At 46.3% G+C, this 286,946-nt stretch overlaps 6 protein-coding genes, 1 non-coding gene and 1 pseudogene across 18 annotated transcripts; 4 read left to right on the forward strand and 4 right to left on the reverse strand.

Moving 5' to 3' along the window:
• Positions 1 to 13,103: 13,103 nt before the first annotated feature.
• On the reverse strand, positions 13,104 to 50,239 carry PGLYRP2 (peptidoglycan recognition protein 2). Its single transcript, XM_055003864.1, has 9 exons — positions 49,962 to 50,239; positions 36,540 to 36,667; positions 34,006 to 34,896; positions 31,912 to 32,122; positions 29,535 to 29,870; positions 20,812 to 20,939; positions 19,532 to 20,422; positions 14,813 to 15,023; positions 13,104 to 13,658 (listed from the first exon to the last, which is right to left on the reverse strand). Exons 1-9 carry the CDS (start codon positions 50,078 to 50,080, stop codon positions 13,322 to 13,324), a joined length of 3,252 nt encoding a protein of 1,083 aa, XP_054859839.1. The 5' UTR covers positions 50,081 to 50,239; the 3' UTR covers positions 13,104 to 13,321.
• Positions 50,240 to 56,039: 5,800 nt separating this feature from the next.
• On the forward strand, positions 56,040 to 56,981 carry LOC129345952 (MICOS complex subunit MIC27-like; annotated as a pseudogene).
• Positions 56,982 to 63,974: 6,993 nt separating this feature from the next.
• Positions 63,975 to 111,750, forward strand: LOC129345951 (ultra-long-chain fatty acid omega-hydroxylase-like). 4 transcript variants are annotated; one of them, XM_055003187.1, is made up of 14 exons: positions 63,975 to 64,077; positions 87,018 to 87,185; positions 89,783 to 90,005; positions 90,988 to 91,132; positions 93,797 to 93,850; positions 98,155 to 98,282; positions 99,630 to 99,751; positions 101,005 to 101,272; positions 102,345 to 102,411; positions 103,828 to 103,957; positions 106,994 to 107,127; positions 110,049 to 110,113; positions 110,919 to 111,001; positions 111,445 to 111,750. In XM_055003187.1, exons 3-14 carry the CDS (start codon positions 89,784 to 89,786, stop codon positions 111,620 to 111,622), a joined length of 1,596 nt encoding a protein of 531 aa, XP_054859162.1. In that variant the 5' UTR covers positions 63,975 to 64,077; positions 87,018 to 87,185; position 89,783; the 3' UTR covers positions 111,623 to 111,750. The 4 variants fall into 4 exon arrangements, with proteins under 4 accessions (XP_054859162.1, XP_054859164.1, XP_054859165.1 ...); XM_055003189.1 differs by having other exon boundaries at positions 87,018 to 87,127; XM_055003188.1 differs by having other exon boundaries at positions 63,998 to 64,077; positions 87,021 to 87,185.
• Positions 111,751 to 115,548: 3,798 nt separating this feature from the next.
• Positions 115,549 to 149,743, forward strand: MCOLN1 (mucolipin TRP cation channel 1). 6 transcript variants are annotated; one of them, XM_055003388.1, is made up of 16 exons: positions 115,549 to 115,637; positions 117,546 to 117,784; positions 127,568 to 127,681; positions 127,963 to 128,180; positions 131,110 to 131,277; positions 131,385 to 131,544; positions 132,381 to 132,495; positions 133,875 to 133,971; positions 134,643 to 134,742; positions 136,105 to 136,211; positions 139,065 to 139,214; positions 140,598 to 140,699; positions 142,723 to 142,845; positions 143,711 to 143,917; positions 144,198 to 144,328; positions 144,679 to 149,743. In XM_055003388.1, the coding sequence occupies exons 3-16, from the start codon at positions 127,678 to 127,680 to the stop codon at positions 144,713 to 144,715; spliced, it is 1,719 nt and encodes a 572-aa protein (XP_054859363.1). In that variant the 5' UTR covers positions 115,549 to 115,637; positions 117,546 to 117,784; positions 127,568 to 127,677; the 3' UTR covers positions 144,716 to 149,743. The 6 variants fall into 6 exon arrangements, with proteins under 6 accessions (XP_054859363.1, XP_054859365.1, XP_054859364.1 ...); XM_055003390.1 differs by having other exon boundaries at positions 117,546 to 117,624; XM_055003389.1 differs by having other exon boundaries at positions 117,669 to 117,784.
• A 1,628-nt stretch (positions 149,744 to 151,371) lies between these two features.
• On the reverse strand, positions 151,372 to 193,032 carry HDAC6 (histone deacetylase 6). Of its 3 annotated transcripts, none has more exons than XM_055003486.1 (29): positions 193,002 to 193,032; positions 189,242 to 189,348; positions 188,945 to 189,049; positions 187,287 to 187,375; positions 182,270 to 182,354; positions 182,090 to 182,130; positions 181,889 to 181,985; positions 181,063 to 181,160; positions 180,251 to 180,355; positions 178,881 to 178,949; positions 178,655 to 178,781; positions 177,969 to 178,034; positions 176,471 to 176,530; positions 172,585 to 172,674; positions 172,374 to 172,480; positions 172,207 to 172,274; positions 170,924 to 171,104; positions 167,439 to 167,567; positions 167,118 to 167,286; positions 166,008 to 166,141; positions 164,769 to 164,837; positions 164,042 to 164,234; positions 161,689 to 161,838; positions 160,479 to 160,653; positions 156,268 to 156,785; positions 154,751 to 154,831; positions 154,490 to 154,636; positions 153,310 to 153,438; positions 151,372 to 152,371 (listed from the first exon to the last, which is right to left on the reverse strand). In XM_055003486.1, the coding sequence occupies exons 2-29, from the start codon at positions 189,314 to 189,316 to the stop codon at positions 152,303 to 152,305; spliced, it is 3,426 nt and encodes a 1,141-aa protein (XP_054859461.1). In that variant the 5' UTR covers positions 189,317 to 189,348; positions 193,002 to 193,032; the 3' UTR covers positions 151,372 to 152,302. The 3 variants fall into 3 exon arrangements, with proteins under 3 accessions (XP_054859461.1, XP_054859458.1, XP_054859460.1); XM_055003483.1 differs by having other exon boundaries at positions 189,221 to 189,348; XM_055003485.1 differs by lacking the exon at positions 193,002 to 193,032 and adding an exon at positions 192,840 to 192,897 and having other exon boundaries at positions 189,221 to 189,348.
• Positions 193,033 to 207,679: 14,647 nt separating this feature from the next.
• GATA1 (GATA binding protein 1) lies at positions 207,680 to 249,121 on the reverse strand. Its single transcript, XM_055003645.1, has 6 exons — positions 248,952 to 249,121; positions 229,845 to 230,052; positions 226,244 to 226,636; positions 222,475 to 222,620; positions 217,245 to 217,370; positions 207,680 to 213,937 (listed from the first exon to the last, which is right to left on the reverse strand). The coding sequence occupies exons 2-6, from the start codon at positions 230,014 to 230,016 to the stop codon at positions 213,623 to 213,625; spliced, it is 1,152 nt and encodes a 383-aa protein (XP_054859620.1). The 5' UTR covers positions 230,017 to 230,052; positions 248,952 to 249,121; the 3' UTR covers positions 207,680 to 213,622.
• Positions 214,952 to 215,023, forward strand: TRNAA-UGC (transfer RNA alanine (anticodon UGC)). Its single transcript has one exon. It is a non-coding gene; the product is annotated as a tRNA-Ala (tRNA).
• Positions 249,122 to 267,168: 18,047 nt separating the features above from the next.
• CDK20 (cyclin dependent kinase 20) lies at positions 267,169 to 285,485 on the reverse strand. Of its 2 annotated transcripts, none has more exons than XM_055003649.1 (9): positions 285,476 to 285,485; positions 284,574 to 284,656; positions 283,894 to 284,007; positions 275,000 to 275,188; positions 274,767 to 274,891; positions 274,156 to 274,218; positions 271,712 to 271,835; positions 271,434 to 271,589; positions 267,169 to 267,934 (listed from the first exon to the last, which is right to left on the reverse strand). In XM_055003649.1, the coding sequence occupies exons 2-9, from the start codon at positions 284,646 to 284,648 to the stop codon at positions 267,752 to 267,754; spliced, it is 1,029 nt and encodes a 342-aa protein (XP_054859624.1). In that variant the 5' UTR covers positions 284,649 to 284,656; positions 285,476 to 285,485; the 3' UTR covers positions 267,169 to 267,751. The 2 variants fall into 2 exon arrangements, with proteins under 2 accessions (XP_054859624.1, XP_054859623.1); XM_055003648.1 differs by lacking the exon at positions 285,476 to 285,485 and adding an exon at positions 285,353 to 285,417.
• Between the last annotated feature and the right edge of the window lie 1,461 nt (positions 285,486 to 286,946).

The following is a 286,946-nucleotide window of genomic DNA, read 5'->3' on the forward strand; positions in this document are numbered from 1 at the left end:
TTGTCTATAGCTGGAGCTGAAGTGAGGGGTTGGAAGGAAGATATTCTAACCTGTTTTGAGGTAATCCAAAACTAATTCTTGAGACGGATTTTGGCTTTACTCAAAAGCGCTCCTGCCGCCCTGATGAGGGCTGAAACAGGACTCCCCTCCCTTAGGGCGCGAGTACACCTTGCAGTTTTAAAATACTGGAAAAGGATCCAATTTTCCAGTTCTGACTCCTTAAGCTGCCAATCAGTAAATTTCTTGCTATCCGAAGACCCCACACGCCCTGGCTTTCTATCCACCATTTGCCAAAGGTATACCATCCCGGATGACCTGTTAGGGGTGGTATAAACTGCCTTGGTATAAACTAATCAAATTTGACCATTTAAGATCTCCCTACCTAGCCAGTATTTCTCATTATAACCTCAGAGTCTCTTTCACTGCTCTGCGCTGCCAGATGATACAGACAGCTCTTTTGGCAGGGCGTTATTCTCACACCCCTATGGAACATCGCACCCACATTTGTGGATTACCTTCCCCACTACCTACTTTATTGTCCATTATATAGCATACCCAGAGCTAAATTCTTGGCCAGAATCCTATCAGTCACAAACACATACTCTGAAATCGAGAAGGTAAGAACAGACATGATTACCGCCACTAGCACATTCACAAGTATTTCGTCTCATTTGGTTTGGCTCTGTGTTTTTGTTATCTGACACTGATCATCATGTGTCCTATAGAGTCTCTGAGGGCCAAGCTACACATGACGAATGACACTTGAACGGCAAGTGGATTGAGTGGAGGGCAAGTGAACAGGGAGAAATACACTTGCCGTTCAAGTGTCATTCGTCATGTGTAGCTTGGCCCTCAGTCCGTCCACAGCTCTAGGTGAGGGTGACTTTAACTTTTTTTTTTTAATCCTGTACCATTTTCTAGGACCTTGATGCCATCCAAAGTGGCATCTGAACAGGCTCAAAAACGTGATTCGGAAGTTCTGTTCTCTGTCCCAGAAGAGCTAACCTGCTGCAAATGTCAAGCTTCAAATTAACTAGTCCATCCAGTGACAGTTACATCCAGGGTCCAAGTAACATGGTCCTCTGAAAATCATGTTGCCCCAAGTCAAGCCAAGCAAGACTTTATTGGCATGTATATAATATAAATTTTTTAAATACAGAAATGAGTCCATATGGAATAAGATTAAAATTACAGATAGGAACAGGGCAACAGTGTAGCAAAACCAGTATAGGATATTATTTGTCAGGGCGTATAGCCATGGCACTGTAGAGAAACTCTGCTACTATTTCAGTTATTTCCTCATCTGGGTTGTCAAGCAGAAACTGAACCTTAAAATCATCAGAAAACTCTGGAAGTTGGGCTAATAGAGGATGTAGAAGATCCCGGCGTGGCGCCAGATAAAAAGGGCACTGGAGAAGAGCATGGGAAACAGTTTCAACACAGTCCATCAAACAAGGACAACACCTGCTAAAATAAGGAATCCCATGAAATCTGCCAGATAAAAAGGCTGAAGGAAGAACATTAAATCTGGCCAGAGGAAATGTTTTACGTAAATTGGGAGCCAGGAGTTGGTAAAGGTATACTGCTGGGTCAACATATATTGGGGTAGTGGAGGTGCTGTGCAAAGTCTATCCATATCCAAGGCAAATATTTCATATAGAAAATAAGAGATACTGGAGCTCAAACATGTCTCTGTCTGTTCATAGGTACTTTTTTATTTTTTAAGGGAAAGTTCTTGCCAAAAGCTCAAGCATTGGGCATGCACTGATAGGCAGGAGCCAAAATGCTTTCGCCCTGGGGCTCTTAGACTGGGACACCAAGACGGCAGACACTTCTTTTAGGAGTTCTCCAGGGAGCCAACTAGTGCTCCTCGCAGACAAATAGACTTAGAAAGCTGCCGCGGGAGGGAGGGAAAACTCCTGCCTTTCTCCCAAACTTTTTTCCCCATGCAAAAACAGTGCAGAGGGGAGACAGTTCCCCATTTCTGCTGCTCCACGTGGAGGTATTTTGTGCATGTGCAGTGGCAGAAAGGGGGAAACACTGCTTTCCCGCACTGTTTTTTTTTTAATAGAAGCCAATCCCCAAGCTGACTCATGTCTGCATGGAGCACAGGTTGGCTCTGTGGCTAACTCATAAAAGAAGTAATTTGTAGAGTGACTGTGGATGATCCAACAGTGGGGCGGGGAGAGATTGATTGTATCTGGTTGATAGTATGCATGACATTGACCTCAGCTGGTTGATATTTTTGCCTTTAGAATGCTTTTATGGCTACTTGGGGCGGCAGCATATCAAGTAGCGTTGCCAGTCCCTTGCTGGGGGTGGGAGATCCCCCCACTCCCACCCTCCGCTCCTGTTTACTTGGGCAGCAGGGGGGCGGAATGCACCTCCCAGGTCGCGCTCCCATCCCCGTGCACCGCAGCGGCCCAATTCAGCCCCAAATCGGGCTGGATTCATGCCAAATCGGGCCCAATTCAGGCTGCTGTGGAGCACAGGAGCCCTCCCACGGCAGCATGAGGCCTGCGCAATGATGTCACTTCCAGGAAGTGACATCGTCATGCAGGCTGGGTGCCAGTCTCCAGCCTCCCACCAGGAGGGTAAGGGGACCTGGCAACTCTATTATCAAGTCCAATGTGTTTCTTAACATTTATTTATTTGTTGATGTACTTGTATTGGCTTATGCCTGGGGCAGGATATTTGGTGTGGCTTCTATTTCAGTGCAGCTGGAAGATGGATGATACGGTGGTGGGAGTCAAGAGACCTTTTAAAGATGGCCAGTGGGATATGTTGGTACATCTCGTTCATCTATCTTCCGCCCCATCTCAGGAGATTTGATCGCAAGGGCCGCTATTTCCTCTGCTTTGATATGGAAGTTGTGCAGTTCTTTGATGAATAAAACCGCACTCCTGACTCAGTTCTTGCAGATATACGAGACTGGTTGGATTTGCGTGACCAGAACCTGCCTGGAAGTAAAAGAAAGGATGTGTTTGCTCCAGTTAAAGCTAGTTCAGAACTGGAGGGTAGGGAGGGGAGTTGGCTATCCTCTGTGAGTCTTCCACCTTCTGCAGGTTCCCACTGCCAATTGTTGCCAGCAATGCTTGTTCTTTGTGTTGCGATCCAAGGACAGATTGAGCATTGCACTTGTTTACCTGCTGCCTAGTTCTCCAGTGGGTACCTGGAAGGAGGTGGTCTTGGTCTTCTTGACCCCAAGATTTGCCGTTCTGGAGGACTTCAAGCCAAGGGCGCCTTACCTGGGCCATCTCAGGATTTCAAGACCTCCTTCGCCACCATGGTCTCATCTAGAACCTGATGGCCGCAACTCCTGTCCAAATCCCCTGATGATGCAGTGGAGACCCTGAGCCTTGACCACTGACCCTGACCACTGCTGTGGTCAAATGGCAGGAAGTGAACAGATTGAAACCGAACCCAGACAAGACGGAAGTGATGCTGATTGGAAAGGCGGAGATCCTGAAGGACAGATAGATGGACTCACATTCTAGCGGTATCTGAAGAAGTGAGCTGTGACTCACGAAAGCTACCACAAATTTTGTTATTCTTATAGGGGCTACTGGACTCTTGCTCTTTTCCCCTGTAATCCTTCCTTATTAGCTGTCCCGATGCAGACTCACACTGGCAGCAGGCAAGGGAAAACTCCCAAGTTGTCCAAGCAGGGCAGCACCCAGTTCCAAGGTTCAGGCACAAACTGGGCACACTCACGGCTTCAAGTCCAAAGGGGGCTTCCAGAAACACATCCACAGGAACAGGCCAAGGTCAGGGACAAGAGAATCAGTTCCAAACAGCAGCAAGGTCAGCAGTGAGCGGACTCATTGCTTCCACGCAGCCACTCCCTCTTCGGCTGCTTTTAAGCCTCACAGTGCTCAGCTGCCTGTGCTACAGCAAGCACCTGCCGGCTGTCTCAGTCCTGCTCCTGCGAGCACTCATCATCACTAATGATGCTGGGCCGGTGCTGTGCTGCTAGCCTGGCACTGCGCCTTCTGGCTTGGAGGGCTCTTCTAGCCCTCCTCTGGCAGCGCTCCCGAGGCTCTGGTGAGGAAGGGGGAGAGCTGGCCTGCCCCTGGCTTTCTGTTGCCAGCCCAGGGCTGGGAAGCTGAGGAACCGATGTGCCGGGCCCAGGCTGTGGATCAGTATCTGAGCCTTCAGGGCCTGCCTCCTCCTGCGGTGCCTCTTCCACTGGCTGTGGATCTGGGTCAGGTTCGCCAGCTGCCTCTTCCTCGGAAGAGTCCTCTGAGTCTCTCTGCTCCGCTGGGCCAGGTGGGTCCATGACATCGGCTTTTGAAATATCCTTAGGAGTAATATACCTTCTGAAGAACATTTTATACCAATTCTCCCTTAATATTTGACATTCTGTGAATTTGATGATGTGCAGGTTTTCAGACTCGGTTATCCTGCAGCCACCTAGCAGCTATGGGGAACGAAGACCTCCTGCCTTCCCCTTCCAAGCTGTTTCCACATGTCAAACTAGTACAGGGGGAGGTTTTTCTCTCAGAGCCAAGCTACAAGTGACACCTTACACAGGTTGGACACTTGTCAGCTTCCCTCAAGTTTTGATGGGAAATGTAGGCGTCCTGGTTTTACAGCTTGGCTCTCCATTACAGCTGCAAGACCAGGATGCCTACATTTCCCATCAAAACTTGAGGGAAGCTGACAAGTGTCCAACCTGTGTCAGGCGTTACTTGTAGCTTGGCTCTCAGTTTTTACTGCTCCGTGCACATCGAATACTCCACGTGGAGCAGCAAAAACAGAGACCCTCCCGGCTTGCTATTTTGCAAAACGGCTAGAGGGAGGAGCTCTTCCTCCCTCCTCGGTGGCATTCTCAGACTCTCCTTGCAGCTGTGTGGCTGCAAGGAGCCCAGACACAACTCTTTAAAAACCTGGATGTCTAGCTTAACTCTAAAGAAGCAGCAACAAAGACTTTCACTGTGTTTGGGAGCATAACCCCAGCCACAAACATCTCACCAGCCTGAAAAGGCATGAGTGGAAATAGATCCAGAGGCGTTAGCTGTGTTAGTCTGTAGTTGCAAAATAGGAAAGAGTCCAGTAGCACCTTTAAGACTAACCAACTTTATCGCAGCATAAGCTTTCGAGAACCACAGCTCTCTTCGTTAGTTGCATCTCGAAAGTTTATGCTACAATAAAATTGGTTAGTCTTAAAGGTGCTACAGGACTCTTTACTATTTGATGGGGAAGGTCTGTAATGGAAGCAGAGACCATCTAACCCAGTGCTCCACACAATGCACTCAGCATTGGCCTTAGAACTCTAAGAAAAATGAGTCCAGCTCAATGTCTTAGAGCTGTAAGGGGTTTTCCCCCATACTGCACTGCCTGATTTACCTAAATTGTCGTGGTTTCTCAAAATAGCAGTGTCTTTGTTTCCTTTACTGCTAGTTTGAAAAACAGCAACTCATCATTTCCAGCACTGCAGCAGGAGCAGAGCAACTGTCCCTTCCTGCCTCTATTGCTAGAATCAAGCGCTGACTGTAAACGTTGAAAAAATTCCAAGAGAGATGCTTCCTTTGTCTACAAATCAGAGTACTTTTGACCAAGACATTAGGGTTCGTATCATGGCACTGAATTCTTCGTTATGGTATGTTTCTGTGGGCCAAGCTACAAGTGAGAAATGACACTGGAACGGCAAGTGTATTTCTCCCTGTTCATTTGCCCTCCACTCAATCCACTTGCCGTTCAAGTGTCATTCATCATGTGTAGCTTGGCCCTTCTTTGTTATGGTATCTTTCTGTGTTTTGGACAGAGAACAGGCCATGTTTCAGCTGAAACACCAACTCCATTACAGTGTGACGAGCAAAGTTTGTATGTATCCTGAGGGCCAAGCTACACATGACGAATGACACTTGAATTGCAAGTGGATTGAGTGGAGGGCAAGTGAACAGGGAGAAATACACTTGCCGTTCAAGTGTCATTCGTCATGTGTAGCTTGGTCCTGAATTAGGGGTAAGGGGAATTCTCATTTGCGTCCATTTGCTGTCTGTGGGCCAAGCTACACATGACGAATGACACTTGAACGGCAAGTGTATTTCTCCCTGTCCACTTGCCCTCCACTCAATCCACTTGCCATTCAAGTGTCATTCGTCATGTGTAGCTTGGCCCTGTGTCAGGGGTCATTTTGTAGACAAAGAGCTGGAGGAACTTATTAGCATAACTCATTAGCGTATGCAACACCCCTTGACATTGCCAGAAGTGTGTCATTAGCATAACTGATTTGCATATGCCACACCCCTGACATGACCTATCCTGGCTGTTTTGAACCCAATCTTGGCTATTCAGGGCCGAAATTGGGCCCAAAATGGCAAAAAGGGGCTGAAAATGGATGAAAAGGGGCCCAAAATGGTCAGGATTGGGCTGCTGCTGAATGGGAGAGTGATCCACCACCCATCAGAGGCCCAATCCAGGCCGAAACGGACCCAAATGGCTGAGAGTCAGGTGGGCATGGCCACCTGACATGTGACCTCTTGGGGGAACTGCTGGAACTGCGTTCCTGCATGTTCCCCCTCGAAATGAGCCCTGGTCTGTGTCATATGTATCACATGCAAACAAACCTATGGTCTGGGGAAAAAACATATTAGCCAGATCCTCCTTTGGCAGGAAAGTTGAATATTAATACCCCATTTTCTAAACCAGGGGCCAAGCTACACATGACGAATGACACTTGAATGGCAAGTGGATTGAGTGGATTGAGTGGAGGGAAATACACTTGCCGTTCAAGTGTCATTCGTCATGTGTAGCTTGGCCCCAGGTGTGATTCCCCACTCCTCCACTTGAAGCCAGCTGGGTGACCTTGGGTCAGTCACAGCTCTCTTAGAGCTCTCTCAGACACACCCACCTCACAAGTTGTTTGTTGTGGGGATAATAATAACACACTTTGTAACCTGCTCTGAGTGGGTGTTAAGTCATCCTGAAGGGCGGTATATAAATTGAATGTTGTTGTTGTTGTTAAATAGGCGAATAAAAGCTCTCTGCTTCTGAAGGAGCCCTTGAAATATGGGCTAACAAGGAGCAAGTCTTTGTCACGTACGTTCAGATGCCTGCTGTGGAATTGTTTATCTGTGTCTGAATCGATACTAGAGTTCTGCAAGCTTGTCTCCTCTGGAGCCTCCAAGATTTGACAAGATTGAGCTAGCTTAGGCCATCCAGATCAGGGAGTTTTATTTAGCAAAAATAAAACATGTAATTTAACTGAATCACTGGGCGCCATTTTGTTTTTTAGGTAGCTGCATTCTGCCAAGACTAAAGAATAAATTGTCACCCCTCTTATAGCTTTATCACTAAGAGTTCCAAAGGATTTTTTTCTGCATCTGCTGGCATCTGCTATTGTCTCACTAGACTGGAGAGAGCAATGTTACAGCTGATAGTTTGAAAACTTCCACCAAGCTGGGTGGAAAACCATGACGATCAGCATAAAAGAAGAAGCGCAGAAAGAGAGAGGAAACAATGTTGTCTTTGGAGAATGTTCCCATGGAACGTCTGCCCCAGTGGATCTCTAGGACAGGGGTTCCCACACTTTTAGATCCTGTGGGCAACTTTGGAATTCTGAAACAAGATGGTGGGCACAGCCATAAAATGGCTGCCCCAAGAGGCAGAGCCAACCACAAAATGGCTGCCCCAAGAGGCAGAGCCAACCACAACATGTTAGGGAGTGTATTAACGCATAACTCAAATAGGGATTCTTCAACATTTCAGCAGCTCTGTTTAACAGGAAGCCTTTTAAAATGACCCTATCGTTTAAAAATATTTTCTTCATGAGATGGTTTCTGTGTTCTAAGGCTACCTTCAGGAATCAATTTTTTTCGGTTAGATGAAGGGACCTGTCAGTTAAACAGTTAACCTCTCAAATGTGGTCCAGATGCAATTTAACTGGTAATAAATGCATTGAACTGCTTTGGCTGTTTGCTCTGCCAACATGTTCTCCTTTGTCCTTTGGACTTTCGGAGGACGGCATGGAATAGGAGGTGAGACAGAGTTAAAACAATCCTTGAAGTTGTTTCAAGTTGTACCTGAAGATGGTGCTGCAACATCATAGCTGAGAGGATCGAAACCGTTGCTACTGGGGATAGCTGAAATTATCAGATCAGCTTCACCACACTTAGGAGCAAAAACCCCTGACCCCGCCTTGCTGTGATGTGGGCATGTCCTGTTGGGATCTGATAAGAGGACAACAGAAACCTAGGCCCTAAAACACTGTGATCAAGTCCTGAAACCTTGTTGATCAATCAGATTCTACGGACCTTAGTCAAACTCTTATAGTAGACGTAACTGATATCTCTGCTTCTGCAAAATTTACTAGTTCTAACTTATACTGTGTGAATCTTCTAACTTGAATTATTTGTTTTCTTGAATACACACAGCGTGCCTTTAGTCACGCAACGAAAGCACTTGTGCTGTAATGGCTGAAGCAACTTGTTTTTTTAAAAAAACTGCAGAGTCCATCAGATGTCCAGTAGCAAAAGTCCTGCTGGACAAAACCCCTCTTTATAAAAGCACTTGGCAGGCACAAGGAAAGGTGTTAGCAGGTGTCATGGCGCCCACGGGCACTATGTTGGGGACCCCTGCTCTGGGAGGTGCTTTCCACAATTGCAGTCCCTGCAGTATTTTATAAAAAACTTCTGCATACCGCCACCTGGTTTCAGGTGCCTTTATATATGGCATAGATCAGGGGTGGCCAAACTTGCTTAATGTAAGAGCCACATAGAATAAATGTCAGATGTTTGAGAGCCGCAAGGCATGATGCATTGAAGTGAATTCAGATAGAGAGGTGGGTTTGGAGGAGTGTCCTGAAAATGACATCACAGGAAGGGGTGGGGTTTGGGTGCAAGATGCTGGAAATGACATCATCAGAATGGGTGGAGCTTGGGAAGAGCCATCACCTGACCTTCGACTTGGAAGTGAAATCACAAAAGTGATGTCACATTCTTGTTAGGCTTCACCCCCAAAGTCCCCAGGTAATTTCTGAGTCAGACCTGGCAACCCCAACATTTTTATTGAATATATGAAAGTCATGGAAGGAAGGAAGGAAGGAAGGAAGGAAGGAAGGAAGGAAGGAAGGAAGGAAGGAAAAGGGAGGGAAAGACATTTTTAATACAGCATGTGAGATTCTGGTTACTCCATCTCAAAAAAGGATGTCATAGAGGTGGAAGATGCAGAAAAGAGCAGTCAGAATCAACGAAAGGTCAGAACCCTTTCGCCACAAGGAAATGACAAAGCGTTAGGTACAGAAAAACAAGGGGGTCACAACAGACATTTACAAAATAATTCCTAGCGTAGAGAAAAGTGACAGATTTTCTTTCTCCCTGTCTCATAACGTTAGACATCCAAGCTGACGGGCAGGAGACTTAAATCAGATAAAAGAAAGTATTCTTTCACACAACTTGGAATTTGTGGCTCTAACGTCCACATGATGCTGCGATATTTACTAGCTTAAGTGATCATTTAAAACAGCAGCAAATATATTTTAAAACCGCCAGGGGAACACAACACACAGGTAAAATCAACAAAAACTTTGAAAAAAATACATCTGCCTCACCTTCCCGTGCTAAAATATTATAAGGTCAACATGAGGAGGATACGGAACAGAACCTCCAATAAAGAGGTGATGACGTCACTTCCAGAGGTGCTGGCTGCACAGTGACGTCATTTCCGTAAGAGACGATATGCCAGCCACACGAGCACTCTCGCGCTTTGCACAGAGTCAGTTCGGATGGTTTGGGGCCCAAATCGCCCCCAAACAAAGCGCAGAATCACTCCTGTGGGAGGTACGACGACATCACTAACAGAAGTGATGTCGCCACATTGGTAGGGAGCACGTGCGTAGTGCGCTCTCCTGAGGTTTGAGATTAACAATAGATCTTGGGGCACAGCATGTTCTACAGAGAATGGCCCATAGCTAGCATTAAATACAGGTGTCTTCTTGGCTTTATAGGTAAAGAAGGTCTCCAAAAGAGAGTTGGCAGCAGGGCAAAAGCTTTGTTATACACTGAAACTGTGTGAAGGGGCTGTGAAATGCCAGAAGGGAAACTTCAGCCCATTAGACCTGTCCAAGCCTGGCTTTGGAAGGCAGCTCCAGCCCATTTCCATTCCTTGATCCCTTACATTTTTAGACTGGAGAGGTGAAATCAACACCTCTTCAGGGAGGTGAAGACAAAATTAACAAACCCTCTGCAGAGCCGGCTCTGTCTTTTTAAACTACGCTTCTCAGCTAAGATTGTGTCTCCCTACACTTGACGGACATGCGTCGTCTCGTGTAGTGAGACTCTCAGTTTATTGATTGTCATCCAGCCCCATGGGATACCCATCCCACTGGAACACCCGTTCAGAAACTTTAGCGCTCACCTAATGTAACTGAAAAGGAAAAACCTAAGTGGGTGCCATCAACGTGATGGTTACTCCAGATGCATGGATGATTTCACCCACTGGTTTCATGTTAAAAAGCATAGGGGATAAAAATCAATCCTAGCAAATAAATCTTCCACGTTCAGGTTTTGCTCTGATCTGGCATTCAAGCTGGAGCGGGGAGCATTTCACACAGTGTCATAAGCCAATTATCGACTTTCTGGGGCTTCTCCTGGTTTTCTCCCATCTTTCCCAAAGGAGAAAGGAACGTCTGAGAATGGTGATCGCTCCTGGTGGGTGGCTGTGTGAGTCTGTAGCAATAGGAAAAAAAATTAAAGTCCAGAAGCACCTTAAAAAACAACCAACTTTTCCAGGGTATAAGAGCTTTGGCTCACAGAAGCTTATCCTCTGGAAAACATTGCTGGCTTTAAGGAGCTACTAGGCCATAACTTTTATATCATGCTTGGAGTTTTATCAATTAACCAAGACGGGGATTGTAGACTAGGCTCCCGTGATCTAGGTTTGTAACTCTGCTCCTACTATGAAATTTCTGCATCATTTAACGTGTCATGTTTAAATGTTTATGCTTTAGTATTAGGTTTGTGTGTGTGTGTGTGTGTGTGTATATGTATGTGTATGTATATGTATATGTGTGTATGTATGTGTATGTATGTGTGTATATATATAATTATTGTTAGTATACTTTTTAGTTAATCTATGCTATACAAAAGACCCGTTTAAATAAAGATTCTCTAACAGTATTTAGTTGTGTACTTATAGTAAGAACCCCGCGGCGCAGAGTGGTAAGCTGAGGTACTGCAGCCCAAGCTCTGCTCACGACCTGAGTTCGATCCTGGCAGAAGCTGGGTTCAGGTAGCCAGCTCAAGGTTGACTCAGAGCGGGACCACAAGTGACGCCTGACACAGGTTGGACACTTGTCAGCTTCCCTCAAGTTTTGATGGGAAATGTAGGCATCCTGGTCTTGCAGCTTGACTCTCTGACTGCTGTCCAATGGACTTTTCAACTGTCACTTGTCCAACATTCCGCCAAGCTGCCTACATTTCCCATCAAAACTTGAGGGAAGCTGGCAAGTGTCCAATCTGTGTCAGGCGTCACTTGTGGTCCCGCTCTCAGCCTTCCATCCTTCTGAGGTCGGTAAAATGAAAACCCAGTTTCCTGGGCGTAAAAGTGTAGATGACTGGGGAAGGCAATGGCAAATCACCCCGTAACAAAAGTCTGCCAAGAAAACGTCATGATGCGACGTCTCCCATGGGTCAGTAATGACTCGGTGCTTGCACAGGGGACTACCTTTACCTTACTTATATTCACTATGAACTAGACATGACAGATGGATTTTTTGAAAGCTAACTAGAACTAAGGAACATGCCTATACCTGAATCAGTCCACTATGGGTACCCGGTAACTGTCCCGTTTCAAAAAGAAATCTTCATCAGGTCCAATACAATACCTTGCTTCCAAATAGTTGTGACATAGTTGTACACAATATGAGGTGCATACAGTCAGATTCTTCAAGAGGGAATGAGCCACAAGATGAATACACTTTTCTTGGCATCTTCACATGCCAACCATGTGAGGATTGCAGGCCATTGCTGGCATTTTTGTGAATGGCTATGATAAGAATTTGTGGTGCTTAGCTCTTGAGAAATAGTGAAAAGAGGTGTTTTACTGTATGGGCATGCTTTTGCCTGCTATGTTTGCTCAATATGGTAAGAACCTGAGTTATTTTTTGGAGTTCTTCCAAGAAAGGTGTACTCAGCTTGTGGCTCATTCCCTGTTGAAGAATCTGGCTGTATGCAATGCATATTATGTACGACTTCATCACAGCTATACTCGAGGCTCATTTCGAGGGGGAACACGCAGGAACGCAGTTTCGGCAGTTCCTCAAAGAGGTCACATGTCAGGTGGCCCCGCCCACCTGACTCTTGGCCGTTTTGGGCCCGTTTCAGCCTGGATTGGGGCCGAAACGTCCCGGACTGGGCCTCCGATGGGTGGTGGGTCACTCTCCCTCTCAGCAGTGGCCTGATCCTGACCATTTTGGGCTCCTTTTTGGCCATTTTCAGCCCCTTTTTGCCATTTTGGGCCCAATTTTGGCCCTGAATGGCCAGGACTGGGTCCAAAACAGCCAGGATAGGTGATGTCAGGGGAGTGGCATATGCAAATCAGTTATGCTAATGAGTTATGCTAATGAGTTCCTCCAGCTCTTTTTCTATGAAATGACCCCTGGCTATACCTGAAGCAGGCCTGATAAAAGTCATTCAGAAACAAATGTAGAGGCATTCTCAGTGACAACCGAGCACCCACACTGCAGTTTTCCACACACTTTTCTTGCCTCAGCCCCCCGCCTCACACACAAACACATGAGGCATTTAAGAACAAACAAACAGGACTTGCTATATCTCTATAGCATTATAATGTGCCCAGCTTTCATTTTTAAAAAGCAAGTCTGTAACTATGGTTTTTGTGGGTTTTCCGGGCTGTATTGCCGTGGTCTTGCCATTGTAGTTCCTGACGTTTCGCCAGCAGCTGTGGCTGGCATCTTCAGAGGTGTAGCACCAAAAGACCTCTGAAGATGGCAGCCACAGCTGCTGGTGAAACGTCAGGAACTACAATGCCAAGACCATGGCAATACATCCCGGAAAACCCACAAAAACCATCGTTCTCCGGCCGTGAAAGCCTTCGCCAATACAAGTCTGTAACTCTTTCGTTGTGGTGTTATAAGCTCCCTCCAGTGTTCCATAAGTACTTCTGTATGCCCTTCTCCCATGTTTGCAAATCAAAGCATAGTTGCATGAATTCCCTAATGTATTTCAGTTGACGAGTCTGAATCGGGGCACTTGTTCTCTACATAGGGCTGCCCCCCTATGGATTTAGGGCAAGTCACCAATTTTGCAGAAAATGGGTTTGTGAAGTCTTGTAGCATCAGAGAACTCCATGCTGTAAATTAAACGCAGTGGCGAATGCCCTCCTTCACAAAGCACCTCGCCTTGAAATGTTGCCATGTTTTGATCTCTTGGAAGAGTCTGTCTCCGGGGCACTGGGTGGGCACCAATTGCCGATGCCCGTAGACTGTGTAGTTGGCTTTCAGCCGGGAGCCCCTCACAGCACACTGCATGAAATTGTCCTTCACGAGCTCAAGGGCAAAGGGGTCTGGTAGGGCCTCCATGTAATCCCCAATGTAACCGACGCCATAACCTTTGCTGTTGTGTCCCAGGGTATGAGCACCTACCCAGTGCCAGCCCCGGCCCTGGTAGATGTATCCGTCCCCTCCGATGACAAAGCTGTGCAAGAACAAAAGGTAAGTATCAGTGGAATTGGGGCAAAAATAACTAATGATCCCTCTCCCAGTAACTTCAAGCCTGTTTATATTTAACAACTGGAAAAGGAATGGGGATTCTCCCCCCCACACACACACACACTTCTTCTGGAAATAGATCCAGAGGAGATAGCCATATAGTCTATAGTTAGTCTATAGTTGCAAAATAGTAAAGAATCCAGTAGCAGCTTTAAGACTAACCAACTTTATTGTATCATAAGCTTTCGAGAACCACAGCTCTCTTCATCAGATGCTTCGTCACACACATCTGACGAAGAGAGCTGTGGTTCTCGAAAGCTTATGATACAATAAAGTTGGTTAGTTTTAAAGGTGCTACTGGATTCTTTACTATTCTTCTGGAAAAGCACTGTTTTGTCAGCCTTACCAGGTTGAGGCCAGACGGATGTCCTTTGGGCCGGGGACCACCAGGAGTTGCTTGTCTGCAGAGCGCAACACCCTACAGGGGACGTGATGGAGGAGGCGGTCCCGCAGGTATGCAGGTCCCAGTCCGTGAAGGGCTTTAAACACTACAGACTAACACAGCTAGCTCCTCTGGATCTGTGGTATATGCAGGGCTTTTTTTCTGGGAAAAGGTGGTGGAACTCAGTGGGTTGCCCTCAGAGAAAATGGTCACATGGCTGGTGGCCCCGCCCCCTGATCTCCATGGCGCATGGCGCAAAGGGCAATCTAAACTCCCCTCTGTCTGGAGATCAGGGGGCGGGGCCACCAGCCATGTGACCATTTTCAAGAGGTTCCGGAACTCCGTTCCACCGCGTTCCCGCTGAAAAAAAACCCCTGGGTATATGTGGTCAGCCCATGTCAGGGATATATATAAAAACAATCTATGCACACAATGTATGAGGATCAAGTTTCCTAATATGCACATTTTTTTTATCTTAAGCGATTTTCTAATGACTTGAGAAGTATTCAGTTACCCAGTCTGAAGTGGTGACCCAAACATGGTTTTACTCCTGCATGGAGAACTTTAAACAACGGCAATATGACAAGAAGGTTATCCGGCTGTAACTTCATCCCCACCATCTCCCACCTATTTCCCTCGACCACAAGATCCCGCTTTGCGAAATGCTTCCCCAGTTTATTGCATGCTGCATTACTCACCTGTAGCCGATGTCATCCCAGCCACGGTCAACCTGATGGAAGCGCTGCATGGAGCGCATGTCGGCAGCGCACTCTGGGAAGGTTCGACACGGCTTTCCAGGAGTGTGGGTATGGTGGATGTATACAAACTGCAAGGGCAGAGGAAGCCGAGCTGGTGTTCCTTTGTAAGGCTTGGCCTCCCACATGCACCGTGGAATGATAGCTGGGCACTCTTGAAAGGGAAAACACACAAGTGCTGAGGTCAATAGAACGGTGGGTATGGTGGCCTAGTGGAGAGCGGCCGAGGGGCCGCTGGTACACGGTTCTCAGGGTCAGCTTACATGTGTTCTGTGCTGGACTTTGCAAACAACTAATTCATGCACTCACTAGGCAGGAGTCCTCCACAGCAGGGCTGGATCTATGGTGGCCGGCACTCAGGGCAACCGAAATCCTGGCGCTGCGTGCTGCTCTGTGGCAAGCCGGCTGTCCCGGTGCGCTGTGGAGCTGGCTGCAGCAGCACGGGTGGCTGGGAGGCCGCCCGCGCCATTCGCCTGCCCCACATGACAAGGGTCGGCCGGCTCCGCAGGACAGGGGGCGTGTGGCAAGCGTGCCCCCTGTCTAGCTGCCCGTGCGCTCCCAGGGCTGCCCCTGACCCCTCCATCGATCCAGCCCTGCTTCACACCCCTGGAACGGGGGAGTAGATGCCTTTCCACCCCCCAGGCTGGCAACTCAGGCCCAGGGGTGCTCCTCTGTAGTTCTGTTTGTTGCCAGTTTGGTGTAGTGGTTAAGAGTGGATGAACTCTAATCTGGAGAACCAGGTTTGATTCCCCACTCCAGTAGGACTTTTTGCAGTGGACAGAGTTCAGAGTTCACAGTTCCATATATAATTTTATGAAGGCCCCAAGAGGGTCACCAATGGCATCCTTCTTCTAGTAAGATGATATAGCCATCTCATAACCCCTAATAAGACTCCGGAGAGAGGCTATAGGCGTGCAGCCCAAAGATCTTCTTAATTTCAAACTCATTTGATTGAAACATCATTTAGAAAGGACTGGAAAATCCAATAACTTCTTCAACCCAAATAAGTCAGATACCATCCCCAATTATATTTTCTGAAACTAGACAACTCTTTTTTCAAGATCCTATGGAAGGCCAGTTTGGTGTAGCGGGTAAGAGCGGCAGGACTCTAATCTGGAGAGCCAGGTTGGATTCCCCACTCCTCCGCTCGAAGCCAGGTGGGTGACATTGGGTCAGTCACAGCTCTCTCAGAGCTCCCTCAGCCCCACCTACCTCACAGGGTGTTTTGTTGTGGGGATAATAATAAGATACTTTGTAAACTGCTCAGAGTGGGTACTAAGTTGTCCTGAAGGGCAGCATATAAATCAAATGTTGCTGTTGTCAGAGTAAAGTGATTCTACCCTCATTTGCTCCCCTACACAGGAACGAGGGTTCTCTGAGGCTAGCAAGCGAAACAGGCTAGTATCATCTTTTCCTAGTCACTTCACTTCTCTCTTTACTCCAGGGGTCTGTCATGGAAATATGGATTAGAGCAAATATGCTTAGTGATACACCTGTATTCTAGTGAACTCTGTATGAATTTTACTGTAGTTTTTTTTTTCTAGTATGTTGTATAACTACACAGGCGTTCCTTGGCGGTCAAAGACAAAGGAGTGCCTGTGTAGCTATACAACATGCTAGAAAAAAACTACAGTAAAGTCCATACAGAGTTCACTAGAATACATGTGTATCACTAAGTATAGTGTGCTCAAACCCATATTTCAGTGACAGGTCCCCAACCTATTTAATCCTTCAGAATGCTGTCATTTGGTGCTGGGTGAAAGCCGGTTTGGTGTAGTGGTTAAGAGCAGCAGGACTGTAATCTGGAGAGCCGGGTTTGATTCCCCACTCCTCCTCTTGAAGCCAGCTGGGTGACCTTGGGTCAGTCACAGCTCTCTCAGAGCTCTCTCAGCCCCACCCACCTCACAGGGGGATTATTGTTGTGGGGACAATAACATACTTTGTAAACGGCTCCAAGTGGGTGTTAAGATGTCCTGAAGGGTGGTATATCAACCGGATGTGATGATGATGGTGGTGGTGGTGATGATGGTGGTGGTTGCCAGAGGAGGCAAAAACAACCACAAAATGTCGTGAAGTGAAGGTCATGCATAATTCTAATATTAACTCTTCATTTCAAGCAAGCTCGGGCCATTTCCACACGGCCAAAGCCTCCGGAAGGTTGTGCGAAATTCACGGAACGAAGCATCTTCCATTTCCCAGCACGATCCCATTTAATGGGCCGTTTCCAGACGGCTTACCTGCAGCCGCTCCATGCCACAACGTCGCGGATTGTGCTGGGGAAAACGCGAAATATCGCGTTTTCTCGCGCGAGTTTTGCACAACATCACGCAAAACTCGCGCGAGAAAACACGATATTTCGCGTTTTCCCCGGCACAATCCGCGACATTGCGGCATGGAGCAGCTGCAGGTAAGCCGTCTGGAAACGGCCATGGTGCAATTTCTGACATCATCGTGCCATTAAAGGGGATTGCGTTAGGAAGATGCTTCGTTCCATGCGTTTTGCACGATCTTATGGGTGTGTGTGAAAACAGCTTCTGTTTTACAGGATGCTTTTAAAATGAACATACTGCTTAAAAACATTTACTTGCAAAAACTCAGCCTGAGGGTCTTCTTGTGTGAAAATGGATCCTGCTCCTCCTGCAATTTCTGTAGTTAGAGAAGGATGGCACATAAAACCAGATTACCAATTTGACCTATCTTCAGATGCTAAACCAACATCATGGTACAATGTAGATTTAAAAATTAGGAAGGGCCAGATATGATTTGCCACCTTTTGCTGAATGTTTCAGAATCTCCCTCGCTCCTGGAAATATATATTGAAACAATGCAGAAAATGAAACCTACAGTATTGATAAATAGTTGATGTTGGTTACTAAATATGATATGCAGAGTCTGACAGATTAATGAAATAGTGAGCTAGATCCAGAGCCAGATCTAGGGGCGCGTGCATCATCATGACGTCATCATGCAGGGTGGGACGGCAAGCCGGCCACCCCAGCGCCCAGTGAGCTGTGGAGCTGGCAGCTGTGGGCGGGCGCGCGCTGGGGCAGCCAGCTGGCTTGCCGCACATGCAGGACCTCCCAGCCCTGTGCTCAGCCACCCGCATGGCAAGCCAGCTGCCCCAGCGCACAGCCTCGCCACCGCCAGCTCCATGGCGCACCGTGCACTGGGGAGGTCGTCTTGCTGAGCAGCCAGCTGAGCACAGGGCTAGGAGGTCCTCCGTCTTCACGTGGTTCACATGCCCCGCTACCCTGTGCCACCCGCGTGACAAGCCAGCTGCCCTAGCGCATGGCGCACTGCAGAGCTGGTGGCAGTGGTGGCTTGCTGGCTTGCCGCACGGGTGGCTGAGTGCAGGGCTGGGAGGTCCTGCGTGCACAGCAAGCCAGCCGCCCCATCGGTGGGGCTGGCGAGGGCCACCCAACCCTGCGCTTAGCCTCCCACGTGGCAAGCCTGCAGCACACTCCCGGGTGGCTGGCAGCCGTGCCTGGCGCCCCCTCTTTGGGGGCGCCAGGGGCAGGTACCCCCCCCCCTTGACCCGGTTCTGGTTAGATCATCCATTCAGCAAAACTTACGTTTTTAGTAAAAGGTTAAGTGCAAGTGTCCAATAGTTGGTGGTGTAACTTAACAAGGTGGTGGGCAGAACCTCAAAATGGCTGCTACAGGAAGTCGAGCCAACCAGAAAATATCCGGGAGTGAAAGTTATATCTAACTTTAATAGTAACTCTTCAACATGTCAGGCAACAGCTCTGTTTAACAGGATGCCTTTTAAAATGAATAGATCATAGTTTAAAAATATTTTCTTGCATACACGCAGCTTACTTTCAGTCACACAAAGAAGAGCCTCGTCCTGTGCTGGCCGCTGCAGTCAAACAACTTTTTAAAAAATCTGCACAGACAATCAGGTCTCCAATGGTCAAATCAGAAGCCCTGCTGGACAAAAACGCCATCTGGCCCCACCCACTTTCTAAAATAACAACAGCAACAACATTCAATTTATATACCGCCCTTCAGGACAATTTACCACCCACTCAGAGTAGTTTACAAAGTATGTTATTATTATCCCCACAATAATCATCCTGTGAGGTGAGTGGAGATGAGAAAGCTCCGAGAAGCTGTGACTGACCCAAGGATACTCAGCTGGCTTCAAGTGGAGAAGTGGGGTATAAGGCCATGAATTCTTCTACAGCCTGGCTTACAAGAGAACTCAGCTCTTTGTCCTTGATGCCTTTGAGGAGGAAATGGCTGCCAGGCAGGCTCTGGAAGAGGCAGAGAGCGCTCTCGAGCTGTTCTCTGAGATTCTCCTCACTCACCAGCTGGATACTCAGCTGGCTTCAAGCGGAGGAGTGGGGAATCAAACCTGGCTCTCCAGATTAGAGTCCTGCCGCTCTTAACCACTACACCAAACTGGCTTGATGAGCACCAGAAAAGGTGTCAGCAGCCACCACAAGCACCACACAAGGAACATCTCCTTCACACTTTGATTCACTTGGTCCACATCTGCTTTGATTTGGAGCCAGAACCTACAGAGGACAGTTGCCTGGCTTGAGCCCTTCACTACATTTGTAAACACAACATGGCTTGACAGCAATGCAGCAGTACAGCAATCACAGTACAGAAGTGGAAGGCCCGTGCAGCCCAGCCCTCTGAGATAAATGCACATACCTACGTATAAGGCCATGAATTCTTCTACAGCCTGGCTTACAAGAGAACTCAGCTCCTTGTCCTGGATGCCTTTGGGGAGGAGATGGCTGCCGGGCAGGCTCTGGAGGAGGCAGAGAGCGCTCTCGAGCTGTTCTCTGAGCTTCTCCTCACTCACCAGAGCCGCAAAGTTTTTTCTCCGGAAGTTGCTTCGGGTCTGATTTCCCCCTGCCAGGCCCTCTCCAGCATAGTACTCGCTAAGCAGGGTGCTGATGTTGGGTGGCAGGCCGGAGCTCTCAGCCAAGTACGTACCTAGGATCAGTCCATCCATTGCGCCATTGATAAAAGCATCAGGCAGAGGGGAGGGCTGGCTTGACAAGGTGAATTCATGAGGGGCTGAGAGACTATCCCAGCAGCCGTCTGGACCCAGGAAAGCTGGACTCTGTTCCGTGTGAAAGAGGGAAAGGGCCACGGCGAGGCTCTCGGCCAGTGTGGCAAGGAGTGGGTCCAGAGCGGGGCATGGCTGTAGATCAGTGCCGTTCAAGGGATCCGTGAGCCAAGGTGTGGCATTCACAGTCGCCTCCTGCCTCCTCTTGAGTCCACCTACTATTCCACCAAACAGAGGACGAAGTGACACCGTGGTCCCATCGGCAGTCAAGACTACCCCAGATTCAGTCCAGGAGCCCTCTGGCTTGTGACTGGCCAGGCGTTCGAGGAACGATCTCTGTTTCTCACTTAGGTAAGACAAAGATAAAGGCGCCGGAATCACTGGCATGGGAGAGAGCTGGCAAAACTGGTTCTGGCACCCCAGTTCTTGGAAGAACTCTATTGCAGGCAAATCCAGGCTCCCACTATGATGAGATTCCATGTCTTCCAGAATTCCAATCACAGAGTCCATCCGGAACGGGAGGTCATCTGAAAAAAGAAGTATGGAAAGACCAAAGTAAGAGCTGGCAAGCATCCAATTCAAACAGATTTTTCAAAGGTCACCAGGAGGGCAGAAGTTACAAACGGTTTAGCCCAATACGTAGTTGAGCTGGATGTCCACCCACAAGGCTGGGCTTTGTGGCATGTGATGCCAAGTCCTTGTATGGAATGAATTCAGTTTTGAATGTTTCAGAGAGTGCTAAAACTGGATCCTGTAGCCGTACCAGAACAAGAGCCCTGGCAGCATATGATCAAACATGCTTCACCCTCCTCTGCCCCTCCCAAACTCAACCGCCCAAGTGGCTTGTCCCAAAGGTTTGCTGATATCGTCTCTCTGCAGATACAACGGTCTCAGGTGAGTGTCGGTCGCAGTTTACCTGCATTGGCTCCTGTCTCCAGAGAGGCACAGAGAAGCACGGGCACGAGTGGCAGCCACGTCAGGAACATCCTTGTCCTCGGGGAGAAAAGCAGCCTGTGAGAGTCCCACAATGGAGCCAGTGGGCAGCTGTGAGAGAGAAATCATGGACAGGGGGTTGGACTTCTTTCCTTCCATGCACACGGGGCTTGGGAACCAATGGGGGAAGCAGCAACCTCAGGCTGTGCCCCACATCCTACTGACTAGAGAAGCCACTCTCGGGAGCCAAACAAGCATGTGATTTTTATCCTTGCCCTTGGGCAACTATGCAGGCGCAATGGCTTTCCAGGAACTCACAGGTGTTGAGTCATTGCTGCTCGTGATGTACATGCTCTTTTTTGTTATTCCTGATACGTTTGAGGGTCAATATATCTTCCAAGGTTTCATAGCACGTCAAACTGTATCCTGGGAAAGCTGACACTAGCCTGCTTCCCCCCTCCCCATATAGGAACTTTTCTGCTGTGATATGATGCCTGTCAGAGGGAGATGTTAAAGGGCATTTAGCCTAGCTAAACACACAAACCCGGGCTTCCTTCCTGTCCCGTGTAATTCAAACCCTGCGCTTGGATTGGTCTTGAAACTCATGAAAAAGTTTTCTGTGACATCTCCACCTTTTAAAAGAAAAAAACCAGTCGCAATCGAAAAAATCACAGATGGCCTTATTCAAATTGAATTTACAGAAAAATGGCTTCTGTTCTTCAAATATATTACAGCAAATGATGTACAAACAGAAATCCAACTATACCAAACACTCATTTTATAAAACTGGCCGATTATTAAACAAACACTGTTTACGAAGATGCAATGGCCCACCAACCACAACTTTCTTAAACTAATAAACGGTCTTTCTAAACAATACCTGTGCTCTATGGGTTACAGAAAAGCTAAAGATATAGTAAAACAGAGGATATTAGATATTGCAAGGCAACATGATATAATTAGAACAGAGAAATGGCGAGATCTTTTGGAGCCCCCCAATAGGGTAACACCTATGCCTTATCTCTTCAACCTATCAAATCAGGAGTACAGACGAATTTTCACACTAATGCGAATTGATGTTTTTCCCTCGGCTGTCCTCGAAGGGAAGTTTTAAAAAATCCCTTATGAGGAAAAGATTTGTCCCTGCTGTGAGGAAGGGATAGAATCATTAGAACACATTATATTTGATTGCAAGGTGTATAACAATCTTCGCAAATCTCTTCCTCTTTTTTCAACTTTGCCCCTTACCCATAGCCAAAGGATATGCACTCTGAAGGGTTTCTTTTCAGATAGATGTCCTAAGATCACATTTCAGGTGGCCAGATTTGGTTGGATTGCTTCAAGGATCAGGAAATCCTTGGTGTCTAAGTGAATGATTTTATTGTACCACTGAGAATTTTAAAGTTTATACTATTGTATCATGAATGATTTTACCCAGGTATTGTGAATGGTTTTATTGATGTTTTATTTTCTTCTGTGGTACCTTTTATTGGTGTTTTTGTAAATTGCTGGTCACTGACCTTGGAAAATAAACTACTACTACTACTACAGATTAAGTTGTGACAATACATCACAACACCTTGTCCTTTGAAGCCCCCACCCCAAATATTGAAACCATAAACACCAAACGACCTATCAATAATCTGGCCACTCTTCAGAACGTTACAAAGACTAAACAAAAGTGGACACTGACAATGTACCTCTTAAAAAAAGGTAAGTTATTATATATGTGTTATATTTAATGTTAAGAAAATGTTATATTTGTTGTTAAGAAAATGAAACAAACAAACAAAAAAACCCCCAGTAACTCTGTAGCCACTTTAATTGCTGTAGCTGCTTATAAATTCCCGGGCTTTTCAAAAAGCCCTTCAGCAGTGCTGTGAGCTGCTGTGTAGAGATGGGCATGAACCAAAATATAAACCAACGTTCATGACAAACCAGGCTGATTCGTGGTTCGTGAACCGGTGGTTCGTCAGAGCCCATTTCTGACGAACCGCCATGAACTTTAAGCTTGTTCATTTTTTGGTTCGTCGCTGCAGACAACCTTGCGCCGATCAATCAGTTTCCTAGGCAACAGGGGATGGACTTCCTGCAGACCTTCTGCTGACCTGGAAGTGGCCTTCTCCTGGCCCGGAAGTGACGATTTGCTGATCTGGATGTGAAGTTTTCACGAACCAAAAGAACCGATTCGTGAACCGGGGCAGGTTTGTGAAAGCTCATGGTTCGTAGTTCGTGAAATGCTATGAACCACGAACTGCACGGTTCGGTTTTTTCCCTGTTTGTGCCCATCTCTACTGCTGTGAGATGGAAACTGGCTTCGATGTTGGTGGACTACTGAATAAGGCACACCTTCTCTTCCAGAATACCTAATAACACACTTGGATGGCCCTCTTCTCAAAAGATTATTCAGTGCTCCGCCCACATCAATGCCAGCAATTTTTATGCCAGCAATTTCTACAGCAACAAAAAGGGCTATGGAGTTACTGTTCGTGTTACTGCCCAAGTCATAGTAAAATTAGAGCGGAAACCATCAGTCCATTAGTAGAAAGATTCCCTGGAAGTTCAAATAAAATCAAACTTGATTATCTTTTGTCTGATCGGAATCACCAGACAACACGTCAAGTAGCAAGATTCTGTGCCCAGGTCTACAAGCAACGTAAATCTCATAAGGCAGACTGAATGTATTTTAACCTTTTAAACAACTAATTTATGATGCTCTTATTTTTTTACTCTTATATTTATTCATTGTTCTTCCCCTGTATCCAGTCTCAACTGTTTTTAAACTGCTTTGCAAATGGTTTTATATGTACTGGTCACAGACTGTAATAACAAAACTTGACTTGACTACTGTTCTTGTTTAAAAGACAGGTGGGAATGTCAGAGGAACTAGTAGACTGTTGCAACAGATCGTTTTAACACAACAAGCGGAGGAATCTGCAAGGACTTGAGGCAATACCTTACTTTTCCCTGTATTCCCTTCACACACTACTTCCTGTTCTCCTGCTAGCAATCAGCCTCCCCTTTGACTCTGTGACCCAGATCTACACTTAACCCACTCATCAAGATAAGCTTTCTCCTACCATTGGGTTTTCCCCGCTGCATTGAGAAATGGTTTGCTTAAACCTGCCTGAGCATTACAATGTATCCTTTAGCACCAAATACAGATTTGGGAGCAGGTGACTTCAGGAGTCTGAGACTGGTTATTCCCTGGTGAGTAAAAGGCAATCTTTTCCTATGCAGAGGCATTCCTTCCCACAGCTAAGATGCAACTGGCTGAGTTAAACTGGACTTCCATTTAATAATGATCCTTCTCCTTGCCAACCCTCCTATTAATAAGACGAATTCCTCACTACAACACTGGAATAGTATAAATATCACCAGTTTCCTGCCTGCTTTTCAGTCTATCTGCACAAGACATCTGTCACATGATGAACACGTGTCCGGAGATGCAATGTTAGCAGTTTAAAAAGACAGAGCAGGCAGCAGAGCAAAAGCTTTGCTATACACTGGAGCTGTGCAAAGGGGCTGTGAGATGTCAGAAGGGAAACTTCAGCCCATTAGAACCCCTCCAGGTCCAAGCCTGGCTCTGGAAGGCAGTCCAGCTCATTTCCATTCCTAGCTTCCCTTCTGGTTGCGATCCCACACAGTTTCAGAATGGAAGTGAAATTGACAGAGCCTTGGGGAAGGTGAAGATGAAATTAACAAACCCTCTGAAGAAGATCTCTGCCGGCTCTGTCTTTTAAAACTATACTTCCCCGCTAATATTGCATCTCCCTGCACTTGACGAACACACGCTGAGGTGTCTCGTGTATAGAGAATCTCAGTGCAGATGTTAAAGAGGAGAGAAACTATCAAGGAAGAAGCAAAGAGCCAATGGAGAAAAGGTTATGTAACAGACCAGTTGAGAATTGGATCCAACCCTCTTCCAGTTACCCTTCCCCCCGGCAATCTGGGCAAAATTCTTTAGCCCCATATCTAAATCATAAGGTTAGAACTTTGAGCATAGGACTTCCACTATTTATGCAGACGGTGATGAATTTATAAAAATTGCCTTCATTGTTAACTTTTGGGTTTTCTCTTCATAGAAAAAAAGTAGGAATGCAGAATTAGAAAATCATTCAAAATCGGAAACATGGCGCAAGTAAAAACAAAACCAAACAAATCCCATGATGCCGTGCTGCTGTGTAATGATTCTTTTTTCTGCAACCTGCTTTACTCAAAAGGAGACCAATATGATACATAGCCACAATTGCGGCCTCCCTCCACCACCAATTTAGCATGTCTACGATGAGCTACACGAGATTAGAAACTCAAATGGGAAGATCTAAAAACACTTTGAAATGAAGGGATCACAGCCCAGATGAGTGCCCTAGGTGATGTGAAATAGAGGAAGGAGGTTAGGGGGGTTTAGGAGGGGAGAGAAGTAGAGAACCATCCTGTGCTTGGCTCTTTCTCATCATCAAAGACCATGAGAAACACTCCTGTAAGAAAGCTATCACTTACCTCCTTCCCACGGAGAATAGATGTGCTGCAACTGACACAGGCTGGCCTCGGCTTTTTAGGGATCTTGTATTCTTCTTCTCTGGAACTGCCCAGCCTTACACAAGTATTTCCCCAGCCATGTGACAGATGTGCTTCCCATTGTTTCCACATCTCTAGCAAACCTGCATGGCTCTCTTTGCGTGTAAGTAAGAGCCAAGCTACAAGCGACGCCTGACACAGGTTGGACACTTGTCAGCGTCCCTCAAGTTTTGATGGGAAATGTAGGCGTCCTGGTTTTACAGCTTGGCTCTCCATTACAGCTGCACCACTGCACTGAGGATTCCCTGGTCCTCTACTCTGACTTAATTCTTCAAGGGAGATCCCTGAGTGTTCCAAGGTGCTGTAAAGCTGGACCCCTTGACCCAATTTACTTGAAACTTGGGGTGAGGTCTTTAGTGAAATCTGAAAAATACTGTTTTTTTTTTTTTACTGTTACACCCCTATGCTGAACTTCATTTCCCTTGTTGTTGCCCACTCGCTGGATTTAATGAGATCTTCCCAAAGCTCTTCACAATCCACTTGAGTTTTCACCATTCTGAAAAAATTGGCATCACCTATATATTTGGCGTCTACACCACTCACACACACCCCAATTCACAAACATTCATTCTGTTGATTATGTTTTTTTAACTATTTATAAAAGTGTTTATATTATTTAAATTGTCTGTAAGCCACCGTCGGAAACTTTATTGGACAGACTGAGACAGAAAGAATAGATAGATAGATAGATAGATAGATAGATAGATAGATAGATAGATAGATAGATAGATAGATAGATAGATAGATAGATAGATAGATAGATAGATAGATAGATAGATAGATAGATAGATAGATAGATAGATAGATAGATAGATAGATAGATAGATAGATAGATAGATAGATAGATAGATAGATAGATAGATAGATAGATAGATAGATAGATAGATGATGGATGGATGGATGGATGGATGGATGGATGGATGGATGGATGGATGGATGGATGGATGGATGGATGGATGGATGGATGGATGGATGGGCTGCTTCCACGTGGAGACAATTCTCTGTGTAGCTCTCACTGTTGCTGCAAATCAGAAATGCATCAAAGAAGATGATTCTGCAGGCAAGACTGGCAAGTTCAGAATAACAGAAACAACCCAAATAATATCAATTGATATGAGATGTATTTATGTCCAGGTACAAAGCGTGTCTGAGGACGGTGATAGTTCCAGGCAGATTCTTCTGCATTCGTCTGTAGCAGTAGAAGGAAATTAAAGTCCAGCAGCACCTTAAAGACCAACCAACTTTTCCAGGGTATAAGAGTTTCGGCTCAGAGAAGCGTATCCCCTGGAAAACATTGTTGGCTTTAAGGCGCTACTGGACCATAACTTTATAAAGTTCTTGAAGCTGATAAAACAGGGACTGTTACCTGGTTTCTGTAAGTATGCTCCTACTATGTAATTTCTGCATTATGCATTAAACATTGTCATGTTTAAATGTTTATGCTTTGCTATTAGATTTGTTTCAGCTGAGTTTCAGATTTTGCTTTGGCTCCAAATTTCTGCCATCCAAATCCTATTAAACTGTTTACTGTATGCCCCATCCTGTTGATGGCATTTGATTCATGCTATTTGATTCATGCTTGAGGCTCAGTGAGAAAAGTGAACTATAGATAACAAACATTTCTTGGAGCAGGCGCCTTGCCTTGGGTCTTGCTTACTTTTGCATAAGGGACATTTAATGAGCTCATGTAATTGCCCTACTTTGAATTAATGGCTGACAGTATCATACTTTTTCCAGTTAACCTGTGCTAAACATAGTCCCATAGAGCCAGTTTGGTGTGAAGAGCAGTGGGACTCTAATCTGGAGAGCCAGGTTTGATTCCCCACTCCTCCACTTGAAACCAGCTGGGTGACCTTGGGTCAGTCACAGCTCTTCCAGAGCTCCCTCAGCCCACCTCACATGGTGATTGTTGGGAGGATAATAATAACACACTTTGTAAACTGCTTGTCCTGAAGGGTGGTATATAAATTGAATGTTATTATGATTATTATTTTCATAAAGCATACAATGGAGGCAAAGATCTTCTAATTGTATTTAGTGTGTACTTATATGCACAATGAACCAGACATAACAACCTGTCCTGATACGGGAAAACTAACTAGGCATCTAAGGAGCATGCCTATACCTGAATCAGGCCTTACAAGAGTTATCCAGAGCCAAATGCAGAAGAATAAACAGTGGCAACTGAGCACTGACAATGCAGTTTTCCACCCACTTTTCTTGCCTCAGCCCCCATCGTCAGAACCCCGCTCCCATACACACGAGAAGTCATTAAAAAAAAACACAGGCATTGCTATATTAGAACTATAGCATTAGTGGTTAAGAGCGTGGGACTCTAATCTAGAGAACAGGGGCCATTTTCACACAGCCAAAGCCTCTGGAAGATTGCACAAAAATCACAGAACGAAGCATCTTCCTAACGCGATTTCCCAGCACGATCCCGTTTAACAGCACGATTTCTGATGTCATCACGCCATTAAAGGGGATCGTGCCAGGAAATCGTACTAGAAAGACGCTTTGTTCCATGAGTTTTGCATGATCTTGTGGGTGCGTGTGAAAACGGCCCGGGTTTGATTCCCCACTCCTCCACTTGAAGCCAGCTGGGTGACCTTGGGTCAGTCATGGCTTCTAGGAGCTCTCTCAGCCCCACAGGGTGATTATTGTTGTGGGGATAATAATGACATACTTTGTAAACCGCTCTGAGTGGGCATTAAGTTGTCCTGAGGGGCGGTATATAAATCAAATATTATTATTATGTTATTATTATAACCATCTATTGTCACCATCTAAATGCTCAGTACTAGGGACACTAAGCCAACACCCATAGCCACTTGTAGATTTCCCCATTCTTACTACAAGTCTGAGAAAAATCTCAAGGCATTTAAACTTGGTGAGCATAGAAATAAAAAGTTTATATAGAGATAAACCAGATGCAGTCAATTAGGTAACAATGTATACCGGAGAGTGTCAGCAGAATGCATTTATACCATTCAGTCAATATGTAACAGATTGTTTACAGTACAAACGCTCTCATACAGTTGTATAAACAAGTCAGATCAGAAGTACATGATCTACTGAGAATGATGGATTGACAGATGACAGTTTACATTTAGGAATCAGAGCAGATTAAGGCTGTTTCCACACGGCTTACCTTGTTCCGGAAAACAGCGAAATCTCGCGCAAAATTGTACGAGAAGATGCTGTTATCGCATCTTCTCACAGTTGTATAAACAAGTCAGATCAGAAATACATGATCTACTGAGAATGATGGATTGACAGATGACAGTTTACATTTAGGAATGAGAGCAGATTAAGGCTGTTTCCACACGGCTTACCTTGTTCCAGAAAACAGCGAAATCTCGCACGAAATCTCGCGAGAAGACGCTGTTATCGCGTCTTCTCACGCAATAACAGTGTCTTCTCCCGAGATTTCGCACGAGATTTCGCTGTTTTCTGGAACAAGGTAAGCTGTGTGGAAATGACCAAATAGGTCAGACATCATCTCAAGAAGACACAAACAGTAACCGTGGCTCTGGTAGTTAGCACGACATTCTTGGAATTCGCCCTCTCAAGGCTGAGAGTGGAAGAAACACATGTGGCTTTGTGTGTGTGTAGAAAAACTAGCTGACCGCAACCTCTAATAACCTTTTGGCAGCAATAGCTCAATGTGGCAGCATAAATGGTGCAGAGGTTTAAAGGTAGAAACTGAACAATCTGGTTCAACGTAATTGTGTAGATAAGCAAAAAGGCTATTCGTAATTATTTCTTGTGGGTTTCTTCCCTGTTTGATTACTTCAGTGTAATAGTGTGCCGATAGGATATTTCCAGAATTCCTCTAACATCCAGCTTTCATTTTTAAAAAGTCTGTAGCCCTTTTGTTATGGAGTTATAAGCCCCCTCCAGTGTCCGACGAGTACTTTCGGATGCCCTTCTCCAATGTTTGCTACATAAAGCATACGATTGCATGATTTCATTGATGATTTCAGTTGACGAGTCTGAATTGGGGCACTTGTTCTCTGCAGTTTTTGAGGGGCTGCCCCCCCTATAGATTTAGGGCAAGTCACCAATTTTGCAGAAAATGGGTCTGTGAAGACTTGTAGCGTTGGGGAACTCCATACTGTAAATTAAATGCAGTGGCGAACGCCCTCCTTCATAAAGCACCTCACCTTGAAATGTTGCCATGTTTTGATCTCTTGGAAGAGTCTGTCTCCAGGGCACTGGGTGGGCACCAACTGCCGATGCCCATAGACTGTGTAGTTGGCTTTCAGCCGGGAGCCCCTCACAGCACACTGCATGAAATTGTCCTTCACAAGCTCAAGAGCAAAGGGGTCTGGTAGGGCCTCCATGTAATCCCCAATGTAACTGACACCGTAACCTTTGCTGTTGTGTCCCAGGGTATGAGCACCTACCCAGTGCCAGCCCCGGCCCTGGTAGATGTATCCGTCCCCTCCTACGACAAAGCTGTGCAAGAACAAAAGGTAAATGTCAGTGGAGTTGGGGCAAAAATGACTAATGATCCCTCAAGCCCATTAATAGTCAACAACTGGGAAAGGAATGCAGATTTCCCCCCACTTCTTCTCGTAAAAGCATAGGTTTTTTCGGCATTGTTATGGAAGGATATATAATTTGCTTTGTTGATGCAACTGAAAAACATGCTTCAAAATAAGAAGGATGCTGGCAAGAGGGCGTATGCTAACAAGCCCAGATATCCTTCATCTGTGTGGTTCAACTTTCTCTCTACAGACATGTGTCTGTAAAGTTCTGTCAAGTTGCAGCCGACTCATGGCTACCCCATAGGGTTTTCAAGGCAGGAGACGAACCAAGGTAGTTTGCCATTGCGTGCCTCTGTGTAGAGACCCTGGACTTCCTTAATGGCCTCCCATATGAGTACTAACCAGCCCCCCCCCTAGTTTCAGAGAGCTGATGAAATTGGGTTACCTGAGCCCTCCAGGTTATGGCATATATAGATTTATAATCATAATTAGTAGAAAAATGACTTCTCTGTGCCAGTCAGGAAAGCAGTATGTTGCAACTGCCCGTAGATGAGTTAGGGGTCCCTATTTGTGGTGTGTGTGTGTTTGTGTGTATGGTGTTCCCTCAGTGATTCGTCCTTCTTGCCCCATTTTTAATCGGCAATAATAATGTCATGCATTGCTTTTTTACTGTATTGTAAAGGTTGCAGTACAGGGGCAAGAAGGTTACAGACTAGGTAACCGCGTTAGCCTTCTGGTCTTACGTTTTATGTCACTAGTACAGAAATACCTGAAAGCTTGAACAGAATATTTGTCTCCTTTTTTTCCTTTATTACGTTTTCTTATATTTTGAAATCTGGTATCTGGACTCTCACTACGCCTATTTGATCTTGCAATCTGAAGTGTAGCACAGGCAAAGAGGCAGCTTACCATCCTTGGAGCCTGATAGCTGTAAAATGCGGTGATGATAAATTGCCCCGCACTTGCTTGTACAGCATGGCCACTTGGCCTCTAAACAGCAGTGCAGACATTTCAGACGTATGACTCTGTATTGCAGGAGATACTCCTAAGAGACATTTGTTGGCAGTTGGTGGTTACCTAGTATTTAATTGGCACCTTGGGAAATGAGGGGAAGGGGCACCTCACCAAGAGGATACTTGGGGCAACCATGGAGTTCTTCTGACCTCTCAGGGGCTAAGCAGAAGGAACAAGGAAGGACTATTCCTTCACACATTACCATTCTCTGACTCTGGCCTACGTCTTTGAGCCAAGCTACAAGTGACGTCTGACACAGGTTGGACACTTGTCAGCTTCCCTGAAGTTTTGATGGGAAATGTAGGCATCCTGGTCTTGCAGCTTGGCTCTCCAACTGCTGTCCAATGGACTTTTCAACTGTCACTTGTCCAACATTCTGCCAAGCTGCCTACATTTCCCGCCAAAACTTGAGGGAAGCTGACAAGTGTCCAACCTGTGTCAGGTGTCATTTGTAGCTTGGTTCTCAGTTGTCAACCTGAGTCAGGGATGAAAATGAAATCTGGCTCTCAAGTCATAGTTGACTTACGATGACCCCTGGTGGGATTTTCTTGTTTTGCCTTTGCCTGCCTTTGCAACCCTGGTCTTCCGTGGACGTCTCCCATCCAATTACTAACCAAGGCCGACCCTGCTTAGCTTCTGGGATATTGAACTAAATATTCTTCCAAAAATTTTTTTTTAAAAAAAAGTCTGCACACACTAGGTTTCAGGATAAAGAGTTCTAGTTTAATTTTCCCCTAAGATGCACATTTTCTATTGGAAGGGATTTTCTAATGGGTACTACAAATCTAATAAAGAAAATACTCAGTTATCCAATCTGAAGTGGTAATAACCCAATCAGATTTAATGGAGAACTAGGCTTTATGGAGAAATTTGAACCACAGTAATAGGACCAAAAAGATATCCAACTGCAATTTCATGTCCCACCTACTTCCCTTGTCCATAGGAGCCAACTCTGGGAAATGCTTTCCCAATTTATTGCATGCTGCATTACTCACCTGTAGCCAATGTCACTCCAGCCACGGACAACCTGATGGAAGCGCTGCATGGAACGCATGTCAGCAGCACACTCTGGGAACGTTCGGCACGGCTTTCCAGGTCTATAGGTATGGTGGATGTATACAAATCCTAAGGGCAGTTGAAGCTGAGCTGGTGTTCCTTTGTAAGGCTTGGCCTCCCACATACACCGTGGAATGATAGCTGGGCACTCTTGAAAGGGAAAACACACAAGTGCTGATGTAAATAGAACGGTAGGCATGGTGGCCTAGTGGAGAGCAGCCGAGGGGACGCTGGTACACAGTTCTCAGCTCATATAGCTACTCTGCACATACGTTCTACGTGCTTGCTGGACGTCATGTCAGAGTCAGGCGCCATCCTGAGTTGCTCTCCTACACAAGGGTGAGGCTGGTGAGCAGAACAGCCTTGGAGACTGCTAGCGTCATCTTTTCCTATTCACCTCACTTCTCTTTTTACACCAAGAGCCCCCAACCTTTTTCATCCTGAAGCAACCTCAGAATTCTGACATAGGGTGGTGTGGGTGCAACCACAAAATGGCTGCCGCAGGAGGCAGAACCAACCACAAAATGAGTGCCACAGGAGGCAGAGCCAACCACCAAATGTCAGGGAGTGAAGGTTATGCATAACTCTAATAGTAACTCTTGGACATGTCAGGCAGAAAATTATTATTGTTGTTGTTGTTGCTGCTGCTGCTACTGCTACTGTTGCTATCGCTATCGCTATCGATCATGATCATGATCATGATAATAGATACAGAGGAGTTAGCCGTGTTAGTCTGTAGTAGCAAAATCAAAAAGAGTCCAGTAGCACCTTTAAGACTAACCAACTTTATTGTAGCATAAGCCTTTGAGAATCACAGTTCTCTTCGTCAGATGCATGATGAAGAGGACTGTGATTCTCGAAAGCTTATGCTACAATAAAGTTGGTTAGTCTTAAAGGTGCTACTGGACTCTTTTTGATAATGATAATGATAATGATAATGATAATGATAATGATAATGATAATGATAATGATAATGATAATGATAATGATAATGATAATGATAATGATAATGATAATGATAATACCACTCTTCTAGACAGATTAGTGCCCCACCCAGAGCAGTGAACAAGTTAGTGTTATTATTATCCCCACAATACAGCTGGGGCTGAGAGGAGTTGCTCACTCAAGGCCACCTGCTGAGCTCATGGCAGGAGTGGGATTCGAACCAGCAGAGTGCTGATTCACAGCAGAACCACTTAACCACTGTGCTACAGCAGCTCACGATGCCTTAACAGGATGCCTTTTAAAATTAACACATTTAAAAATATTTTCTTGCATACTTTCAATCACACAATGAAAAAATCTGCACAGCCAATCAGGTCTCCAATGGCCAATCAGAAGCCCCATCCTGTCCCACCCACTTTTCAAAAACACTTGACGGGTACCAGGAAAGATGTCAACAGGAACCACATTGGGAACTCCCGCTTCACACTATGTCTTTCTTCTTCATTCATTTTGTTCGCATCTTAATTTGACTGGGAGCCAAAGCCCATGCGGGTCAGGTGCTCAGCGCTCTGCTGATGGTGCAATTGCAGTCGTCTGTTGTGACGGAACCGTGAGATTCAGTATGGCTAGAGCATCTGGGTTCTTGGATCCCGGGGGCTTACATTACAATAATGTTGGAAGTAGCAAGCAATGTCTGATATACAAAGATGAATACCCTACAGGTGGGTTTTATTAGGGGATAATATCCTCCTTCTTCTCTGCACTGAGAAGTCTCTCTCCTCTTCACTATCTATATGTAGTTTCTAAATAAACTTTTCCCTCACTCTTTAAACAGTACTATGTAGCTACCGCTGTGGCCACCGATTATCAGGGTGTTTTCCAGGGAAAACGTGGCCTAAGGGAGTTCCGAGCAAGGAAAGTCACTTTCCCCCCTTACAAAACTGTAACACCTGTCCTGAGCCCTTCACTGATAGCTGGCTACATTTGTGTTATTTACAGACACAATGTCTGTAATGCAGCAGTACAGCAATCACAGTACAGAAGTGGAAGGCCCGTGCAGCCCAGCCCTCTGAGATAAATGCACATACCTACGTATAAGGCCATGAATTCTTCTACAGCCTGGCTTACAAGAGAACTCAGCTCCTTGTCCTTGATGCCTTTGGGGAGGAGATGGCTGCCGGGCAGGCTCTGGAGGAAGCAAAAAGCGTTCTCGAGCTGTTCTCTGAGCTTCTCCTCACTCACCAGAGCCGCAAAGTTTTTTCTCCGGAAGTTGCTTCGGGTCTGATTTCCCCCTGCCAGACCCTCTCTGGCATAGTACTCACTAAGCAGGGTGCTGATGTTGGGTGGCAGGCCGGAGCTCTCGGCCACGTACGTACCTAGGATCAGTCCATCCATTGCGCCATTGATAAAAGCATCAGGCAGAGGGGAGGGCTGGCTTGACAAGGTGAATTCATGAGGGGCTGAGAGACTGTCCCAGCAGCCGTCTGGACCCAGGAAAGCTGGACTCTGTTCCGTGTGAAAGAGGGAAAGGGCCACGGCGAGGCTCTCGGCCAGTGTGGCAAGGAGCGGGTCCAGAGCGGGGCATGGCTGTAGATCAGTGCCGTTCAAGGGATCCGTGAGCCAAGGTGTGGCATTCACAGCCACCTCCTGCCTCCTCTTGAGTCCACCTACTATTCCACCAAACAGAGGACGAAGTGACACCGTGGTCCCATCGGCAGTCAAGACTACCCCAGATTCAGTCCAGGAGCCCTCTGGCTTGTGATCGGCCAGGCGTTCGAGGAACGATCTCTGTTTCTCACTCAGGTAAGACAAAGTTAAAGGCGCCGGAATCACTGGCACGGGAGAGAGCTGGCAAAACTGGTTCTGGCACCCCACTTCTTGGAAGAACTCTATTGCAGGCAAATCCAGGCTCTCACTATGATGAGATTCCATGTCTTCCAGAATTCCAATCACAGAGTCCATCCGGAACGGGAGGTCATCTGGAAAAAAAAAAAGGATCAAAAGAGCAAAATAAAAGCTGGCAAACATGCAAAGCAGATGGATTTTTCAAAGAACAAAGTTCATCTAAGTTCAAAACTCTTTAAACCAAGATATAGTTGAGATAGATATCCACCCACAGTGATATGTGGATTCCTAATTTGGAATGCTTTTCATTTTAATCTTACATGGTCAGGATGCTGACGCTGATAAGAATTATGGTATGGAAAGAAATTCAGTTAGCTCTTGTGAAACTTTAATTTGTTTCAGAGAGTGAGGACATCATATATTCCTCATGAACTGCACTTCTTCCAAGGATGTCTGTCCACTCCAGTGTTATGTCACTCCTTTTTAAAAAGAAGAAGAAGAAGAAAAGAAATAGCAAGTTCATGAAAGTGACATTTCTGTGCAAAAGAGGCCTTCTCAAAATTAGTACTTTAAAACCAGATTTTCCTATTTTGCTTTTTGCTGATCATAAACCAGTCTGTAAAATTTCAGCTCACAAAACCTGAAAATGTCAAGGAAACACAAGGGAGCTTTATTTCAAAAGCATTGTTATATTTTCAGTTTTTTAAGAAATTGGAAATAGTGCACATTTCGAAAGACAAATGACTTGTGATGTACAACCAAATTAAGCCACTTAGAGCCAAGCTACAAGTGACAAATTGCACTTGCACGGCAAGGGAACAGACTCACGTGTATTCCTCCCTGTTCACTTGCCATTCAGAGCCAAGCTACAAGTGACACCTTATACAGGTTGGACACGTGTCAGCTTACCGCAGGTTTTGATGGGAAATGTAGGCGTCCTGGTTTTACAGCTTGGCTCCCCATTACAGCTGCAAGACCAGGATGCCTACATTTCCCATCAAAACTTGAGGGAAGCTGACAAGTGCCCAACCTGTGTCAGGCGTCACTTGTAGCTTAGCTCTCACTTACGCTCCACTTGATCAAGTGGAGTGCAAGTGGAGCACAAGTGGAACGCAAGTGAACAGGGAGGAATACACGTGAGTCTGTTCACTTGCCAGGCAAGCGTCATTCGTCACTTGTAGCTTGGCTCTCAGGGCCAAGCTACACATGACGAATGACACGTGAACGGCAAGTGGATTGAGTGGAGGGCAAGTGAACAGGGAGAAATGCACTTGCCGTTCAAGTGTCATTCGTCACGTGTAGCTTGGCTCTCAGATTCAAATTGCGTGTTCCGTGGAAGTTAATGGAAGGAAACCAGGCCACAAATTGGATTGTAAACTGGGAGGAAAAAGGGAGGCTGGGAGGAAGAAAAAAAGTCGATTATAAAGCTCCATGCATATGAACAAGGCATCCTTTCCCTTTCCATCCCCCCCCCACCCTTGCCTGACACCGTCTGCACAACTAAGTGAGAGCAATGGAAGCACTGAAGAAGCGCACCAGAAACGCACAAAACTCGAAAGACCAACCCCCTGCGGTGATTGTGAAATATTTTAGATAGTGCTAAAACTGGATCCTGTAGCCGTACCAGAACAAGAGCCCTGGCAGCATATGATCAAACATGCCTCACCCTCCTCTGCCCCTCTCAAACTCCACCGCCCAAGTGGCTTGTCCCAAAGGTTTGCTGATATCGTCTCTCTGCAGATACAACGGTCTCGGGTGAGTGTCAGTCGCAGTTTACCTGCATTGGCTCCTGTCTCCAGAGAGGCACAGAGAAGCACGGGCACGAGTGGCAGCCACGTCAGGAACATCCTTGTCCTCGGGGAGAAAAGCAGCCTGTGAGAGTCCCGCAATGGAGTCAGCGGGCAGCTGTGAGAGAGAAATCATGGACAGGGGGTTGGACTTCTTTCCTTCCATGCACATGGGACTTGGGAACCAATGGGGGAAGCAGCCTGATTCCAGCAACCTCAGGCTGTGCCCCACATCCTACTGACTAGAGAAGCCACTCTCAGGAGCCAAACAAGCATGTGATTTTTATCCTTGCCCTTGGGCAACTATGCAGGCGCAATGGCTTTCCAGGAACTCACAGGTGTTGAGTCATTGCTGCTCGTGATGTACACGCTCTTTTTTGTTATTCCTGATACGTTTTGGGGTCAATATCTCTTCCAAGGTTTCATAGCACGTCAAACTGTATCCTGGGAAAGCTGAGACTAGCCTGCCTCCCCCCTCCCCATACAGGAACTTTTCTGCTGTGATATGATGCCTGTCAGAGGGAGATGTTAAAGGGCATTTAGCCTAGCTAAACACACAAACCCGGGCTTGCTTCCCGTTCCGTGTGTAATTCAGACCCTGCGCTTGGATTGGTCTTGAAAACTCTTTTCAAAAATATCTCTCTCCTTTGTAAAAGGATGAACACTTATCCATATAACATTAGGTAACCTGGAACAGGGGGAGTACAAGGTCACAACTTTCTGTCACTACAATGTGTGGTTATTTCTTTTCTTTTCTTTTCTTGCATATTTTATACCTAAAACTTATTGTTACATCAAAGAGAAAAATAGACAGGCTTCTTAACATAATTACTCATTTCAACATCTACTGTCTAAATGGTTAAGAAAGTTTCCACTTCATATTTCCACGTCATTGCAAAATTGTAAATTTTATTTTCAAAAATGTGTCTTTACATTTTTCTGTCCAATTTGCAATATGTACTAGAGCCTTACTCTTCCAGTGCTTAACACAGGTTATTGTAGGAGCAGTAACTGCACGGAGTATTATACTTTGATATTGATAAGGAATATTTAATACATTATTCGATAAAGAGAGCTCTGAAGTACCAATGGCAAAACCTTTCCCTAATAATTCCTGTACATTCCATCAAAACTTAAGATGATAAAAATCGGCATCCTTAAATCCACAAAACCACAAAACTAAACATTCTCAAAAGCTTTTTGTCAATTATGAAACATTTTGAGAAAATTTGTTTTAAAGCCAGCAGAAAAGATTAGTTCTTGCGTAGTTATAAATTCCTATACTTCACCAGGTTAATTATAACCTAACATGCATTCAGCTTAGAGTGACAGTTATTATTTGGAGAAAAACTGTTTAATAGAACATCATAAGCTCATTGATTATTCTCTTTTTTTAGTTATCTGTTCAAATTCAGTATATGCCCTTATCCCTAGTATTCCTCTAAAGAAGCTTTTAACTTGTACATATTCTAAAAAGTCAATTTACTTGTTACTTTTCCTATATATTTCTTCTGATGGGACAATACTATTACCAATTACAAATTTATTATATGCTTCAAGATCTGCTTTATCCACAGTTAAAGATTGCAGTTTACATCCCTGAAATTTGTCTCAGAAACTAAAGGAGAGATGTCTGGTGAAATTCTATTTCTATATATTTTTGAAACAAAAAAATAGTTATTGAAATGACCAGGCATTCCAATAGAATAGAATAGAATAGAATAGAATAGAATAGAATAGAATAGAATAGAATAGAATAGAATGCTTGGGCATTTCACTTTTTTGTTTTTTAGTTTCAAAAACTAGTTTCTTTTCCTGATGCAGACTCGTGCTCCCAACACCACAGGGGAGCCAGTTTGGTGTAGTGGTTAAGAGTGCGGGACTCTAATCTGGAGAGCCATGTTTGATTCCTCACTCCTCCACTTGAAGCCAGCTGGGTGACCTTGGGCCAGTCACAGCCTGTTTCCACGTCTTACCTTCTGCCGGAACATCGCAGAAGACAGTGTCTTTGTGCACAAAATCACGCCAGGAAGACGCTGTCATCGTGGAAGACAGCGTCTTCTCGTGCGAAATTGTACCAGGAAAACACGATTTTGTGCAAAAATCCCAGATGACAGCATCTTCCTGGCATGATTTCACGCATGAAGACGCTATCTTCTGCAATGTTCCAGCAGAAGGTAAGATGTGTGGAAACGGCCACAGTTCTCTGGAGCTCTCTCAGGGCCAAGCTACAAGTGACGAATGACACTTGAACGGCAAGTGAACAGACTCAGGGCCAAGCTACACATGACGAATGACACTTGAACAGCAAGTGTATTTCTCCCTGTTCACTTGCCCTCCACTCAATCCACTTGCCGTTCAAGTGTCATTCGTCATGTGTAGCTTGGCCCTCACATGTATTCCTCCCTGTTCACTTGCCCTCCACTTGCCCTCCACTCAATCACTTGGAGGGCAAGTGGAGAGCAAGTGAACAGGGAGGAATACATGTGAGTCTGTTCACTTGCCATTCAAGTGTCATTTGTCACTTGTAGCTTGGCCCTCAGCCGAATACACCTCACAGGGTGTTTTGCTGTGGGGATAATAGTAACATACTTTGCAAACCACTCTGAGTGGGCATTAAGTTGTCCTGAAGGGTGGTATATAAATCAAATGTTGTTGTTGTCATTTATTATTATTATCATCATCAGTATTATTATTATTATTATTATAGGGGGCATCCAGGGCTTTTTTTCAGGGGGAACGCGGGGGAATGGAGTTCCGGAACCTCTTGAAAATGGTCACATGGCTGGTGGCCCCGCCCCCTGATCTCAAGACAGAGGGGAGTTTAGATTGCTCTCCGTGGAGGGCAATCTCAACTCCCCTCTGTCTGGAAATCAGGGGGCGGGGCCACCAGCCATGTGACCATTTTCTCTGAGGGCAACCCACTGAGTTCCGCCACCTCTTTTCCCAGAAAAAAAGCCCTGGGGACATCTGTGTTTTAAAAAACATATATTTTAAGGGTTCGAAATGCCTGCTGAAATACAGTTCTCCCTCTTCTTTTCTATGTGTCTGTCATTTAAGTGAGCTTCAGCTGGAACTGGTACCACCACCTCTTGTTCTCCACAGGAATAAGCATCCCCTATGAGAGAAGCTCAGCATGTGACAACCGGGGCTTGGTCAGCCAATGTAGAGGCATCTTCAGTGGCAACAGAGCACAGAAGTTTTCCTCACACTCTTTGCCTCAGCCTTGCATGATCTCCCCCACCCATACACCACTGGAGGGCTTCTTTGGGGCCTTTAACAACAACAACAACATTCGGTTTATATACCGCCCTTCAGGACAACTTAATACCCACTCTGAGCAGTTTACAAAGTACATTATTATTATCCCCACAACAATCACCCTGTAAGGTGGGTGGGGCTGAGAGAGCTCTGGAAGAGCTGTGACTGACCCAAGGTCTCCCAGCTGGCTTCAAGCGGAGGAGTGGGGAATCAAACCCGGTTCTCCAGAGTCCCACCGCTCATAACCATTACACCAAACTGGGGCTCACAAACTGGCAATAGCTAGATCGAAATCAATGTATCTAATTCTCAACATGCCCCCCCCCACCAGTGGATACTTAAATCCAGAGATTAGAGCCATGAACAGAAAAGACATATTTCTACATACCAGAGAACACTCCAGGTTTGCTATACCAGCATAGGGTGTAGCATAAGGGGCCAACCCTCACAGGAATTTGAATTGCCAGAAAACAGGATGAAGGAAGATAATAAGACTTGTCCAGAGAGCTACTGGGAAGCCAGGAATCCTTCAGCAATCAGTTTCCCTTTGACTCCATGACCCTGCCAAGGATCTAAATTTAGGTCACCTCCAGGCCAACCCCCTAATCTAGATCATCTTTTCTCCAGCCAACGAGTTTTCCCCGTTGTTGCTGCTTCTGTTGAGAGATTGTTTGTAGTGATTTGTGGCATTGGTAAAAACAGCTGCAGCGCAACTCCTTTCTGATTTAACCTGACTAATGGGATTGAGTGACACTTTTTTTCTGAGGAGCAACCTGGAATATTTTTGGTGATAAGATGTGACCTCCCCCTCCCGCGGTCCCACCACCTTCCTTCATTAACGGCCTTTTATTTCCCTGTATCCCTGTACTCAGCTAAAATAAAACGTTGATCCAGTTCCGTTTTCTTCTAAATATAAAGTATTATTGTATGAAAAAGTGTTCTCACACACGCATGCCTTTAGGAACGATGTGTTTAGAACAAAGCAGTCCTCTCCACTCATTAGCTAGGAGCTTGCTACACCTCTAGGGCCTTCTCTGTGGTTGCCCCTGCCCTGTGGAACAGCCTGCCTGAGATGGTCAGGAGAGCCCCCACTCTCTTGGCTTTCCACAAACAATGCAAAACCAAATTATTTTTAAAGGTTTTTACTCAGATAAGAGGGCTGTGTTGTAGGGAGGGGGTCTCAGATGATCTGCTAATGAGTTAGGAACCATAAACTGCACCACTATGTTGTATTGGATTCCTGCTAATGCTATGTCTTTGTGAACTTGTATCTGTTTACCCTATGGCATGTGACCCCTAGGAAGACTCTATGTGTTCCTCTTTACCTGTGGCCTCAGCAACAGTGGTAGGCTGGGGAAATGAGAGGAGAACATAATCCTCCCCATCTCACACTCAGCAGTGGGTCCTTGCCAGCTACAGACCACGAGTCATAATCTCACTGCCCGCGCTGGGATTATATTGTTCTGCTATCTGTGTACCTTCTGCCCCTCCTCCCTTGCTTTCTTGATTTCTGCCTGAAGGCTGAAAGTCAAGCCCCAGTGCTTCAGAGTCGCCCTGGGGAGAGGACAGACAGTCAGGAAGCAAAGAAGGAAGCAAAGACTCTGCTGCTAATCTGTGAGGTGGATGAAAGTAAATTCTCTGAGCTATTTGTTTTTAGGACCCCTCAGTGAGAAGTCCCTTTGGCCCCAAACGCATTTGCTTTGGCGTTTGTTTCTTTCCCACTTTGCCCTTCAGCTGAAACACAAAGTGACTTAGAACACAGTTCTTCCTGTCTCCATTTTCTCAAAACAACAAACCTGTGAAGTAGGTTAGGCTGAGAGTTTGTGACAGGCCCAAGGTCACCCAGCGAGCTTCCTTGACAGAAGCGGGGATTTGAACACAGCTCTCCCGGGATCCTCGTCTAACACCGAATCCACTATGCTGTGCCTGCCTCAGGACTTTATTTTGGCGGTTGCTGTTCTCTATCTTCCAAACATCAAACAAAAAAAACCTTGTGTTGTTAACATGTGGGCTAACATACAATTGCTATAAACTAGAGCCAGCACTGAAAATTAACAAAAAGATTATTGTCATTAACTTTATTATCGATTATTCTTGACATAGTTTAGAAGCATCCGGAACTAAAAAGTGGAAAACCCTCGATGTAAACAGGAAAATGGAAAGGGTCACACAAGCCCTGGGAAACCTTGGCCAGTATTTGTTGGTTTGTGCTGGACTGCCTGATGTGACCATTGTTGTGTCAAGTTTTTTTAAAAAGTGCCGCAAGATTTGGAAAAATCTTGAAGGCAATGGGACGTTATCCAGATTCTCCATAAAAAAGAAGTGAATAAATGATGCCCATTCGAGACTGAATGGCTAGCAAGAAGCAGCTAGTGAGATTCTGTAACATTCTGGGATTGGAGACATAGGCCGTTGTCACACGGGCTTTTATTTAGCGCTAAAATGGCGCTATTTCCGGGCAAACACCCACCTTATTCCAACACTGTAGCGATTTTCTCTCTTCTGCTTTGTGCTTGATAGTCACGCTATTTTGTGCCTCAGTGTGAATGCCTCACATCGATGTATTTCGCCTCGCAACGTCCTATGCCCTCCCTTCAATCCCAGAATCCATTTCTTCCTGCGACTCCCCTTTTTTTTATTTTATTATGTCCTTATAACGCCATAACGACATAACACAATGCAAACTTTCTGCTGAAGTAAAAATGACTCCATCGCCATGGCAGAGTCGTCAGTGATGGGGATCATGTCAGACAGGGAGTTTTCTGCGGGCAAAGGGCTATTTATATAATTTCAAAGTTGGAAAAACAAAAGGGTCGTAATGTTTTGCTCTAACGGAATGTTTATATGCTGTTATTCCGTTATAGCGGAATTAAACGCCAGAATAATAAAAAGGGGGAGGAGCTGCTTCTGCGCGGTTAGAGAGAACAGAACAGAGTGCTTCGGTGTGGACAGCTGGTGGCGCGAAGAGCCATTAGGTGACCCAAAGAAACGTTACTGTGCCGATAACAGGTAGGACGCTATATGATGTAAATTTAACAGAAGAGATGCCCGTGTGACGACGGCCATAAATGGCTCAAGCTGCCGTTCTGGTGAAAAAGATGTCTTCCCCTTCCCTTAATTAAGGCCGTTTCCACATGGCTTACCTTTGCTCGTAACGACCCATAAGTTTGTGCAAAAAACACAGAAGATCGCATTTTCTCACGCGAGATTTGTGCGACGTCATGTGACGTCGCGCAAATCTCGCGTGAGAAAACACGATCTTCCACGTTTTTTGCGCAATCTTACGGGTCTTTACAAGCAAAGGTAAGCTGTGTGGAAACGGCCCCTATCTGCTTTTGCAGCAAATTTGAACCTGTTGTCCTCCCACCCACAACCTGTTAGCTGTAGGGGAAAAAACAAGTTTCCCATTCTGTTCAGGCCCAATCTGAATTCTAAAATACCACTGGATATTTCCTCAAATATCTCAGAAGGTTTAGAAATGTGCCTTTTGAAAAACTGCAAATGGAGTTCCTAAACTCTGTTGTCACAGATTGACGGAGTACACACCATCCTGAATATTGCCTTTGTATTGCAGATGTCATTTTGCTATCAGCATGTGGACTTTCCCCTTGCTAAGCTCAGGGTATGTTTGTTTGTTTACCTGCTAGAACTTCAATATTGGAGCAAAAAACCAAGGAAGTCATGGGATGCCTTCTTTAATCAGTCATGACTCATGAGGCATATGGTAGCCCATGGCATAGTAAAACTTAATCTGGAGGAAACAGACATGGCTACATGTGACTAACAGGCAGTATGCACTAAGGAGACACAACCCAACCAGGATTTTCAAGTGGTTTTCCAGTATGCGGGCCCATAGCCAGAACTTTTTATGGTGAGGGGCATGAGTATATTGAAAGCATAGGGACAGTACCTACCATCCTACCTTCACTGAGCTTAATGATGTCCTGTAGGTAGGAGTCCCATTCCTTTGGGGTGAGCAGATGATTTCCACCCCACTCCCACTGCAGTGGTGGCTGGAGAAAAAAATTTAAAATCTTGCAGCATTGCTTGGGGCGTCGCATCATTTCTGTCCCCTCCCCCCCAAAGGGAAGTGACATACAGTAGCTCTAGGAAATGCTAGCACTAGAGATGGGTACGAATCGGGGGGAAAAACTGAACCATGCAGTTCGTCGTGTTTCATGAACCATGAAATTTTGCAAACTTGCCCCAGTTCGTGAACTGGTTCGTTTGGTTCATGAAAATGTCACTTCCGGGGCAGCAGAAAGCCCATTCCCCCCGTTGCCTAGGAAACTGATCGATTGGTGTCAGGCTGTCTGCACTGATGAACCAAAAAAATGAACCAAACAAACCAGCCTAAAAGTTCGTGGCAGTTAGTCAGAAATGGGCTTTGACGAACTACTGGTTCGTGATGAATTTTGGTTCATATTTTGGTTTGTCCCCACCTCTAACTAGAAGCTCTATGGTAAAATGGCAATTCAAGGAGCTACCTATGTCACTTCCATTTTTTTATGATGACATGTCAGCATCATGGTTCCCCCATATCCCCACCCACAGGCCTCACACCTGTTAGTGGTATGGTCCAGTGATGTCATGAGGTCCGTTCTGGTGATGTCACATTGAACAGCAACATTAATAGCAATAAGTAGGTGTGTGCTAGGTACTGGATACCACACTAGTTTACTGTACCACATGGTACTTGCAAAACTGTGTAGTCATAATTATGTGGCTTGGAAGTGATGGAATATTTACTGGGGGATAAAGGAGATTAACGATGTGCTAAATTCTGAAATGTAGTTGAGCTGGTATGGCCAGATAATATTATTGCCTCTCATCTGCAACGTGCGCATGCAGCCGTTTTCACAAGCAGGCAGGCATGCGTACAAGTCTTGGGAGAATTATTTATTTATAATACGTCATACTATGCAAGGAGGAGTGACTTGGTTATAATCATACAAATGGTCTATTTAAGTGTCAATTTAATTAGTCTTCCAATATTCTGATCTGAGAGATGTAGGGCATAAGTCTTTGGTTCGAAACCGTGCTGAGAAAGCTCAGGGGTGGGGGAAGACAATAATGAATCAGTGCTTTAAGGGAGATTCTTACATTGCTTGCCAATCACTTCCTCCAACCTAGAAATTATTCCCAAATACCAAGTGAGTGGATATTGTGTAGTAGGGGAAATTTTACTCTGTACATACGAAGGTGTTTGCAGTCTTGACATTCAGAAAACAGACTACTCTTAACACTGATTTATTTAGACCCTTCCAAACACCTGTACCAAAAGATGGTGAGGATATTATGCCTAGGTAATATGCATGGAGAGACTGCCTGGATATTATGCCCCCTCAACCTTTTCTATAGTAAAGTCCTTTTTCTGCAATGAGAAGTTCTGGAGCTTAAACCTTCCTGCACAGATTTGGGGGCAGGTGACTACAGGAGTTTGACAGTGTTTATTTCCTGGTGAGTAAAAGACATTCTTCACCTACTCGGATGCCTTCTTTTCCACACGATATCAACAACAGGGAAAAACTTCCTAAGGAATACAAAGCTAAGAGAGCACACAGGCTCAAGGAAGTCACAAACACTCAAAATTCATACAGTGTAATTCATCAGTGTATTTATATATATGTCATAAAGTCCCAAACTTACATAACCATAAGGTCCAAATGATTGGCTGATGAAAAATTCCAAAGTAGAAACCAACGTCTGATATTATTTCCCGCTAATGCGGGGTAAGTTCACAATTGCTGGCGTCCACAATTTGTTGGTGGTAGCAGCAGCGACACAGTTCGCCAAAATTGCAGCAACCGTGTTCACTGGGGTCAATAGTAACGGCAACAAGCTACACCGGTCTCTTTATCCTTTCAATCGTTTCAAATGTGGTTTCTTCTTCAGGCCGTTAATTCTATAACAAACCATAACGGAATAAGCTGCCATCCAAAAATATCATGGAAAACATTCAGCCAGAATCCATACTTACATCAACATCTTATTTCCACAGGTTAGACCTCCAACTCGCAAAAGGCAGTGATACAATGGGACGAGTAATGAATGATCTCCTATACTAGCTTATATGGTATCCAAATGAACCACCCAATCACTGCTTAAAGAGACATCCTGCAACTTCCAATGATCAAGAACCAACTATTATTCTGCTCAGAATTAGTCCCCTCTATACAACAATGATACTTGCAATAAATACAGTAATTACAATAAATTCTATTGTTATAGAATTAACGGCCTGAAGAAGAAATCATATTTGAAACGAGTGAAAGGATAAAGAGACCGGTGTAGCTTGTTGCCGTTGCTACAGCAATTAATAACTGACAACAGATAATAGGCAGAGTTGGACCGGGCTTCCATTTAATAATAATCCTTCCCTCCCCAGACCCACCAATTAATGATGCACGTTCCCCCCTGCAATCTCAGAATAGTATAAATCTCAGTTTTCTTCCTACTTGTCAGTGCAGACAAGTGAACAGAAACTAACAAGAAAAAAGCAAAGAGCCAACCAAGAAAAGGTTATGGAACAGATCAGATGAGAATGAATTTGGATGGATCGAATTGAATCCAGCCCTCTTCCAGCTTCCTTCACCCATCTGTTCCCAGATAATCTGGGCAAAAACTACTTGTTCACTTTTCCTTGTCTCTCCACAATAAAAAAGAATTGAGATGTACTTTTAAAAGAAAAACTAGGCATGCAAAGAGAGGGGCAATACTTGTTTCTGGGGTAGATATGCCCCGATAACTACCCAGCAGCGTTGTCCATTTACTGATTCCTTGCATAATAATGTATGCCCCCAGTTCCATCTGTTTGATGCATTGCTGCTAAGAAAAACGGGAGAATTCATACGGGACTGCTGATCTGGGTGCTCGTTCCAATCTGTAGGGTTGCCAGCCTCCGGGGGTGTGGGGGTGTGTGTGCCTGGAGAGCTCCTGGAATTACAACTGATCTCCACACCACAGAGATCATTTCCTTTGGAGGAAATGGCAAATCTGGAGGGTTGACTCTATGAGTAAGAGTAATTCCGCAGTGGAATCAGCTGCCTAGGGATGTGGTGGGTTCCCTCTCATTAGCAGTCTTCAGTTAACGACTGGATGAATACTTGTCGGGGATACTTTAGGCTGTTCTTGCATTGGGCAGGACTAGATGGTCTGTAAGTAGGGTTCCCAGGTGCCCACCGGTAGCAGGCAAACTCTGGGAGCTTGTCTCCTCCCGCCGATCGCCCAGTGTGTGCTCCCACCCAGCGTGGCGACATCACTTCCATAAGCGACATTGTCACACCACAGGAACATCCCTGCACTTCGTTTGGGGCCGAACTGGGCCCCAAATGGGCTGAGTGCAGGAGCACTCCCGCAGCTGGCCCGATGACGTCACTTACGGAAGAGGCATCACCGCACGGCTGGCATAGGACATCACTTACGGAAGTGATGTCATCACATCGGCACCAGAGCACAAGAAATTAAATATTTTTAAAAAGGTAAGGGCCAGGTCCCAACTCTCCCAGCGGGAGGATAGAGGGACATGGCAACCCTATATGTAAGGCCCCTTCCAGTTCTAGGATTCTATGATTCTATGAATTACATCTCTGCTGAGCACCCTCACTTCCCCAAAATCTGCTCTCCCCAGACTCCCCCCCTAAAAACTCCGGGAATGTGCCAACCCAGAGTTGACAGCTCTAGGGTCCTGGATGTCACAATCCTTGGTAACTTGACCTGTCCAGACATACACACCCAGCCAAAAGATTCAAAGGCATTGGGCCAATTGGCTGGCAGGTTAGATCTTAGCAATTAGTGGTCGACTTACCTTGAGGATCTAAAGGAAACGGGCATTTAATGCATAACCGAGCCTCATCCGCATTGCTTATATACCCCATCCACTTCCTCCCATATCCATTTCCTCATTCTTGTACATTAAAAGTAGAATGTGAAACCTACTCACTGTGTTGATTCAGTGTTGATGATGTGATCACTAGAGCACCTTACACACTTGCAAAGCGGAGGGACATAAGGTCTGAATAGAGTGTCGGGAAGTGAAGAAGCCGGACTCCCTCTTTCAGCATAGCTCCCATTCCCCTACAGTGGCCCCCAGTCATTTGTCCTCCTACCCCACAGACTAACTCTTCCTCCCTTTCCCATAGTCTGAATGCCGTTCCCTTGTAAAAACTGCTAAAGGCAGCATTCCAAATTCTGTAGCCACACTGAAATCCTAAGATGAGAACTTTGAGCACAGGACTTGAACAATTTATGCAGACCGTGGCGAATATGTAAAATTTGCCTTACTGTTAACATTTGCGTTTTCTCATAGAGTCTCTCCATACAGGAAAACTTGCATGGGGAAACTCAAGTGTATGGAGATGCAATGTTAGCCAGGAAGCTTAGTTTAAAAAGACAGAGCTGGCAGAGATTGCTCCTTAGAGGGTTTGTTAATTTTATCTTCACCTCCCAGAAGGCTCTGTCAATTTCACCCCTCTACACCAGGGTAGCTTTAAAAACAGAGAGGTTTTGCTATACACTGGAGCTGTGTGATGGGGCTGTGAAATGCCAGAAGGGAAACTTCAGCCCATTAGAACCACTCGAGGTCCAAAGCAGCTCTGGAAGGCAGCTCCATATCATTTCCATTCCTTGCTGCCCTCTGGTTGCCACCCCAGGCAGTTTTAGACTGCAGAGGTGAAATTGACAAAAGCCTTCAGGGAGGCGGAAATGAAATTAACAAATCGTCTAAGGAGCGATCTTCACCGGTTCTGTTTTTTAAAACTAAGAGCAGAACCACAAGTGACAAAAGGCACAGGTTGGACACTTGTCAGCTTCCCTCAAGTTTTGATGGGAAATGTAGGCAGCTTGGCGGAATGTTGGACAAGTGACAGTTGAAAAGACCATTGGACAGCAGTCGGAGAGCCAAGCTGCGAGACCAGGACGCCTACATTTCCCATCAAAACTTGAGGGAAGCTGACAAGTGTCCAAGCTGTGTCAGGTGTCACTTGTGGTTCTGCTCTAAGCTTCCCAGCTACCTTTGCATCTCCATGCACTTGAGCATCCCCATAGAAGATGTCTTGTACAGAAAGACTCATAGAAATAAAGTAGGATGGTGGAATTTGAAAAGCTTTCAAAATGGGAACCACCGGGCAACTAAAAAAAACAAACAAGTGTGCTGCTGTGCAATTGAAGTTATTTTCTCTGCAGCCCTACTCAAGAGGAGGCAAATTCTTGAGATATGGTACAGAGCCATGATTGTGGCCTTCCTCAGCCTTCAATTTCAGCATGACTGTGATGAGATAAAGAGAGGGGCTTAGAAACACAAATGGGAAGTTCTTTTAAAATAATAATAACACAAGAAGAATTGATAGCGAAGTTAATGGAAAATGCAGAAATGGACAAATTAACTTCACTAATGAAAGGACAATTAGAAGAAGATTTTGCGGCCCCATGGACACCATTTTATGATTGGATAAAAAACAAATATAGCGACTTGAATGTAGTAAGTATATGAAGACACTATTGTAATGTATTATCAATCACCACAGTTAAACGTTTGTTGAAATGTTTTGATGAAAAGATATAGATAAGTAGAATTCTAACTCAAGCAGAATATATGATATATATTGGATATTCCCTTCCTATTTCCCCCCCCCGTCCCCCTACTCCTATATGAGAAAATCAATAAAAATCTATTTAAAAATATAATAATAATAATAATAACAACAACAACGCAAATGGGAAGCTCTTTTAAAATAACAACAACATTTGATTTATATACCATCCTTCAGGATGACTTAATGCCCACTCAGAGCGGTTTACAAAGTATGTCATTATTATCCCCACAACAAAACACCCTGTGAGGTGGGTGGGGCTGAGAGAGCTCTGAGAGAGCCGTGACTGACCCAAGGTCACCCAGCTGGCTTCAAGCAGAGGAGTGGGGAATCAAACCCGGTTCTCCAGATTAGAGTCCTGCGCTCCTAACCACTACACCAAACTTTGAAAGGACCACAACGCTAACGAGAGTCCGGAGAGACAGGTGATGTGAAATAGAGGAAGGAAATGAGGGGTTGTTAGGAGAAAAGGAGACAAGGAGAGAGTCATCTTTGCTCTCTTTCATCATCAAAGCCCACGAGAAACACCCCTTACACTCCTGTAAGAAAGCTATCACTTACCTCCTTCCCGCGGAGAATAGATGTGCTGCAACTGACACAGGCTGGCCACGGCTTTTTAGGGATCTTGTATTATTCTTCTCTGGAACTGCCCAGCCTTGCACAAGTATTTCCCCAGCCATGTGACAGATATGCTTCCCATTGTTTCCACATCTCTAGCAAACCTGGATGGCTCTCTTTTGAGTGTAGGTGAGTTGCCCTGTGCTGCTGCACTGCGGAATCCCCAGTCCTCTATTCTGACTTCCTTGACTCTTTGAGGGAGATCCCCGGGCGTTCAAAGCAAGGATTTGGCTCTTTTGTGCTGCATGATGGACAGCTTCAAGAAGAAACAAATAAAGGCAAGGCATGAAACCTTTTCTAACCTGGAAAGAGGTGAATCAAACCTGCAGAAGGTGAATGGGGTAATGTTTTTCTATCCTTCCTTTGCACACACCCAAAACGGCTCCACACCCAAGTCAGTGGAGAGGAGCACTCAGTTATTTTTGCTGAAGGTTTTTCCCAGTTGTGTTCGTGCATTTGGGGTCAATGGGGACAGATAATAATAATAACATTTGATTTATATACCACCCTTCAGGACAACTGAGCACCCACTCAGAGCGGTTTACAAAGTGTGTTATTATTATCCCAACAACAATCATCTGTGAGGTGGGTGGGGCTGAGAGAGCTCTGAGAGAGCTGTGACTGATGCAAGGTCACCTAAGTGGCTTCAAGCGGAGGAGTGGGGAATCAAACCTGCCTCTCCAGATTAGAGTCCTGCTGCTCTTAACCCCTACACCAAACTGGCTCCCATGTTTCTTCCTATGGTATTCTTCACAGGAAATATATCCTGCTCCACCCATTGTAGTAATGCCTTGCCTTGGAAATCCATACCAGGCCTTTTTCTTTGCAAATACTTAAATGTTCCAGGTGGAAGAAGAGCCTGTGTTTGGAACTGTCCAAACATTTAGAAGAGTGCATGTGCAGAACGCTTACAGGAAGGAATCCCTGTCGGTTCACGACTGTGGCAAAGCCCCTTCTTCCTTCGTGCCTGAGATGGTGTTCAAGGGTACTTTTACAAAAGATTGCTAAATAAAAGCCAGTGTGTTTTGAACAGTGTTTGATATAGACGTGGGCACGAACAGAAAAAAAAATGAACATGGTGTTTGTTGTTGTTGCCATCCACAAACAATGAACATTGACGAACATGACCTGTTCACGAACATGTTTGTTTGTTGTTCGTGGGGGCCAGCAGGCTCCCCTCCAGACATCAAGATCCCTACCGCATCACTCCCAGAAACCCTACCTGAGCAGGCAGCAGGAAATGGACCAATAATAAATCATAGCTTGGCCCCAGAGCCTAGCAGCAGCCCTGGAACCTGGGCACGCCTCTTTGCTTCCTTGTAACAAATTTGAAAGGAAGATCTGCCTATCAAGCTAAATTAAGCTTAGGTTGGGGTTTCCAGGGCAACAGCAGGAGTTCAGACAGAGTTCAGGCAGTCCCTGCCTCTGGTTGCCAAGGGAATTGATTGCAGGTGCCAGATTGTCTCGCTTGAGGAACAGCAACGAACAGCAAGGAACGAGGCTTGCAACGACCACCTGTTCGTTTAGAATGGGGCCTCACGAACAGCTTGTTCGTGAACAGCTGATTGGGCTGTTAGTGGCTTTTTTGAGTTCGTATTGTTGTTTGTGCCTATTTCTAGGATAACCAGTCTTTCAACCAATTAAGTCTGGGAGCCTCATAATATAATTTAAGATTAGGTATCTCCAAACCCCCATTTAATTTTTTATCATACATGTTATCATAACGTATCCTAGGTTTCTTTTTATCTCAGTTAAAAGCATTTAATAATAGTTGCCACTCTTTTAACATCTCTTCTGGAATTTCAGCTGGGAGATTACCCAATAAAAATTTTAATTTAGAAAAGATCATTTTAATTTTGTTTACACATTGAAGGATAGTTTTGAATTTTCCCAAAGCTGAAGCTGCTTTTTAATTTCAGCTAGTACTGGATCAAAATTAATCTTTAAAATCCCATCATTATTCTCATTTAACCAGATACCAAGATACTTCATTTGGTCAGTAATCTTCATATCCCAAATCCAGTTATCTTTTTTACATTTATTTATTTTTGTATTAAGACAAATCTCCGATTTATCTGGATTCAGTTTATACTCTGAGATGTTCCCATGCTGAGTAATAAAATTTTCTAAATTTTTACTGGATTGTTCAATATCGGTTAAAAAAATTATATCTTACGTATCTGCGGACACCACAGACAGCCAAAAAGACAGACGAGTAGGTACTAGATCAAATGAAGCCTGAATTCTTCCTAGAAGCTAAAATGACAAAACTGAGGCTATCGTACTTTGGTCACATCATGAGAAGACAAGATTCTCTGGAAAAGTCAATAATGCTAGGAAAAGTGGAAGTTAGTAGGAAAAGAGGAAGACCTAAAACGAGATGGCTTGAATCAATAAAGGAATCTACGTCCTTCAGTTTGCAAGATCTGAGCAAGTCTGTTAATGATAGGACATTTTAGAGGTCTTTCCTTCATAGGGTCACCATAGGTCAGAGGTGACTTGACGGCACATAACACACACACACACACACACACACACACCTTACATATCATAATTTCAAAAAATTAATTAAACGGATTTGGGATATGAAGATTATTGGCCAAATTAAGTATCATGATATCAGGTTAAATAAGATTTCGGGCAGGGGGTTGGACTAGATGGTCTGGAAAGACCCCTTCCAACTCTATGATTCAACATTTGGAGAGCTGGGGCTGAGAGGAGTGGCTCACCTAAGGCCACCTGCAGAGTTAATGGCAGTAGTGGAAGTCAAACCAGCGGAGTGCTGACCATTTGACCACTATGCTAAAGCAGCTCTTCTCAGCAGCTCTTCACATGTTCCAGTGCTGAACTTTGTCACTGAAAGCAGGACCGATTCCAGACGGCCCTCTGCAATCCGAAACGTTGCACGTTGTCGCGCGTCATTGCGTTTTCTCGCGCGAGTTTTGCGCGACCTCATGCAAAACTCGCACGAGAAAACGCGATATTTTGCGTTTTCCGCGCGATGACGCGCGACAACGCGCAACGTTTTGGATTGCAGAGGGCCGTCTGGAATCGGCCCAAGTTTGTGGGCTGGTCCCTGGGGAAACCTAAGACTTTTTCCACCGCTGGAGGCACCTTAGGTTCACGACCTTGTAGCGATGTGTATCTTCAGCTGTTTTCAGGATCTTTTCGCATACCTGAGTAACAGAATGTAATGCAGGAAAGAGTCCACAGATCCTGAATACTGGCTTCCCTTCCCTGTGTGCCAGGAAATGAACTTGTCCTTGGGTTATAGAATCACAGAGCTGGAAGGGACCATGCAGACCTTCTAGTCCAGCCCCCTGCCCAGTGCAGGATCAGCCTAAAGCATCTCTGACAAGTATTCATCCAGCATCTTCTTGAAAACTGCCAGTGAGGGGGAGCTCACCACCTCCCTAGGCAGCTGATTCCACTTTTGAACTACTCTGACCGTGAAAAAGTGCTTCCTAATATCCAGCCAGTACCTTTGTGCATGTAATTTAAGCCCATTGCTTCGGGTCCTACCCTCTGCTGCCAACTGGAACAGCTCTTTGCCCTCCTCCAAATGACAGCCTTTCAAATACTTAAAGAGAGCAATCATGTCCCCCCTCAATTTCCAAACTAATCATTCCCAAGGCCCTCAGCCTTTCCTCATAGGGCTCAGTCTCCAGACCCCTGATCATCCTTGTTGCTCTCCTCTGCACCCTCTCAATTTTGTCCACATCCTTTTGGAAGTGAGGCCTCCAGAACTGCACACAAACTGGTATGTATGTAAACACAGCGGCACATAATCCAGACAACCCCCTATTTAGCCATCTTCAGAGTATTTTGCCAGGGATGTATGAGAGATGGAGGTGTCACTAGTAGGGAAGGTATATACTGTGCTCCCCTGGCACCGCCTGGCATCAACCATATGCCTGGTGGCCTGTCTTACAGGCCTGGCGAAATGCCAATAAATCTCGCTGGGCGCTGGTCTCATCGGACAGAGCGTTCCACCAGGCTGGGGCCAGGACTGAAAAAGCCCTGGCCCTGGTCGATGCCAGGCAGGCCTCCCTAGGGCCAGGAATCTTTAATTGATGCTTATCGCTAGAGCGAAGAGTCCTCTGTGGTTCATATGGGGGGAGGCAGTCCCACAGATACGCCGGTCCCAGTCCGTATAGGGCTTTATAGGTTAGTACCAAAACCTTGAACCTGATTCAGTACTTGAATACTGATTCAGTATAGGGCTTTATAGGTTAGTACCAAAACCTTGAACCTGATTCAGTACTCCACCAGCCACCAGTGCAGCTGATGCAATACCAGCATTATATGCGCACGCATCGGCATTCCAGTGATGACCCGCGCCACTGCATTCTGTACCAGCTGTAACCACCGGATCAGGTTCAGGGGAAGCCCAGCGTAGAGTGCGTTACAGCAGTCCAGCCTAGAGGTGACCATTGCTTGGACCACTGTAGTCAAGTCGCGGGACAAGAGATAAGGGGCAAGCTGCCTGGTCTGTCGAGGATAACAGAAACAAGACCTGGCTTTTGTTTGGCTCTGTCTCCTGCAATATCCATTTTGTGGTTGGCTCTGTGTCCTGAGGCAGCCATTTTGAGGCAGTGCCCACCACGTTGTGTCACAATTCCAAAAGCACCCATAGGTTCAAAAAGGTTGGGGAGCAAGGGTCTATAAAATACATCTCCTCCAAGATTGCCTGAAGCTGTGTAGCCACCACCTACTCAAGCACTTTAGGTGCGTGTTATTCTAGTCCCACTTCTGTTGTCCTACTTGCCATTAACACTATTCCTGTTGCTGTGTCCAGCCAGGGTCAGAGCCGAAAGCCAAGGTTAAGCCCTTTGGTTCTTGCCCATCAACTCACCCTTCTGGCACGACTCAACTTCTTATAAAATAGTCCTCTCTCTGTATCTGAGTGATAGGAAAACATAAAGTTCTCATTCATCACTTGTTCTTGTTGCTGACCGAATCCACACATCTCAAGTTTTCCGCTTTCCCCCCGCCCATTATTCGCTTCTCAGAGGGCTGTTCACATACGCTTACCTCAATCCTGCCATTCTCTCCCGTCTTTCGCGTTGCGCCTCGGACGAATTTGTCATGCGTTCAAACGCTTCTCTTGCATGGTTCTCACTGTGGATGTGAACAAATAGAAGCATTTCACAAGGAGACCGCCCTCTTCAAACCACCCCACTTCCGTGTTTGCAGCCTTTCCGGAACAACATCCCTCTTTGCCGTGCAATTATCAAGCTTTTCCACTCTCTCCGTAGCATGCCTGCCTACCCGCCTACGGGCCCTCCGTGTAAAATTGTTCATTGTGTAAAGAATTGTGTTCTGTTCGTTTTCAGAAATTCATGATAATGGCCGTTGAAGAAGCTTAATTTATTGCGAAACGGGATAATCTAGCCTGGCAAACCCGTTGCCATTTTCCCGTCGGGAGCAGCCGAGAATCTAGGCGCTCCCCCTTCCTTTCTTCTTCCTTGTGTTCGGCTTGCTTGCTCTCAATAAAAAACAATTGGAGTAGCTACTTTACGGTCTCTTGGCTTGTTTTTCACTCGCCTTCTTTTGGTTTTGCTTTATGGACCGTTGCCCTCTTCTTATTTGCATAGAATAATATTAACCAATCACAGGCATCACAGGGGTGTGGCTTCGCCATAGCAATTTAGCAAAAAAACGCTATAGCGGAAATCTGATGAAAAAATGGGGGGGAAATGAATGTGATGTCGTCATTGGCGACGTCGGATCTAAACCTGCCCCATATTGCGCGATTCTACCAGGGATGTGGACGAAGTATAGCACGAGGCAGCGGCAGTAAGAGAAGGGATGTGAACACAGACTGGGACATTGTGGGATAGAATCCAGCGCGATTAATGCACATGAAAAGCGGAAGGTAGGGAAGTGTGGATTTGGCTGCTGTTTCAAAATCGGAACTCCTTGTGCCCCAAGGCACCTTTGCGAAATAAATAAAATCAGCAGCCCACTAAAACTTGATCCCAGGATTTCTTCCGAGGCGGCGGCGGTGGCGGCGCCAAGATGGCTGCCAAGATGGCAAAATGGGCAGCCGTCCCTGCCACTATTAATGTGTATGCTGCAGTGGAAGAGGAACCAACATCCCAGCTGGTTAAAACACACCAGCTTTCCATTTATAATGCACCACCTCTGAAATCAAGGTACAGCGATGAAAAGCCTGGCCGCTTGCAAACTGGCATTTCTTCAGTAAGAAAGAAAACTGGTTACTACATTGATGGAAGCAAGAATGCTTATTTCTTCATAAAAAATGGAATACTACCTTCTGTGCAGTTTGGAAAAGATATATATGGTTGTTGTGGGTTTTCCGGGCTGTTGTGGGTTTTCCAGCCCGGAAAACCCACAACAACCATTGTTCTCCAGCCATGAAAGCCTTCGACAATACAAAGATATATATGTTTACCTGAAGAACCCCCCTCCAGAATTCCTTCCAAAAGTTGGTGTAATTACAATTTCAGGACTAACTGGGCTAGTCCTAGCAAGGAAAGGGTCCAGATTTAGGAAAATTGCCTATCCTTTGGGACTCTGCACACTGTGCATATCTCTTTGCTACCCAGCTCAGTCAGTAGTTATTGCAAAGGTAACAGGTAAAAAGATTTATTCTGCAAGCCACAAAACCTCTGAAGCAAAAGGATCACTCTGGACAAAATGGTCCACTACAGAAGTCCCCCTCCAGAAGAAAGCAGCTGGGGAAGCTTCTGTCTCAACAACAGACAGTAGCATCTCAGAAGCTCATACGGTAGCTTCTGAATCACAGGAAAAACCCAAAGCTCAGGAGACACAAACTCATACAGGGAACACTGTTTCGGAGCCAAGTTCAGCTGAAGTGAAGGTGCCAAGTGTCATATCAGAACCACTGAAGGTGCCAAAGTTTAAACCTGATCCGAGCCTCTTGGACCATGGCCAGTCCAGTCCAGAAGATGTAATCTGTATAGTACTAGAAGCTAACACACCAGACTGTCCCCTCTTCGATAACTATGGGACATTAAACTGGAAGTGTAAAGTGGTGGTACTGGATCAAGTATTTTCTTAACCATCCCTGTACAGCCATTGCCGCTTTATACATTTTCTACTACTTCTTGCTACCAAAAGTATTTTCTGATTTCTATAATATAAGTAGTCTCCTGATACAGAGAGCAAGGCTGTTTTATAGATGCAGAGGAGTTAGCCATGTTAGTCTGTGGTAGCAAAATCAAAAAGAGTCCGGTAGCACCTTTAAGACTAACCAATTTTATTGTAGCATAAGCTTTCGAGAATCACAGCACTCTTCGTCAGATGCATGGTACAGAGACTGTTTTATAGTTATTGCAGTGCTTCAGAGGGGATTGTTGTTGTCATGCGGGTAGCTAATGTACATGCAAATCACTTGAAAAATAAATTACTATGCTGCTTCTGTTCGGAAAAAAAAAAACTTGATCCCAGAGATATTTTTAACAAGTGCCTGCCTAAAGGTACAAAATATAAACTTTACCCTAGATGGAGTGACACGCCTATCATTACCTGGCAAAAGAGACAACAAATGAAAATCACGTGAACAGCAAAGAAACTTGCTCAGCAAGGTTAGTATAAATTTCACTCTGACAGATTAATGCAAACTACAGCTAAATACAAAATGAAGTAATGTTTCAATTACATCTCAACCACAAAGGTAGGCTCTCGGGGGACGCTCATACCCTTGCAGCACGCTGACAGTTCTCCGAGTGGTAAAATATTTACTCTAGCCCAGAAAATCTACGACAACTAATATTTACTCTAGATTTTTCAGGATTGCTATGAGAATTAGGGATTATAAAATTTAAACTCTGGAGAGATGATTGATTTTGGATTGTATTTTCCATTTTGTGAATTCAAATACTGATTTTGTTTAACTTTATTTTATGCCAATAAAGGTACTGAAAGGTGCTTTTAAAGGCCAATAAAGGTACTGAAAGGTTTTATGCCAATAACGGACTAAAAGGTACTCTATCCAGGAAAAAGAGAAGACAAAGAGTTGAGACTGTTAAAAGTGTAAAATAATTTGGTGAAACAGGAAAAAGAAGGACTGAAACAAGGGGAACAGCATCTCCTAGCATCTAAATTGATAGCCTCTAATCTCCTCAATTATTCCCAGACTTTATCTTGATAAATTAGGAGAAGAAAAGGGCAAATTAAATTTAACAATTTATCTCTTGTTAAGTTATCCCAAGATGATTTATAGGAATCAAGCTGGGTCTATTTTAAAAACTCCAGTAAAGACTCACGAAATTTAAATTTTACGGCAGCAACAGAAACCAAGAGGGAAATTTGACCACAACCTCTTTCTAACGATAGATTAGAATCCGAAATGGATTTGGGAACCTTTGAAATCTAATTTTCCCATAACTGTCTGGTATTTATTAAGGTCCCATTTTAACTGTATTCTATTTTTATTATTTTAATAATTGTATTCTATGTTTGTAAGATAGATTTCTATTTTTACTGTTTTTAACTCTGTATTGTGACGGCCTTTGGCCATATACAATTAAACCTTCTTCTTACTCTAAAATGGATTTGGGAACATGCAAAAGAGCACACAGAAAGGAAAGTTGCATGGACTCCAGCTTTTGCATGCTTATTCATCATTGTAAGGCACATATCAAAATAATGTTGCAAGGTCCCCTCGCTGTCCCAGTGAGAGGGGGGACCCAGTGCTAACCTTTCTGATGCTCTGGGATGCTCCTCATGTGTGCATTTTGTGTGTGCAGCCCTGCAGCAGCACAATGTCATTTCCAGGAAATGACATCATCGCACTATGATGGGGCAGACGTGCTTCACTCCAGGCTGATTTGGGCCCCAAACGGGCCTGATTCAGTCTGTTTGGGGCTCGAACCGGCCCTCCGCAAAGTGCGGGAGTGCTCTCGGGGTGGCACGATGACGTCAGTGATTTTAAAAAACTGCATCTATTTTCAGGATGCTGCCCAAAGCAGTAAAAATAGCAAAATGCAAGATTCCAGCTTTTACCAGGTGTTAAAGTTAAAACTAGGATTGGCAATTGGAACACATAAACAGGAAGAAGGGTCAGTGAGGGAACGTCAAATTAAATACATAAGTCTTCAAACTGTGGGTGGAAAACAAGGACTGAAAGTGACAGATGAATCTCTCTGAGGAGGGAATTCCATAATTTTAATCCTATGACTGAGAGCCAAGCTACAAGTGATGAATGGCACTTGAACGGCAAGTGAACAGACTCAGGGCCAAGCTACAAGTGACGAATGACACTTGAACAGCAAGTGGATTGAGTGGAGCGCAAGTGAACAGGGAGAAATACACTTGCTGTTCAAGTGTCATTCGTCACTTGTAGCTTCGCCCTCACGTATATTCCTCCCTGTTCACTTGCCCTCCACTCGTCACTTGTAGCTTGGCCCTCAGAAGGACCTTCTTTGGGTTGCCATCTATCTTGTCTCAGATAGCAATGGCACTCAAAAAGGTAGGTTCATCTGGGGGTGGGTGGTTCTTAAGAAATGCTGGCTTCAAGCCTTATAGAGCTTTCAAGGCCAATACCAGCACCTTGAACGGGGCTCAGTAGGTAGAACAAGACTGGAGTGATAGGGTTCCTATGACCCTATGAGCCAAAACACACGTTAAGAAATACCTAGGTTCAGCACGTGTTCTCTTACCTCAAGGTTTGCCGGGATCTGTAGGCGTCCTGGAAGCTTAAAGTTTAGCATTTACAGAGTAGCAAAAAGGGAAAGGGAAATACAGGCGCCTGTATTTTAAGCTTTAAGCTTCCAGGACGCCTTTAAGCTTCCAGGACGCCTACAGATCCTTTAAGCTTCCAGGACTTTAAGCTTCCAGGACCCCTACAGATCTTTAAGCTTCCAGGACTCCTACAGATCCCGGCAAACCTTGAGGTAAGAGAACACGTGCTGAACCTAGGTTTTTCTTAACGTGTGTTTTGGCTCTATGAGAACACTCTTCAAGGGCAGCCCCACTTAAAGTTTATTGCTCTAGTCCAATTTAGATTTTTACCAGGTCATGTACCACAGTGGCAAGATCTTTTTTGACGAGGAAAAGCCTGATCACCAGCCGAAGCTGGTGAAAGGCGCCTCTTGCCGCCGCTATCACTTGCTTCTCCTTCGGAAGCAGCATGCAGATCTACAGCATGTTGTTGCCTCCAGTTTAATTTAGATTTCTGTTTTGTCCCTTAGCGTTTACAGACTAACAGTCCCTTATGTAATGTGAGGTGCTGTGAAGAAATAAGGTAAATTAAGGTATGGCCACTGAGTCATGTGTGGAAAAACCCAGAATGCATGGGTAGAGATTAGAAGCTGACAAAAGTGGAGTTACGTCATAAAGAGAGATCATGCTAGTGAGAAATTGAAACTCTGGGAAGTGGGCAGAGATGGCGGAAAGAAGGAGAGGCCTGGGAGAACTATCTTTACAGACAATTAATTCCCTACAGTACCACCACTAGCCCTCCTTCTCCACACCTCTGGCTCATGCCTGCCCCTTTCCTAGGGCAGGGGTGGCCCTGGAGGGGGTGGCCCCCATGTTTGAGTGCCCACCTCCAGGTTATTGGGCCAGAGGATTCTACCTGGCAGGGTTAACAGCCAATCAGCCCCAGTCTCTTCCCAATCACAAAAAAGACAAGATTCTAGATTTCTCATTGGAAGACAAAGAACAGATTCAGTAAAAGTAACCATTCCTTTTCAGAATAATAACATATAATAATAACATTCGATTTATATACTGCCCTTCAGGTCAACTTAACATCCGCTCAGAGTCGTTTACAAAGCGCGTTATTATTATCCTCGTGACAATCACCCGGTGAGGTGGGTGGGGCTGAGAGAGCTCTGAGAGAGCTGTGACTGACCCAAGGTCACCCAGCTGGCTTCATGCGGAGGAGTGGGGAATCAGACCCGATTCTCCAGATTAGAGTCCTGCTGCTCTAATCTGGTTTTTATCAAGACAATCAATCTGGCTTTTATCAAGCCCACCTAACTGGCTTTTATCAAGACCAATCGAAATAACACAACACAATGTGCGAGCCTTGAAATTCTCCACAACTTTTTACCAGGCTGGATGTTTTAAAAAGGAGGGGGGAAGACAAAAATCTTTCAAGTTATGGTCTTAAGAGGAGGCTAAAAATGCTTCCAAGTTCCCAGTTCCTTATTCGCAGTTCCTTCATTGCAAATCCGATCATAAATATTTAGGATAATTGAAAAACTGTACCCCCAAATTAGGTTTACACACCACATATCATACACCTGCACAGTTAGGGGACCCTGCCCTCCATGTGGACTTATGCTGCTTCTTGGTCCAAAGTCTTATTTTTGTGGGGTGACCTCGGGCCAATCACACTTTCTCAGCCAAGCCTAACCTCTCAGGGTTGTTGTGTGAATATAAAATGGAAGCGAGGTGAATGTAAGCCACTTCGGGTCCCCAACAGTGAGAAAGGTAAGGTATACATCGGCACAGCCAATCTGGCCCCCTGGATCCATGTCAAAGTAACATCAAAACCTGACTACTGTACTACATCATTTTACCTTAATAACAAGTTATAAAATACCTTTTTAACCTGAGCTTATCTTTCTTGACCTTTGGCAAAGTCTCCCGATACCACAAATAAGGCGTGATCTGATTTCATCCCTCTTAGTAACAGCGAAGACTGCCATAGCGACAAGATGGAAATCCCAGCATCCACCCAGTCGAAGCACCTGGTTCATGAAGGTATGGGACCACCTGATAATGGGAAAGATATCAGATGAACTTCAATAGGGAGAAAATTATCCCAAACTGTCGAGCCAGTTTGGTGTAGTGGTTAAGAGCGGCAGGACTCTAATCTGGAGAGCCGGGTTTGATTCCCCACTCCTTCGCTTGAAGCCAGCTGGGTGACCTTGGGTCAATCACAGCTCTCTCAGAGCTCTCTCAGCCCCACCCACCTCGCAGGGTGTTTTGTTGTGGGGATAATAATGACATACTTTGTAAACTGCTCTGAGCGGGCATTAAGTTGTCCTGAAGGGCGGTATATAAATCGAATGTTATTATTATTAGAAAAATGGTACCTATTTATAGAATATTTTTCCAGTAATGATTCATAAACATTAAAAACACCATACCGAACATTCATAAAAATAGAACTTTCATAACAAATAAAATATACCAAATCAAATACTAAACTCTCTCCTAATCTCAAATCTCATGTCTAAATCACATTATCTGACCTGATTACTTATCTACTTACAACAGTTAGCATCACTTAGGACATAGTATCTAATGCTTATATGTCAAACATGTTATACAAGACTTGGTTTACTTTCTATATCCAATATATCCGACCACTTTGAAATTGCATGTATGTTCAATTGTATGATGTATGCCGTTTGAAATTAAATAAAGTTTATAATTTTTTAAAAAATGACTACTGTGATGCACTCTCAAAACCTGTCCGGAGAATCCAGTCGGTGTAGAATGCTGCAGTTGGATTATTATCAAGATCTAGGTGAAGTATGCGTATTACCTCCATTCTTCAGTCACTCCATTGGCCATCAGTTACTGAGCTCAGTTCAAGGTTTTGGCTATCACCTTCAAAGCTCTTCAATGGCTTTGGTCCTTCATATCGATAGGACCTCCCCTCTCCTTATGCTGTCACTTATCTGAACAGGGCCTTCTGCTGCAGTTGGGCAAAATGCAACAGCTCCCCATGCACATACCTTCTCTGTGGTGCCCCCCCCACTGACGTCACAAACAGTGTTCATGAGCATGAATCCAGTCTGAATCCAGTCTGTTTGTAGCAGTGGAAAAGAGCAAGAGTCCAGTAGAACCTATAAGACTAACAAAATTAATGGTAGGGCATGAGCTTTCATGAGTCACAGCTCACTTCTTCAGATACCAGCTCACTTCTTCACACTATGGCTCGTGAAAGCTCATGCCCTACCATTAATTTTGTTAGTCTTATAGGTTCTACTGGACTCTTGCTCTTTCCCACAGCATATATCCAATCTCCAATCAAAACCGAGGACTAGTACATGGATATATGTGATATTGCAGTCTAGAGTTGCCAGGTCCATGATGGGAAATTCCTGGAGATTTGGGGGGCGGAGCCTGGGATGGGTGGGGTTTGGGGAGGGGAGGAGCCTTAGATGGGTATAATGCCATATAATCCACTTTCGAAGTCACCCATTTTCTCCAGGGGAACTGATTTTTGTCTCCTGGAGACCAATTGTAATTCCAGGAGATCTCCAGCCACCACCTGGAGACTGGCAACCCTAATTCAATCACACTTCCAGCTGCACATGCTTTAAACGGAACATGAGAATTACTCAAAGCCCTTAAAAAAGACAAATCAAGGGTACACGTGTACACAGATTGTACGTGAATTTAACTTCACTGTAACTCGTGCAAAAGATTGCCATACAAGGGAGTGCACCCAGCCCACCTTGGCAAAATCTAGGCAGGTACCAGATGTGTCACATAAAATCAGACCAGTCGTCCGTCTAGTCCACCAGTGGCCAACCAGTTACGCTGGCCAACAACAGAACACTGAGGCCAAGATCTTCCCTTGATGTTGCCTTCTGGCCCTGGTATTCAGAGATTGACTGCCTTTGAATGTGGAGGTTCCCTTTAGTCACCATGGCTAGTAGCCACTGATAGACCTGTCCTCCATAAATCTGTCCAACCTTTTTTAAAAGCCATCTATACAGTCACACACACCTGTACCTGATGTATGTAAAACACCTTCTCAATATCTGTTTCAGAATCAATTTTTAAAAATGCAGCGGCACACGCCATCTGGCTTCTTGCTGATCTGTCAGTGGAATGCCATGTATGCTGCTTGCCGCAGTGGGCAGTCCAAAGTCTGTACAGAAACACTGTCCGATTGGGCCCACAGAACTTCCTGGCTAAAACCACAATGTGTAGGATGGCCACAAGGGGGCAAACTCGTTTAATCTTTGACCCAAGAGGCGGGTAGGGAGGAAGAGGGCTTTTGGTGCTGCAGGCAAGCAGGTGTTTCTTCTGAACATGCTCGCCAACTGGGATCAGCAAAGAGAAGCAGAGTGAGAGAACACGGTACTTATACTAACAGGTAAGGAAGAGCCACACTTAGCGGCTGTACCCTGGGGGCTTTGTGGCTGAATGGGAATGCTTGAGGTTGCTGTGTTGGGCAGATCCCACCTGAGCAGCCTAAACAGCAGCCTGCGAAAGTGTACTAGTAGAATACACTGGGCAGCACTGCTTCAGTCTATGTCAGCTGTCTCTAGCCATTTTCTTCTGGGTTTTTGTCATAATGGAATTTCCTTTCCCTTCAGTCTACAGATCAAAATCCCCAGGTGCATTTCCAAGCCACCACTTTTCTATCTGCAAACTAGGGTTGCTAGCTCCAAGTTGGGAAATTCTTGGAGAACCCTGGAGAAAGTGGGGTTTGGGGAGGGAAAGGACCTTGGCATGGCATAATTCCATAGAGTCCACCCCCCAAAGTAGCCATTTTCTCCAGGTGAACTGATCTCTGTGGCCTGGAGACCAGTTGTAATTCCGGGAGATCTCCAGCCACTACCTGGAGGCTGGCAACCCTACTGCAAACCAGTGTCAGGGAAGATCCCCCAGGCACGACTTACAAAATTGCTGAATCTAAAAAGCCATCACAGGACCAGTTTATCAATTCTAGTCTGCTGTCTCAAGGTGCCAGGCAGGGGGAATGCGAGACTATGCCTTGACTTGACGGTCAGTCAAATATGCATTCATGTTCTTTAGGGAAAAAAACAGGGGAAACAGCTGAGCTATAGGTAAATCCAGTGTGGATTTAAGTTTAATGATCTGAACATTTCTACAGGAAGAACTACTTACAGTGCAATCCTAAAAAGAGTTACTCCTAAGCCCACTGATTTCAATAGTAACTCTGTGGAGGATTGTACTCTGGGCTGGGGGATCAAATTGTAAATTGACAAAAAAAGAAAATTGAGAACTTATGTTAACCCCATGGCGTTTTCAAGGCAAGAGATATGCAGGTTTGCCATAGCCTACCTCTGAGGGCCAAGCTACAAGTGACGAACGACACTTGAACGGCAAGTGGATTGAGTGGAGGGCAAGTGAACAGGGAGAGATACACTTGCCGTTCAAGTGTCGTTCGTCACTTGTAGCTTCGCCCTCAGACCCTGGAGTTTCTTGCTGGTCTCTCATCCAAGTAGTAACCAGGGCCACCTCTGCTAAGCTTCCAAGACCTGATGAGACTGGGTTAGCCTGGACTATCCAGGTTGGGAATAAGAACCATGTTTAGGGCTCAAAAAGAGGTGAAATTGGATTACTGAAAGCAACTGCAGAAGAGAGACTGACATGGGTTCTTTTCCCCCAGCAGTGTAACAGCAGCCCGGGGATAGTGGGATTTTTGGCAGGAGAAAGGTGTGAGGATAAAAAGTTAAATGGTTTCTGCCACCACCAGCCCTCGCTGCAATGGAAATGAGTTTTCAAATATCTTTATGAAACTAGCAGAGTCCAGTAGCACCTTTAAGACTAACCAACTTTTTTGTAGCATAAGCTTTCGAGGACCACAGCTCTCTTCGTCAGATGCATGCAGAACTGTGGTTCTCGAAAGCTTATGCTACAAAAAAATTGGTTCGTTTTAAAGGTGCTACTGGACTCTTTACTATTTTGCGACTACAGAGTCTAACACGGCTCACTCCTCTAGCGTTATGAAACTACGTATTTTTACTTGTGGCACCTGAAAGACTAGCCATTTTTATGCCAGAGAAGTTTTCACTTGGTCTGATGCACGCGTTGGGTCTTCACTAGGCAGATATTTATAGAAAAGAAGTCAGCGGCAGGGTCAAAGAACCATGAAGTGTGCAGGGGGGAAACATGAAGGAAACAGGCACCATTCCAGATGTTAACTAATTTAGCAAAACTAGAGCAATATGTAATGATTGCTGTGTGAATTGCCTTTGTACTTTTCTTTATAACCTGTACTTTGCTTGATTACCTCTTTCCCGGTACTCTATGCATTTCCCGACCCTTCGACCCTGCCGTTTGTTGAATGTTTCATAATCTCATATATGTCTGCCTATTACCTACATTTGATCAATTGGGCTCTAGTACACAAAATCTTCTACCAGGATAAAATGTTGTTAGTATTTAAGGTGCCGCTAGACTCCTGTTTATTTTTGCCATGACAAACTCATATGACTTCTTTTCTGAATTATTTACATAGAATGTGCAAGTCGCCTAAAGACAGAGAAACCACAGTTTCCTGGCACAAAATCCATCGTTCCTTCCCTAGTTTTTGCAATGTGTGTTAAGAGGAACCAGAAAGCAACTTGGTGCCTAGTTAACGTGGTCAGTTTGCTAAATGAAGAAGCAGCTTTTTAATATGCAAATTAAGCTGTCTCGAAGTGGGGAACAAGAGTGTGGCAGCTCTAGTCTTATAGTATGCAGGGCTTTTTTTCAGCTGGAACGCGGTGGAACGGAGTTCCGGCACCTCTTGAAAATGGTCACATGGCCGGTGGCCCCGCCCCCTGGTCTCCAGACAGAGGGGAGTTTAGATTGCCCTCCGCGCCGCAGGGGCCACCGGCCATGTGACCATTTTCTTCGAGGGCAACCCACTGAGTTCCACCACCTCTTTTCCCAGAAAAAAAGCCCTGATAGTATGTATTTCCTGTCCTGCTTTTACTATATTGTTTTCTACCTATACAATTCCCAGCTCTGCTTTGGTTTCCACATGTCTTTAAAAGGACAGCCCACTCATCGAACATGCCGGCTTCTCCTTCACTCCACACATTTCCGATTTCAAAACAGTAGCAGGCTGTTTGGCTCCTGTTTTTTCAGCACCCTTCCGGGGAACTTGAGAAACACATTCTCAGAAAAGGCGGCGAGAAAACAGAAGCCAAACAGCCTGCTACTGTTTTGAAGTCGGAAATGTGTAGAATAAAGGAGAAAAGCCAGCAGCATTCGGTGCCTGGGCCATCCCTTTAAAAACGTGTGGAAACGGCCATACTGTGTTTGATACTTTTTGCATTGTTTCTAAGTCCTGTTGTATTGCTGATTAGTTGTCTAATGCTATCTGATGGCACTGCTTTACCCTGTGTAACCTGTCTTGAGTCTCAATGTGCACGGCAATCAGTCAGTCAGTCAATCAATAATACAGACATGAGTAACTCGAGCAGAATGCCCATTTCCTGCATTTTACTGACAGATGCAGTTTTAGAGAGTATGTCTTGTGTAGTGGTTAGAGTGCTGGACTCAGAGCCAAACTGGACATGACTTTTTTTACGAGTTTCCTGCAGATCCAACCTGTGCTCTACGCAGTCACACAGCAGCTGCGGGGAATGGCTTCTTTTTAAAAAGGAGAGCGCAAATGGGCTCTGAAAGCTGCCTAGAGTGGAGGAAGGGATATTACAATTAGACATGGGCACGATCCAAAAAATAATCCTGATTTAGCTGATCATGATTCTGTAGCAGCGCCGAACCCAGGTATCTGAACCTCACCCATCAAGTCCCGTTTCCGATGCAGAATCGGGAATCGGGAAGGCTGACGTGGGAGGGTGCCCCGTGGTTTCCAGTGCTAAAGGAATGGTGGGTGAGGAGGATGGCGGCCGCTGGGCCCGGCAGGCCTGTGGAGGCGGCGGCGAGCCGCCTCCCCTCAGGGGGCGGGGGGGTCTGTCCCCATGGGAGTGTGCTGGTACTGTCACGGGGAGGGGGGAGATAGCTACCAGAGGAGATAGCTCCCTATTCCCTAATTCCCTATCCGCTGAAGCCCAAAGCTAAAGCTCCCTCCCTCTCTCTCTCTCTCTTGCGCTTTCTCTCTCCAAAAGTGGCAAGCGAGAGCTTGCCTCTGTCCCACTCCACCCGTGAGCGGAAAGTGAAACTTTGTTGCGCAGCACATGGCTATTTATAAAGCCTGGGTCTGCTAAGCAGGAGGGCTGTGTTTGGCTGTAAGAGCTGCCTCTCAGGCTTTGCAGGGATGAGATTCGAGTGCCCATGGCTACAGAAGAACACCCCCTTTCCCCGCCCTCCCCCCTCTTCTCCCAAATGGACGAGACGGGCGCGCGCTTTTCTGGCTGCTCTGTGGTTGGAAGGAAGCCCTGCTGATCAAGGAAAGCTGGGCTTCCATTCGCATTTCCAGGGCGACCGAAGGAGGGCAAACAGCTCCGGCATTCCCCAGGCTCCATTTCCACGGGGCTTCGTTCCCTCGGGAACATATGGATGGCGCCAGACTGTCTACAGACTGCAATCCCGAACGTAAACCGATCGATCTGATCGAGCCCCGATAGAGCGCCCCACCCGAGCGCTGAACCGGGAGCCGTGGACGGAACTGATCAGCCCGGTCCCAATGGCGCAAACACCAAAATCGGGGCAATTTTCAGTCCGTAATTCCGATCGTGCCCATGTCTAATTACAATATTAGTTTAAACAGAAAAGACTTGAACCTGCAAAAACTTATACTGCGATATATGTCTTTTATGTGTCATAAGGTAAAGGTAAAATGGCTACTTGAACTCGGCTTCTGCCAGGATCAAACTCAGGCCGTGAGCAGAGCTTGGGCTGCAGTACTGCCGCTTACCACTCTGCACCACTGCTTGTTTTTGGTGACACCAACTTAACATAGCTATCCCACCAGAGGCCACTCATTTTGACCCAGTTTTACATTTAGCTGACTTAAATGGCAGTTTTAAAACTGCACAGAATAGTCAATATGCCTAAGGCTTTACAGAGAACAAGAAGGAAAGTCCTTGTGCCAGAGAGCTCACCATCTAAAATCTGAGCCATAAAAGACGACAGAGAGAGCAGAGAGAGGAGGTGGGGAAAAACTGGGGAAGAATGTGTGTGCATTCCAATGACGTGTATTGTTCTGTACGGACTTTGTTCTGTAGCAGAGGGGAACTAAGGAATCGTGCACGTTTTTCAAGTCTTTTTCCAGGCTGGGGATGTACTAAAACGAATGACAGGATTGCCCATTGAAAATAATGGGAGAGGCTTGAATGCTGTGCCTTTTAAGGAAAACATTCTTGCAGGAACAGAACATTTTACATGTCTTAAGACGAGGAAGAAGCAACACTTCATCTTATTCAAGAAGGCCTTCCAGAGCCTAGAGCCAACTGCAGTAAAAGCCCCGCTCGCTTGTCGCAACGAACGGATAGTCTAACGTCTAAGTGTCTCAGCACACAAGACAAAATACACTCGAACTACACAGGCAATTCAAGTGCATTTTGTAATTCAAGTGTATTTGAGTGTGATTTGAGTGTCATTCGAGTGTGTTTTGTCTCGCGTGGTTTGTCCCTTAGAGTACAGCCTGACCTGCTGAATCTAGCGTGGCTAACTGGCCTTGGGAAAAAGATTCTGTCCCTTTAATAGAGATGGACTGTGTGGGAATGGGCATTGGAGCTTTTTGTGGCATGGAAGTAAATAATGCAGGGCTTTTTTTCAGATGAAATGTGGTGGAACAGAGTTCTGGAACATCTTAAAAATGGTCACATGGCTGGTGGCCCTGCCCCCTGATCTCCAGACAGAGGGGAGTTTAGATCGCCCTCCACACCACTCCATTGTGAATTCTCACAATGGTTTAAATATACCTGGCCAGAAGGGTGGTCCTTGACGCAGTTGATGATATGATTGCAAAAACCCTATCATTTCCTAGTTACACTGCCATGCCATGTCCAGTAACATTCCTTACTTTCTAGAAGACTTCTGTCCACCCTTCTGTTTTTTCGAGAAGAAAAAAGGGGGCATGAAAAGGTGCTGTGCGGAGGAAAGAGCCCCATTTCTCTCTCTCTCTCTCTCAGACACACACACACTCAGCACTTTGGAGGAACCAAGAGGGAGAGGGGACATGGGAAAAGGCAGCCACCCTCAGAAGTAGGGTTCCTAGGTGCCTGCCAGTGGTGGGCAAACTCCCAGGGATTTGCCCCCTTGTCCGCCAATCAATCAGCGATCAGTGGGAGGGGGCAAACTCCCAGAGCTTGTCTACCACCAGCAGGCACCTCAGAAGCGTGCGCCGTGCGTGTGCTCCCAACCGGTGCAGCAATGTCACTTCCAGAAGTAACGTCGTCGTGCCATCTGCATGAGCATTCCCATAATTCGTTTGGGGCCAATTTGGGCCCCAAACAGGCCAAATCAGCCCCGTGTAGACCGTGGGAGTACTCGCATGGCTGACATGGCGATGTTACTTCGGGGTGCAAGTGTGCTTTGCGTGCATGGAAAAGAAGACCTCATGCCCACCACAAGGTAAATGCCAATGGGAGGTGAGTGGTACCTGGCAATCTCACTGAGAAGAGGCAAGCTACTGGTGGAAAGTAAGAAATGAGCTCTTGGCCAAGCAAGACCCTTTATGGTTGATGGAGAACAACCATCGTTCTCCGGCCGTGAAAGCCTTCGACAATACAACAAGACCCTTGAACTGAAATACCACCGCGGAAAAATGGACCTCTGAATTTTTTGGCTTTTGACTGTGAGCAATATTAGACTATGGCCTGATGAAAGATAACATTATCTGAAACGAGTGAAGAGAGATAAGGCCGGCTTGGCTCGTTGCCTCTCTATCAGCCTTGCCTTCCACCCTCCTCCGGTGTTTGGCATTTTCCTCCGTCGGTTACCTTCAACGAAAATTGAGCTGACTCACCAGCAGCCCAGAGCTTCACAACGATTCCTTTACACCTGCAGAAGAATTAATGGGACTTTTCCCTTTTCCTCTCAGATAAGCTGTTTTATAGCTCCTCTCCCTAGATGGAGTTTGCCTAATGTCTTCACTATTGTATTTATGACTTTTCTTTAAACAGTGATATTTATTGATATACGTTGCATTATACCCTTTTGATTGTGGGTGTTGTGATTTTTCACACTGTTTTTTGTTGAATCCAATAATATTGACATTGTGTCCCAGTTGTAGCACTCTTCCTTGTATTGTTGGTTGGTTAGCAAGCATTTGGCAGCTCAGGGTTTGAGTGCCAGAAAGGAACAATTTGGCTCAGCTCACAGCATGTTGGCAGGGCTGCCAGGTTCCTATACCCTCCTGGTGAGAAGAGAGGAGGGTGTTGCAAAAATAGCCAGGTTCAGGACCTGGTGCTTTGCCCAATGTTTACACCAAGACTTGGAGAACTTTGAAGATGAAAGGTTTTTATTCCAGGCATGAAAGGGGAACAGAGTTTCAAGCGAGTAAAAACTCTCTGAGCTCATCCTAAAATGGCAGGGAGCAGCTTTTACACCCCTTGCTCCGTTATGAGACAAAACCCACCTCCTGGCTGAGACTACAAACAACGAATTACACTTGCCCGGCAAGTGAACAGACTCATGTGTATTCCTCCCTGTTCACTTGATCACGTGGAGAGCAAGTGAACAGGGAGGAATACACGTGAGTCTGTTCACTTGCCAGGCAAGTGTCATTCGTCACTTGTAGCTTGGCTCTAAGGGTCTCACCACACAGTGACGCCTGGCACGTGCTTTTTAAGTGTCGGTTTTCGCAATTTTACTTAGAAGCTGTAGTTTCAAAAGAGCTATTGGCTAGAACATGATTCACTCTTTTTAGCAAAACAAAGAGTTGGGGAGGGGGGTTAAAAAGAAAAGAGGCTTTGGGGTAGCGCCCTTAACTCCTTAGTTGCTGAATTACACAGTCTCTTCAACACTCTTTTTTAAAAGATCTGGTAGATTCCTCCTAGAGGGGTTGCTGAACTACAGCTTCTCTCCCCCCTCGCCCCCTCTGGGTGGAATCAGCTGGGGGAGGGGATAGACTGCGTAGTTCAGCAACTAAGGAGTTAAGGGAGCTAGCCAAAAGCGTCTTTTCTTTTCCACTCCTCCCAACTCTTTGTTTGGAAAAAGAGTGGATCCTTCTCTTTCCACAGCAATCTGATCCAGAGGCTCTTTTAAAACTACAGCTCCCAGGTAAAATTGCAAAACAACAGTTGCCAGGTGCCACTGTGTGGTGAGACCCAAAAGGCCCATCTTGTTTTCTCAGCTCTAAGTGAAACTTTCCCAGGTTATCTAGCTGGTTTCAACTGGTGGTTGCTTTCTGCTTCTGGTCTTGCTGGCCAAGCATTTCTCTGCACAGTTACACTCAAGGCCAGACAAAAGCTGTTTTGTATTTCAAGCTAGCCAGAAAAACGGCTGTGCTTTTGCTCACCGGGGGGGGGGGGGGCTGGCACGTTGTGCCGGCAGCGTGCCCACACACACATGCTCCAGCACCTACGCAATGATGTCATTCCTGAAGTGATGTTGATGCACCAGCCACAGGACCTGTCCAGTGCTCCATGTGGGGCAGATCCGGCCCATTTTGGGCCCAAATCGCCCCCCTCCCAAAGGAGCACTCCCACAGCCGATGCAATTATGTCACTTCTAGGAGTGACATCATCACACCCCCTGGCAGCACACATGCCATGCATGCTCCTGGGGTGCCTGCTGCTAGCAGGCAACTTCTGGGGGCTTGCCACTAGAGGTGGGCACGATCAAAAAAAAAATACCGATCAAGCCGTTTGTGGATCCGGGCTGCTGCCGAACCCAGGTCACCGATTGGGGGGAGTTTTTAACCTGGCAACGAGCCACCTGCCCTCAGGGAGGGGACATTCTCACCAGGGCCGGATCTACGGTTGCCAGCACCCAGGGCAACCATAGTCAGCCTCTTGCGCGCGTGTGCTCCTGGGTCACCCCAGGCCTGAATTAGCTGGCAGCAGCGCAAGTGGTTCGGAGGCTGCCCGCGCCATTCACCTGCCCCGCAAGACAAGGGGCAGCTGGGTTGCCCGTGCGCCCCTTGTCCTGGGGAAAGGCGAACGGCGCAGGCAGCCTCCCAGCCACCCGCGCTGCCTTTTGCCTTTCCCCAGGACAAGGGCTGGCTGGCTTGCCCGCGCGCCCCTTGTCCTGGGGGAAAGGCAAAAGGCAGCGCGGGTGGCTGGGTCTGCGCCATTCAACTTTCCCCAGGCGCGCTCCTGGGGCTGGCAACTGCGTCCGGCGCCCCCTCTTTGGCGGCGCTGGGGGCAGACTCCCCCCCCCGTTGATTCAGCCCTGATTCACACACACACACACACACTTAGAGCAGAGGGGGGGATCTATCCCTGCCTCTCCAAATAGAGAGACACCCCGTCAACATGTTTCAGCCAGCTTTTTAAAAAAAGCAGGGACAGAATCCTCCGTTCCTCCCCACCCGATTTTAAAAGCAAGCAGCCAGTCTTCAAAAGGCATATTTTAAACACACACACAGAACCGTGAATGAGGTTTTCCCACAAAATACAGTGTTTTAAAAGCAGGTTAAAAACAGAGAGTGACAGACAGAAAAACACCTACATATTCTTCCTACAAAGCCCTGTTTTTAAAAAAAGCAAGAACCTTTGTGCCCATGGCTTCAGAGCACTCTCTTCCCCCTCCCTCCCCTGGGTTGCTGCTCCGTGGTTGGAAGGAAGCCTGCTAATTGTCAGACTATGCTACTTCAGAGTTGATAGTCTGGTTCACTCCCTTCAGCAAGAAGACCAAGTCTTTCTATTTCCAAAGGATTTATTGTGAAAGACAGCATTCATCTCTGAGCATACACAATCCAGGATAGAGATCCTGGCCGACCAAAGAATTGACAAGAATAACTCATGAAAAGAAAGTGGTTACACTTCATACTCTTTGAACAAAGAAAAGAAAAGAAAGTGGTTACATTTCACACTTTTTGAACAAATGGATGGTTCCAACATGCCTCCAGTGACCTTAGAGACTGAACCAGTACCCACTGGTATTAAAGCCCACTGGGAGAAACGATGTTTTGTGATCAGTCAAGCAGCCAAATATCCCCTAATCCTTAGCAGCCGGTGGTTATGGGATCATAACCCCCATATAGATTGGGGGCCTCTAAGTTTTTGTGATCCGTCCAGACTTCTAAAGGGTGCCGAGCCCCTTCAAGCCAGTGACGCCACACTGTGAGAGCTACCTTTATGGCAAAGGCTTCCTTTTCCCATACATTCCAATGCCGTTCTGCTTCTGTAAATTTTCTAGAAAGATATGCGCATGGTTTGGCTTTCCCGTCCTCCCCCTTCTGTAGAAGTACACCCCCAATAGCTGCATCGCTGGCGTCGACCTGCACTATAAAGGGTCGGTGTTCGTCTGGGTGTTGTAGGACGGGTTCGGAGGTAAATTTGAGTTTGAGTTCGTCAAAGGCTGCTTGGCAATGTTGATCCCACTCTAATTAAGTAGTGGGTTTCTTTGCTTGATCTCCCTTCCCTTTGGTTTTCAAGAGTTCAGTTAATGGGACGGCTATTTGAGTAAATCCGTCTATGAAGTCTCTATAGAAATTGGCAAACCCCCAAAAAGATTGCAATCGCTTACGAGTACGAGGTGTCTGCCATTCTTGTACGGTTTTAATTTTGGCAGGATCCATTTGTAGTCCTTGCCCGGAGATGCGGTAGCCCAGATAGTCTAGTTCGGATTTATGGAATTCACATTTGGACAATTTTATAGGGAGTTCGTGGCACATTAACGTAGTCAGTACCTCCCGTACTAATTTGACATGCTCTTCTTTTCTTTTTGAATAAATTAAAACGTTATCTAGGTATACGACTACTCCCTTGTACAAAAATTCATGTAGAACTTCATTGATCATGGACATATACACAGATGGGGCGCCAGATAAGCCAAAAGGCATGACCAGGTATTCATACTGCCCTAAAGGCGTGTTGAATGCGGTTTTCCATTCATCCCCTTCCTTAATTCTGACATGGAAGTAAGCATCTTTCAAGTCCAATTTTCTAAAGATCTTACCTTGCGCCACGACGTTGAGTAGATCTCTGATGAGTGGGATAGGATAAGCATTGGTTGCCGACACTGCATTAATCCCTCTGAAATCTGTGCTAAGTCTTAAGCCTCCATCCTTCTTTTTTACAAATAGCACAGGCACTGCATGTGGGCTATTAGCTGGGCGAAATTTCCAAATTTTTGTCTATGAATTTTCTTAATTCCTCTCTTTCCAGGGGGCTCATAGAATACAGTTTGCCTTTGGGTAGCTCCTCTCCTGGCAGAATTTCAATGGCGCAATCTGTAGCGCGATGTGAGGGAAGACTGTCAGCCTCTTCTTCACTAAATGCTTGCTGCAAACTTCTGTATTCCTTGGGGATACGGTTTAACTCCTCTTTGGTTAGAAGTGCAACATCCATTGCAGGAGGTTTAGTTTTCCCCCATTCGGTTTGCCATTTATGAGGCTTGCAATTCTCATGGTGAAAGTCTATTATTCCTGTCGCCCAATCTATATGGGGGTTATGATCCCATAACCACCGGCCGCCAAGGATTAGGGGATATTTGGCTGCTTGACTGATCACAAAACATCGTTTCTCCCAGTGGGCTTTAATACCAGTGGGTACTGGTTCAGTCTCTAAGGTCACTGGAGGCATGTTGGAACCATCCATTTGTTCAAAAATAATAGGGCTCTCCATTTAATTAGCCTTGAGACCTAATCCATGCACTAAGTCTGGGGCTATAATATCTCTGGAGCAGCCAGAATCAATTAACGCCTGTACACATATATGTGTCCCCTTTTTTGGGTTTACTAACATAACTGGTGTAAATAAGACAGACCCTTCTTCTCTCATCTCTCGAGGGGAGTTGTCTTGCCTGATCTGCCGGTCGGGTCTTCTCATGACAGATCCATCTCGTTTCCCGACTGGGGGCTGGCTGCTTCCTCCTCCTCTTCAGTAGGTGGCACGTCGAGTTCCATCAAAACTTCTTCAGCTTCCAAGCCTTTTTCTGGTTGGGTGCGTTTCGGCATTCCCCTTCCTCGGCTTGCTCTTGGGGCTGGGACAGGTTGTGCCTGAGTGGGAGGCGGTTGCGGCGGCAGACGGTTGGGACATTGCGCTGCAAAATGCCTGCTTCAGCCGCATTGAAGGCACAGTCCTTGTCGCCAACAGGTATCTCTATATCCACGGGTCGGGCCCCCCCCCTTCCTCCCTTTTGGATTATTGAGGTTCTCCGAGTCCCTATAGCTTGTTGTTGTTCTACTAGCTGCACTTGTTGGATGCGATTTTCGACTTCACAGGCTAGCTGGATCCAACCGAGAAGGGTTGGCGGGTCATCTTGCATTAATGCCCGATCTAGCAATCTGGGATTCATGCCCCCTTTGAACATTACTATTTTAGTCCCTTCATCACAATGAGAACATTTGGCTACTAATTGTCTGAATTTAGCAGCATATTCTCGGACTGGTTGCGTGCCTTGTCGCAACATTTGTAATTCCGTATGAGATCGGTCCTCTTCCAGAGGATCTTCATATTGTGCACGTAACGCCGCCATAAGAGATTGTAAAGTGTCCAACTCCGGGGCGCCGGAGTCATACAATGTTACATACCATTTGGCGGCCTTGCCTTCTAGTCTCGAAGCGAAGTGATCAATGCGGCTTTCTTCATCCGGAAATAGGTGTCCCCATCTATTAAAGAATTGAAGGGTTTGAATGATAAAAAATCCCAATTTCTGTGTATCTCCATCAAACGTGGCTTCCAGTTTAATCCATCCCCACGGTAACTCTGGTTCGTTTCGTCTATCCGGCAACACCTGCGATGGAGGAGGTGGTCGCAATGGTGCTTGTTGTATTCCCCGTGGCGGTCCCCATGGTACCCCCATTGATCTGGGCCTTGGTGGGTTCCCTGGTGGCGGTAACCCTGGGGGCGCCCCTGGGGGTGCTTGTAATGGCGGGGGCTGCTGAGTTACCAACTGTCTGGGCGTAGGTGGAGGTACTTGTCATGGAGGTGGAAGGACTTGCTGTCTTGGAGGAACTGATTGGTCTGTAGGCTGCTGTTGAATACTTTGAGTGGTGGATGTTGGTGGAATTGGGGCCGGAGTTGTTGGCAAAGGTGTTTGAGCCACCTGTGCGGCGACTTGTTGTTGTCGTGGGGAGGACGTTGCTTCCGGTGTTGGGTGAGTAGTTGGTTGTTGCTGCGGCAGCAGAGAAGGGTGCACACTAGATCCCGGCGTGGACTGCGTAGCTACCGACCTCGGGGAATGCAACGGTGCTTGTCCCTGCGCTATCGATAGCAAGCATCGAGCTTGATCCACCACGGCTCGTTCTTCTCTCTGCCCTCTCACCAAGTCATTAATAAGATATATCGCATGTCCCAATTCCTCTTCCATCGCCTCCATTCTTCTTTCCATGCGGCAGTTGTATTCAGCAATTTCCTGCACCGCTCTGCTCCCTCCTCGTGAACTGGCCTTTGAGGTTGATCGCGACAGAGGGGGAACAACATCCGACAGCCCTGGCTCCATAGGTCTCTCCTCGCCCTTGCTCGAGCCCTCTTCCTGGGGACTCGACCCTCTGGTACTATCAGGGGGTATCGGGCTTGATGCGGCGTCTTCCTGCATATGTTGTTCCTCTTCTTCAGTCATGCCGGCTAATATTCCCTTCGCTAGGCCGGTGACGGCCGAAATTCTGGTATCCACTGCTTGGGTCTGATATTCTAATTGTTGCATACGGCGATGCTCCCATGCTCTGGCTGAGTTCACATCTGAGTAATCCCAACTCATAAGTTCATGTCTAGTGGTTTCCCAATCCTGGAGGCTGTCTTCGCCCCGGGGATCCCACTCTTCCAGGCGACCCGCCACTACATTCCACTTGTACCAAGGCTGTGTACTGGCCCGCGCTTCCTTGGGCGTTCAGGTAGCCCGCCGTAGATCCCATATGACGCTGGGGCCCTCTGGTTCTGTCGACCCGACGGTGCGTCGAACATCAATCATGGAGCGAGAGAACATGGTCCCCGCTCTTCTCTCCCGCGCTTCTCTCGGCTGGGAGCCCCACTGCCTGGGAGTCGGCAGTGAAATTAGCTGATTCTGTCTGTTAGCCCCTCGCACTTTTGGTCGCACTCCAGCTATTCCTGGATCAGGTGGTTCAGCTCCGTCCGGCACCGTTCCCGCTCCGTCCTCGGGAACTCGCTCTTCAGGGACTTTGTAGGGTGCTTCACTAGGTAATACAGTAGGGTCTGGGATCTCCCCCGACCCATTCGCTGGTAACAACGGTAAGGAGTCGTCGTCCTCCTGGCCAGGGACTGGGAGATCAAGTAAGGATTCCTCAGACTCCATCTGCCCTGGGTGAGGTGGTTGTTGACTTCAAAGGATTCTTGTCAAAATGTCAGACTATGCTACTTCAGAGTTGATAGTCTGGTTCACTCCCTTCAGCAAGAAGACCAAGTCTTTCTATTTCCAAAGGATTTATTGTGAAAGACAGCATTCATCTCTGAGCATACACAATCCAGGATAGAGATCCTGGCCGACCAAAGAATTGACAAGAATAACTCATGAAAAGAAAGTGGTTACATTTCACACTCCTTAGCCCAGCCTCCCCCCCCCCCCGAGTTCACATAGCAAAGCTTCACAGAGGCACGATGTGCTGGCCAAGGATGAGTAGACTGATAAGAGAGTTTCCTTTCCCATGGCAGCGGCTCCCCGCAGGTGTTGAGGCCTGGAGAAAAGACAGACTAAACATTACAGAATTAAACAGAATTAAACATGGCTTCACTCAGGTTAAACAGGTTCTGACACTAATCAAGGAAAGCTGGGCTTCCATTCGGTTTTCTAGGGTGACAGAAGGAGGGCAAACACAGCTCAGGCATTCCCCTGGCTCCGTTGCTAGGGGAATAGATTATTGGTGCCTGAGTGTCTGGCTCTCTGATTAAATCATGATGCCCCCCCGATCAAGCCCCCCCCCCCGAACGCTGGATCGGTCACCGTGGACAGAACCGATTAGCTGAGTCACGATGGCACAAACGCCATTATCGGGGGGTTTTTCACTTCGTGAGTCCGATCGTGCCCATGTCTACTTGCCACCTTCTGCTGATTGCTGGCAGATCAGCGGGCAAGGGTGCAAATTCCTGGGAGTTTGCCTGCCTTTGGCAGGCACCTGGAAACCCTACATGTTTGGGCAGCTGCCAGGGCCCTCAGCTTCTGGTGGGGCCTACAGCTGCCAACTTCCTACTCACGCATCTCTTCTGATGCCTGCACTCACACCCTTCTGCCTTCTTCTGAGTAGGGATGTGTGATTCGGGTTTCGGTAATACCGAATCAACCCGATTCAGGAATACTGAAGCGGGGAACCCCGAAGCTATTCGGGTCACTTTGAGTTCGCTTCGAATCAACCAGGAGTCATTTGCTGCCTGTTTGCACTTGCAAAACAGCCAGCAAAGTTTTGCGATGCTTCCTGTGCTTTCTTAGTAGAGGAGAGGGGGGGGAAGGAGTGAGTGATTCACTACAACCTCCTCCTTACCTCTCCCATCTGGTAAAAATTGGTGGGAAGCTTTAAAGCAGCACTTTTCTTGATGTTTTGCAAACTTGCAAAAGAGCAAGGAAAGAGATGCTTGTAGAGATTCCCTCTAATTTTACAGGATGGGAGGGGGAGGAGGGGAGGGAGGGAGATCAGAGAAGGGAGGGGGAGTTAGGGGTGTCCAAGCCCATTGTTGCATCCTCCTTCCAGCCAATAGATTGTCTGGAAGGAGATGCAGCAGGGGATTTAAATTAGAGGGTTGCCTTTGGGCCAGCTTCCATTCTGTTCCTGGCCTAGAGAGACTTTGAGAGACTTCCACTGCTGCTGGTAGACTCTCTGTCTCCATTTTGGCTGGACTTGTGGAGGATTAGACTGGACTTCACCTGGAGGACTCCCTGCCTGCCTGCCTGCCTGACTCACTGCTGGACTTCAGGAGACTAGTAGGAGGGTCAGTGACTCACTGGGTTTTCTTTTTGAGGGGAGGGGGTTGATCATTTGTCTTGATGGGTGGGGGGAAGGGAATTTGATTCAGATTTGATTTTAATTTTTCCTTAATTTTTATTATCCCTTGTTGAGGCCTTGAGTGAGTGAGTGTGTGTGTGAAGAGGTATTTGTGTTTTGGGGGGGACTGGCTTGGTGGGTTTGAGTGCTTTCCCTTTTTGAACCTTTTTTTAAAAAATCACTGTGATTGTCTGTCTGTGTATTTGTTTTTTTTTAAGTTACTGTTGGGGGGGGTCTGTTTTTCAAAGTTCTTGGGGTGCTGTTTTCAAGTTATTGTTGGGGGCTGTTATTGTTGGGGAACTGTTGGGGGGTATTATCTAGTTTTCTGCTGGGGGCTGTTTTTCTTGGTCTTGGTGGGGGGGCTATTTGGGGGCTATTTAGTGCTTTATAGTTGTTAACTGCTGTTTTCAGCTGCTGTCCCTGTTTTAAAGTTACTGTTGGTTCTAGTTCTTCTGGTTGTTCTAGTTCTTATTTGGGGGGGGGGGCTTCTCTGTGTGTTGCAGAGGTGTGAGTGGGCCTGAGCTGGGCTGCTTGCCTCAGGGGGGATGGCTTGGCTTGACTTGGCTTGGCTTAAGTGGGTGGGCCTGAGTGTTTTCTTTTTCGCTTCTTAGGGAAAAACATCTGCAGTGTGTGTGCACGCGCGCACTAGGGAAGTGTGAGTGGGACTGACGGGGATGGGGGCGCTTGCCTGGGAGTTCTGGTTTTCTGCTTTCTTTGCTTAATTTGGGGGGCTCTGTTGGCTAGTTTTACAGTTAGTGTTTGAGGTTGGTTGTTGGCAAATTTTACAGTTGGTGTTTAGACTCTGGAGTTGGTGTTTCTTTACTAGTTGGTGTTGGAGATTTACAGTTGGTTGTTTACTGCTGTTATTGTTTTGTTGGTTGGGGGGTTGTGGTGTTATAGCAGTGTTTGGGTAGCACACTTTGGGTTTCTGAGAGCGCTTAGTTTTAAATAGTGGTTTAGTAAGGTAGGCTAGTGGTAGGCTTCTGTCATTCATTGACTATTTGCCCTCTAAAGTAAATTGTTAGGGAACCTAGAGTCGTTTTCGCCATTTAATAGGCTTTTGTAGGAAAAGATTTAGTGAGAGTTAGGTAAGGGTCTGTTCAATTTTTATTCATATAAATAGGCTGCCCATTAGTTCTCCCTTCACTAGGGTTTCCCTGCCCATCTCTGGCACCGTTGCAGACAGGCTGGGCATTTTTTGTGGTAATAGGTCATCAGACGGGACGGGTGGTGGACCCTGCCCTGAGGGTCCCTCTCACGCCCCTTCTGAGCACGCTCCCGGGATGTCCATGGGGACATCAGCCCCTCTGGTATCACGAGTCGTGTGAGACAGGATTCGGCAGAGACAATGGTCAGGGACTACCTTGCGGAGCCCTGCGAGGTGCTGTCCCTCGATCCGCTGAGCTACTGGGCCAAGGAGGAGGTGGTCTGGCCGGACCTCTCCCTCAAGGCGCAGCGGCTCCTCTCATGCCCTCCGACGAGCGTGGAGAGCGAGCGCGTATTTTCTTAACGCGGGCGACATTGTCAGCCCACATCGCTCTCGCCTTCTCCCATGGAGAGTCGAGCAGTTGGTCTTCCTGAAGGTCAACTCTTGGCTCTCCGATTTCTCAAGAGTGGACTTCCAGAGTGAATGAGGTGAGCCCAACTTGTGGCCTGCATCCTCTGCGAGTGTAGGACCTGGGGAATCGCGCTCTCCCCTAAAATAAACTTGGAAGTAGAAATCCAGCAGTAGGAGGGTGGGACTCAGTGGCAAAGGGAATGCACCCTGCAATTTGTCCCCTCCCCTCAAACGGGGGGGGGATCCAAAACTGTCCCAGCCCCTGTGGGCACAAATTTATTCTGAAAATTAAGTAAACAGGTCCTAGAAATATTGATTACCGCTGGAGGGAGAGATGGGTTAGAGTTAGGTTAGGGACCCGCGCACAAACACAGCAGGAAGCCTAGAGAAGCAGCCAAACTAAGAGCCTTGCTACAAGTGACATTTTACACGTGAAGGATAAAGGATCGTTTTCGCAAGTCTTTCTGGGAACTGAAGTTCCTCTCCCCCACCCCTTTTCCTTCTGTTCCTTCCCCTCTCTGTTAGAATAGCTGCCTGAAGAGACAGAGAGAGCCTACGGCAACATCAGCTTTTGCAAATCGTCTTGTTGGGGGGGGGGGAATGCTCCGGAGAAAGCTGAGAAAGTTGCAGCTGCCTGCCCCAAAGATCATTGAGAGCAGGCTTGTGACTGGAGGAACGATTTGCAAAAGTTGCTGTTGCCGCAGGCTTTCTCTGTCTCTTCAAGCAGCAAGGGGAAGGAACAGAAGAAAAAGGGTTAGGGGAGAGGAACTTCAGTTCCCAGAAAGACTTGCGAAAACGATCCTTTATCCTTCACGTGTAAAATGTCACTTGTAGCAAGGCTCTAAGCTATGCTGCCGAGGAGTGTGTTGTCTTTGTTTGATGTTGTTAAATGTTGTTGCTGTTAAAATTTAAATGTTCCTAGTGAAGGGCTGGGAGAGGAGTGGGGTGAGAAGGAATGGTGTGGGTAGGCACCAGCTGAAGGCTATATCCTGACACCGCCCCACAGGCGGTTTCCAGTTCAGCCTGAAGCTGGCAGCGGCGGCGGGGGGGGGGGCGGGACCTCCGCAACTGTGCTCCGCAAATGCCATTGTGTTGTGCTTGTGGCTAGGTTCTGCTCTGGGGTGTTTCCCCGCTGGCTGAACTGAGAGCCCGGCTGCAGGAAATGACAGTGGTTCTGCTGGACTAAGTTGCAAAAGTATGCCCTAGTTCAGTTTGGTTTTGGTGGAATGGATGTGTGCTACTATGGTTCGGTTCCCTTTGAGTATGGTTCTGTTGGGTGTGTGTTGATAAATGTTGTACTACTATTGGCAGATTGCATTTAAATCCCTGGCAGATTGCATTTAAATCAGCGTTAGAATTGCTCTCTTGCCTGGAAGGAGTTTGTGGCACCTCGAAGACTAACATATCCATTATAGCCAGAAGTAATTGATAAATGAGAATTTCACAGTACCTTTAATTATTTAGGAATTTAACTGACACTGTCGTGAATCGTCAGTGGGCTTACCTTGTGCGTTTGAGCTTTGCATAGACACGTTATAATATGTACATCTTGCGCATGATGGCCTTCACAATTCACAATTCCCCCTTCCAATATTGTGGTGGTGGTTGTTATTTATGTCAGTTATAGTCTGCTTTTCTCACTGAGACTCAAGGCGGATTACACAGTGTGCAGTCAATATCAAGGATATTTCCATAAACAAAGCCATAGGGTAAATTAACAAATTTACAAAGACATGGCATTAGCAAGAATCTAATATGGAGCTGAAGAAATGCTGAAACAGATCATAAGCAATTTTGGGACTGACATTAGTTAGGATAAATATAATCCCCTGGATGAATCAAACAACCAAGGAAAAACAGTCTCCTACAGGAAAAGTGTTTTTGCCATATATCAAAGGAATAACTGATCAGATGGGAAAGCTTATGAAAAAGCATAACCTTCAAGCAGTATTCAGACCCACCCGAAAAATACAACAGATGCTACAATCAGCAAAAGACAGTAGAGACCCCCTCACCTCTGCAGGAGTATACCGTATACCCTGCAGCTGTGGACAAGTTTACATCGGGACCACAAAGCGTAGCATCCAGACAAGAATAAAAGAACATGAAAGACACTGCAGACTTGGACAACCTGAAAAATCAGCAGTGGCTGAACATAGCCTAACTCAAACAGGGCACAGTATCTTATTCCAGGACACCAAAATACTGGACAACACTTACAACTACTTTGTCAGACTGCACAGGGAAGCCATTGAAATTCACAAGCATGAGCAAAACTTCAACAGGAAAGAAGAAACCTTAAGAATAAACAGAGCATGGTTTCCAGTTCTGAAACACACCAGGCTAACAAAACACTCCATACCCGACAATAGCCCTGCAGAGAAGATTAGCACATCAAGCCCCAATCCATATGCAAAAGAACCTCCTCAGGATACAGTGAAGCCTCCCTCCATTAGTATTCCACACCCTGGGAAACTCTTACAGGATGACTCAGCTCAACCCCACCCCTCCTGAGTAGATATAAATGACCTGCCAACATCTTTTCCACACTGTGACACTGAGAGAGCTCTGTCTTTTGGTGCTAAACCTCTGAAGATGCCAGCCACAGCTGCTGGCGAAACGTCAGGAACTACAATGCCAAGACCACGGCAATACAGCCCGGAAAACCCACAACAACCATAATCCCCTGAGTTCCAAAGGCCAGGTTCAATTTCTAGAGCAATATTCACACATTCAACATGTAAATCCCCCACCCACCCCAAAAAGACCTACCGCTTTTGCAAGTAGAGGGCTCATGGACAGTGAGGCCAGATATCATTGCCACATATACATGACGGATTGGGTTTGTGCTACAATAAATTTGTTCATCTTTAAGAGGGCACAAAAGTAAGCTTTGGTTTTGTCAATGGACTTACATGGCTACCCCTCTCAAATTAATTTAATTTGTGCCAAAACCACATCAGGGTTTAGTCCAGGGTCTCATTTTTAAGGCTGGAGCCACCCTGCAAAAAACCAAACTTTTGAACATCCACACAGTGTCCCCCCCCACACACACACAATTGAACAATTGCCCCCCATGCAATAATTGAGGTTGCTTGTTAGCAGAGAGGCAGGATTTTCAAATTAAAAGGGAGTAGCTTCCAACCCCTTTAGCCCCAAAGGAAAACTCTAATTCTGATTTTCTCCTCACCGCCTTTCCCCGGGCCCTTGAAAAAAACTCTAGCAATCCCCTGAGTGTCTATGTTGTGATGACATGCAATTCCTAAAACCGCAGATCCCCAGAGCAGGTTGCCAGCCATTCATTCCCTAGAGCTGGGCAACCGGTAGGCTGCTTTTCAAAGGAACTAAGAGGATAAGAGCTAAACTACAAGAGATGAATTACATGAGGACGCTCACATTAAGGGAGTTGCAATGGTCGCCAGGATGCTAAGTCTTAAAAGACAGATTGGAAGGCTGTGTCCAGGGCCTGCAGCACTGCCCCCGAACTTGCCAGGAGGAGAGGACAGGAGACAGCTGGGAGACAGCCCCCCAGCAGACCCCCAGGGCCTGAACCTACTTACACAGGAGGGAGGGAGAGAAGCACCAAGCCTCAGAGGGTTAGAAGGGGCAGGTGGAGGCCAGCTAGTCTCACCCTCCAGTAGGAGGCCAGGCAGGGAGAGGGGTCAACCCAGAGGGGACCAGAGCAGAGGAGAGGGCAAAGGCAGCGGGGACAGCCAGCCAGCAGCTGACCAAGCAGAGACCTTACCAGGCAGGGAGGAGAAGTCACCACAGCAGCTCAGAGCCGCAGCCCAGCAAGAAGGCAATAACCTGGCTCACAGGATACCAGGAGCAAAGCAACTCTAGGTGGAGCTGCCTGAGGCACTCTGTTGGAGAAGCTGGACAGCCAGCCAAGGAGACACAGCTAGGCCTGCCTTCAGCAATCAGCCCAGCCAAAGAGGCTTGACAGCCAGCCAATGAGACACAGCTGTAGCTGTCCAACGCAGCCAAATTAGCTACCCCAGCTGCAACTTCTTGAGGCAGCCCAGGACAATGCTGGAAAGCAAAAGAGGGGTGGAGCCTGGCAGGTGGAGCCTGGGATGAGGGGTAGGATATAAGGAAAGCCCACCCACAGGGCATGGTGGGTTGTGTAGGAGTGATGGAGTGGAGAGGAGCAAGAGCGTGTGAGGTGGTGAGGAGGAAAGTTTTTTTTATAAAGAAATTTATTGGGTAGGTTAACATACATTTCACAGATTACATATTACATTTGTTTCTTTTTCAACTAATTGTCTTACATTTATCAATTCAAATATACATTTCCCACCCTCCCTCCCCTTTTTACCCTAGACCCCCAACAGCACTAAAACCTTTTTAGGTCTTATCATTTCTTTCTATTCTAATATATATATAATATATATAAAACTGGGGCGGTGAGGAGGAAAGTTGATGGAGGAGGAGATGGAGAAGGATGCCGGGAGCAGGTTGAGCAGGTCAGCGAGTGGACTGAGAGGGAGTCTGGGTGATGTATACTGATGTATACTGCCCCTCCTTCCACAGAGTGTGGTCCTGCAGTATCCCTGACACCCCTTTGAAGTCACAGCCAGGTATGCCAGCACCCCGCCCCACAGCGCCCACATGCTCTGACAGGCTTTGTCAATTTCCCCAGCAAAGATCGCTCCTCAGAGAGTTTATTAATTTCCAATTCACCTCTAGAAGGCTGTCTCCATTTCACCTCCCCTTCTAGGAGGTGAAGAGGAAATAAACAAACCTTCTGAGGAGCCATTTTTGCAGCTCTGTAGAGAGGGGAAATTGACAGAGCCTTCTGATCCGTCTTTTAAAACTCAGCTTCTCAGTTAACATTGTGATTTCCTTCATGTGAGTGTCCTCGTGTAATTAGTCTCTTGTAGTTTAGCCCTGAATCTAATGTAAAGGGAGTCAGGTATTGAAACAGGGGTAGGGTTGCCAGCTCAGAAGTGAAAACATGGTGCGGTGTGACTCTCTAGCAATTTCTCAGATCTCTGTAGTTTTTATTATAGAGATGTAGAAATGTCTAGAGTTTTGCATCATACTGTGATGTCATTTTCCAAAACGTGACTGGAAACAGTGTCAGCCACCACCACCCACACACCCCATTTTGCTTCTGACACTCCATCAAGTCTCTTTCTGTCTGAGTTTTGCCCTGCAGTGTGTGATTGTAGCGCATCCTACGTTCATCTGCCCTACTTTCATAACTGTTCTTTGCTTACTCAAGAGTTATGGTGTAGTGGTCAAGAGCAGCAGGACTCTAATCTGGAGAGCCAGGTTTGATTCCCCATTCCTCTGCTTGAAGCCAGCTGGGTGATCTTGGGTCAGTCACAGCTCTTTCAGAGCTCTCTCAGCCCCACTCACAGGGTGTTTGTTGTTGTGGGGATAATGATAACATACTTTCTAAATCGCTCTGAGTGGGCATTAAATTGTCCTGAAGACAGTATATAAATCAAATGTTATTACTGAGAGCCAGTTTAGTGTAATGGTTAAGAGCAGCAGGACTCTAATCTGGAGAGCCAGGTCTGATTCCCCACTCCTCCGCTTGAAGCCAGCTGGGTGACCTTGGGTCAGTCACAGCTCTCTCAGAGCTCTCTCAGCCCCACCCACCTCACAGGGTAATTGTCATGAGGATAATAATAACACTTTTTGAACCGCTCTGAGTGGATGTTAAGTTGTCCTGAAAGGCAGTATATAAATTGAATGTTATGTTGTTATTGGTTAATAAATTAGTAACTTTTAAAATTCACTTGCTGGTTCCTTCATGCCTTGTATTTTGGTCTTCCAGCAGGACACGCTCTGACTGAAGAGAGAGTTGCCTGAAGGAAGCACAGGGAGTGTGCTGGGGTTGACAGCCACATCCCTAATGTAAACCCTCCATCTGAGGATTTGAGAGAGGTGTGTCAGCTCTAACTAAACGCCGCCTTGCGAGACTGCAAGTTTGAAGGGAAAGCAGGTGAGGGAAAGGACCTATTCCAAATTGTTCCTTCTGCTGCTTCCCCCCCCTTTTCCCCCCTCAGATGCCTCATCCCAGTCTCACTCTGCTAAAGGAAAAACAGCTGTGGGAGGGAACAGGAAAATGGGGGGGGGAGGATTTCAGAGCCACCCACAACTCTCACCAGCTTAATCAGCTGCTTTTCAGTTTTTTAAAAAAGTGTGACGCTCTCCCCTCTGGGTGGGCAGCGCCCCTGGGTTTGGGGTCAGCCCCTGCCCCTTTAACTGCAGCCCCTGCCTTCTCAAGATACTGCTGTCTCTCCACATTTGTCCTCTAACTCCTTACTCTCCACCCGGCTTGTAGGGGGGACTCCCCTTTTATCCCTTCAACAATCCCAGCCTCTACCTCCTAGCCCCACCCCTAACAACCTAGCTGCTGCCTTGGCTACCTTAGGCAGCCACACCTGTGGCTGCTGTGCTGCTGGCTCTTCCAGGCTACTCCCTGCCCTTTCTAGCCTGCCTGTTGGTTTGCTGTGCTGATGCTGGCCTCTGGGTGGTAGTGTGGCCTAGTGTCTCCTTTACTGCCTTTGACCTGCTGCTTGAGTTGGTGCTGGCTGGCTGCCTCTGCCCTCTATCTCTTCTCCCCCTGGCTGGGCTGTTCTTCCCCTGGGCTGAGGGAAGAGGCTGCCCTGGAGCCCTGACTGGGTAACTGGCAGTCATTAGGACCCAGGAGGCACCACCTAGCCTGCCTCCTGTTGTTGAGGCTTTGCCTGAACTTTCTGCACCTGGGGCTTCTTTGGCATTCTTGGCCCTTGTTGGTGTCTCTGACATCTGCCCTCTCTTGGGTGAGTGTTATGGGTGGTAGGGCTGGTATGGGGGGCTGCAAGCTTTGTTTCTGGGGTGGGTGTCCCTGGGGTGTTCCCTAAGTCCGGCCCCAACACCGGATGAAAAGGTTGGGGGGAAATAACAATAACTTATAACTGCACTTATGTACCACTCTTTTGGACAGATTAGTGCCCCACTCAGAGCGGTGAACAAAATCAATGTAAATTAGGGTTCCAGGCCCCTGTACCATCCCGGCGGGATAGGGGGCAGAGCTGGCTCTTACCTCCTTCTGGTCCTCCTTATTCTTCACTTGTGCACGCACAGCACGCACACCCCCTGCGCCCGCTCAGTAATGTAATTTCTGGTGATGTCACTGTGCAGGCACAGGGGGTGCGCCTGCTTCACAGCAGGCCAATTTGGGCCTCAAACAGGCTGAATTTGGTCCATTTGGAGCCCAAATTGGCCCACAGCAAAGTGTAGGAGTGCTCCCGGGGCAGCATGATAACATCAGTGACATTGTCGCACTGCCCCAGGAGCGCGCCTGGGAGGACCGTGCCCGTGCCTTCCTCCCCCGCTGGCCAGGTAAGTGAGGCTGGGATGGACGGTGACAGAGAGGGATCCCCTGCCCCACCAGGGAAATGGCATCTCTAGGGTTATTATTATCCTGATAATACAACTGGGGCTGAGAGAAGCGGCTTCCCCAAGGCCACCTGTTCAGCTCATGGCAGTCGTGTGAATTGAACCAGCAAAGTGCTGACTCACAGTCCTACTGTAGCAGGACTAGGGATTTGCCCAAGGACTTGAAACCAAACAGAATTTCAAGAAGGAAAATTTATTAAGCCGGCTGGCTCAGATGTGATATCATATCACTTCAAAATCTCTGAGCCCTGAATAGAGAGAATTCAGATGCTGAAATAGTCAAGCTTGCTTACATCACATAGCATGTGGTACATAGTTGATTACAGTTTACAATATTTTAGCCTCATCATCAAGATCATTGCCCCAGACATGACCTTTCCTTAGTGCAGCATAAATCCAGACAAATTCTTTTAAATCATCAGTTTTATCTTTCAAGCAGTCTATTCTGAGATACACAATGCTGTATACTTCTTCTTTTCTCAGGCTACAAGTTTCCTGTTCCAACAGTATCTAGCTGACTTGACAGCTATATTTTACTCTGAAGAAGGATTTTATTTAATCTTTCTAAATGTTAGTTAATCAGAACAATATTATAACACTTATTAGTTAATAATCAATATAATATAAAACATTTTCCTTGAGGCTTGCTACACGACCACTTAACCACCGCACTCCAGAGACACCATTTGATTTCATTCTGCCACTTTTGTGAGGAGAAGCAAGGTTGCCTAGGCTGTACAAAACAAGTCTGACTAAATTTATAGGCTCGGGGTTGCTTTTGGCTCCGTCAGCTGGCCTCCTCCATCAGTGCCTGCCTTGTTCTCGAGATAGGCCTCAAGTTCTGATGGTGCAAAGATGAAACGGGGAACTTGAAAGCCCTTTCCGTCCTCAGAGCCAAGCTACAAGTGACGCCTGACACAGGTTGGACACTTGTCAGCTTCCCTTGAGTTTTGATGGGAAGTGTAGGCGTCCTGGTCTTGCAGCTTGGCTCTCCATTACAGCTGCAAGACCAGTATGCCTACATTTCCCATCAAAACTTGAGGCAAGCTGACGAGTGTCCAACCTGTGTCAGGCGTCACTTGTAGCTTGGCTCTCAGTGAGCAGAGGACAATTACTGCCTTCTGCATGCGCCCTCTGTGTTCTCTCTCCTTTCAGGATGTTGCACCTCACAGACTGGATACTGGAGACGCTGGTGCTGGACAAGACGCTCTTCCGGACTACGGCTGTTTCTGTCCTGTTGTTTCCTCTTCTGGTTGTGCTCTTCCGTCTCCTCCTGAAGGCCTTTGCTTTTTGCCGCTGCCATTACATCAACAGCCAGAGACTGCGATGCTTCCCGGAACCCCCACATGCCAACTGGCTCTTGAGACACGCGGGCATGGTAAATGACACCAGAGGGCATGTGGTTTGGCTTGCGAAGGGAGGCTAGTTTTAGCCTTGCTCAGGGAAGGGAAGGGAAACTTGGGACAGAGGAATAGCCATTGCTTCCAGTAGGGTTCCCAGTCCCCTACTCGGGGCAGGCAATCCACCACTCCCTCCCTTCACCCGCCATTCTTGCTTACCTGGCTGATGGGGGAGGCATGGATGTCACAGGGGCACACTCCAGGCAGCGTAGCACAGGCCCAACCCAGGCTCGAATCGGGCCGCTGCGGAACATGGGAGCGCTCCTGAGCTCTACAGCAGCCCATTTCAGGCTGATTCTGGCCCAATCTGCGCAAATTTGGGCCCAAGCCAGGCCAATTCTGGCCCAAATCAGCACGGATCAGGCTGCTGTGGAGTGCAAGAGTGGCACATTCCAGGCCTATTTGGGCCTGATCTGGGCTGCTTCGGGCCCAAATCCCCCCCAACACCGTGGAGCACTGAAGTGCTCCCGGGGCAGCCAGGGCCTGTGTGATGACATCACTTCCTGGACTGAAGACAGAGAAGGCAGGTGCCAGGTCCCACACCTCCTACTGGGAAGAAAAATGAAAATTCTGTGTGATTGAAAAAGCCAACTCAAACCTATGTCAAGAAAAACATTGGGGAATAAGTGCAGGCAGAAAATCTGAAGAGAAATCTGGACAGCTCCGTATTGAAATCTGAAGGGGAAGTTAAACGTCCAGAATTCAGAAGAAAACCCAAAGAGGTATGGCGCCAAAAGTGGCAAAAATCAACCACGCAGAAAAGGCCTGTGTCTACAGCATGCCCTCCTTGTCTTTAAAAGTATTCCGTTCTAAAAGAGAAGATATTTCATGGAGTGTTTTTTTCAACATGACCCCAGATTTCCAATATTTCAATCGTTTTTCCCCCCTTCCCCCCCCCCGTTCCCCTTATTTTCCCCATCAAGCCTTCTCTTTTCATGGCATCTGTCACGTCTCTTGCAGGTTCTGCCCAACGAGGAGGGCTTGACCGAGGTATGCAAGCTGGTAGCCACCTTTCACCAGGCCTTTTTGATGTGGTTGGGGCCCTTCTTGCCAGTCCTGTCTGTGGTTCACCCTGATTACATCAAACCCATTGCAACAGCCTCAGGTACTGTGGCAATGAATCGCGGCAAGCTCAGAAGCAGGAGTCTTGAAAAGCCCCTTTGCCAAGCATGACAGACTTCTCAGATTTTCTGGAGATAGGCCTTGAGAAACTGTGAGCCAAGCTACAAGTGACGCCTGACACAGGTTGGACGCTTGTCAGCTTCCCTCAAGTTTTGATGGGAAATGTAGGCATCCTGGTCTTACAGCATGGCACTCTATTTAATCAAAGTTTACAGAAACCCCACACACACCCAGGAGAGGGGAAGGGGGGCGCCCGGTGAGACCCCGACTCCTGCACTCCCCTCCTGACCACATGTTCTCCCTCCCATAGACTGCCGCTCTGTAAACTTCAATTAAATGGAGAGCCAAGCTGCAAGACCAGGACGCCTACATTTTCCATCAAAACTTGAGGGAAGCTGACAAGTGTCCAACCTGTGTCAAGCGTCTCTTGTAGCTTGGCTCTGAGTCAGGTTGGGTCCACTAGTCTCTGAGGAGAAGGATCGAGAAATGTTCCCATGTTCCCCTCCCCTAGCAGACCTTCCTGGCCTTGCACTGAGGAGACAGAAAGGGGCCAAATCACCCCCTTCTTCTGATGAAAGAGGTAGGAAGGGAAATTTTGTCCTCCCCCCCACAACTAGCATGGCTGTTAATTTTCATGGGTCCTGTGACCCGTTCCTGAGTTTGGAAGGGACCTTCTGCTGACAGACTGCTGGATCCAACTCTATATCTCATATTAGGCATCCCATTCCCCTGTGGGGCTGGGGATCCCCCACTCCCGACTTCTGCCCCCCCCCCCGCTACCACTTACCCAGCTGGAAAGGGGGGAAGGTACAAGAAATGGGCCTAGGGGGACTTCCTTGTCATGCTAGGAATGACGTTATTGCAGGCGTGACTAACATTGCAATAACGTCATTCTACCCACTAGGAGGGTAGAGTACCTGGTACTTACCTTGTGTCGGGCATGTGTGTGCACGTGCCCCAGGGCTGATGCAGTGACATCACTTCCGGAAGTGACATCACTGCATCGGTCGTGCGAGCGCTCCCATGCTCCACACAGGGCCAATTCAGCCTGTTTGATGCCCAATTTGGCCCCAAACAAAGCATGGGAACACTCCTGCAGCTGGCATGACAGTGTTCCCTGGGTGCCTGCTGGTGGTGGGCAACCTCTAGGGGGGTTTGCTACCTCCTACTGATCGATCAGCGGGCGAGGGGGCAAATCCCCAAGAGTTTACCCACCACTGGCAGGCACCTGGGAACCCTAGGCGTGATAAGAAAGTGAAGACCACCGCACGGGGCTGATTTAATAAAAATTGGCCCCCAACACTAGTTTGGGGGCCGATTTTAAGTTTCCCCTTCATGCACCCTCCTGTCCCCCGGATTGGCCCCAGGGTATCTGGCAATCCTATCTCATATTGATATAGAGCTTTTCCAGGACTGGAGTCTCAACATAGGGACAATTTTTTAAATTGTAATTTTATTCAACATTTTCAAACTTTACCAAACACTACAACAAACAAACAACAATTAGTTTAACAACATAAATAGTATACAGCCTATTTCTAGTTCCAGGAGCCGTGAACTGTTTGGGCATTAAGCAAAACAAGAGAATAGTTTTACTATTAGTTTCAATAATTACTTTTATGTAGGAGGAAAACAATAGTATTTTATCTCCGAGAATCACAGGTATACCAATGAGAAGTAATAGTCCTTTTATCTTAATGTCCTTATTTGTTAAGCAGGGCTTTTTTTCTGGGAAAAGAGGTGGTGGAACTCAGTGGGTTGCCCTCGGAGAAAATGGTCACATGGCTCCTCCTAATCTCCAGACAGAATAGAGTTTAGATTGCCCTCCACGCTGCTCAGTGGAGGGCAATCTAAACTCCCCTCTGTCTGGAGATCAGAGGGCAGGGCCACTGGCCATGTGACCATTTTCAAGAGGTGCCGGAACTCCATTCCACCGCGTTTCAGCTGAAAAAAAGCCCTGGGGATTTATAACCTCCATTGAAAGATGGTAGAGTTAAACAAACAAACAAATCCCCACACCAAACTGGAATTATTATTATATGGGATTAAACCAGAACTGGATTAATCACAGAGAGTGGGCTTGAAATTATTGTGAATGATACATATTGTTCGTATTCTGTATTCTGCATTGTACTGTATTGAGTTTTAAACATTGGCTGTTTCCACACGGCTTACCTGTCTTCGTAATGTCCCAGTAGATCATGCAAAAAATGCGGAAGATCGCGTTTCCTCACACGAGATTTGCAAAAAACGCGGAAGATCGCGATTCCTCACGTGAGATTTGCACATCATGTGACATCGCGCCAATCTCGCGCGAGAAAACGCCATCTTCCACGTTTTTTGTACGATCTACCGGGACATTACGAAGACAGGTAAGTCATGTGGAAACGGCCATTGTTTTTAAGTAATCGATGGTGATTTTAATGTGTTATGCTTCCTTGTTAGCCACCTTGAGCCTGTTCACAGGGAGGGCAGGGTATAAAGATTATATATAAATAAATAAATGATCTTTTCACCTCCTAGGCTTTCGGATGTAGTTTGCCAAAAGTTCAGGTGCCCCATGAAGGCATTAAAGGGATTTGCATTTTAAGGGGTTTCATATCTGATAAAGCGAGAATCAATATGCAGTTCTTCTGTTTTTTTGCAGCCGATATTGCTCCCAAGGACGAACTCTTCTACGGCTTCCTGAAGCCCTGGCTTGGTACGGCATTTTCCTGGCAGGGCTGGTTGCATTGAGTTGAGTTGCTTCTTTGGGTCTTGCACTGGAGATGGACTTCTCTCACCTTTTGTTAGGGACAAGCAACATGTTAATGTTTAGGGCACATGTAAACATGAAAATGGTTAAGGTACTCCTGTACCTAAGAGCCCCATGGCGCAGAGTGGTAAGCAGCAGTACTGCAGCCCAAGCCCTGCTCATGACCTGAGTTCAATCCTAGCGGAAGCCGGGTTCAAATACCTGGCTCAAGGTTGACTCAGCCTTCCATCCTTCCGGGGTCGGTAAAATGAGAACCCAGTTTCCTGGCCATAAAAGCGTAGATGACTGGGGAAGGCAATGGCAAACCACCCCGTAACAAAAGTCTGCCAAGAAAACGTCATGATGCGACGTCCCCCCATGGGTCAGTAATGACTCGGTGCTTGCACAGGGGACTACCTTTACCTTTACCTTACTCCTGTACCTAGTACAAAATTGAAATTTTGGATACACTAAGGCCAAGATACTTAATAACTAGATTAAGTCTGAAAATAGAATATTTTTAAATCTTGGAACAGGAGGGAAGGCAACATGGTATACCCCAAACTCGTCAGATCTCGGAAGCTAAGCAGGGCCAGTACTTGGATGGGCGACCCCCAAGGAAGACTCTGCAGAGGAAGGCGATGGCAGACCACCTCTGCTTCTCACTTACCTTGAAAGCCCCTTGCTGGGGGTCGCCATAAGTTGATTGCGACTTGATGGCACATATGCACACACACAAATCTTGGAACATGCTTATCTTGTAGTCAAGAACATGTATTTGAGGTTGCAGAATGCAGTTTGCATTTGCTGGTATTTTTATGTCGATGTTTCACAATGTTGTCTTGTGGGGGGGGGGGTCATAGAAATTTGCCATATGACTAAGGGCCAAGCTAGAAGTGACAAGTTACATTTGAATGGCAAGTGAACAGACTCACATGTATTTCTCTGTTCACTTGTGCTCCACTTGCACTCCACTCGAGTGCACTCCACTTGCATTCCACTCATCACTTCTAGCTTGGCCCTTAGAGAAGAGATGTGAGCAAGTGACTGACAGTGAAACAGAGAGTCTAGCTCCAAAGCAAGCAAGAGGTAGATTTAACCACAGCAGCAGTTCATAGAATGTAATTAATTGATGGGGAAGTGTAAAGATCCGCCCACAGTGGCTCAGACCAGAAACCTGTCAGATTGAAAAAATATTTGAACCTGATTGCTGTGGTTGCTAGAGATGGAGATGTTGTAGGAAGGATTCTAAACAATGCCTAGAAGGCCTCTAGTTCGGGGAGGCGGCTTCCACCTCTCCCACAGGGCCTGTTGGGTTACTGCTGGTGCAGCGTGACTGTACTCGAGCAACCTAATTGCCTGCATGAATTTGAAGGGAACAAAACTAAATTAATACACAGTTGTGAACAGGGTTTTTTTTCTGGGAAAAGAGGTGGTGGAACTCAGGACCGCACAATGACATCATTTTCGGTCAGCTGGAACAAGGGGGGAGTATTTTTTAAGTTTAAATCGCCCTCAGCGAAAATGGTCACATGGCCGGTGGCCCCGCCCCCTGATCTCCAGACAGAGGGGAGTTTAGAGTGCCCTCCGCACCCTGCTTGTGTCAATGTTCAGGCCTGGTGCTGACCTGACCTAGTTATATCACATCCCACAGTTCTATCGCCAGCCTGTGCCCACAGCCCTTGTGAGGAGGCTGCTGTGTGCGGGTTCCCTGAAAAAGGTCCCAGCTTAGACTCACGGTTTTGGATTCAAGCCTCAGAGTCCGAATTAATCTAGGGCAACCTGTAGGCCCATAGTCTACCCTCTCCCCCAGCACGCTTGTCAGTTGGCTTGTACCAATTTGGCATGTTGACCTACTTACAATCTCAAAATCTCAATTAACATTGTTTAAAGTAATGAAGCATTCAACAACAACAACAACAACATTCAATTTATATACCGCCCTTCAGGACAACTTAATGCCCACTCAGAGCGGTTTACAAAGTATGTCATTATTATACCCCCAACAATCACCCTGTGACGTGGGTGGGGCTGAGAGAGCTCCATAGAGGCGTGACTAGCCCAAGGTCACCCAGCTGGCTTCAAGCGGAGGAGTGGGGAATCAAACCTGGCTCAGCGAAAATGGTCACATGGCCGGTGGCCCCGCCCCCTGATCTCCAGACAGAGGGGAGTGTAGATCACCCTCCACGCCACTCCAGTGGCGTGGAGGGCGATCTAAACTCCCCTCTGTCTGGAGATCAGGGGGCGGGGCCACCGGCCATGTGACCATTTTCAAGAGGTGCCAGAACTCTGTTCCACCGTGTTCCAGCTGGAAAAAAGCCCTGGTTGTGAACCTTTTGATTAGGAAAGCAGAAGCTTTCCCAGGGCTTTTTCTGTCCTGGCACCAACCTGGTAGAACTCTCTGTCTATTGAAACGAGGGCCCAGAGAGATTTGCTATCCTTCCACCATGCCTGTAAGACAGAGATGTTCCACCAGGCATATGGTTGAGGTCAGAGTGTAGGCAAGCTCCCTTACTGGTCTTCTGTTGGGGGGAATTGAACCACCCCTCCTCACCCCAGTTTTCCACTGACCCACTTAATATTGTCTACCAGTTCCATCTCATGGGATTTACTAGCTTGGGTTGAGCAATACGGGCTGCCACCTTGAGTTATACATTGCTGAATTTTATGTCTTTTAAAGTGATTTTATTGTGGTTGTATTTATACGTGATGTTGTCTGCTCTGAGCCTGCCTGCAGGGAGAGTGAGCTATACATTTAATAAATCAGTAAGTAAATAAGTAAGTAAATAAGTAAATAAATGATAAGCAGCATCTGTTATTTTAGAAGAGATCATACTATATCCACAGTGGTAGCTTATCCTAGCCCATTAGACTTGCATCTCCATATTTCTCTGGAAAATCTCACTCTACTGATGCCTTCTATCAGACTGGACCAATGTTCCATCTTGTTTAGGATTCTTACCTAAAGGACCCAGCCCAGATACCTTCAGGTTGATTCATAACATTTGTCCATCAGTCCGTAGCATCTGATAATCATAGGTATCTTATGACTTCCTTTTGGCTATCAAAGCTTGCTGTCACTGTATTGTCGAAGGCTTTCACGGCCGGAGAACAATGGTTGTTGTGAGTTTTCCGGGCTGTATTGCCGTGGTCTTGGCTTTTTCATAAGCTTTCCCATCTGATCAGTAATTCCTTTGATATATGGCAAAAACACTTTTCCTGTAGGAGACTGTTTTTCCTTGGTTGTTTGATTCATCCTGGGTTTGATTGCTCTTCGGATTTCATTTCTATGAAAAGAAGCTTATGAAAAAGCATAACCTTCAAGCAGTATTCAGACCCACCCGAAAAATACAACAGATGCTACGATCAGCAAAAGACAGTAGAGACCCCCTCACCTCTGCAAGAGTATACCGTATACCCGACAGCTGTGGACAAGTGTACATCAGGACCACAAAGCGTAGCATCCAGACAAGAATAAAAGAACATGAAAGACACTGCAGACTTGGACAACCTGAAAAATCAGCAGTGGCTGAACATAGCCTAACTCAAACAGGGCACAGTATCTTATTCCAGGACACCAAAATACTGGACAACACTTACAACTACTTTGTCAAACTGCACAGGGAAGCCATTGAAATTCACAAGCATGAGCAAAACTTTAACAGGAAAGAAGAAACCTTAAGAATGAACAGAGCAGCATGGTTTCCAGTTCTGAAACACACCAGGCTAACAAAACACTCTATACCCGACAATAGCCCTGCAGAGAAGATTAGCACATCAAGCCCCAATCCATATGCAAAAGAACCTCCTCAGGATACAGTGAAGCCTCCTGCCATTAGCATTCCACACCCTGGGAAACTCTTACAGGATGACTCAGCTCAACCCCACCCCTCCTGAGTAGATACAAATGACCTGCCAACATCTTTTCCACACTGTGACACTGAGAGATCTCTGTCTTTTGGTGCTACACCTCTGAAGATGCCAGCCACAGCTGCTGGCGAAACGTCAGGAACTACAATGCCAAGACCACGGCAATACAGCCCGGAAAACCCACAACAACCATCTTGCTGTCCCTGCTGGAACTGGATGATGCGCTACACAAAATAGAAACCTTCCACTTCTGTGGATCGTCAGTTACTCTGGATGTTTTGTTCTGGCTAGTACATAACTTCTAAAGCTTCCTGGTTGAAAATTTATGAGAGGTGGTCTGGCTGCCAGCAGTTTCTCCTTCACGCTGCTACTTTCAGCAAGCTCACATCTTCTCGTCCTAGGGGATGGATTACTTCTCAGCAACGGGAAGAAGTGGGGACGTCATCGCCGCATGCTCACCCCAGCCTTCCATTTCGACATCCTCAAGTCCTACATGAAAATCTTTAACCAGAGCACAAACACCATGCACGTGAGTGCCTTCATAATCCCAACTCTGCCAATGTGCCCTTATCCTCATCTGTCACTCTGGTGCTCAAAAATACCACTCCATTATCAGTACTACTTACATTAGCGCGGAAACTAACTGGGAATTGGAATCCAAAGGGTCTTTTCATGTGATCTTTGTTTTCTTTTGTTTTATAGAATACGGTCTGCATATATTTTGACCAGGCAATTTCTTTTTTTATTAAGTGGCATAATCGGAACAAAGAGTTGAACTTTGTATCTGGGGCAAAAAACATTTCATTTTGCAGAAACGCTCAAAAATGTTATAACTCTGCCTTGCATTGTGATTGCCACTGATATTTTGTGGGTGTCATTTCTGACATTGTGACAGATAGTGTAGTGTGTTGTCCCCTATATTATATCGCCCCCCTGCCTTTCTTAGTATTTTGTTAGATTTTTGCTGCCACCAAAGGCTCTGGCATTAGTTCTGTTTCAATTTGACTTATAGTATAGGAAGACTTAGTTATTGATGACGGAATGACGGAACAATCAGCGCATGGGGTTGGCTGTGAGGTGAAAAAAAGAGGATCTTTTATTCTAAATAAAACAGGCATTTTGCGTAACAAGAAACAGAGTTTATTTATAAAAACATGTATGTTATGGTTGCAAAGCAATTCATAAACATAGAGGCTTCAAAACAGATACAAATCTCCAATCATTTATAAAACGGACTCCGCCACAAAGACTCATTTTCCTCACAGTATCCACTTGGGCTAAAAATCATCCCCAAAGAGAAGAATGTGGAATTCTCTGAGTTCCCAGGAGTTCACAGGTAGCCCAACATACGGATGCATCATATTTTTAGGCTCTTATCTTTAAGATGAGATACATCTGCTAGATGTACTACAATATTCTAACAGGAGTTGAAATGGATTGGGGGGAGAATTGTAAACTAAAACGTGCTTACATTCAAATCCAAATGCACGCATGAGAAATAGGGCCAAGCTTCAAGTGACGAATGACACTTGAACGGCAAGTGTATTTCTCCCTGTTCACTTGCCCTCCACTCAGTCCACTTGCCGTTCAAGTGTCATTCGTCACTTGTAGCTTGGCCCTTAGTTTTCAGATGTTGTGTGCACTAGATCCCTGTCTAAAAGTTCCCGCTGATCTCTTTTGCATCCATGGGATCTACCTCCGTTTTTCCTTTGCTCACAGCAGCACCAAAAAATTGGGTTGATCCAGCCCAACCCAGCCCAGCCTTCTCCCCCTTCACGCAAGCCTCACTGCTGTGTTACTTGATTGACAAGTTTTGTACTCTGTTCTGTGGATTCCTGTGAACAACCCTAACTCTAACCCCCCCTGTTCTTTGTAGGGCAAGTGGCGCAAGCTAACCACAGCTGGTGCTGTCTCTATCGACATGTTTGAGCACATTAGCCTCATGACTTTGGACAGCTTGCAGAAATGCGTCTTCAGCTATGACAGCAACTGTCAGGAGTGAGTAAAGTAGCATAAGGAATCCTGCCCAGCCCACTGTCTTCCAGGATCTCTGTTGTGGTCCTGTGATTACCTTTTATCCATTGCTTACGGAACAGCAGAGGGTACAGCCCCACACTGCAATGATTCACAAGGCCAGGGGCATATCGATTCCCAGGAAGAGGAGGAATTGCCAGCTTGGTGTAGTGGTTAAGAGCAAGAGGACTCTAATCTGAAGAGGCAAGTTTGATTTGATAAATAAGTCATATGTTGGGCCCAGAAACCTAATCAAAGGATTCCATCTTTGGGCTGTTAGCACAGTCTATAGTTTAGCAGAGGAAGCATGATTATAGACGGTTGTGAGCTGGTTCTGCTGTTGGGGTGTGTGCAGGAGAGAAAATAACTAAGCATACACTTGCTTATATTTACAAAGGAAGTAAGAGTTCTTTATTGTAGGAACTCCATACTTTGATAGGAAAGAGGAGAGACAGAGCCTCACTACCTATCTAGTCTGATAGGCCTGGATGCTAGGACAAGTCCTGCATCCATGCTTCCAAGATGGAGGGAGGAGAAGGAAAAAGGTGTATGGAACAACGCCAGAAGAGAAGAGGTGAGAGGCTCACAGCTACTGACTGGACAACAAAACTTGATGCTGGCAAGCAATATCTTTCCCTTTGTCCAAGTTATGTTCTGCTAGCTATTCTGTAGCTTTGAGTCTGCACAGTACTACAACCACAGCACCTCCATTGCTGCTTTCTAACATCTTCTAGAAAGGGCAACATGCACCCCTTCCCCCTTCAGTGGCACTTAGGGGAGGGGCTGTGGCTCAGTGGGGGAGCAATTGCTTGGCATGCAGGAGGTCCCAGGTTCAATCCTCAGCACCTCCAGCATGGATACAGGCCTTGTTTTGGCATCCATGTCCATCCTTAGACTAGATAGGTAGTTAGGATCTGTCTCTCCTCTTTTCCTATCAGAGTATGGAGTTCCTACAATAAAGAACTCTCATTTCTTTTCTAAATATAAAGCAAGTGTATGATATATTATTTTCATTCCTGCCCACATACCAGCCAGCAGAATCAGCTTTATTTATCAGCATGGGTTCCTATATTGTGAGCTAGGACCTCCTAGCAATCCACAATGAAAGCTGCTGCTGATACCCGCAGCTTGGCTAGTTTCCAGGCCTGAGTAAAATTTCTGAGAAAAGCTATTTGACTTTAAAGGAGGCTTTCATTTCCCTCTGTTTTTTGTTAACAAGTGAACTTGCTACATTCTAGGAGACCGAGTGACTACATTGCAGCCATCTTGAAGCTCAGCTCCCTTGTATCGCAACGGAACCATCAACCACTCAACCATTTTGATTGGTTGTACTACCTGAAAGCCGATGGGCGCCGCTTTCGTCATGCATGTGATATTGTGCACCGTTTCACAGCTGATGTGGTTCAGAAGCGGCGAGTGGCACTTAGCCAATTGGGCCAAGACGCCTGGCTCCTCTCTAAAAAGGGCAAGACTATGGACTTCATAGATATCCTATTGCAAGCCAAGGTACTAGGCATAAGAGGGAGGGAGAATTCACTGCCTGTGGAGTGGGTGCTTGTGGGAGGCCTGTTCTGTGATGGTGGGAAGAAAACAGAAGGGCCACCCCAATCACAAGAATAAGAAAACAGGCAAAAAGCTAATGGTGCTTATAGGAGGATAGTTTTTCATACAAATAATTCCCAATGTATTTCGCTATAAACTTCTTCAGGGGAATCTGTAACATAAAACACAGTCTTGAGTTCCCAAGATAATATAAAACTTATTTAATCACCATTTGGAGACTTGTTCTTTCTCCTTTTTGTATAAAATTAGAAGAATGGAATAAGCTCTGTTTTAATTAGTTGCTCTTCTAAGCAACTGCTTTTTAATCCTTGTTAGCTGTAAATTTTATTTTTAATAGTATTTTCACGTTGTAATTAAGTTGATGGTGATGGTGATGGTGATGGTGATGGTGATGGTGATGGTGATGGTGATGGTGATGGTGATGGTGATGGTGATGGTGGTGTTGTGGGAATTTTTTCCCCCTGAACAATAAAATATCCTCCCTTACATGCACCATTGAGAGGGAAGGTGGCATGGTATAACTTGATCTCATAAGATCTCAGAAGCTAAGCAGGGTCCGTACTTGGATGGGCGACCACCAAGGAAGACTGCAGAGGAAGGCATTGGCAAACCACCTGTGCTTCTCGCTTCCTTTGAAAGCCCCTTGCTGGGGTCGTCGTAAGTTGGGTGCCATTTGAGAGCACTTTACACACACGCACATATACCTCAGCTTTTTGCCTGTTTTCTTATTCCAGGAGGGGGGTGGGGGTCGCCGCTTGTACAGGATCATCTGGGGGGTGCCATGGTGAGGGAAACCACGCCAAGTGCAGAATTGTGACCCAGAAGGAGAAGGCCTGTCTGTGGGAAATGGCACATGTTCGGGCAGGATATCTGTTGACAAGGAGGGTGGTAAAGTAAAGGCTGAAGAAGGGTGAGATTCTCACCTGTGCAGAAGGAGACCGTCACTGACAGGTGTTGGCGTTCTTCTCCCCTGGTAAGCTACAGTCTGGGCAATCACCTTGCTTTGTGTTGGCAGGATGAAAAAGGAGATCACCTGTCTGACGGAGACATCGCAGCTGAGGCTGACACCTTCATGTTTGAAGGTAAGACACTTTGGCTTGGTATGGAAAGCTGTTGACTGTAAAGGAGGATGACTGAGGAAACAGCTCAGTTCCTCTCTAAAGTCTCAGGCAGGGAAGCTGGCTGGCTTTGGGAGCCTAATAGCGTTCAGCAACTGGTCCTCTTACAGTGCACACCTGTGCATCTTTAGTCAGAAGTAGATCCCAGGAGGCAGAAGTAGATCCCAGAGGCAGAGTGATACGTTCCGTCATTGGGCGAATTTTGGTTTCGTTTTGCTTATACTTGTGTCCAGGGCTTTTTTTCAGTGGGAATGCGGTGGAACGGAGTTCCGGCACCTCTTGAAAATGGTCACATGGTCGGTGGCCCCACCCCCTGATCTCCAGACAGAGGGGAGTTTAGAGTGCCCTCCGCACCCTGCTTGTGTCAATGTTCAGGCCTGGTGCTGACCTGACCTAGTTCTATCACATCCCACAGTTCTATCGCCAGCCTGTGCCCACAGCCCTTGTGAGGAGGCTGCTGTGTGCGGGTTCCCTGAAAAAGGTCCCAGGTTAGACTCACGGTTTTGGATTCAAGCCTCAGAGTCCGAATTAATCTAGGGCTACCTGTAGGCCCATAGTCTACCCTCTCCCCCAGCACGCTTGTCAGTTGGCTTGTACCAATTTGGCATGTTGACCTACTTACAATCTCAAAATCTCAATTAACATTGTTTAAAGTAATGAAGCATTCAACAACAACAACAACAACAACAACAACATTTGATTTATATACCGCCCTTCAGGACAACTTAATGCCCACTCAGAGCGGTTTACAAAGTATGTCATTATTATCCCCACAGAACAAACAGGGGTGTGCACTCCCCGCAATGATCAATCCCCACAACAAACCCCCTGTGAGGTGGGTGGGTCTGAGAGAGCTCCGAGAGAGCTGTGACTAGTCCAAGGTCACCCAGCTGGCTTCAAGTGGAAGAGTGGGGAATCAAACCCAGCTCTCCAGATTAGAGTCCTGCCGCTCTTAACCACTACACCAAACTGGCTCTCAAGTGCATACAATACAATAAATAGGAATAAATAAGTCAATCAATCGTCAATACAATAAATAATAAATAAATAAATAAATAAATACAATAGTCAATTTGACTATTTATTTGAGTTATTAAGGTTACCCCTTGAGAAAGCACTGTGGATAGCACTGCAAAACGGACAGGACCTGGCAGTCTGTAGGGGGCGGAGTTAGCGTGGCCGGTGTCCTGGGGCAAGCGGGAACCTAAATAAGGACCATTAAAAGAAATTTACTTACCTTGGTGCCCAACGGGACCTGACTGCAGACCAACTTTTTCTGGACCTATAGAAGAAAAAGTTATTAGCAAGAGGAACTCAGAAGATCTTGGCTGCAACGGGTCTCCCCAGCTGAATGAACAGGAAGTGTCTCTCTCATTGCAGGACATGACACTACAGCAAGTGGGTTGTCGTGGGTGCTGTACAATCTGGCTCGACACCCCGACTATCAAGACCAGTGCCGGAAGGAGATTCAGGATCTGCTGCAAGGCCGAGAGATGGAGGACATTGAATGGTGAGGGACTGGAGGTATCGGGGGTAGGGGGGACAGAACTCACCCAACTCCAGCCCCTAGAGAACTGTGGCTGAATCCACACGTCCCGGCATAGCGCTAAACTGTCAGAATGACAGTGTCTTCCTGTGACAGCAGAATCGTGGCGCAATGACATCAGAAAGTGTGCCAGGAAGATGCTATTGTTCTGATAATTTAGCGCTATGCTGGGATGTGTGGAGTCAGCCTGAGCATTTTTACTTATGACAGGTGCACAAACTTGAACAACTAGTTAGAGAGAGAGAGAGAGAGAGAGAGAGAGAGAGAGAGATCTGTCCTGAATTCTGGGCTCTGATTTTATCCTGTGAAAGACAATATGGGTGAAAATGACAGGGCCTGGAAGCGGGCAGCTGCGCTGGCAAACGCATGCCAGTCTTTCATGATTTGAGACAGGCAACTTAAAACCTACTGCACACATGAAAACATATAGCACACAATTTAAAAACGTTCACTAAAATGACTAAGCTCCACAAAACAAACCCAGAGGAACATGCTCATTAGGTGATGTGTAAACAAGCATTCCACATTTGAGCTCAGTCTCCCCACCTAAACTTACTCTAGCTTCTGGTGATAGATCCAGAGGAGTTAGCTGTGTTAGTCTATAGTGGCAAAATAGTAAAAAGTCCAGTAGCACCTTTAAGACTAACCAACTTTATTGAAGCATAAGCTTTCAAGAACCACAGCTCTCTTCGTCAGATGTATCTGACGAAGAGAACTGTGATTCTCGAAAGTTTATGCCTCGATAAAGTTGCTTAGTCGTAAAGGTGCTACTGGACGCTTTGCTATTTTTCTAGCTTCTGGGGTTTCCTTGCAGAGCCAACTCAAGAAGTGGAGGGCAAGAGCAAGTTCATAGAAGATAGAGAGTCATCAGGTGGAGTTCAATAGGCCACAACTTTATTGATGACAGCTTTACAGAGCATTGGCACCTCACGGGGCTCAAACCCAAGCATTGGCTGACCTGCCTGCCAGCCAATGACCCCCACATCCTCTCAGCCGGCTGTCCTATTTAAGTCCCACCTGTGGCCCCGCTGGCAAGGAGCCCTCCACTGCCTGGCCAAGACACCGCTGATTGGCCGGTCAGGCAGTTGGAGCCCGTTGGCTCCCATGCCTCATGAGGAGGCTGCTGAGAGCCGTCCAGGCCGTACCGGCATGGTGGCCACCTTGAACCAGGCCCTGCACCCTGCGGCCCACAGGAGCTCGGGCATCCCAGTGCTAACCATTTCTTTCACAGATAAACTTACCCTCCACAGCTTGCTGCTGAGGGCAAAGATCTGTGGATCGGGGACACCATTTTGACAGGTAGTTTCAGGTGGGTAGCAGTAGAACAAAACTGAAATCCAAAATTTCCCAGGGTAGAAGCTTTTGTGAGTCAAAGTTTAACTTCTCTAGATACTCTGGATAAATGGGTTGGTCTTTAAGGCGCTTTTGGACTCAGATTTTGTTCATGTTGACAGAATTTCTCTGATCTCTCCTCAAACTACACACAGGGGAAAGATCATTAGAACAACGCTGGACTGTTTCCTGTTCCAGTACCCATCTCAGTCTAAGCTGGATCACTGAGGATCTCTTTGCATTCCACTCATCTATCAAGTCTCTGTTCTCTCAAGATCATATTCAGTCAGACATTTCTGCTAGTTTTACACACACACACACACACGCCTTCAAGTGTCTTGTGTTGCCTGGAGTTTAAGAGCCAAGCTACAAGTGACAAATTACACTTGAACAGGGAGGAATACACGTGAATCTGTTCACTTGCCAGGCAAGTGTAATTCGTCACTTGTAGCTTGGCCCTGAGACTTACAAAGCCCCTGTATAATGTAGGATGTAAGAATTGCACAAGTACCATCACACAGGCTGCATTCTGTAAAAATTTCATTCTAGTATGCTGTCTGTTTTGCATTTGGATTGCCTTCAAAATCAGCTTTGTACTTTTGAGCACACACTTAAGAGCCAGTTTGGTGTAGTGGTTAAGAGCGCGGGACTCTAATCTGGAGAACTGGGTTTGATTCCCCACTCCTCCGCTTGAAGCCAGCGGGGTGACCTTGGGTCAGTCACAGCTTCTAGGAGCTCTCTCAGCCCCACCCACCTCACAAGGTGTTTTGTTGTGGGGATAATAATGACATACTTTGTAAACTGCTCTGAGTGGGCATTAAGTTGTCCTGAAGGGCGGTATATAAATCAAATGTTGTTATTATTATTGTTGTTATAACAGTGCTTCTTTTTTTTAAAGACATGCTGGTACTCATGATATTTGCTGCCTTGGGGGCCCAAGCCCATTGGCCAAAAGAGATGCTGGTACCATGTACCAGCATGTATTGCCAGAAAAAAAAGCCCTACCCTTAAACGTTGCCTAACATTGTGGGAGCTCTAGGAGCTGTTGCCGAACATTGCAGGAACCACTGTAGCACGGTGGTTAAGTGGTTCGGCTGCGAATCAGCACTCTACCGGTTCGAATCCCACTATTGCTATGAGCTCAGTAGGTGGCCTTGGGTAAGCCACTCCTCGGAGCTCCAGCTCCCCAGATGTATTGTGGAGATAATAATAACACTAACTTGTTCACCACTCTGGGTGAGGCACTAATCTGTCTAGAAGAGCGGTATATAAGTGCAGTTATTATTTATTATCCTGGTAATCGACACAACTGATTATTGTAGTGGCTGTACACAATTTGAGAAGACTCCAATTCAAATTTCATGTCCCTGGGGACTTGTAAGATGAATCTTGACAAGCTACTAACTCCCCCTTACATCTGTTATATGAGGATAATTATTACTTGCTTTATGTCCTGGGTGACTGTAGGTTACCTTCCATGAACTTGTGTTGTGCTGTTCAAGAACTAATGGATGTTTTGAATGTTGTTAGCTGCCCTGAGACCATCTGTGGGGAGGGCAGGGTATAAATCAAAATAAATAAATAAATAAATAATGTGCCGCAATTATGCCATACCGATCAGTCAGATGTGATAAATAGAGTGATATCTGGAATCTCTCCTCTTTTCAGGGAAGACTTACCACAGATGCCATTCACCACAATGTGCATGAAGGAAAGCATGCGCCTCCACCCACCAGTCACCGCCGTGTCTCGCCGCTGCACTCAGGATGTGAAACTACCTGATGGAAAGATTATCCCCAAAGGTATCTGTCTCGTCCCCTGGCAAATCCCTTGCAACTATAATAAAGTGATAAAGCATCTAATCTGAATGAAGATGACAGATTCAGCCCCCGGACAGCATCACCAGTTAAAAGGATCGGGTAATAGATGGCGTGAAAGACCTTCTCCCTGAAGAGCCAAGCTACAAGTGACACCTGACACGAGTTGAACACGTGTCAGTTTTCCTCAAGTTGTGATGGGAAGTGTAGCTGCCCAGCCAGCAGCACAAACTCACCCGGTGTCTGCCCCCCTTCACCTCGGAGGCATGCGGTGTCAGGCCGCAGCCCAGTCGGCAGTGTGAGCTCGCCCAGCATCTGCCTCGCCCTGCTGGGCCAAGAGGAACTGGGAACACTGCCAGGGCCGCGGCTATCCATTCCAGTCGGTCCACATTAGAGCCAAACTCTAATGTGTTAGAGCCAAGCTGCAAGTCAGACATCTACACTTCCCATCAAAACAAGGGAAACTGACACGTGTCCAACTCGCGTCAGCCATGACTTGTAGCTTGGCTCTGAGACCATGGGCACTTGCAGCAAGTCAAAGTGCATAATATTGACCCTGCTAGCGCAATGGTTTAATTCAGTCACCTGATCATGTGTGCACTCTATTCCATGCATCAGGGATTGGCAGGTGGACTCTCTTCTTCTTCCCTCCCCTAAGAGAGTTTGAGTCTGTGAGTTCAGATTTTTATAAAATTGTTGTTCAATCAGACTATTTGGAAAGGTTTTGGGAGCACCTACGAGAAGCTTAAAGCATTGCTTCTAAAAAACAGGTATAACACAAGTCTTGGCTTGGATACTCGTCTTTAAAGGAGGAGGTGGAATCAAATACTAGAATTTGAATGTGTTTTGCTTGTTATTTATACACACACATGCACACACAAACTCTGTTCTGGACGATTCTGGGCAGACCTGATTCAGATATAGACATGCACTTAAGAAGCCCTGAGTGTCTAAGCATATATCAAGTAATTTCCTCCTGGCTAGAAGTACATCACAGATAACGACTTAGGTTCATTACCGGGTATTGTACACAAGTAATATAACTCTCTGCTTTCATTTTAAACCTTTATTATTACAAAATATTTATTCAGTATTCGTGATATCAACCCAATTAACAAAAATTACACCATCCATTATAACTACCTAGATCATTAAAGGAGAGCAATTACAGGAGTCCAAAAAAGTATCTTAGCCAAAGATACAAAACCACAGGCAAGGAGCCCCTTCTAAGAGCTCCTTCTAGATCAATTTAGCTTGTCATATTTATACGGTTTCAGAACCTTCTCTTAACAATAGCTGCTTCAAAGACTCAGATTCTTTGACTATCTTATGACTTCATACACCAGACAAGGTTATCCATATCTGAAACATCTTCTTGAAGCATATAACGATTCTTGCTACTTTTTGTGTTAACAATGTAGAATTAGTAGTACAGGTTTCTCATAAATCTGAGTATCTTTTGGCCCTCCAACAATGCAGTTATCCTTGAATAATATTACCAGCTTTTATGAACATTCCTGCGATTATCAGATATTCTCTGTATCTGGGCCTTGGGTGTATATAGTGATACAAATTAGACAGCTCTTCTAATCTACACATGGCAAAACAACTGTGCAAATCTATTGTTTTATGCCCCTCTCCAAGGCTGTTAGATTCTAGACCTCTAGACTCCTTTTGTGGCGTGTCTAGTTACGGGGCTGGGCTAGCCCCGTTTCTGTGCACATAGGTGTCTTGAATAACTTTTTGGGTCATATCTAGCAGCTGTTCCCCTATAGTTCTAGTCCATGACAGAAACCTAATTGCAGTAGAAAAGAGCAAGAGTCCAGTAGCATCTATAAGGCTACAAAATTTGGTAGGATATGAGCTTTCATGAATCACAGCTCACTTCTTCAGATACAGCTAGCATGTGAGTCCATCTAGCTGTATCTGAAGAAGTGAGCTGTGTCTCACGAAAGCTCATACCCTACCACAAATTTTGTAGTCTTATAGGTTCTACTGGACTCTTGCTCTTTTCTACTGCTCCAGACAAACATAGCTACCCATCTTGATCTATAAACCTAAGTGATGATGTGAATTCTGAAGTGTATACTAATAAATATTTCAAAGTTAGCATTGCAAAATATCTTGGATGGACTCCACCCCGAACCTATGGAAGTAGGTTTGTTTTAATTGGCTTGCTCATTTTGTTCGGTCCCTGGCGTTATTAGGTAGCAGCTGTTGGAAACACTTTTCTCTCCCTGCGTGTCTGGAGAGCACTGCCATTCAGACATTACCAATGTTCTGACAGCAGAAAACAGCAACCTATATTGTTATGCCTGGAACAGCTAACCCTCTGCGCCCTTCCCAATTAGACACACAGGACTGAAGTAGGGTTGCCAGCCTCCAGGTGGTAGCTGGAGATCTCCCAGAATTACAACTGATCTCCAGGCTGCAGAGATTAGTTCCCCTGGAAAAAATGGCTGCTTTGGAGGGAGAACTCTATGGAATTATACCCCACTGAAGCCCCTCCCCTCTCCAAACCCCACCCTTTCCGGGCTCTGCCCCCCCCCCCAAATCTCCAGGAATTTCCCAACCTGGATCTGGCAACCCTGGAGTGAAGGGAGTGGTCTTTAGAGCTTTCGTTAATTAGAAATTAGTCCCTCTGGATCCAGCGATGGCCTTTTTCTGGTTAGTTCTAGGACTGATGGGAACGATGACATTAGCACAGGCTAAGAAGTTTCTACGCCTCATATAAGGCCAAGAGTGAAACCTTCTCTGTTTGCCATAACCATTAATTACATCTGTGGCATTCCCTCAGGCGCTCTCGTGCTCTCCCGACCCTCCCTGCCTTTAGAGTTGCCACTCCCTGACTACGTTTGTTTTCTTGTGCGCGCTTTCACACTCACTAGAGGCTTTTTCTTCCACAGGGAATATCTGCCTAATCAGTATTTTTGGGACCCATCATAACCCTGACGTCTGGCCTGAACCAGAGGTACCACATTCTGCTCTCTTCCCTTTGTATCTTGGTCTGATTTGCCTCGGGCACTTCGGAGCACAAGCCTAGAGGGGCGGCACAAAGAACTAATCTTTAAAACACTAACCCACAAAATCGTGCTTGAATGAATATATCGCTGATTCCACACATGTTGGATAATGCACTTTCAATGCACTTTAGCTATCGTTTGGAAGTGGATTTTTTGTTTCACACTCGAAAAATTCAGTTCCAAATGATCTCTAAAGAGGATTGGAAGTGCATTATCCAACATGTGCGGAATCAGCCTATATTTCTTCAAAGGAAATGCTTACAATTGGTTTATGGCTGTCTTTGTTGTGTTAATGTTTTGTGGCTGTTTTTGTTGTGTTAATGTTTTGTTGTGTTAATGTTTTGTGGCTGTCTTTGTTGTGTTAATGTTTTGTGGCTGTTTTTGTTGTGTTAATGTTTTGTGGCGTTAATGTTTTGTGGCTGTTTTTGTTGTGTTAATGTTTTGTGGCTGTTTTTGTTGTGTTAATGTTTTGTTGTGTTAATGTTTTGTGGCTTTTTTTGTTGTGTTAATGTTTTGTGGCCGTTTTTGTTGTGTTGATGCTAATGTTCTTTATGTTTGTACCTATTCCTTTTGGGAACGGAACTGCAAGGTTCAGCAAACATGCCTCGTTAAAGCAGCAGAAGTGAAATGGGAGGGGGAGGCGTGGAGGAGTGGTGGGAGAAAGGCCCCATTACATGCCCAGAAACTGGCTAATGGCTGCACTCGCTGTGTTTTCCCAGTTTCCTACTTCGCAATTTGCTTTTATTCTCATAGGTGTATAACCCATACCGTTTTGATACTGAGGCCTCACAACAGCAGTCGCCACTGGCCTTCATGCCCTTTTCAGCAGGACCCAGGTAAAGAGGAACCTACAGTTTCCCAAACCTCTTGTGTGTTCAAGTTCCTGGGCTTTGCCTGCTGTAGTAGATGGAGATCTCCCAGAATTACAACTTATCTCCACGTCAGAGATCCGTTCCCCTGGAGAAAATGGCTGCTTTGGAGGGTGGACTCTATGGCCGTATAACATGCCATGGTCTCTCCCCTCCCCAAACCCCACCCTCTCCAGGCTCCACCCCCAAAATCTCCAGGAATTTCTCATCTGGAGCTGGCAACCCTATGCACTGGTTGCACCCACCTGGAAACTTTTGATGTTCAGGCTGCTTTCCTTTGGGAATAATGAATGGCCCATGCCTCTCCCCCCCCCCCCAGTGAAATGGAGGCTTCCTCTTGGTACAGCAATGGGGGGAAATACCAGCCAGCCATCTGCTCTCCACTGAACTGAATTCTCTCCCCTTTGCAGGAACTGCATCGGGCAGAACTTTGCTATGGCTGAGATGAAAGTGGTCTTGGCACTGACTCTGCTGCGATTCCGAGTAAAGCTGGATGAGAGCCGAGCAGTGCGGCGCAAGCCAGAATTAATCCTGCGAGCGGAGAATGGACTATGGCTGTGGGTGGAGCCGCTGCCTGCAGTATCGTGATCAGGAAAAAAGAGAAACAACGCAGCCCAAAATAAAACTGGAATTCTCCAATCCTAGCCTTTGACCTTTATTGTAGTGCTCAAAATGGATCTGACGTGTCACAATAAATTTAACAATAAATTTGTTCGTCTTTAAGTGTACTATAGGACTCTTCATGTTTTGCTGATATAGGTCAAAACCTATCAGGAGCCTCTCTCTAGGTATAGCAACTACGGTTACCAATATCAAGGGGGGGGGGGCTGGAGTTCTTTCAGAATGACAGATGATCTCCAAGACTACAAGGATCAAAGCCATGGAGAAAAGGGCATCTTTAGAGGTGTCCAGGGTCTGAGGTGCAGCCCCTGGACTTGCCAGGAGGAGGGGACAGGAGACAGCTGCCCCGTTGCCTCAGCAGACACCCAGGGCTAGAACCTACCTACACGGGAGGGAGGAAAAGAAGCACCCAAGCCTCAGAGGGTTGGGACAGGTGGAGGCCAGCTACTCCCACCCTCCAGTGGGAGTCTAGGAGGCCAGGCAGGGACAGTGGGGTTAACCCAGAGGGGGCCAAGGCAGCGGGGACACCCAGCCAGCAGCTAACCAAACAGAAACCTTACCAGCCAGGGAGGAGAGGCAGCCACAGCAGCGCCGAGCCATGCCCCAGCCTGCAGCTCAGCTAGACGGCAATAGCCTGATCCAGGGGATACCAGGAACAAAATAACCCCAGGTGAAGCTACCTGAGACAATCTGTAGGAGAAGCTTGGCAGCCAGCCAAGGAGACACAGGTGTGGCAGCCCAGTGCTTCCAGCTGAGCAAACACAGGTGCAGCTGCCTGAGCCAGCCAGGGCAGTGGTTAGAGGGCAGGAGGAGGGTGTGGTTGACAGGTGGAGCAGGGAAAGGCTGAAAGGATAAAAGGAAAGTCCACCCAGAGGGTGGGGTGGGTTGTGTAGGAGGAGCGGAGTAGGAGTTGTTGGAAGTTGGATGGAGAAAATGAGAGAGCAAAGAAAGAAGGTGGCGAAGGAGATGAAGGAGGAAGGTGGACACAGGAGCAAGGCTAGGTTGAGCGGGCCTGCTGGTGGCTTGAGAGGGTGCATGGGTGATGTATACCTCCCCTTCTTCCACAAAGCAGGACCCTGCATGATCCCTAGCAACGTCCCAGTGCCAAAGCCAGGTACCCTGGCGCCCAACACAGCAGCGCCTGGGAGAAAACCTGACAAGAGGGTGGAGAAATATAAGTACTACATTTGCTACAGATGGTGGATGCTCTAATTCTGCCATTTCTTTTATCATGCACCACAGACTAGAGGAAAAATGAATCAATGCCTATAAGGACACTAGAGTGAAAGTACCAGTTGGGACTGGGAAAGGGCTGTTTAAAACCGAGTTTATCTGTGTCCGTGAACTGCTCATAAGAGGTATGAGACTTAAGAGAGAGCCAGTTTGGTGGTGTGGTTAAGGCGCGGGACTCTAATCTGGAGAACCAGGTTTTGATTCCCCACTCCTCCTCTTGAAGCCAGCAAGGTGACTGTGTGTCAGTCAGAGCTCTTTCAGCCCCACCTACCTCATAGGGTGTTTGTTGTGGGGATAATAACAACATACTTTGTAAACTGCTCTGAGTGGATGTTAAGTCATCCGAAGGGCGGTATATAAATTGAATGTTGTTGTTATTATTGATTATTTTGGCTGTGGCACCAGTACTGTTGTCTCTTGCGAGAATGTTAATTATGTTGGCGAAGCTCCTGGTTTCAGGGAAGGTTGCTCTGCATTTGGCCTCTGCCCCTTTCTTTTCTACATCTTCATTTGCGATGACTCAGTAGAATCTCTAAAGTACAAGACGCAACCAAGGTGTGGCTGATCTTATCTCTCGTTCACTCAGCAAACCAGAGGTATATGAAAAAACATCCAAACTTGTTTCAAAATTGTCTGGTATCTATAAAAGTCCCCCTAGTCTATATCGGAGGGTTGCCAGATACAGGCTGAGAAAGTCCTGGAGATTGGGAACGGTGGTGTTTAGGAGAGGAGGGACCTCAGAAAGGTATAATTCCATAGAGTTCACCCTTCAAAGCAGCCATTTTCTCCAGGGAAACTGAATTCTGTAGCCTGGAGATCAGTTCTAATTCCAGATCTCCAGCCACCACCTGGAGGTTGGTTATTTATGTCATTTATAGTCCACCTTTCTCACTGAGACTCAAGGTGGATTACACAGTGTGAGATTAGTACGATCAGTATCAAGGACATTTCCATAAACAATGCCATAGGGTAAATAAATACAAGTTTACAAAGACACAGCATTAGCAGGACTCCAATACAGAGCTGAAAAAATGGTGAAACAGAGCATAAGCAATTCTAGGACTGACGTTAGACAACATGAATCACAGGTAGTACATATTTAAAGCAACAGATAGTACGTAAGGCAACACAGTGGTGAAGTCTATGGTCCTTAACTCACTGGCAAAGCATCTGAGACCCCCTCCCTAGAATACAGCAACCTTAGGACTGTGTGATGAACACCTGTAGCAGGCACCATTCTTACCTGTTTCTTAAATTTTAGTACATCATCTTTTGTGAAAGAGTAGTAATTTAAAATCTGGATTTTGCCAGGAGGGCATTACTTCAAGAAGGGGAGGGGCTGGCCTTTGACCAGGGTTAGGGCATCATAGGACATGAGACCACAGGACCCCGCATCAAATCCTGGCTGAGCATTCTCTCCTCAGTAAACTCCACCCTCTCCAGGCAACAACCCCAAATCTCTTAAGAAGCTATCAAGCTGGAATGTGCCGGGTTGCCAGCCTCTAGGTGGTGGCTGGAGATCTGAATTACAACTGATCTCCAGGCCAGAAGCCAGGTCCCCTGGAGAAAATGTCTGCTTTGGAGGGTGGGCTCTGTGGCATTATACCCTGCTGAGCTTTGTCCCCTCCCCAAACACGCCCCCCCACTCTTCAGAAATTTCTCAACCTGGCAAACCCTCCAGATTCTCAAACCCACCCAGCCCAGATCCAACCCCACCCAAACCCCTTCAGGAATTTCCCTACCCGAAGATGGCAACCTGAAAAAGGCTTAATTAGTATCATTGTCACCTTGGATTGCCAATCTCCAGGTGGTGGCTGGAGATCTCCTGGAATTACATCTGATCTTCAAACCATATATAGAGTTCAGTTCCCCTGGAGAAAGGGGCTCCTTTGGAGGGTGGGCTCCAGGGCATTATACCTCTGCAATCTCAGCCCTACCCCAATTCTTGCCCTCTCCAGGCTCCACCCCAAACTCTCCAGGAATTTTCCAACCTGGAGCGGGCAACCCTCCAGAATCTCTGATAAGGTTGCCAGCTCGAGTTTGGAAAATTCCTGGAGATTTGGGGGGTGAAGGCTGGAGAGGGCAGGGTTTGGGGAGGGATCTGAGCAGGGTAGAATACCATAGAGTCCACCCTCCAAAGCAGCCATTTTCTCCAGGTGAGCTGATGTCTGTTGCCTGGAGATCAGTTGTAATTTCGGGAGACCTCCAGCCACCACCTGGAGGTTGGCAACCTTATAAACCTCACCCAGCCCAGGTCCAACCCCACCCAAACTCCTTCAGCAATTTCCCTACCCGGAGCTAGCAACCCTAGGCTCAATTAGAATCCTTGTCTTGGGTTGCCAATCCCCAGGTGGGGCTGGAGATCTCCCGGAATCACCTCTCATCTCCAAACCATAGAGTTCTGTTCCCCTGGAGAAAAGGACTCCTTTGGAGGGAGGACTCTATGATACTGCACCCTGCTGAGGCCCCTCCCCTCCCCAAACCCCGCCCTCTCCAGGCTCCACCCCCAAACCGTCTCTCTTCGGTCGGCCACTCTCTCCGCTCGCGCTAGGGGAGGGGCGGAGAATCAGCCCCGGCGCGATGACGTCACTTTCGGTCGCGTAAACCGGAAGTCTTGGGTGGCAACGGCATGAACGGCTGCTCTAGGACTTCCTTATAGCTCTATGGGTGCCCTCGGAAGGCCCGCCTCTTCCTGTGTGATTCGAAAAAAACATTCCTGCCTCAGCGCTGGCGACGGAGATTCTGTGAGGTAAACTCGCTCCCCCGCCCCCACCCCAATGCTGAGTAAAATCGAAACATATTTGCAGGCCTCGATAAGAAGCCTGTGACTGGGATGCGCTCGTGTCTCTCGGGGGCTGGGAGGCCTTGGAGGGTGCCAGCTAGCATGGGCAGCTCCAGGAGGAGAAATGGAGCCTTTACAGGGTGGGATTGGGGGAGAAGAAGGACCTCAGAGGGGGATGATGCTGTAGAGTCAACCCTCCAAAGCAGCCCTTTCCTCCAGGGAATTGATCTGGATTGGTTTGGAGCTCAACTGTATTTGGGGGGGGGGGATCTCCAGCCACCACCTGGAGTTTGGCATCCTTATTTACTTGTGTCATTTGTAGCCCACCTTTCTCACTGAGGCTCAAGGCGGATTACACAGTGTGAGATTAATACAGTCAGTATCAAGGACGTTTCCATAAGCGGTGCCATAGGGTAAATAAATGCAAGTTTACAAAGACAGAGCATTAGCAGGAATTCAATACAGAGTTGAAGAAATGCTGAAACAGAACATAAGCAGTTCTAGGCCTGACTTTTGACAACATAGAACTACCCGATAGGATCATACTTAAAAGTACGGGTAGTACATAGGAGCACCAACTTAAAACAACAGATAGGACGTAAGGCAACATAGTGGTGAAGTCTGTGGTCCGTAACTCATTAGTGGAGTATCTGAGACTCCCTAGAATACAAAAGCCTTTTGGGCAAGATGTTGTCTCTGAGTCTACTTAATGATAATAATAACTGTGCTTATATGCTACTTTTAAACCATTTTTCACCTAGAGCCATGAACTAAGGCAGTGTTTTGTTATTATCCCCATAATGCAGTGGAGTGTGTGTGTGTGTGTGGGGGGGGGGGAGCTAGGGCTGAGAGGAGCAGCTTACCCAAGGCCACCTGCTAAGCTCATGGCAGGAGTGGGATTCAAACCAGCAGAGTGCTGATTTGCAACCCAACCATATAACCACTGTCCTATAGCAGCTCTCAAATAATAATAACTGTGCTTATATACAACTCTTCTAGACAGATTGGTGCCCCACTCAGAGCAGTGAACAAGGTCAGTGTTATTATTATCCCCACAATACAGCTGGGGAGCTGGGTTGAGAGGAGTGGCTTATCCATGGCCACCTGCTGAGCTCATGGCAGTAGTGGGATTCAGACCAGTGGAGTACTGACTTACAGCCCAACCACTTAACCACTGTGCTGCATAATAATAACAACAACATTTGATTTATATCCCTTCAGGGCAACTTAATGCCACATCAGAGCAGTTTACAAAGTGTGTTCTTATTATCTTTGTGACAATCGCCCTGTGAGGTGGGTGGGGCTGAGAGAGCTCTGAAAGAGCTGTGACTGACCCAAGGTCACCCAGGTGGCTTCAAGCAGAAGAGTGGGGAATCATACCCGTGTTCTTCAGATTAGAGTCCTACTGCTTTTAACCACTAGACCAAACTAGCTTACAGACATGTTCTGGGCCTGCAGCAGGCCGAAGCTGCATGGTAGAGATGTCGCTCTACTGCTGGATAGTTTGCCTGCAGTTCTTGTGCATGCCTGAGTGTGATATAGTTTCACAAGACCTGGATCTTCGGGGATTCTTATGGGTGGAAGGAGAATCTCTCCACCAAAGGAACTTGAGCCTGCATGTGCCTCTATAATTTCCACTTCTAAACCCAGACATTTCATTGTTTTGGTGGGAAAGGGAGAGAAAATTCTCCTTCCAATTCCATTTGTATAATGGAATTATCCAGAACATAATGCTCTCCAAGGCCTCATTGAGGATGGGAAATCTTCATTCATGCTGTGCCTAGGAAATCTAGTGGTCATACACCTCTGCACAAAAACACCCTGTGTGTGTGTGTGTGTTTAAAAACTAATCATGTTGCCTTCCCCTTTTGCCAGGAATCATAGAATAGGACCCAAGAAGTAACAGTTCTGTAGTCGTCTTAACATTTGGAATTGGAATGTCCACAGAGAACACGTGAGTGGAATGTGGCTGAAATTTTCTGTATCTTACATGTTCAGCAGAAGGACTACATGATTCCACCTGCTTGAGGATCCCTCAGGTAGCGTTAAAAAGTCAAGGAAAATGCATGCTCTTCTAACCCTGCCGAAACAAACAAAAGGCTCTGGGATGTTTGGTGAGTGGAAAATATTGATTTTTCTCCTATGAGCTGTAATAGGGATGTTCAAAGACGCTGCTGATGACAAGAAAAAGTTAAAAACAGAAATTGCGGGAAGACCTTTATGAGAGATAGATAGCATTTTATAAAGGTGTGTGAATTTCCCCATGATGTAAAATAAAAAAAGATAAGGAACACAAGACATATTTGCCGAGCACAAAGGAGATGTATCCAAACAAACTAATAAGATTTGCATAATATGGCACTGGTGACGAACTAACCTAACTTGGTCATAGATTCACGTTCTGCTATGCACCACTGTGAAGTTACGTGGTGGAAGCACCGCTTTATATCAGAAATCTACTGATAGCTGTCCATCTCCATGTTTCTAGCTACCATCCAGAGCACACCACGTGAGCTACATGTTGTTTATGATTAAGGCCTGCAATACAACTGCATTTGTTCCTGTTCCTTAGACAGGGACTTACTCAGGCATTTACCTCAGGCATTTTAAAAGCATTGATAACCATGCAAAGAAGTGGGAAAAGAGATTTCCACAGCCAGACCAGTATCCAGAGAAAATTTCTGTAGAGCAGTTCCTAGAAACTGACAGAACACCTCTTGTCACCTGTAGCTCCCAGCTAAAACATTCTAATAATAATAATAATAATAACAACAACATTCAATTTATATACCACCCTTCAGGACAACTTAATGCCCACTGAGAGCGGTTTACAAAGTATGTTATTATTATCTCCACAACAATCACCCTGTGAGGAGGGTGGGGCTGAGAGAACTCCAGAGAGCTGTGACTGACCCAAGGTCACCCAGCTGGCTTCAAGTAGAAGAGTAGGGAATCAAACCGGGCTCTCCAGATTAGAGTCCCGCACTCTTAACCACTACACCAAACTCAAAAAGAGTCCAGTAGCACCTTTAAGACTAACCAATTTTATTGTAGCGTAAGCTTTCAAGAATCACGTTCTCTTCGTCGGATGCATGGAGGGCAGAAGAGAACGTGATTCTTGAAAGCTTATGCTACAATAAAATTGGTTAGTCTTAAAGGTGCTACTTGAATCTTTTTGATATTGCTACTACAGGCTAACACGGCTAACTCCTCTGGATCTACACCAAACTGGCTCTGGTATATAATTCTGGTATATAATTAGTGAGCTGGAGCCTGTCCGTAGCAATGCTATTCTTCTGTCATGGCCCTGGGGTGAGTGGCCTTTCCTTGCTTACAAACAGCTTCCTAACAGAGACATTCAACGAAAATCCCAGATGCCAACTCTGTTCACGTAGTCACTTAGGTAGCAGGATCGAATAATATAATCAGAGGTTTGTTCACCTGTTTATCCTCCAGTGAGTTGCATGCAATGGTTAGTCAAAAATGCCCTTCTGCTATCTGCATAGTGCCTAAAAAATGTTAATGGATGCTTTCATGGAGGATAGGTGACTATTAGCCATGACGCCTAAAGGGAACCTCCACTTTTGGAGGAAGTCACCCTCTCAGTAACATTGCTGGTGGGCAACAACAGGGAGCGGGGAGGCTTCGGCCTTCGTACTCTGCTCGTAACCCGTCCAGGGCATCTGGTTGGCCGCAGTGCAGAATAGGATGCTGGCCTGGAGGGACGGTTGAGCTCATCCAGCACTGCTGTTCTTACGGCACACATTTCATGTCAGCTATAGCGATATGTAGAAATCTGTGGCAGAACATTTCAGTGTACCAGTATGCTTTGCGGCCAGGGCTTTTTTTCTGGGAAAAGAAGTGGTGGAACTCAGTGGGTTGCCCTCGGAGAAAATGGTCACATGGCTGGTGGCCTCACCCCCTGATCTCCAGACAGAGGGGAATGTGGATTGCCCTCCGCACTGCTCTGGCGGCGCGGAGGGCAATCTCAACTCCCCTTTGTCTGGAGATCAGGGGGCGGGGTCACTGGCCATGTGACCATTTTCAAGAAGTTCCAGAACTCCATTCCACCGCGTTCCTGCTGAAAAAAAGCCCTGTTCGTGGCTAAGCTGAAACGAGAAAGACACTTCAAATGGAAAAGAGTCCAGTAGCACCTTTAAGACTAACCAATTTTATTGCAGCATAAGCTTTCGAGAATCAAGTTCTCTTCGTCAGATGCGGCTCCAACAAGAAATTTGCGGAACTAAGATTTACGGTTCAGTTATAAAAAGTAGGGACTATACCTAAATCATAGTTGGTACTTCTTGCATATCATGACTAGATTAACTTGTATCCCCAAGTACAGATTTTGTGGCTGGTCACTATGCATTTTGTATACTTTTGAATTTTGCATAGAAATGTCACAATTATCTTTTTCATGGTTTTTTTAAATCTCACTATTCATAACTTTAAAAAAAATTATCTACTCTGTATGATTGAGGTTTCACTGCATACATCTGATGGGATTGGCCCTCACTCACAAAAACTTAAGCTTCAAGAAGTCTGTTAAACTTTATGGTGCCACAAGGTTCCTTTTCGTTTGGGTCAACAGACCAACATGGCTACTGCACTTGTTAACCTGACAGTAGTGTAAATAAATCCTTAAACGGGAAGGTTGTTTTGTGTAACGAGATATGAATTTCCCAGGATATCATTAGTGAATTCCATAATGTCAAAGATCCAGAGGCGTTAGCCGTGTTAGTCTGTAGTTGCAAAATAGCAGAGAGTCCAGTAGCACCTTTAAGACTAACCCTCTTAGCATAAGCTTTCGAGAACCACATCTCTCTTTGTCAGATGCATGGAGGGTATATAAAGTTGGTTAGTCTTAAAGGTGCCACTGGACTCTTTACCATGATATCAAAGGTACTGATGAGTTTCAGTTCTTTTCTATTCCCTCTTTTCTAATCAAAATAATAATAATGACAACATTCGGTTTATATACTGCCCTTCAGGACAACTTCATGCCCACTCAGCGGTTTACAAAGTATGTTATTATTATCCCCACAACAAAACACCCTGTTAAGTGGGTGGGGCTGAGAGAGCGCCAAGAAGCTGTGCCTGACCCAAGGTCACCCAGGTGGCTTCAAGTGGAGGAATGGGGACTCAAACCTGGCTCTCCAGATTACAGTCCTGCTGCTCTTAACCATTGCACCAAACTGGCTCCCAGTTCCATGGTTCACTGCTTTTCTTTCTGGATCCTCCATTCTGTCAAGTTCAGTCCCAGATAGAGTCCCGAATATTTCAGTCAGTCAATACCATTTGGGTTCTTTCTAAAAAAAACGTATCTGCATTGCATGGTGGGTCTTGGTGATGTGGCTTTTCTAAAAAACGGGATATTTCCCAGTGCCATCAATAAAGCTTGCTCTGCTCAGGCATCTTCACCTTGACATACATTTACTAAACAACACAGAAAAAAGTAACCCATGCTAATGTTCCAAAAACAGTGCATACTTGAACTGAAATATTTACAGCGCAATCCTATGGCCGGCCCCAACGCCGACGCGGCTGCACTGGTGGTGTGGCGGCGCCGCCGGGCCGGATCCTGTGCCAGCAAAGTGTGGCCGCAGCGGCGCCCGCAGCGGCGCAGAGATGCAATTTTGGAGAACCAGAAAGTGTTGTGGGCGGGTCTGATCCACGGCCGCCGCCAGGCGCAGCCAAAGGGCGCTGTTCCTGACAAGCGTCAGGGGGAGGGGCCAGGAAAGGCGCAGCCTATGGGCAGCACGCGATCCCGGCCAGGCCCCAGAGCAGCAGGCAAACCGCGCCCATGCTGGCAGACTGCCTCGGCTCGTGTGTCGGGCGGGGCTCGCAGTCGGGAAGGAGAGGGGTGGGCGTAGTCTGAGAAGCCTTTCCCCCGTTTGCCCAATGTAGCACCAAGTCCCTGGCGGCCGCGTCCAGAGAGGTTGGCATGGGACTGGCAGGCGCCCTGCCATGAGGAATCCAGGGCAGCAGCCAGTCTCTGGCAGCAGGGGACAGCCCCCAAGTGGCGCCGAAGGGGAGGGCTGGCCTGAGGCCGCCACCAAGAGGCAGACACAGCGGGCCTGCCCCCTCGTCCCCATCCCAAGGCAAAGAACACAGACACCCATTGCACAGAAATCAGCCTTTATTATTATATCATCCCACCTCCCCCAGCAGACGTGAGGAAGGGGAGGCGTGTAGGAGAGCCGTCTGTGCAGCAAAACACCCCACCCCACCCCCAAGGCGGCAGCGGCGGTCACCGGCGAGGCCGGCGGCCGGACCCCCTTGGCCATCCACGGGCCCGGCCTCTCGCACGCAACTGGGCCCGAGGGAGGGGTGCCTCTGGGGCGGGTGGAACTGCTGCAGCGGGTGGGGCCGGAGGGTCGAGGATGGCGACGAGCCGCCCGAGCAGGGCTTCGGCACGGACTTGAGAGGCACACCCCACCCCTCCCAACAACCATGGCCTGTTGGCGTGGGAGGCTGGCAACTGCTCCACGGGATTGGATGCGAGGCAGGACGCCCTGGGGTGGAAGGTGTTGGAATGACCAATGGGGCTGCTGCAGACGCCCGAGGGGCTGGACCCACTCTGGGAGGCGGCCGCTCATGGGACTGTGTTGCTGGGGCTGCGGCTGCGATGGGGGCGACCCTCCCCAGGCGCGCGAGACCTCCTGCCCGGGATATGGCATCCACCTGCCACCACCCTGGATTCTCCATTGGTGGGGGCTAGGGTTCCAGCGAGTGGACCGTTTGCCCTGCCATCTCCCGCCCCCTTGCAGCTGCAGCTCGCACCACCCTCTCCCTGGCTTATCGTGTGCCAGCTACTCTCCCCACCGGGGATCCCCGCTCACATGCCCCGCCCCAACCCTCTACCTGGCCATAGATACAGGGGGGTTAGCCGTGTTAGCCTGTGGTAGCGAATTCAAAAAGGGTCCCGTAGCACCTTTACAACTATCCAATTTTATTGTGGCACAGGCTTCTGAGAATCAAGTTCTCTTCGGCAGATGGGTGGTACAGACACTGGTCAAATACAGAGGAGGAGGGGGGGAGGAGGGAGGGAGGGGGCGGGGAGGCAAGACGGGGTGTGTCGGATACATTTGTGGCAATGTGCAGGTGGGGAGATGTGACGGGAGTGTTGGGGGAGGGGCGGAGGATGAAGTCAGACTCGCAGACACAGAAGACAGTTGTTGTACATCTCGTTTTATTGCACTGGAAAGAGCGGGCTTGCGTTTAGGCTGGCGAGGGAGCCGGAGCATTCCACACAGCCCTCCTTCCCGCTCGGAGGGGCGGGGCTGGGATGCAGGCCGCGGCGCGACGGTGCTTCCTGGGCTGCAGCCAACCGTCCGTCAGAGATGTTTGGGGAGGGCGGAGCGCGGGGGAGCAGCCATGCCCTGGACGTGCCTGTGGGGGAAAAAGACACGTGTGGGCTTTGCCTCATTCCACTGGCAAGGCAAGCCCCACACTCCGCCATCCGGGGGGGGGGGGTTGCACATGGTCGAGGGCAGCAGCTGATGCATGACGGTCTGGTGAGGATGCACTCGGCCTTGGCAAGCCTTTACCTTTAAGGGAGAGAATGAGCTGGTCACAACAAACACCTGGCCACATGTGGTTTTCGAGGCGCCTGCCTCTGAGGCAGCCAGGGGCGGCCATGGTTGCCCCCCACCCCTGCTGGGCCTCACCCAAAGCGGCAAGTGAGCGGGTGGGTTCAGGTGAATGGGCGGTTTGCACTAATTTGCGGAATGCCCCCCCACCTCCTCCTTACCTGTCAGCGCTCCGTCGGTCATCACCAGGTGGGAGCGCCAGAGTCAGGGCACCTGCAAGGAAACGGGAGAGCATGCGGTTAATTTGCAAAGTGTCATTCCCTTCTGCCACGGAAGGGTTAGTTTGTTTGTGCTTAGTTAGAAGCAACTAGCATGCATCAGTTAGCTGTGGAGTCATTCTTTCTATCACGGTAGAAAGAGAGTTAGGCAGACATTTGCACCTCTTCCCCTTTATGCGAAGTTCCCCCAGTTTTTCGCAAAGTCCCCGGAGTGCATTCTGCGCCTGCCAATGTGAATGCCCTCAGCCCGTTTCGGTTTTCAAAGGGGCAATGCCACTCAGCAGACGGGCAGAGCCTCCGGCCGAGTGCTCACTTACCTGGGGGTTTGGGCGGCGCTGGCCGGATGTTTTGTAGGGCGCGGTCGCAGGTGATTGGGTGCAGAGAGGGGGGCTCGTCCACGCCGGGCGCGCACGCTGATTGGTCCCCGGGATAGTTCTCATCCTATGCTCCTTCGGGCCATAGGGGCGGGGCGAGGCGCTCAGAGAGGGGGCTGATTTTTCGCCGTTCCATGGACGCCTATGGGCTACGCCTTCTTTTTCCGTGGCGTAGCTTTTTTGCGCCGCTGTGGGCGTTCCCGCTTCTGGAGGAGCTTAGGGAGCGGACTAACTCTGACCCCGCCTTGCTCCCCGCCCCCCCCTGCGTCGGCGTAGGGCTCTACGCCACTTCTGCGCCGCCGCCCGGGCGCCTGTGGCTTGCACCGGTGCTGGCCCGCCGGCGGGCCAGCGCCACGTCCCAGCGCGGGCGGAAGGCCACTTACGCGGGCGTACGGGCTAGATGCGCCCTCGCAAGCCTTAGTTCGGTTCCTGTTCACTTTCCGTGCCCTTATTAGGATTGGGCTGTTAATTAGGAGGAAAAAATCATGTGCTTAAAATGTTTTATTCAAATAAATTTCTCTCTTTATATGGAAAACGTATATACTGCCTCTCCAGAGGCCTGCTGCAGGTGGCTTACAATTAAAACAATAAAATAAGACCATTAAAAACAAGTCGAGCCATTAAAATAAACCAGGTCATAAAAAACAGTAACCCATACCAAGCAGCCAAAATGCTATTGATATACTAATCCTCAAGCCAGAACCTGGCTGTAAAACAGCAAGAAGATATTAAAAGCATAAGTTAAAAAAGAATGTTTTGGAATGGTGCCCAAAAGCTTGTGGGGCAGGCATTCTAAAGGCATGGTGCCACTACAGAAAAAGTCCCGTCGCTGGCCAGCACCCATTGGTATTTTTCCTGGTGTAGTTGGGAGCTGGATCGATAAAATACACTGGTGTTCTGATCCAGAATATTCCTGGAAATATTCAGGAACATGCAAGAGTACTGCCACTGGCGTTTTAAAGATTGCAGCTTGTGGAGCAAAGTACAAAGAACATCGACTTTGTACTTATTGCTCCAAATTATATCAGACGGCGCTGATGGTTCACACGCATCTGTGAGCTTGTGAAATGTTATTGTAATGTTATTGCAATTAATTGTTGTGGGTGTAATGTTTGTACACTTTGCACTTTGAATTTAAAAAGAACTTGTTTATAGACCAGTTTGTAGTTTAAATTTGTTATAGGGGACCTTTGCTAGTTATTACTCATATATATATCCCCTACTCTTTGGCCTTTTTTCTATTTGGTTAACTCCATTCCAAAACAAGATTTTTGGGATTCGGTTTCGTTTTCTCAGCCATGCCGGACGCTCCTCTCGGCTGGTCCGGGAGGAAACGACCGGGCACCCTGACCGGGCGGCTGATCCGCAAGGATTAACCCCCAGGACTCCCAGGGAGGGAGCCAGGGTCCGGGACGCGGCGGGAAGAACTCCCCAAAATCAATGCGGGGGGGGAATTGCCCGTTTGTCCCTATGGAGGCCGGCAGACGTGCGCGGCGCCTCGAGTGCCGCCGGGCAACGAGAAACGGCAAATAAAAGAAACAGGCGGAAGCCCGTAAACAAGCGAATCCCTTCTGTTCTACAAGCGTTTGTGAAGGAGAGGTTGATCTGAAGAAGACTCGTTCTTCCCCTTCGTTGAGTTCCAGAATTTTGTTGGCGCCCCCCCCCCCCAAAAAAAATGGTGGCAAAGAAGCAAAGTCCCGCTCTCGGTAAGTCAATCTCGGCTACCTTGAAGGGGGAGTCGCTCGAAGAGTTGGTGCGCAGGGCGGTGGTGGAAGCCATAAAACCCTTTGTTGACAAGCTGAACGAAACTGATCAAAGGGTGGGCTTAATTGAAAGCGAGGTGAAAACCATTAAGGCAGCAGCGGGGGGGGGCAGAAAAGTCTGCTCTGGAAAGTGCGTCACTTGTGAAGGCTACAAAAAAGGAGCTGAAGCTGGTTGAGAACCAGCTGATCGGGCTACAGATGGAACGAACGCAGACAATTTTGCGTCTCCAAAACGTGAAAGAGGAGGAAAAAGAGGATCTGTGGGAGGTGGTCTCGGAACTATTGGCGATACCCGCGAGGACGACTAAAGGAGAGGTTAAAAGCGCCATTTTGGAGGTCCGTCGGGCTTCTTCAAAATATGCAACAAAGCGACAGTTGCCTCGTGAGATCATTATTGACTTTTCATCTAAAAAGATTCGGGACACCATCCTATATAACTCATACAATGCGGATTTGGACTTTATGGGTTTGAAAGTCAAGATTTTGAAGGACGTTCCATTTCTAGTCCGGAAACGGCGTTTTAAATATAAAAAGTTTGCAGCTCTTCTGAGGGACCATGGAATAAAGTACAAATGGTTATTCCCGGAAGGAATATGGTTCAGATATAAAGATCAGGCCTATAAGATATTATCAGAAGATCAACTAAAGGATTTTGAGAATAAAAACCCAGAACTCTGCTGCACCGAGAACGAAGAAAAGGAGGAGCCGGAGGGGGGGGAGGAGGAGGAGAGCATCGCAACAGCAGTTGCACAGAGAGAACTGCGTCCGGGACCTAGAAGGGGGAGGAAAGTTTAATCAGATTTTGAAATGTTTATTCTCTGTATGATTAACCACTCCATCATTATTCTATGGAGCTATTTTTGTATTATGACAGTATGAAGGGAAACATTGAAGTGTAGTGTTTAGTGTTTGTAGTTCATTCCCCCCCCCTTTTTCTTTTTTCTCTTTTTCCACCCCCCTTTGTCCCTTCCCTCTCCCCTTTCCTTGTGATAGTCTTGTGTAGTGCTGTGTAGTGTTTTGTAGTTATGAAAAATAAAAAAAATTATAAAAAAAAAACCAAAACAAGATTTTTGTGTAGTGTACCCTACAAAATAGGGTAATAGGGTTATAAAGGTAGGTAGTTTTCTTTTTTTTCAGCCTTTTTATTCGATGTATTATACTGTTTTCATTTCATTGTTCTTTAACTCTGTAATCCAGTTTTATTTTATGTATTATACTCATATTTTTTTCTCTTTTTTGCATTGTTTCTATAATCTAGTAATTCTTGAGTTTCAGCGAGAAAGGCAGAGGCTAAATAAAGTAAATAAATACCATTGTCATGACTGCTAACACGGCCTTCAGTGCATTTTATTATTCACAAATGCGTAGTATTGTGATCATGGTTGAGTTATGTCCAAGAATTCAAGGCACTGTTTTTGTTTGTCGCTGTAATATCTTATAATCCTGAGACAATAAACATACCAAATCTTGAGAAGTTTTTAAGCTTTTAGATGTGATTTCTAAATCTTAATATGTAGGTTTGGGGACCTGTCTTTTTTCAGAACCTTCGAGGATTTTGCATGAGCCAGAATGTTGACTTGCCTGTCTGATAATATATTGAAGTGTGATTTCTCTGATCTCTGTGCTGGACTTTGTTTCTGCAATTTAGGTCCTGTATGGAGCGTCCTTCTTGGATTAGCAATCACAAATAGGGTTGTCCCACTGAAAACTGTTTCTTGGTAAATTACTTTCTTCATCCCACTCCATAAGGGGTTGGGCGCTAGCAGTTTTGACTTGTCTTGGATTACATAAGCGGTGAAGCTAATCCTGTAGCAAGGCCTGTTTTATCTGGTCACGATTTGGTCACAGCCAGAGTAATAACAATTCTTGTGGTTGGCTGTTTAGTACAATCATAGTTTGGCATTACCTCTCCAAAGGCATGAGCTCATGTTTTCATATGCCTATCTTTAGGTATTCACTGACCAACTGCATGCCTCAACGGAGCCCAAGAAGCACACAAAAGGCACAAACGCTGAGTATTGACTGGTTTTCCTGGTAGCAGTTGAATCAAGAACTGTAAGATGGGTAAGGAAGAAATAAGATACTGTGGGTACTTTGCAAAGCTGTAAAGCTTTTCATTGTTTGTTCTATCTGATTCTGGGGAAAAGGGGAAGGACTGTTAAGCTAGTGTTAAGAAAAATTGCATCCTGCCCCCCCCTGGAGTTTAGGTAAGGAGATTAGGGTGTTGAATAACTGGGAGAATCAGAAGGGCTGTTTAGCTGAGGAATTGTTTGGGGAGAGGTTAGACCTATTCTTATAGCATGTTTTATAGCTATAGAGATCTGCGCTCTTTTCTGTCTTTGCAGAGCGGCAAAAATTGCTGACCCCTGTAAATAGCTACGGGACTCAGGATGGGGAAGTCAGGATGGGCTTAGGCGCCGCTTCCCTTCAACCAAAAGAAGAGGAACTCCGCAGGCGCCTTAAGTACTACTTTATGAGCCCCTGTGACAAGTTCCGTGCCAAAGGCCGCAAGCCTTTTAAATTGGTGCTCCAGCTGGTAAAGATACTAATAGTTACAATCCAGGTATGTAGGAAAGGGTGGACTTGGTGGGTTTGCTCAAGGGTTAGTTTTTATTGATTGTCTCTCATCCACCTCTAAACTCAGAGGTCTCTTTTCACTGTCATAGCCAAAGACGGACCGACTCTCCATAGCTTTAGCCAACCTTTTTAAAAATCCCTCTTAGGTAGTGTCTGTCACATTTTTTGCAGTGAGTTCCACCAGTCAGTTGTACGAAATAGCACTTAAGAACGTAAGAGGAGCCCTGTTGAGTCAGACCAGTGGTTCATCTATTCCAGTATCCTACCTCACACAGCAGCCAGTCAGTTACCCTCAAGGGCAAACGGAGCATAGACGCCAAGGCCTTCCCTGATGCTGCCTCTTAGCACGGGATGTCCGAGATATACTGCCTTTGAATGTAGAGGTTCACTTTAGTCACAATGGCCAGTAGCTACTGCCTAGATCTATCCTCCATGAATCTGTGAAATCCTCTTTTAAAGCCGTCTGTGCCTGGGGCCAGCACTACATCCTCTGGCAGCGAATTCTACAATTTACTTGCTCATTGAGTAAAGAAGTATTTCTTTTGTCTGTCCTGTACATATTGCCCATCAACTACATTGGTGCCCCGTTCTAGTATTATGAAGAGAAAAAAGTTCATTCTACCCATTTCCTTCACCCCATGTATATACTTTATAAACTTCTATCATGTCCCACCTTAGGCATCTTTTTTCCAGACTGAAAAGTCCGAAACTCTACAGGCTTTCTTAATAGGAAAGGTGCTCCAGCCCTTTAACCATCTTGGTTGCCCTCTTCGGTGTTCTTTCCAGTTCTGCAATACTCTTTTTGAGATACAGTGACCAGTGTCTGAAGAAGTGAGCTGTGGCTCACGAAAGCTCATACCCTGCCACAAATTTTGTTAGTCTTATAGGTGCTCTTGCTCTTTTCTACTACTACAGACAGACTAACACAGCTACCCATCTTGATCTGTCTCCAATGACCAGAAATGAGAACACACCATAGCTCTATATAACAGCATTGTTATATTGTCCATTTAATTCTCAAGCTGTTTCCTAATAATCCCAGCATGGAGTTTGCCCTTTTCACTGCTGCTTTGTCCCGAGTCAACATTTCTGAGCTATCCGCTAAACCCCAAGATTCTCATTCAATCACAGTCCCTGTCCAATAAGTATACCTCTTATCTGATCACCTATCTATGCTTGTTAATAGTGTGAAATCTTTATAAGAGTTTGGTGAGCCAAGTCTTGCTTCTGCAGCAGCCATGATAGTTCCTCTTCTCAAAGATGAACAGGCTTTGCTGTTTAACCATTCTGTCTTTAATAACATTGTCAATTGTCTTGGCCTCATCTGCTTGCTTCTCCTCCAACATAATATATGCCATCTTGTGTCACTGAATCCGATATTAAAAGTTGCAGTTTTCAGAAACCAGTGGGTGGACAGTTTAATCTTCCAGGGCGTTTTGTTGCCAATGTACAAGTCGTTGTTTTCCTATAAAATATATCTAAGGGAGAAGGGCCTCTCTGAACTGGATGAATACAGAGGAAAGAATGTACCAAGTAAGAAAGTGCAAAGTAATGCCTTTTGGGGGGACGTTATTTCTCATACACACTAATGAGGTCAGAACCTGGTATTGATAAGAAAAAGATAAGAAATTGTTGTTCCCTTTTGACAGCTTTGTTGCCATTTCCCCGGCTTATTGGCTGGGTCCATTTCTGCTCATTTCTCCTAATCTCGCTATTCTTGCTGGGGTAGGGCTAGGAAGAACTTGAGTACACAGAAGGGTTCAAACACATGACGTGTCGTGCTTGAGTGGAACGAGCTGTTCTAGGGCCGGAGAGGGGGAGTCCTTGATCTGCTTCACTGCTCCCACTCGCTCAACTCGTTCACGCCCTGCTCAGTATGTTTAAAGTGTTGAAGTTTTTGAAGTTCCAAGAATCATAGAATCATAGAGTTGGAAGGGGCCATACAGACCATCTAGTCCAACCCCCTGCCCAGTGCAGGATCAGCATAAAGCATCCCTGACAAATATTCATCCAACCTCTTCTTGAAAACTGCCAGTGAAGGGGAGCTCACCACCTCCCTCGGCAGCTGATTCCAAATGGATGGTTGGTTGTGATGCTTTTGCAAAGCTCCCCCCTGAGAAAATCTCTCATATATCCTATGATTTAGATCCCGGCTGTAATACAGGTGAGACGTGAAATTCACACTACGCCATCTGATCCATTTATAAATCATTTTGCTCAGGCTACCATAATGATTGCCTTCACCTGGATAGCCCAGGTGAGCTTGGTCTTGTCAGATCTCAGAAGCTAAGCAGGGTCGGCCTCGTTTACTAATTAGATGGGAGACTTCAAAGAAGACCAGGGTTGCAGAGGCAGGCAATGACAAACCACCTCTGATAGTCTCTTGCCATGAAAACCCTTCCACGGGTGGTCATGAGTCAGCTAGAGGGCACTCTCCAATACACCAGGATGCTGGGATCTGTGAAGACCATCACAGACTCTGGATTCTTTGTTTTTCCTAGTTACAGAAATTGTGTAAGGATCAATAAGGCCTGATGTCCGTTTTAAAAATCACTGACTTCGGGCACCTTTTTCCTTGGTCTGCTACTACTAAAAAAAAATTCCCTGCCGAAGAATGATGTTGCCAGTTATTGTCCAGTCTCTAATATGTCCCTCCTGGGCAAGATGATAGAGCCGTAGCAGAACTATTCCAGGTTTGCCTTGTGTCTCAGCGAGAAAAGCAGGCTTATAAGGAAATGAATAAATAAAAAATGGCAGAGGAGATGGAATTAGAAAGAAGCAGTGCTCTCTGACCGACTGTATCCCTGGAGAGGTCTGATTATGAAGGAGATTTGATCCATCAACTGGCACAAGTTTTAAGATTTTTTAAATACATCCCACTTAGCTGCGTAGTGACTGATTTCCCATTCTTGCAGCTCATCCTCTTTGGACTTAGCAACCAGATGGTGGTGACTTTCAAAGAGGAGAACACCATGACATTCAAGCATCTCTTCCTGAAGGACTATGCAGAGGGGTCAGAAGATACTTACGCTGTCTATACACAGGCAGACGTCTATGACTACGTCTTCTATGCAGTGGATAAGGTGAGAAGGAGAACGGTGTGTTGGTGTCGAAGCAGTGGAACCATACAAGGGGGACCACTGGGAATAACTGGCGCCGCCTTGCTTATGGCAACTCCCTTCCCTCGCAGTACTTGGCCATGGCAAATGAGACAATCGGACGCTATGCCTATGTTCGCCCATCTGGTGCTGCTAACCAGTCAGCTCTCATGCTCTGTCAGCAATACTACCGCAAAGGGAGGATTGACCCAGCCAATGACACCTTCAACATCGATCCCAAGGTCGTCACTGGTGAGTAAGTCTCTTTCCTATGGCCCCACGTATCTTACCTGCTCTGCATATATGGGGAGTGGGTGGGTGGGGGAGTGGCGCCTTCCTTTGCCTGCATCCGGTCCAACAGTCTGTGGCCTATACCAGGAGTCCCCAACTATACTGAGCCTGTGGGCATCTTTGGACTTCTGATACAAGGTGGCGGGCAGAACCTTAAAATGGCTGCTGCAGGAGGTGGAACCAGATACACAAAGGAAGCCCAAGTACAAGGGAGAAGAGGGATAATTTTTAAAATACCCTGGGAAAGAGGAGAGAAGGGGAACAGAACAAATACTGGGGTGGCCACTGCGTAGAAACGTTATTTTAATCTGCAGATAGCCACTTGGATATTCAATGGCCAGTCAGAAGCCTTGCTGGGTAACACCCATTCTCAAAACACTTGGTAGGCACCAAGAAAGATAACCGTGTATGCCATGGTGACCATGGGCATCGTATTTGGGAGCCCTGGTTTACACCACTGTTTTAATAGAAGTTTGGTATGACATGGCATGGTCCTTTTCAGGATATAGGGGCTGCTGTGCCCACCACTACCTTTCTAAATTGCACTCCTGTTTCTGAGCAATTTTATGTTGACGTGCAACATGCTCGGGGAAGATGGGGCTTTCCCTTATCACTGTTTTGTGTAGGTGGGTGTTGTTTTGAGCAAGTCATTTTCTAATTGTCACTTGGTAAGAGAAAGAATGGCGAAAATGCCGCTTAACAGGGACAGTGACAGCAAAGGTGCTTCTGACACGTAAACCCAATGGATGTGGCGCGTTCTGAAGTCTCTTCTTAGGCAAAGTCTCCTTTCTGTGTAGAGTGCCTGGGCGTGGATCCCCCAGAAAAGATAACGTCACTGGAACCTGAGAAAAAGTTTCCACTCTCCCAGGAGCCGAACTTCAGCTACAGGAATTTCACACTCAAGTTTTACAAGTAAACTGCCATATTTTCTCGATATTTGCAAAACACCAGGAGTAGATCGAATGCAGCATGCAATAAATCATAATAGGGGAAAGCAAGCATTGGGCAGAATACTCAAGTGATAAGCCTAGCAGTTTTGACTTTCTGCTTTTTAATATAAAAAGTCTGTTTTGAAATCGTTGAGCTGCCTTGTTCCAATTGTTCCTTTAGAGAGATTATTTCTGAGTTTTACAGCTCTTGGTACTAGAAATCTTAGGAGTTTATCAGTAGAAATGTTACAGCCTTATTTATAGCTTGGTGGTTTGGTAAATGAATGCTGTTAGGCGTAGGATGTCAGATACTGAGACAAATGTAAAGCAAGAATAAATATGACTATGGTTCTTACAGAACGAAACATTTTTAAAGGATGACATAAATATTTACCTGGATGTTTATTACGCAGATGTACCTTCTGATAGCTCCTTTTGTGTTACTGAAACTAAAGTATATGACAATCCCTTTGCTAGTTTTCCTGCCTAATAATTCCAAATAGCCAGGTTACTTTTCTCTCCCCTCCACCATAAATAAGTACTCTTAGAAATTTTTTCCTTCATGTCAGCTCTTCTTTGCTTGTTCTATATCTTAAAGGCATTGCTGCACCTATTAAGCTAGTGATTTTCTTCTGTTTGGGGCTGTTCACCGAAGATCCTGGAACGACGACTCCAAGGTGCTGCACCTGGAAGAGTTGACCTCTTCCTCATCTCCTTAACGTTCAAAACAGGGTTTTAGCTGTTTCTCCATAGCTATCTTTATGTTAATTTAAAAGCATATACAAGTAAACGTGAATATAGTTAATATTGGGGGTGGGGGCAAACTGCTTCTCTCTTTGCTTCTTTAGCACATGTTTGTTGTCACCCGAGAGGAAGGAAAAATCTAAAGCTAGAAAAAGAAGGAAAACAATCTTTAAAAAACAAGAGTATATTATTTGGACAGAAACAATCTCATGCATTTGCAAACTAGCAGCATATTTAGATATTAACTTGAACTTTATGATATAGTTAGTAGTATATTACTACACATTATCGTATATTAACTGTGGACAAAAGATTCATCTTTAAATAATTTAAATAATAAACATATTTTTGAAAATACGTTGTATATGTCTACAGGAATTATTGTCGTCTAATACTGTAGATTGCTTTGCATTAAAACTCTTCACACAACACATTTGAGTGAATAAATCCTTGTTTTAAAAAGAATTGCAAAAGAGAACGTATTTCACGGGTGTTTTTTTTCCTTCCCAGTGGTTCCTAACATTTAGGAAAATGTATGCATTTCCTGAAATGTTGTAGTTTTCCCCTCTCAGCCTTCACATCTCTAGAGTTGATCCACCAAACCTTTTTCTCTGGCAGGCTTATTAACGTCACTATCCAGTTCAAGTTGAAAGCTATCAACATCCAGACGATCATCAACAATGAAATTCCCGACTGCTACACCTTTTCTATAACGGTGAGCAACTGCAACTTGTGTTCCTTCATCTTGTTTAACGGCTCCACCTTCCTCTGTCTTTAAAGATAAAGATGTCTCTTTGGGGACCAAGATCAAGATAATCTGAACTATGGTAATCCCTACTATATATGGATGTTAAAGTTGTCAATGAGGAAAGCTGACGGGAAGAAAATTGATTCATTTGAAATGTGCTGGAGGAGAGTTTTGCAGAAACTATGGATGGCCAAAAAGACAAATAAGTGGGTTCCAGATCAAATTGAGCCTGAATTTCTCCCTAGAAGCTAAAATGACAAAACTGGGGCTATTGTATTTTGGTCACTGCATAGGGAGATAAGATTCATTAGAAAAGACAATGTTAGCAAAAGTTAAATGCAGTAGGAGAAGAGGAAGACTGAAAAGGAGATGGACTGACTCAACAAAGGAAGCAATAGCTTTCACTTTGCAAGATCTGCGTGAGGCTGTCAGTGATAGGACATTTTGGGAGTCTCATTCATAGGCTCACCATAGGTTGGAGAAGATGGCACATAACACCTCCATGTGGTGACCTGGAGGAGTCCAAGATATAGCTTAAAGGTTTCTTTTGTGTTGTGCAATGAAATTCTCTCTGATACCTGGATGAGAAGCATATAGCAATTCTTTCCTTTTCTTCTCTGCCCTCCTCCTTTCCCCAGATCGTATTTGACAATAAAGCACACAGTGGCCGAGTGAAGATCCACTTGGACAACAAAGTGGACATCCAGGAGTGCAAAGATCCCAGCGTCTATGGCAAAGGTACAAATAAGATGCCAAGTGAATAGTATACTACAAGCAAAAGGAGTCTTTTGCAAGGGGGCGGGCATGAGAATGAGCCTTAGGTCGTGAAGTGTGTAAATGTGGTCTTTAATGGCCGGGTGGTAGGTGCTACAGCATTAAAGGACATTTGTGACTCCTTTGTGAAGCTGTAGCATTTGCAGATGTTACAGGTGTCAATAAGGCTACGTGTTCTGCACCAGCATTCTCCTGGTCTTCCTGAACTTCTCCTACCCAGAATCATTGATGGGGCAGAGACCCAGCTCTGTATGCAGGACATCCTTGAGTATTACTTAGTATTTGGGACTCTCTTTCCCAGCTTCTACTTTGTTGGCAGTGGCTAATGTTGTAACTTATTCACGAACCTGTTTCAGGATTTATTGAGCTGTGTCATCATTGTCTTCTTCTTCATAATAATAATAACAATAACAAGTAGTAGTAATATATGCTGCATGTAGGATATACATTGCTCTCAGTTTCACGGGCAGATCTCAGGTTTTGAGAGAAAATTGTTTATAATTTTGTGAACAGGCACATTGGCTCATCTGAGCAGGGTCTCCTGCAGGTGCCAAGCTGCACACAGGTGAAGTCAGCAGCAGCCCGTACACGGGCATTCTCTGTGGTGGCCCCTTCCCTATGGAATGACCTGCCTGAGGAAGTCAGAAGAGCCCCCACTCTTCTGGCTTTCCGTAAACAATGCAAAACTGAACTATTCAAAAAGGCTTTTTACTCAAAATGGGAGGGCTGCATTGTAGGGATGGGGTCTCAGATGCTTCACTAACGAGTCAGGGATCATAGACTCCATCACAATTTTTGCCTTATATATTATCTGCTGCTTTAAATATGTACTCCTATGTACAACCAACGCTCCATGTTGTCTAATGTTAGTCCTAGAATTGATTATGTTTTGCTTCAGTATTTTCTGCTATGTCTTGGATCCTTGCTAATGCTATGTCTTTAAACTTGTATATGTTTACCTTATGGTATTGTATTGAAACGTACTTACTTGATAATGATTGTATTAACCTCATACTGTGTAATCTGCCTTGAGTCTCAGTGAGAAAGGCGGACTATAAATGACGTAAATAAGTAAATAAATAAATTCTTTATTCCGTTCCTCCTCCTCTATTGTGGAGGCAGGACTGCATTACGAAGTGTGTCCCTCTGGCAGTAGGTGCTTTCTGCTCAGACAAGACCAGTCTAAAAAATCTAGATAGCTTAGATTTTAAGCTCTGGAGTCAGGGAATGTATTCTTTACGTTCTTTATAGCCCTGCATACTGAAGAAGTGCTAAATAGTTTTGCATTTTTGGATAACGACTTACTGCCACCCTCCTTCCTTGCAGGAGACAACCATTTACGAATATGCTTCGATGTGGTTGTGCTCCTGACCTGTGCGCTCTCCTTTGCCTTGTGCACTCGTTCAATCATCAGAGGACTTCTGCTGCAGCACGTAAGCACTGCTATGATTGCAATTGCATGCCCCAGTGAGAATCCATGGGGCTTCACAGCCATGTGGGATGTGGCATAGAGCCCAGATTGGAACACGAGCTGCCAAATACTCAGTCCTTGGTATCAGAGAGAAGTCTTTCCCAGCTGTGCTTCTTGATACTGCTTTTTGCTTCACCACAGTACAAAAATATTTCTCTTTCTGCTCCAAACTTATCAATAACTTTGCAGTATAAGGGTGAGTGAGGATTTGAGACATCTCTGAGATGTATCTGGAGATGCAAGATCAGAGTCCGCCCCCCCCCCGCTTCCCCACCATATGCACGTGGAAATTAGCAAGGTGTCCCTGGTGAATGGTGACTATGCATAAAAGTCATGTTTTGAAACATGGAAAAGGTTACTATAATTGTGATGATGCAGAGAAATAGCGAGATGTCTAACCAAATATTAGCAAGGGAATGCAGGAAATATTCGCACCTGCTTTAATATTCTGTCTCAAAACGCCCACCATAATCAATATAATAACAAACTGAAGGCAAATCAGCTCATCTTATGGGTGCATGTGGGTTTCGTTAAACTTTCTGGCTTGCTTATTCCACCCGTCAGTTGCACTGCTGCTATGAGAATGGACTCTTGTGTATCAGTATATCTAATTCTCAGTGTAACACTTCTGCAACCTTGAAGTACCCCCTGGGTTTACAGAAAACTCTGTGAACAGAAGAATGGGGGTGTTAAATCCTGCCAAATGGACAAGTGTTGTCTGAGCATGCACAGACAACACACCTCTGTTGGAGCAAGAGCCACTGCCTGATGGCAGAGGCAGTGGCATTGCAAGTGGGTGGGGTAAGGGGAGCATGGATCAAAGTAATGGAAAGCAGGCAGATGGGAGAACACAGGGGCAAGGAGGGGGGGGAGGTGGCAGGGAGGTCAGACGAAAGAAAGACTGGGCAGAGGAAGGACGGGGGGGGCAGTGTTGGTGGTAGGTTGGGGAGAAGCGGGGAGTGGAAGGGAAAAGATGGGAGGAGGAGGAGGCAGAGAGAGGCATCCGGGGGTAAGTGTCAGAAGCTCGAGGACAAAATAGGGACCACTATAGGAGCTTCCCCATGAGTTTCTCACAGGACTCCACTTGTTTTTATGTATTACCTTGTTTTCCACTGTTGCAATTTATCCTTAAAGATAAAACACTTTGTTTGTACTCTGGTTTATACTTGTCGTAGGATACACAGACACTGAGGCCAAAGAGGATCATAAGATCCAAGACCGGCGGAGGCTCCAGGGGTGTCACCTCTAGAAATTTTCTGAACAGGCGTTGCAAGGCTATTTCATGGGCTGGAGTTTTTAAGTAGGGTAGACTGCAGGCATTTTTACAGGTGGAGGGGCTCCTTTGGGGGTTTTATTTTATTCTGTATGTTTTAAATTGTGGCTGTAAAGTCATTCTGGTAAGGCTCTTCCTTGATGCGTTGTGTATCTTGAAGACACTGGTATCCATATGAAGCTTAGTGATTCCCTCTGGTCAGGGCTGCTCACTGAAGAGGTGGAATAGGTACAACAAGGTGCTTACACCTGGAAGAACCAACCTCTTCCTCTGTCTCCTTTTCCCTCCAGCTGCCTCTCTGTTCCCTTCCAGATCACAAGCTTCTTCCCTCACTACAGCTTAGGCCCTCAGGTTCTCAGCAAAAAACCAACAGTTATAAAATAGACAATTCATTTTGAATCTTTCTATGAGAGACTCACTGAAAACCTCAGATAGAAAACCATTCCCTTGTCAGTAGACACCAATTTCACTGCTTGTCAGGCTGCCTAGAGGCCTACATGCCTTGTAGCTTTATTTCCCTCATAGAAGTAAAAACACCACACTTTTACCTCATAACTTTTCAGCTTCTTAATCTTAAACATAACATTTTTCATAGTACTTTAAATTATAATAATAATATTTGATTTATATACCATCCTTCAGGACAACTTAACACCCACTCAGAGTGGTTTACAAAGTATTTTATTATCCTCATGACAATCATCCTGTGAGGTGGGTAGGACTGAGAGAGCTCTGAGAGAGCTGTGACTGACCCACGGTCACCCAGCTGGCTTCAAGCGGAGTGAGGAATCAAACCCGGCTGTCCAGTTTAGAATCCTGCCGCTCTTAACCACTATACCAAACTGGCTCTCATTATATACTCTTTATATATTGATAACAATATATAAATAAACTATCTATATTTATATATAGATAGATAACTTTCCACGTGAAATTTTAGCTGTTTCTTTTTATGGACATTCTCTAAACCAACACACCTATATACAGGACAAAATCATCAATGGTTTTCAGACTTGTAAACTGTAGCAGACCTCTGTACTGAGCGTCCACTTCCATATTCTCTCCTTCCGGTGCCCAATTCTGTCAGCCATTTCCCCCCATTGCATGTTGACTTTTGCACGTGTGAGAGAGGCAGTCTGGAGGGTTTTTGCAGCCCTCGGCCCAGCCCTCGACACTTGGACCAGGGGTGGGGGAATGTGATGCGTGGAGAGGTGAAATTGATTGCCTGAAGTGTTGGTGCTTCTGGCAAGGAAATGTCACCTGACAATGGTTGAAGTTCTGGTTATTCTTTTTATAAGCCTGGTCTGTACTGGCCTGGTTGCCCTAGGAGATGGATCATCAGGCCAAGAAAGTAGCTGTACAGTCCATATTTTTTCAAAGGTGCATGGATGACCTTCTAAGCTTGATAGAATTCTCCCTGTCCCTTACCCCTGTGGAGCAGAAGAGAGAAGGGACAGCATTAAAAACTTGAGCCTGAAGTTAAGAAACTTTGAACCTTTGGGTAGGCCCACAGCTCAACAGGGCACCCTTTTCTGTTTTTAGGAGTTCAGCCAGTTCTTCCAGCAGCACTATAACCAGGGCGTCTGCCTGTCTGACCGCATGGAGTTTGTGAACGGCTGGTACATACTGCTTGTTGTGAGCGACATCCTTACTGTGTCTGGGACCATCATGAAGATTGGAATCGAGTCCAAGGTAAGGCTTGACAAACGCTGGGCTTACAAGCTGGAGAAGGCTTTGAAATCTGGGCTGCAGCCAAAGCCCCAATCCCATCATCGCTTGTGGAGCAAAAAAGATAGCCCTGGATTTATTTATTTATTTTGACTGTTAGTATCCCACACTATCTCCTCAGATGCAAGGACGCGAGCAGGGCATAGGATTAACAGATTGTCAGTCCCTGGCAGGTAGATCCCTTTGTCCCTCTCCAGTGAACACACATTGGTTCCAATAGAAAAGGCTTTATTCAGGATTTATACAAACCAAAGAGGCTTCTAAAAGGGAGAGCAACTGTTGTCAGAATCCCTACCACAAGCTCTTTCCAAAGTCAGTGTAGCTCTGTCCACAACTTCTTATAAGTATTACTGAATCAACAATTTAATAAACAATTTGATGTATAAAGTGCTCTGTGCAGTTATTTCATGCTACATAATAAAGTTGCTTGAATTGTTGATTCAGTAATACTTATAAGAAGTTGTGGATAGAGCTACGTTGATTTCGGAGAGAGCTTGTGGTAGGGATTTATTCAGGATTTCACAGTTCAGGTCTGAACTCTTTCACAGAGCTTGGTAGAAGTGAGGAATCAAAACGTATTGGTTATGATACGCTTGAAAACTCCTGTGTTCCAGTAACAAGTAGGTTTTTGGCGCGCAAGATTACATGGGTTCTGTAGGAACCCTTTATAGTTATGGCTACATGATTAGTGCACAATAACACATTCCCAGTGCCTGGGCAGAACAGCTGGAGCTGGCAGTTGGAAGCTCCAAGGTCACTTCCAACTAGAAGATGCCTATTAGAGAGATAAGGGGAGAAGCTCTTCTCTGGGCCTGGAAAGCAATAACTATAAGGTGGGGGAAACATGGTTAACATGGCTAGAGGATAGATTACACCAGGTTAGCATTAAGGCATTATAACTGCAGTATACTGTGGCATCAGTGATACAACAAACAAAGAAACATGGCATGGCTATACACAGACAGGACACAGATGCAGGAACTAAAAGGAGCATGGCAGAACCTGCTGGAAGCAATTTTTCCCTATGTCAAATGCTCCCTGGAATAAGACTGCCTTCTGTGGAGCACTTTACAGTCTGGAGGTTACAGTAGCATAGATCAGCACAGCTAAATCAACAGAGTCGAAATGATGAAGAAAGGAGGCACTCCTAGCCATAGCAACCACCCGTTTATCATTAGCAAGGTTTGGCCAGGAGCATCCTAGCTAATTCTGGTAGATCCCCACCAGCCAAGCGTTATTCCTTCCTCCCCGGCATCGCCTCTGTCTTGCTGGATTAAGGTTCAGTTTGTTTGCCCTCGGCCGCTTGAGCACCATGGCCAGAAACTGGTATATGTTATTTGTTTACAGAACTTCGCCAGCTATGATGTGTGCAGTATTCTCCTGGGCACCTCCACTCTCCTGGTCTGGGTTGGTGTGATGCGATACCTCAGCTTCTTCCAGAAGTACAATGTGAGTTTAACGTCTTCTCCTGTCCCACCCCATGGCAGGCAGCTATATAGACAAGACCGAGAATGACCTTCCGGATCCCGTATCTGAAACTTGGTTTTTTAAAAAATAAAAACGGGATCATCAAGGTGATAAATTCTGTATTCTGCATCAAATTTTATGCGCGTGTGATGTGATATGGCTTTATATGGTAGGTGGCTACCAGGGGAGGTCACCCGGACAGGTTAAACAGCCTCAGTATACAACCTGGGGAACAAAGATTTCAAACACTCACGAAACAGTTTTTAAGAAATTTTAAATAGTGCCAAGTGCAAAGTGCCAAGTGCAAAGAATATAATAAATACAATTTCATGAAATTCAACTGGTAGAGACAAAGTCCATACGGTAAAGAGTACAACTGGTGAAGATCACACCATTAATAACTTCCTATTTCATAGATAAGTTAAATGGCAAAGACCATCATATTGTCTAGAAGAACTAGAGCTTAATGTTCCTTCAAACGTACAGCCGCTGGGCTTTGCTAGCAGATTTCCTGTTTCGTGCTCTTACTTCCTCACAGGTGTAACCTTCAAAGATGGTCACCAAACCCAATTCTCACATATCACCCAGTTGGCAAATGACAGAATCAAACCGGTTTGAATTTCATGAAATTTTATTTATTGGCTGTATGTTTGAAGGAACGTTCAGCTCTAGTTCTTCTAGACAATAGGATGGTCTTTGCCATTTAACTTAACTACGAAAGAGAAAGAAAAAGTTGTTAATGATGTGATCTTCACCAGTTGGACTCTTTACCGTATGAACTTTGTCTCTACCAGTTGAATTTCATGAAATTGTATTTATTATATTAATTGTCTTTGCACTTTGCACTATTTAAAATTTCTTAAAAACTGTTTCATGAGTGATGGTTGTTGTGGGTTTTCCGGGCTGTATTGCCGTGGTCTTGGCATTGTAGTTCCTGACGTTTCGCCAGCAGCTGTGGCTGGCATCTTCAGAGGTGTAGCACCAAAAGACAGAGATCTCTCAGTGTCACAGTGTCTCTGTGACACTGAGAGATCTCTGTCTTTTGGTGCTACAGTGTCTCTGTGACACTGAGAGATCTCTGTCTTTTGGTGCTACACCTCTGAAGATGCCAGCCACAGCTGCTGGCGAAACGTCAGGAACTTACAATGCAAAGACCACGGCAATACAGCCCGGAAAACCCACAACAACCATCATTCTCCGGCCATGAAAGCCTTCGACAATACATGTTTCATGAGTGTTTGAAATCTTTGTTCCCTGAGTTGTATACTGATGGCTTTATATGGTGGCAGATTCATTCCTGACTGCAATTCTGTAAGATTGAAAGGCCTTGAGGATTTTTTGTCTGTGACTCTGAAAAAGATTTACGTTGAAACGGGATGTTAAGGATCTAGACAACCCGTTAGAGGATACAGAATTAAATCACAACCACTCCAAGAGAATCTTCGAGTCAAGATTTATTTATGGACTCTCTGTTACTATTGAGATATAGTGCTTTTGAACTTTGAATATTGTTGATAAATCTGACAAAAAACTGGCTTTAAGAATACTTACAGTTGAAGGGTACTGTTTATGTACTTGCACTGTATGAATTTCTTGTGCAATATATTCTCCCTTTTAGGATTAGCACTTTAGCACTAGCACTTTGTCAGTTCATTGATATGTATCCTGTATGAGATGATGTTTAATATGTAGCACTTTAAGAATTGACCCTCTTAATAGTACAGAGAGTTACCTTGGAAGTATAGTTACATTTGTATGAGCTACAACAGAAGTGTTAAAGTTGTACACTGTAAAATACCCAGCAATTGTTAAAAGGCTTATCTTTGTTGTTATCATCTAAAGGGATACTTAGTAAGCACTCGCGGGTTCCTTTCTGCATAATTATGGGTTTATATGGCAGCAGATTCATTCCTGCCTGCACTGGTGTTTCTGAAGTCTTAGGTTCTCTCACTAACCCAGAACTACATCCCCCACTCAAGTCTTTCCCCCTTGGTTTTCTCCCTAGATCCTTATCGTCACCATGCGAGCTGCCTTCCCTAACGTCATCCGCTTCTGCTGCTGCGTGGCAGTCATCTACTTGGGCTACTGCTTCTGTGGCTGGATTGTGTTGGGGCCCTACCATGTCAAGGTAGGAGGCAGACATGGCGCAAGAGCAGGGGGAAAGAGTCATAAGATCCTTGGGCCAAAGCAAACCAAGCAGTGACCCATTTCAAGATATCTTCTCAGGGAGATGGTCATGGTTGCCTTCATGTCTTTGAAGAGTGATGTGACCAGGGCTTCACGTCCGAGTGTGTGTAGTATTTGGGAGTCTGTTCAAAGTAGGCATTATGGGGCAAGCACATGGTAAACCTATCTGAACTGCCATGATAAAACTGCCGGCCTCCCACATCTCAAAGAGATGTTCAGCATATTTAGCAGCATGTCAGAACTGTTATAATCTCCTAAACCAAAGCTCTGTCTCTCTCAAACGTCAGAAGAATGCAAAAATTAGCATTCTTAAGTACAGCTGTAACAGTGAGAATTGGTGTGTCTTGAGCCCACATCCTCACAGATGCAAGCTTTTCAGAATTAGGCTCTGCCCACATGGGCACCCTATCTGCAAGATCTGCATATCACAGTTGAATTGGCTGTGCATTTGGCTGGCGCTCAGCTGAATTGCAGAAGTGATGTAGCAAATCGGAGTGATGATTGTACAAGGTCCATAATCCCAAGTCTTCACTGAATGGTTTTGCCATACACCACTCTGGTTTGTAGTATGCATCTGACCTCTGAATCCTTGCTAGAGTGTCTAAGGTGGAGCAACGTAAAGTTAGGCATTGCAACTTGCTTTCTCTTGCGTGGAGCTTGCTGCAGAAAACTCACCTGTGGGATAGAGGTATTAGGTGCTGTCCTGCTTTTTAAAAAAAACTGTGTCTGAAGTTTGCATCTTAGGTCTGGAGAGTGATATCTGTCTCCTTTATCCCTGATTTCTTTGTCCGGTCTTCTGGTTTCAGTTCCGCTCCCTTTCGATGGTGTCAGAATGCCTTTTCTCCCTCATCAACGGGGACGACATGTTTGTGACTTTTGCCGCAATGCAGCAGAATAGCCACCTGGTGTGGCTCTTCAGCCAAGTCTACCTGTATACCTTCATCAGTCTCTTCATTTACATGGTGCTTAGCCTCTTCATTGCCCTTATCACTGGCTCCTACGAGACCATCAAGGTGAGTCCTGGCAGAGCTAGAGCTGAGCAATATCAGTGGAACGCCTTGACCGAAAATGGAATTATAGCACTTCAAGTCTTTATCTCAGTGCTGGATGGTGTACATCAGAGGTGTTTATGCGTGGTGGGGAAGGCGTACGACTTTCAGAAGCCTAATAAATGTCTAGAGTTTTTTTTCTGAATGTACTTTGCTGGGGATCCCCCTCTTACCCTTCGTTCTAGATCCGCCACTTAGCACAGACCGTGCCCCATTAAATTCCTCGTGTCTCATGTTCTTGCAGCATCAGTGTGAAGGAGAGATGGCAGCCACGCAGCTCCATGCCTATATAGCGGAGTGCAAGGACAGCCCAAAGTCCGGCAAGTTTCGACGGGAGAGCAGTTCCTCGTGCTCCGTCTTCTGTTGCTGCGAGCCGTAAGTGTGCAGGGGTGGTGGTGGCTGTATGTGTTCTTATTTTCTTTGGGGTCAACAGATTGGGTTGGAAAGTTCTGTCTCTTCCTGTAGCAGTAAGGGAACTCCACCCCCACCCCCAAGTGTGCACTGCTGTCCCCTGCCACCAAAGGAGAGAGCTAAGCATTTGGACTGAGCCTCCAGACCATGTACTGAATACTGGGAATCGCTTGGTGGGTGTTGAGGCTGCTGCTTGTAAACTGAAATAACATCTTGCTGTCTCATTTGCAGCGGGGTGCAAAGGGGTGTATCCAGTCTGACGGTTTCATTCTCTTTCTGTTTATTCTGCCGCTGTTCCCCCCCCCCCCCCACAGAACCCAACTGCAGGAGAACAGCCTGGTTGTCAACTGAGAGTTGTAACACGGACGAAGAAGGGCTTGCACGGCTGCTTGATGCTGGACACAAACAGGCCTGGATCTGGACTTCGGAGAGCAGAAGGGCCTCCTACAGACTGCTTTCTAGCAATAAGGATGGCAAGAGATGACAGCTCCTGTCATGGCTTCCTACAAGCTATTTGCCAGTTCCACAGAGAGCCGGCGAGACTACAGACCTTAGTATCATAACGAGGAAGATCTGCCCTGGAGCGGAGGGACACTAGCGATATTCCGAACAGTAACTGTAGACTTCCGTTAGGACTGTGTTAGTCTGTGTGTGCAGCGTTTCCCATGCAGTGGAGAGCTAAGGAGCTTTCAGGTAGCTAGGGTGGTGGAAGCCATTTTTAAAAGCTGATTCGGAAAGGAAAAAATTATGGAGAGGAATTGCAAAAAGTAGCTCAAGGGTAGGGGGAACCTCCCCTTTTTACTACTGAAAGTCTCTTCCCTGCTACCTGTGGATGAGCATGTCAGGCGCTACACTTTGCCTCAGGATTACTAGAAAAGTGATGGTGTGTTTCCCTGTGGGAGAGTGCGAATGGATGGAGTTGGGAACAAGACCCTGTCAATCTCATTGGCTTCATATCTAGCTGGCAGGTTTGAGATGCCTTGTGAAGGTGGGCAGGGTGTTTTTTAAATGCCACTGTGAAGAGCTTGGCGCAGTGAATTTACTCTGGAGGTGAGCCGCAGTCGCACTGTGCTGTGGTGCAGATCTGGAACAAATACGGCAGAGATGACAGCGTAAGGATGAGCGAGCTTCTGACGAAGGGAGTTTCGACTCTTGAAAGCTGCCAGTCTTGTTGGTCTCTATGGTGCCATCGGACTCGAATCTTGCTCTTCTATTGCAGACCAACACGGCAGCCCACCTGTAACTAGCAATCTAAGGGTGGTACTTCTATTTTCCAGGTGCTCCACTGGCCTGGGTTGCTTACTGAATCTGGCTTACTTTCAGTTGTGTGTTAGAAAATCATAACTTATGGAATATTTCTGGATTCAGAGGAGGTGTGGGCCAGGAACAATCCTCTCCCCTCGCTCCAGGGACACCCCTTTCTAATAAAGGATCCCAGAGTTCTCTGGCGTCCTGCATCCTTGAGTAGGGAAATGAACCCAGTTCCACCAACTGGCCACCTGGCAAATTAAGGCTGAGAGATCTCCTCTGGATATTCTCCCCAGTCCCTGTTTATACGGAGGGATCCTGAAACCAAAATTGATGAAGTAACAGAATTATTTAAAAAATCCTATGAATTTAAATATATAATCAGCTAGTTTGGCATTTAAAAACTAAAAAAATAAGAAAAATATACACATTACAATATAACCATAATTAACACAAACTGTTTCACATACAACACTAAAATGCCAAATGAACTTTTAAAAAGTGCTAAAATCAAACAGCAGCAGGTTGCACAAATGGATAAAATCAAAATTTGAAAGCATACAATTTGCAGTCTGAAAAAAAATGCAAAGTGATTTAATAGCCGTTTAAAGGATTCCAAGATTATGAAGCTGCTATAGCATAGTGGTTACGTGGTTGGGCTGTAAATCAGCACTCTGCTGGTTCAAATCCCACGACGCATGAGCTCAGCAGGTGGCCTTTGGTCCGCCACTCCTCTCAGCCCCAGCTCCCCAGCTGTATTGTGGGGATAATGATAGCACTGACTTTGTCCACCGTTCTGAGTGGGGCACTAATCTCTAAAAGAGCAGTATATAAGCTTATTGTCACTGTCTCAAACTCCAACAACAGAAAGGAGTGAAAATGCCCCCATTGTGGACCTTGTTCAACCACCAGGAGATAAGTCCAAAGAAAGGTGTACCTCCAAAATGCTATTAATTGATTCAAAGTCTCTTTTGGTAGTAAATAAAAGCAAAATAAAACCCTAGGCTCCTATAACAGTAAAACTACTTAAGCAGTGAATGCAGATGTACGACATGTTTTAAGAAATTGAATAGTCTATAAGTAATAAATAGAATATTTCTTTAAAAGTTTACCCTTCATGCCTGAGTTCACAGCCAACTGAAAAAAGCTGCCAACTGGAGCTTAATACAAGTTGCGCAAATGCAGCTCAGACCTCCCCCACCCTCCCATTAATAGTGCAACGGGCTTCTCCTTAAAGAGAGATCCCCTAAATCTGTGTTCTTGCATGCCAGTATAAACCAGTAAAACCGCTCCAACCATCAATTGTTGCCAAAAAGAATCCCACAGCAAACAAAGGGAGACTTGGCATGCTGAATAGCAAGATATTGGGGTCAAGTTCATGCTTTCCTCTAAACTGTGTTACTATCCCAAGGGGATTGCCAGTTTGGTGCAGTGGTTAAGAGCGCAGGACTTGGGACTGATTCCCCACTCCTCCACTTGAAGCCAGGTGGGTGAGTCAGTCGCAGCTTCTAGCGCTCTCAGCCTCACCCACCTCACAGGGTGTTTTGTTGTGGGGATAATAATGGCATACTTTGTAAACCGCTCTGAGTGGGTATAAGTCATCCTGAAGGGCGGTATATAAATCAAATATTATTTTGGAGGTGGGCAATTCAGGCAGGACCTGAATTTACTATCTTCCGAGTAAAAAAAAAAAAATCTGATTGTTGCAATGCCGCTTTTGTTGGTCAAATGTTAAAGCTGGAAGGGTTTCCCAGTGAACAGGCTCCTTCACGCTTGCACTGCACAAACAGACTCTCCACACACCCCGAAAAGGTGGGAAAGTAGATTCTTTCCCAATTGATTCACGTTGAAATATGGTGAATAGCTTGCAAAGGTGGTTGGTCTGGAAAAATTCTGCCCCCCACAGAAAGTACACTGAAGACTCCTTTCCCCAACATGGTGTCTCTAAGATAGTTCAAGTGTGTCTTGCCATCTCTAGTTGTGAGCTGTAATTTTTAAATATCAGGCTTGCCAAAATAATTGCAAATGATGCTTTGGGTTTTTTAAAGCACATTTACTGGAATTCCCATAACTTGTGTAAGGAACTTAATTTTTGAATGCGTTTTGGAGGGCAGGTTCTCTTTTCCTCTACTTTACAACTTGCTGGCATTTGCCTGTATAGTGTCCAGAAAAGCCCGGTTACTTCTTTGTGGCTTCTGTGCCTCATTCAAATAGGCTTTGTACCTAGGCAGATTATGGAGACGTCTAGAGTGACAAAGTAGGAATGAAAGCTTTTTGTGTCTTCAGGCAGGAAGAACCCTGACCTGGATAGCCCTGGTGAGCCTGATCTTGTCAGATCTCAGAAGCTAAGCAGTATCAGCCTTGGTTAGTAATTGGCTGGGAGACCTCCAAAGAAGACCAAGGTTGCAGAGGCTGGCAATAGCCATTGTTCATCTCTTGCCATGAAAACCCCACCAGGGTTCGCCATAAGTCAACTATAACTGGAGAGCAGGATTTTATTTCAGGCAGAAAGGTAAACCACTTGCAGTCCAATGCATCAACCACTGGAAATAAAAAAAAACTGTCACACTTTGCTTAACAGCTGCCACAGAAGCCTCTACTTTTCTATATTAAAATGCATTCTACCAGAGCAATGGCTAGCTCAGTTCTCGAGAGAGAGAGATCCTTACCTGACGAGCATCAGACAGCATCCGCTTTCATTAGACACTATACTCTTGACACAACGGCATGGTGTGAGATGCTTCCTTTGGCTGAGCAAGCCTACTCTCTCTCCCGAGTGCATCTGTACCTGCCACCAGGTAGATCAGCTTGCTAGTTGTCACCCATTAGTGTGATGCACAGAGACAACAAAGAAGATTGTTTACTTGTAACTGTCACATTCACACTTCCTTGGCCACCTCCCTCTCCATTCTTGCCATGCCATGCTCTTTACTCGGAACAGAGAGGGAAAGGCACACTTTCTTTCCCTGCAGTGTGTGTGGACCAGGCCTGTGTCTATGGGGAAAGATATTTGCACTTAATTTGTAGTTCTTGAAGTTTTTGAAATGGAGTTCTGTGCAGGCACAAAGCCCATTAGTACCAATGCAGATGGCCACTTGCAAAAATAATAGTTTCAGGTAAACAATGTGGTTTTTTCTGATGGCTTCCTCCATATAGCTGGGGGGGGGGGAATCCTGCTTGCCGGAGTTCAAGGGTGTGCGTATGGGATGGTAGAATTCAGTATCTCATTATGTTTTATTGTAAAGGCTCAATGAACATGGTAAAATTCACCCTGACATCTAAGAGAGCCAGTTTGGTGTAGTGGTTAAGAGAGCGGGACTCTAATCTGGAGAACTGAGTTTGATTGCCCACTCCTCCACTTGAAGCCAGCTGGGTGACCTTGGGTCAGTCACAGCTTCTCAGAGCTCTCTCAGCCCCATCTGTCTCACAGGGTGATTGTGGTGAGGATAACAACATACTTTGTAAACTGTTCTGAGTGAGCATGGTTGTCCTGAAGGGCGGTATATAAATCGAATGTTGTTGTTGTTTTTATTAAGCTAAACACTAGCACAGGGCTTTTTTGTTCCGTTTGAGTGAGGAGCATATTGGAGGATCATGCCTTCTGGCATGTCCAGGAGAGGAGAGTGTTACATAAGTGGAAGAGAACTGTTAAGGATGGAGAGCACTTGGAACATCCTCAAGAACTTTTTTGCCTGATTTAGTAATGCAAGGGCTGAACGCAAGCTACAGCAGTTTCAAATGTATCTTAAAGGAGAAGCAAGAAAAAATCAGTGTAAGCAACATCCTTTTGTCAGCTTATGTGAGAATCACATGGGATAAAGAAATAAATAAAAATTATTCACTGAGTCAAACTGAATAAAGCTTAAAATAACCTTGCAAGTGACCTTTGGTTCTGGAAGACTGGCATTTGTTGGGAGCAAAACATCACTGTATTAAGGCAGCAGTCCTATATGCACTTGTCTGAATAAGTCCCATTGAATTAAGTACACTTTAGATCTGATTAGTCATGCGCAGGGCTGAATCTTAAATCTCTGGTCCACATGTGTAATGCATCAGTGCGGCAGCAGTGGGAAAAGGTGAACTTGTCATAGTCTGTATCTTGTTAGGAGAATAAAGATTTTTCTTATTTAAGAGCTATTTCCCCCTTTGTCCTTTGGAATTGCTGCCCCATCTTGATACGTATAGGCAGAAAAACGCAATTCGTTGCCCAGGTGACGTGCGTTGGGTCTTATACATTAAGGAATGCTTTCATACCATAGCCCTGCACAGGTGCCGGTTTATGTCACAACAGGGATGACAACTTCCTATTTCCCAGAATGTGTCTTTTCTACAATAGAAAATGTTCTGGATCCATATCCCACCACAACTCTTACATTTGTTTTGCAGAAGCACACTGTGTTGAGCAAAACGGCCGGTCGTGCTGCTGTTCAACATACATTCTGGGGGCTGCTACCCAGTTTTAAAAACTTAATCCAGTGAAATGCTAGGCTGGTGGCAGACAGCTCAAAGATCCCATCTGCACAGAAAGGTCTATCAAACTTGCCAGCACCTAGAACTGACTGACCCTGGGCCAGGATGATTTCTAGGATTCAAAAAGTTTTTTTCCGTTGAAAACCTTACAAGGACTATATAGGAAGAGCACATTTAGCAGCAGAATCAAAGATGAGGACAAACATACACACTCTACCAACTCCCCTCCCAACAGCTGAAACCCCAACGCAACGCATGTGGATATCAGAAACTGAAAGACAATCTGCTTGTCTCATTCTTAGAAAATCGACATTCCATCTCTGCCTTATCAAACCACTGTACAAAGAGTACAGGGCGGGCAGGGGACTGGCAGTCAAGACGCAGCAGCCATTCGTGCCCAGGACATGTGATGTCCAACAGGGAGGGCAGGTCATGGGGTGGGGGCCATCCTGCCTTCTAATTTAACACTGCAATAAAGGGATCGTGAGCTCACCTGATGTCCTTGAGGTGTAGAATAAATACATACACGCTATTCACGGGAATGCGTTTATTTGAATAATTAGAAACATTCTAAAAATCAAGCAAAGAGAGGAATTTTAGGAGGTGATAATGTAACAACCCCCCACCCCCACCCCAGGTTCCGTATCCACCCCCCCCCACTCCACTTACCATGCTTCTTACACCGGTTCAGTCTACTATAGCCACACACACAGCACCACCGGGGCCAGCCCTGGTTACATGAGCCTCCACCGCACCCTCATTCCAGTTACCCCTTACACTCAACAGAGGTCCTTTCCAACTCCTCTTTTGGGTAGAGGGGTGACAATTTTGCCTTGTCCTCATTCAGTTCATTTGCTTGTTCCAAGTCAGAGACAGATAAAAAGAAGCAATCAACGGGGTCTAGGAAGCTACAGGAGGGTGGCTCTCGCCCCGCTTCAGCCCCAAAGAGGCTGCCTGGGGATTCCAAGGCCTCAAATTGTACACCAAGCACTCCACATCTATTGGAAGGGTGGGGGGGGGGGGGAATCAACGAACGGCAAGAGATGCCGTGGAAACGTGGGATTGACAAACATCCCTTTCCCCGACTCATGGCCTGGGGCAAGAATCCTGCTTCCTTCTGGGAAGTGCCAACCTTGCTAAACAAAGCAACTCTGGCAAAAACCTGGGGGTGCAGACACACCTCCCAAGACTCCGTCTCCCCGTTCTCTTGCAGCACAGCTGCTGCCACAGCACCAAGCCACTCGAGGATTGGCAAGGGCCTGGAACAGCTCCCTTTGGGGGGGGGGGGTGGGGGGGGGTTATTTTACACCTGTCAGTGCTACTGCCTGTCTGGTGCCATACTGGGCTTGGAACCATTCCTCGCCCCCATCGTGGCTCCCTGTGTGGTTTGGATTCCCTATCAATCGGCAGGGGACATGCGAGTGTTTAGCCTCAGAACTATGATTTGTCAGGCCGGAGGAGAAGCCGCTCTTGCAGATCTCATTCTTTCCAGAAACGTGCACATTTCCGGCTGCACGCGGGAACACACACACACACAGCACAGGACCTTCACACAAACAGAAAAAACTGCCACCAACTATATATATTTGGCAGTCATAGCCTCCGACTTAGGAGGACCCTCTTCTCCTGCAGAAGATTATATGCCAAGCCGCCTAGATCCAAACCTCTTGCAGCCAGCTCATTTGCCATGTAGGGAAGAAATCCACTTGCACAAGTTAGGCTCCCCCCATTCGTTGCAATTCTTTTCGGATGTATTAATGGGGGAAGGTACCCAGCTGAGCTCACAGCTACCGTGCTATCAGGAGGGAGTGACTGAGTGAAATACACAGCCATGGGGTGGGGAAAAGAAAGGGCTGCCGTCAGACACAGGAAGGGCAAGCAGAATCACACGTTCAGCTCTTCCAGGAAGATTGCACCGGTGCTACTTTGGCGCTGGGAGAAGCAGCCACTGGCTGGAAGTGTTCTCCGCTGCAGCCAGTTTGGTATTGCCTGGTTTTGGAATGCATCACTTGTGAACTGGGACGTAAGATGGACAGACGACAATCCTGCGTCCGCTGGAAGCAGCGAGGGCTGCTGGCGATTCACGGCTGCTGGTGGTCGTCGACGTTTTGGCACTGAGAGAGCCCTTGAAGCATCTGGGCCAGTTTATCGAGGTCAAATGACAGGATGGTCGATTGTGCTGCAGTTGTCTTCGGGTCCTCCCGACAAAGGAATTGTGCATCAGAAAGCTACAGTCAGGCCTGTGCCAAACTTCTCCTTGTGAGCTTGGCTCTTGGCATCAAAGAGAGTCTGAAAGGTAAAATAAAGTGTGCACACATAAATTCACACACTCAAGAATTACGCTTAGCCCTATGGAACAGAAGATCTGTAAGCAGCTAACATAGGAACGTGGAGGGTGGGATCCAGCAGCGCAGTGGAGCCAGCGGTTTTGGATTCCCAGCTTCCCATTTTGAAAAATATTCAGAGGTTTTTAAAATTACATTAAACAAAAAAAGAAGATTCACACAATAAAAGTGGGGGCTTCTTACACTCGCACTCCTCCTCTCCTCTCGTTTGGGGAGTGCCACAGAAGACTTTCTGGTTTGGGAGCATTCAATCAAATGCCAGTTTGCTGAACTATTGACATGAGCGTGTGGACTGGAGGCTCTCCAAACCAGGGAAGCCTTCAACGGCACTCCACAAGCCAGAAGGGAGAAGCCCACAAGGCTGGCTTGTGCTCATCGCGGACAAATCTCTGCATGTAAGCGGTGTCTGAATGTAGCCAAAGCCACCACGTGCAGGGCAGAACCATCACAGGAGAGAGGGAAGGCACTCCACATTTCTTGGCCTGGCTCTGGACACCAAGTTCAACTGCAAAACAGAAGTGCCGGTCAAACTGCAAAGTCACTTAGAACTCATGAAATCTACTGCTGTCCTCATAACATTAAGGCAGCTCCTCTAAAAGAGGTGCAGGCAGTGCCTAGAAGTACAAGGTCCTCCTGCCCCTCGGCTCTGCCTCTTCGATTTGTGTAACTCATGACTGTCGTGGTTGGGAACAGCAGTCTACGCTCTTCCAACCAACGCAACTATGTTGACTGAGAGATCTGAGGGCCAATCGGCCGTTTTGCTTCTATCAGGATCCATTTGTAGGTACTCGGCAGGTACTTGCCCCATCGTGGCACTGTGAGCTGAACAGAAAGTCTTTGGAAGGAACCGGGGAGGAAAGTAAAGATTGTTCAACAACTCACGGGGTGGTGGACGTAGGCTTGGCATCCATAGCACCAGACAGAGAGGTCTTCAAAGCTAAGCACCAGGGGATGCCCCGATTCTGAGTTGTGGGCTACCATGTGCCGATTAATGTAGCGGCCACAGCAAACCTGAACAGAGGGGAACGAGTAGACATAAATACAGACGCAAGTGGCCCAGGATGGGAAAACTGGCCTTGGGAACGCATCGGAAGATTTTCAGTATATGTACTTAGAAAGCTGTTCTCAAGCCCATGCTCTCTGCCCTCAGGCATGCTTCACCACAGCACCAGATGAACATATATAATGGAGAGCAGAAAGTCAGAAGCAGAGGGGAGCAGCAAACAGGCCTCGCATAGGAGACAGCTGCAGAGAAATCAAGTGAGCTAGCAGGAGAGGTCCATGGAAGACCATAGAAGAAGGTCAACGCGACAACAGCACTGCTGGCCAAGAATATTGGGGAGGGCATTCCTTGCCTTGCTGATCAGAACAAGGATGAGCCACCAAGCAAGAAGAAAAAGCCATTAGTACCACAAAAGGAAATATTGGGGGAGAAAGAACACCACGCCCAATCCAGGCCTACTTTTACCCGAAAAGTTGACGGGTAGCAGATCTCAAAGTGGAAATAACCAATATGAAAGGTGTGGGACTCTCTGCCATAGGACACAGCAATGGCCGGAGATTAGACCAGGAGAGTGGACACTGTCACGGAGGACAGGTCCATCAGTGGCTCATAATCATCATGACTATTAAACAGAACCTCCATGTTCAGAGGCAGTAACACTCTGAACGTCTGCGCTGGGGGCAACAACAGGGGAGGTGGCTTTGGCTTCCATGCTGTGCTCTTCAGCCTTATCGGGAGAGCGTGTGGCTGGCACCTGTATGAATCAGGACGATGGACTCGGTGGGCCACAGCTGCTCTGGCGTTCTTATGATAACCCCCGAAAGGCTAATGTATACACTTTGATTTACAAATTGGCCAATTAAATCCTAGCACTGTTCTTTCAAGAATCCTTTGAAGCCAGATGCTGCGAAGCCTAGCTCACAAGACTGGTAGATCGCTTCCCAGTCTGTTTGCCGAAGACCACCTGGAAGAGTCCACAGGTGACTAATGAATCTTGACCCCCAAGCTTCTCAGGCACGGCACGCTCTGCCCCTTGGCAGGCTGTACTGGCTGCCCTACCTTGTAACAAATCAGACAGACCCAGTTTTCAGCCTGGCTGCCGCAAGCCATGCAGGGCTCCAGCACGTTCAGGCCGGTGGAAGGCACAGGGAGCACCAAGTCGAGGTGGGGGCACCATGGAAGGGGAGTCACAGCATAGAACAGTCCCTACGAGAAAAGAAAGGTGGTGTGACCCCTCTATCCTGGCATTCACCATGATCCCACCCTTCTCTAAATGCAGGAAATTCTGAAATCATCCCCCAAACACACAAAAAGACTTACTTTATCTGCCAAATCTTCTCCAAGCAATTCACAGGAGGAAGAACAGCCCCCCGCGGCTTCATCGAGCAGAATTACCTCGATCTGCATGAATAATAATAATGATAACGTTTGATTTATATACCACCCTTCAGGACGACTTAACACCCACTCAGAGTGGTTTACAAAGTATGTCATTATTATCCCCCACGACAAAACACCCTGTGAGGTGGGCGGGGTGAAGGAGGATGAAGCCGGTGGGCTCGCCTGGCCGAAGAGAGACAGGAGAGACGTGGAGCATAATGTCATGGTGCTGGATTCCTGTACAGTGGAGCCAACCGATCAATCAATCCTGGAATCCATTTTAAGTATGGAAAGCACCATTTTAACAGAGGATCATATTTTAGACACAGATTGTGTCTCATTCGGGAAAGAATCCAAGTGCTATGCTCTTTGGTCGGGAAAACAAGCAGTGTTTACCTATGGCCTTGTTTGCTATAGCTTGTGGACAGAGACAAAATCAATGATGGGAAGAGGGTCAGCGTTTTGATAACTGTCCAAAATTCGGTCACTGTCTAAATATGTCACAACCAGCTAGCGAAGGGGGGCTAGATAACTCAAGCCAAGAATGAGACGGTTTAAACTTTTTTCCTTTTTTCTGGCTCTTAAGATTCAAGACGTTAAAATGCAGTAACTTCTACACTTGTCCACTCACTTTCTGAAGGGAAAGGACTTATACACATGCTCATGGATAAGAGGGTATAAATAAATGAGAGAAATGAATAAAATCCCAGAACGTTCCTTTTTCTGATCTCTCTGGGGAAAAATCCACCTGTTTGCCTCTCTGTAAAGCAACCAAAATCTCTTTCTGTCATTTAGAATGCTGTCTTGACATTATCATCTTATTAACAGTGACCACATGATTGTTCCATTGGAAATATGTAATACATGCATATATATATACTCGTATATTCATGGTTCAATTAATCCTATTACAATTCTACATGAAATAACTTAGCAAAATATCTTGGAATAATATATTCCTGGTGGCAGCAAACTACCCAGAGGGTGTAAGGGAAAGATTAAAGGCAAAATCTACCCCAAAGAAAGTAAAGGTCGTAACTCCAAGCTTCCCTGACTGTCAGCTCGCCCCCCGCAAATAGATTTCCCTACAGCAACAACTCAGAAACAATATGGACTGGGTTCCAAAAGCGGATTGCAAATCACTCTCAGGTGGGTCACAAGGCCAGGAGAAGCAACAGCCCGAGCAAGGAAGCAGTGATGTCAGTGGGAGGCTCCATGGCAAATGTGGGTCAGCCACTTCGTCCACTGAAAGACACACACACAGAAGAAGGTTGGATATGCTCCAGGCACATTCTCCAACAGGACTGGACAGAGCCCTGCATGAACTGCACGCATCCTAACTATACCCCAGGGTCCCTTGCAATTTGCAGACACCATATGGCAAACGAACTGATGCAGAATGTGTTCCCTGAAGACTGAGAAAAAAACACTGATCTAGAGGAATGCAAAGCACCTACCTTTGTATCTTTGGCAAATTTCTCCACATTGCCAGAGTTACTTCCTATTATTCTCTGGCTTTCTCCTGTTGGCTCCACCCCTTCAGGAGAGCCTATTGATGTGCTTTCTGTCTGGCTATCCTCTGCTGGCTCCGCCCCTTCAGGAGACTCTGTTGTCGTGCTTCCTGACTGGCTATCCTCTGCTGGCTCCACCCCTTCAGGAGACTCTGTTGTCGTGCTTCCTGACTGGCTATCCTCTACTGGCTCCGCCCCTTCAGGAGAGCCCCTGTCCTTCTGTCTTGTCCTGTCTTCTGGGCTGGAGTCAGGAGACTGGGAACTGGAAGCTGTCTCGCCCATTTCTGCGGGGTTCTCTTCCAGTTGGAGGGAGCTTAAAGCTATGACTGCATCATCCACTGCCTCTATGTGTTGAGCCACTGGGCTTGCAAGCTGCTCAGAGGTGCTGCCCGTAGGGATGTCTCCTGGAATGGGGGTTCCCTTCCCAGCCCGAGTCCGGGGCCTCTCCTGCACAAGAACAGGCACTGAGGGAAGAAAGCACAATTTATTAGTACTACTGCTTCGAATGAGATGTCTAAATGGGAGGCATGCATATGGAACTGGAGCCACACACATCCTTTTATTGTCCCTTTTACACAACAAGTATTTGTTTTAAGCATCTTGACCCTATTCTTGGAAATAAAATGGGCCCAATATATCTTGAAGGACCCCTCTCCTGGTACAGCCAAGAAGGTTGCTTTGTTTCTCCAATATGCCCTCAAGATTTGTCAAGATACGACAATGATGATCCGATGTTATACTTGAATTTTATCTGGACACTTTTAACAACCCTGTAATTTGTGTAAGCCTATCCAGTATGCTATTATGCCATTGATTATGTCTTGATTGACTGACTGACTGATTGTAACTGGGGCCAGAGAACTGGGTGACAGCTAAGTACATGAAGAGCTCTGGCTAAGTCAGACCCAGTATTCTGTTTCCGAGAGTGGCCAGCCTATTTTATTTAGTACATTTTCTTCCCACTGTCCCTCCAAAGAGCTCAGGGAGGCAGACCTGATTCTCCACTCCTCCACTGGACCTTCACAGCACCCTGGAAGATGAGCTGGTTGCGTTCTCTCTCTCGCAGCCTAGCCTAAGGTCACCTGGACAACGTCACAGGGGAGTGAGGATTTGAGTCTGGGTCTCCCAATTCCTAGTCCATAACCACTACACCACACTGCATCTCTAAAACAGGACCAGGAAGTTAACTATCCCACCCAGATTTGTCTCCCAGCAAGCAATATTCAGAGGTTGCCTGCCCATGAACAGAAAGCTTATTTGTTTCTCAAGGGACTTTTCTTCCCTCTTCATCCATCGTTCCCATCCTCTGATCCTCTGAGTCTTTTGCCTCCTGTCATCTCCTCCCTTTCTGCTTCTCCTATTCTGCTATATTTGAGGCAGCGGTGTTGGGGGAAAATGGTACTTCTGTGATTTCAGCAACTCCCAGCCACTAAACTGAAACCTGGTGCAAGAGCTGTTAAATCTCACAAAAGCCTCACCTCCGCCCAGCAGAGAAACAAGCAGTCCTGTTCCCCAGGGCAAGAGGGGATCTTAGTGAAGCCTTCTGCCAGGTGAAATGCACGTCCAAACTGCTTTTACAACCCTTACAATGCCTTCAACGGGAGAGAGGACGAAAGCAAGGGGGGTAAATGCAAAGCTGAGGACAGCTGGGAAGGAAGGGGGGCAGGCTGCAGCATCCCTTCTCCCCATCCCAGCACACTTTTTCTATTTTTGCAAAGCAATGACCTTTTTTTCAAGGAGAACTGCAGGAGTGGAGGGAGGAGGGCTTAACCCTTTCCTTCCCCTGCCATTTTCTTGCAGTAAAAAGCCACTACTGAGCTGCTTTTACACACACTGCAGCGGGTAGGTGGGGGGGATAAAATTTATGGACGTTCATATGTTCGAGCCATTGATGCATTAGAGACCAACTGCTGGAGCTTGGGATTTTGAGATGTGCAAATAGGCTGAGGATTCATATAATGGCTGATGACGACTTCTCCTTCCCGCCCAACCTGACAGCGAGTAGTTTGTACTTGGTGACAATCCTAAGGGGAGGTGACATTTTGGATAAAAGCACCATTTCCCCAAACACAATATTCACCTCCTTGATTTTTTCCTGCCCACATTCAATGAATCAATTCTAGGGCTCAAGGTGACTAGACAGACATTTGTGCAAACCTCTGAATAACTCTGATACAATAAAGACCTAAAATATAAAACTAGGCTGGGGAGGCCTGCCAAAGTAAAATTTGTAATCACACAGAGACATTTTAAACCCAAACTGCAGAGCGTGGGGCAGGGCAGGGTGTGTGTTGGAATCCTGCAGTAATAAATCCTGTTTTGTAAGGTCTATGGTTGAGGTGGTGTGATACTGGTAAACTGAGACAGAGCTAAGAGCTAGAAGAACTGCGTGCAGAATTAGTAGAGATTTCTCCTTCTGATGTCTGAGATTTCAAAACGAGATAGACAAAAGCTGTGTGGGACAGTAATAGTTTCTGAACGGAACCTGAGATTGTGTAAGAGAACACACGCTCCCTTCTGCGCCTAAGATTTTCATACTTTATAGCCATCCTTCCGATGAATATGGTCTCTATAGGTGTCTGTTTCACTATTCGGTGAATTCAGTTAAGACAGCATCAAGAAGCATCTTCTGAGATAGCAGCTATTAGGAATAACCTTCATATTTTGGACACCTAAAATGGATCCTGCTAAGAAGCCATTTAAGGCTTGCGCTAGATTAAGGTTCAGCGATAGTCTTAAATCAGCTATTTCTATGACTTGGTAGGAGACCAGGACTTTTTCATTTGACCTGGCACCTGAAACGGGACTTTTTGGACCACAAGGGATTTGCGTGTTTTCTGAGAAAAAGAGAATATTCATGTAAAGAATTTATGCCAAGGTGTCTTTCGGGAAAACCCCAAACAGCAAGAAGGTGAAAATCGAAAGATGACGTTGTGGTCATGTGGTTCAGACATAGAGAGACTTGGAGTTCTGTGATTGGTCCATTAATCCTAAGGCCACAGAGATGGAGCCACAGTTTAGAGTATAAGAATAGAGTGGTCTATCTATGGGAAGTAGGGAGGCAGTGGTGGTGGTATCGATACACACTTCACTTCCTCGTGTGGTGTGTGTCCACTTTACTTCCTTTGTGGGTACCTTCTTCAACCCATCTTGAGGAAGTCAGAATTTGCTGACTTGAGGATTCTCCACAAGACCATTCCCTCTCTCTCTCTCTCTCTCTCTCTTCATGATTGGTAAGATCATCCTACTATATAAAAGCCTAAGCATATTCAAGGCAACTCACTTCCTACCATGGTGTGCCTCCAGAGGGCGCTGCTGTGGAGGGAAGCCCAGATGAGGCAGCCAGACCTCCAGAGAGCATGCCGAGGTGGGAAGCCCAGGCTGGGATCAGGAGCGGAGCAGGTGGCAATGCCTGCCCCCCCTCACCCAGCTAGGATCAGTGATGGAGGAGAAGCTAATGCCTGCCCGCCCGCTCTCCTCTTTCTACAGCCCGTTGTATTTTTTCCCATAACAGGCTTTGTTGCTAGTGGCATCATAACTGTGTAATGCATAGGAATATGTATTATATAAGACCAGTGGCAGTTAAGAGGTATTCTTGAGATTTCTTTCTAGAATGGGGAAACTGGTGGATTATGGAAAATTTTCCATGTGACTGATGCGAAGAAACTCTTCTTAAGTTTATGCATCAATAAAGTATCATAAAATCCACATATTGTTTCATGACCAATTATTTTCTCCCTGAAAGTATTATTTCCTATGCCACCTGCTTCATAGGGTGTGATGATTTGTGCTCAAATTAACTTTTGAAGAAGCTTCTTTAAATTGACTCACAAACCTGAGGAGCTTGTAATTGCATTCACTCTTTTGCAAGATGTGTTCCTTACAGCTTACAACTGGATTCACTGTTAAGTGTACTATTCCTACGGGAGACGCATGTCATGTTTCAAGTATTTTGTACAGCAGCCTTTCCATGTCTTATAAACTCTTGTTATTTACTTCTTTGCATTTTCCTATTTGGCTATATAAATAGTTATGTGTTGGTAAATGAGTTCGCTTTTCCTTTCGTCCGGAGTTCACACACTTTGCCCCTCTGCTGCGCCAGCTCTCCTGTTTCATTATGGCAGAGCATGCACTGCTGCAGGGCACAGGCCACTTACCTTCTAGGCGGAGGCTTGCCCAATACTTGCGGTGCACAACAGCCACACGGGCCAAAGACTGCAAGGCGCTGGGATGGGGGGCCTTGAGTCTCCCCAGCGCAGGCGGTGGATCCCCCAGAAGGCTCCGTGTGCACATGGTCATGGACTCAGAGATTGACTCGAGGTTGTAGCCACCCTGGGAAGTAGAACAGATGGATTAGAACCCAAGCCCAGCACACTGGTTTCGGCCTATGTGCAAGTCCCGCAAGGTAGGTTCGATGTGAACACTACACAGGTGCAAAGGCTGGCTCTCGAGAGAGCTGTTGCCTTTGTCTGAAATTCAAAAGGCAAATTTGTAGCTCTTGTGGGGCAATGAAGAAAGATCAGCTGCCCCACTTGGGTCTGAGCAAGACCATTCATCTGGCGAGGACGGTGCAAAGGAATAGGGAAAAGGGAGAGGATGCCAGGTAGGAGGAGGAGGAGGGGGAGAAAAAGAGACAAGAAGGAAAACTACGAAAAGGAGGAAGAAGAAAAACGGAAAGGGAAGACGGTTAGGCTGAAGGGCAAGGGCAGAAATGCTTAGTGGAAAGGGGTCAAGGGCAAACCAGGATTACGACATGGCCTCTCACTAGCAAAATGCTGCTAACACAGAAAAAAGGCTTGGCGCTTGTCAACGCCCCCTGAGGTTAACAAGCGTTTTGCGCCTCCACCCACTATGGGATCACTGTCAGTGAAGGTCAGGCAGTGCCTCGATTGCCAAGCGCAGCACTTTACCCAACAACCGCTCGTGGCTCGACCGCCCTCCGCAATGGCGTTCCTGGTAGAAGGATCTGAGCCTGCTTCTCCCCGGTCCTGGTCCAGCACTCTAACCACTACACCTGACTGGTTCCCCAAGTGACGGGGAGGGCATCTTGAAGCGGAAGGGAACAGGGGGGGCTCGGTCGACCCCTTGCTAGCCCACTCCCCTCTGAAACTTCCCCCTCCCCCCTCTCCGCTGTCTGGTTCCCCATCTGTCTGCGCTGGTGTATAAATGTTGTGGCTTCCACCTTGGAGACCATGTGCCCGGACCCCCCTCCACCCCACATCCCATTTATTTACTCTGAACGATGGCCCCACATCTCCCTTCCTTCTCCTCCTAGCAGATGCCCCTCCCTACTCCAAAACTGTCACTAAAGCCATTCTCCCCCCCCCGCCCCGCCCCGCCCCGCAAAAAACGGTTATCTGGGCGTACCTCCAGCACCAGAGCCACCTTGCCGCCTGCCAGCCCCAGGAGAAGGTGAGTCATGTGCGCATAGCATTCCGGGGTCACAAGGCATCCGCCCAGCGGGTCTCCTCGAGCAGCGTCAAAGCCAGCAGAGACCAGGACCAGCTCTGGATTGAACTACATTGGAAAAGAGGTGGATGAGCATGCCCCCCACCCCAGTACTGGTCGCCTTGCCCTTTTAGAGACAGGCAGAGGCTCTCGTCCACCCCCTTTCTAACTCCTTAGATTTGGCAGGTTCACGTCCATCTGATTCCTTGGAGGACTGCATATCCGTGACTGACCCCCGAGCACGGAACACCATCTTTAACACAAATGCCCGAGAGCTGCCACCAAATCACAAGCTTTGATGCATAGCTAGATGATCTAAAAAGACACACGCCTGCCACAAGAAATGGAAGCCTTGCATCTTCCTGGTCTATTCAAAATGCCAGAGGTTAGGTGGTCCTCTTACTCCAAGTTGCCCTGCTCCTACTCCTGTTCAATGGCAGCTGTTTGCAGGCAAGGGGAAATCCTTGGCCCAAAGGTGTCAGAAAATGCCTGAAATTTTGCCAGATTATCAAGGCAGGGAAAGGAGGAGAGAGAGGCCTTGCAGTTTCAGTGACAAGCACGCTTTCCCCATAGCATCAAATTCTGCTCTGAAAGAACGACTAGCTTCTAACTTGGAATGTGAAGAGAATCCATTAATGCTCATATATGTTTAACTGGTAACCCTTGGAGAATTTCTTCTTCTGTTTTACTTAATTTAAAAAGCTCAATTTCACATTCTCTTTCATTCAAAATTGATTGCAAAAAATGAAAAATAAGCAGCCAAAGATTTGGTCACTGGTCTTAAAAGTACTTCTCAGCAAGAGGGCTCCCCTAGCAGACAGCAATGTTGCAAACCCAAACCAAGATGTGGGCCATAGTTTCAGGGTGGGCTTATGACTGTGTATTATGCTTTATTTTTTTTCTACAACACATATGCGCTCTCACATTCACTCCATCCATGTTTAAAAAACGTGAATCAAAATTTATCTTGGGTTGCAGAAACATCATAGCCCAAAATACCCAAAATAAAGAAAAATCGACTTTAAAAAAATGCACACTCCAAAATCTTTTAAACCTCTCTCCCTCTGACTGCCTCTCCTTTTCAATGGCACCCATCTTCTTTTCAATCTTCTATGTAAGCCCATTTGGTGTTTCCTGCCCCCCTTTAATCCTCTCCCTACAAGCTGAAACAGCCCTGTGGTGCAGAGTGATAAGCTGCAGTACTGCAGCCCAAGCTCTGCTCAAGACCTGAGTTCGATCCTGGCGGAAGCCGGGTTCAGGTAGCCAGCTGAAAGCTGACTCAGCCTTCCATCCTTCCGAGGTCGGTAAAATGAGTACCCAGTTCCCAGGGGGTAAAGTGTAGATGACTGGGGAACACAATGGCAAACCACCCCGCAAAAAGTCTGCCAAGAAAACGTCATGATGCGACGACCCCTCCATGGGTCAGCAATGACTCGGTGCTTGCACAGGGGACTGCCTTTACCTTACCTACAAGCTGAAAGAAGCCTGCCAACATCCATTCAGCAGCTCGTTTCTGTTCCTTTAGTCTTGTTTTACAGCCTCTTCCACTCACATACACTCACCATCCCCGCTCAAGACTGGGTCAAACGTATGTAAATAAATCTGCATCTTGTACCTCTAATGTAATTTGAAAGCCTGTGGCAGCACCTGGAAATGTCCAGCGCCTACCTCATTGCTAGATTTGAACACTAGACAACAGTAACCAAATGGGCCAGAAATTTCAGTGAATTGCTTAAATCTGTGAATAATTTCTTCTTTCCATGGAACCCTGGGATTTGTAGGTCAGGAGGGGATGATGACTAGGGGCTTCTAACTCAGGGGTCCCAACATGCCGCTTCTGGTCTACCTTCACACAAATTACGAGGATTTTTACCTTGGTCTTTGCTGTGCGTTTGTGTGTGTTTTATCTTCCCCCTTTCACCCTTTTTCCCATCATCTTCTTCTCTCTCTCTCTGTTTATATTCCCTATTCTTGTGTGTGTGTGCTTGGTTCCCTCTCCAGTGGCAGCCATTTTGTAATGTTGCCCAATACCCTGCCTCAAAATTCAAAAGGTGCCCCACAGGCTCAAAAAGGTTGGGTACCCCTGCTCTAAGTGAATTTTTAGCATCCTGAGCAGACAGCATTTCCTAGAACACCTGAACTAGTATAAAAGTGATGTGAGTTTACAGTGCAGGTAGGACCCGAGAGAAAAACTTTCTGAAGCTTCTACCAACTGAACTATGGTGTTACCCTAACCCTACCCCGGACACCAAGGGTCGACTGCATCCCCTACCTCGTAACTGATAGGCATGACAATCTGGTGAAAGGCAGCCAGGTATTCGGAGTCTCCCATGCGGGGACAGTTCCAAGGCACATTAACGGTGAAGCCCTCGCCAGGCCCACGGCCCACCCGGTCGTAGTCCGCATCCTCAGAGGTGGGGAAAAAGGTTCCGTTGTCATAGCGATGGAGAGAAACATACAGGACGCTAAGTTGGAAAGTAAATCAGAAGAGAGGATGAACATTTGCCTGCCCCCACCCACCCCCAACTTCAAAAATCAAGGTATTTCCAAGATTTAAACCCCATTCTAACAAATGTCCTTGGAAGCTAGCAAAAATATAAACACAAAAGCCATCATACTGATAAAGAAACAAAAAGAGAAACTTAAAACCAGTTTTTTAAAAGCCACAATGTTTAAAAGCAACAGCCCACAACTGGGATGTGAAGCACAGAGGATGGCTGCTGACCACCCCAAATGCGAAGGGAAAGCACAATACGGCAAAACACTTTATGCTAAGCGTCCATAATTTGCCCAGTTTATTTCAGCTGCATAAACTGGGATTTTGGAATTCTGGTTGCAAAACTAGGCATCTTTATTCCTCGATGGGAATCTCTCTTAGAAAGAAACTAAGACAACCTCGCTCAAGACTGAAGCTGGCGAAGCAGTTAAAAAAAATCAGCCCCCAAACCAGGGTGGATTAGGAAGTGAGTTTCTCAAAAAGGAAAAGCTACACATGGTACCTAGGATCATCTTCAAACATGTGTTGAGTCCCATTGCCGTGGTGAACATCCCAGTCCAGTATCATCACCCTGAGGAAAAAAGAAAAAACACATTATTTAATGACTTACTTTTTATTTACCTTATAGTCTGCCTGTCATATACACCTGCCTGCATATCTGCCAATAATGTTTCTGTGTTGGGTACTGGTCCTCTGAGAACATGGGAAGTTCGTTATTGATGCTAGCGTAGCCTGTTATCTCGCAAGTATGTACTTTCGCTTTCCCAGCCACTTCGGGCCAGTGTCCTTGAATGCCAGCTGCGGCTTGAGATGTATCTTTCCTGAGAACTGAGATGATTTCATGTCTAGCCCAAACCTATCTTTTCCCTTGGCCCCTTCACGCCCAAACTTCAACAGCCCCTGTCCTGAAGGCGGGAAGCTACCCTATAACTAACACCACCAATCCCGTCTACGTCACTTCTGCCAATTCAGCTGTCTGAGCACCTTGAACTTGATGGATCTCTAATAAAGTTACTTCAACCAATACACCTGCGTGTTTGCTGTGGAGAACTTGGGGATTCTACCTGCCAAGGACTGACATTATTTAACTACTTACTTTTTATTCCCCTTATAGTCTGCCTTTCTCATGGAGACTCAAACGGATTATAAACACACACACACACACACAATCAAATAGCGTGAGAAACCTAATAAGCAATTCAATAGGGCTAGGATTGCAAGAATTAGAAAACAATGTTAAAAAGTATCAGATGTGAAATATCACACAATACATAGAACGGAATTGCAGAATTAGAAGACAATAAAGTAAGAGCAGCACACCACAACACATTCCACGTAGAGTGGCATAGTCCACACCCCGCTCCCTTTATAAAAATGCCCTCCTGAACAATTCTGTCTGTGGAATGACCAAAGTACGGGAGTTTTGCTGACCTTGTCAGGCAGAACATTCCACCAGATGGGGGCAACAGCAGAGAACGCACACGGACAGGCAGCTACTGATCTTACCCGTTTCTAGGGCGGCGCCTTCAGAAGGCTTTGCTCAGATGGGTGAAGCTGTCATGTCAGAGCACAGCATGAGCTGCATTTATTTTAACTTTGCATGCAGTGCAACTGCTATCAAGTTCTCATTCATCAGAATTACAGTTTCCAGGATTCCAAGTCAGGGAGCAACCAGGAGAGCTAAACCAGCGTAAGTTATTTGCAAGTATGCTCCAGGACCCCTGGCGCCGGCTCCACTCACCTCAGGGTTCGCCCAGCCAGGCGCTGTGCGTATCGGGCTGCCAAGGCCACTGAGTTGAAGAAGCAGAAGCCGCAGGCTGCGTCTGATTCAGCATGGTGCCCAGGCGGTCGGACAATGGCCACGGCGTTTTGGACCTGGCTCCCCCCCCCCAAAAGAAAGTGCAGGGTACACAATGAAACTTGAAAGAGGCCACTGCAACTTCCAGGCCATGAACTGGGCTCTCCCCAGCATCCTCTTGGCCACTGGACGTCAACCTTCCCAGATCTGGAATCCCACTAGACGTGGGACACGCTGAGCTGCAGGCATGTGACAGGAAGCAGGGCAGCCAGAGTTGTGGCCTCATTAACAGCAAGGCCAAGGTCATGAGCGACAGACCAGGAGGGCTACACCACAGCGAGGAACAAGCCACAGGTTGCAGCCATGGAGCCTCCCCAACCTCTGGGTTGACCTCACCACATCCTGCAAACTGACTCAAGGGTTCAAGAGGCTGAGGGCCTTGGGAACAGGCTGAGGGCCTTGGGAATGTTTAGTTTGGAGAAGAGGAGGCTGAGGGGGGACATGATTGCTCGCTTTAAATATTGGAAAGTCTGTCATTTGGAGGAGGGCAGGGAGCTGTTCCAGTTGGCAGCAGAGGGTAGGACCCGAAGCAATGGGCTTAATTTACATGCAGAAAGGTACCGGCTGGGTATTAGGAAGAACTTTTTCACGGTCAGAGTAGTTCAAAAGTGGAATCAGCTGCCTAGGGAGGTGGTGAGCTCCCCTTCACTGGCAGTTTTCAAGAAGAGGCTGGATGAATCTTTGCCAGGGATGCTTTAGGCTGATCCTGCACTGGGCAGGGGGACTAGATGGTCTGTATGGCCCCTTCCAACTCTATGATTCTATGAAGACCCTTACACTGCTTTGGGTGGCAAGGTGGCATTAAAATGTATTAAATAAAATAAACTGTAGCCCCACCCTAGAGAAGAGGGTGTGTGCAGTTTGAAAAACATACGAGAAAGTCCACTTTAAGAACTGGCCCTGTTTTGATGCTCCCAGAGCAAAAGGATCCGATGGCAAAGTGAAGGGCCTTCTGGACTGGTCTCCCTGCCCCTAAAAGGTCCCGTTGCTCACCTTCCCAGAAAGCACTGCTTCTACTGCACTGAATGCAGAACCCGCTGCCAGTCGGGCACACTCGTAGGAGCTGGCACAGATGTAGATGGAATTGTACTGGCTGCCTTGGCGGTGCAGGTCACGGGGTTTCATGGTGGCTGTTGACTTCACTGCCTCTACGTATGCCGGGCTGGGAAGAAGGAAGTTGAGGCAAATCTGGCCCTTCCTGCTGCACAAGGGGAGGTGCAAACACCTTCCAGGTGGCCAAACCTAACCTCCCTTTCCAGAGAGAGGAACAGAAACGAAGAGTTTCCGTTTCTAGTAGCCCCCTCCCCGGCAAACCTGTGACACATCTGCAACTCCTCTTCAGAGGCAAGTCTGGCTGGGAGGCGGCAGCAGCGCTCGGTCAGACGTAACTCGCCGTGGCGCTGGAAGATCTTGGAGACCCGCTGGGGCAGCTCTGGATGCTGGCTGCAGAAAAAGAGGGAGTGAGAGAGAGGGACAAGCTCTGTTCTACAGAGGGACAAGCTGGTGTCGTTTCGCTGCTGCTGCTGCTGCGGCTGCTAATACAAATCAATGAATGGCTGCTTCCTTAGAAACTAGCAAAAATGTTGGGACTAACCCACGGGAAGCATTCAACAATACCAATCATCCACCTGAAAATTTATAAAAATTCATTTAATTTTTAAAGTGCAAGTGCTATAAACAAGGTTAGTGCAATACATTGAGTATAATAAATATAATAAATAGCTGACTCTTCATAAACTCAAACAAGCAATATAACAGCAACGATTCATGTACAGTTTAAATACATTCTACTGGAACAACCGGGAACAATAAGGTTAGTGTCCATGTCCTGTCTCCGTTGTCGTTTCTTCCAACAATTGTCTTAAGATGTCTCCTCCAGATGGTAGAAAAGCCGCAGGGTTGAGACTGGCAAGGCGAACCTTTTCACCTTTTGTGAAATCTGTGCTTCAGCCGGCCCCAGATAGGGTGAAAAGGTTCGCCTTGCCAGTCTCAACCCTGCGGCTTTTCTACCATCTGGAGGAGACATCTTAAGACAATTGTTGGAAGAAACGACAACGGAGACAGGACATGGACACTAACCTTATTGTTCCCGGTTGTTCCAGTAGAATGTATTTAAACTGTACATGAATCGTTGCTGCTATATTGCTTGTTTGAGTTTATGAAGAGTCAGCTATTTATTATATTTATTATACTCAATGTATTGCACTAACCTTGTTTATAGCACTTGCACTTTAAAAATTGAAAATTTATAAAAATTCATTTAAGCAGCTGCTAATACGGCACAGCAGTGACGAGGTCTTGATATAGCAGGTTCCCCTGGTAGTTTGTTTTCTAAACTGGGGATTTAATAGCATTATATCAATATACCATTACACCAAGGTGTGTATCAGGTTCTTTGAAGTCTCAGCTTTATTATTATGTTTTAAGTAAGACTCTAGTCCATTTCCAAGGTTTTTTTTTCATATATCTCCACAAGGAAAGGGGCTAGATACTTTTTTAAAAATGAAAGCTGGGAACTCAGAGAACCTGATACATATTTTGGTATAATGGCATAAGGGGAGGGGCTGTAGCTCGGTGGCAAAACACCTGCTTGGCATGCGGAAGGTCCCAGGTTCAATCCCCGGTATCTCCATTTTAAAAGTATCAGGTAGCAGGTGATAAGAAAGTTGGCTACCGAAGACCCTGGAGAGCTGCTGCCAGTCCGAGAAGACAATACTGACTTCGATGGACTGATGGTGTGATTCAGTATAAGGAAGATTCAGGTGTGTTCACATGAGAATTCAACACTATTAAATCACTGATTTAAAAGGAAAAAAAAACCCTCCGCAATAGCTAAAAGAAACAGCCACCCCAGGGGTAATGGCTACCAAGTGGACAGGACCAGGAAGAACTATCCCACCCACACAGCAGCCACCCAGACAGAGAGAGAGAGAGAGAGAGAGAGAGAGAAAGGAAGGAAGGAAGGAAGGAAGGAAGGAAGAAAGAAAGAAAGAAAGAAAGAAAGAAAGAAAGAAAGAAAGAAAGAAAGAAAGAAAGAAAGAAAGAAAGAAGGAAGGAAGGAAGGAAGGAAGGAAGGAAGGAAGGAAGGAAGGAAGGAAGGAAGGAAGGAAGGAAGGAAGGAAGGAAGGCTGCACAGTAAGGGAAGCAGGAAATCAGGACTCTAATGCAGGCATAACTCAGGCTGTGACTAGAGATGGGCACGAACCGAAATATGAACCAAAATTCATCATGGACCAGGCTGGTTTTTGGTTCGCGAACCGGTGGTTCATCAGAGCTCATTTCTGACAAACCGCGATGATTTTTAGAGCGGTTCGTTCGGTTTGTTTTTCAGTTTGTCATTGCAGATAGCCTAGCGCCGATCAATCTGTTACCTAGGCAATGGGGGGTGGGTCTTTCTGCAGACCTTCTGCATCCCAAGAAGTGACAAACTGACAAACCAAACGAACCAGTTCGCAAACCGGGCATGTTCACGGCGATTCGTGGTTCGTGAAACACAACGAACCATGAACTGCAATGAACCACCATTTTCCCAGTTCGTGCCCACCTCTAGCTGTGACCCACTGCAGCCAACTGGCAGGGGAAAAAAGGAGGGGATGCATTAGCAGACCCCTTACAGATTTACCAGTAACTCTTCCTCCAGGAAAGCACCCTACATTCCTGGAGCCCAGGCCATCAATTGTAAAGAGATTGTTTCGTTTAAAGGATTGTGAGTTTTTACAGCATATGGCTGGTTTAATTGTTTCATCCTGTTCAAAGCTTCTCTGAGACACCTTTGCTATCAGCAAGGGGCACATTATTTTTTTTGAAAAACCCTCCTCTGGCTCCAGAAGCTCATCCTTTCCCCAGTTTCAGAAGCAGGGGAAAGGCTTGGTGAGGCTGCCTGCAGGCAGCCTGTCTCTGAACATGCAAAGGTGCCACGTATAGGAGTCAGACCCTGGGTCCATCTAGCCCAGCCCTGCCTCCTCTGACTGGCAGGCACTCTCCAAGGGCTCCAGTAGATGCGAAGAATCTTGATATCGGAGATGCTAGGGACTCAAGACATGGTTTTGGCCTTGCAAAGCAGATGCTCTTCTAGCACTGAGCTACGGGCCCTTCTTTGCCAACTGCCTCAGAAGAACACAGCATCATCAAGGAAAACACGGGAGAGAATTTATTTCTACATTCTTTACAACCTTGTGAAGTTGACCAGTATTATTATCCCCAATCAGGGCTCATTTCGAGGGGGAACGCACAGGAACGCAGTTCCAGCAGTTTCCCAAAGAGGTCACATGTCAGGTGGCCTGCCCATCTCTCAGCCATTTTGGGCCCGTTTCAGCCTGGATTGGGGCCAAAACAGCCTGGATTGGGCCTCTGAGGGGTGGTGGATCACTCTCCAACTCATCAGCAGCCCGATCCTGACCATTTTGGGCCCCTTTTCAGCCATTTTCAGCCCTTTCTTGTCATTTTGGGCCCTATTTCGGCCCTGAATGGCCAGGACAGGATCCAAAACAACCAGAATAGGTGATGTCAGGGGATGTGGCGTATGCAAATCAGCTATACCAATAACACACTTCTGGTGATGGCAAGAGGTGTGGCATATGCTAATGAGTTCCTCCAGCTCTTTTTCTCCGAAATGACCCGTCCCCAATGCATCAGACTTGGTGAGAGCCTGTGCTGAGAATTGTGTGGTTTACCAGATACTGCCCAGGGAGTTTACACCTGGGGTGAAATCTGAAGCAGAGACTTCCTCCTCCAGCCCTTAAAAAGACATGCAAGCCTCCTCGGAAGCTTACCTGGCTTTGCCCCACACTACTCCTCACCTGTCCCACATATTGTAATGCTCCGTCATCTTCTCATCATAGACCAGTCCAGTGCGGGCAGGGGGCAGAGGTCTCATTGGTTCAGTTACTGGCTTGGGTAGGATTTCCATCACTGGAAGAGGGCTGGCTGTAGACAACGCAACACCAGCATCTCCTTCACCCTCCTGAGGCAAATCAGCACCTGAGTGGTAAGGAAAGAAGTGAAACTGTCAGGGGATTTTTAATAAAGACCTCCAGCATTTTAGTTTTGTGAGCAAGGAACTTTGCCTGGCATGTGAAAGTGATGGAAAACACCTAAGCAGCACATTCTGTGTCTATTGTTGTTATGCTGCAGGTCAGTATGACACACACAACTTTGTAAATACATAACTATAAGCAATTTTTACCTAGCATAAGGGTCCCACGTTCAGCCTTGGACACTTCATATTGCGAACTGTTTATGTCCCAGCCTTACCACAAGGAGCCAGAAAGGATTCTATTTGTATTAAGTATTTTGATTGTATCTTGCCACTCAAAGTAATGCTGCCATCATTCTCTGTAAGATGAATTCTAAGTGAACTGTTTGTAATAGCCTTTTTGATCTTTGGATTCATTTTGTTCTGTAAACAAATTAGCATTAAAGCATTTAAGCAAAAGGATAAAGTGGCTCATTTCGCATCAGGCCTCGGGAACTTCATGCGTCTGAGTTCTGTGTAACAATAAAACTCATATTTCTCTGTATCACTGTGGTTGGTGTCTTGGATTATATTTGAGTAAGTGGTAGACGGGAAATTTATAATTGGCAGCAGAGGTCTATTTTTTTGTCTAGAAATTTTATTTTAAAAGAAAGGATATAACAATAGAAAGTGCATTAAAACTTATACAAGCACTACATTTGAAATTAGATTAAACTAATAGAAAGATACAATCAGAATTTATAATAACAAAACTTAATTGTGTAATAGCGCTCCTTCCCTCTCCTTGGTTAGTTATACAAACTTTAATATCAACTGTTTTGATTAATCCTGTGTTTTATCTTCTTTGTACTGAGTTACCTTAATTAATCTCAATTTTGGCTTAAGTAGTCAAAGAAATCCTTCCATTTTCCCTAAAATTCAGCTATTGGTCTATTATATACTTTAATTAATTTGGCCATTGATACATATGGCAGCAGCATACTATTAAAGAAATTTCCCTATCAAAAACCAGAGTTCCTGGAAGGAAGTACAGCCTGTCGGATAGGAAGAGGGCTAAGGAGCCAAGATTGAGGCAGGAGAGAAACGGAGCTGCTCCTGAACACTTACTGATCCTCCGGAGATTCTTCCAGTATTTGCAGTGAGCTGCAAGAGCCTGAGACACCGAGCGGAGGCCACTGTCGTAAGGGACAGAGAGGAAAATATCAGTCAACTGGAGCACAAGGTAGAAGGGGAGATGGCAACACCCCAACACCCAATAACATCCTCTCGCTCACCTGCTACACGGGGCATGGGGAGGTTCCAACAGGGGGCAGGGATCTCCGAGAAGAGACTTCAGGGCAGCACAGGTCCCCTCTGCCAAGGACTGAAGATTGTACCCGCCCTGAGGAGAAACACTACACAGTCCTTCCACTGCATCTGTGAAGGAGCTGCAGGGGGAAGGGGGGGTAATCAGCAGCCAAGAGGTGGAAACTATGGACTGCTCACCTCCAGGGACAGAATCAGCTTGCCTCCAGCCAGCGGCATCAGCAGATGTGTCAGGTGAGCAAAGCAGCCTGGGGAAGCAGCCATCTCCCCCTAAGTGCACAAAGAAAAGTCGTTTTCACTCTTTCGACCAAGGAAAGTTTTAGGTGGTCAGCAGCAGAACTGCAGGATTCGAGTCCAGTGGCACCTTAGAGACTGACGAGCTTTTCAGGGTGTAAAGCTTCGTGTCTGAAGAAGGGAGCTCTGACGCTCGAAAGCTTACATCCTGAAAATCTGATCAGTCTCTCAAGGTGCCCTGGACTCAAATCCTGCTCTCTGGCCAAGGAAAACTAGGGAAAGGGGAGATATTTTAAAATGAAAGGTGGGTATGAATTGGAACGCGAGAACCTACGCAGACCCTGCTGGATCAGGCCAGTGGTCCATCTAGTCAAGCATCCTGTTTTACATAGCGGCCAACCAGTTGCCGTGGAGGGCCAAACAAAGAGAGTATAGAGGCCAAGGCCTCCCCTCACTACTGCCTCCCAGCACTGGGAGTTTCACTGCCTCTGCAGATGGAGGCTTCCTCATTGCCCATGGCTAGGAGCCGCTGACGGACCTCTCCTCCCTGAATCTACCTAACCCCCTATTCAAAGCCATCTGTTTGGGTTCCCTGGTGCCACCGTGGCCCCCAAGGGCTGCAACAGAGGACCTTCAAGAGGCTCACCATGCTGAGGGTGAGTGACACTCCCTCCCCCAAGCCTTGCCAAGCTACCTCCAGTTTTCACCAAAATGGCAGCGGTGGCAGCAGCTTGAAGGATGTGGAACGGGAGATGGGGAGAAGGACGCTCAAAACAGTGCAACCATTATGCATCCCCCCCCCAAAGATAAGAAGCTTTCTACACTAAACGCTCGACCAAAACATTCCAGGTGAGTTAAAACTCAAAAGTTTTAAACACTAATGGAAATATAAATGCCAATACTCAAAACCAAGGGAAAAACCAACAGTCAGGAAACAGAGCGTGCATGCTGCTCATTCTTCATACTGCAGACAATGGCCGGAATGAATGACAGAGAATAGCAGAGCACCCACTGCCACCACCTCCTTCTGTGCAGCAACCAGAGACCCGTCTATCCCCCTCCATCATCATCTTCTACCAGCAGGTGAAGACTTTTCTATTTATTTGCCATACCCACAGTGACTTTGTCTTCTTGTTTGCTTTTAAGTGCTGATTTTACATAGATATGTAGCTGCCCTTGATGCCCCTGGCTAGCCCGATCCTGTCAGATCTTGGAAGCTAAGCGGGACAGCTCTGGTTAGGACTTGGATGGGAGACCAATGAAGCAGCTCAGGGCTTCTATGCAGAGGCAGGCAAAAGCAAGCCACCTCTGTTCATTTTGCCTCTGAAACCTTATGGCAGGGGTCCCCAACATGGTGCCCGTGGGCACAACTGTGCCTGCCCACACCCTTTCTGGTAGAAAGTGGGTGGGGCCAGGTGGGGCTTTTGCCAAACATGCCTTCTAATATTGATTGGCGGTGCAGATTTTTAAAAACATTGCTTTGGTAGAACTGCTTCCACAGCACAAGGATCTTCACTTGTGTGACTGAAGGTTAAGCTGTAAAAGCCATTTTGTGGCTGGCTGTCTCTCCTGTGGCAGCCATTTGTTGTGCACCCACCACACTGTGTCTGTAGATCCAGAGAAGTTAGATGCATCTGGTGAAGAGAACTGTGATTCTCAAAAGCTTATGCTACAATAAAGTTGGTTAGTCTTAAAGGTGCTACTGGACTCTTTTTGATCACACTATGTCTGAGCTCCAAATGTGCCCTCAGGCTCAAAAGGATCGGGGTCACCCTAAGCTGTGACTTAATTGCAACTTACACACATGTAAGGCACAACTGTTTAAGAGAGCCTTTCCTTAGCTGTGTTGTATTTATTCCGGAAGTGGCTGGTGTTTTTGTTTAAAAAAAAACACTGGGAGTGAATTAGTATTTTTAACTATCGTTGTTAACTGCCTCGAGTCCATCACAGGTAACAAGTGAGCTAAAAAGGTCTTTGATAAATTTGATAAATAAAAATTGCAATTAAAGCAAAGGCTCCCATGCTTCCTCTCCCTCTAAGGGAACCAACCTCAGGAAGTGGTGCCTCTGAAAGGTCTCTTCGTTTGGGGCAGACCATATTGCTATCTTTCAGCCAGAAGGATTAGACCCCTTACTTTAATGAGAAGAGGAAAGGAGGTGCTGAATTCCGCAGCACGCAACTTCTCCATTTGTTTTACAAAGTTTTTTAAGCTGCTTTTTTTTTGTTAATGGTTCAGTGCCTTAAGTAGAAAGACAGGATTTGAATGCTTTGAGTAAATAATAACATTAAACCATTCAGGCAGGGTGCTGCCAGCATTCCAACAGGCAGGGAGAAGCTCTAATGCCTGGCCTCAGACCCCCAGATCAGCAATATGAGTATGATAGGACTACCGTGCAACTTGGGGGTGGGGCAAATATAAAAACTGGGGGATGCTTGCTTTTCAATACAGAGCAGTTCCAGACTGTAACAAGATGAAGTTTGCTCAAACACTTAGCCAAGGCAGTTGGTTAGGTTGACCAACGCAATTCTGATCGGCTGAGGACCCACAGAAAAGCATATTTAGCCCCCAGACACCACTCCAGACAAAGGAGAAAATCTGAAATGTGCAGCTCTGGCCAGCTTTGGTCACCAGGACAGGAACTGCTAGCAGGTTTCATGCATGCAATTTCTGAGCTGACTGGCTGTTGTACGGCAGAGCCTCTGGACAATGAAAATATGGGAAATCAGCAGCCGTGATCTTGAAAAGGTGGGCAACTTCTCCATTCACCCGAGACTTTTTATCAGTTGCTCCCACTCTCCTGGCACAGGTATGTAATGCATTATGCAGTATGCAAAATGCATTAACAGGGAGCATAAACCAAATGCAACATGGTTCATTGACAGCACTGCCCCGGTCAGCGGAAGAGAAATAATAAGGGGAGTGGGAGGGAATTAAATTGCTAGCTGGCCCCTTCTAGTCATTTCTTGAGTGCTCTACGGGCTGATCCATGAGCAGGGAGAGAGGGCAGAATCAACCCAGGCTACATATTAATTAGGCAGCTATCAGTACTGCCTTAAGTGGCAGGAAAATAAAATAGGAGTCTTGTGATACTTTAAAGAATAATGACATTTTATTCCACTATAAACTAGCTTGTCTGGACTTAGATCAAGATGGGTAGCCGTGTTAGTCTGTCTGTTGCAGTGGAAAAGAGCAAGAGTCCAGTAGCACCTAGAAGACTAACAACGTTTGTGGTAGGGTATGAGCGTCCGTGAGCCACAGCTCACTTCTTCAAGATGGGTAGCCGTGGTAGTATGTCTGTAGCAGTAAAGAGCAAGAGTCCAGTGGCACCTATAAGACTAACAAAATTTGTGGTAGGGTGTGAGCTTTCGTGCGTCACATCTCACTTCTTCAGATACTCATGGAAGCTCATAACCTACCACAAATTTTGTTAGTCTTATAGGTGCCACTGGACACTTGCTCTTGTCTGGATTTGTCATAGGAAAACATCCTCCAAGGTAACCTCTGAATCCCATCATAAATCAGCAGTTTTACACAAACTGTGTCCCCCCAGGAGTCCTGAAGCTCTATGGAAGCTTACTGGGGGTGTCCTGGCTGAGAAGACAAGCAGAAAGATTTTCTTTCTTGGAAAACGGAAATCTTGCCACAGGCAGCCATCGGGTTGGGGGGGACACACTTTAGGTGACAGATTGTGTTTGCACAGGATGAAGGAGAGACCTGACGGTGCTGGCTGGAGCCCAGAATTCCAGCAAGTCAGAGTCTGAAAATAGCTGGTGTAAAACAAGACCTGAAGGGCAGCACCAAGCCTGCAAGCAGGAGAGAGACGTTTTGTACCTTGGGATCACCGATTACTGAGTCAAAACCAGCAGCAACCAGGACCAACTGGGGCTGGAACTGGAAAAAAACAGCATAAAACATTAGCCCAGATGCCCCCCACCACCCACACAAGCAACTACCTCTGCTTCGCCATCTGTGGGCTCCTGAGAACCAAAACTTCCCAGATGGGCCCTCAGAGCAAGAAGAGTTACGGGGCTGAGAGAGCCTTGTATTATGGGAATAACAGCCTGATCAGAAATGTGCCAGGACAGATTGTAGTGATCAAGAATTTTTGCTGATACCTAAGAACAAGGTCAGGAAATCACACCGGACTGAACAGCTCCTGGCCACATGAGTTTCATAACACAGGCTTCATACGCAAGTGTGCCCCTACATGTGGAAAGCTACCTGTGTCCTGTGCTGGAGAGGCAGGAGTGGGATGGTACCGCTGTAGCAATCCCACTCCTGCAGGAAGCTCTTTGTACTGGGCTTCCTGCAACCTGTTCAGACAACGTTCATCACTATTCCAAACCTGTACACACTTGTGAAATCAAGAATGGGTCTGGGCCTGCTGGCCTTTCCTCAGGCCTCCAATGACCACAGACAAAACTTAACACAAAGTACCATGGGACCATCATTACTACTCTTGCACTCAAAAGTGGGAGTGGGACCGCTGAGGCAGAGAAATGGTGTGTTCCAAGAAGTGCAGCCTTCCAGTTCTAGCATTACATTCAATGCAAAGGAATGCAGGGGACGGGGAAGCCCAAACCTTTGGCCTGATTTCACCACAGGCACAAGTCTGGAGGGATGAGTGATCAGGTCTTCAGTCACATCGACCACAAGTCATTTTAAAGTACGAACTACTGCCTATTGGCAGCCTTTTCCCTCAGTTATGGTGGTCCCTGGCCCCAAGGAGGCCCACATAGCCTCAACCAGAGCCAGGGCCTTCTCGGTCCTGGCCCCCACCTGTCTACTGAGACCAGGGCCCAGCAAGATTTACTATCTTTTCGCCAGGCCTGTAAGACAGAGCTGTTCCACCAGGCACATGGCTGAGGTCTGGGCCTCCACCAGCCTGAAACAAGAAGGGGTGTATAAAATCTAACCCTCCCTGTGAAGGCTGTCCACCATCCTGTTTTAGTTTGTAAGGCTGACGGCATAATTAGAAATATGTTTTTATTTTAATGATGTTTTTAAATGTTTTATGGAAATGAATTTTATTGTATTTTAATGAGTGATCTGCCCTGAGCCCGCTCGCAGGGAGGGCGGAATAGAAATATGAACAAATAAATAATAAATAAAGAAGAAGAAGAGTGGGTTTCAGAAGCCTTCAAGGGTATAGGGAATTGAAGTCATCTACGTTCCCGTCCATCCCAAACTGATGAAGGCGGAGAAGGGAGGCATCAATCTCCCCCACAACAAACATACACAGTACTAGGCCACACTTATCTTGTTCTGTTGGCTACAAAGATGCCCTTTGGAATGGAAAACGCTGGCCCATCTATTCTGTGCTTCTTACCTCAAAGGCGACGGGCAGGAGGATATGCAAAAAGGCGGCGAGGTAGTCAGCATCTCGCATTCCTATCTAGAAGGAATGACAGAGCGAGTTCAGCTCTCGTGAGAGACTCTGAGACCACAAGAACTTACTGAAAATACACACACGTGAGTGCTCATGCGAACTCACACACAGATGCTGAGAGAAGAAGGAACACGTGCCTCCATAAGGAAAGGAAATTCCTCCTCAGGGGACAACTGATCTTGTATAGTGGTTAGAGTTTTAGACTAAAACCTGGAAGACTGGGGATCAATTCCCCCCTCCTGGCCATTCACGCAGATCAATGTGTGATTGTGGGTCAGTAACCCTGTCTCAGCCGACAACATCACAGGATTGTTGTGAGGGGAAAAGAAGGGGGCAGAAGCATGCTGCTTCTTAGAGAAAGGATGGAGTAAGAATAGAGGGATATACACACACAAACTGCAGAACAAAGAGGTATCCTTGGAAAGGTGAGGTGGGGGAACTTGCTCAGGATCTAGATCTCCCTAGTGACATTCTCCAAGGCTGCTATGCAACCAGGATTTGAACCCAGATCCAAGCCCAGGCCATCAACCACTAAACACTTCCTCTTCCTCGAATCCCCAATTTCAAGTCAATACATGGGAAATTCCAAAGGTTCAGTGCCCACTGCACCCGCGGAGCTTTCCTACCTGGTTCCAGGGCACATTGATGTTGTGCCCCTCTCCCCGGCCTCTGCCCACAGCATGACTGTTGGATTCTGGAAGGTGGGGCCAGAAGCTGCCTTCTTCATAGCGATGGACAGAGAAATAAAGGACACTGGGAAACAGAAGTCACAGCAATGAGGAGAAATGCTGTCTCTTCTCTGCGACCCCCCACAATGCCACCCTATTCGGAGCCCTCCCTTTCATTCCACACCTGGGACTGTCCTCAAAGAGGTACTGGGTGCCTTGTCCGTGGTGCACATCCCAGTCAACAATAAGCACCCTGGAAAGGAAACAAAACAAAAACATTGGGTGGGGGGGACTTAATACGACTCAGATTTGGAAAAGAGAAAAGGTCATCCATCATTCATGATAACCCTCAAAGGATGTCTGGGAGCTGAAATGCTACAAGGAACCCTTTCCCAGAATTCTGCCTCCCGAGCTCTCAGATCCGTTGGAATAGAAGCAGAAGAGTAAAAGAAAATGGTATCCATAGCAATTAATATTCCTTTAGAGCACATGGGGAAGCAGCCGAACACGATACAGGAATTAGCAAGCCCTTCACCAGAATGTGAAATGGAAGTGCAATCAGAGTTGTAGGAAGAGGAATCCACAGATTTAAAGACCAGAAAGGGGCCCAAATATTCACTGGCTGTGACTAGCTGATCAGTTCTCTTAGCACTGTAGAGCAACTTTTCAGGTGTTCGGACCCCGGAGTGCTTTGTACATACTGTTTAAAACCACAGCCCTTGAGGGCAGGCCAATATTATCATCCCCATATTAAAAATGGAAGGCAGCTGACAGACAAACTGACAGACAGCACCACCTATCGAGAAACAAGGGGAGATTTAAATTGGGGAGGAGAAAGTTTCCAGCTCCCATCCTTCTCAGGTATATTAACATAAATTCTACACAAATGGACATTTTATTTGACATTCAAAGCAGCAGCAACAGATACCAAAACCAGAATTTAGGATCAACTTCACCTACTCGCTCCTACCAGCTCTGTACAACCAGCTTGTGTATTTCCTACATCGTTAACTGGCATGGAGCCCTTTACCAGCTAACCAGAGTAAATAATTTATCTTGAATAATCAATCTCTAGCTCTGTGGATACCAGGAGATTCTGCTATGGCAGTTCCACTGCCAGGACCCTCCTTGGAACAAAGGAACAACAATGAAGAACACAAATTCTGGACACTTCCATCGGTCAGTGGTACTCATTCAGTGGGTTGGAAGCCCCATCTAGTCCTCTGGAATACCTCTTGTGGCTCTTCCAAGCACACTTCTCCAACATGGCACCCACCCCATGTTTCAGGTATGTGAGCAAGGCACTTGCCCAGTGGGGCTTGTGATCAATAGATGGTTCCTGCCTTGAAACAACCACCACTTGAGTAAGCTCTGAGCCTCCCTGAGATGCAGACCTCATGCTAGGAATGGAAGTAAAGGTGACTCTTTTGGTTGATGGCAATTGTGAGCGTGGGTCTTCAAGAGCCATCAAGTGAGCACCGTTGCACTTGGGAATGCAAAAGCTTGAGGCCTGCTCCAGAACGCAAGGATGCGATTCAGGGCCACGTCACTCACCGCTCCACCCCCAACTTCTGCCGGGCGTATTGAGCGGCAATGCCCACGTTGTTGAACATACAGTAGCCATCCATCTTGTTGCGCTGTGCATGGTGTCCAGGCGGCCTGAAACCCAACAGAGACACTAACTAACGCTGGAAAGAATAGGAAGGCTGTTAAGCAGCTAAGAGCTTTATGCCACATTAGCAGACATATGAATTATTATTCTTTTACTGAGCTTGCTTTCAAGAGGAGATGGGGAAAGCTGCCATCTTGTACAGATGACGCAGCAAATGCAGTGGAGGTGTCGCTGGGATGCAAAAAGTTGTTTACACAAATATTGTACAACTTCTTCTCCCTTGGGCTTTCGTTGGAAGTCTCCCGTCCAATCACTAACCCTGCTTAGCTTCTGAGAGCTGACGAGATCAGGCTCACCTGGGCTATCCAGATCAGGGTGGCCACAAGTATAGACAGCTTTAAAAAGGCATTACCGACAGATTCATGGAGGAGAAGACCCTCAGTGGCTACTAGTCATGGTGACTAAAGGAAACCTACATGCAGAGGCCCCAAACTTCTAAAACCCAATACTAGGAAGCAACGCCAGAGGAAGGCCTTAGTCTCTATCCTTGTTTGCATCTGACAAAGAGAACTGTGATTCCCGAAAGCTTATGCTACAGTAAAGTTGGTTAGTCTTAAAGGTGCCACTGGACTCTTTTCTATCCTTGTTTGTTGAGCCTCCAGGGAAGCTGGCTGGCCACTGTGTGAAACGGGATGCTGGGACAGATGGACCACAGGGCTGATCCAGCAGGGCTCCTCTGAAGTTCTTGCCATACCTGACCAACGCCAGCCCATTACGGAGCTCCCCAGCCAGCACTTTCTCAACAAGTTGCAGGACAGAGCCAGCAGCGAGGCAGGCACAGCGGTAGGAGTTCTTGAATGGGGCATAAAGGGGAAAAAACAGGTTAGACTGGATATTGTCCACCTGAGCAACAAGCCTCCCCCTCCTGTAAGGTGAAACTCCCACATCCCAGTCAATAGCCTGAGTGAACCTTGCTAGATCCTTTGTCCCTACTGAGAACAATAAAGCAGCTTAAGTGGACTCTGTGGCTTTACACAAAGAATAACCTGAGTACTCTAAGGCAACACACAATATGGTCAGCATGCATCTGGTAGCAGCTGCAGACTCTAGCATCCTCAACTTTTGCTCTTAAAAAAAACCCACGGGTTTCTAGTCCTCATGGCTACAGAGTCTCTGGTGCCCCAACCCAGAGTCAGCACATCTGAATGTAACCTTCTGTTTACTTTGGGGTGCTATTACAGCATAGGAAACATCTCTCTTCCTTCTCAGTACTATTCCTGCCCTCCTCTCTTGCCTTCGGCAAGGCAAAGCTGAGCTGTAGGAGAGGAAAATGGGCACAGATGGGATTGCTGCAGCACCAGGCAGTCCGGGAGCAAGGCAGGCAAACGTACCACAAGAGCTCTGCCTCTTTGGTTGACTGTCAAGCAACAAGGCAGCCAGTGAAAGGAAGCTTTCACAGACACAGCAGAGATGGCAGGAGACTCTATCACTACGAGGGTTGATTTTTTTTTGGAAAAAATCCTAGGTTACACGTGTCTGATCACCACCTTCCACACACACACAGCCCTGAAGATACGCACAGGGTGAAGGTAGACAGAATCATACGCATCCGACAGAGACCTCAGCTCAGCTTCGCTCATTGTTTCAGTGGATTTCATTAGTGCCAGATACTCCTGACTGTTAAAAGAAATGAAAAGCAAAGTGTCACAGCAGGGAAGGGCGCACCTCATCCTTCCCCAGTTCACGACCCAGTCTCCCCTCTCCCCAAGAGCTGCCTTCACCTGTGAGCCAAAAGGATCTCGTCCTCCGAGATTTCTCGAGCCTGCAAAGGAAGATATGAAGCCTCAGGCCCTGGGGAGGGAATCCGGATTTCTTGTCCCCCTGCTAGATCCCCCTTCTGCTTCCCGAGCGGGAGGGAGGGACTAAAATCCCAGGGCTCTTGTCCATTTCCACCCTCTCACCGTCACTGCGATGCAACGCTCCAGCAGATTGCTCTGCAGCAATTTCTCCCGTATGGCCATCAAGCGTTCTGGGCACTCAGGGAAACTGGAGAAGAAATAACAAGCAGCTGTATAGAAGGGTATCCAAACCGTATTAAATCGTGGAGGGAACACAAACAAAGGGGCAAATCCCGTCCCGGGAAGAAAAAACACACACCCCGATGGAAAACATACAGAGACACAACCGATACCTTCTGGGCCGCGGCAATGGCGTCTGATTAGAGGCAGGAGAGTAATCTTTACCTAGATCCTAATCCTTTAATCTGACAGGTGAAAATTACAGCAAGACAAAGAACAGGGAGGGACACCATTCTGAAGAGGGGCTTAAACACTTTAAATTACCATGGCCATCACAAGAAAAAAAGCTATGTTAAGTAAAAGATGAGTGGACAGAAAAACTGGGATTGAAATGAAAGAGAAGGGGATATTAAGGTTGCATGTTACAGCCATGGGGAACAGCGCAGGGGATGAGACCGAGATCAGAACTTACTCTCAGAAGTCAGGGGTGGGGTGGGAAAACTTCTAAGAGCCTGCAAAAATGTGTGGTGATGCGCAGAAAATGCGTAAAACCCAAGACGCTGATACCTGACCGAGCCTTCAGCTTTTTTACAAGTTTCTAGACCTCGTGGCTTGAAGAAAAGCTCCTGCTTAATACTGAGGAACTTCACGGAGCTGGATTGTATGCATCCCATTTTTTTAAATAGCACAGCAACGGTGCCTTCATTGCACCATTGTTCTGAACCCTCATTCTTATTTATCTCAAGAAAGAAACCAAATTTTCAAATTTCACACACAAATCTGCAGTGCACAAATCCAGTTTATTCATGCAAATGCAGCCGACAGACAATTTATTCGAAGAGCAGAACCTGTCCCCTCCCCATCCCTTTGTCCATTCAGCACTCCACCCCCTCCCAGCAATGGTGACTGTAAACTCTCTCAGCCTATAACCCTCATCTACTGTTCTAATCTCTGTGGAAAGAAAACTTTAACCGAGGATTGTTCCAGATGTAATTTTTTGTTTATCAGAACCACCTCAAAAACCCCTAAGGGGCAATGTCATGAGAATGCAGTGATTTAGAAAGGGATTCCAACAGCATTTCACAAATGCAGGGATGAGTGGGAAACACAAAAAAATCTGCATTCTTTTTTAATGTCTGTTCCTAACTGGACATTATTGATAGCAGGCATGTAAAAAATTAAGGTACCGGATTTCCCAAAGCACGCCTCACAATTCTGCTGGAGTAAGGTGGGATGGTGATACCCAAATGCTGCAGGACCAGTCAGCTCAGACTCTGCTCTGACAGCAGATACACAGTCTCTCTACATGAGATATCTGACATGTGAAAAACACATGTGGGGAGAGGCAATGTTAGCTGGGAAAAGTAGTTTAAAAAGATAGAGCTACTGACAGGCCAAAGGCTTTGCTATACACTGGAGCTGTGTGAAGGGGCTGTGAAATGTCAGAAGGGAAACTTCAGCCCATTAGACCCTCTCCAGGTCCAAGCCCAGCTCTGAAAGGCAGCTCCAGCCCATTTCCATTCCTTGCTGCCTTCTGGTTGCGATCCAACCCAGTTTTAGACTGGAGAGGTGAAACTGACAGAACCTTCGAGGAAGTGAAGATGAAATTAACAAACCTTCTGAGGAGTGATCTCCACCAGCTCTGTCTTTTAAAACTATGCTTCCTGGCTATCATTTACTGGTTGAACACGTGCAGAGGCATCTCGCATAGAGAGACCCACAGAGATGGCTTATTTGAATATTCCCTTGTGAAAAGTAACCTAGTGAGACTGGATGAGCCCTTCACATCTTTCACATTAGCTTTCTTAAGCACAGGGAGATGTTGGTTTTGTATAGAAGCATTCAGTCCCACTGTATGGAAGTTGGACTGAATGCCTAGGATTCCAGCAAGGATAGCTGAGCACCGTTTCAGTGTGGTTCAGTGCGGTGTTTGCAAGCCCAGGCCTAGCTGAAACGTGCTGGCTCAGCTACTCAACAACACTTGCAAGTAGTCTCTGAGTCTCTAGTGAAATGTCCTTGAAGACCAGTCTCAGAGAGCTCTGTCTATTTTCCCTGAATGCTCTCAAAGCAGTGAGGCCAATTAACCACTTTGGCCCTGATTGGCTCCCGAGTTGACTGGTGACACACTGAGGACTAGAAAACTGGCCCTTTCACTATAGCTTTTTCCTACCTACTGTTCTCTATTCTTCACCTGGCAAGCCTCGGTGCTGCATCAACCAAGCATGGAGAGGGCCCACATGCTACCAGATGGATAAGATGAACAGCTACCGGATGCCAACCAGAGAAGCTTAAGTTAGTCAGCTCTTAAGGTTTTAGACAGACAGATTTTGAATGCCTAAAGTAGGGGGTTGGGGTGGCTGAGCCCTACACCCTATCATCTACAGCATGAAGTGGTACAGTTCACTGGCAGATTGGTGGAGGAATCAACTGATTCTGCTGATTCTATGAAGCTGCCCTCTGATTGCTAGAGCAGCGTGGGACACCTTTGACGTGGCTAAACCCTGCACTCCTCCAGTAGCACCTCAGTCCCCTCCCCTCCCTTGCTTCTGTGAAATGGACTTCCATAACACCCTAATAACATAACAACTGCACAAAATGACACTGGAAAAGGGCTAGAAGGGAGGAAAACTAGGAAATACTAGGGGGGGGGAGGGCACTGTAGCCTACACAAGTAGCCAATGAGGATTGTAGGTGGTGGAAGAAATCGAAAGACTGGTCTACACAAGCAAAAGAATGAGGCCACAGAGGGCTGAGAGGGTCAAAGAGACTGTAGCATTTCTGACTTCCACGTGAGGGAATCTGATTTTTCAGTCCTCCCAACATTCAGAACTCCCTGCACGTGGAAATCTAGCACAGCATGCAAAGAGCTAGGTTAGATTTCTTTCTCCTTGATGTAGGTTTTTTTTTTAATTTTCAGGGCGTTTTTTCACATGCAACTCTCCCCACCAATAATTTAAAGTGGCAGGCCCCATCTGACTGCCTCAGGATTCCACTGCCTTATTCTGCTGGATGTGTAGACCAAATCCTAAGCACAGAAGCTTGAGAAACACCACACAGGATAAAGGAAACGTCGTTTTAGGGCTCAAGATCACGACAGAACAGGAGCCGGGGATACAACGGTATCCATAGGACTACTATTGAAGGGAGGAATTGAGAAAGGAGGGCGCAGGATGAGAGCGCGTTCATTCTGCACTGAGCAGAATGGGATTTAAAACAAAGGGAACACCATAGTTTTTCAGGCAGCACAGAAGAGGATAAAAGCTGGATTATATTTACCCACATCCAAACCATGGGTACTTTTTCCCCCCTGCCAGGAAAAAAATAAGTCAATGGTTTTGGAGTTAGGAACCGTACATTAAACTCCCAAGCTGCTTACAGCAGACTGCATGATGGGAAATGTAGTTCCAAGATCTGCTGGACTGCATCACCCAAATGGATGGGAGCGTGCTTACATGAACCATCTTTTCCCCCACATTCCCACCCTGTTTTAAGGCTTTTGAACATCAAAAGAAACAGTCACAACCAGGTGGATGTAAAGAGCAGCTCCTAAGAAAGAGTTCTAGTGAAAAAAACATAAGCTTTTGAGAACCACAGCTCTCTTCATCAGATGCATGCATGGTTCTCGAAAGCTTATGCTACAGCAAAGTTGGTTAGTCTTAAAGGTGCTACTGGACTCTTTACTATCTTGTAGTGTGTGTGTCAGGAAGTTAGACCTAGCATATAGGATTCTAGCAAGAATAACTGACCATTGGTTCAGTGTGGTTCAATGTACCAAGTCTGTGCCTGGGCCTAGCAGAAACTGGCTGCCGTTACTAATTAACACTACCTGCAAGCAGTCTCTGAGTCTCTAGTGAATGACCTTGAAGACCAGTCTCAGAGTCCCATTATCTATCATTCCTGAATGTTCTCAGAGCAGTGCCAATTAGCTGCTTTGCCCAGATTGGCCCTTGAGTTACAGTTGACACACTGAGGGCTAGAAAAGATAGCTCTTTCAGTATAGTTTTTCTCCACACCTACTACTCTTTCTTCCTCCATACTGCACCAAATCAGCATGGAAAAGGGCCTACATGCTACCAGATGGGTAAGACTGGACAGCTTTTGGATGCCAAACAAAGTTAATCTTAAAGTCTTAGACAGACAGATTTTAGTTTAGCAACAGTAAGCTTATTTGCTTTGCACCTTTTGCTTGTTTTATGCTTTGCAATGCTCTCTAAACTTAATAAAATATGTATTTTATTCAAGCAATGTCTGGGTTTACTGACTGAGATGTGAGTACACTCCAAAGACGAACCCACGGGTTGGAGAGTCAACGCCTCTGTAAAGGGAGAACTCTCTGCCCAAATTAAATTAAAAGGGTCAAGCTCTTCTCCTGCCTGACTGTTTTCAGCGCCTGAAGTATGAGGCTGGGGGGCTTGGCAAAATAAAAGGATATTGCTGCATGAATCTACATCAACAGCATAATCCTCTGTAGAGTTGCACCAATCAAAGTCCATAGAAATCAATGGTCTTAGAGAAGGGTAACTTTGCTGAGGAAAGCACTCCAGATCACTTTGCGAATGACTCTCCCTAAGAAAAATAATGTGGTAGGATTAAAAAACGAAACAAGGAGAGCAAGACACAGATAAGCTGCAATTATAATTCAAAGGAACGGATAAGACCAAGATGAAGGGGCTGGGATAAGGAAAGGGTAATTTTTGTCTTCCCCAAGATTTCAGAAGCATGTCTGTGCTACACATTTGAGAGCAGTTTCACATTCACACCACACGCACACGTGCACAAATCAGGGGAAATGTAGATCTTTAAGGGGTTAGGATGTGGCGCAGCTTTCTGCACCCCCACTTATTTCAAATCCCCAGAGATCCTTGAAAGAATGTTAAGCCCCTTTAAAACCAGTTTCTAGGGTACATCAAGGCTATTGCTACACCTGAGGATAAAAAAACCCTCCCTCCATCCCAAGTACCTCTCATCCCATAGGCAGTGGAATTCCGTCATCCGCTCATCCCAAACCAGGCCTGTCCCAACTGATACCTTGCATTCTGCCACAAGATCCTGGTTGGAAGAAACGAGATTAAATAACGGCTTATGCAGAAAAGTCTCCTCAGTTACCACTCCTATTTGGGTCCCTGCATGCAAGAAAATATTATAGGCTAAAGAAAAGTTCCTCAGTGGGTGTGATTCCCTTACCAGTGATTCCATTACCATGGATCATAAACATCCAAAAAGCCAGGGTGGTGGTTACAGTGCTGGACTAGAAACATGGAGACCCACATTCATAGAATCATAGAGTTGGAGGGGCCTTACAAACCAGGACCAAGCCCTGTGGCACTCCACTGGACACCTCCCTCCAATCAGATATGATGCCATTGACTATGATGCCATAGTTATCTAGCCAGTTCCCTATCCATCTCACCATCCTAGAGTCCAGGTTCAAATCTCCACTCACCACAAAAATTTATTGAACGGCTTCAGGCCAGTCATTTTCTCTCAGCTAACCCTAACTCATAGGGGTGTTGCGGGGTTAAAAAGGGAAGAGCAGAATCACATATGTTGCCATGGAAGAAGGGCAGGAGAAAAAGGGAGTAAACAGATTGTTTGGAAGTAGTCTGCCCCAATGCTTTTAGAATTATGGAATAGGGTTTATTTCTATACTTAACAATAAGACACCAAACCTGAGTCCTGGAATCACATGTACTGTATTTATGTTAATATACACTGTGCTCTGAATGAGGCAGTTTGCAGATTAAATCAGACTGCTAGAAACAGTAAAAAAAAAAAACCAGTAAAATCAGCAACAAACCTACAGCACGAAACTTAGCTAAATCCAGTGAGATAATATAATAACTGATAGCAGCCCCCCCCCAAATAATTATCACTTCAACAACAGGGGGCTCCTCCGAGTAAATGGTGCCTCCCAAAATAAGACAGGAATGATATATGAGAGGGGAGATTTTTTTAAAAAATCGTCACAAATCAAACCACCAAGCAAAATTTAGTAGCCGCTGTCAACACATACCTTGGGCCAAATATTAACCTGGGACTGAATCATCAGCATATTCTGGTCACAGGGAAGGCAAAGTCTGTTCTCTGTAACAAGTATTTGCCAACAGTTTCGCTGTTGCATTTTCAGCCAAATAAGGTTTCAAGGCAGCCACACACTGAGTGCTTTGCGGCAACCTATCCTGAAAGTCAGGCCAGACATGCCACAGCTCAGAAGATCTCAGGATACTCCTCCAGCAGCTCCAGTTAAAGGATCTGGTAGTAGGTGACGTGGAAGACTTGCACCGAAGACGCTGGAGAGCCATGAGCAGTTAAGAGTAGGCCACACTGAACTTGGGAGACCAAGGGTCTGATTTAGCATGCAGCAATTTCATGTTACATGTTTAGAGCATGAAACACTGCCTGCCCCACTGTTGACAACGAAGTCCCCAAAATGATTCGACATTTTAAAGGTGGTACTTTTTTGCTATCACTTAACCTTACGCTGCTCCTCTGTAACTAACAATATCCACCCACTTTCACCACTGAGCACAATTCTTGTTTTCCAGGATCTCTGCAATGGCGACGAGGATCCAGCATAACATGTGCTTTCCCATCCCAGAACTCAGGAGCCCAACCTACCAACTGCTGCATGCCCGAGACTAGATCCTCCGTATCTTTGTTCAACCGCTTGGCTCGTCCTTTCCGCTTGGCCTCCGGCAGCCCCCCCTTTCTGTTAGCTTTCCTCTAAAGAAACCAAGAGACGACAACGATATCAACTGGAAGATCACCCATACAAGGACACACAGCTTCATCACTCCAGTATGGGGCAGAAAGAACAGTTGCCTGCCCCACTTATATTAGTTTATCTTCCCACCCAATCCTGGATTGCAAGGGCTTCGTCCCTGCCTCTTTTACCCTAAGAAGGCATGATGTTACCGATGGTGCTTGAGTTTCCAGAAGGGGTGCAGTGGGGGGTTCCAAACTTGAGGTATCTCCTAGGTGAGAAGCCATTTTGCAGGTATCAGATGCCCTGCACTCCAATCCTGTGGGAAGGAAGAAACAAAACACACCTTGTGTTACAATGAATGACAATATGGGATTCAATGTGAACCCCAGGGGGAAAAAACCTGAATCCCATTTAGCGGTCTCTGCAGCTTTCCCCTCCTCAAGAAATAACCCCTGTCCACAGCTTTGAAAGAGGGTTTGTTGGCCTTCAACATTTTGTGACATAATCAAACCACTTATTTATTTTTATGCTATAAGATATAATGGGTGCATTGTTCCAAACAGCTCAAAACTGTCCTCAAAACTGCAATGGCTCTCTAAGGTTGTGAGAAAGGCTCTTTCCCTGTGTTACTCTCTGAAAGTACCACTGCAGCCAAGAAAGGAAAGAGACATTTTTTTTCCAGCAATGAATAAGCCTGCCCATTCTAATCATCCAGGTCTTCTTTAATGGGACGTCTGTCAGCACAGAGAATACTAGTGAAGAAAAAATGGAACAGACCTCAATGGATAGACAAAAAAAAATGATATACAATACTAATAAACAAAGGACAGTATTAAATATGAAAAACTAGCAAACACACAAATACTATTTTACATAGACGTGGGAGCCTCAACAGCCAAATCAAAATTCATTATTATTTATATTCACATTTAAACCAGCTCCATTCTCCAAGTGGCTAATAACCTTTTAAACGCTCACCAACTAACCAACTTTATTGCAGCATAAGCTTTCAAGAGCCACAGCTCTCTTTGTCAGATGCATCTTAAAGGTGCTACCATTTTGCTACTACAGACTAACACGGCTAACTCCTCTGCAGCTGTATTGTGGGGATAACAACACTGACTTTGCTCACTGCTTTGAGTGTGGCACTAATCTGTCCAGAAGAGCAGTGTATATAAGCACACTGCCATTATTATTAACCCGAAAGAGAGTTTTACAACTCATTCAGCTCAGATTTTGAAAAACTCTAGGCAGGCCACCATACTTCAGCTGGTACAAACAGCTAAGGAAATCTGCAGCCATAAAAATGACAGAGCATTTCCACCCCCCTTTCTCTCCAGACACACAGATGTGCATTTTCCTGGAGAAGAAACTAAAATGTGGAAAAAGCCATTCCTGTGTTTGTACAATGGAGTAAAAATGGAACTGTTGAGACAGAAGAAGCAACAGAGAATTGAAATTTATGTATTTATTTATACTACACTTTTCTCCCCTATGAGGGCCTAAAGTGGCTTACAACATTCTCCCTTACTCCATTTTATTCTCACCACAACAACCCTGTGACGTAGGTTAGGCTGGCCCAAGATCACCCAGCAAGTTTTAGAGCAGTGGGAATTTGAACCCGAGTCTCCCGGATCCTACTTCGACGCTCTAACCACTACATGACACTGGTGGAAACCTCCCGAATTGTCATCAGTTGACTTAAACCTCAGCCAAGCGCATTTAAACCGCACTTCTGTCTTTCATGCTTGCAACCCAACAGTAGAAGAGAGGCCAAAAGCACTCTGGGGTCTTAGGCAGAGATCTTTCTTACCACTTACTATCTGATCCTTTTAAAACTGGAGATGCCAGGGATTTACTTTCTGTATGCAAGGCAGATGCTCTAAAGCTGAACCACACATCCCTAGTTTATTCAGAACTTTTTTTTAAAAAAATTATTTTTTATTTTTATTGTAGAAAGGTTAAAAGAGAACAAAAGAGTGTTAGGTCTGTTGCCCACTGTCCCTCCATATTGTTACCCAGCCTAGGATATGTTGCAATAGCCGCGTGCACCTGTTCCCTTGTTGCTTTCCAGATTTCAGGCCACAGCGGCCTTGGGACAGCTCCTTCCCATCCCGCTACTGATTGTGTTTGGCTGGGAGAACCAGAGGGGTGGGGGGACATGTGGAAGGGTTGATATAATGCATCATGTACTCAGTGCGTGATTCTTAACAAGAGACCTGTGTACAGCCTTCACTTGCTTCTGTGTACCCTATAGACATATGTATGGCGAAGCCTATGGTATCTCAATAAAGACCCATTTACTCAAGAGAGCTTGGATTTCTTGCTGCAAGGGTTGGGAGTCACCTTCAACGTATCCTGTCTTCCATAGACTGACAGAAAGAAAGTAAAACGTAACAAAAAGACAACTAACTACAAAGGGCCAAGAGTGGCCCACCAATCAATCTACAAAATAAAATCAGTTAAAGACGTAACAGGCATATTATTAATCCATTACAGTTTTTCACCTACAATACTTCCCCCCTTTATTATCAATCAGCTGGTGGTCTCATTAATATCTTTTTTCTGTGTTAGTTTATTCAGAACTAAATCGCATTTAATTCAGTGAGGCTTATATATATGCGTGTGCCGTCAAGTCACAACGGATTTACGGCAACCCCCAGCAAGAGTCTTTCAAGGCAAGCAAGAAGCGGAGGTTATTTGCCATTGCCTTCCTCTGCAGAGTCTTCCTTAGCCTTCCCATCCACATACCGACCCTGCTTAGCAGCATCCAATATCTAACAATATCTGACATGCCTCCTTCCCTCCCTAACAGAGGCTTACGGTAAAATCCTAAGCAGAGTTACTCCAGTCTAAGCCCATTGATTTGAATGGCCTTAGACTGGAGTAACTCTGTTTAGGATTTCAGTGTTAGCCACTGGTACAGGTGCACAGTATTAATCTCTCACAAGCTTTGGATTGTTCTCAATTGCAGCATGAGTTCTCACACCCCCTTCCCAGCAAACAAAGCCCTTTCTTCCTCTTTGTCTAAGCATCCTCTCTCTCATGCTCTATTCCTCAACCAGACATTCCAAAGACACGCCCTCTCAGCTAAAGCTGCATTAATCCCGCAGACCCTTCCCCAAAAGCAGCCTCCCCCCATCACTTTTTTTTGAGCCCCAGCTGTCACAAAAGCAATGACTGCAAGCCTAGAGGTGACAAACCCAAACAGCGCTTCCCACCCTTCCCGCTGGAATGAAATATCCGCAAAGTCCCCCTCCTCTCTCCTTTTAGGGCTACCACCTCCAGGAAGGGAAATTCCTGGAGATTTGGGGGGGTGGAAGCTGACGAGGATTCGGTTTGAGAGGGCAGAGGCTTCAGCACGGTCTAATGCCATAAAGCCCACCCTCCAAAGGAGAATTTTCCCCAGGGGAACTGATCTCTGTTGTCTGGAGGGCAATTCAGGATCCACCAGGGTTGCCAGCCTCCAGGGGGTGGCTGGAGATCTCCTGGAATTTACAACTGATCTCCAGGCCACAGAGACCAGTTCCCCTGGAGACAAGGGCAGCGTGGAAGGTGGAATCTATGGCATTATTCCACGCTGGGGTGAAGCACTCTCCAGGCTTCACCCCCAAATCTCCAGGTATTTTCCAACCTGGAGCTGGCAACGCTAGGTCCCACCTGAAGCTTGGCTACCAGTGCCAGGAAAGCACTGCTATTCTCACATATATCCCAGACATATACCCGAGTTATCTATTCACACAGACACCAAAAACAAGTTCATGGGGAACCCCCCCCCCCCAAAAAACCCCCAGTTCATGGACTTACCACGTAGCAGCAGGCTACCACCCACTCCTCTCCCTAAAACCTGAGGCTGCAGGCGCCCCAACGAAGGATAATGAACAAGGGGAGGGCAAGGCCCCAGCCCCCCTCCCCAACTGTCCTCCCCCTCCCCATAACGTCCTCAGGGGAGGCGTGTCTCCTCCTCACCTGCAGCTCCTGCTAACACGCCCAACCTCGCTCCCCCCCTCCTTCAGACTTGGTCTCGCCCAGGGCGCCGCCTGATGTTGTCACCCAGCACCGCCCTTTGCCTGCGATGGAAACGGCTCGCGGCACGCTGGGCCAAACCATTCCCTTCCGGGGGGGGTGAGCTAAGAAACGGGCTGGACGGTTAAGGGAGGAGAAAGCAGTTGGGGGGGGGAATGGATGAGGGAGAGAGGGGAGACGTTGCACCGTTCCTCAGGGGGAGGCTCTTCATGGGGCAAAGAAAGCCAGCTTATTGTGTGTGTTTTTTAAAAATCCGTTTCTTTGCTTTTTGAAATGGGGCAGTTTCCCCCCCCCCCCTTCCACTCAGGCAATACAATGGGGAAAGTCCCAAAATGATTTTTAAAAAATTAGATTCCTCCTTGATGCTTAAAGGAGGGGGTAGAAAAGAGGAAGAGTCCAGTAGCACCTATAAGGCTTAACGAATACGGTGTGAGCTTTTGTGAGTCACAGAGCGCTTCTTCAGATACAGCTAGAATGTGAGTTCATCTAGCTATATCTGAAGAAGTGAGCTGTGACTCACGAAAGCTCACACCAAAAATTTCGTTAGTCTTATGGGCGCTATTGGACTCTTGCTCTTTTCCACTGCTACAGAAAGACTAACACGGCTAACCATCTGGCTCTGAAGAAGTGAGCTGTAACTCACAGAAGCTCACACCCTAATAGGGTTGCCAGCTCCAAGTTGGGAAATTCCTGGAGATCTGGGGGGGGGGGGGGTTGAAACCTGGAGAAAGTGGGGTTTGGGGAGGAAAAGGACCTTGGCATGGCATAATTCTATAGAATCCACCCCCTAAAGTAGCCCTTTTTTCCAGGTGAACTGATTTCTGTGGCCTGGAGACAAGTTGGAATTCCAGATCTCCAGCCTCTACCTGGAGGCTGGCAACCCTACACCCTAACACAAATTTTGTTAGCCTGGTAGGTGCTGCTGGACTCTTGCTCTTTTCCACTGCTACAGACAGACTAACACAGCTACCCATCTGGATCTGAGGAAGTGTCCCGTGACACACAAAACCTCACACCCTGCCACTAATTTTGTTAGTCTCATAGGTGCTACTGGACTCTTGCTCTTTTCTGCTGCTACAGACAGACCTTGAAGACTACCAATAGCCCACCACGTCCCTAGGTAGCGAATTCTACTGCTGAATTACTCTTAACATGATGAAGTTTTTCCTAATGTCCACCTTCCCCCTGTAGTTTAAACCCATTGTTTTGAGTCCTATCCTCTGCTGCCAACAGGAACAGCTCCTTTCCCTCCTCTAAGTCACAGCCTTTTAAACGCTTCAGAGTAAGCATGTCTCCCCTCAGCCTCCTCTTCTCCAAACTGAACATTCCCAGGTCCCTCAGTCTTTCCTCATAGGGCTTGGTCTCCAGGCCCCTGATCATCCTGGCTGCTCTCCTCTGTGTCCGTTCCAATTTGTCCACATGCTTTTTGAAGTGAGGCCTCCAGAACTGCACACAATATTCCAGGTGGGTCCTGACCAACGCAGTATATAATGGGACAATGACATCCTGTGATCTGGATGTTATGCCTTTATCAATACACTCCAAGATTGCATTTGCCATTTTTGCTGCTGCATTACACTGACTGCTCACATTTAGTTTCCTATCCACCCGTATCCCAAGATCTTGTTCACACACACTGCTACCCAGAAGTGTATCCCTCATCCAGTATGCATGCTTTGCATTTTTGTTACCCAGGTGGAGAACCCGGCATTTATCCATGTTAAATCGCATCTTAATCTGCCCACTTTCCCACTTTCTTCAGATCTTGTTGAATTCTACCCGTCATCAAGGGTGTTTGCTACTCCTCCCAGTTTGGTGTTATCTGCGAATGTAATGAGTAATCCCTTCGCACCTCGTCCAGGTCATTTATAAAAATACTGAAAAGCACTGGGCTCCGAACCGAGGCCTGTGGCACTCCACTGGACACCTCCCTCCAATCAGATATGACGCCATATCTGTCATATGTTGTCAACTACTCTTTGGATGCAGTTATCCAGCCAGTTCCCAATTCATCTATCCATCCTAGAGTCAAGTTCACAGTTCCCCAGTGCACCCATCAGAACATCATGAGGCATCTTCCCAAAAGCTTTATTGAAATCCCAATAAACGACATTGACAGCATTCCCGCAATCCAGCAAGCCTGTCACTTGATAGAAGGAGATGAGGTTGGTCTGACAGGACTTGTTGAGGACGAATCCATGCTGACTTCTCTGTATCACCATGTTGTCCGTCAGATGCTTACAGACTGATACCTTTAACATCTGTTCCAGACAGTAACTTCCTTGGGACGGAGGTCAGGCTCACTGGCCTGTCGTTCCCAGAATCGTCCTTTTTCCCTTGAAGACTGGGATGGCATTTGCCCTCCTCCTGTCATGTCTGAGCCCCATCCATGCCAATATTAATGATCTTTTTGTTCTGTACCAATGTCTCCTACTGTAACTCGATGTCATTTTACCAATGCCATAACTATTTCTTTTACAGGCTTTTACAGGTGCTTATCTAACGAACTGCAGAAACTCCCAGCGTTCCTGACTACGTATGCTACGCACTCCCGGGCTTTGCTATGTCTTGGTTTTCAGTGACTCAACTTGATAGTACAAATATGCAGGGGTCATTTAGTAGAAAAAGAACTGGAGGAACTCATTAGCATAGCTCATTAGCATATGCCACACCTCTTGCCATCACCGGAAGTGTGTCATTAGTAAAACTGATTTGCATATACCACACCCCCTGACATCCCTATTCTGGCTGTTTTGGACCCAATCCTGGCCATTCAGGGCCAAAATTGGGCCCAAAATGGCAAAAAGGGGCTGAAAATGGCGGAAAAGGGGCCCCAAATGGTCAGGATCGGGCTGCTGATGAGCAGGAGAGTGATCCACAACCCAACAGAGGCCTGATCCAGGCTGTTTCGGCCCCATTCCAGGCTGAAACAGGCCCAAAATGACCGAGAGTCAGGTGGGCGGGGCCACCAGCCATGTGACCTCTTTGGGGAACTGCTGGAACTACGTTCCTGTGCGTTCCTCCTCGAAATGAGCCTTGCAAATATGTACAATGTTCTGACACAAAGAGAGTGCCAAAATCTTGTTTATTATTGGGAGGGGTGGGAGAGCAAACTCGAGTCTTAAGAGAAAGGACTTTCTCACATGTTGTCATTCCTGTCAATTTTACTCTTGCTGCTTAGATGCTTACCTTGCTTCTGAGTAGTTCTATGGACATATATCTGGAAATGATCTGATTTCTGAATAAAACCATTTAACCAAGAGCCTGGAATTCTTGCTGCAATGGTACAGGGATCCGTCTGCCATATCCTGTCATCCATAGCCTGACACCTCCAGTCTTCCAGCACATTACTTGGAAGATGATTGGCAAAGGGTCTGCAAGCTCTTTTGAAAGCACTCTCAGGTGCATCCCATCTGGCCCAAGGGATTTGTGCGCATCCAGTGTAGCTAGGTGCTTCTCCACAGCTTCTCTGTCCATGTCAACCAGCAGCCCTGAAGCCATGCCTTGCCTACTGCCACCTCTAGGTGGGGCTGTTCTCTCCTTCAGGGAGAAAACTCAGGCAAAGTAGACATTGGCTGCTTCCACACACGTTGGATAATCCACTTTCAATACGCTTTAGTGAACATTTATAACTGATTTTCCATGTGTGGAACAAAAAATCCACTTCTAAAGGATAACTAAAGTGCATTGAAAGTGCATTATTTAACGTCTGTGGAAACGGCCATTGAGTCTTTCTGCCTTCTCTCTGTCCTGTCAAAATGTCTCCATTTTCATCCAGCAATGGGGAATTGCCCCCTTCACCTTCTATTTGCTCCTCACTTCTGCAAAGTGGCATCATAGCGCAAAGGCAAGGGACCATGCGCGCACTTCACAGCAGGCCAGTTTGGGCCCCAAACAGGCTCGGGCTCATTTGGGGGCCAAATCGGCCCACTGCAAAGTACGCACATGCTCTCAGGGCAGTGCGTTGACATCAGTGATGTCATTGTGCCAGCCCTGGGTGTGTGCCCAGGAGGCCCGTTCTCCACCTCTCCCCTTCCACTGGCCTGTTAAGTGGTGGGAGGGGGACGAAAGATGGGAGCGGGCAATCTAGAGTTACCATATACTCCCCCGGGTGGGAGGTGGGAGGCCCAGCACCGACCTGCTAACTTGTGATCACACACCTTGCAAAGCGTGCACGAGTGCACGCACACATGCTCCCAGCCAGCACAATGACGTCACTTCCGGGAAGTGATGCCATCGTGCGGGCTGCAGGCCAACCTGGAAGTGTTCCTGCGTTCCACGGGAGCCCGATCCTGGCTGAAGGAGCGATCACTGAGGGAGTGCCAGACAAAACAAAAAAGATCTTTAACCGCTGGTGGAAGACAACAACAAAAGGGGACAGAAAAGTCTTCCTGGAGAGGGGAATTCGGGAGCCACGACGGAGAAGGCCCTCTTTCAAGTTTCCACCTGCCTAATCTCAAAAGATGAGGCACCCAAAGCAGGTCCTCAGAAGATGGCTCTAGCCCTTGGGTAAGAGAGTAGGTGGGTCCTTCAGGTATGTTAGTCCCAAGCTAATCCCAAAGGACAACACCAGCACCTTGCATTGTGTGATTTGAACAGCTGCGTGCTTCTTAGCATCTTGAGAGAGCAAAGCGAAATCAGGACAGCCACAACTGGACCTCTCTAAAGTATCTGCAGAAGCAAGCAAAGTGCTCCACTGCGAAAGTTAATGTGGGAGGAAAATGTTTGGAAAGGTATTGATATGAATATTTAATACAAGCAAGCTCACAGTCTCTGACACAGACCCAAGAAACACAGCCCCCGTGTCATATGCTACAGGGAAGTTCTAACCCTGGCCCTGGAACTGTGACACCTAAGTCTCAGGCAGGTCTCACCTATTTTAAAAATAATGTTGGACTTGTGAATTGGGAGGGAGATTGAGAGAGCAGACGAGAAGCCCTCCCTGCAGCTAAAACACACACTAGAGGCAGTCTTGAGCTGTCCTTTTAATAGCCTTGTCAGTCCAAGAGTAAAATCTAAAAGCCAAGAATGCAATCCGTGCCGTTTCTTTTATTAGGGCCAATGCAATGACATATAACAGTGTGCAAGCTTTCGAGTTAACAGAAGTCTTCATCAGGCCAAATGTCACAAAATAAAAAAATATGAGAAAGGAGAGATAAGGAGGAAGAGGATCCACCTGGCTTCCTGATGGAAGGAAGGAGGGAACAGGCTCTCCGTCTGCTGCTCACAGGGGCCAGGGTGCCTGGCCTGGGGTAGACCAGGGTCTACCCCAGGAGGGTGCCTCCTGGGGTAGACCCTGATTCCATGGGCAGCCAGGTGGGGGGGAGGCACAGCAGGGCTTGTTGGCGTCCCTCCATCACTGGGATCCCAGATGATTGACAAGGGGCCAAGCTACAAGTGACGAATGACACTTGAACGGCAAGTGAACAGACTCACGTATATTCCTCCCTGTTCACTTGCACTCTACTTTATGTGATCAAGCGGAGCACAAATGAACAGGGAGGAATACACATGAATCTGTTCACTTGCCCTTCAAGTGTCATTCATCACTTGTAGCTTGGCTCTAGGGCTGCCTAGTAGTCGGGCTGTGGTAGGGAGAGAGGTCAATCATAAGATCTCTGCTGCCACCTTCCTGTCGTTAATATGAATGCACCTTGGGATGTGTACAAATTCAGTATTTTACACATTTGGATATGTGGAAGGACGTAAACATCAGGTTCTTCCATACCGGCTTGGTATTTAGATTCAGGTTTCTTTTTCCAGAATTCTGAAAATATTCAGGTCCATTATTTCCTAAGGTGGAACCTTTTGGGGGTGGAGAGCTGGATAAGCTGTTTTTTCAAGCAAATTACATCATAATTGCAACGAGCTAATGCCATCTGTCCACTAAAAGGTTCCTTTAAAAAAAATCAGAATGCATTTTCAATTGAATATAGTGTGCCAATTAAATCAAATAACTTTCCTGCCGCTGTTCCTTTCTACACAAGTTTTAAGTTTTGGGGGAAGTGCTCTTTTCCCAACAGAGACCGAGAGCCAAGCTACAAGTGACGAATTACACTTGCCTGGCAAGTGAACAGACTCACGTGTATTCCTCCCTGTTCACTTACACTCCACTTGCTCTCCACTTGAACAGAGAGGAATACACGTGAGTCTGTTCACTTGCCAGGCAAATGTAATTCGTCACTTGTAGCTTGGCTCTGAGAGGATGCAGGCACAAGCACGTGTTCACTCTACTCATTTTCAGGGCCAAGCTAGAAGTGATGAATGACACCTGAATGGCAAGTGAACAGACTCACATTGAATGGGGCGCAAGTGGAGCGCAAGTGAACAGGGAGGAATACATGTGAGTCTGTACACTTGCCATTCAAGTGTCATTCGTCACTTGTAGCTTGGCTCATAGTCCATAGCTGGGTAGTTGAAGAGAGGCAAGCTGACCTTCAGGAAGACCAACTGCTCAACTCTCATCTGAAGGCACAAGAGGAGCCTCTGAGCAGCAAAAAAGAGGTCTGGCCAGACCAGCTCTTTCCTGGCCCAGTGCTCAGAGGATTGGAGGACCGCAAGTCTGGCTCATGCACCTAACTTTCCCAGAGGCACCAACTGCCTCCTCAATGGCAGGAGTGGCCATGGGGGGAATCCAGCCCAGAAAGGGAGGTGAAGGGAGCAGCAGAGGTACTTTCCCCCTTCTCCTCCTCTCTGCTGTCAGCATGCCCCTCTTGGCCTGCGTATGCCCCACCCGCTGAGACAGCTCATCTGTCCAGTGAATGAGCTGGCCAGCCCACTCCACGAGGCTGCCCTAGAGGTGTAGGTTGCACCTGGTTGCCAACATGCAGGGGTCATTTCGTAGAAAAAGAGCTGCAGGAACTCATTAGCATAACTCATTAGTATATGCCTTGATTGGGCCGAAATGGCCAGGATTTGGCTGCTGCCAGACGGAAGAGTGTTCCCCCACCTGGCAGTGGCCCGATCAGGGCCCTTTTGGCCCCAATCCAGGCTGAAACGGGCCCAAAATGGCTCAAAATGGCCATCTGGGGCCTGTTTCAGCCCGGATCGAGGACGAAACAGGCCTTTTTGGCCCAGATTCGGGCCATTTTGGCCCCAATTGAGGCCTAAACGCCCCTAAAGTCAGGTGGGCAAGGCCACCTGACTTGGGGGAACTGCTGGAACGTTGTTCTGGTGTGTTCCCCCTTGAAATGAGCCCTGCCAACATGTAGACCTTCTGTTTGGTGAGAGGCTCCAAATGGGACCTGATGCCGTCTTGCAGCCTTCATACCAGCGCATGTCCTGCTGGAACAATGTCTGCACATCCTGTCCCTGGGGCCAAAAAGGTAGCCATATTCCCTTGAAGTGTTTGGGTGAAGGGACTGACCAGACCCGAGCTTGCTATGTCAGATGAGAGCGCTTTGATGAAGTGCTTAAAGGGCTTAAGGACCTCCACCCCCCCCCCCCCCGGAAGATAATCAGTTACTCTTCATTGTTGAACTGCCTCTCCCCACACACAGGCCATCGTCACATGGCCCGTTTTCAGGCTAGTTTTGCGCTTGAAGCCGTATCTCTTCCTCTCGCATTTAAACCGGAAAGATCGAATCCTTTCCGACTGCGTTTCCACTTGCTCTCACTAACAGTTGAATGCGCTAATTCCATGCAATAAAAACAGACTTCGTTCAGCGGCTTTCCTCTGAAATCAACATGGTCAGGACACGTGTCCCCCCCCCCCGCCAGCCAGGTAAGTGGGAGCAGGGGGGAGGGGGGGAGCTGTCATGTGTGCCAGCATACCTGCCATTCTTGTATTCTGCATTTTGTACCGGTCATTGCTGTTTGCCAGAGTTACATGCTGTATTCTGTGTAGATCATCTGAGAGTGTCTTAACTGCTACTATTAATTGGAGGAGAGCCAGGGGGCCTCTCCGTTATCTGTTGAAAATATGTACTTTCACTTCTTCCAGCAAGAGTCCTTGAAGGAGAGCTGCTAGCGGCCCGCACTGTATTGGAATATTTTCCTTTGTACTTCATGTAGTCTAAACTAATCTGTTCCCATGTAACTTCTTTGAGGTTTCACCCCAGAATGTCAACGGACCTCGAAGGGCGGGAAGTTTCCCTATAATTAGTAACGCCTTTGTTTGAATGGCCACTTCTGCCATTTATCACCTTTGTGTGAACTTCCTGAACTGTATGGATCTCAATAAAGCTAACTGCCAAGGACTGACAGGAGCGGGGGATCCCCCACCCCCAGCAGGGGACTGGCAACATTGGCCGATTCCAGACGGGCACAAATAAAGCGAGTGCTTTCGCTTTTCCAGCGACCTCACTCGTTAAAACACGTAATGTCCCGTCCCTGCTTACCTCCAGTTCATGGCGCTGTGTTGCGCTCCAGAAGTGGATGGTGTGAACGCTGTATTGCGGGTTTGCACACTTCTGGACGCTTTGTCGCCATGGAGAGGCCCTCCCCTTTCCCTCCTTCCTTTGCCGGCTGGCCGGCAACAATATTCCCTTAGTTTTTTTTTTAAACTGGGCACCATTTGCGCAGTTGCATGTTTGCGCACATCGAACTGCGCAAATGCGCACAAATGCACAAATGCACAAAAGTTGACGCTGCATATTCGCATACCTGCACATTTGCGCATTTGTGCAAAACACGTAATTTTTAAAAAAAAAAAAAAAACCTGAAATGCGAACCAATGAAGGCTGCCGATGTCAACTGTGACGGGGAGGAAACAACCAATCCCGGGTACCTCAGCTGGCCGTGCGAACATCCGGAAGTGGGATGGCACGGCACGCTGCGAGACAAAGCGGATGGAGACGAAACTGAACGTGTGGCCGGTAAGCGATTATTTCCGCAGAAAAACCGCAATTTCTGGCCATCTGGAATCGGCCCTTAAGAGCCAAAGAAATCGATAGGGCAGGACTTATCTATCCTTCCTTTCTATTGCGCTTTTGCTATCCCTTCCTTCTAGCTAACGCCTCTCTCTCTCTCTCTCATGGATCTTGTGCGATGACATCACACCTGGAAATGACATCATCACCCCCCTCCCTTCCATACTGGGAGGGTAGAGAGACTTGGTGACCAAGTCTCTTGGTGACCTCTTTTCACCATCCTAGTGTAGTTAGCTAGATCAGAATGCTGTCTCTACCCTACGCCGTATGGAGTACCTTTAAATAAAGGACTCGTACTGCTTTACTAAAAATAAAAGCAGGCTCCCTGTGAATCTTTGTTCCTCAGCAGCCAGCGCGCATATTCTACTGTGCCATGTGCACCTTTGCTAGCAAACGAAACCTTGAGGGATGATCGTTCTAGCATCTTGTTAGTAAAAGTTCATAACAAAATCTTCAAGGAACAGAAATGGGGAAAGTGATCTACCGGGGACAGACTGCCAAATGCAGGCTGTCCCTAGCAAATGAGGGATATATGGAATCAGCTTTACGTCCTCTGTTATATTAAGGATGGTGCATTTCTGTAGCTGTTGGCGTACGCACTATCCTTTGCATGCAAGGCTATGCATATTCTGCATATTTGTGTGCGGCTGTGCACATCATCTGATATTTGGGGCAAAGCCTTGATGAATGTGGGGAAGGGGGCTTTTTAATTGTGCCAGCTGTGCTAGTAACATCTCCCTAGCTGAGGAGGGAGGTAAGCATTGTTCTTCTCTGTCTGGTGCAGGAATGTGTGCATCTTCTTTAATACAACTTCTGAATTTTCTGGGATGTCGTTTTCAAACGACCACACGAATCTCTTAAATCCACAAAAGGAGCCTGGGGCAGAAAGCAAGGAATTTATCAGAACATCTGATTTAGTGAGATCATCAATCTGTTATCACAGCCTTCTCTGACCAGCAGTTAACTCTCCTCTCTTCCTTACTAGCCCCTGCGGGCTGCGGGATCTGTTGTGGTAAGTTAGTTTGGTACCCATTGCTAGATGGAGTGAAACCCACGACACAGCCCAGAAGAGAGGGAGGAATTTCAGCCAGTCCCCCATTTATTTCTGCCTCCCGCAGCCTTTGAAACTTTGTTCCCAGCACCCGTGCCAGCCCCTTATCTCAAGGAGGGGACTGCGTGGGGAGCAGTGATCTCATTATTGCAGGCCTCTGGGGGCCATAGCTTGATGGGCCAGATAACATCCCCAGTGCCTCCTTTGAAGGCTCCACTGAAGGGTGTGGGAAAAGGGGAGGGGAGGGAGAGATGCTACTTCATGCCGCCCCCACCAACAGCACTGCAAGAAGGACCAAAATCAGCCAGCCCTTGAGAGGATCTGGATTTTTACTAACTAAGCTGGTGGAGGGGAATAAAGTGGTTTGCAATGAGATGAGCACATGCTGAGAAGCAAGACCCTCTAAATAAAGCATCCCACCTGACTGCTTTTCTCTGCTTCAGAATGCCTCTGCCTCAGTTCCTCAGAACTCTCCTTTCCTAAACAGCTCCTTTTTCACTCGTACTGCCTTTTATGGCTGGAAGAACTCCTTCACAGGGCAGCCATGTTGTTTGTACCACCTTACTTTCAAATTCATTGTTTAACTCCTCCATCCTTCGTCACAAATAGGGTTGTCAGACACCCAGGGCGGGAGGTCGAAGGCCCGGCACCTACCTTATGGCTTCCCCAATCAGCCCGATTTGGCCCAAATTGATCCCGAATTGGACTGAATTGGCCCGAATCCAGCTGCTGTGGAGCACTCCTGTGCTTCACAGTGGCCTGATTCAGGCTGAATTGGGCCCAATCTGGCCTGATTCCAGCCCAGTTTAAGCTTACTGGGGCAGTTTATGCTGCTCTATAATGTTCCATATATATTGACAGCATTGTAGAAACAGTGATCTCCCAGGTATAAAAGTAGGGTTGCCAGATCCCCTTACCCTCCCGGTGGGAGTAGGGTGTCAGCACTTACCTTATTTTTCTCCTTGCACTCCCGCACCTGCACAATGATGCCACTTCTGTGCATGCTTCTCAGCGGGCTGATTTGGGTCCCCAACAGGCCCAATTCTGCCCATTTGGGGCTCAAATCAACCTGTTGCAAAATGCAGGAGCGCTCTCAGAGTGGCAGGATGACATCACTCCTGGGAAGTGACGTCATCGTGCCACCCCAGGAGTGCACCTGAGAGGCCTGTTCCTGTGCCTTTCCCTCCTGCTGACCAGGGAGTGGTGGTGGGGACGGAGGGTGGGAGCAGGGAATCCCACACTCCCACCGGGGGACTGGTGGTAACCCTATCTAAAAGTCTTAAGCTACCTGACATGAATCGGGATTTCTAGAATCAGAAATCATTTATGGCTTTTATGTTTATGTTCTACTTGAAAGGAAAATAAAAGGCACCACTGGACTCAAACTTACAATAGCTATGATGAAAAATTAATATGGCTCCATGCATGTTTTTGTTAGTAGGCCACCCGCCTTTCCAGCTTTGATACCACCCCACATCCAACAACTTTGCTAGCTGAAATGGTGAAAAAAATGGTTTGTGGATGCTAGATATTTGTGGTCCAAATTAAGCGTGACAGGAATTGGATGTCTGCCTCATTTATATATAAAGCCCCCCACCCCCGGCCGCTGTTTTTCCAAGAAAAGATGTGAATGGCTCAAGAAAGCTGAAACCAACTTTCCTTCCTTGTACTCTGTCCATTTTGAGCACTTTTCTTCCCAGCCTAAGGCCTGGTTCACACATGGAGAATGAGGTGCACTTCCCCACAAATGCACTTACCCACTTGCCCCCATCACCACTGTGTGTAGCAGAACTCCCTATGGATTTCATCACCATATTAATGAGCATTTAGGTAAAGGTAAAGGTATTCCCCTGTGCAAGCACCGAGTCCTTACTGACGCATGGGGGACGTCGCATCACGACGTTTTCTTGGCAGACTTTTTACAGGGTGGTTTGCCATTGAGCATTTATTTATATCATATATATAATTTTGTAGTGAGCCATAGAGTGTGGATTAATAGATTAGCAAAATGATCTAGAGGGCATTTATCTACAAACATGAAGGAAGTCCCAAGTTTGCAGAAAATTGAAATTAAAACCAAACAAAAGCTTTTGAGAGTTCAAACTCTCCAAAATAATAGAAACAATACCTGCAGCTTTAAGAAAAGAATGCCCACTGAGCTCTCAGTAGTCATTTTGAAGGTTGCTAGCCAACCACAACACTATTGCTAAGCCTTCTAAAACTTGGTTTCTTTAAAGCAAACTACAAGGGCATGGGTGGACTTAGGTGAAACAGCCCTTGAAAGGGTCCCATTCCTCTTCCCTGTCACCCCCAATAGAAGACTCACTGAAAACAGGCCTAGTGACAGCCAAAGTAGACTCACTACCCACACCACTTGGCCCAGCCTGGCAGCCGGCACGTAACAGGGCCTGTTAGGGTCACCAGGTCTCCCTCTATGGTGGGAGTTGTCCAGATGGCAATTAACTAAAAGTTCACTGCCAGTCCAATGATGTTATGGTTTTACCGTAGAGTTCCTGACAATTCCTAGAGAGGCTTAACATCACTTTCACCTGTTCCCAGAAGCGGCATGACATTGTTTCCAGGTTTCCCCTGGAAGTGACACAACACTGTTGCACTGACAGCACCCCCTATATTCCCCACTGGTTGCCATTCATTGTCCGGCAATCCTAAGGCTTGGCCTAGCAGCTGTGGCCATAACACAACTAGGCTTAATCCAACCCCAGCAGCCATGGCACAAATAGACCGGACCGCAGCAACCACCAGACAACAAGGCCTCAGCCCTTGTGCAATTGGAAGAGGGAGGTACAGGGTAAATGAGGTGTCCCCCTGCTTGTTCATATATAGTATTCATTTGGGGGTGTCATTTAGATTTTTTTGCTTCTGGAACCAAAATATCATCGGCCAACCCATACCCCTTAAAAGAAAATTCCTTCTTGAGGCTTCATTACAACGATGTGTTTTAATTACATAAAATACTTCATTCAGAAAGCACTTGAGAAATCTGTAGGATCACAGCCGAGACCTATAGAAACAAATGCTCACTTTCACCCCACAGTTTTAATGCAAGTAGCATATATTTTCCAGCTTCAAAATGCATTTTAGCCCGCATAGCAGGGCGTCAATGGAAGCTCTGCAGCAGATTTTACAGGCCCAGCAAAGAGATCCCTGCACGGGAAGCAGTTATCTCTGCTAGAAGACATCTCCTCCTTCCCATTATGGGGTGCTTCAGAGATGGAAATTAAGGTGTCAGCTGAAGGGAAGACTGCTTGAAATCCATAAGGAGGTGAGGTTGGGGTTTTCGTTTTGAGATTAATGTTCTTGCGACGGAATGCCAAGCCTTGAGAGTGGATGGGATGTAGGATGGGACGAGTAGAAAAACAGTTGTATGGAACAGATTTTGGAAAAAAGTATATCGTGATCTACCTTTTCTGGTGCTCACCAAGCCAATTTGGTGTCGTGGTTAAGAGCGGCAGGACTGTAATCTGGAGAGCCAGGTTTGATTCCCCACTCCTCTGCTTGAAACCAGCTGGCTGACCTTGGGTCAGTCACAACTTCTTGGAGCTCTCTCAGCCCTACGTCACAGAGTGATTGTCGTGAGGATAATATAACCATTCTGAGAGGGCATTAAGTTGTCCTGAAGGACGGTATATAAACTGAATGTTATTATTATTTATATTTAACTGTTAGGAGGTCTCATGAATGCACATTAACTTTGCAAATTTATCAGTAGAACACAGGATTTTACTCTTTGCATGTAAGATCACCTGTGGCATAGAACACGAGACTGGCTGGAGATCTCCTGGAATTACGATTGATCTCCAGGTCATAGAGATAAATTCCCCTGGAGAAAATGGCTGTTTTGGAGGATGGACTCTATGGCATTATACCCTGCTGAATTCCTCCCCCTCCCTGAACCTCATCCTTTCCAGGATCCGACCCCAAAATCTCTAGGAATTTCCGAGTGCAGAGCTGGCAACCCTACCACACACTGACTTCTCCCACAGTATGACAAAGCATTCCTCCTGTTAGACATCTCAAGTTGAATCATAGAGCCAAACTACAAGTGACGCCTGACACTAGTTGGACACTTGTCAGCTTCTGTCAAGTTTTGATGGGAAATGTAGGCATCCTGGTCTTGCAGCTTGGCTCTCCAACTGCTGTCCAATAGACTTTTCAACTGTCACTTGTCCAACATTTCGCCAACATTTCCCATCAAAACTCAAGGGAAGCTGACAAGTGTCCAGCTTGTGTCATTCGTCACTTGTACTTTGGCTCTCAGGTGGATTATACAATCAGCAAATTCAAGAGTTCAAGGTTCCCTTCCCTTCATGTAGAAGAGCACAACAGTCATTTTACAAGGGCAATGTCCATTGAGGCTTGACAAGACTCTCCAACTCATAAATCTCTGATTTACAAATTATGGAGCACACAGGATAGGTCTGTGTCCCTCCCTACCCTTGTATAAGTAACACAATCACATGTGATTTGTGAGTTCTTCATTCTTGGTTGTTGTGGGTTATCCGGGCTGTATTGCCGTGGTCTTGGCATTGTAGTTCCTGACGTTTCGCCAGCAGCTGTGGCTGGCATCTTCAGAGGTGTAGCACCAAAAGACAGAGATCTCTCAGTGTCACAGCACCAAAAGACAGAGATCTCTCAGTGTCACAGCACCAAAAGACAGAGATCTCTCAGTGTCACTGTGACACTGAGAGATCTCTGTCTTCTGGTGCTACACCTCTGAAGATGCCAGCCACAGCTGCTGGCGAAACGTCAGGAACTACAATGCCAAGACCACGGCAACACAGCCCGGAAAACCCACAACAACCATCGTTCTCCAGCCGTGAAAGCCTTCAACAATACATTCTTCATTCTTGTTTGTCAATGCCCAGTTAGGATCAGTACTTGTGGTGCATATGGACAAAGGGCTTCAGCTTTTCCCTTTACCATTTTCTCAGCTTAAAAGTGCCCCTGGGGAAACCCACATGTATGCCTGGAACCATGTAGATTTCCCCCTAATAGCACTTCAGGAGGAGAGGATATGAAGTGATTTTTTTAAAAACACTTCTATCCCCAAGGATTTTTTTTTTAAGAGGGAGTGTTGAATTTTGGGGAGCACTGAAAAAAACTACTATGACATGTTTTCTCTTTTGGAATGAGTGAAATGCTTTTTTAAGACAAAGTTTTATTTTCTCAAAAGGTATAGCATGAAAGTATTTCTGTGACATCCTACAGCATTAGATACTGAGAATTCTTATATATGCTGCAGATATATACAATGTTTTCAAGGATATGTTTATTGTTTAAATGTGAATCACTTTGGCATCAATTCACGTGCAAAGTGTTTTATGATAATACATAATTGAAGAGTTTGGTATTTTCAGGGGTCATTTCGTAGAAAAAGAGCTGGAGGAACTCATTAGCATAACTCATTAGCATAACATTAGCATATGCCACACCTCTTGCCATCACCTATACTGGCTGTGTTGGACCCAATCCTGGCCATTCAGGGCCCAAATTAGGCCCAACATGGCAAAAAGGGGCTGAAAATGGCTGAAAAGGGGCCCAAATTGGTCAGGGTTGGGCCACTGATGAGCGGGAGAGTGATCCACCACCCGTCAGAGGCCCGATCCAGGCCGTTTCGGCCCCAATCCAGGCCGAAACGGGCCCCAAATGGCCGAGAGTCAGGTGGGTGGGGCCACCTGACGTGACCTCTTTGGGGAACTACCGGAACTGCGTTCCGGTGCGTTCCCCCTCGAAATGAGCCCTGGGTGTTTTCAACATGAAGTTTAACTTGATATCCAAATATACTGTTAGTTTTATTGTGACTGTAGGAGACTGTATCTGTCCCAATATCATTTTTTCGTTTGTTTACTACAAAACTTGCATTCTGATTTCAGCTTTGATATTCCCTCTCCCTCTCAGATCTCAAGAATTAAGATATGTGCTCTAAAAGTCCAGCACTTTGCAGCTCTCTCTTTCAAGAACTCAATATATTTGCAATTTGGTTTGTAGGACACTAATGGTACTTACAATGCAATCCTAAACTGAGTTATACCCTTCTAAATCTGTTCAAGTCAATGGGCTTAGAAGAGTATAACTCTGCTTAGCATGGCACCTGTCATTTGTACTTTTAAATTCCATAAATATGCCAGCAGTACAATTTTAAATGGTAGCTATGTTATAAATGATATATTTTATGTTGGTAAAGCAATAAAATAAGTTTAGGCTTGATAGGAGTGTAACAGTGCAATCCTAAGTAGACATGGGCATGAACAGAAAAAACAAACATGATGTTCATTGTTCGTTGCCATCCATGAACAACAAACAACGAACATTGACGAACATGATCCTGTTCACGAACATGTTCATTGTTTGTTGTTCGTGGGGGCCAGCAGGCTCTCCTCTAGCCATCAAGATCCCTACCGCACCACTCCCAGAAACCCTACCTGAGCAGGCAGCAGGAAATGTACCAATAATAAATAATAGCTAGGCCCCAGAGCCTGGCAGCAGCCCTGGAACCTGAAGGGGTAGATCCCTATCCCACCACACACAAAGAAAATTCAAGCTCCAATGCACTCACCCTGACTCTCTAACAACAGCTGTCTCTCCCTGAAAGCCAGAGCTGGGAGCCCTCCCTCCCCGCTCGTCTTTTCCTCTTATAACAAATTTGGAGCTCCAGTCCACACTTGGAAGGAAGACCTGCCTATCAAGCTAAATTGGGCTTAGATTGGGGTTTCCAGGGCAACAGCAGGAGTTCAGACAGAGTTCAGACAATCCCTGCCTAAGTTGCCAAGGGAATTGATTGCAGGTGCCAGACTGTCTGGCTTGACGAACAGCAACAACAGCAACGAAGGCTTGCAATGACCACCTGTTCATTTCATAGAATCACAGAATCACAGAGTTGGAAGGGGCCATACAGACCATCTAGTCCAACCCCCTGCCCAGTGCAGGATCAGCCTAAAGCATCTCTAACAAGTATTCATCCAGCCTCTTCTTGAAAACTCAGTGAAGGGGAGCTCACCACCTCCCTAGGCAGCTGATTCCACTTTTGAACTACTCTGACCGTGAAAAAGTTTTTCCTAATATCCAGCCGGTACCTTTGTGCGTGTAGTTTTAGCCCATTGCTTCGCGTCCTACCCTCTGCTGCCAACTGGAACAGCTCCTTGCCCTCCTCCAAATGACAGACTTTCATATATTTAGAATGGGGCTTCCCAAACAGCTTGTTTGTGAACAGCAGATTGGGCTGTTCGTGGGTTTTTTTAATTCGCATTGCTGTTCGTGCCCATCTCTAATCCTAAACAGAGTTATACCCTTCTAAGCCCTTTGTCTTTAATGGCCGTAGAAGGGTTTATCTTAGGACTACACTGTAAGCATTGTATATATTTCAAATTTCCGCACAATTTCTGTTTCTCATTTTTCCAAAACAACCCAGAAAAAAAACCCTTTTCCCCTCCATGGGTTCAAAATATCCAGAAATGATACATCTTAAGGAGGCAATAACATGCGATTCTTTCATCTGCAGTTAAAAGGTTTGACTTTGGATACTGCTGATTGTATCAACTAGTGATTAAACAGGGGAGGGCAGCTGAAATCCATCATGGGAATTCTCCGCCACAGCCTCCATTGATGTCCTCTACAGGGTGCGGTAGCACTGAAATTCCCTTTCCCTGTATCTTGGCTTGCATGGGTGAAAGTAGCTGAGACATACAATGGAAAGAAGCCAGTTCAGTAGCTTTTAGGGAAGCTGGGTGGGAAGTCTCTGGGTGCTTAATTAATTAGATATGAGATGGGGAGGACAGACAGATATTTGGGAATAGAGAGGTGAGAATCAGGATGCGGCAAACTACGAATAGAGGTCCATAGATCAATTGAGTGAAAAAGGAAGGGCCCCATTTACAAGGTTATCAGATGTGCCTGAGGCGCAAACTGGAGTTTGCATATGTTGGATATTGGGTTGCCAAATCTAGGTTAGGAAGTATTGTCGAAGGCTTTCACGGCCGGAGAACGATGGTTGTTGTGGGTTTTCCGGGCTGTATTGCCGTGGTCTTGGCATTGTAGTTCCTGACGTTTCGCCAGCAGCTGTGGCTGGCATCTTCAGAGGTGTAGCACCAAAAGACTAGGTTAGGAAATTCCTGGAGATTTGGAATGGAGTTTGGGGGAGCTCAGCAGAGATGTGATGCCATAAAGTCCATCCTCTGAAATGGCCATTTCCTCCAAGGGAACGGATCCCTGTGGGGTGGCGGACTCTGGGAGGACTCCGACCCCCACAAGGAAGCTGACAATCCTAGTTGGATGATGGTATGCAAAATGAAGGTTTCTCCTTGTGTCAGGTCTGCACTCTGCTTAACAGTCTGAACCAGGGCCGTATTAAACCATGGCTGGGCCCCTAGGCTTTCAGGTATTTCGGGGCCCCTCCAGCACTTCAATCTTTCAGCCCACTACAGCTGACAGCCTGACCCTGGTATGGTAGGTACTATACCACAGTACATAGCCCTATATCCATTCTCCTGAAGAATTCTATTCACAATTTAAAAAATATTTTTATTGCACGAGTAGAACTCTTCAGGAAAGCAAATTTTGGGGGTATAATTGTCCAATACTGTAATATCTTAATTTTTTAATTATTTATTAAAAATGTAATTTAAGAATAATTGTTTTAATATAAGAGACAATTTGTTTCACTTCAATAAGGAAGCAGTTAATTATTTTATTAATAGAGGTTATATAAGAGAATTGATTAATTGTAATTTTTGTGGGAGTGTGCCTCAGCAAAAAAAAATGGATGAGCCCCTAGTCCCTGCGGGGCCCCAAGGCTTCGGCCTAGTCAGCCTTATGACTAATACGGCCCTGACCTAGGCTTTGGCCTAGTCAGCCTTATGACTAATACAGCCCTGACCTAGGCTTCGGCCTAGTCAGCCTTATGACTAATACGGCCCTGACCTAGGCTTCGGCCTAGTCAGCCTTATGACTAATACGGCCCTGACCTAGGCTTCGGCCTAGTCAGCCTTATGACTAATACGGCCCTGACCTAGGCTTCAGCCTAGTCAGCATTATGACTAATACGGCCCTGACCTAGGCTTCGGCCTAGTCAGCCTTATGACTAATACGGCCCTGACCTAGGCTTCGGCCTAGTCAGCCTTATGACTAATACGGCCCTGACCTAGGCTTCAGCCCAGTCAGCATTATGACTAATACGGCCCTGACCTAGGCTTCGGCCTAGTCAGCCTTATGACTAATACGGCCCTGACCTAGGCTTCAGCCTAGTCAGCATTATGACTAATACGGCCCTGACCTAGGCTTCGGCCTAGTCAGCCTTATGACTAATACGGCCCTGACCTAGGCTTCGGCCTAGTCAGCCTTATGACTAATACGGCCCTGACCTAGGCTTCAGCCCAGTCAGCATTATGACTAATACAGCCCTGACCTAGGCTTCGGCCTAGTCAGCCTTATGACTAATACGGCCCTGACCTAGGCTTCGGCCTAGTTAGCCTTATGACTAATACGGCCCTGACCTAGGCTTCAGCCTAGTCAGCCTTATGACTAATACAGCCCTGGTCTGAACTGTCACAAAATGTTTCTGGGTAGCCTGTTCACAACATGTAGTCCAGCCCTGGCGTGTTGCAGAAGCATCCAGCTACAGGAGAAGGAGCAATAGGAAGGTAAATTTTTGGTTGAATGTTAGGAACACCCTAACCATAGGAGTGGTTCAGCAATAGAACCACTGTGTTATTGGTTTTCACTCTCTTGGAGTTCTTCAGATGCTGTTGTTGAGGCTCTAACTTTGGATTGCCTGCGTTGGGCAGGGGGTTGGACTAGAGGGCCTCTTTCAGCTCTAGAGCTCCAAGAGATCTCATGGGAATGGGTGCATAGCTGTGCAGATGGACACAGCTTGCCCGCGGGGATGAGGGTTGCCAGCCTCCAGGTAGTGGCTGGAGATCTCCTGGAATTACAACTGATCTCCAGGCCACAGAGATCAGTTCACCTAGAGAAAATGGCTAATTTGGGGGTGGAGTCTATGGAATTATGCCATGCCAAGTTCCTTTTCCTCCACAAACCCCACTTTCTCCAGGTTTCTCCAGGTTTCACCCTCCAGATCTCCAGGAATTTCCCAACTTGGAGCTGGCAACCCTAGCGGGGATGGCAGTACCCAGATGGGCTGTGAAGGGGGGATTCTAGCAGAGTGTGCAAAAAAGGGAGTATATGAAGCTGGATAGACAAGCATATAAAGGTTGCTGGATGGGTAGCTTGCTTCAATCCATGTACCAGTTCACATGTGGTGGCAAAGCTGTTCCTAGGCTGTATCTTCCTATAAGATAGATGTAATCTTCCAGCCTAGAGACATCGGGGGGAAAGGTAAGCTCGAGGTTTGTTCCTGACATGCTAGCTTTATATGGGCCGGGATTTCTTCCTTGCCTGTCACCTCCCCGCTCCCCACTCCAGAAGTGGTTCACTCTGGGAACAGTTTTACCACCTCGTTTTGTGTGATCTATATTATAGGAAGTCTCGGTCTTCTCTGATGAGCTGAGGGGACCCAGGCCGCAAGCGGTTCATACATCTGCTCCCAAAGCTTACTGCTCGAGTAAAATCCTCCCACCTTAATGATGGCCCAGAGTCATTGTACGTAGATGCGTGTGTTAGAGAGGCCTTTACACCAGTGCAGAGACAACCCCAGGGGAGCTGTGCGGGGCAGGAGAAGGTTGTGGAGGAAAGCCAGGGGGAGCCCCTAGGAGATGAGGGTTGGGTCCAAACGGGAGAAGATGTCCTGATAGCATCATGGGGTTGAAGGTGTAGAGGGCAGCAGCTTCATCCCCTGTCAAGGGAGGCGGCAGTAGCTCTAAGGAGGTATTCAATGCCATTGCAGCATCCCCAGAACTTCCCTTGCGCTTCTTGGACTTGGCCGAGGAAACCTTACGATTCCGTGTCTGGATCCCGTCCTTGCGCATTGCCAGGGGACGGTTCACCTGGAGGATACAAGGGGGGAGGTACAAGTGACTGAGCAGCAGGTGTTGGAGAGAAGTCAAGAGCTACAGAGTCATATGAAGGTTGGTCCAGAAGAGTATAATCGTGGCCATCCCATGGAACAAAGCATCAATTACAGCAGCGCACACCCCTGGACATCTGGTATCCGAATGCCATGACTTGCACAACAATTTTGGGTGGAAATACACATTACGAAGTACCCAGGGATGCTCAAGTGAACCTCATTTCATGTTTCCCCCCTCCAACTTTCCATGCACTCGCTCGCACAGTCACACGTCAATGTGCTCCGTGTGAGAACATTCACTCATTCAATAGCGGTTCCTCCTCAACTGCTAAAAATTTCCCCCACCTCCCACACTGATTCACTGAAATGCAGATCTTGACCCTTCCTCACACCTTCAAGAAATGCAAACTGGCAAGTCGAAAGAGCAGACAGTGCTTGTTCTCGCAGCGAAGGACTCACTTGCAGATGCAGTTGCACAAAGGGAGCTCCCGTGAAAGCAGCATTCACATGCACCAAGCAAGAACAGCCTGAACGTGAATTGAGGTCTGCGCATAAAATCCTGCACTTGAGCATCCCCAGGTAATTTGCAATGTGTATTTCCACTCATAAAGAGAAAGCAGGCTAAAGAGGGGGAGGGCAATCACAAAGGTCAACAAGGCACCCACTGAAATTCCAGGGGCATCCACCATCTCTGTGGCTTGGGGAGAAAGACACTGCCTGCATTTTTTGGAGGAGGTACAGAGACACTGCTTAGCAGCGCAACTTTTCAGGGAACAGGATTAAGAACATTCTGGTTCCCACTGGCAGCTTGGGCCATATGCAGACTCATAAAAAGTGAGAAAGCAAAGAAGTGACAGACTGTCGCAAATGAAAACAAGAACATCTAGGCAATTCTCAGTCACTTAATGACCTATTGTTATGCTTCTCAACATACAATACAATAGGGAGGGAGCATTCATTCTTGCACAGAAAAGCCTGGACTGTTTCTGAAGGGGCAGTGGCTCAGTGGCAGAGCATCTGCTTTGCATGCAGAAGGCCCCGGGTTCAATCCCTGGCTTCTCCAGTTACAAGGATCTGGTAGTAAGTGATGTGAAAAACCCACAGCCCAAGATCCTAGAGAGCTGCTGCCAATTCTCAAGTCAGAGTGAATGATAATGACAATACAGGTCTTGGTTGTTGTGGGTTTTCCGGGCTGTAATACAGGTCTTACTGAGAGTCTGGCTACACTAGACATCTGACACATGAAGAACACACGTTGGGAAACACAATGTTAGCTGGGAAGGGTAGTTTAAAGAGACAGAGCTGGCAGCAGGGCGAAGGCTTTGCTGTACACTGGAGCTGTGTGAAGGGGCTGTGAAATGCCAGAAGGGAAACTTCAGCCCATTATAACCTCTCCAGGTCCCAGCCCAGCTCTGGAAGGCAGCTCCAGCCCATTTCCATTCCTCGCTGCCCTCTGGTTGCCATCCCACACAGTTTTAGACTGGAGAGATGAAATTGACAGAGACAAAGATGAAATTAACAAACCCTCTGAGGAGCAATCTCCACCAGCTCTTGTCTTTTAAAGCTACGCTTCCTAGCTAACATTGCGTCTCCTTAGACTTGACGAACACGCGCCAAGGCGACTCGTGTAGAGAGACACTGAATATATGGTAGTTTCATACGTTCATGCAGTTAGAGGGAGCTGCTCTGTCCCCATGTAGGGGGAATGCAATTTGGTATATCCAGTCCAAAATACACACAAAAAATACCTTATCAGTATTTGGGGGGTATATTTTGGGATCTCAATCATATCTGGAATTCTTGGATGTACCAGTATTGGAGGGCCAGACTCCGGAATAATCCTGGATATACTTAGGAATAACCAGAGCTACTATTTTAAAGGTGAGAGCAGGTTTTTTTTTCTCCTTTTGCAGATTTCCAGGAAAAGTGTGTGTCGGGGGGGGGGGGGATGATCTCACAGGCAAGTGACATCCCATATTAGGGGGAGCTCGGCTGTCTATCCAATCCCAACCATTCTCTCATAGCCCACGAGCTGGCCTCCTGGCTGCAGCTTCAGGAAAATATGTTTTGAAATGTGTGCTTTTGGCTACTTGGCTTTGGTCTGTCTGTGCCTTACTTCTGCTCTGCCGCCAGGCTGGTTGTACTGGTATTCTCTAGTTTTATGTTGATCCAAATAAAAAAAAATACTGATTTTTTTTTAAAGTGCACATCCTTGTCGCCATATCTGTATGGTACCATAAACTAGAATTTATTTATTTAGTCAAGTATGTAGCCTCTTCAAAATAATCGCCCGGTGCAATTTCCAATAAGGAAGTGTGTGTGTGTATAAAATAATAAAACTGAAAATTATAAAACTTCACAAGAAACAAATTCATATAATCCTCACATTAAATGAAAGCATAACAACACAGCTAAACGGGGAAAGAACAGCAAAAGACGATCATTCTAAAATCTGCAACAAAACCCAATCCACCATAAATCAGATTATTTAAAACCAGGGCTTTTTTTCAGATGGAACGCAGAGGAACGGAGTTCCGGCACCTCTTGAAAATGGTCACATGGCTGGTAGCTCTGCCCCCTGATCTTCAGACAGAGGGGAGATCAGACTTGACATTGGATGAAAGAGCAAGAAAGACAGTTCGGTGTAGTGGTTAAGAGCGACGAGACTCTAATCTGGAGAGCCGGGCTTGACTCCCCGCCCCTCCGTTTGAAGGCAGCTGGGTGACCTTGGGTCAGTCAGAGCTTCTCGGAGCTCTCTCAGACCCACCCATCTTACTGGGTGATTGTTGTGGGGATAATAACAACATACTTTGTAAACTATTTTGCATGGGTGTTAAGTTGTCCTGAAGGGTGATATATAAATCGAACGTTGTTGTTGTTGTTATTAAAGGGAATTCCCTAAGTGGGGGGAGGACACAACAAAAATGTCCCTGTCCCTTGTGCTCACCTTTCACCTCTCAAGGCTTGGGAAGGGGTCATAAAGCAGGGCCTGTAATGATGAACCAAGTGCTCAGGCAGGCAATAAGGAGAGAGCCATTGAGAGTGATGGAAGATAAGTGGGGAAGTCTGTCACACTGATAGATGCAGAATCTCCCTGGAAGTTGCCTAGCTTTAAGAACTGTGTAGCTTCCAAACCTCGTTCCCAAGGATATTCCAGTTCCAGGCTTTCTGGAAATACCCATTCATCCCCACATGTCTCGGTTCCTCTGCCATCCCTCCCTCGGTTAACATCCCTCAGATAACATCAGAATCGTAACTCTTTCCTTTGCTCTCCCCCAGCTTACATTGTGCAGCTTGAAGTAGAGGCCGCAGGCATTGCATACGGGTTCCCCATTCATGTTGCGGCGCCAGAGGGTGGTTGTCGTTGTCTGGCAGTTACTGCACTGGGTCCCCGCTCGCTTGCTGACAATCTGTAAAGTTGAGGAGGAGGGCATTTTAATGAAGGTATTACGGCTATGTCATAACAGAATGGTTTAGGGAGGCATATTTTTATTTTATTTTATTTACTTTAGATTTTTATTCCGCCCTCCTCATGAGGAAGACCAAGGGCGCATTACAGCTGATTCCACACACATTGGATAATGCGCTTTCAATGCACTTTATCAATCGTTTGAGGTGGATTTTTTGTTCCGCACACACAAAAATCTGTTCCAAATGATCTATAAAGAGGATTGGAAGTGCATTATCCAACGTGTGCGGAATCACTCTACATTAAGTAAAAACATTCCATATAATGTACATCAAAAACCATTTAAAACAACAGTAGCAAAAACAGTACAGTATAAAATATAAATATAAAACAGTTGACACCCAAAATAGTAGCAGTCAAATTCGCTAATTGGAGGCAGTCAGTCCGTCAATCGGGAAGAAATAAATGGTGGATGATTCTAAAATGGAGGGCTCAGATCTTCACCTGCCTTCTACCAGGCCAGCAGTGGCCCAGCCTAACCCCAACCATATGCTGGAGCGGCGCGGAGGACAATCTCAACTCCCCTCTGTCTGGAGATCAGGGGGCGGGGCCACCAGCCATGTGACCATTTTCACCGAGGGCAATTTAAACTTTTAAAAACTCCCCCCTTGTTCCAGCTGACCCAAAGTGATGTTATTGTGCAGTCCTGGGAGCGTGTGCGCACTTTGCACGCGAGCATGTGGTACCAGGGGCACCACCTCCCGCCAGGAGTTGCCCTGTGTGCTGACAACCCACTGAGTTCCACCACCTCTTTTCCCAGAAAAAAAGCCCTGATCGATCACATGGGGTTGTCATGGGGACAAAATGGAGGGTGGGGGTTATGCCACCCTATGTTCCTTAAAGAGAGGGTAGGATGAAAATGCAATAGAATAGGTAGATTTAATTCATCTTTAGGACAACTCTGTGAGGTCACAGGTCATCACCCTGTTTTATAATATAAGAGATGTACCTAACACCACTGAGCTGAGAGTCAAATCCATGTCTTCCAGACTCAAACCATTGACTCCTGGTTAGGGTATGAGCAGGGCTCATTTTGAGGGGGAACACAAAGGAACACAGTTCCGGCAGTTCCCCAAAGAGGTCACATGTCAGGTGGCCCCACCCACCCGATTCTCGGCCATTTTGGGCCCGTTTCAGCCTGGATTGGGGCCAAAACAGCCCGGATCGGGCCTCTGATGGGTGGTGGATCACTCTCCCACTCAGCAGTGGCCCAAGCCTGACCATTTTGGGCCCCTTTCCAGCCATTTTCAGCCCCTTTTTGCCATTTTGGGTCCAATTTTGGCCCTGAATGGCCAGTATTGGGTCCAAAGCAGCCAGGAGAGGTGATGTCAGAGGGCGTGGTATATGCAAATCAGTTATGCTAAGGACACATTTCCGGTTATAACAAGGGGTGTGGCATATGCTAATGAGATGCTAATATGTTATGCTAATAAGTTCCTCCAGCTCTTTTTCTAGGAAATGACCCCTGGGCATGAGGAAGTAGAGCTGTCATCTTCAGACTGGCCCTGCTCCTGTGCCTTTGATAGCAGCCCAACATAGAGAAATGAAGCCCATGAAACTTTCCCATGGCTTTATTTCTGTGCCTGGAAAACCTGTATGAGTCTCTCTACACGAGACACCTCAGCACGTGTTTGTCAAGTGTAGGGAGACACAATGTTAGCCAGGAAGCACAGTTTAAAAAGAGAGAGCAAGCGGAGGTCACTCCTCAGACGTTTTGTTAATTTCATCTTCACCTCCCCAAAGGCTCTGTCAATTTCACCTCTCCAGTCTAAAGCTGTGTGGGATCGCGATCAAGGGGGATGGAAATGGGCTGGAGCTGCTTTCCAGAGCCGGGCTTGGACCTAGAGAGGTTCTAATGGGCTGAAGTTTCCCTTCTGACATTTCACAGCCCCTTCCCACAACTCCAGCGTATAGCAAAATCTTTGCCCTGCCTCCAGCTCTGTCTTTTTAAACTACCCTTCCCGGCTAACACTGCATCTCCCAACATATGTTCTTCCTGTATCAGATGCCTTATGTAGAGAGACTCTATACTGAAGACACCAGAACAGAGCTAGTAAAAAGTGATAACCATTGGCAGGGGTGGGGGGAGAATTCAGACAGCAGGGTAATGCAAGGAGACATACATTCTCATACACACTGGGAAGTGGGGAGGGATAAAATTTCCTTCCTATTTGTCAATTTGAGAACTGAATTTACTACACTGGGGTTTAATTTTTAAATTTTGACACCCCCCAAACTGCAAATGAACATCAATATTGTAAAAGTAATTTGCATATATCCTTTTTATATCCCCGGGGCACATATACAGAGCAAGGATTCTCTGTTTCGAATCTATTGCTACTGCATGTTTATTTATTTATGTCATTTATATTTATTTATTTATGTCATTTATAGTCCACCTTTCTGAAGGTGGATTACACACTGTGAGATTAGCACAGTCAATATCAAGGACAGTTCCATAAACAATGTCATAGAGTAAATAAATACAAGTTTACAAAGATATAGCATTTGCAGGAATCCCATACAGAGTCAAAAAAATGCTGAAACAGAACATAAGCAAGTTATATGCACGGGCTCATGTACGGTAGCAGTGGAGCTTCGACAAAGGAATGTTCTTTGCACTTCTGTCTGCTGCCATTTTCTGTGTATTTATTCCCCACTACACCTCTGGAGGTCTGTTTTTAAAAGTGGCCATTGTTATAACACTATAACAGATGTTAAAAAAAAAACCTCCTCAAAGCCCTCTGGTAGCACCGAGAGGGAAATGGTGGTTAAAAGCAGCTGAAGAAAGGGAAATGGCACTGAAGTGGGCAGACTTTTGAAAAGGCATGCCCAGAGCTTTTTTCCTTGGAAAAGAGGTGGTGGGTTGCCAGCACAGGGGGCAACTCCTGGCAGGAGGTGATGCCCCTGGTACCACATGCACATGCACAAAGTGTGCGCACGTTCCCAGGACCGCACAATGACGTCACTTTGGGTCAGCTGGAACAAGGGGGAGTTTTTAAAAGTTTAAATCACCCTCGGCGAAAATGGTCACATGGCTGGTGGTCTGCCCCCTGATCTCCAGGCAGAGGGGAGTTTAGATCGCCCTCTGTGCCACCAGCGGCGCAGAGGCTGATCTAAACTCCCCTCTGTCTGGAGATCAGGGGGCAGACCACCGGCCATGTGACCATTTTCAAGAGGTGCCAGAATTCCGTTCCACCGTTTTCCAGCTGAAAAAAAGCCCGGGGCATGCCTACCTGTCCAGACTGCATTATAATGCACTGGGACTGTGCTCTTCCCACAAAGATAACTTGCTTATGTTCTGTTTCAGCATATATATATATCACACTTTGGTTTGGTAGCTAAAGCAAAAGAAAACCTCTGCTCAGAAGCTGCCTGGCACAGTACTGTCAACACGGTTTACCCTTTAACTGGAGATGCCAGGGATTGGCCATTTTCACACGCCTGTAACCTCGGAAAAATTGTGCAGAACTCACGGCACAAAGTGTCTTCCTAGTGCGATTTCCCATCATGATCCCATTTAATGGTGCGATTTCTGACGTCATCGCACTAGGAAGACGCTTCACGCTGTGAGTTTTGCTTGATTTTCTGGAGTGTTATGGGGGCGGGGTGAAAACAGCCAAAGCCACTCCACCATTGAACTATGCCCCCCACCCCATCTCTACATCTGTTGAGAATAAAAGAAAACAAGGACCTGAAGTCTGGATCACAACATATGCCCCAGTTTCAATTACACCAGAATAAGCCATCTGCTTAAATTATCATTTTGGTAATAAACAGATCTAGAACAAGAATTAGTAAAAACAAAACTGAGTAATGTCGGTTAGTGAAGGTGGGTAGAGAGTACAGGAAATACAGGATGGAATCAAGGAGTGAATTTGGTGGATGGCAGGAAACTAGGGCTGTTTCCAGATGGCTTACCTGCCTCCGGAACATTGCGCCATCTTGCGGGGAAGACGCGAAATATCGCGTTTTCTTTCGTGAGTTTTGCAAAACTCGCGCAAAACTCACGCGAGAAAACGCGATATTTCGCGTTTTCCCGGCAAGATGGCGCAACGTTCCGGAGGCAGGTAAGCCATCTGGAAACAGCCTAGGCTAGGCTGTCTCTAGGTGGTAACAATACAGAGAGAATCACGAAGATCAACAACCCAACAGACAATCGTGATAAACTAACTAAGAAACAATAAATATTAGAACCAACTTCAGTGTCTAGTACTTATTATTGAATTTACATGCATACGCAAATTACCTTCAGTGTACTGTACATTGAAACCTATGAACTGGTTGTTGAAATGAATACTGTATCCGTCTTGAATAGCGCCTTATATGAGGTTTAATGGGTTGTGTGATTAGTTCATAAGAATTTATATCGTCATATGCACTAGCACTTTATGTACAGTTTTTGAGGCTGGACGTTTGAGTGTAAAAAGAATACATTGAAGGCTATTTGTGTATGCGTGTCAATTCAACAATAAGTGCTAGACACTGGAGTTGGTTATGTTATTTATTGCTTCTTAGTTAGTTTGTCACGATTCTCTGTTGGGTTGTTAGTCTCTAGGTGGTAGCTGGAGATCTCCTGGATTACAACTAATCTCCAGGCCACAGAGATCAGTGAGTGAAGCTTCCCCTATGTTGCCAACTTCCAGGTGAGATCTTGAGACCTTCCGGAATTACAACTGATCTCCAGGCCACAGAGGTTCCCCTGGAAAAAATGCCTGGTTTGGAGGGTGGACTCTATAGCATTATATCCTACCGAGGCCTCTCCCCTCCCTAAACCTCCAGGAATTTCCCAACCTGGAGCTGGCAAGCCTGGGGCCTTCTGCTCTGTCAGACAATTGCTCATTTCTTCTAGGCCTGCTGTGTTGATTCTCCTCTCTCCATGCTCTTATCGTCATCTCCCCATTCTCTCTCTCTTTCAATGCATCTACAATCATCCAAATTGAAAGGCGTAGGTTTTAAAATCAGGAACGCCACTTAAACTTGAGATATCTGGAAGTCTAGCGGTAGGAGAGTCTATAGGGAGAGTAGGAGTGTAGAACACTTACCAGGCGCTTCTTGGGCCGGATCAGGGGCCGGTTCTGCCCATTCATCTTGTGATAGAGTCCACAAGCATTACAGAGATAGTGGCCTGTGCCATCTCTTCGCCACAGTGGCGTGGCCGTGGCCCCACAGTTCACACATTCGCGTGCCTCTGCAAGGAAAGATGGAGACAGTCAATGAAAAGGTGACTGAATAGCTTCAGGGCATGTTACGGTTGCCGTCTCCAAGTTGGGAGCTCTGCTTTTGTATACTCAAAAGTAAAACATATGCATACAGATTTCTAGAGATATCTGAAAGGGAAACATTTGTAGGCATGTCTTAAAGTGACAGCACACAGAGTACCCCAACATGGTTAAGCCACATTAGAGGGAAGCTGGGATGTGGTACATGTTGCCCCATTAGTGCCCTGTTACTAGAAAGGTCTCACATGAATACCAGGTAGCACAAAACATGCGAAAGTATGCATAGCAGGAAAGGTTAGCCTCTGGAAATCAATTTAGTGTAGTGGTTAAGAGCGGCAGGACTCTAATCTGGAGAGCTGGGTTTGATTCCTCACTCCTCCGCTTGAAGCCAGCCAGGTGACCTTGGGTCAGTCACAGCTCTCTCAGAGTTCTCTCACCCCACCAACCTCACAGGGTGATTATTGTGAGGATAATAATGGCACACTTTGTAAACCACTCTGAGTGGGCATTAGGTTGTGCTGAAGGATGGTATATAAATCAAATGTTATTATTATTTATTATTATAATTGGTGGAAGATTTCCAGTGGTGGCCAGGAACATAAATCAAAGCTTACTGAATTTACTAGTCAGGGTTTATAGAATCTGCCTTTTCTATGAGGTGATCCCCATTTAGAAAAATGTGTTGTCACCTGTCCTGTCTTATGAATCAAATAATTCACGCATCAAATAAAATAGAATTCTGTGCAGCAGTTCATAAGCCATTGGACTCAGATATATATGTGGACAATTGTGCCTGTTCTTTAGAAGCATTATATTCCTGAGGGAATGGAATTGGCTATACAACTACAGAATGCAGGTGTTACTGGTTACTGCATGTAAATCACTCTCTGCTAATAAAAAATTAGCACCCCAGAAGTGGGTCACAGGGCCAGGAGAAACTGCTGTGCTGCAAACTTCGACTTCTCTTTCCGTCACAAAGTTTTGTTTAATTGTCCAAAATCTGTCCTTGCATATATGTGCAGTCACACACACTCACAAACACTAGTTTTGTTTTTGTCTCTCTTGATTTTAAAAACTGACTTGGTTCATATGCGTGCAGCGAGATTTACTGTTCACCAAATTTGTTCCTTTGAAAACTAGGGGTGTGTGCTCAGGAATTTCCTGTTTGAAACCGTGCCCCCAATTCTCTGTTTTACTTTGGATCAGAAATAGCTGTAATGAAGCAAGTCACTCCTGAAATTTCAAGATTCCTGAAATTTATCATCCAATATACTGGCCACCCTTTTCAATGGGCAGGAGGCCATTTTTGAAGTGCATATTGAAAACAATGGAACATATGGTGGACCAGAGAAAACATCCCTCCACCAAAGCATTCCTATAAGGGTGTGTGTGTGTCAGTGGACTGCCTGTCCTCTTGACTTGTATGTTAAGAGGAGCAGGTCATGGCGGTAGCTCCCATGAGAAATGAATCAACAGATGGCACTGCTTGCTAAGAGTCTCTATTAGAGATGGGCACGAACTGAATTACTAACCAAAGTTCATCACGAACCAAGCCGGTTCGTGGTTCACGAACTGGTGGTTTGTGGGAGTTCATTTCTCACAAACTACGATGAATTTTAGCCCGGTTCATTTGGTTCGTGTTTTGGTTTGTCACTACAGACAGACAGGCACCAATCAATCAGTTTCCTAGGCAACAGGGGGGGCTCTCTGCAGACCTTCTGCTGACCCAGAAGTGATGTCTTCACACACTGAACAAACCGATTTCCGAACTGGGGCAAGTTTATGAAAGTTCGTGGTTCGTGAAACACAATGAATCACGAACCACCACGAACTGCCATTTTCCCAGTTCGCGCCCATCTCTAGTCTCTATACAAGACATCTTACGCAAGATGTCAAGATGTCTTACACAAGACGCTCAAGTGACTTACTTTCTGTATGGTCTTATACTCAAGTGCCCGTGTATCCACAACGGGAGAATAAGTGTAAGATCTTTCACTTGATCCTACTCATGTGAGAGTCTCTCTGCACAAAACATCTTACACGGGGACACTCAAATGACTTACGTTCCATGTGGTCATCCTAGCAATCCATATGTATCCACAATGGGAGAACAAGTGTAAGATTTTTCACTTGACCGTCCCCGTGTAAGATGTCTTGTGCAGAGAGACTCTAAAATGTCTTGTGCAGAGAGATTCTAAGTTGCTAGCATATATATGAAGTGGCCTTGAATGGAGACAGACCCTTGGCAGCGATGGCCCAGCGCAATCTGCCTCTAGCATGTGCAAAGATAACAACAAGACCATATCTACTGCCCATTCTGCAGTATGAAGTGCTAGACTGAGAGCCAAGCTACAAGTGATGCCTTACACAGGTTGAACATTTGTCAGCTTCTCTCAAGTTTTGATGGGAAATGTAGGCATCCTGGCTTTACAGCTTGGCTCTCCATTACAGCTGCAAGACCAGGATGCCTACATTTCTCATCAAAACATGAGGGAAGCTGACAAGTGTCCAACCTGTGTCAGGCGTCACTTGTAGCTTAGCTCTCAGATGGTACTGCTTCAGACCGGGGAGGAGGAAATGACATTTCCAAATGTTTCCCTACACAGCAGACAAATGGTCGGATTAGGATCTTTCTGTTTTGTTTTAATGTGCTGGGATTTATTTTTTACATTGGGTGCCCCCCATATGTTATCTGAAGTGGTATCCTTCATTCTACCATCTAATTCCCATTTCATTCTGTTGTATGTGAAGAAGGGTTGCCCACTCCAGCTTGAGAAGTCCCTGGAGATTTTGAAGCAGTGCCTGAAGAGGGTGGCATTTGGAGAGTGAAAGAGCTCAGTGGGGTATGCAGCCATACAGTCTACAAAGCTGCCATTTCCTCCCGGGGGATTGATCCCTGTAGTCTAGAAATCCGTTTTAACTCCAGGCCCCACCGGGAGGTTGTCACCCCTAATATATGCTAGTGAAAAAAAGAAAAACCACCATAACAATCTCACTACTTACACTCTTAACTCTGTTACACTTTTTAAACAAAGCAATAGAATATATAGCCACGTGTCAGAGCCTGTTCATATACAAGTCAGGATCACCCGTATTATAATCCTTAAGTATATACAATTCTATTAATCAGTTCAGTGATTAATTTTTTATATAGGAAAAATTCATCATTCCAGACAGCATCCGAAAAGGGTTGTTGTTGCCTCGTTTCCTACTGCTTTTTCAAGAACGTGTCTGCAACTCTTTTCCAACTCCTTCCATATAAATACAGTGTCATGTCCACGAGTTATGTCATCCAAAGGTTTTTCTCGAATGCATTTCAGAGAAGCCTTTGGATGATATAACTGATTAATAGATTTATATGTACTTAAGGATTATAATACGAGTGATCCTCTTATGACTGTATCTGGAGGGTTGTTACCTGACTTGTATATGAACAGGCACTGACGAGTGGCTATATATCCTATTGGTTTGTTTAAAAAGTGGAATGGAGAGTAAAGAGTGTAAGTGGTTAGATTGTTACGGTGGTGTTTTTATTTTTTTTTAAACCCTCCCTCTTTGTTTTATAATCCCTCCCTAAAGGAAAAGATCTTACCATTGGGGGAGAGCTGCACTCCCCCCCGCAGTTTGGAGGAATATCCCGCTGTCAGAGGGCTCCCAGGTGGTTGGAAGTATCCGTACTCTTGCCCCATTGTGTAAGGGGTATGAACTGCTCCAGCTGAAGTCCCCAATGGAAGCAGTTCAGTGTGGGTGGGACTCAACCTCTCTGTTTTCAACATCTCCAGGAATCTGGGGCTCCCCTTGTCTTCGGGGGACAGGTCCTTGGGCGAAGGAGGGCCTTGGAGGGGCTGGTATGTTGAAGAAGCAGAGGTGTAGATCGGAAGTCCAGCGGGAGGTTTCCCAGAAGAGTTGGAGGCCCACGCTGCTGTGCTGTAAGGGTGCCCATCCACCCATTGCAAACCATTGAGAACTGGATACAATTGCCGTACTGTTGGGGGGGAAGAAAGCCCTTAGTTGTGTAGGATATGGCAGAGAGTGTGTAGGTGGGAACATTCAGTGCAGTGCGCCCATTGCTCTTTTCAGGTGTTACATTTCCAGCGCTCCAATGGCATGTACCAGAAAAGCACAGTACATGTGATCGTGATCTTGATATGCCCGAGACTTGGCCTGGCTGGCCATAGCTACTAGCTGGCTTTCCTGGAGAAAGAGCCTATGGTATTTAGGAATCTATGGCAATGGCTCCTTTCAGCCAGAGCTGTAGCTCTAGAAATCCAGAAATCTCAAGCTTTGCAAATGGAAGCTAATGAGCTAAAACATATTTTGTTTGTGGGGAAGAGCTCCAAGAAAGAGTCCTTAAAATGTGCACACACAAATTCTGTTTCACAAAACATAAATACTAGGGGATCTGATCCTGTTACTCTTTGTACACTCCTTCCCCCGCCTGCTCTTAGGGTTGCCAACTAGCCTGGAGACATCCAGTTCCTTTTAATACAGGCTATATGTGAGGAAATGTGTAGCTGACTCTCTTCACGGCTCTAAAGTTAATAACATCACTTGGTAAATGGCATTCCATTAAGCCTCTATTAAACGACAAAACATCTTTCTCTAGACTAGCTGGCAGCCCTAACTGCTCTGTGTGTGGGATAGGGTTACCAGCACCAGGTTGGGAAATTTGGGGGAGATTTTGGAGGTGGAGCCTGGAGAGAGCAGGATTTGGGGAGGGGAGGGACCTCCGTGGAGTATAATGCCACAGAGTCCACTCCAAAGCAGCCTTTTTCTCCAGGGGAACTGATCTTTGTGGCCTGGAGATCAGTTATTCCGGGATATCTCCAGCCACCACCTGGAGGCTGGCAACCCTGCCGAATTTTCTGTTTCTTGCCCTATAGCTGTTGGTTCCTAACAGCATGTGAAGGTTTGGCTCAGGCCTGTGAACCCCCACCCCAATCAGGGCAGATATCCCCTGCCCCAAGCTCCTGCTACTCGCGGGAAATTTTTAAAAACTCAGTGGCACTTCCAGATAATCACTTCTGGGGGGAAACCAGAGGTAGTGATGATAGCTCTAGGAACTGCTAGAAACTCTGTGGTTTTCTCCAGAAGTGATGTAATTGTGCTCGCAGCACTGCCTCCCCATGTGCCCAACCCTTCTGACAGTTGTCTGGCTCAGCCTGGCAGCCCTAGTTTGATTAGATAAAGCCCAAGTCATCCAACGTGTTTAAATCAAAGTTTAAGAAAACGTTTATAAAAGAGCCCGAATCATCTGAAATGCTGGAGTCTACTCTCCCAGCTCAACATTCAGCTTTCTCCTGCATGTTTTGACCAGGCCCTTCTTTCCAAAGAAGAAGAGAGGCAACTAGTGAATACAAGTGTAAAACAAGATAGCAGGTCACTTGAAATCATGGCTAAAGCTCTCCCTCTTAAGATTACCAAGAAGTCTGGAAAAAAATGTCCTATATCTTTAACAGTCTCTTGCAGTACGTAATCTGCCTTGGATCTCAGTGGGAAAGGTGGACTATAAATAAACAACAACAATAATAACAACAGAGGATTAGTATAGAAATGGATGGTTGAAGTTTTTTATGGCAGACAGGTAAATAAAAATCACCTGATCAATTACATCCTATTAAGCAGCTATTAAAGAGACAGGGAATTTTTTCTCCAGGCAGTTGGCACCCTACTTGAAAGTCCAAGAAAACTACAGCCTCCCACCTGGAGGTTGGTAACTTTAAGGTATATGTTCATTTGCTAGTACCTCCCATATTATGGTTTCAAGGACTAGCTCTGAAACACTGATTTAAGAGCCACCTTGTCCCAATTGCTGCATTTGGCCTAGAGCCTGTCTATAGGCTGCCAAGAGGCAACATGGGCCACAGGACGGAGACTCCTTCTGAGCCCCCTCATACAATTAGATAAACACAAAATTAAAGGGGAAACAGTGAGAAAGAAAGGAGGTGTGCATACTGAGAAAAGTGAAATGAGCCTCAGTGACTCAGAGCTAAACTACACGAGACGGCTGACACGTGTTGGGTTCCTGCAAGTTTAGCAGGGAAGTGTAGTCGGGCCAGCAGCAACAGGGTCAAAAGGACGGGAGGGAAAGAGTCAGTGAGGGGAGCCTGAAGCTGACAGGTGGCTAGCAGTGGCAGGAGGAGCTGCTGAGGCTGCCGCTGCCTCAGTTGCAAGACACAACCATCTGTACTCACAGAGAGGGGACTTCTTCCCCTCTCTGTGAGAAGGGATGGTTGCGTCAAGCAGCTGTAATGGCGGTGGTGGCAACAGCCTCAGCAGCTCCTTCTGTCGCTGCTAGCTGCCTGTCAGCTTCAGGCTCAGCTCTCTTCGGGCTCCGCTCACAGACTCTTTCCGTCCCGTCCTTCTGGCCCTGCTGCTGCTGCTGCAGTCCAACTACACTTCCCAGGTAAATTTGTGGGAACCCGATATGTGTTGGTCATCTCGTGTCATTTAGTAGACCTGAGGGAGAGATAGAGAGTCTCTCTACATGAGACACTTCGGCATGTGTTCGTCAAGTGTAGGGAGAGGCAATGTTAGCCAGGAAGCGTAATTTTAAAAGGCAAAGCCAGCAGAGATTGCTCCTCAGAGGGTTTGTTAATTTCATCTTCACCTCCCCAAAGGCTCTGTCAATTTCACCTCTCTGGTCTAAAACGGTGTGTGATTGCAACCAGAGGGCTGTGAGGAATGGAAATGGTCTGGAGCTGCCTTCCAGAGCCAGGCTTGGACCTGGAGAGGTTCTAATGGGCTGAAGTTTCCCTTCTGGCATTTCACAGCCCCTTCACACAGCTCCAGTGTATAGCAAAGCCTTTGCCCTGCTGCCGGCTCTGTCTTTCTAAACTACCCTTCCTGGTTACCATTGCATCTCCTGACTTGTGTAGAGAAACTCAGAGACTCACTGGAGAAAGGAGAGAAAGGTGAGGACCCAACAAAGCAGTAGAGAAGAAAAAAAGCCTCTCTAAGAGTCCAAAATGGTTCACTTTAGCCCTTTTCTTGATTTGGAATCATTGCATGTGCTAGCTGCTGTAGGACTCACCATGATGTACAATCACTCCCCCCCACACACACCTCTGGGATGTTGCCTCCCCCAGTGCCTCTCATTTTAGAAATACAGAGCCTGAACACCAGCGCCTGCAGCATCCGTAGCCTCTGTTGTGGTCAAGGCTGGCCCTGTCTTGAAACTACTGCATACATACCTGGAGAACTTCTGTAGGATTCAGACATACGAGAGAAATATGTAGGCACAGCTCCAGAATCGACACCCTCTGAACCAGTGAAGAAGAGATCAGACTCCTCGTTGGCTTGCAAGTGAGAAGGCTCCAAATAATGGGGGGCAGGTTCTTGTTCCCCCATGGCAGAGTAATCCATTGCCCACACTCAAGTCTCTTCTGACAAATAGTGGACCTAAGGGGGCCAGAAAGAGGATGTCACAAATCGGGCGACAATTTGTAAGCTTCTGGGAGGGTACAGTGTCACTTCGATAGTACGTTACTGTTCTAAAATAGGATGTGAAATAGTAATGCCTGCATGAGAGAAGAGTGTCATATTGCTAGTCTACACAGGGAGACAGGGCTGCTAAGCCAGCTATTAAGTAATCTGGCATTAGTCTCTTGGATTCCATTTTGAGTTCTAGGTAGGGATCCCAGGTGCCCGCTGGTAGCAGGCAATCTCCTGGTGGTTTACCTGTCAGTGACCAGTGGGAGGTTTGGGGCCACCTGGAGATTGCACGCTATTATGTCGGCTGTGGGAGTGTTCCCACACTTCATTTAGCAATGATTTTGGCCCCGAACGAAGCACAGGAGCATTCCTGTGGCCAGCTTGACAATGTCACTTCCCGGAAGTGATGTCATCACACAAGTGCCAGGAGCATGCGTGTGAGAAGTGTCTCCCCACCACCACCACTGCCAAGAGGGTATAAGGTCCTGGCAACCCTAGTTCTAGGCTCCATCTTGGAAAGTGTTTCTTGCCTTACCTTTAAGGACTGCCACCAAATTTCATCCGCCCCAGTTTACTATATTTTCTCAGAAGCAAAGTCTGGTCTGAATTTGACCTCTCCTGAAAGGAAGCTGTCAAACCCTACCCAATTTACGGAGCTGAGCAAGGCATTCATTCTGAGCATGTTTCTGCAAACAGCTTGTGGAGGTTCACATGAGAGAATGCTCCTGTCATATATGCCTCCTGCATATCTGCCATGAATGTATATGGGCTCTGCCCCTGGTCTCTGAGAGTATGGGAAGTTCATTATTGCTGCAATGCCAGTAGGTTATCTCGCAAATGTTTACTTTCTCTTTCTCGCTCCGCTGAGCCAGTGTCCTTGACTGCCTGCTGAAACTGGCTCAAAATGTATCCTTCTTGAGAACCAAAGATAAGTTCATCTTTCTCACTGTCTACTCTAAAACAATGTCTCACTCCAACCCCCGCCCCCCCCCCCCCCATTAATGGTCCTCTTTCCCAAGGCAGGAAGATTCCCTATAACTAACATTGCTAGTCCCACATACATCACTTCTGCCAATTCCACTGTCTATGCACCTTGTACTGAATGGATCTCTAATAAAGTTACTTCAACTGAAACACCTGTATGTTAACTGTGGAGAACTTGGGGACCTAACTACCAGGGACTGACAGCTCCTATGCAATGTTCCAGTGTGGTAGAATGGGGCTTCGGTTCCACTGCTTTTTAGGAGGACCTGAAACCACTACAAATTCGTTCATTGACTGTAAAACCCTTCACTTTGTTAGAAACAGCCAACTGAATCACCTTACGTCCTCTTTTCTCCCACTTCGAGTGTTGCTCTTCTATACGACCACCCCTGTAGATAGTAAACAAGCACACTGGGAAAGGCTAAGCTAGAACCAGGTTAGGATACCAGTGGATCATAAATATATGAGTTTGTATCACAGATAAGCCAGAGAACTTGCTAAATGTCGAATTCTCAAGCTAACCTACCAACTTTAATGCTGTTAGAATAAAGTGAGGAAACTTCCATGAAGAGTGCCCTGAGGTCCTTAGAAGAAAAGTTAGGACATTGAGTTATTTGCCTGGGGTTCAATGCTGTTGACAAGCGGGTTTTTCCCCCTACTTCCCTAAAGCATTGTGGTGCATTTGTGCTCCTCCTGTGGTTTTCCTGGATTTTCTCCAATCTTTCCAAAACCTGCTGAGTCGTGAAGTTTCAAGAAAGATTCCATCAAAGCCTGGATGGCTGCCAAGTGGATGGGTAAGTTTGGGTTTTCCTGGTAACTTTGACAGTAATTTCCCCTTCCGTTGTCATTGAAGAGGGTATTTCTTCTCCCCATAAGTTTGCCATTTGCTCACCCATTGTGGGAAAAGCCCCACTCTCAGCTCCAATCTCCTGCGCTCAAGAAATAGAGGAGTGGGAGATGTTCTGAACATGTTCTCCATAGTGATGTTCTAAGAATTTCTTCACGTGTCCATGGTTTTTACCACAGAGATTCAGGTAATTTCCTAGATCTTCACCTGGAACAGATGTCACGTCCTCTCCAAATTCCACCCTCCCCAGGCATCACCCTCAAAATCTCTTGGCATTTGACAAGTCAGTACCGGAAACCTTATCCCTCCACCACTGGGGAGAGGGGTTGCTTTTTTGTTTTTTAATCAGCAATTGGATATCATATTGTCAGTCACAGCCTGACAACTGACAGTAGATGGGGAGGCAAGAAACTTCAGTTTTGCTGGAGGGGTGTTTGGTGCCCCCAACACAATGATGTCACACTCCCAGCGCAACCCAGAAGTGACATCATTGCACCGGCATTCTCCAAAAACTGTATGGTTTGACTAAAAGTTTTGGGTGAATGCTAGAGCATCACCTGACATGATAACATCACTTCTGGGTCATGCCAGAAACAGAAATATCATGCCAGGGATGCCAATCGTGCGCTCCAGTCATGCCCCCAAGCCCCCTTTAATTGCAGAGACCTAGGCCATTTCCACACAGCTTACCTTCCCTTGGAACGACCTGGAACATCGCGCAAAAAAGTGGAAGATCGCATTTTCTCGTGCAAGATTTGCGTGGCGTTGCGTGACATCGCACAAATCTTGCACAAGAAAACGCAATCTTCTGTGTTTTTTGTGTGATGTTCCAGGTCATTCCGAGGGAAGGTAAGCCATGTGGAAACAGCCCTAGTTTTAAAAATGAAAGCTGGTACATAGTTTACTATATTGTTACAGTTGCCAAGTTTTTAAATAACTTTTTTATTTCTGAATTTTCAAAATAACAATAACATATCAATAACAATAACATAACAGTAACCAGAGTCCAGATGTTCTAAACTAGACATATAAATCTAACAAGGAGCGTATTTACAGGTCATTAACGATCAATAAAGACAAATATCTACATATTTCTTAGGCACAGTTTAATCCTCAGTAGGGTGCTCTGTAATATCTCTCCCTAAAGAATGATTCATAGTCGGGGTTCTCAGAAGAAGCTATTTGCTTGGTTATTTTGTCAAAGATTAAAAGATCCCAGACTTTTGATATCCATTATTTGATAGTGTGCATATGGTCAGATTTCCACTTTTGAACTATAGTCATCTTAGCTACTACTATCATTATTGAAACAAAATTTTCAAAAATCTGAAAAAGCCCAGGTGGTGCATGCAGTGGGAGAGGGGGGATGGGAGGGGGGGATGGTCACTGCTGGGGGGCTGGGGCAGGGAAACCTGCCACATGGAAGCCTCATGCTGTGCTGTATCGGCGGCCACAGCAGCGATGGAGAACCTTCCCAAAATTGTCCCCTTTGTAAGCCCCTTTGTAACTTTGTCTATCCTGGGGCTAATAGCAGGGTTGCCACGTTGCCCCTGGCAACCAGCGGAGGTGTATGTGTGTGGAGATGGCAGGTGGTGAGAAGAAACTTATCTTCCCATGCTCATGAGCATGTGCAGGCTCCGGCACCATAATGATGTCACTCACTTCTAGTAGTGACATCATCATGCTGCCACCATACCAGAACCACTCTGGCATTTGAACCAAAACTCTATAGTTTTTGCCCAGATAACAGAGCTTCACCTGGTGATGTGGTGACATCACTTCCAGCCGGTGTACAGGAAGTGACGTCGTATTGTGAGCATCATCACAAACAGTGCATTGGGCTTAGAATGGAGTAATTCTGTTTAGGATTTTGTTCTCTCTGAAGTAGACATTTTGGGGTCTTCCTCCACCTTGAGAGCAACAACTTTCATCTGCATTTTTAAAACATTTTTAGAATTTTATTTGAAAGGAAAAATACAAATAGCAATAGAAAGTGCATAGAACCCTATACAAAATGCCGAATACTAAATTTAAACTACAGCAGAAAAGAATATTTAGAATATGTGTTAACACAGCTAACTTATGGAATGTTTCTCCTCTCCCTCTCTTTAATTACTTATACCTAAAATTTCATATCAGTCATCTTTAATCAATCATCTATTTCATATTTTATACTCAACATTTTTGAGATCTGTATTTTGTAATGAATCTATTTCCATATTAACTGCTCTTAATTGTTCTTAACTTCGAGCTACGTAGTCAAAGAAATCTTTCTTTTTTTTCTGGAATTCCAATATTGGTCTCTTATGCACATACGAAGTTAATTTAGTCATCGATGCCTATTCGTACATTTTATTCATCCACTCAGACAAATCTGGGCAAGATTCTGTCTTCCATTTTGCTTCTAGGGTTGCCAGGTCCAGGTTGGGAGATTCCTGGAGATTTTGGGGGGGTGGCCTGGAGAGGGGAGGGTTTGGGGAGGGGAGGGGCCTCCGAATGGTATAATACCATAGAGTCCACCCTCCAAAGCAACCGTTTTCTCCAGGGGAACTGATCTCTGTGGCCTGGAGATCAGATGTAATTCCGGGAGATCTCCAGCCTCCACCTGGAGGCTGGCAACCCTGCTGCATATAGTACTCTCGTAGCTGTCACCATAGACTTGAAAAGTTTGTCATGTTCTTTTCTTCAAGAACTGATGCGCAACAGAACCTAGTCAAACTGCTCCCCTGCCTTCTCCACTGTCCAGCCAGGGTCTGACTCCCTGCCTACCATATTCTCTTAGTGCTTCTTGCAGAGAACTGTGTGCATGCTTGCCCTTTGTTGTCCTCCGAGGCCTAATAAGCTACACACACACACACACAATGGCAGTTGGATCTGCTGCCAAGCCTTATCGCCCCATCTCTGCAGCATGCTCTGGCCTGGGCTCCTAAAGGAAGCTTTTGAAATCACCCTTGAACAGATGCCAGCTTCCTTCAAACGTGGGACCAGGGGCCCTGTTGTCTTCTGAATCACTTCCTCCCCTTTTCACCGTGGGGGGGCTTTTTAAAAGGACCTCCTTGATTCATTTCTCCAAGGTGGGAGGGGAACGGTGGAGTCAGAGAATCACGCGTATTACACTTTGGTGGCAGTGTCCCGTTTGGCGAGCCCTGTGGGTTCTTGGGATGGCATACAAAGGTTTTTTGAATCCAAGTCATAAAAATTACAATTAATACAATAAACAATTGTGATGGGTTGCTAGGAAATTCCTGGAGATTTGGGAGGTAGAGCCTGGATAGGGTGGGGTTTGGGGAGGGGAGGGACTTCAGCAACTTATAATGCCATAATGTCTACCCTCCAAAGCAGCCCTCCAAAGCAGTTCTCCAGGGACCTGATCTTTGTGGCCTAGAAAGCTGTTGTAATTCCAGGAAATCTCCAGTCACCACCTGGAGGCTGGCAACCTTAAGGCTAGCTAAAAACAGAGATGAGCAACAAACAGTAGCGGTTTTCTGGAATCGGCCCATAATGGTTGGGCTTGGTGAGCCTAGGAGATTCGACTCTCCAGCATCAGAGGAAGATGGTTTATGTATTTATTTACTTCATTTGTATTCCGCTTTTCTCTCCAATGAGAACCTAAAGCAGCTTATAACTTTCTCCTTTCCTTCATTTTACCCTCACAACAACCCTGCGAGGTAAGTTAGGCTGAGGATGTCTGCCTGGCCCAAAGTCACCCAACGAGCTCCCGTGGCAGAGCAAGGAATCAGATCTGAGTCCTCAGCGCCTAGTCCGGTGCTCTAACCACTACACATGTTTTCCCAACCCCTGATACCTGAGAACCTTCTACTAGAGATGGTGGGAACTGAATTTGGGACTTACTGCAGGTAAAATATGTGCTACTGGATCACTCAGAACGCCCTTTACTTTACACTTTTTTAAAATACCTCCAGTGTCTCTACCCCACTTTGAATTAAATTATTCTGCAGCTTCTTTTAGCCTTTCAAAAATGCCAGAGGAGCTGCTAATGGTCACATACAGAACAATCCTAAATGGAGTTACTCCAGCCTAATCCCATTGAAATCAATGAGCTTAAACTAGAGTAACTCTGCTTGAGATTACACTGATAGTCCCCCTTGGAGTTGCTGTTTGCCCCACAGGGGAAAATGTACACGTACCTTTTTGGGCTGCGTTTTTATTTATTTACTTTATTTATAGTCCGCCTTTCTCACTGAGACTCAAGGCAGATTACAAAGAGCAAATCGATGCAATCAATAGAATGAGACAACTAATAAGCAATCCAATAGTACCATGATTATAGAAATCTGAAATTCATTTCCTGCCTCTGAAGAGTGACCCTGGACTTTCTTGGTGGTCTTCCATCCAAGTGCTAACCAGCACAGAATCTATTTAGCTTCTGAGATCTGAAAAGATCAGGCAAGCCCTCCTGAACAATTCTGTTTTACGTTGCTTGCGGAATGAGAGAAGGGTGGGAGCCTTCTTGACCACCTCAAGAAGGCCATTCCACAAGTTGGGGGCCGCAACAAAGAGTGGTTGATCTTGCCCAGTCACAAGGTAGCACTAAGGTTGCCAACTTCCAGCTGGGCACCCATAAGCGGCATTCTCAGAAGTCCCTGCACAGCTGAGTAAAGTCCCTGCACAGCAGCAGAGATGGTCCTGCAGAAGGATCCATGGCCGTGAAGGTCTTTGTACGTGATAGCCAGTACCTTGAAATGAAGCTGATAACTGATGGGCAACCAAAGGACTGACTGAAGAATGGGTATAATATGCATGCTCTGCCTAGCTCCTGAGCATTCTGTAGCAACTGGAGTCTCTGAGATGACTTCAAGGGCAGACCCAAGTGGAATACATTACAGTAGTCCAGTCTCACTGTTAGCGCAGCTTGGATCCAGGGGGGCCAAATCAGCCTAGTATGCTGGACCCAGATCATGGGACAACATGATCAGGAAAACAGCCTGGGTTGGTGGGGGGGGGGGTTAAATATCTCTTCTCCAAGCAGCTCTTCCTCAATCCTGTCCTGATACACACACAGAGAGAGAGAGAGAGAGAGAGAGAGAGAGAGAGAGAGAGAGAGAGAGAGAGAGAGAGAGAGAGAGACCAGGTTTTGAAGTGTATCTTCTAGACTGGCTTTCAGGCATCAAATGTGTGTCTAAATAGCAACATTTCCAAACGCTTTCTGAAAAGCAGTAGAAGGCAAGCATGAAACTCTGAAAATATCTCCAGGCCAGCCAAAGAACTGCTGCTTGTGAGTTTCCAAAGGAAGCATTTCTTTAATTTGCTACTGCTTTTGGATTCTGAACTTCCTCTAATAAACTCAAGCCAGCACACCTCATTTTCCATTTTCTTCCAGTGTTACTCACTCAACAACCCTGTGAATTAGATTAGGGCTAAGAGCGTGCGACTGATCCAGGGTTACGTAGCAGCTTTGTGGCAGGTTTGAGCAAGGGTTTGTGTATTTGCATGATTAAAAACCACCACCCTGAAATAAGCAAAAAAACCCGCACGCAAGCAGTGCACAAAACTGTACTATCAAATAGCTAGACACCAACCACCCCGTCCTCCCAAGCACTGGCAGATTCCAGTGTAACTTTTCTGAGCAAGCCACACATTGCAGAATATACAGACAGGGGTTGGAGGCTCCCCCTGCCATGTAACAATCAGAGCCAAGCTACAAGTCAGGAATTACACTTGCCTGGCAAGTGAACAGACACGTGTATTCCTCCCTGTTCACTTGCCATTCGCTTGCGCTCCACTTGGAGAGCAAGTGAATGGCAAGTGAACAGGGAGGAATACACGTGAGTCTGTTCACTTGCCAGGCAAGTGTAATTCCTCACTTGTAGCTTGGCTCTAAGACATAAAGTGTAGATTCTCTTTAGTTTACACACACTTGTTGCCTAATTTGGACCGGGAGAAGGGGCATCAGACTCCCCCCCGCCACCACACCATGCCATTTTCTTGGCTGAAACAGTCTCGGGGTGGGGGGACAGTTTGGGCTGCTGGGGAAATTTATGTATCCCCTGGGATAAGCGTTAGTTTCCCAAATGGGGCAAATAGTGTCTCCTTGGGGAAAGGGTGCAAGGAGGAAGGCTGAATCCCCTTGTTCACATATGTTCTGGTCCAGACCCAATCAGACACCACAAGCAAGAACTGAAAAGCCGCAACTCACATCTGACTATTACACAGAGAAGCATGTTAATACAACTGCAAAAAAACCCCACACTTTTTTCCAACTTCATTTAGCCCAGAAGATGGCCCCCTACCTTGACTAGGCTGATTTGGCCCCCTGGATCCAAGCTGTGTTAACAGTGAGACTAGACTACTGTAATGCATTCCACTTGGGTCTGCCCTTGAAGTTATCTCAGAGACTCCAGTTGGTACAGAATACTCAATTATTATCAGGAGGTAGGCAGAGTGTGCATATTATATCCTGAGCTAACCTGTGTACTCCTTAATGTGTGAATTGGCGTCATGGAGATCCCTTCATAAAGCTATCATATATATATTGCATCCCAATAAGAGCAAAAGTGCATTAGGAATAGATAGTCCTTATTTGGGCGTACTTATCCCATGGTAAAACATTCTCTCTGGCTTATCCTTATTTTTTATTTGGGGACGCGTAAGGGATGTTTCTCCTAAATAGTGGTTTCCTATCTGCAGGAGGGCAAGTTTTGTTTTTCTTTCCCAGGTTTTAAGCCCTCTTTCCTGCCTATCTCTCAAAGTCAAATATCTGTGTATGTGTGTCTGAGACTGTCCTGAACATGCATGTAAACATGTACACATAAACTGCTTTCCTTCCTGCCAATCACCCACAATAACCGCCTATCAAGATAATAAATGTTGCTGAATGTGTTCAAATTGCAGCCATTCTATAATAAGTACAATCAGACCCCTTGTCAGATTAAAGCATTCTGTTACACAGCTGTAGAAACTGTTGACTAGCACACTGTGCCACAGAAGCCAGGATAAGGTCCATTAATACCATGTGGACTATAAACTAAATATGAGCAGTCAGTGTGACGCAGTGGCAAAAAAGGCCAATTCAATCCTGGGTTGTATCAAAGGAGCCATAACGTCGAAATCGCAGGAGGTCATAGCCCCTCTCTATACTGCCTTAGTCAGGCCACCCCTGGAGTCCTGTGTGCAGTTCTGGAGGCCTCACTTCAAAAAGGATTTGGACAAAATCAAGAGAGCGCAGAGGAGAGCGATGAGGATGATCAGGGGTCTGGAGTCTGAGCCCTACAAGGAAAGGCTGAGGGCCTTGGGAATGGTTAGTTTGGAGAAGAGGAGATTGAGCGGGGACATGATTGCTCTCTTTAAGTATTTGAAAGGCTGTCATTTGGAGGAGGGCAAGGAGCTGTTCCAGTTGGCAGCAGAGGGTAGGACCCGAAGCAATGGGCTTAAATTACATGCACAAAGGTACCGGCTGAATATTAGGAAAATCTTTTTCACAGTCAGAGTAGTTCAAAAGTGGAATCAGCTGCCTAGGGAGGTGGTGAGCTCCCCCTCACTGGCAGTTTTCAAGAAGAGGCTGGATGAATACTTGTCAGAGAAGCTTTAGGCTGATCCTGCACTGGGCAGGGGGTTGGACTAGATAGTGTGTATGGCCCCTTCCAACTCTATGATTCTATGTACAGGAGGCACAAAATGTCTGTTTCCATCCATGAAATACTGAAAGAAGTACGCACGCATCTCAAAACACACACAGAGCTCCCGAGAGGAAATCCATAAGTCTCCAGAGGAGAAAAACCTGAATGGTGTTCTAAAACAAATCCACGGTGATATATGCATAACTATTTAAATCACAAAGCCAGTTTATCTGCCCCCTCCCAATAAAAACAACCTTGCTTTATATTTCCTTTTGGATGTTCCTTAATCCAGGATATGCAGAACTCAAACCAACTGTTTCAGGCGATTATTTGGAATAAAAAAGATAAATATGGGGTACCCTAACAATATTGTTATACCACCTAATCGTTTTCACAAATCCATCCATCCATAAACCCTGAGATAGTGCCTTCTCACAAAAAGTGACTTCTGTCTGACAAACCCAACATTTTCTCGCTTGACCTGGAAGAAGAAACGGGAATGCAGGTTTCTCTTTAAAGACAGATAATACTCTAACTTCTTCGCTGTTTAAAACTCAGCCAAAAAGAACATGGGAACGTTCGTGATTCCTCTGTGCAATGTTATGTACTCTCGTTCTTAAAATCTCTCTGTAAATCACCATACCTTGATTGGACAGGAAATCCCATCTCTATTTAAGACCAAAGGCCCTTTCAGGGCAGGAAAACTGGTATCCTCCACAACGCATAGTTTAACAACCAAGCTTAAAATATTAATTTTGCATTAAAAGACTCATTTATTTTTGAACTTTTAAACGATTTGGTGAATCCTGAAGCCTAACCAATGGTCAATAGAAATGTACCCTCTGGGCCATTACAGTAACTAAAAGAATTATACTATAGCATCAGAAAGGCAAAAGTCTACTTCCTGTAATTAATTGGATTGAGAACTTTATAATCTTATCAGCATTTTGAACATATTGCGTATAGATGACAATAGTATATATTTGTTGTTGTTCTTTTCTTTTTGCTTTGCTTGAATAAATACATTTTTATTTTAAATAATTAAAATGACAAATACAGAATGGAAAAGCCATCCCTATTAAAGGGTTGCCTCTCGATCAGTTTGGAAGAAATGGCCACAGCTTTAGACACTGTTATGGAGTCACAATGACCTGTGTCAAACCTGCCATATTGAGAGGCCTGATCGCTAGGCACTTCCATGTGCTTTTGGATAAAACTGAGCGTTTAAATCCCTTTGAGTCTGGGTTTTGGATGGAGATGCCTTTGATTGCTCTGTTGGATCAACTGCATTGACAGGGGGACACTGGAAGTTGGACCCTGTTGGTTCTCGAAGATCTCTCAGGAGCCTTCAGTAACTATAAACTATGGTATAATTCTGGAATGCATTGTAGAATTGTGGATCGGCGCATTGCTTTGGTCCTTATTGAGAGCCAGGTTCCAGAAAGTGGATTTGTGAAACACTTCCTCCTCCTCATGGGAAATACCCAATAGGATTCCTCGAGGATCAGTTTTGCCTTTCCATGTTTTTAAGCATCTGCATGAAGCCACAGAAAGAAGTCATCCAGAGTTATGGGCTGTGATGTCAACAACATGCAGATGGCACCCCACTCTGCTTTTCCTTTTGGTCTTCTCCAGGTAAGACAATTGTTGACCCTGAAAATCTGCCTAATCTCTGTAGCAGATTGGACAATGATGGATAACTTCAGGCTCAGTTTCAGACAAAACAGAAGTAAAGATAGTGGGGGATTCAGTGGAAAAGCAAGAAAGAGAATAATCTGTCTCAAGTCATAATTTTTATTGAAGCACCCAGCTTGCAGTTTAGGGGCTCCACATTCATTCATTCATTCATTCATTCATTCATTCATTCTGCTCACCCTGCAAACAGGCTCAGAGCAGATCAATAAACACAGTTTCAACCACCCAGTCATGGTCTCCAAAGCCCTAGCCAGATGATCCGGGGTGGAGTAGTCCAGCCGGCCATCCATCAACAGTTAAAGTTGGGTGTCATCAACCTTCCCCCACCCGGGTCTCATTCACACATCCCAGGACCATATCTTTTGCTGCAAAATAATAATGCAGCATTCTGGTCTTATTATCGATAGCAATTCACAACATTAGTGCTGGAGAAGGGCTAATTTTCCTAGCCCCACAACCAGCGTGCCTCGGGTTGTAATTCCAGGAGATCTCCAGCCACCACCTGGAGTTTGGGGCGAGTTGTGATAGTCACACACTCTCATTAACGTTCATGAGAAGGAGGGCAGGAGGGGTTATTCTGAAAAGGGAATTTTCAAAAAGCAACCTTTCATTTCTGGATTTAGTACAGCACTCAATCTAGCAGCCAAGAAAATATCTTGGTATTGAGGTACCGTCATGGTCATGGACTTTAAGTATGCTGGTAAAGTATCTGGAGGTTCGAGTTCATTATAGGCAAGGGAACAGACTAGGGATGCCAGACGCCCGGTGGGAGTGGGGGATCTCCCGCCCCCCGTACCCTGTCCCCACTTACCTAACCAGCGGGGGGGGGGGGGCGCACACCTTCTGTGCATGCTCCCCTGCGGTGCTGTGTGCTCCCGTGTGCAGCAGCCTCCAGGATCGGGCCTGTTTTGGCCTGGATCGGGGCCACTGCGGAGCGTGGGAGTGCTCCTCCGCAGCACCTCAAAACAGACCCATTTTGGGCGAAATTGGGCTTGTTTTGGGCCAAATGGGCCTGTTTTGGGGCGCTCCTGCACTCCACAGCGCCTCAAAACTGGCCCGATCCATGGCAAAATGGGCCCGTTTTGGGGCGCTGCAGAGCACAGGTGCAGCACCTCGAAATGGGCCTGTTTCAGCATGGATCAGGCCCATTTTGAGCCCCTGCAGAACCTGGGTGTGCTCCCAGGGGCCGTGCGATGATGTCACTCCCAAAGTGATGTCATCATGCTTGTGGGGTGATGACCCCCCCTCTCCCCCAAGGTAAGTGCCAGGCCCCTATCCCCCGACAGGAGGTTGAGGGGGCCTGGCAACCCTAGAACAGCCCCTTCTTGCTCGCTGATTTGTGCTTCCGAAATCTAACCGCAATAACTGCTTTTTGACCCTTTGGAATGCAGTTTTCTCACTTCCTACAGAAAGCAGTAAGATTGGAGTAAAGCCTAATTGTTCCAGTCTCTGATCAACTAACCTCTTCCATTTAATCTGGAAGGGCTCTTAATCTAAAAAGGAGTTTAGATCTGTAGTTAAAAAGGATCTTGAGCGGTGGGCTTTTAAAAATTTGACAGTGTCATTTTTTCTCCTTTTTACCTAGTCACTCTAGAGTATGCAAAGACTTCTGTCTTGTTTCATTGTCCTACTACAGTGATCTCCATTCTCCAACACCGTGCCTGTGTCTGCAATGACACCCAGGGTTGCCAACTCTGGGATGGAAAATTCCTAGAGATTTGGGAGTAATTTGGGAGTACAGGCCCCAGGTAGATTTGCAAACCTCCTGATGGAGCATGGAGATCGCCCAGAATTACACTGGATCTCCAGGCCACAGAGATCAGTTCCCCTGGAGAAAATGGCTGCTTTGGAGGCTGGACTCTATGGCATTGTACCCCACTGACGGTCCTTTCTCTCCTCAAACCTTACTCTTCCCAGAATCTTACTCCAAATTGAGAGGACTTTCCCAAACCAGAATTGGCAACCCTATCCACAGAGCATGTTTAAAGGTGCACGATACAGCCACCTATATAAGCGCTATTATGCCATGCAGGGCTGGTCAGTGCGTGGAATTATATCCTAAGATTCTCAAACTTAGATTTGAGTTAAATCCCAAAAACATGCTCTTAAACATCCTACCAACTAATGTTAGAAAAGAACAGGGAGACCTTTTCCATTACATGGGCCGTTTTCGCACTGCTTACCGGCCATGGAACATTGCGCCGAGGAACAACAGTGTCTTCCTGACGCAATTGTGCGCAAGAATGGCCGTTCTGGCGTGAAATCACGCCAGGAAGACGCTGTCATTCCAGGAGCTTGGCGTGATGTTCTGTGGCCGGTAAGCAGTGTGAAAACAGCCATAGTGACAGTAGCAAGAGTATTATACGCAGCAAAATGGAAAACAGATCTATGCGCTGATATTTCAGAGTGGATTCAAAACATTTATGAATACGTATCAATGGCAAAACTAAGTGCTTATCTACATAACAGACTGATAGCCGAATTTGGGGGGAAACGGAAAGATTTCCTTGACTACTTAGGCAGAAATCAACATCAATTAAGGTAACTTAGTATAAAGATAAGAAGATAAAACATAGGGAAATGACTAATCAAAAAAAGTTGATATTATAGTGCGTATAAGTAACCAAGGAGGGGAAAAGGGAGCCTCAATTACGTTTCGTTACGGCAAATTTTGAATGTATTTTTCTATTACTTCAGTGTAATTTTAAACGCAGTGGTTGTATAAGTCTCAAACTAATTCCAAATGTAGTGTTTGTATAAGTTGTTGGGAGTTGCTGAGGGGGGTTGTGTTGATGTTGACTGTGTTCCAAATAGGATTGCCAGCCTCCAGGTAGTGGCTGGAGATCTCCCGGAATTACAACTGGGCCGTTTCCAGATGGCTTACCTGGCTCCGGAACGTTGCGCCATCTTACAGGGGAAACGCGAAATATCGCGTTTTCTCGCGCGAGTTTTGCGTGACATCACATGACGTCGCGCAAAACTCGCATGAGAAAACGCGATATTTCGCATTTTCCCTGCAAGATGGCGCAACGTTCCAGAGCCAGGTAAGCCATCTGGAAACGGCCCTGGTCTCCAGGCCACAGAGATCAGTTCACGTGGAGAAAATGGCTACTTTGGGGGGTGGACTCTATGGAATTATGCCATGCCAAGGTCTTTTCCCTCCCCAAACCCCACTTTCTCCTGGTATCTCCAGGTCTCACCCCCTAGATCTCCAGGAATTTCCCAACTTGGAGCTGGCAACCCTAGTTCCAAAGCCATTTTGTTATGCATTAAGGTCGGTCAATCCTCATTTCTTACTGCTACCAGCAGAACAACGAAGTTTTCCTAGCATAACTAAAAGAACCAATGCTATCTTGGCTGTCAACGCCATAGAGGACTGGCTAGCTTGGGTAGCCAACTGCCTGGAGAAAACTGCCCTGTCATTTTACTGAGGTTTGATGGGATGTCATTTACTAGGCAGTGTTGTTTACTTCCATGCCATGAAAAACTTCAGTTGTCTATTTGTGCACATTAAGCCTCTTTTAAAGGACAGGGCATTTTTCTCCTGGCCTGCAAGCAATTCTATCCTACTAGTCCTTTGACACTGTAGGTAGAATAGAAAATGATCTGCAAACTTCAAAGATCAGTTTCCCTAGAGGAAATGGCAGCTTCAGAGGGCAAACTCTATGGTATACCATAGATTCTAAGTGAAATTCCTCCCAAGACCCCTCCCTCCACTGGCACTGCCCCCAAATGTCCAGGAATTTCCCAGGCCAGAGTTGGCAACTTGTATAGAAAACACAAGCAGGTCCCTGTTTTCAACAGTGAGATATTGGAGGTGATGCAGACATACAGCCTTGCCTCAAGCTTGCCTGCCCTTGACAATATACACCCCCTATATCGAAGCAACGTTGGCTCAAAGTTTTCCACCACAAACATCAGTAATATCACCTTATCTGTGGGCTACACTGGTCCTTATCAACAGGAATTAAATTTCCTTTTGAATATTTTCATTTCAACCTACATTACAGTTCTACCAACTAAGCAATCCCACCTTGCACTCTTACTGACTTGCTGGAGGGAGGGAGGAGGGGATGGGCATGTGGCCCCCAGAGATTATAGAATCTTATCTCCAGTTCTGGCTTCAGATAACAAACACCCCACAGATAGTATTTATCTGGGCACCCGGGCTATTGGATCTTGGGCAACAATTTTAATCTGCCATGCAACAGAACAGATGCGCCTTACTTCAGAGAGACCAGCTTGCATTTCAACCCACTGCTTCCCCCACACACACCCCAGAAATTCAAGAAGAACACGGAGCCTTTCAAACAACACAGGCATCCGAGTGCCTTGGCAGAAGGTAAACCGGTGACTGGAAAGAGGAAGAGTTGGGAATCCTGGCTTTGTTCTTGTAGCCCTCTTCTCTCTAAGCTAGTTTGGGGCAATGGTTCAAGTGTCAGACCAGAATCTGTGAGAGCCAGGTTCAAATCCTCACTCTGCCATGCACTGGCTGAGTGACCTAGGGGCATGCACTCAGGGCCAAGCTACAAGTGATGAATGACGCTTGAACGGCAAGTGAACAGACTCACGTGTATTCCTCCCTGTTCACTTGCGCTCAGCGCAAGTGGAGCGCAAGTGAACAGGGAGGAATACACGTGAGTCTGTTCACTTGCCGTTCAAGTGTCATTCATCACTTGTAGCTTGGCTCTCACTTGCAGCATAACGCACCTCACTGGGTTGCTGCGATGATAAATGAGGAAGGGAATGCCACCTTGAGCACCTCGAAGGGAGGGCGGGATAGAAAAGAACTAGAGGAGGAACCAGGACAGAATCCTGGATGTCTGCTCCCTCTAACAGATCCAAAGGTAAAACTGAGGAGCCCACCCTGTTGTATAGCAAGGGTGGGGATTGCAGAGTGCAGACTGCTCCATTTCCTTGCCATCTTGTGAAGATCTTCTTCAGGACAGAATTTAAAAGGAGATGAAACTGCACGGTCCTCCAGGACAGAAAGTGTGAAGGAAAGGATAACCAAAAGAAATAAACGGGAGGGGAGGGGCCTTACTAGTTTCAATTCATGTTGCTCTCTCAGAACAGCTCCCTTCTGTCTCTTTCTTCTTTGCTTGGTAATAATTCCAGAAGGGTACCTGGGCCAGTGCAATCCTGAGCCGGTCTACTCATGGTAAATCCCATGAGGTCCAATGGGACTTACTCCTAGATAACCATTCAGGCAGAAGGTTGCAGCAAAAGTAAACAGGAGTCTTGCGTGGCACCTCCAAGACTAACAAGATTTTCCCAGCATTAAACTTTTGTGGCCTGGAGAAAGATTATGCTGCAATAAAATCGGGTTAAGGTGCCTCTGGGCTCCTGTTTATTCATCTTCCCATTTTCCTGTACTATGTTTTGCCGCTCTTGTCGTACCCTTTTCTAATGCATTTTTAACCCCACTCCTCTTGATTACCTAAGAGTATTCCCTGCCCATTTCAGTTGTGCCTGACTTTAGTGTGTTGGATGTATAGACCTCTCCGTCCCTGAGCATGATGTGCATGCGGCTCTGCGTGCAGCAACATTTCCATATTTGGTGCCCTGTGGTCAATACAAAAGTGAGCTGGGAGATCCCCCAGTACAAAGGTCACCTCGACTATGATCTAAGCAAAGCCATTCTCCCCCGCCCCCCCTCCAATATGGGCATAATAATATCTACATTTTTAGGGCAGGTAAAGGATTGCTAAAAGATGTGAGATGCTTTGAACACTCTAGAGCACTATATAGGTGCTGAATATTATCATTATTATGATACACAACATGATGATAGTTTGTCACCACCTGGGATTCGATCCAACGCATTCTTTCTTGCGAGGGGAAAAGATTGGATTGAAATTGGGAAGACTTGCTTACAAGGCAATGTGTTTAGAATGTAGATGCTAAACACATTCTGCAGGTGAGAGATCTGAGCGAAGTTTGGGGTGGGATTTGAATGCATACCTCCCCGCTATCTTATCTTATTCACTGAGCCACTCATCTCTCCTAGTTGGAGGATTTTCCCATTTAAGCCTTAACAGCCCAAGCGTATGTATAGAAGTAAGCACCGTTGAGCTATGTGGCAGTTGTAGCCAAAACAAGAAAAGGTCTTGCAGCACCTTAGTCGTTAAGAAACCATACAGCTCCTTTGATTTTGCTAAACCATAGCATTCAAATTCCTTTGATAATTTTACTCCGGTGCAGTCCTAGGCAAACTTATCAATGAACGTAAAAATTCTGCCAGCTAGACAGGATTATAAACATTTGCAGCTAGCTAGTGCCAGAGAAGATTACTTACAAGAAAACCTTCACGCTGAAGAACTGGGTAGTGCATTGAGCTAGACCGCTGATAAGATTGCCCAGGATTTTTTGCGGGGAATATGGGTGAACGGTTTTACTTTTTCATCGCTGTCCCACTATCAGTCTCTGTTGTGGTTGTTATACTCCACTCTTCTTTCTAGGAATTCAGAACTGCATGCATGGTTCTTCCCTCCACGGTTTTATCCTCACAGCAGCCCTGTGAGGTAGGTCCCCCCTATCAATATTATGGCTTTCTGTACATTTTACATAAGTCAGCGTGGTGTAGGGGATAGAGTATTTGGCTAGGATCTGAGAGACCCGGGTTTGGACCCCCTCACTGGAGAGAATGCTGCAAGCCACTTTGGGTCCCCGTTGGAGAGAAAGGTAGGGTATAAATGAAGTAAATAAGTAGATAAATAAATGTGTGTCTTATACCTTCTGTCCCTTCTCTGCCAAATTCTGACTCGTGTTGTCCGCAGGAGTATGGCCTCCGCTTCTCGGTAACAATCTCCCTGTTTCCTGGCAATGCGCTCCCTTTTCCATTTGTTTCTCAGTGCGGGTTTCTTATTTATTTTTCTCTACACTTTGCCAGCCTTTTTGCTTCCTACTGTCTCGGCCCACCCAAAGTTTCTCCCAATTCAACCGCCACCATTAGTTTGTTTACGTGGTTCCCTTCATTTTCTGTCGCAAAGCAACAACGCTGAATTGTGAACGCTTGCCTTCAAATCTTGGTACAAAGATTTCTCTTCGGTGCTGTCTTTTTTTGCTGTAGCATAAGCATTAGAACTCACTCCTAGAGCATTTTTGCTAGATCCTCTATGTGTTTACAAAGAAAGAAGTCCCTCCAAATTCAGTGGGTACCTGCCCTAAAAAAGAGCCGGTAAGGACTCTAGCTAATTCTTTCCCGCTGTTTCTGTAAAGACATCTTTCTTGGAATCATTCTCCGTACAACACAGAAATGGTCAAGCGTTGACGATCAAGCCCCCCTATGAACCTGCTTACTCTCTATCAGCTCCAACGCTCTTCGCTGCTGGAAGAGGTGGAAAGCAAGGAGAACGTTCACCTGTTCTAGCATGTCTGACTCTGCCCGGCCGCAAGACATCTACCAATGCTAGAAATCACTATCACCTGGCTTAGCCTTGATACCCTTTTTTCAGTGTGAGATCATGCCAAATGAATTTGTGCTTCTAGCCATATGCAGAGTGCACTATGAATAACAACAGCCAGCCCCAGCAGCCAGAACACAGGACATCGCTTCAATTTTTTCCAAACTTCTCTTGGTTTCCCACTCTCTGCCCATGGTCCAATCTCATAATTCTACCTACCTTTTCCAGTTTCTCTTGAACAGCTAGACCCTTCCATAGGCCTCACGCCATAGCCCAAATACAAACCAACGGTTAAGCTTCCACATGCTGGATCCTGGCCATGCATTGGATTAAACTGACTTGGCGTCGGACACAAACCTTGGCCACTTTTTTGAACCCGTCTTGCTCCACGAAGACCAGGAGACAGGGCTGGATTCACACTGGAGAACGTTCCCCCCACTTGCCACTTCTCCCCGCTCTGCCGCAAGCAAGTTCTCCTACAAGGTCCCAGACTCTGTTGATGGCAGGCAGAGAAAGTGCAAAGAAGAAAAACAGGAGGAGGGGACCAGCGGCCCAAAAATATGACACAGCAAGCACCCAGGCAGTGTCTCCGCCTCCTCCAGAAAGGACTGGCCGGGAGGATGAAGAGCAAGGAGAGGGGAGAAGGGTGGGCGGGACAGAACCCTCTCCCTATGGGGACTATATGAAATTAACAACCTCCTTGAGAATCCACAAAAGCTCTAGAGTGGGAGAGAAAGAGTCCTGCGTCTCGGAGCTTATATCAAGGCCTGGGAAGGGGATGAGTGTGACATAGGTTGGTGTGGGGTACTGGAAGCTCCACTTCTTAGCTTGCATCCCAGTCTATGGGGAGACTTTGGGGCTTAGGTTTCTACCAAAAACAAATGTAGGAAGCAAACGATCAGTTGTAAGGTAATGCGTCTTTTGGTCTCTTATCTCTTGGCTGGTGGGTCCCTCAGCACAAGTTATCTTTTTGCACTGTCTTCTGTGGGGGAAGGGATATCACTGTGCATCTCCGGAGGCCAGCAGGCAACTTATTGCTAGAAAACCCAGTGTGGTGTCATAGGGAACTGAGTTCAAATCCCTCTTTCGACCATAAACCTGACTAGGTATTTGTGGGCCCGTCACTCGCTCTCAGCCCAGCCTACCTCACAAAGGTGGTGGAGGGGAGAGCCATGTGAGCCACCAAGCTCCTTGGAGGAAGGATGGGGTAAAAATTGAATCACAGAATCATAGAGCTGAAAGGGTCCATAAGGGCCATCTAGTCCAGCCCCCTGCACAATGCAGGAAATTCACAGCTTGGCCAGAGAAGTGGATAGACACATGGACATAAATCTTCAAAGGTGGTGCCAAAGGCAGGTGAAAGAATCTAGCTGGCTACAATTCACACTGCTACCATAACAACAACAACAACAACAACATTCAATTTATATACTGCCCTTAAGGACAACTTAATGCCCACTCAGAGCAGTTTACAAAGTATATTACAAAGTACAAAGTACAACAACCACCCTGTGAGGTGGGTGGGGCTGAGAGAGCTCCGAGAAGCTGTGACTGACCCAAGGTCATGCAGCTGGCTTCAAGTGGAGGAGTGGGGAATCAAACCTGGCTCTCCAGATTAGGGTCCCGCGCTCTTAACCACTACACCAAACTGGCTTTCTTCTTCCCCACCTTCTTTACATGCCCCCAAAATAGCAAGTGGTGAGGCTCAAAAACAGAGATAACATCTCAGGTTTCTTTCGACATGTGAAGCAATCCACAACATTGGTAACAGAGGGCTGTGCACAGCTCTTGATACCAAGGCCTAGTGGCAAGAGCGCTGAAGAGGCGAGAAACTGAATGCAGTCTTTTGCTTTGCAAATGGTGCCCCCTCTGTTCCACCTTATCCAGGACAGGCCCTATTTTCCAGTCTCTGTCCCCAGGTTATCCTCATTTTGCCTTCTGGGGCAGTGTCAGGGTTGCCAGCCTCCAGGCAGTGGCTGGAGATCTCCCGGAATTACAAGTAGTCTCCAGGCCACAGAGATCAGTTCACCTGGAGAAAATGGCTACTTTAGGAGGGGGGGTGGACTCTATGGAATTATGCCGTGCCAAGGTCCTTTCCCTTCCCAAACCCCACTTTTTCCAGGTTTCTCCAGGTTTCACCACCCAGATCTCCAGGAATTTCCCAACTTGGAGCTGGAAACCCTAGGCAGTGTCGTTGATGCCTTTCAAAGAGCAGTAGCTAGCATCACCATTCTTTGGGCTTCTGCCCTCGCCCCCTGGTCTCCAGCAGCTGAATCTCAAGAAAGGGGGATGCATCTTCACGTTATAGTACCTTCCCTATAGTACTAACATGAAAACACATAGTTCTAGCACCCTTCTGGGTGGCTCTGTGATACAGCCTCTGCTGGCATGTAGAAAGTCCCAGGTTCAATGGCTGGTGTCTCTAGTTTAAAAAAACCAGGTAGTGGGTGATACGAAAGACCTCTGCTCAAGTCCCTGGAGTGTTGCAGCCAGTCCAGAGCACGGCTCAGTCTGTACCAGCTTCATGCATGTTTGGGTATTTTATATGCTCTCCTCCTCTCCTATAACAGCCGATCTAGATAGCAAACATAATGTTGAATGTGTTTGAGTTGCAGAAGTTTGATAAGTACAACCAGATTCAATTGCGAAGGAAACTATTGTGCTTTGTTTATGAGCACGCAAGCACACACACACACTTTAGAAGCCAAGTCTATTAAAGAACGCAGGAACACAGAAAAAGGGGGCCGGAGAAGGCCCTTCGGCTTTGTGTGGCAATGAGGGGTGGGTGGGCTGATCAGCATGAAAATAGAGGTGTCGCAAGAAGTGTATGAAAGACACGGTAGTGTAGTGGTTACATCACACAGCTCAGTACATCAGAAAGCTTTCCTGTGCAAGCCCAATAGAAAACGGCGTGCATTTGTGCAGGTCCTGTCCCATGGACGTCGATGAAACTTAACCAAATGGACAGAGACCTGTGTTCATTAGCAGCAGGGGAAAGGTGACATTTGGATTTTTGCCTCAACCATGAAAAGATTTCAGGCTAGCCTAAAATATAATCTTTTGTATTTCTTTTTCCCTTAGAAATGTCCACGACCGTTCCCTCAAAGTTGTGTTTCTAGGTTTCCCTGACGACTCAAAAACTGGATTGGGACTTGCAAAAACCAGAGTGAGATTGGAGCCAGGAACCTGAGCATAATTTCTCCAGGCTTGGCACAAACTTGTGTAAGGGCAGCCCCCCACTCAAGAAGTGCCATCAAGTTTTAACCTAAATATTTATTTATGTCATTTATAGTCCGCCTTTCTCACTGAGACTCAAGGCGAATTACACAGTGAGAGACAAGTTCCGATCCTGCTTAGCTTCTGAGATCTGATGAGATCAGGCTGTGCCACGCCACTTTCCTTCCCGTATATCCTATATATAGAATATCATAAATAAGGGAGGGGAAGAATCTGTTTTTCTTTCTGAAATGGAAAGAACCATATCATGAGAGCCAGTTTGGTGTAGTGGTTAAGAGCGGCAGGAGTCTAATCTGGAGAGCCAGGTTTGATTTCCCACTCCTCCACATGAAGCCAGCTGGGTATCCTTGGGCCATTCACAGCTCTCTCAGAACTCTCTCAGCCCCACCCACCTCACAGGAGAATTGTCGTGAGGATAAAAATAACACACTTCGTAAACCGCTCTGAGTGGGCATTAAGTTGTCCTGAAGGGCAATATATAAATCGAATGTTATTATTGGCTGCTTCCACACACATTGGATAATCCACTTTCAATACTCTTTAGTGAACATTTGGAACTGCTTTTCCATGTGTGGAACAAAAAATCCACTTCCAAAGGATTGCTAAAGTGCATTGAAAGTGCCTTATTCAACATGTGTGGAAATGGCCATTATATTATGTTGTTATGGTAATGGGCTGCCCCTCCCTAGCTCTTTGGGCCCAGATAAGGTATACTCATCTCCCCCCATGCTTGGGCTCTGATTGGAGCAACGTATGAAAATGTGACCATTGGTCTATCCATCTCTGCCCTTCTGGTCTCAGATGTTGAGGACTAAGCCTAGAACCTTCAGCGTGCTCTGCCGCTGAGCTCTTCCCAAACGCACCGTCTGACGGTGTCAAAGATCTAGAGAAACCTACGGCAAAGATCTAGAGAGAACTTTTCCTTCCTTAGACTTTTTTTGGAGTGCTTCTCTTGGATTGGAGACCACAAATTATCTGGGGCTCATTCTCTTTTGTTCCTAGTGCGGGCGCATTCCTTGACACAAAACCATTTATGCTGACAGTGGGATCCTAACCCTGTTCCATTTCTGTGGGCCTAGAATGGAGACTCTCTTCTGCCTAGGCTTGCACTAGGCGTAGCTCATAGCTGCCAGTGCCGTAGGAGGCCAACCGCCCCCCATCTCAGCAGGTGCTGGATTCAGGGAAGAAACTGAGCCAGCTCCGCCTTCCTGATCCTCAGCCATTCATCTTTGCAACGCTGCTCTTGAGGCGGTGCTGCTGAAGCTGCAAGAAGCGGTTCTGAGCTAGCGGAGCTGGGCAGCTCCGATAAGGCCTTATCAGATGTCAAAGTGACAGTTTAAGCTCTGGGTTTGGTGACAGGGCAGAGCTGGGAAGCAGAACGGCGAGTGGAAAAAACATTGCACATACGAGTTTGTGTGTTAGCAGCATGTGTGCGAGAGAGCGAGAAAGAGAGAAAGAGAAAGAGAGAGAGCGGAGGAGTAGGAACTGCAGCTGGAAAAGCCCATCGGTCTAGGATCCTGGAGAGAGATGTCTTCAGATCTCAGCTGGAAGACAGGCCAAAGGAAAAGAAACTCAACCAGCTGGTTGGCTTGTGGGGGTGGAGGCAGCCAAGGGATAGAACCTGGAATCAGCATCAAGTTTCTAGTCCTCATCATTTAAAGCTAAAAGTGTGAATATGACAAATACATGTACCATATCGGGACATTGGCGAGGGAGCCACAATTGACTGCTCCTCCCTGTTTGAGTATACACAGTTAACGGCCCCTGACCTTGTAGTGGTTAGGCTGAGATCTGGGAGTGGTGGTGGTGGAGAGTACCCTCAAGTCATAGCTGACTTATGGCAACCCCTGGTGGTGTTTTCAGGGCAAGAGACTAACAGAGGTGGTTTGCCATTGCCTGCCTCTGCAACGGTCGTCTTCGTTGGAAGTTTCCCATCCAATTACTAACCAAGGCCAACCCTGCTTAGCTTCCCAAATTTGACCAGAGCAGGCTCACCTGGGCTATCCAGGTCAGCATGAGATCTGGAAGCCACGAGTTCAAATCTCCACTCTACTATGGAATCCGTGCAGGTAGCCTTGGGCCAGTCATTCTGTCTTGGTCTAACCACATTACAGGATTATTGTGAGGATAAAATGGAGAAAGGGTGACGTTGTAAGCTGCTTTGGGTACTCATTGGGGAGAAAAGCAGGATATAAATATCTAAATAAATGAACGTCTTTGTTTTCATTCCATTGCCTCCTCCCACATCCAAATCCTAGAGCAGCCTTCTCAGATTGAATCCTACCTTCACACCCCTCATGTACCTTCTCCACAAATCACTTAGGGCCAAGCTACACATGACGAATGACACTTGAACGGCAAGTGGATTGAGTGGAGGGCAAGTGAACAGGGAGAAATACACTTGCCGTTCAAGTGTCATTCGTCATGTGTAGCTTGGCCCTCAGAAAATAGTGAAAAGTCCAGTAGCACCTTTAAGACGAACCAACTTTATTGAGGCATAAGCTTTCGAGAAACACAGCTCTCTTCGTCAGATGCATCTGACAAAGAGAGCTGTGGTTCTCGAAAGCTTATGCCTCAATAGAGTTGGTTCGTCTTAAAGGTGCTCCTGGACTTTTTACCATTTTGCAACTACAGACTAACACAGCTATCTCCTCTGGATCTAAGTCACTTAGAGTCTCTCTACATAAGACATCTTACATGAAAGATCTTACACTTGTTCTCCCTCCCCGTTGCTGGAGCTACATTAGTCTCAACACTATCTGATGCTGTACAGAGATCAAGAGTGCTGGACATTGGACTCAGCCTCCATGGCAATTAACATTGGACTCAGCCTCCATGGCAATTAACATTGGACTCAGCCTCCATGGCAATTAACATCATGAATTCTGAGAGTTGTAGTTCAATTCTAGAGGAGTATTCTAAGGAGAAAGACATATGTGGTCTGCTCGAAAGCTTATACTGACTAATATTTTAGATCTCTTTAAACCAGTCTATGTTAGACCTTTTTCACTTTATAGGCATGACTGTAGAAACAAATGGTTTGACAGAGAATGTAGAGACCTTGTTAGATATATGAGGACTGAATTGGGTTTGTTTAGAAAGACCAAGCTCCAGAAACATCTTTTAGATTTTATTTCTTTAAAAAACATATTTAGGACAATGGTTAGACTTAAAAAGCTAGCAGCCCAACAAAAAGAATGAGAGATGCTAATTGAGGCCATTAATAGAAATGATAAACAGACTTTCTGAAGGAATAGTTCATAGGAGCTTATCTGTAGTCTCTAGAACATCTGAATGTATTACCTCTACAACTTGGGAGAAGTATTTTACTTCTATCTTTAGAGAGACACTTAACACTGCCCCTCAAACTACTCAAATTGAACCCCTATTATCTGAGAGCCAAGCTACAAGTGATGAATGACACTTGCCTGGCAAGTGAACAGACTCACATCTATTCCTTTCTGTTCACTTGCCATTCGTTGCTCTCCACTTGATGAAGTGGAGCGCAAGTGAATGGCAAGTGAACAGGGAGGAATACACATGAGTCTGTTCACTTGCCAGGCAAGTGTCATTCGTCCCTTGTAGCTTGGCTCTGACTTATGCAGGGCTTTTTTTTCTAAGAAAAGAGGTGGTAGAACTCTCAAGAGGGAAATGAGGGAGAAATGGCCATTTCCTCAAGGGAAATGATTTCTGTCTGGAGATCAGCGGGCAGGGCCACCAGACACAAGAGATGTCGGAACTCTGTTCCACTGCGTTCCTGATGAAAAAAAGCCCTGGACTTATGGACCCCAGTTTCTCCAGAGTCTGTGAACCAACTGCTTAGGCGAATGCGCTCTGGTAAAGCACCTGGACCAGTCCGAATCTGATTCTGATTCCAATTCCACTTGTTCTCCCATTGCGGATAACACATGGACTGCTAGGGATACAGAGTACGCTTGAATAGAAGACCACACAGAAAGTAAGTCATTTGAGCGTCCCCGTGTAAAATATCGTGTGCAGAGAGATTCTGAGTTAAGTTAAAAAATATCCAGTTTGTACTAAATGGAGAGGAAGAGAGAACTTCAGATCTCCAGCAGCATACCCTTTAAAACCTAAGAGAGCCAGTTTGGTGTAGTGTTGAAGAACAGCAGGACTCTAATCTGGAGAGCCAGGTTTGATTCCCCACTCCTCCACTTGAAGCCAGTTGGGTGACCTTGGGTCAGTCACAGCTCTCTCAGAGCTCTCTCAGCCCCACTCACCTCACAGGGTGATTGTTGTGAGGATAATAATAACACACTTTGTAAACTGTTCTGGTTGGGCGTTAAATTGTCCTGAAGGGCGGCATATAAATCGAATGTTATTATAATGTTATAAGCAACCATGAGGTCCAGAAATTTGAGCATCTTTTTAAAAATGAAAACAGCTCTATGTGTAAATTATGGTTTTGTGAAGAAGCTTTATTCAGACAAACCTGAGGGGGGGGATTGAAGTTTCTGCTGTCATCCTCATTTTCAAAGGGAAAATGTGTGTAAGGGGTGCGGGTAGTGAGTTTCCCCTTGACGTAAAATTCCAGGTCAGTCATTTCTCTGAAAAGCACCTTATCTTTGGGGCCAGATAATGAAAAACGCCCCAGCGATACAAGAAAGCACACATCAGTTCTGATTGCTGCCGAAGTTTCTCCATTTGCTTTGTGGATATTCCATGGTCCCTAGAAATGGACAGGTTGCAGGGACAGCAATTGTTCGGCACTGCTATGTCCTCTAAAGGCCAAAGAACTAGTTGAACGCCTCCCCCCACCTCCACACAGCATCTCCTTCTACAATGCCCCAGACTTGGCTGTAGTGCTGGCAGCCTAGTTGATCACAGAAGTTATGAGATGAGATTATGTATTCTGTTGTATTCCTGAATCACACAGAGATGTTGCAGGCTTTGGGGTTTCACTGAACCCTTCATCAGCCAAAACAACTACGTCAAGAAAAGGCAGCATTGCCTCTCACGAAGAGATGAAGAACCCAAACGCTGCACATTTATTTATTTGGATATTTATACCTTGCTTTTCTCCTCAGTGGAGAAAAGCAGCTTACAATATCATTCTCTTGTCCTCCATTTTTTCATCATGGCAAGCACCCTTTGTGGGAGCTTGGGTTGCCAGCTCTGGCTTGGGAAATTCCTGGAGATTTGGGGCTGGAATTTGGGGAGAAGCGGCACCTCAGCAGGGACACTGTCATAGAGCCCCATCTCCAAGGTTGCCATTTTCTCCAGGGGATCTCCCGTGTGGTATTATGTCTTCACAATTGTTTTAATAAAGGATATATTAATTGAGTACATTACCGTGTTGCTCTATTTTGTTGTACATTTTCTCCAGGGGAACAGATCTCTGTACTTTGAAAATCAATGGTAATTCTGGGAGATCTCCAGCCCTCCCCTCCCCCCGCGACCTGGAGGCTGGCAACCCTAGTAGGTTAGGCTACTAGGGTCAATAACTTCAGTTGACCCAAGTAAATAAGTGAAACCACATAGGAAGGCTGTCCCCCCTCCCCAAACCCTCCAAATCGTAAGTATTTAGCCAATTCAACCAGTGGGGGCAGGGGAGATCCCAGCCTGAGATATGGAACTCATTCAGGTCTTGATCAAAAACTGACTGCACACACACACCCAAAAAACATTGTGTGTCTGCGAAGCAGCGATGGAATTGGTAAGTGTCTAGAACAAGGATACTCACGCAGTTTCTTCTGAGCACCATTCACCAATATGGCACCTGCCTCAGGTTTCAGTGAAGTGGGCAAGGCCCTGGCCTGGGGGGTGGGGTGCACGTTTGCCAGGTAATTTCTACCTTGAAACAGCTGCCAGAGGGAATGGAGGACAGGTAAGCTGCAAGCTGCAAGCTTCCCTGTGCTGTGAGCCTTTTGCCACCAATCCCCCACCCCTATTCACAGCCTCTGAGCTCTCAAGCCAGCACGCACAGGTGGCTGTCAAGAAAACAGCAATCTGGCTGCAGAGAGTAAAATCACCATCGTGTGGCAGCCACCTAGGAAAAAAGCAAGTTGTTTTACGACTCTCCCTCCACAGCCAGCTTGCTCTTGGCAGTCCGTCTCTGTCACCTGAAAAAGTGTGCCTCATGCTGAGGAGAGAATGGAAAGTCGGAGACGGAAGTCCTTCCCTGCTCACTCCACAAGGGCTGGCATTCTGCATTGGTGGGAAGAGAGAAGTCTATATGCTTAGAGGTTCCCCAGAAATGTAAAAAATTAGAGGTATATATTTAATAGTAATCGTTATATCTTCTTATCGCGTGTGTGTGTTTGGTGTGGTAGTATACCAGGCTAGTTCGGTTGATAGTAAATGTCAATGTGGCTCTCTGCAAGCTGTGGAGTATCACTGGTGTAGAAAGATGTTATGTTATGTGCTGTCCAGTCGCCCGCAACCTATGGTGACTCTATGAATGAAAGACCTCCAAAACACCCCATCATTAACAGATTTGCTCAGATCTTGCAGACTGGAGGACGTGGCTTCCTTTATCGGGTCCAGCCATCTCGTTTGAGGTCTTCCTCTTTTCCTACTGCCTTCCATGTCCCCCTTCAACATGGTGAGGGGTTTTGAGTGCATCAGTGAAACTGAGGGCCAAGCTACAAGTGACGAATGACACTTGAACAGCAAGTGTGTTTCTCCCTGTTCACTTGCCCTCCACTCACTCCACTTGCCGTTCAAGTGTCATTCGTCACTTGTAGCGTGGCCCTCAACTCCTGGAAGAGTCACTCAAGGCAGAACAGTCAAAGCTGAGAAACCAGACGAAGATACACCTACTCCCTTCAGGAATCAACAGTTGTATCAGCAGAAGAGAACTGACTGTTCCAATGTGGCTATCCGAACAAAGTTTATTTTTCCTGTGCTAGGTAGGTTTTCGGGCTGTTCCAATTCGGAACTTATCAGGAACGTAACCCATTGATTACTGCTCCCTGTGCTAGATTTCTCACTGCAGTGTGTACGAGTCGTAAGGAAATAGTAAGAAGTATAACTGATTTTTAACAAATATTATCTATTTCCCTCCAAAATTGTGTGAAAATTATGTATAAACCATGTTTTAGGTGCTGTAATTTTGTGTCTTGTTTAAAGGAACAGTTTTGGATGTTTTGTGCTGGTTCTAGACCATATTAATGAATGAATTAATTAATTAATGGAAGAATGCATCCCATACGCTAATATAATAAAGTTTTGCATATTTGTATTTGTATACCCTATCACATTGTTTATCGAAATGTCTTTGAAATGGACTGTACTGATTTACACTGTGTAATCCGCCTTTCTCAGTGGGAAAGGGGGACTATAAATTTGTAAAAAAGAAATAAGAAACTGAATAATAAAAGAAATAAGAAAAATAAAGAAATAAAGACATTTTTAAAAGATATATATGGGCTGTTTTCACACTGCTCACTGGCCATGGAACATCGCGCCGAGCTCCCGGAATGACAGTGTCTTCCGGGCGTGATTTTGCACGAGAATGGTAGTTCTCGTGCGAAATCGCGCCAGGAAGACGCTGTCATTCCAGGAGCTTGGCGCGATGTTCTGTGGTTGGTAAGCAGTGTGAGAACAGCCAAGACTAGAATGAATGAATGAATGAATGAATGAATGAATGAATGAATGAATGAATAATGCTCCAATGGTGATGGGAGCGGAGGAACTCTGGAGGGCTAGCTACTGGGCAGCAGCAGTAGTGGAAGGTGAAACTGGTGGAGGCTCTTTCACAGACAAAGGCAGTATCACTTCAGCTAACCCTGGTTGGTACTGTGCGGAAAGCAATGGTAAACCGCTTCTGCTAATCTCTTACCTCGAAAACCCTATGATGTGAGAGGTGGTAGAAAGATCTAGAGATAGAAAATCTCTCCTTGAACCCAGTGCCCCAGCAGAGGCGTCACAGAGGAAATTCACAAGAAATCTATTTTGAGGCAAGATGTACCATTATTAAAGTTTGGAACAGGGAGTTCTAGGTGTCATCACATTTCGGGTGGTGAGGGAAGAGAGAAGAACAGAATTTGAATTTTGAAGGAAATAGATTCAGGGAGAAGAAAAATTAATGAAAGGAAATATTTGTCATCTCAGTTCTCCCTCCTGTTTCCTAGGGTCATCAGACTCCTTGCTATGGAAGAAAACCTCCTGCCAGCACCCCTTGTTGACTACCACTGCTTCAACTGGCAGCGTGAGAGAAAAACCACCAATGTCACCAGAAGTGATGTCACAATGCTTCAGGAATTGTCCTAGAACAACATGACGTCACTTCCCATTTTCCCTGAAAGCAACATCGTTGCACACCCAATGCCAGTGTCTCCATGTGCCCATCTCCCAAGCTCCCACTGGCCACTGTGCATGGCCTGCCAGCCCTATTCTTTTCCTCAAGCCATCTATACTCATGCCTCAGAAAACCTGTGACTGGCATGTGGCACTTTGAATGGCAGGTAGGGGGGCTCGTGTAATTTAATGCACCTCCATACAAAAAAACCCCCCTGCACATCAGCTTATCTCAATCTCCCTGATATCTGGTTGTCTACATACAGGGAACCACAGCTCTCTTCATCAAACACAAGAGAGCTGATGAAGAGAGCTGTGGTTCTCTCTTTGTCCATGCATCTGACGAAGAGAGCTGTGGTTCTCGAAAGCTTATGCCTCAACTATTTTGCAACTACAGACTAACATGGCTAACTCCTCTGGATTAACACAGAGGGAATGTTTTTTAAGGCAGGCAATAAACCTTCCCATGCCTTCTCAAGTGCTGCAATCCAGAGCAAGATCAATCATCTCATTTCTTGTTGGTTTGAACTAGGCCAGCATTCGGGAGCTTTTGGGGGCCGATTCCTATGCTCCATCCAGAGTAGGACAGCCAGTTTTTCAGCTGGAGGTCTCCCAGAATTAAACCTGGTTTCCAGATTACAGGGATCAAATCCCTTGGAGAAAATGGCAGCTCCCGAGGATAGAGTCTGTGGCATCTATGGCTGCCAGTCCCCCAGTGGGGGTGGGGGATCCCCCGCTCCCAGCTGTTGCCCCCGCCACCACTCACCTGGCCAGCAAGGAGGGAAAGGCCATGGGGAATGGGCCCAGGAAACAAAAACGTCCCGGGCCAGCCAATTTGGTCCCCTGTGAAGCACGGGAGAATGTCCAGCACTGGCAGCAATGATGTCACTTCCAGAAGTGACATCATCGCACCCCATCCAGAAGCACGCGAGAGAAGACCTTAGCAGTGAGTGCCAGGTGCCCCCACTTCCAGCAGGACGGTAAGGGGACCTGGCAAGTCTAGTGGGATCATATCTCTGCTGAAGTCCCTCCTTTCCCCAAACTCTCCCCTCTCAAGGCTCCACCCCCAAATCTCCAGGAATTTTCCAGCCCAGAGCTGTGGAGCCAAACATAACGATTATCTCCGTTATCCGTCCCCTTCCTCAACCCTGTCTTTCAACATTCCTCCCCAGTGGTTTCAACAGTCTGCTCTGTGGTGGCTTTTATGAAGTATAATGTTTAGACTGTTGGGCTAAGACCTGAGAGATCTGAGTTCAAATCCCTACCCTACCCTGAAACTTTGCCGGTTGACCTTGGGGCAGTCACAAGCTCTCAAGGCCTGAAAGAGACTGATCCGAGGTCACCCAGGAAATTATGTTATATTGTCCTTGTGTCCATCGGGGGCCTGTTTAGCAGATATGACCTAGGAGATCCAGGCTGAAAGCTACAAGTGACACAGGACACATGATTTTTAACAAGTTGGGGATGCAATTTTACCTAGGAATTGTAGCTGAAAACAGTGTTAGGTCCCTAGCAGCGAGAGGCAGGGGAGGAGGAGTGCTTTTCAAAGACAGTTTTCAAAGACAGAACTGTGCAAGAGAGACCACTGGGGGAGAAGAACTTTGCAATTGTTTTTTTGCAATCTCAACTGAGAGATGAACTACCAACTGAGAGATGAACTACCCTCCCCTGTCTCCCCACTCTAGGGACATCTCTCCGTTGAGATTGCAAGAAAAAAAATGTAAAGTTTCTCTCCCCCAGTGATCCCATGCAGCTGTCTTTGAAAACCTCTTCCTCTCCCCTGCCTACCTGCACTAGGGATATAACGCTCTTCTTTTCAACTACAGTTCCCAGGTAAAATTGTGCCCCTGACACGTTAAAAACCACGTGACTGGTGTCACTTGTAGCTTAGCCCTTAGATTCTCAGACGTGTCAGCTTATTTGGATCCAGGCCGTGACATGGGGGAGAGAAGGCTTAATTCTTCCCCACCCCGAACCATTTTCCTGACTTGAAATGAACTTGGGGAGGTGCTTTTTGAGACCCATGGGGGAAACTTGCGTGAGCTATTCATAAATTTCTCAAGTGGAGGAAATAGCATCTCGTAGGGCATTGCGAGTTGGGAAAACAGAATGGGGAGGTAACTGAAGGCCCGTTTCCCCGTATGCTGTGGTTCCGTTCTGAATTAGGCCTATTCGTTCTTGGTGCATGGAACTTCCAGTGCACATACAATTAACAGGATGGAGTAAACACAAGGGCAACGCCATGTATAGTTAAGCCTTCAGTCTGATCTGTTTCATAGGGTTTTTCCGAGGATTAAATGGGGAAAGGAGATCCCTTGCTTCCCTGAGCTCCTTTCGGAAGGGTCGTAAAAACGTGATAGAAATTCTTTTTCTCTTCAAAACTTTTTGGGTGGTTTAAATCTCCTGTGGCGAGGCTTGATTTTGCTGAAGTGCGCCCGTTTAATTGATTTCACTGTTCATTTAAACTGTCTGTCTTAGTTTAACCTGCTAAATAACCCAGGCCCTTTCCACACTGCTTATGCAGAAGATAGCATCTTCTCACGAGAGTTTTGCGCGACGTCGTGCAAAACTCTCACGAGAAGATGCTATCTTCCGCGTTTTTTGCGTGATATTTCACAACGTCCCGGGAGCAGGTAAGCAGTGTGAAAAGGGCCCCATTTCAACATTCAGGAGAATTTTTTTTAATATTGTGAGTCCCAGTGGAGAAGCTGGTATAAGCCAAAAAGCAGGATAAAAAATCAGTTTTCAGATAATAATTGGCGCTGCTTCAAACTGGCATGCTGATTGCTCACCGATCATAGCATCTCATCTGCACAAATGGATCGCAACTAGGAGTGCCAAGCACAAATTGGTCACAGAGACAACGATAATTATAATCAGAGAACACACATTTTGCTGAAAGTCCTTCAGTGATATACGCACATAAGTAAATCTGCCCTAACCCATTCTGACAAATCTCAATTCTGATATTTCAAAAGCTGTTTGGTTCTAAAAACACATTTGCGCTTGTCCAGCCACATTCTGATGCTCAGCTGGTCCCTACTGGCAAATTAGCTGCCAGCTAATTCCATCAGCTTCCCCCTTAGCTGTTTGTTAGAAGAAAAATGAAGTAAAGCAGCCACGGTATTCATGACACTTGTGGAACTCACTGCCACAAGACATAGTGATGGCCACCAGCCAGGGCTTAGGCAAATTCCTGGAAGAGAGGGCCATTTGTGATACCATGCTGAAGTCCCTCCCCTCCCCAAACCCTGCCCTTCCCAATCTCCTCCCTCAAATCTCCAGGAATTTCTAAAACCCAGAGTTGGCAACTTTAGGACCAAGGGCCTGAAGCAATTTAAAGATAGCTTTGTATGTCTTCCAGGGGCATCTAGCTGGCCAGTGTGTGAAACAGGACACTAAGGGCCAAGCTAGAAGTGACGAATGACACTTGAACTGCAAGTGAACAGACTCGCATGTATTCCTCCCTGTTCACTTGCGCTCCACTTGCACTCCACTCGATCACAGTGATTGAGTGGAGTGCAAGTGAAATGCAAGTGAACAGGGAGGAATACATGCGAGTCTGTTCACTTGCAGTTCAAGTGTCATTCGTCACTTCTAGCTTTAAATGGACCATCCATTTGATTCAAAGGGGCTCTGTTATGGTCTCCAGGCCTTTCATACCACTTCCCCTTCCCTTGGTTGACAGTAGGGTTGCCAGCCTCCAGGTAGTGGCTGGAGATCTCCAGGGATTACAACTGATCTCCTGGGCCGATTCCAGACGGCCCTCCCCATCCCGAAACGTCGCGCGTCGTCACGCGGAAAACGCGAAATATTGTGTTTTCTCGCGTGAGTTTTGCGCGATGTTGCGCAAAACTCGTGTGAGAAAACGCGATATTTCGCATTTTCCGCGCGACGACGCGCGACGTTTCGGGATGGGGAAGGCCGTCTGGAATCGGCCCAGGTCACATAGATCAGTTCACCGGGAGAAAATGGCTACTTTGGGGGGTGGACTCTATGGAATTATGCCATGCCAAGGTCCTTTCCCTCCCCAAACCCCCCTTTCTCTAGGTTTCTCCACGGCCATGATCTCATGCAGTCACTCCCACTTTATGGACACATATTGTTTTCTCTTCCTGCTTTACCGTGCCTTAAAAAAAAAAGCGGTTTAATAAATTTGTTGCTGTTTGATGTCAAAACTCACAAGAAAATGATAACGGAGAGGGGACGGACAGGTTGTTGGATAACAGTGACTAGCGCACAGGTGCTTAAAAAGCCCACCCCAAAACCTTCATGAGAAATGCTTGCTGCAACCAAGCAAGCAAGCAAGAGATCTTCAAGGAAACGTCTCACGCCGGCTACCGAGTGCCTCATGCCCCACCCAGCATGCAGTGGGAGGTAGTTAATGATGCAGCAACATGGGAACACAGAGATAAAGTTATCTCCATCAGCCACACAGCGCTGCCGGGGAAAGGGTTGTGGGGCCGCCTGTCATATGTCTGTACAGGAGGAGCCTCGGCCTGGACTCAGCCTGATTGAGCCTGTCCTTCCTCCACCCCCTAACTTGTCCAGCTCCCCTCCCCGAAATATAAACGAAATCCAAATCCAGGAGGTGCCTGCTCTATATACAAATTACCACCTACTTCTTATCAGAACTGAATTCTTCCTTTCACTACCCCTCCTTTCTCCCCCTTTTGATAGAAGAGATGGTTGTTTACTACAGCGTTGCAGTTGGATTCCAAAGTATTTTTCTTAAAAGGGGGGAAGTTTCTAGTCCTCATGGCTAAAGAAAGGAACTTAATGCAACAGCCACAATCCAGTGGTGTTTATACAAACATTAGGGCTCTAATGCATACATGAAATGGGCTGGCTGGTAATTTCCTACAGGTCACACCGGAGATCCCCTACTGCAGCGATCCTCAATGCAATACCCATGGGTGTAGAGTTGCCAACCTGCAGTTGAGGCCTGGAGATCTCCCAGAATTACAACTAGGATTGCCAGCTCGAGATTGTGAAATTCCTGGAGATTTTAGGGCTGCAACCCGGAGAGGGCAGGATTTCGGGAGGGGAGGAACCTTAGCAGGGTATAAGTCCATAGAGATCACCCTCCAAAGCAGCCATTTTCTCCAGGGGAACTGACCTCTGTTGTCCGGAGATCAGTTGTAATTCCGGGAGAGCTCCAGCTACCACCTGGAGGCTGGCAGCCCTAAGTGATCCCCAGAATACAGAGATCAGTTCCCATGGAGAAATGGGCTCCTTTGGACAGTGGACAGTGGAATTATTCCCTGCAGAGGTCCCTGCCTTCTCCAAGTTGAGGGCTCCACCCTCAACTCTCCAGGATTTTCACAACCTGGGGTTGGCAATCCTACACGGGTGCCACGGGGCTCACATCCTTTTTCCTCAAAGCAAACAGCAAATCCTGGTTTCCTTTCCCCTCGCTGGAGGAGGCGGCATCACCTTGGGCCTGCACAGAGCACCTCTTTGGAAACCGCAGGCTCCTTTGCAGGACGCTTGGCCTCATAAAGGGCACGCTCCCTCCCAGATTGCATTCTTCCCCGATCTTGTTTCTCCCTTCCCATGAACTCCAGTGTTTACTTCTCCACCTGTGCTTTATTGATTCCAATGTGCCCATTTGGCAGGCAGGCAGACTGCCCCAGTCGGCCAGTGGAGAACCATCTCCGGTAAGTTGCTGTTTACTTCCGCCAAAGGGAGCTGGGGTGACTTCTTAGATCAAATCATCCAACCGCTGGATCGGATGTACCGGTCAAGATGAAGAGGCAGATTTTGTCTTACTGGGGAGAAGGAAAGCTGGCTTTGTCCCCTTTAGAGGCCCATCAATTGGCCCATCAATTCCTCAAGGGGAAAGGAAGGGGGCAGAGCCAGGCATCGAAAGCAAACTTTTTAGAAGAGCTCTTGCGGAAAGCATGAAGTCAGGCAGGGGTGGGGTCAACGGTGGTGATGATGGAGAGAGAGGGTGGGTGTTGCCCCTCCTCAACATTTCATTGATTTGCTTCATTTATATCCTATATTTTGCATCAATGCACAATTTACATTGTTCTCCTCTCCTCTGTTTCCCTCCTCACAACAATCCTGTGAGGTAGGTTAAGCGGAGAGGGTGTGACCGGCCCACGGTCATCCAGCACACTTCCACGGCAGAGTGGGGATTCGGACCTGAGTCTCCCAGGTCATAACCAGACGCTCTAACCACTACACTGTACTGACTGAGAGGGTGCAATTGAGCCAAGCTCATACAGCTTGGCAGAATGGAGATCCAGACCAGGATTTCCCAATGCCTAGTCTGACAGTCTAACCCAGGGGTCACAAAATTGGCATTCACTGATGTCTTTCCTCACACCCACCAAGTGATTTTAGAAAGTGGGAGGGGACAGGTAAGATTTTTGCTCAGCAAGACTTCTGATTAGCCACTGGAGATTTGATTGGCCGTGTGGATTTTTTAAAATGCTGCTTCAGCAACCCCTGCCACCACAGCATGACCTTCACTGTGTGACTGAAGGGAAACTATGGCATCCGTTGTATGGCAGGCTCCGCCTCCTGTGGCAGCCATTTTGTGACTGGCTCCACCTCATGTGGCAGCCATTTTCTGGCTGCGCCCACCATGCTGTGTCAGAATTCCAAAAGTGCCCACAAGCTCAAAGAGGTTGGAGACCCTCTCCCCGCGCTCTAACCACTACACCACACCATGGTTTCACCAGCCATGTTTTCTTTTGAGAGTAGGGACATCACACAACGCTCAGCCCCTCCAAGTTTTCTCCCTTACTTCCATCCCTGCAAACATACCCTCTACCTCCTCACTTTTTAAAGACCAAGTGGAGTCCTACACAGTGCCCTGAATGGGAAACCAGAGGGGCAACTTTTGATAGAGCCCCCCCCCAGCATCCTTGGCTTCTTTGCACATGTTTACTGCCAAGCAAGCACCCCAGGAAGCCACGCTGCCCTCATTCAAAGCGCCCTACAAATACAATGTTTCTTCCAAAAAAGACACCAGCAACTTGGTTCAATCTTAATGAACTGTTTAATTATCAAACATTACAGCACTTCTGAATATCAGCAGAAGAGGGCAGAGAGCAGGGGACATGGCCCTGGAAGGAAAGGGCTACGGTGGTGGGAGAGGCCCCTAAAAGAAGCCCAGAGCCATAGGAACAGGGAACTTACTCTCCAAAACTACACAGGTTTGAACCAACGTTACAGAGCCAAAGGACAATGAAGGCTATTTGCACAATATTGGATTGTCCCCTTTCGCTGTGCAACAACAGTTGTTTGCAACTGTATTCTCCGGCGTGGACAAGACCATCCAGGACATAAATAGCAACACCGGCCAAGAGAGAGGCTTGTAGAATTCCATACTGGACAGACTTCCGGTGTCTTTAAGGGCTGCGTCAGTTTGAGCAGAAAAAGTTTCTCCTGCATAATGCTGCAGGGGAGAGAGAAACTGCACCGGCCCGAATTCTCCCTTTTAGCCAAGGGAACCTGCTCCCCATCATCTGCCTCAAAAACCTGGTTATGCTTACACACAGCATCGCCAGAAGACAAAATCCATTCAGAGGGTCCCGTAAGCCTCCCCCCTGTGCAGGTCCTACCCCCTCTCCTGACCTGAGACAGCCCAGGAATCAGGGCACTGCCAAGAGCAAAAGCCAGCCATGCAGGATCTCCAGCCTGCCCCCTCAGAAGTCCATCAGGTAAGGCGCTATGAGCTCCCGGTCCACCAGGGCCTCTTCTAGGGGCTGCTCGACATGGAACTCCCGCTGGTGCTGTGGACAAGTCTTTTTCCCCCCACGCTGGGGGATGGGCAGCTCGGAGTGGTGGGCAGGCAGCGGCGGGGTGAAGAAGTAGGGGTGAAGCAGGGCCTGCGGGGGGAAAGCAAACCAGAGCTGCCCGAGTGGGTCAGGATAGCGGGCCTCTTGTTCAGTTTGCAGCAACAGACCGTCTGAGGGCCAGGGAAGTTTCCTTGAACCCTGAGCCATGTTCAAAACAAACACAGAAGAAATCGAAACACACAAACGCTTTTTTGCAAAATTTGTTGTTGTTGTTATATTTCTAATCCGCTCTCCCCAAAAACGGGCTCAGAGCGAAATACAACATATATAAAATACATAAGCATATTACTTTAAAACCAGATAAAAACATCAATAAATATACAATTCAATTTTTAAAAGACAGCAGCACATGTATTGCACAACCCAAACAGCAGTCCGTGGGGCCGGATGGCCAACTATTAGATGTTAGCAGAACAGGGGCTAAATCCCCCCATGGCAGGAGGCCGGTTTCACAGCCCACCCGCCTCAACCGCCATATGCCTGGCGGAACATCTCTGTCTTACAGGCCTGGCGGAAAGATAACAATTTCTGCTAAACCCGGGTCTCCACAGACAGAGAGTTCCACCAGGTGGGAGCCAAGGCTGAGAAGGCCCTGGTCCTGGTTGAGGCAAAGCAGATCTCTTTGGGGCCGGGGACAACCAAAAGACGTTTGTCCATTGATCTAAGAGTGCTTTACTGAGAAGAGGGGTGTGAGAAGAAAAGGGAAGCTTATCTCTTTCCTCTCCTATCATTTTCCCATAGGAAAAGCCATCCCCAGAGCTGCATTCACCCAGAACTAAAGGGGGATTGAGGGCCAAGCTACAAGTGACGAATGACACTTGAACAGCAAGTGTATTTCTCCCTGTTCACTTGCCCTCCACTCAATCCACTTGCTGTTCAAGTGTCATTTGTCACTTGTAGCTTGGCCCTAAGGTGTACTTCATAAGCTTTTCCGGGAGGGGGGGGAGTAAAAGTGGCTGGGGGATTTTTGCAGCTGGGGAGAAAAGGGTTAACATTTGCCCTAACTCTCCCCTGCAAGCTTTCCTCTTTAACAAAGTAGTCCTGGCCAGCTAAATTTGTACAGGGACATTATTTAAAAGCAACTGCGAGGAAATCGTAGTTGTATTGACCTCCCTGCCCCTGCAAGTGCACAGCGTTCAGAAGGCGCCTGCATCTGTACACCTATGTGCAGTTGATTTGAATACAATCTACAACTCATTAAAAAAACACCCAAGCTAGCTCGCCACACTGTCTAAAAATAAAGTACCAATTAGAGGGCAATGCAGTGGAAATCCTAGAAAGTGGACGATTAGAGTAAAGATGTTTTGAAAAAAAGTGTTCCAGTTTGGAAGCAAAGGCGGAGCAAAATATCTGTGTGGAAGCAGCCCAGCGTAAGAGATCCTTCCACAGCCCCGGCAGATAATGGAAGAGAGTTCTGGATCATTAAAGCATAGCACAGAATTACTATACATTAAAAGATCAGGTTTAAGAAACAAATGATGAACTAGAAGGACAATAAGTGGCATTTTTAAAATCTCAACAGAACTTGCGGGCAAAGAAGTTTTCCCCTGGCACCTAAAGCTCAACAAACGGTACAGAGAAGTCCCTGTCTCCGGTTATTGCCCAACTTACCCCCTGGAAAGAGGGGGGCACAGAGAGCAGAACCCTCGAGGAAGATCTGAGCAAATGGGCAGGTTCATATGGCAGCAAGCAGCCCTTTAAACACCCGGTTCCAAACTTTTTAGGGCTTTAAAAGGTAAGACACAGCATTTTAAATTCCGCCAAGAAACTAACTGGCATATGCATGGAAGGAGAAGGGAGTCCATACACGTGTCTTGCATCTCATCTCTCTCTCTCACACCAAGGCAAGAGCTGTTCTTTACTTTTCACAGCCTCCATGCTTTCCACTTGTGTATTTAAACAAACAGTTGCCCAGTCTTTTCACTCCCTTCCTTGGGGTGCAGGAAGAACCCTGTCCCAGTAAATAGCGGAACCGCCTGTGATGCCCTCTGGTGGCCATTTGGGACACTGCAAGAACTCCCAAAGCCTTTCCATTCCTTTTGCATCAATAGCTTTCCAACCACAACAACCCTGTATTTCCAAACAGCAAAGGGTGGCTCCACCCAGCCACAGATCTTACCCATATTCCACGCGCACACACCGTCTCCTGCCGTCCTCTCTCAGCCTAGGAAAGATGACTAACAGCCATGTAGGCTTGGTGGGCTGCTATGAGGAGGAACTGTGCTTATAGGAGAGGTAGAAAGGGCAATTCCCACTCCTCGCTGCAACCCTCCCCCAAGTGGATGCACACAACCACACATCCCGGAGAACCCCGAGCCCGTGGATTTATGCTAACCCAAACATGGCCATGCCCAAGAAGCGACCAGCACTCCCTGCATGACCAAGTGCAGCCAACAGGGGGCTCCATAACCTGTTGTTTTTGCTGCTTGCTTGGAACTTCTACCTAAACAGCCAATGGGCTGCATTCAGTTTACTAAGCCACGGGTTGAGTAGGCCCCTCCCTCGCATATATTTACATTTAATTGATTTTAAGAGCATTTACCATTAAAATGTGCTGTGCCGCTTGCTTCTTGGAGCCCCACTGAGCTCTTCCCCCTGATATTTATTTATTTATTTATGTAGGTAGGTATTTATTGGGTTTATATCCAGCCCTCCCCATAAGAGAGCTCAGAGCGGGTCACAACATCATATTAACAGGAATTACAGCAATATATATAGAGCCCCGTGGCGCAGAGTGGTAAGCTGCCGTACTGCAGCCCAAGCTCTGCTCTGAGTTCGATCCTGGCAGAAGCCGGGTTCAGGTGGCTGGCTCAAGGATGACTCAGCCTTCCATCCTTCTGAGGTTGGTAAAATGGGTACCCAGTTTCCTGGGGGTAAAGTGTAGATGACTGGGGAAGGCAACCCCATAAACCACCCCGTAACAAAAGTCTGCCAAGAAAACGTCGTGATGCGATGTCCCCCCATGGGTCAGTAATGACACGGTGCATGCCCAGGGAACTACCTTTACCTTTACCTACAGCTATATATGCATGTATGTAGTGCCCTCAAGTCAGAGTTGAGTTCTGGCAACCCCTGGTGGGATTTTCATGGCAAGAAACTATCAGAGGTGGCTTGCCCTTGCCTGCCTTTGCAACCCTGGGCCGATTCCAGACGGCCCTCTGCAATCCGAAACGTTGCGCGTTATCACGCGTCGTCGCGCGGAAAACACGAAATATCGCGTTTTCTCGCGCTAGTTTTGTGCGACCTCGCGCAAAACTCGCGCAAGAAAATGCGATAGTTCACGTTTTCCACACGACGACGCGCGACAACACGCAACATTTCGGATTGCAGAGGGCCGTCTGGAATCGGCCCAGGTCTTCGCTGGAGGTCTCCCATCCAATTACTAACCAAGGCTTAGCTTCAGAGATATGATGAGATCAGGCTCACCCGGGCTATCCAGGTCAGGGCACAGAAATATAAATACCACAAAATACTGGCAGAGAAAGGCTAAAGACCTTGGTTTTTTCTCCCTCCATCCTGGGCTCCTTACCTGTGCTGCTCGCACCCGCTGCTTGGAAGGATAGACCAGGAACTGTTTCAAGAGCTGTACAGCTTGCGGGGAGGCATCTGGCACCACCTGCTCCAGGGGAATGGGCAGCTTCTCTTTGAATGAGATCTTCTTGTAATCAGGCAGTTCAACGCTCTCCTGTCCCAAGAACAAGATTGGGGTGGAAATCAGAAACCTTGGATCTCCAATCTTACCACCCCCAGATAAAAAACGGAAACTCTGTAGCAGTCCTTGTGAAAAACTATTGCTGTGAAACTCACCGGCCAGATCTTCTGGTTGGGTGTCCCAAGCACTCGGAGGACACAGCACAACTGCTCGATATCATTCACCCCGGGGAAGAGTGGGGAGTTGTTGAGAAGCTCAGCGAAGATGCAGCCTACAGCCCTGGAGAGAGGCAGAAGAGACGGTGAGTGGCAGAACCAGGAGGGGCAGAGGTCTCAGAATGGAGGTGGGGCATCTGAGCCACAGGATCTTACCAGCCCCTGCTTTTCAATAAACATCTTTGGGTTCAATGCTACAAGTTCATCTTCTTGTGAAACTTTATTCATTCCTTGTGGCTTCCCCCAAAGTGGATAGAATTCTTGGCTCTCTTTACAAAACTCCCCATTTCCCAGGATTTCTGTGCTGGGAGATTCAGCAAGCAAATGGGCTTTACATGGACTTCATTTGGGTAACTGCAGATACCCTCAAACAGGAGAAAAGTCATTGCTTCTATTAGCACTGAGGTTATGGGCAAGTCTAGGGCCGTTTCTGCATGTCCTTAAAGGGATGCCTCACTCACTGAACATGGGCGACATTTCCACTTCACTTCAGATGTCTACATTTTCAAAACGGTTGCCGAGCTGTTTAGCTTCCGTTTTTTTCGGTGCCTTTCCCGGAACAGCACTTTGCAGTGCCAGAAAAGGTGTCGAAAAAACAGCCGCCAAACCGACTGCAAACGTTTTGAAAACACAGACACCTGGAACGAAGGGAAAAAGCCACCCATGTTTGGTGAGTGGGCCGTCTCTTTAAGAATGTGCAGAAATGGCCTTGGTTACAAACTTTAACTTGCTTCACTATTGGGACCGCTGAATAATAGTGACAAATAACAAAAAACAAATCACGCTCTCAAAGCCACAAAGGTTTGTTGCAGAGAAGCCAATTTATGTTGATAATGTAAAGAGGTGGGAAGATGGTTGGGCATATCTTTGCCAGCTGAGTGACACTTGAGGCTGAACTTCTATTTCCTCCTTTGTTAGAGGAGTTGAAAACTCGTCCGAGACAGAGGATTTGTCATATATGCCTGTCTGCATATCTGCCATGAATGCATTCCGTATTATGTGCTAGTCCTCTGAGGGCATGAGAAGTTTCTTATTGATGTTAAGGCAGTAGGTTATCTTGCAAGTATTTACTTTCTCTTTCCCCGCTGCCTCCAGCAAGTGTCCTTGAAGGCGGGCTGCAGCCAGCTTGAAATGTATCTTTCTTGGGAACGGAGATGATTTCATTCTTTGTTCTGTCTAGCCTAAACCTAGCTTCTCCCTGACACGCCCCCCCTGGCTTCTTCGCGCCCAAAGCTTTAACGGTCCCTAACCAGGGCCGATTCCAGACGGCCCCCCGCCTCGCGAAACGTCGCGCGTCGTCACGCAGAAAACGCGAAATATCGCGCGAGAAAACGCGATATTTCGCGTTTTCTGCGCGACGTTTCGCAAGGCGGGGGGCCGTCTGGAATCGGCCCTGATGGCGGGAACCTTCCCTATAACTAACACTACCAACCCCCATCTACATCATTTCTGCCAATTCAGCTGTCTGAGCACCTTGAACTTGATGGATCTCTAATAAAGTTACTTCAACCAACACACTGGTATGTTTGCTGTGGAGAACTGGGGGATTCTACCTGCCAAGGACTGAGAGGATCTCCTTGCGAAGGAGGATGGCAGAGGACCTCTATGCCGGTCCTCTATGCCAGTGGAATGAGATTTGGGGGGGTTCAGGGATTTGTTACAGATATTTAAGCTTGACCAGAAACAAGAGCCTTTGCTTTTAGCCCCTAGCTTGCAGTCTGTGGCCCTTGGAGAACTGCACTGTCTATTTCTTTGGTTTGTTGGTCCAAATTCTATTCATGTCATTATTTTGTAAGTCACTTGGAGCCCCTGCGAGGGAGAAAAGCAAGGTAGAAATACTTTAAACCACTAGTACATGTTCCCTGAAGTGCTGGAAGTAATCCAAGCTGACCAATGTACTGGCATGAGCCCAGCTCTTGGAAACAATAAGGGGCCAAAGCATGGTGGATTGCCAGGAAGCCCAATTACGTGCTATAGCCCTCTTCTGCTTATTACAATTGCTTTAGGAGTCTCTGATCCGCTACTGCAAGTCCACTCAAAAATAGCTAGGACCCTGCCCTATGGGCCACCCAGAACACCCCACACGGGCTTGAAGAGCCCCTTCCCCTTCAGCATTGGTGAGATGCTGAACTGAATAATCTTGCACCAAGAGATGGACGTGCTGTCTCATTTGTCAGAAGGCAGGGATCTCTTCCGGGGAGAGGGAAAATGCAAAGAAGATTGTCATAAGCGATGAATGAAACTGGACCATGAAATATGGTAGCAGGAGGGTTACGTGAGTGATTCCCCTGAATTCTCTGCTAAGCATCCCAGCTGTGTTGGGGGGGGGATATCAGCTTCAAGAAGGAAGCTCTTATAGCAAACGGTAAGGCAAAAATACTCACCACAAATCCACGCCTTCATCGTATTTCCGAGCGCCATAGAGGAGCTCAGGGGCCCGATACCACCTAAGGGAAAAGATCACACATCGCGTCAAACCCTTCAAACCTTTAGCACCTACTGGGCTATAGCCAACGGGACCTTCACACATAAGAATCACACGGATCCTGGTCCCCTCCTGCTCTGATGCCACTAGACTTCAGAGCTGCCTTCTTTAGGAGAGAGCTCAGGAACCTCAGAATTGGGCCCTTTGGTGAAACCCTGGCTTGATTCTCCTTCTCCTGGCTCCCTTAATCATCATCATCATCATCATCATCATCATCATCATCATTATTATACCACCCTTCAGGGCAACTTAATACCCACTCAGATCAGTTTACAAAGTATGTTATTATATCCCCATAACAATCCCCCTGTGAGGTGGGTGAGGTTGAGAGAGCTCCAAAGAGCTGTGACTGACCCAAGGTCACCCAGCTGGCTTCAAGCGGAGGAGCGGGGAATCAAACCTGGCTCTCCAGATTAGAGTCCTGCCGCTCTTAACCACTGCATCAAACTGGCTCTTCCATCAGCTACCTGAGCAGTCCTGCCCCTCCTCCCCCCAGTCCATCTGATTCACCTGGTAGCCACTTGGTGGCTATACAACCTGTCTTCATCATCTCTAGTGAATATCCGGGCCAGACCAAAGTCAGCAATTTTCAGCTGCCCCGTGGAGCTGATCAGCAAATTGGCTGGTTTCAGGTCCTGAAAGAAAAGAGAGAGAGACGAAGATTCAGAGACAGATTCGGGGAAGGAGAAGAGCAACATGAGCAAATCAGAGCAGAAAAGCCTAGTGGTTGGAACAAGCCTCACCCGGTGCATGATGGAGTTGGCGTGGCAGAACTCCACCCCCTTAAGAAGCATAAGCATGTAGCTTTTCACTTGGGCATCGGCGAGGGGCTGTTCGGAGTTGCGGATCACTTCAGAAAGGTCTGAGAGCATGTACTCAAACACCAGCACAAACCCGGTGCCGTGAGGGAAGACATCCATCAGCTTTACTACCTGCAGAGAGGGAAGAAGCGGCCTGGCATCAGTCTTGGAGCCCCTCGGAATGGGACCAGGTCCCCACATGTAAGCCCTGCGCAATCTGGAGCTTAACATGGGCTGGCATTTCCCAAACATTCGGGGGAGAGGTCAGAACTCTGCAGTCAATTCACTCCTTGAGACGTCCAGGGAAAAGGAGTTCAGGTAGCAGGTCTGCAAAAATGCCCCCGTGTGAGACTTGAGAGAAGACGGAACTGGGCTGGACCCATTTCTCATTCTACTTTTCAAGACCTGCTTGCAAAGGAACTCTACGCTATTTCCCCCCTCCCCAACATAAAATCACATCAACAGTGAACAAGTTTATATTCTATTTTCCAGGTCTGGTGGCTTTACTAAGCAACGGGCTGCATTTCGGGGCTATTGTGCGCATTATTCAGAGGGCACCCCAGATTTGCCATCACGACCCCCGCAGGCCTCCCTCTGTTTCTCCTTCTCCTCCTGCCTCCTGGCCTCACGATCCCCCAACACAAGAGTTGCAGCCCACTTCTGCTCGCTGTTCCAAAAACTGCTGGGCTAGATGGATACGTGGTCTGAGCGGCAAAGACATCTTCATAGGCTAATAGGTCAATGAATCTCCCCCCAAATTTGCGTCTCTAAGGAGTTCTGTAAATTAGGTGCACGTGCTGAAGTCAACATTAGATGCTTATTATCATAATCCATGATTGTATTATGTAGATTTCAAGAGGGCCTACCCATATTTCCCCAGTCATGATCTAGATGGAGAAAGTCGTCGGTCCAATTTCCCTTCCTACTGACAACTAGTCCTTATTCCTGATGACACGACAGCCTTCCTCCAACTTAGTGGCTCTTCCTCTAACACAACAGCCACTCACATCGGAGAAAGGTTTCAAACTGGAGCCAAAAGGAAAAGTGGAGCATACCTATTTTAATTAATAAGTAAATCAGTAAATAAATAAACTTTGCTCAGTGGAGTGGTGATAACAGGGTAGGACCCGCCACTGTCGTTAACATAAGCCAAGGAAGAAGAGAAGTAATATCAGCTACATTTCAAAGGTGGATGAGAGCACTGTGTTGTACGTTTTATATACAGGAGAGGAGAGCGATGACTAAAGCACACAGTCTGGTCTTTTATGTGGAGCCCAGAGCTTAAGCATCTCAACTTTGGTTTTTAAAGTAAGTTGCTAGTCCTCAAATTCACAGAGAAAAGATCAGCACACACAGACAGCAGAGGAGTTTCCATTTATCTGAAGGACAGGCATCTTCCCTCACTGTATCTACCAACTGCTTCTTATTTATGTATTCTTATTTATAAGCCCAAGAGCCCCATGGTGCAGAGTGGTAAGCGGCAGTACTGCAGCCCAAGCTCTGCCCATGACCTGAATTCGATCCCAGAGGAAGCTGGGTTCAGGTAGCCAGCTCAAGGTTGACTCACCTTCCATCCTTCCGAGGTTGGTAAAATGAGTACTCAGTTTCCTGGGGATAAAGTGTGGGGATAAACTGGGGAAGGCAATGGCAAACCACCCCGTAAAAAGTCTGCCAAGAAGACTTCCGGTTTGGGATTCATGGAGGTCTAACGCAGCTCCAATCGCGGAGCTGACCGGATTGCCGTTTTAACCGGCCGGAGGGGTGAAAATAACCCGCGGCCGACTGCTCTCAGGCGGGGAGCAGGCAAAGAACGCTCAAGACCCTAGGGTGAGTTAGATCTCGGACGAGGGGGGGCTCTACACAAGGAGTCTCCCCCCTGATCCTTGAGGTCCCACCTTGCGACGGGTCGGCTATAATCTCTGCGGCAATCTTGGGGCCAATTCGGCTGGCATAAGACCTACATACCCAAGCTTCGATCGGGGAGGGAAGTCGAGAGGAGAATTTAAGATCGAAACAGCGATTACAACCCGAGAAAGTTGAAGAGAAGGTAAAGATCGCTATCTCTTGAAACGGGACAGATTGACAAAAACAGAGAGGAAAGAAAGTAGATTTTTAAACTGCAACAGACTAGAGAAAAGGAGGTGAAGACTCGGCAGGAGTTGTATTTTAAAAGAGACTAAGTTTAAAGAAGTTATTACAAAAATCGGACTATTGTTTTGAATACCTGTGGTTTTGGAGCTGTGGGTAAAAGATACCATCGCGAGACCTGCTGTGGGAAGACGGGAGACAGGAAGTGCGTAACAACAATAGAGTGGCTGGAGGGAAGCGGCCCTTGCCAAGGGACAGGAAGTGGGGAATCGCCATTTTTGAAAGTGGAAGGGTCGTGGCTTCAGCGGAAGAGGAAGTAGGCCATCTTGGATTAAAATAACATAGAGAAACCATAGAGAAAAGACGCCCGACATTTTGGATATAAAAAATTAATTTTGGCAAAGATTGGGACATTTGAAAAAAAGGAAAAAGTTTAATTATACGCCACGGAGCTGAGGAAGAGAGCAGATTCGTGGGAGCGAGCTAAAGCAAGCCCCACGATGTCGAAAAAAGAGTGGCAATCGGCAATAGAAAATTTGGACAAAAAACTTATAGACATGATGAAAGAACTTAAGGACACCAAATTGGAGCTTATTAAAGAGGTTAAAGAAGTTACACAGACAGTAAAGTCGGAGCTGTCAGAAGTGAAAAAAGGCGTGGAAACGATTAGCAGTGAATTACAAGGAACGAAACAGAGAGTCAAAACAGTAGAAGACGCGATGGAGAATTTAATAGAAACGCAACAAACAGAGATGAGATCGGTAAAGGGGAGGATGTCAGTTGCAGAAACTAAACACATGGAGAAGCAGCTTCGTTTTCGTGGTCTGCCAGAAGTTGAAGGGAAGTCAGCGCAAGAACAGATGACTGAGGTGTTGGCTGAATACCTGGGGAAGGAGGAGGAGGAAACTGTGGCTATCCTAGATGTGGCGTATCGTGTGAACTCGAGAATTGCAACCCAGAGGAAACTACCCAGGGATGTGATCGTGCAGTTTACAACTAGAAATATGAAAGAGATGATTGTGACAAAACAATTTCAAGACCCATTGGAGATCGATGGCAAGACGATTATCATAATGAAGGAATTGCCCAGATCAGTGTTATTGGACAGGAAAAAATATAGAGTGTTAATTCAGACTTTGAAGGACATGAACATTAGGTACAGATGGGAGTTACCGGAAGGAGTGTCCTTTGAGTTTGGAGGGGCAAAAAAGCGTATCAGATCTGAGCGCGAGATGGAGAGATTTATTAAGGACAATGAAAAAGACTTACCAACAAAACCATGAATATGGAGTGTAAAGTATTATCTTGGAATGTAAATGGACTAAACTCACCGAATAAGAGAAAAAATATTTTTCATTGGCTACTAAAACAAAAATGTGATATTGTTTGTTTGCAGGAGACCCATATTAGAAAACAGGATGTAAAATATTTAAAATCTGGAAAACTGGGCAAAGAATTTGTAGCGGCTTCCAACAAGAAAAAAAGAGGCGTGGTGTTGTATATAAAAGAGGAGCTGCAGCCAAAATTTGTTATGAGAGATGTGGAAGCTAGATTCGTAGCAGTGGAATGTAACTGGAACTTAAAGAGAGTGTTGGTAGTCGGACTTTATGCACCTAACGGTGCAAAAGAAAGTTTCTTTGAGGACTTAAGGAAGTATTTAGACGATTTTGTATACGACCAGATAATTCTTGCTGGAGATTTCAATGGAGTGACAGATTTGGAACTAGACAAAAAGACTACAAAAGCACAAAAGAAAAGAGGATTATTGCCAAAGACCTTTTTTGAGTTGATTCAACAAGAGACTCTCGAAGACGTATGGAGGAGAGAATATCCTAAAACCAGACAGTTTACTTTTTATTCTGCAAGGCATCTTACATTATCAAGAATTGATATGATCTGGGCCTCAAAGGACTTAGCGTTATGGACTAAGGAGGTAGAAATAATGCCGATGGTAGGCTCAGATCACAACCCAATTATGTGGAAATTTGGAAAAAGGAGAAAAAGGAAAGCCTGGAGAATAAATGAGGACTTGTTACAGGAAAGTGAGAATATGGAAACATTGAGAAGAGAGACTAAGTTTTTTATACAATACAATATGAATAAAGAAGTACCAACCAATAAAGTTTGGGATGCGTACAAGGCGGTTGTAAGGGGCATACTAATGGACTTAAATGGCAGAGCAAGAAAAAAGAAAGAGGAGAAAAGACAAGAGATTGAGGAGAAAATAAAAGCCAAAGAAGCACAGTTAAAAAAGAGACCAGGGAAAAAGAAAATATATCAGGAAATTAAAATTCTTCAAGAACAGCTAATAGCAATGAGTAATAAAGAATTGGAGTGGAACCTTAAAAGACTGAATCAAAAAGCGTTTGAGGGTGCTAATAAACCTGGGAAATATTTGGCATGGCAATTGAAGAAGAAAAGGGAAAAGAAAATAATAAATAAAATCTGTGAAGAAGATAAAACGTACTTGGAGCAGACTACCATTAGTAGAGCCTTCTATAAATTTTATGCTAAGCTGTATAAGAAAAAAGAAGTAAACAAAGAATCAATAGCATCATATCTGGAGAAAACTAAACTTCCAGAAATCTCGGAAGCTTGGAGAAATAAGTTGAACAGTGAAGTAACTGACGAGGAAATAAGCAAGGCAATACAATCCGCAAATTTAGGAAAGGCGCCAGGGCCAGATGGACTTACGGCTAAATTTTATAAGACAATGGCCAATGAACTGGCACCACTCCTAAAAGAAGTGATGAATGGAGTTTTTAGGGATCAAAGGATTCCAGATACTTGGAGTGAAGCGAATATATCATTGATCCCAAAAGAGGGCCAAGACCTGACCAACGTGAAAAATTACAGACCTATATCACTACTTAACAATGACTATAAAATTTTTGCGAAGATATTGGCGGAGAGATTGAAGGGGTGGCTCTCGGAAGTCATAGAGGAGGAACAAGCAGGCTTTTTGCCAGACAGACAAATAAGAGACAATTTAAGGACAGTGATCAATGCTATTGAATACTATGATAAGCGTTGTGACAAAGAGGTTGGTTTCTTCTTTGTAGACGCTGAAAAAGCGTTTGATAATTTAAACTGGGACTTTATGTTTGCCACTATGGAAAAGCTGCAATTGGGAGAAAGATTCGTCAGAGCAATTAAGGAAATTTATAGAGACCAGACTGCAGCAATTGTAGTGAATGATGAACTGACCAAGAAATTGACGATTAGTAAAGGAACAAGACAAGGTTGCCCGTTATCTCCATTGTTGTTCATTTTAGTATTGGAGATTCTGATGATACAAATCCGACAAGATGAGGAAATACGAGGAATAAAAATAAAGGACTATTCATATAAGGTCAGAGCATTTGCAGATGACATAATGTTAATAGTAGAAGACCCATTGGAGAACATGCCAAAAGTGATAGATAAGATCAAGGAGTTTGGAGACTTGGCAGGTTTCTTCATTAATAAAAAGAAGTCAAAGATATTATGTAAAAACATGACTAAGCAGAAACAACAATTGTTAATGGAAATAACGGATTGTGAAGTAACGAGTAAGGTGAAATACTTGGGAGTTGAGCTGACTGCAAAAAATATTGATCTATTCAAGAATAATTATGAAAAGTTATGGACTCAGATAGAGAGAGACTTGATTAAATGGAATAGATTGAACCTGTCATGGTTGGGCAGGATTGCAGCAGTTAAGATGAATGTGTTACCAAGAGTAATGTTTCTGTTACAGACAATACCAATCATCAGAGACTCGAAACAATTTGAAAAATGGCAGAGGAAAATATCAGATTTTGTTTGGGCAGGCAAGAAGCCTCGAGTGAAAGTAAAAGTTTTACAAGATGCAAAGGAGAGAGGCGGAATGCAACTGCCCAATCTGAGACTTTACCACGATGCAATCTGCCTAGTTTGGCTAAAAGAGTGGATGACGTTAAAGAATAAGAAACTATTAGCCCTAGAGGGATATAAAAAATTTTTTGGATGGCACGCATACCTATGGCACGACAAAGTGAAGGTCAACTCGATGTTCCTGCATCATTTTGTAAGGAGAAGTTTATATACAATCTGGAAGAAGTACAGAACTTACCTACAAGAAGGAACTCCCTTGTGGGTGGTTCCGTATGAGGTGATAGACCCGAGAGCTGTTGATAATGAACAACAATGTTTAACATACAAAGATATAACTAAAATTGAAGTATCTAAACTTAGAATAAAGACGCAAGAGGAACTATCACCTAACTATGATTGGTTCCAGTATAGACAGATCAGAGACTTATACAACTCGGACTCTACAAAAGGGGGCATACGAACAGAGAACTCGGAACTAGAGCAGACCCTTCTTAAAGAAGACAAGAAAAGAATATCCAAGGTATATCAAGTACTGTTGAAATGGTATACTGAGGATGAGATAGTTAAAACACAGATGGTGAAATGGGCTATAAATTTCAATAAAGAAATAACAATGGAGGCATGGGAATACTTGTGGAAAACTACAATGAAGACAACGACATGTACTAATATTAAAGAGAATATTTACAAAATGATCTATCGTTGGTACATGACACCAAAGAAGATTGCGCTAGGGAACTTGAATACTTCTAATAAGTGCTGGAAATGTAAGAAACATGAGGGCTCCCTCTACCATATGTGGTGGTCGTGTGAGGTAGCTAGGCAGTTCTGGGGGGAAATAATAAGAGAAATGAGTGAAATTTTACAGTTTCAAATAAATAAGAACCCAGAACTCCTGCTGCTAAACTTGGGAATGGAGGGAATTCCAGCCCATCATAGGACGTTGATTTTTTATATGACTGCAGCAGCTAGACTTTTGTATGCGCAGAAATGGAAAGTACAAGAAGTGCCAACTATGGAAGATTGGATCTACAAATTGCTGTACATGGCTGAAATGGACAAGATGACAAGAAAACTGAGAGATCTGGACTCAGGGCAGTTTAACACAGACTGGGAGAAGCTGAAACAATATCTGGAGAAGAAATGGGAGGTGGGAGGAAAACTGTGGCAGTTTGAGAACTATTGAAGTATAACAAAAGTATAAAAGAGAGGGGTGACTTTACCGGGGGAGGAAGAGAAATGAATTCATAAGCAGTTAGATTAATTGATTGAGATATATATAGATATGTATAGGTTAATTGATAGAGAATAACTAATGATAAGGTTTAAATATGAGAATTGACTAACTAACAATATTTTCTTTCTTTGACAAGATTTATATGCACCAAACTGAATGTATAGAAGAGTTAAATTGATTGACTATCTGAGGAGTTACATAGAATTACTATAAAAAGATGAAATGAGCAATATATAGAGAACAAATCAAATTGTTTGATTTAAATGTGGGAAATTTTTATGGTTTATGATATATAGGTTTATATAGAAATATTCAAAACTGGAAAATGGGATAAATTGTTTATCTAAAGACGTATAGTTTGGGTGTATAATAAGTAAAGGAGTTAAAAGATGTACTGCTTAATATAATGGAGAATGTATATCTGTTTTAGACAGAAGAATTTAATAGAAGTAAGGGAAAAGGGACAGAGGGTGGGAAAGCTGTTGGAAGTCAACAAAAGGGGGGGAAAGGGAGGGGGTTAGAAGCGAAAAATTAGGGGAAAATTGACTGTAATGTAATGTAAAAATAAAAATGTTCTAACCCAATAAAAAATTTTTCAAAAAAAAAAAAAAAAGTCTGCCAAGAAAACGCCGCGATGCGACGTCCTCCCATGGGTCAGTAAGGACTCGGTGCTTGCACAGGGGACTACTTTTACCTACCTGTTTATAAGCCCACCTTTCCCCATTGCTTAAAATGACTTCCAAACATACAATAACCCCCCTAAAGAAAAACCTTCCTCTCCTATAAAATAAAAGCCCCGTGGTGCAGAGTGGTAAGTGGCAGTACACAGGGGGACTACCTTTACCTTTTTACCTCCTATAAAACGCCCGCAGCATATGCAACCTCCCCTTAATTCTCCCTTCTTTTAAACACCTGCTCCTAGTCACTTAATTTTTCTTTGCCAAGCCTGGGCAAAATTCCATAGAATGCAAGAATGGACTATCAATGAAAAGCCCCCGGGTGAAGCCATTTCATGCAGACGTGTGCACGTACACAGCTATTCCCCACCCCCACCCCGTGCCACCTGCCAGCTGATAGTTTAAAGGGACCTGCCGCTTGCAAGCCACAGGAAAAGTTTATATGGCCATTTCCCTGGGGAATTGGCCATTTAAACTGCCCCTTTATGACCCAAACGAACCAGTAGACCAGTTCATGGAAGTTCGTGGAAACAAGCTTCAACAAACCACTGGTTCGCGGACCACAAACCGGCCTGGTTCGTGCATTTTTTTGGGTCGTAATTCGATTTGTGCCCATCTTTAGTCCCAGCTGGCAAGGGCGCAAGGTTATGTATGTATGTATGTATGTCATGTATGCCCTGCCTTTCTCTCCAATGGGGATCCAAAGCAGCTTTCCTCCATTTTTACCCTGATAACAACCCTGCGAGGTAGGTTAGGCTGAGAGTGTGTGATACCTGAGGTCACCCATCAAGCTTCCATGGGAGAACAGAGATTTGAACCTGGGCCTCCCAGATAGCAGCCTGACACTCTAACCACCCCACTGGCTGTTCTGTAATTCAATGTTTTTTCCAATGCTTCCAGAAAGCCTTAACCCAGCCACATCTTTCCCTCTTTACATTTAACTCATTGCATGATACAAACATGGTTGAAAGACTACTCACATGTTGATTTTCCTCAATCTCCTGCAAGGCTTTGATCTCTCGCAGGGCTTGGTTCGGTATACCGTCCTTTGGCTTGTGGAGAGCCACTTTCTTGAGGGCAACCGTCTCACCCGTCTACGGAGAACACAAGCACAGAGGAAATCGGGCACAGGAGCTCTTATATTCCACTCCACTGCTTCAACCATTTCACCATCCAGAATCTGAGACAGAAACTGGGAGATATATTGTCGAAGGCTTTCACGGCCGGAGAATGATGGTTGTTGTGGATTTTCCGGGCTGTATAGCCATAGTCTTGGCATTGTAGTTCCTGACGTTTCGCCAGCAGCTGTGGCTGGCATCTTCAGAGGTGTAGCACCAAAAGACAGAAATCTCTCAGTGTCAATGTGTGGAGAAAATGTTAGCAGGTAATTTATATCTACTCAGGAAGGTGGGTTTGGGCTGAGTCATCCTGTAAGCGTTTCCCAGGTTGTGGAATGCTAACGGAGGGAAGCTTCCATTGACACTGAGAGATCTCTGTCTTTTGGTGCTACACCTCTGAAGATGCCAGCCACAGCTGCTGGCAAAACGTCAGGAACTACAATGCCAAGACCACGGCAATACAGCCCGGAAAATCCACAACAACCATAGAAACTGGGAGCTTTCAGTCCCAGCTGCTGATAGGCAAGAGGCATTCCACTCACCTCAATGTTCTTGGCTTTGAAGACAATGCCATGAGCCCCCTCTCCGATGCGGCCCAAGATGCTATATTGGTCCATGGTAACCCCTGCAGGTAGAAGCCGGGAAATAAATCACACCACGGCATCTGTGGCATCTCTCAGCGCACAGCCTTACGGAACAACAGTACTGAACACGCAACTTTGTAATCCAGATTCTCTCCTAAAGATGCAGATTTCTATTTACTTATTTGTGTTATTTATAGTCCGCCTTTCTCACCGAGACGAAAAGCGGATTGCACAGTGTGAGTCAATACAGTCCATTTCAAAGACAATTCAATAAACAAAGTAATAGGGTATATAAATGCAAATCTGCAAAGATTTAAAACCAGCAGAAATCCCATACAGACTTGAAGAAATGCTGAAATGGAGCATAAGCAATTCTAAGACGGACTTATTAAACAACGTAGAAACGACATGTTGTTTGCACTACAGCTTTAATTCAGTTTCAACACTGTTCAACTGCAAAGGAACGGTAGCACCATGAAAAAATACAAGCAACAACTTCACAAAATCAGAATTGGGGGGACCCCTTTCTCAAGCCAGTTAATTTCCAAGTGACGCATTTCTCCGTCACCCACATGGGAACAGGAAGTCTGACATCTGTTGAATTTCTACCTACTATGCCACTGTTAAAGAATCTCCGAAAGAGGGAGATGGTGGCAAAATTAGCAGGAATTGTTAAAGGGTGATCTCCATCTCTACTTAAACACAAATCCCAACCAGCTGAATTCTGGGAAACTCACACTAAGCGCATGCTTTGAAATGAACCCCATGCACGGCTTTATCCCAGCCCCCCTGGCTCCCTCTGGCAAGCCTACACCACACAGTACAATACATTTGCACACAGTAAATACAGAATGCAATACATTTGCTACCGTCTCCCCATCATGCAATGTTCTTGGAGTCCCTCCTCCACTTTCTGGGACCAAGGGGTTGCTGCTTCCATGTTCTCTAGAGACACGTCAGGTTCTCAGTTGCAGCAATTGGCTCTTCCATGTACAGGTTGGACATACTGGGCGCTTCCATCAAGTAAAACTGGCAGGGTTCAGAGAAGTTCCCTTGCATTGCTGAGGTTTGCCATAATCGCATTCTCTATTCCAAGAGCAGTTGGATAAAGAATAGCCATTTTTCCTAGACTGAGGGCTTTGTATCATTCCAGAATGAGGGCTTTGTATCTTTCCAGAAAGTTTAACAGATCCAGAGGCGTTAGCCGTGTTAGTCCGTAACGGCAAAATAATAAAAAGTCCAGTAGCACCTTTAAGACTAATCAACTTTATTGTCACATAAGCTTTCGAGAACCACAGCTCTCTTCATCAGATGCATCTGACGAAGAGAGCTGTGGTTCACGAAAGCTTATGCTACAAGGCTGTTTAATGGCTTTTTATACTGATAATTTTTTGTGGTCTGTTCCTTATGATTTTATTGTATTTGTTAGCAGTGTGCGAGCTGCTGCAAAACACGGCTGGCATATACATTTATAAATCAGAGGTGGCATATACATTTTCTGAATAGCTGGGTCGCTATGCTTTTAAATGCCCTGCAGCCAGCAAAAATTCAAGCATTGCAAATTCCATGAGCCCACTTGGTGTCACTGTTAGAGGTACAGTTGCCAGGTCCTGGTTGGAAAATTCCTGGAGATTTGGGGGGTGGAGCCTAGAGAAGGCGGGGTTTGGGGAGGGGAAGGGCCTCAGTGGGGTATAATGCCATAAAGCCCACCCTTCAGAGCAGCCATTTTCTCCAGGGGAACAGATTCTTGTTGCCTGGAGATCAGTTGTAATTCCGGGAGATCTCCAGCTACCACCTGGAGGCTGGGAACCCTAGTAGAGGGTTTGAACCTTGGAGGAAACCCAAGTTCAAATCTCCATCCTGCCATGGAGCTTTTTGATGGGGGGTAGCCAGTCATTCTGTCTCAGCCTACCCTACCTCACAAGATCGTTGTGAGGGTAAAATGGAAGAGGGGAGACCAACGGACACCATCCTGAGTGAATTGGAGGGATCATAGAATCCTATTGCTGGAAGGGGCCTTATAGACCATCTAGTCCAACCCCCTGCCCAATGCAGGAACAGCCTAAAGGGTCCCCCCTCAAGTATTCATCCAGCCACTCCTTGAAGACTGCCAATGAGGGGGAACCCACCACAGCTCTAGACGGCCGATTCCACTGCTGAATTACTCTTAACATGAAGAGGTTCTTCCTAACATCCAGCTGGCACCGTCCCCTCTGTAGTTTAAACCCACTGTTTTGAGTCCTCTCCTCTGTTGCCAACTAGAACAGCTCCCTTTTAAACACTTCAGAGTAATCCTGTCTCCCCTCAACCTCCTTTTCTCCCAACTGAACA

Source organism: Eublepharis macularius, chromosome 19, assembly GCF_028583425.1.
Source record: "Eublepharis macularius isolate TG4126 chromosome 19, MPM_Emac_v1.0, whole genome shotgun sequence".
NCBI lineage: Eukaryota > Metazoa > Chordata > Lepidosauria > Squamata > Eublepharidae > Eublepharis > Eublepharis macularius.

Coding starts and splice junctions, on each gene's coding strand:
- PGLYRP2 (XM_055003864.1), bottom strand. CDS start 50,080: ATGGCTGGGGAAATACTTGTGCAAGGCTGGGCAGTTCCAGAGAAGAAT. Junction 36,668..49,961: donor CTATTCTCCGCGGGAAGGAG/GTAAGTGATAGC, acceptor TCTCTCTCACAG/CTGCCCGCTGACTCCATTGC. Junction 15,024..19,531: donor ATTCATGGCCTTATACGTAG/GTATGTGCATTT, acceptor TTCCCTTTCAAG/AGTGCCCAGCTATCATTCCA.
- LOC129345951 (XM_055003187.1), top strand. CDS start 89,784: ATGTTGCACCTCACAGACTGGATACTGGAGACGCTGGTGCTGGACAAG. Junction 98,283..99,629: donor AGAGCACAAACACCATGCAC/GTGAGTGCCTTC, acceptor TGTTCTTTGTAG/GGCAAGTGGCGCAAGCTAAC. Junction 103,958..106,993: donor GAGATGGAGGACATTGAATG/GTGAGGGACTGG, acceptor TCCTCTTTTCAG/GGAAGACTTACCACAGATGC.
- MCOLN1 (XM_055003388.1), top strand. Junction 131,545..132,380: donor CGATCCCAAGGTCGTCACTG/GTGAGTAAGTCT, acceptor CTTTCTGTGTAG/AGTGCCTGGGCGTGGATCCC. Junction 132,496..133,874: donor TTCACACTCAAGTTTTACAA/GTAAACTGCCAT, acceptor TTTCTCTGGCAG/GCTTATTAACGTCACTATCC.
- HDAC6 (XM_055003483.1), bottom strand. CDS start 189,316: ATGGCTTCTCACCTAGGAGATACCTCAAGTTTGGAACCCCCCACTGCA. Junction 167,568..170,923: donor CATTACAATATGTGGGACAG/GTGAGGAGTAGT, acceptor CTTTTTCTGCAG/CCAGCATCCAGAGCTGCCCC. Junction 161,839..164,041: donor TCATGCCTATCAGTTACGAG/GTAGGGGATGCA, acceptor TTTCCAATGTAG/TTCAATCCAGAGCTGGTCCT.
- GATA1 (XM_055003645.1), bottom strand. CDS start 230,016: ATGGATTACTCTGCCATGGGGGAACAAGAACCTGCCCCCCATTATTTG. Junction 217,371..222,474: donor TCCGGCCCAAGAAGCGCCTG/GTAAGTGTTCTA, acceptor TCAACTTTACAG/ATTGTCAGCAAGCGAGCGGG. Junction 213,938..217,244: donor TCTACTTCAAGCTGCACAAT/GTAAGCTGGGGG, acceptor TGTATCCTCCAG/GTGAACCGTCCCCTGGCAAT.
- CDK20 (XM_055003649.1), bottom strand. CDS start 284,648: ATGGACCAATATAGCATCTTGGGCCGCATCGGAGAGGGGGCTCATGGC. Junction 284,008..284,573: donor TCAAAGCCAAGAACATTGAG/GTGAGTGGAATG, acceptor TGTTCTCCGTAG/ACGGGTGAGACGGTTGCCCT. Junction 275,189..283,893: donor AGATTGAGGAAAATCAACAT/GTGAGTAGTCTT, acceptor CCCTCTCTGCAG/GTAGTAAAGCTGATGGATGT.